The sequence below is a fragment of the Hyla sarda genome, chromosome 10 (genome assembly GCF_029499605.1).
Source record: "Hyla sarda isolate aHylSar1 chromosome 10, aHylSar1.hap1, whole genome shotgun sequence".
Classification (NCBI taxonomy): Eukaryota; Metazoa; Chordata; class Amphibia; order Anura; family Hylidae; genus Hyla; species Hyla sarda.
The window spans coordinates 125370647-125659004 of record NC_079198.1 but is presented as its reverse complement, the minus strand read 5'-3'; the positions used below and the strand labels follow the sequence as shown (position 1 = coordinate 125659004).

At 44.7% G+C, this 288358-nt stretch overlaps 3 protein-coding genes across 9 annotated transcripts in view; 1 reads left to right on the top strand and 2 right to left on the bottom strand.

The window, feature by feature from the left end:
* ROBO3 (roundabout guidance receptor 3) overlaps positions 1 to 124290 on the top strand; it is a 371292-nt gene extending 247002 nt beyond the window's left edge. For 3 of the 4 annotated variants that reach the window (XM_056544121.1, XM_056544123.1, XM_056544124.1), the window contains exons 2-28: positions 8249 to 8575; positions 60214 to 60371; positions 60649 to 60769; positions 61226 to 61364; positions 64413 to 64540; positions 71686 to 71810; positions 77747 to 77918; positions 84029 to 84234; positions 95697 to 95778; positions 96633 to 96801; positions 99274 to 99440; positions 99562 to 99683; positions 100794 to 101010; positions 102087 to 102211; positions 103947 to 104118; positions 104199 to 104387; positions 104654 to 104677; positions 104766 to 104808; positions 105392 to 105540; positions 105921 to 106250; positions 108322 to 108460; positions 110225 to 110449; positions 110595 to 110755; positions 112375 to 112482; positions 115720 to 115893; positions 118306 to 118457; positions 123531 to 124290. In XM_056544121.1, the coding sequence (XP_056400096.1) occupies positions 8249 to 8575; positions 60214 to 60371; positions 60649 to 60769; positions 61226 to 61364; positions 64413 to 64540; positions 71686 to 71810; positions 77747 to 77918; positions 84029 to 84234; positions 95697 to 95778; positions 96633 to 96801; positions 99274 to 99440; positions 99562 to 99683; positions 100794 to 101010; positions 102087 to 102211; positions 103947 to 104118; positions 104199 to 104387; positions 104654 to 104677; positions 104766 to 104808; positions 105392 to 105540; positions 105921 to 106250; positions 108322 to 108460; positions 110225 to 110449; positions 110595 to 110755; positions 112375 to 112482; positions 115720 to 115893; positions 118306 to 118457; positions 123531 to 123542 (4136 nt within the window). In that variant the 3' untranslated portion in view covers positions 123543 to 124290. The remainder of the gene's footprint in view (positions 1 to 8248; positions 8576 to 60213; positions 60372 to 60648; positions 60770 to 61225; positions 61365 to 64412; positions 64541 to 71685; positions 71811 to 77746; positions 77919 to 84028; positions 84235 to 95696; positions 95779 to 96632; positions 96802 to 99273; positions 99441 to 99561; positions 99684 to 100793; positions 101011 to 102086; positions 102212 to 103946; positions 104119 to 104198; positions 104388 to 104653; positions 104678 to 104765; positions 104809 to 105391; positions 105541 to 105920; positions 106251 to 108321; positions 108461 to 110224; positions 110450 to 110594; positions 110756 to 112374; positions 112483 to 115719; positions 115894 to 118305; positions 118458 to 123530) is intronic. The other variant, XM_056544122.1, reaches the window with a different exon arrangement.
* A 27492-nt stretch (positions 124291 to 151782) lies between these two features.
* ROBO4 (roundabout guidance receptor 4) lies at positions 151783 to 253189 on the bottom strand. Of its 3 annotated transcripts, none has more exons than XM_056544127.1 (20): positions 242363 to 242497; positions 234655 to 234957; positions 224786 to 224943; positions 224549 to 224669; positions 215172 to 215310; positions 214951 to 215078; positions 209921 to 210024; positions 209556 to 209781; positions 205227 to 205348; positions 198999 to 199170; positions 198700 to 198882; positions 195514 to 195556; positions 188597 to 188736; positions 186341 to 186676; positions 183578 to 183679; positions 176858 to 177017; positions 174006 to 174203; positions 166542 to 166951; positions 154980 to 155173; positions 151783 to 152468 (listed from the first exon to the last, which is right to left on the bottom strand). In XM_056544127.1, exons 1-20 carry the CDS (start codon positions 242433 to 242435, stop codon positions 152451 to 152453), a joined length of 3330 nt encoding a protein of 1109 aa, XP_056400102.1. In that variant the 5' UTR covers positions 242436 to 242497; the 3' UTR covers positions 151783 to 152450. The 3 variants fall into 3 exon arrangements, with proteins under 3 accessions (XP_056400102.1, XP_056400100.1, XP_056400101.1); XM_056544125.1 differs by lacking the exon at positions 242363 to 242497 and adding an exon at positions 252703 to 253189 and having other exon boundaries at positions 151784 to 152468; XM_056544126.1 differs by lacking the exon at positions 242363 to 242497 and adding an exon at positions 252703 to 253189 and having other exon boundaries at positions 151785 to 152468; positions 176858 to 177014.
* A 27600-nt stretch (positions 253190 to 280789) lies between these two features.
* Positions 280790 to 288358, bottom strand: part of HEPACAM (hepatic and glial cell adhesion molecule) — a 44180-nt gene continuing 36611 nt past the window's right edge. For both annotated transcript variants that reach the window (XM_056544183.1, XM_056544184.1), the window contains exons 5-7: positions 287802 to 287875; positions 286150 to 286217; positions 280790 to 281412 (exon numbers count right to left, since the gene is read on the bottom strand). In XM_056544183.1, the coding sequence (XP_056400158.1) occupies positions 281143 to 281412; positions 286150 to 286217; positions 287802 to 287875 (412 nt within the window). In that variant the 3' untranslated portion in view covers positions 280790 to 281142. The remainder of the gene's footprint in view (positions 281413 to 286149; positions 286218 to 287801; positions 287876 to 288358) is intronic.

Sequence of the window (288358 nt, the reverse complement as noted above, 5' to 3'; positions counted from 1 at the left end):
CCTCCAGCTGTTGCAAAACTACAACTCTCAGCATGCTCGGGCAGTATGTATTCTGACCAAAGGCAACGCTCTTTAAGCCCGTACCAGGCTAATGCTTAGATACATGGCTCAGCACAGTGTATCCCAACCAGGATACCTCCAGCTGTTGCAGAACTACAATTCCCAGCATGCCTGGACAGTATTTTTTCTGACCAAAGGCATCGTGCTTTAAGCCTGTACTTGGCTTACAAATACTCAGGTATGGGCTTTAAACGCGTTGCCTTTGGTCTGTATCTAGTGTCAATGCTTAGTTCAGTGTTTTCCAACCAGTGTGCCTCCAGCTGTTGCAAAACTACAACTCCCAGCATGCTCGGGCAGTATTTGTTCTGACCAAAGGCAATGTGCTTCAAGCCAAAGCCTATCAAAGACCCAGGTATGGGCTTGCAACTCCTTGCCTTTGGACTGTATCTAGTGCTGATGCTTGGATACATAGCTCAGCACAGTGTTTCCCAACCAGGGTACCTCGAGCTGTTGCATAACTACAACTCCCAGCATGCCTGGACAGCCGAAGGCTGTCCAGGCATGCTGGAAGTTGTAGTTTTGCAACAGCTGGAGGCACCCTGCTTGGGAAAAACTGTCTCAGCAGGTGGTAGGCTTAGATACACCATTACATTCATGGCCCTGGATTGCTCACTGAGGAGGTGGACGCCATGCTGCCCCTAGTGCAGATGTTGGTGTGGACGCCTCAGGTTGTGTCTGAGGTAAATCCATCATGTTAATGTGACTTGGTGTCCGACTAATGAGGAGAGAAGGGTCATGTTCTGGGGCTCGTTCCATATGCCCTGCAGCCGCTATTCACCGATGACTGAGCTGCCTCCTGTCTTCATGGCCGCCTGACTGTGACCCCAGGTGCTGGGCCCTGCAGGACTGTCATGGCTGCAGACGGGGGCCTGACTTATGGCGGCAATGTACCCCAACCTGTGGCTCCCAGCATTCCCTGAAAGCCTATGGCAGCGGAGAACCACAGGTTGGGGAATAGAATGCATCAGTGGGATCCACCAAGGAATGTCAGGGCATGATGGGAGTTGTAGTCCTGCAGAGGCCCGAGAAGCATAGATTGGGGATGACTGTTCTGTGGGGTAACAAAGTGGTTCAGCATAGCAGAATAAGACTATTAGGCTGCATTCACACCATGTTTTTTGCAGTACAGTTCCCGTATCAGGTTTTTGACGAAAAACTAATTCCTCAAACTAAATCTGTATCAAAACGTGTGTGCAAATTTTAACCCATATATAGTTAAAAACCGTATACGATTTAAAAAATGATGTCCGGTTGCATCCGTTTTTTAAGAAAAAAAAGTATACGTTTTTAACTTTTCCTTCCATTATGAATAAAGTTTCACTTGTTTGATTGAAATTCCAAGAAAAAAAAACATGCAAAGTCAAAAACCGTATGGTGAAAACCGGATGGAACTGTACACACATACAGTTCTGTACGGTTCCCATTGACCACGTTTTTTGCAATACAGTTCCCGTATCAGGTTTTTGATGAAAAACTGATTCTTCAAAACTGGACTAAACTGTATCAAAACGTGTGTACAAATTTTAACCTGTATACAGTTAAAAAACGTATACGATTTAAAAAATTATGTCTGGTTGCATCTGTTTTTTAAGAAAAAAAAATGCATATGTTTTTAACTTTTCACTCCATTATGAATAAAGTTTCACTTGTTAAAATTGAAATTCCAAGAAAAAAAACCTGCAAAGTCAAAAACTGTATGGTAAAAACCGTATGGAACCGTACGCACATACAGTTCTGTACGGTTCCCATTGACTCCAATGTTAAAAAAAAAAAAAAAAAAACCGTATACGGTTAATACAGCTTTTCACCCGGACCAAAAACGTGGTAGACTACAGTTTTGGGTACGGGAAAAAAACTGACAAAACCGTACAGGATGCAAAACTGACACAACTTGATGCATCTTTTGGCATAAGGTTTTCAATGGAGAGCCAATGCATACGGTTTTCAATACGGTTCCATACGGTTTTCACATAGAAAACGTATACGGGAACTGTACTGCAAAAACGTGGTGTGAATGCACCCTTAGGCTAGGTTCAGACTGCGGAATCTCCGGGCAGAAAATTTCCGCCCGGAGATTCGGAGTGCGGCCAGCGCCGACTGAATTAGGACTAGGACCACGCGGACACTGCAGTCTCCAATAGACTGCAATGTTTTCCGCATGTATTTCTGCCTGAAGAATGAGCAACGCCATTCCTTCAGGCGGAAATTTTCAAGCTGAATTTTCCGTTCAAAAATTCCGCCTCACAAATTCCGAATTGTGAATTTGTGAACGGAAAACCCATTCACTACACTAAACATTTTAGTAAGCGGAATTTCAGGCGGAAATTCCGTAGTGTGAACCTAGCCTTCAGACTACGGAATCTCCGGGCAGAAAATTTCCGCCCGGAGATTCAGAGTTCCGCCTGCGCCGACTGAATTAGTCGACGCTAGGACCGCGCGGACACTGCAGTCTCCTATAGACTGCTATGTGTTCCGCTAGGATTTCCGCCTGAAGAAAGAGCAACCCCTTTCTTCAGGCGGAAATTTTCTAGCGGATTTTTCATCCGGATTTTCCGCTTCACAAATTCCGAAGTGTGAATTTGTGAACGGAAAACCATTCACTACACTATGCATTATAGTAAGCGGAATTTATGCCGGAAATTTCAAAGCTAAAATTCCGGCGGAAATTCTGTAGTCTGAACCTGGCCTTACTCTCACGTACTATGACTACTACTCTCATTATCTCACTGGGCCATGTACAGTGCAATCCTCTGTACTAACCTAAATCTTGGCCTAATAAAAAATGTTTCAAAAATAGAATATGATCAAATCATACTTAATTCTCTCGTAATGAAAAGTTTATAATTAACTTCCTTATCTTCAAGATCTCTGCTTGCTGTCATTGACTGAAACCCTTGTTGTTCACATCCAGATCTTAAGTTAGTGATACCTATTCAGTGGCCTGCAACACCCACTATGCCAGTGTTCCCCAAACAGTGTGTCTCCAGCTGATGCAAAACTACAACTCCCAGCATGCCCGGACAGCCTTTGGCTGTCCGGGCATGCTGGGAGTTGTAGTTTTGCAACAGCTGGAGGCACCCTGGTTGGAAAGCACTGCCCAGGCCAAATAAACCACATGTGAAGGAAGTGTATTGATTTGTATTTGGCTGTCCGGGCATGCTGGGAGTTGTTGTTTTGCAACAGCTGGGGGCACCCTGGTTGGGAAACGCTGCACTATGTACTGACAGCCTGTCTAGGTCATGATGGGAGTTGTAGTTTTGCAACAGATTTGGAAGCAGTGGTCAGATGTGCCTAATGTTGTCTGGGCATGATGGGAGTTGTAGTGACAGGGCATGATGGGAGTTGTAGTGACAGCCGGGAGACCCGTAGGTTGGGGAACACGGTCTTGGGTTCTGACGTAATTTTGCAACAGCTGGAGGCACCCTGGTTGGAAAGCACTGCCCAGGCCAAATAAACCACATGTGAAGGAAGTGTATTGATTTGTATTTGGCTGTCCGGGCATGCTGGGAGTTGTTGTTTTGCAACAGCTGGGGGCACCCTGGTTGGGAAACGCTGCACTATGTACTGACAGCCTGTCTAGGTCATGATGGGAGTTGTAGTTTTGCAACAGATTTGGAAGCAGTGGTCAGATGTGCCTAATCTTGTCTGGGCATGATGGGAGTTGTAGTGACAGGGCATGATGGGAGTTGTAGTGACAGCCGGGAGACACGTAGGTTGGGGAACACGGTCTTGGGTTCTGACGTAATTTTTTCTCACAGCTGAGAATTTGTTACAATGGTTTCCAGTCTGGTCAATCCTCTAAATCTCTCTAAAGTCCTTGTGATGGTTTGTTACAATGTGTCAGCCTGGATTTCAGGATTGCATGGAAAGAGAGGGGGAGATTTATCATAACCTGTCCAGAGAAAAAGTTGCTGGGTTGCCCATAGCAACCAATCAGATCGCTGCTTTCATTTTGCAGGGGCCTTGTTAAAAATGAAAGAAGCGATCTGATTGGTTGCTATGGGCAACTCAGCCACTTTTCCTCTGGACGGGTTTTGATAAATCTCCCCCAGAATTTTTATTGTTGCAACTTTTTGGACTTTTTTGGACCTAGGCTGACACAGATGTATCACATGTATGTTCTGTATAGCTTTTGGTATTCGTTAAAAAAAAAGTTTTCTATGTTTTATTTGTGTTTTTAAAAAGCTGCCACTAGGTGTCTCCCTACTTGTCCAGAGCACATTGTCCCCCCATGTATTGCACAGACTTTGGACTCCTGCTGTCCTGGCAGAAGTCCAAAAGCAGGAAATGCTGAGGGTGTGTGTGTGTGTGTGTGTGCAGCCTTATCCAATCATAGCTCATCTCACACTGAACTGCTCTGGGCTGTGTGTAGCAGAGTGAGGGAGGAAGTTCTCCCCTGTATGGCTTCAGATGATGTCACGCCTGCTGGGGAACGCCCCTTCCCAGTCTGTGAATCTGACTGAGACTGAGCGGAAAATACAGAGCAATATCAAGGTAGAAAACTAAAAAATAATAGAAAAAAAGGCCGGGGGTGGTTTATCATGATGGGGGCAGTGAACTGGGAGGATTATAAAATGTAACAAGATCGTGACAGGTGCTCTTTAAGTGATAAGGTTTCCTTCACTGACAGCAAGCAGAGGTATTCCACAATGATGAGTGCGGCAGACGTGTGATTCTCCCTCATCGTCGCACCCAGTCTCTGTAGATTTTCATTAGAACTAGAGATGAGCGAACTTACAGTAAATTCAATTCATTACGAACTTCTCGGCTCGGCAGTTGATGCCTTTTCCTGCGTAAATTAGTTCAGCCTTCAGGTGCTCCGGTGGGCTGGAAAAGGTGGATACAGTCCTAGGAAAGAGTCTCCTAGGACTGTATCCACCTTTTCCAGCCCACCGGAGCACCTGAAAGCTGAACTAATTTATGCAGGAAAAGTCATCAACTGCCGAGCCGAGAAGTTCGTGACGAATCGAATTTACTGTAAGTTCGCTCATCTCTAATTAGAACCTTTCTTGAAGTCGCCTCTTATTTTGGAGAACTCGTAAACTCAACATTTTGGAGATGATCTGGCATATGGCGGATCTGTACGCAGCGGGCTTGCTGTTACAGTGTGCACGTCTAAAGATAAGAGCGGATCTGCCTCCCAGCGCATTCTGTTCCTTATGCCATTTGTAGCCGGGACTGATGGGAATAATCCGCCGCCTTCCGTATGGAGTTTATTTTATTACGTTTCATTAGAGGCCGCATCAAAGATTCGCTGAAAGGGTTAAGAAAAAAGCTCAAGTTTGAGGACTCTTTAAATACTCTGCGCTGCTGCAGTCACGTGCGCCCTCGTCCCCGCACATTAGTGCATTATGGGCTGCGGGACATTGTAGATGCTACAATAAATGTGTGGGGTAAGCTTAGATACCCAGGATCTAACAGAACGTTTCATGGAAGCTTAGATACATGGATACATGGTACAACAGATTATATACACCATCTCAGCAGACAGTATCACCCATGATAGATTTAGATACAGCAGATTATCAGGCATCATCGCACATGATAGGATTTTATTCATTGTATCAAACATGATAGGCTTAGATACAGTAGCTCCGCAGGTCACAGGTGATGCGATTAGATGCCTCCGCTTAGCAGGCAGTATCCACATGATAGGATTATGTGCACCTTTTCCGAAGACAGTATCGCACATAATAAGCTTAGATACACCATTTAGCAGATGTATCACATGTGCTATGATTAGATACAGCAGTCCAGCTGACAGTATTACACATCATAGGATTATGTACACCACCTCAGCAGACAGTATCACACATTATATGTTTAGATACACCATTTAGCAGACAGTATCACACATTATATGCTTAGATACACCATTTAGCAGACAGTATCACACATTATATGCTTAGATACACCATTTAGCAGACAGTATCACACATGCTATGATTAGATACAGCAGTTCAGCTGACAATATTACACATAATGTGGGAGATTTATCAAAACCTGTCCAGGGGGAAAGTTGCCCATAGCAACCAATCAGATCGCTTCTTTCATTTTGCAGAGGCCTTGTTAAAAATGAAAAAAGAAATCTGATTGGTTGCTATAGGCAACTCAGCAACTTTCCCCTGGACAGGTTTTGATAAATCTTCCACAATAAGCTTAGATACGTGACTTAACAGATGATATCACACTTGCTGTGATTAGATACAGCAGTTCAACTGACAGTATTACACATCATAGGACTATTTATGCCGACAGTATTGCTAATATGCTTAGATACACAACTTAGCAGACAGTATCCCACATGGCAGAAAGGAATGGTGGTCCAGCTCCCGCACCTGGCAGTTAAAATTTACTTTTAATAGGTCCTTAAAACATGGTACAAATAACAAAAACAACGGGTGCATAAAAACACACACGTCGACGCGTTTCGGGCTAGAGGTCAGCCCTTAGTCATGACGATAATACAGAGGACAGTGCTCACTTATATACACTAAGTGTAAGTGTGAATTATAACCAGACCAGCGTATCCGAGCCAGGTAAAGTACGGGGTGGATGTTGGTTTGCGCAGCAGAACATAGCAACTCCGGATCATCCATAGGCGCAGTGAATATACAGCGTTCAATAGCAGCCAGAGTATTCAGCCATATGAGCGGGCAGGCCTTTGTTAAAGGGGTACTCCGGTGGAAAACTTTTTTTTTTTTTTAAATCAACTGGTATCAGAAAGTTAAACAGATTTGTAAATTACTTCTATAAAAAAATCTTAATCCTTCCAGTACTTATTAGCTGCTAAATACTACAGAGGAAATTCTTTTCTTTTTGGTACACAGAGCTCTCTGCTGACATCACGAGCACAGTCCTCTCTGCTGACATCTCTGTCCATTTTAGGAACTGCCCAGAGCAGCATATGTTTGCTATGGGGATTTTCTCCTACTTTGGACAGTTCTTAAAATGGACAGAGATGTCAGCAGAGAGCACTGTGCTCGTGATGTCAGCAGAGAGCTCTGTGTTCCAAAAAGAAAATAATTTCCTCTGTAGTATTCAGCAGCTGATAAGTACTGGAAGGATTAAGATTTTTTAATATAAGTCATTTACCAATCTGTTTAACTTTCTGGCACCAGTTGAATAAAAATAAAAAATAAAAAAAATTTCCAATACCCCCATAAAACATGAAATGGATGTCGGCCCGCACGTCAACATGCAGGGGTACCGGACCGGCTGTGAACGCATCATGTGATCACTAATCAGTGTCAACACATGTTACTATGATTAGATACAGCAGTTCAGCTGACAGTATTACACATAATAAGCTTAGATACGTGACTTAACAGGCGATATCACACTTACTGTGATTAGATACAGCAGTTCAGCTGACAGTATTACACATCATAGGACTATATATGCCATCTCAGCAGACAGTATCGCTCATAATATGCTTAGATACACGACTTAGGCAGTATCACTGATTCTTTGATTAGATACAGCAGTTCAGCTGACAGCATCACACATCATCGGATTATATACATCATCTCAGCAGACAGTATCACACATAGAAAGCTTAGATATTCACGATTAGGCAGACGGTATCAAACATCCTAAAATAAGATACAGCAGTTCAGCTGACAGTATTACACGTCATAGGATTATAATATACACCACTCCAGCAGACAGTATCACACATAATATGCTTAGATGCATATGGGTATCACACATATTAGGATTAGATTCGGCGTCTCATTAGAAAGTATGACACATGAAAGGACTAGGTATAGTAGCTCAGCAAATAGTATCCACATAATCACACACGATAGGATTAGATACACAGCTTTGCAGACAGTATCACACATAGGATTAGATACGCTGTTCGATGTCAGAAATAATTTAGTTTACAAAAAGAGTAGTAGATGCCTGGAACAATCTTTCGGCAGATGTGGTTGGTAATTCTGGGATGAACATATATCTATGCTACAATATAGTGTTTTCCAGTCATGGTGCCCCCAGCTGTTGCAAAACTACAACTCCACGCATGCCCGGACAGCCTTTGGCTGTCCGGGCATGCGTGGAGTTGTAGTTTTGCAACAGCTGGAGTCCCCCTGGTTGGCAAACACTGCTACAATAGATGACATTAGGACAGAGTAGCTGTATGATGTAACGTTATTGACAGTATTGATTACTTTTCCCGTTCCAGGATCCCGGCCTCGCCTGGAGGATTTCCCCCCGAGGATAGTGGAGCACCCATCGGATCACATTGTATCGAAAGGTGAACCTGCAACGCTGAACTGCAAGGCGGAGGGTCGCCCCACGCCCATTATCGAGTGGTACAAAGATGGCGAGCGGGTGGAGACGGACAAGGATGATCCTCGCTCCCACCGCATGCTGCTGCCCAGCGGGTCTCTCTTTTTCCTTCGCATTGTACATGGACGGCGGAGTAAACCCGATGAAGGGATTTATATCTGTGTGGCCCGGAACTACCTGGGGGAATCGGTCAGCCGGAACGCGTCTCTGGAAGTGGCAAGTAAGTGAGATATTGTAGAGGCTGTAAACCAGTGTTTCCCAACCAGCGAGCCTCCAGCTGTTGCATAACTACAACTCCCGCCATGCTGGGAGTTGTAGTTTTGCAACAGCTGGGGGCACACTGGTTGGGAAACACCATTAATAGATAGCCTGGAATTGTGTATTTATTGATATATACCGCCATAATAGGTGATATACCACTATACTAAATTATATTGTATATTGCTATTTTAGATGTGCAATGTCAGAGCGGTCGATGTGGACCGTTAGTGGGGAATATATACAGTACTAGATGGGCAGGGTCACAAGGGGCGCATCCGCAGTGTATTTCACGTTGCGGATGCGCCGGCGGCAGTCAGAGAGGGACTACAGGATTAGCTCCCAGCTGCGGCCAGGTAGCTCTGTGTGTCCGCTCCCACTTTAGAAATCCGCCGATGCGAGCGGACACACAGAGCTACCCGGGAGCCCGCTCTGCAGTTTTTCTGTAGCTGCCATTGGCACATCTGCATCGTGAAATGCGCTGCGGATGCACCACGTGTGACCCTGCCCTATAAGGGTAAATTTACATTGCAGATTTGTTATGTGGATTTGCGCAGGTTAAATCTGCAATGGGATACAGTACAGAACATAACGGATTAGCAGGTTAGTGCGGGTGATACTGACGACGATTTCCCTTTTCGGGTAGGTCACACCTAGCACATGCGCAACGGGTTTCATAATAGAAAATCTGCACCAGATTCGTACAATTCGGTTGCCGATTTGTTTCCCTGAAGAACTTCTTAATTTCTACACAGCAGTTCCATCCCATGTACAACTGGTTTACATGAAGAAAAAAATTTTATTAGAGAAGTAGTGCAGTGAAAGATAACTTATCCCCTATCCAAAGGATAAGGGATACGTTATAGATTGCTGCGACCCCCCCGCGATCTCCTGAATGGGGCCACGGCAGTCAGCTGAAAGGGGGCGTGCCAACCCCGGTGTGAGGTGAAAAATTCAAACCCGTGAAAAAATCGGACCGCCCCTTTCCGAAGTTTGCCGAAGCTACAGCGGGGAGGAGCCGACGGCAGAACGGGGAGGAGCGAGGGCAGAGCGGGGAGGAGCGAGGGCAGAGCGGGGAGGAGCCAGGGCAGAGCGGGGAGGAGCGAGGGCAGAGTGGGGAGGAGCGAGGGCAGAGTGGGGAGGAGCGAGGGCAGAGTGGGGAGGAGCGAGGGCAGAGTGGGGAGGAGCGAGGGCAGAGTGGGGAGGAGCGAGGGCAGAGTGGGGAGGAGCGAGGGCAGAGTGGGGAGGAGCGAGGGCAGAGTGGGGAGGAGCGAGGGCAGAGTGGGGAGGAGCGAGGGCAGAGTGGGGAGGAGCGAGGGCAGAGTGGGGAGGAGCGAGGGCAGAGCGGGGAGGAGCGAGGGCAGAGCGGGGAGGAGTGAGGGCAGAGTGGGGAGGAGCGAGGGCAGAGCGGGGAGGAGTGAGGGCAGAGCGGGGAGGAGTGAGGGCAGAGACATGGGTTTGATTATTTCACCGGCACGCCGACCCCGACACCCCCTGCATGTATCCCATAGGTGGGATATCTTATTCTTTGGATGGGGGATAAGTTATCTTTCACTGCACTACTTGAACTGGAATGCTCCTGCAAAATTGCGTGCGCAGTGTTTTTTTTTTTTTATTGTGTTGATTATCATCAAATTTTGTACTATTTTTATGTTGTCTGCGCTGGCTTGGATGCACTGGATGGTACTCTGAATTTATCACTTGCACCTAAATTATTTTTGTACAGATTTTGGCACAAATGTATTCCAGTGAAGAGCTGGCTTAGGAAGGAGTGAGCATTTCCCTTTTATTTATTTATTTATTTATTTATGCACTATCCATGCGGCTTCCTGTCATTTGCGCAAATTTATGAAGTGACTTGCGCTAAGCGTATAAATTTTGTGCAGCAACTGGGACAACCGCCCTCTTGTTCTTGATAAGTTACCTTACCACCCCTACACCCCCTTAGTGTGAACATAGCCTCAGGGTAACTCATGATGCGGCAGATTTCTCATTGTGGACTTAAGATTTGCATTGAAGATTTTAAAGGCGAACATCCTCTGAGAATAACGCTACGGAAATCGCCGCGCCGCAGATATGATGTGTGCAAACCCGACTTTGAACTGATGGCAAAGAAGGGACCTTTAATGGGGTACTCCGGAGATGGCATAGTTAGGCTGCATTCACACCACGTTTTTGCAATACAGTTCCCGTATCAGGTTTTTGATGGAAAAACGGATTGCTCAAAACCGGACTAAACTGTATCAAAACGTGTGTACAAATTTTTAACTTTTATATGGTTAAAAAACGTATATGGTTTGAAGAATGATGTCCGGTTGCATACATTTTTTAAGAAAAAAACATATACGTTTTTAACTTTTCACTCCATTATGAATAAAGTTTCTCTAGTTTGATTGAAATTCTAAGAAAAAAAACAGTGGAAAGTAAAAAATCGTATAGTGAAAACCGGATGGAACGTACGCACATATTGTTCTGTACGGTTCTGTACGTATATGGTTTAATACGGTTTTTCACCTGGACCAAAAACCATGGTAGGTTACGGTTTTGGGTACGGGGAAAAAAACGGGAAAAGCCATACAAGACACAAAACGAATGCAACCAGAAGCATCATTTGGCATACGGTTTTCAATGGAGAGTCAACGCATACGGTTTTCAATACGGTTCCGTATGGTTTTCACATTGAAAACTTAGGCTGGGTTCCCATTACGTTTTCCCCCATACGGGAGCACATGCGGCAGGGGGAAGCTAAAACCTTGCGCTCCTGTATGCCTTTCTATGCGCTCCCGTATGTAATTCATTTCAATGAGCCGACCGCAGTAAAACGTTCGGTCCGGTCGGCTCATTTTTCCCCCGTATGCGCTTTTTCCCTGCACCTAAAACCGTGGTCGACCACGGTTTTAGGTCCGGTTGTAAAAGCGCATATGGGGCAAAAATGAACCGACCGGACCGAACGTTTTACTGCGGTCGGCTCATTGAAATGAATTACATACGGGAGCACATAGAAAGGCATACGGGAGCGCAAGGTTTTAGCTTCCCCCTGCCGCATGCGCTCCCGTATGGGGGAAAACGTAATGGGAACCCAGCCTTATTCGGGAACTGTGTTGCAAAAAACGTGGTGTGAATGCAGCCTTATACAGATTTGTAAATTACTTCTATATAAAAATCATAATCCTTCCAGTACTTTTCAGCTGCTGTATGCTCCAGAGGAAGTTGTGTAGTTCTTTCCAGTCTGACTGCTGTTCTCTCTGCTGCCACCTCTGTCTATGTCAATAACTACATGAGAGGTTTGCTATGGAGATTTGCTCCTGCTCTGGACAGTTCCTGACATGGACAGAGGTGTCAGCAGAGAGCACTGTGGTCAGACTGGAAAGAACTTTTGGGCACCAGTAGATGTGAAATTTTTTTTTGCCTCCGGAGTACCCTTTTAAGAGGAGTGTAGTCTCGTGTTTGGCTGTGATTTGCAGTTCGGTACTCTTTTAAGATAGATGAGCTTGCGCCTATCGATGAGACCAGGACGAGCCAATCCGTATCTATGTGTAATGTCATCAGCCATTGTGGTAAGAAGAGGCTGATGTCGCTTTATTGATCGCTTTGCGGCGGCGGCGTCCGGCTGACGGCTCGGGCATGATGAGTTACTGAGCCTTTCCATTCTCTCCCCGAAGTTTATCAGTGAAAGCTCTGGAGATCTGCTCCGCGCTTCTTCTCTCCCCCTGAGGACCTCATTTATATCGGCTGAGCTCTCCGGGGTTAAATGAGAAATTTTATATCACATAAATCAGCTCCGGACCGAAACGTCTGAAATCGCCGCAAGACTGGTAAATGTTTATAGATGGAGAAGGAAGGAAGCTGCGCCGCGGGAGGAACCGCCACCGACTGCTGATCTAGGATTAGTGACATTTGTAGGTCGCGGGGAGAGAGGAGGGAAAATTGGATTCGGTCGCCATTAAAATACGGAGAGATGGCGAGAGGCGCATATTAGAGATGAGGAAAATAGCCCATAGAGCAGTGTTTCCCAACCTGTGTGTCTCCAGCTGTTGCAAAACTACAACTCCCAGCGTGCCCGGACAGCCGTTGGCTGTCCGGGCATACTGGGAGTTGTAGTTTTGCAAGCTAGTTAGGAAACACTGCCATGTAGAATGGAGCCTGCAGTCCTATTAACATAATACAACACCATTTTTTTGCAGTCAAGATGGCGGCTTGCTGCGCCAGGCCCTGGCATTCGCTCAGCGTTAATGACCTGTTTCCTTAGAGTTTCCTGTCAAGTTTTATCTGGCTGAAGATCTTGTCCCCCCTCCCTCCCCCCCTCCAGCACTGCAGTCCATCAGCTGCACAGAGGTCAGAGGTCGCCGCCGTCTCTGTGGGTCGTCTCCTGGAAGCGTCTGACCTTTTTCCCCCCGAATGCGTGACGCTACCAATTGGATTTTTATTGTCAATGAAAACCATCTCCAGGATTATTCCTGCAGCTCAGGCGATTCTAAAGGGTTACAGACATCACCGGTGACGCAGTGTGCTGGATATAGAAAGATGGGGGTCAGCCGCCTATACCGCGGGCAAGGGGGGGGGGGGGGTATAGGGATACTAGGTACCAACACTTTTCCAGGCTATATGCCTTCTTGTCACGGTTACCATAACCTTGTGGATGACTGTTGGGTTCTCTAGTGCAAACGACACTATACTGCGCTTGCCTTGCACCTCCATACATGCGCCCGACTGATCCTCACCCCAAGAAAGATCGAGACCCCGGGCACAACTTGATATCAGAGTATAGAACAGTGTATATACATCTAGTACGAAACCATGTGGCGGCAGCTGTTGATATATCTAAATGTGGGTCAGGAGCCCCATTAGAGATGAGGACTGGTATGGGTGATAAATTCTACAAATGGCACCGCTATGTCGATGACAGCTTCATAATGGTAACATGTGTGATAATCCAGTTATAAGAGTTGATATTTAGACGTCGTCTATATAGCGCCACCATATTTCAAGACATTGGATGGACGGGTCTCTGCATCTTTACTATACAGTGTTCCTAATAATCTCACCCGGGTCTACTTTTGTACCATGCTGGATTATTGGCGGTTTAGTGTTAGCTATAAACTTGTAATAGATGTTAAACTATTTTTGGAGAACAGGAAGAAAGAGTTCCAGCTGGATGAGAACATGAAGAAAGAGTTCCAGCTGGTTAAGTCCCATAAAACGTAGTCTTTTAGTACGACATAAAAATATTTACACAGTATCCACATTGCTGGGGGCCACATAGGATCTGATGGGTTTCGGTCACATGGACCTTAGTCATAGATTTGATCTATGACTAAGGTCCATGTGACAAAAAATGTGTAAAATCCTATGTGACCCCAATCTATGTGGGTACTGTTTAAATATATTTTTATGTCGCACTAAAGGACTACATTTTATGGGACTTAGCCATCTGGAACTCTTTCTTCATGTTCTCTGTGGTTGTGGTACCCTGCTCCAGGACACCTGTGCTGGATTCTGTTCCTGCATGAGGGTGACAGCTGATTTGCATGTACCTGCCTGCATTTGGTTTTGTGCTTTTGGGTATATGTTTATTGCGTAATGTGTATGCTGCTCTCTACTGTGTCCTGAAAACAGTGTAGAGATGGAGGTCGGTGTGTCACATATAGACGAATGAGACCGGGGGGAGGGGAATCGTCTCTGTACACACGTAGCATAGCAACAGTGTATTATCTTTTGTGTTACATAGGACTGCCGGTGACATCTACTACATCATCTGTACTCAGAGAGTTATCATAGTGTGTTATCTATCGGTTACATAGGACTGCAGGAAACATCTAATGCATTATCTGCATTCAGAGAGTTATCTTTGTGTTATCTATGGCTTACATAGGACTGCAGGTTACATCTACTACATTATCTGTTCTCTGAGAGTTATCATAGTGTGTTATCTATCGGTTACATAGGACTGCAGGAAACATCTAATACATTATCTGCATTCAGAGAGTTATCTTTGTGTTATCTATGGCTTACATAGGACTGCAGGTTACATCTACTACATTATCTGTTCTCAATTATCAGGCCAATAACCAGTTCAGCTCTGCTACATCTGTACGTATTCCTTTATTTCTGAGGACCCTTAGTTCTGACGCTCGCTGTGGTTGAGGGCGGTGATGACGGTTGCTGAGCCTGGCGATGATTTACTTCCCGCTCGGCATTTACGGGCTGCGTTAAAACCGTCCATTCTGTACTTAATTGTGTTTACCGATGGTCTTCGCGCTCCATCGAGTCGTCGCTGTGCGTAGAGAACCATTGCTGTCCCAGCGCTTGACTCAGCACATTCCGCCCGTAATGACCCTCGGTACTAACCCATATACATAGTCGTATATATCGACAGCGACAAATGTGCGGCCAACATAAAGACGCCATTAATGCTGTTTAACTGGGGGGGACAGACACACAGACAATCTGCCCCTGATGCTCTTATTGAATTATATAAAACGTGTCTGTGCACAGTTCCGTTTTATCGCTGGGATCAGCGATACGTGAATGCAGGGCGACAATTTTGACAATTTTGTTTACTGTTTATGCTTAGCAATGCTTTAAGGCTAGCGGCTGAATGTGGAAAATCCTTTTGGGAACATTTTAACAGAAAAAAAAAGATCACTTCCCATTATTTGCTCCCATGGAGGCAGCCATTTTGTTTTTAGTTGCTCTAATTCAGTGATCTCCAAACTGTGGCTCTCCAGATGTTGTCAAAACTACAACTCCCAGCATGCCTGGACAGACAGCGGCTCTCCAGGCATGCTGGGAGTTATAGTTTTGACAACATCAGGTGGGCCGCAGTTTGGACACCACAGCTCTAATTCAACCAGCGCTACCATGGCAACATGACTTCATAGCATCCATGTTTCCTGTCACTAGGCCCATCCCAGGTGATATATTGCTCACTTGTTTACATGGAGGCGGCCATTTTGTTTTTAGTTGCTCTTAATCAGTACTTTCCAACCTGTGGCCCTCTATATGTTCTCAAAACTACAACTCCCAGCACGGCTGGACAGTGAGATATTGTTCACCTGTTTACATGGGGGCGGCTATTTTGCTGCTAATAATCTCCATTCCTGTCAGCGTTGCCCTCCATGTTTTCTGTCACAAAACTTATACTGGAAGTTGTATCACCCTCCTATACATGCTGGGAGCGAGAGGGGCACCATTTTGTTTTCTAGACAATGGCTCCGGCCTGTTGTGTTCGAGGTCATCGCATATGATACCTCAGTGATGTCACTACTGATCCTAGTGAATGCACATAGACCTAGACTAGAGATACAACATGGCCGCCTCCCAAGAGAAAGGCACAGATACATTCGGAAGCTCTTTAGAGGGAAACCTTATATTTTCTAGTGGAGTTCAGACCCAGCCATCTTAAATTGGAATTATTCATTGATTTTCTGTCACTTTTAGTCCATTACACAGACAAGAGACATTAAAGTAATTTGGAGCAGGGGCGACGTGAACTGGGGGAGTCTTTCAGATGGAAAATAATTGGGGATTCTCCGGCGCGCATGTCAGTCGGTTGTTTTTTTTTTTTTAGTTGTTTTTTTTTTTAGATTTTTTTTCCAGACATATCCTGAGGACATAATGACCATACAGCACACACACATATATATATATATATATATATATATATATATTTTTATTTTTTTATTTTTTTTTATTTTGGAAGAGGGGGTACCAGATTTGTCGCCACAGATACAGAATGAAAGTCACATATTCCCCCCCAAGACGCGGACATCTTAATGAAGATTCATGGGGTCCTGAGACGGTTCTTGGAGCTACTAATAAAGCGTTCTCCTTAACCGTATCATTAGGGGTGGGGGGAGTTGTCGTACGGTAGGACCACCCAGTGTTAAAGTGCTCTCCTCTCAGCACGGAGAAATGTCACACGAATTTTAAATGAACTCTCGCTCCTCGCAAATGTCTTTCTTTCTTAATCACTAATGTCTGTCTGATCTCACCTCCTTCCATTTTCAGATTTTTTTGAGGATTTTTTATTTTTTTTTTAAATATTTTTTAGTTTTTATCCTTTGCTTTCCCTTTGTTATGCTACATTCGGAAATATTCCCTTGCATCATTTTGCTAACATATCTTTATTTTTTATTTTTTTAAACTCTCTTTTGCAATTTTATCTATTTTATTTCATTTTTTTAAATAATTTTACTCTAGTATTGAATTCTCAGTTCATAAAGAACAACTATGGAGAACTCACTCCTCACTCTAGAGCGTGTGTTTCCCAAGCAGGGTGCCTCCAGCTGTTGCAAAATTACAATTCCCATCATGCCCGGACAGCCGAAGGCTGTCCGGGTATGCTGGAAGTTGTAGTTTTGCAACAGCTGGAGGCACCCTGCTTGGGAAACACTGCTCTGGAAGACCCAGCACATGTGTGTATTAGGTGGACTGCCCATAGATAGAACGTAAGGGTACCAAGTCCTCGTGTTCCCCCTCCACAACCATAAAAGTCCTCACAAAAAGCTCCAGGCATTTTATGGCTCTTCCTGGTTGCCTGGACTGGTGGAAAGTATGAATATGAGCTAAAAACCTTCTGCTAAGTGACAGTGACAACGCTGGATCTGTACTTGAGTGTTAGGATCAGGTATTGTCACTATATATCTTTGCCTTGCCCGGTTAGACTAGAACTATATGGCAACTTTGCCGACAACAAAATTTGCGAACCCAAAGATTTCAGTGTCACATTGTGACCTGCAAGCTTCCACAACTGGAGGTTTTGTTTAACTCCAAAACCCCACCACACCCCTTCCCATCCTAAACTCATCATTGACTTTGAAAAACTGCTCCATTCAGTCTTAAGTTGGATCATATCACTGAGGGATCAGATTACAGACGACTGTGGAGAAGAGAGGAGGGGAGAAGTAGAGAGATACAGCTGCAGAGAGACACAAATAAACTGCTGACAGCTCTCGTAAGTATTATATCTTTTCCTCCCCTAGTGTTGGACTCCTAGTGCTGGACTGGGCATACACTGCTCAGTACTGTTCTATAATCTCCTCCATTCTGTTACTGCTTCTTAGAGTTTTCTATAGAGATGTAGGGGAGCAGGATCCCTTCTTCTGTGTGTGTGTGCAATGTGTGGAAACATCATAGCAGATAGTCTATACCCACTAGCTCATGGACTACTGAGAATAGAGACTGCAGAGGTAAAAACTGGTAAAAAAAAATACCATATACATATTATATAATGCCCAAAATTGAGCTACTTCTCATATAAGCACATCACAAGTGATCTTGAAAAGTTTGTGACCATTTAGGCTTGGTCATGTCAGTTTTTGCTGTCCTATCATCCTTCTTTTTTCTTTCATACTTTTATATTTGACCGGATGAGTTTTTTGAGTCCAGTATATCTTACCACCCTTCCATTAGTGTTAGACTCATGGGCATCGACTGCTCAGTTCTGTTCTATAAAGTCCTCTATGCTGCTACTGCTTCTGAGAGTTTTCTATAGTGATAAAGGGCAGCAGGATCCCTTCACCTGTGTGTGCTGTGTATGGAGACATCAGAGCAGCTAGTCTACACCCACTAGCTCAGGGACAACTGAAAATTATGGAGGAGAAAACTGGTGAAAAATCCCAAATTCAAGTTATGTTATGCCCAGAAATGAAGCTTCTCCTCATATACGCACATCACAGCTGACCAGTTAAGCTTTGTAATGATAGTTTTTGTTGTCCTATCATCCTTCCTTTTTCTTCCATACTTTTATATTTGACTAAATCAGTTTATGCGTCCAGACAGTATAGGAGCCCACAAAGGTCCTCATAGTCTTCAACCTCACGTCATTAAATCCTTTCCCCCTGTGGGTCTTTATCCCTTGTTACTCCTAAGTTGCAGTAATAATGTATCATCGCTTCAGGTATTTTCTTTGACCCGGCAGATCACGCCACGTTCTCTGTCTCTCTCCTCCATCATATCTCTGGAGATAATTCTGAGCTTAGATTAAAGCCGGTCTAAGAGTCCCCGGTGATTTACATACAATTAATCAGCATTTCCACTCGTGGGTGAAATTGAGGCGCTATCCTTTTAAATTTGTATTCAGCCACAGAAGAGAAGCTAAGATAAATTGTCACTTTAAATTCATCGAATTGTGCAAATCGCCTTATTTTCATTTGAGAGCCATTCGCTGCCTATCGCCCCTGTTCTTAATCGGTTATAAAGTGGTGTTTATCTAGAGCGGGGATTATAATTTATAGCTATATATCTTTAATTAAATAGTTTATATCTGTGGGATCTATGAATATCACAACCTTGCTGGGTAACCGAGAAGCCTTCTGTCCAATTTTTTTTTAGCAGCTGCAGTACCCTGTTTCACCACCATTCTTAGCAGGTTATTTTTACATTAACATCAATGCAACAGCGCCCCCCATCTCTAATCCACTAATGAGGACCGAACTCCAGTTTTTGATATACAGTATGTTTATAAGCAATAGCTCCTCCGCAAACATCAGAACTTCCGTTGTAATCCACAAGAAGAGCTCTAAAACTTTCGTATATGTGGTAATATGTGCAGAGTATCCCTTTAACATGGCCCATTGCAATGCTGTGACTGTATCGCAGCTTTGTAGATGTGTTTCTATTGTGGTTTTCATCGCTCCGCGGGTTTACGCTACGCCGCATTCACTTCATGCTGCTGGAAGTTCTTTCTGTAATTACAACACGCGGCACGGCGGCTGCAGATTATATACATACAAAGCCCTGGGTGGGGGACGTAGCTTTAAAACGCCTTTGGCAGATCTAATTGTGGCTCTTTATGCTGGGCCATGAAGTATGGGCGGCGATATATCAACATTATTGTAGGTATTTATAGCCTAGAACATGATGAATGGCGCTTGTGTACACTCTCCTGTATATGTCAGCAGCAGCCTCCAGCTGCACCATATTGTGCGGCCCCACAGCTACTATCACAGTCCTTATACTAGAACCATCACTGCCTAAAAATGTCAGGGTTATGCCTTCTGTTTATCTTAGAACAGTGTTTCCCGACCAGTGGTGCAAAACTACAACTCCCAGCATGCCCGGACTGCCGAAGACCAGAGTATGAGATTGTCCAGAGTAAGAAAAAAAGGTTATTTTTCCTTCCAAAATAGCGCCACCCCTGTCTACAGTTAGTATGTGTTATTGCAGCTCAGCTACATTGATTTGAGTGGAGCTGAGCTGTAATACCAGACACAACCCATGGCACTGCTTTTAGAGGGATCCATGTTTCTCTTGCACTGGACGACCCCACATAAGAGGGCGTCTCTGCTTTTGATATCTTCAGGTCACTTCTTGATTTTAGAGGAGATGTTCTTTAATATAATATAACCTGAAGGCATTTCCTTGTCCTTATGTGTCCCGTCCCCGTACAATGGCGTCCACAGTAAGAGGTTTGTGCGCACATTTTGCCCGTTGTCTTTCCGGTCGTCATGAGTTTCTCATCAGCCCTAAAGTCATTAATGTGAACTGAATTAACTTGTGGTTTCTCAATGAAAGGTCTATGGCCGTGTGATATAAAAGCACATTATTATAATCCGGGTCGATGACTGGGATTAAAGGTAAAGTCACAGGACAGTGACGCGTGTGTGAATCAGCGCTTATCACATTAACGTTCCTCTGTCTTTGAAGTGGTTCCCACATAGTCCACCCCTCTTAGGTTCACTACACAACCCTCTCAGCACTACTTCACCAGTCCTTGTCTTCAGTGAGTGATGACGCTGCTCTTTGATGGGATTTTAGGTTTACTTCATCCAAATAAAGTCACTGGTATTATGTACTCTGGTATTAACTGTGTACCCCAATGTCCCGGAGGACACACATGCTTAGTCACTCTGACCTCCACCCACAGAGCTGAGAGCTGGAGGACACACATGTTTAGTCACTCTCACCTAGTGAGTAGAGTTCTGGAGGACACACATGCTCAGTCACTCTCTCACCTAGTGAGTAGATTTCTGGAGGGCACACATGCTCAGTTTCTCTTGCTTCCCCCTACTAAGCTGATTACTGAGGACACATATGCTCAGTCACTCCCCTACTGAGTAGAGTTCTGGAGGACACACATGCTCAGTCACTCCCCTACTGAGTAGAGTTCTGGAGGACACACATGCTCAGTCACTCCCCTACTGAGTAGAGTTCTGGAGGACACACATGCTCAGTCACTCCCCTACTGAGTAGAGTTCTGGAGGACACACATGCTCAGTCACTCCCCTACTGAGTAGAGTTCTGGAGGACACACATGCTCAGTCACTCTTCCTATCCACCTACTGAATAGAGTTCTAAAGGACACATGCTCAGTCACTGTTCCCATCCACCTACTTAGCTGTGAATTGAAGGACACGTGCTCAGTCACTCTCTCACTTAATTAGTAGATTTCTGGAGGACACACATGCTCAGTCACTCTCCCTTCCACCTATTTAGTATATTGTTGGAGGACACACATGCTCAGTCACTTCCCCATAGCCAGATCTTGGCATGGTGGTCCTCCATTGACTACAGAGCAGCCAATAAATAAAGTTTTCTGCTTGTTATGGAAGGAGCCTCTGCATAACATAGCAGTATAGCTGAAGTACCTCTTTTACAGGGAAGGTAAGAAGAAACTGTACAGTCAGCTGCCAGAAGAGGGAGGAGGCTGATTTTGTCCATTACAGCATCAGAAATAATGAAAAGACCCTTTTTATGCAACAAACACTGCAAATACTGTAAAACCACTAATAACAGCATTTCAGGAATAAAAATGGAATACAAATGATTCAAGGGATGAGCTTTATATCTCGCGTTTCTGATGTATTTTATGCCGGTTTTACCTTCTTTTTTCCTTAAAAAAAAAAAAAAAAAAAAAAAATCCTATGTAAACTTCCCCTTTAGCCAAATAAACTGCGGTTATTGTTGTCAGTTCTGAGCTATTCCCCAAGGAAATCACATCCCAGCAATGGAGTCAATTCATCGCTACTGCTGCGCCTGACACGTCCATTTTGGAGAAGTCACTTTTTATCATAGTCATTTAGCTGAGATCACAGACTTCCCTCCCTGTAATATTGGGGTCTCACACTTGTCAGGACCCCTCTTCTTCAGTGATATTTATGGTCTTTAGACCATCATCTTTGAGGGATTTTTTCTTCTCCATTGTTTGGCGCACACTTCCCTTAATTCACTTTCAGGAAGCATATGTATAACAATGTATATAGAGGAGGGCGGCATCACTTCCTACTGAGCACAACATGTATACTGTCCCCGACTTGGTCCGAGGAAATAACTAAGGACTCTTTAAAGGGCTACTCCACTAGAATTATTTTTTTTTAAATCAACTGGTGCCAGAAAGTTAAACAGATTTGTAAATTACTTCTATTAAAAAATCTTAACCCTTCCAGTATTTATCAGCTGCTGTATGCGCCACAGGAAGTTCTTTTCTTTGTGAATTTCCTTTCTGTCTGACCACAGTGCTCTCTGCTGACACCTCTGTCCATTTCAGGAATTGTCCAGAGCAGGAGAGGTTTGCTATGGGGGATTTGCTCCTACTCTCGACAGTTCCTGACATGGACAGAGGTGTCAGTAGAGAACACTGTGGTCAGACTGAAAGGAAATTCAAAAAGAAAAGAACTTCCTGTGGATCATACAGCAGCTGATAAGTACTCTTTAAAGGGGTACTCCAGTAGAATTTTTTTTTTTTTTTTAAATCAACTGGTGCCAGAAAGTTAAACAGATTTGTAAATGACTTCTATAAAAAAAAATCTTAACCCTTCCAGTACTTATCAGCTGCTGTATGCTCCACAGGAAGTTCTTTTCTTTTTGAATTTCCTTTCTGTCTGACCACAGTGCTCTCTGCTGACACCTCTGTCCATTTCAGGAACTGTCCAGAGCAGGAGAGGTTTGCTATGGGGGATTTTCTCCTACTCTGGACAGTTCCGGACACGGACAGAGGTGTCAGCAGAGAGCTCTGTGGTCAGACAGAGAGCAAATTCAAAAAGAAAAGAACTTCCTGTGGATCATACAGCAGCCGATAAGTACTGGAAGGATTGAGATTTTTTAATAGAAGTCATTTACAAATCTGTTTGACTTTCTGGCACCAGTTGATTAAAAAAATTAAAAAATAAAATAAAATGTTTTCCACCGGAGTACCCCTTTATGATACAAATCAGAAAGACATCCAATACATTGTAATGAATTAAAACTCAAATCTGATACATCATTGTGGATAGAGATTAACATCTGATACATTGTAAGGTAGGGATTCCCAACAGGGTGCCTCCAGCTGTTGCAAAACTACAACTCCCAGCATGCCCGGACAGCCAACGGCTGTCCGGGCATGCTGGGAGTTGTAGTTTTGAAACAGCTGGAGGCACCCTGTTGGGAAACACTGTTGTAATTATTTTTCTGTCATATAGGATACAGACTCAAACAGGGAAACCTTACTACAAACACACCCGTCACAGTGGACGCTGAATCATTCTCTGATTTATGGACTTAATTCGCTGCTTTTATTTACTGTAAATGTAACTGTTTGTAACAAGAAGAGATTCATTTCCTTTCCCTGTAAATATTAGTTAAGCGCAGATGCGTCCTGCATACACACACGCAGGTCTCTGCCACCTTCTGCCACTTTAAGAGCCTCACTTGCAATCTGATTGAATTCGATTGTACAGACACCTGAAGATGAAGCAACAATGGCGCTCTTGTCCTCATAACGTCATAGGCCGACCTCATATCTCGTCCTCAGACCCTCCCATTCCATCCTCTTATCCTGTCCCCTGCACTTACTATTATGTTTAAAAGTCCCGGGCAATCTCTTCAGCCAGAGAGTTACATGACTGGGAGATGTACCTTACATGGGTCTTAAGAAAAAGCAAAACACCCTCGCATAAGGGGGTTTATAAGAGATGATTTAATTTTTCGTTGACATAAGTAACATGTGACCAGATTTCATTAAAATATCTTCAGCCATTTGGAAACTATGCTTGAACAAACACACACACGCATACATATATATGTATACACACACACACACATTTATATGTATACCTACACATATATACATACACACACATATACACACACACACATTTATATGTATACCTACACATATATATACATACACACACATATACACACACACACACGTATACATACACACATATATACATACACACACACACACATATACATATACTCATACATACACACATATATACATATACACACATGTATACATACACACATATATATACATACACAGACATGTATACACATATATATATACATATACACACATATATACATATACACATACATACACACATATACATCCATCATACATAAACACATATATACATACCTACACACATATATACATACACACATATAGATATATATATAGATATATAGATATATATACACACATATATACATGCGCACACACATGTATACATACACACATGTATACATACACACATATAGATATATATATATATATATATATACACATACACACACATGTATACATACACACATATATACACATACATATATACATATACACATACATACACATATATACACACATATATACATGGGCAAACACATGTATACACACACACATATATACATACACACATATATATAAATACATACACACATCTATACATACATACACATATATACACACATATACATGCGCACACACATGTATACATACACACATATATACATACTCACACATATATACATACCTACACACATATATACATACACGCAAATATATACTTGAGTTTGATCATTTGTTGTTGATATTTTTGTGTGACATTGTTACAATCTCCAGCTCTGTTTTTTTGCATTGTCTCCTCTGATTGACTGATGTTATACAGGACCCGTCCATGTCACCAATGACTGATGGCATTATTCGTAGTCACAGCGGTGCGGCCCTCATGCCCAGTGTTTATGCTGTGAAGGGGATGGGGGGGGGGGGGGGGGATGGTCACTTTAAGACTAAACTTGTTGTTAACAGGTGGTGAAAGGAAGTTGCTCTCCGTCTCCATCTGTGGCCTTTGTCCTGTCAGACCCCAATGTACCAGAAACCAATAACAGCCCTTGTCCCGGGGTCCCTGGAGAGTAATGGACGTGTCACATAATAATAACCGTCCTGACTGTGTAACAGCCCTGGGTCTGTGCGAGAAGCGGAACGTTTTATAATATGATGAGTGACCTGGCTGCCATCCTTCATATTACAGTACACGCCAATGGCGGACGGAGCAGATACGATTGCAGCTATTAACCATATCCTCTATGATGGTCTGCGTCTATGATCTGAATCTGCACAGAAGTCATGTATTCAATTAACTCTCCTGCGGTCCAGAATGGCGAATCTGCCGATCACATCGGGTGCCCGCCCAGCAGAATATAAAGTAACACGGATAAATGTGAAATTCTCCATAAATTGCGCATCGCGGACCAGTCATGTTTTCTTGTTACTTTAGTTTCCTGTTATGTCCGCCCTTCCCATCCCTGTAACCTGACTTCATCCTGGGTGTCAGTAATGTGTAGATCCGGTTCGTAAAATTAGTGTAAGTCATCCGTCTCTGGTTCCAGCGCCAGGGGCCGTTCCCGATCAGACATTGAGCTGAAAACATTATACGGGGCTGTGAGATTTATGGGTGGTTTGTAGGGACAAGTAAAGCCGCCCCTGGGGTGACACATTGGGTGATCGCACCATACCTGGCTGTTAGAGGTCTGAGGGGCGCCTGCTTGGAGGATATTGGGTTGCGTCCCATTGTAGCTTTACTGGATCAGACAAGATAATCCTGACCGTAAAACCTGAGATCTGCTGAAGTTATACAGGTGGAGGGAGAGAAGGTGCGATGAGGTGGCCATTCATACAAATGTGTCTATGGCATATATAGAGGTGGCTGTAGTCTATATAGAGAGGTCTGTAGTCTATATAGAGAGGTCTGTAGTCTATATAGAGGTCAATACCATGTATACAGAGGTGGTTGTAGTCTATATAGAGGAGGATGCCACTTGTACAGAGGTGGCTGTAGTATGTTTATAGATTCTGCTGCCATTTGTAGAAAGCTGCCTGTAGTCTATATAGAGTTTGCTGCCACTTATATAGAGGCGGCTGTGGCACTTACAGAGATGGCTGGGGTCTATATAGAGGGGGCTACCACTTATATTCTATATAGAAGTGGCTGAAGTCTATATAGAGCTGTCTGTAGCCTATATAGAGGTGGCTGCTATTTGTACAGAGGTGGCTGTAGTCTATATAGAGGTGACTGTAGTCTATATAGAGGTGGCTGCTATTTGTACAGAGGTGGCTGTAGTCTATATAGAGGTGACTGTAGTCTATATAGAGGTGGCTGTAGTGTATATAGTGGTGGCTGTAGTCTATATAGAGGTGGCTGTAGTATATATAGTGGTGGCTGTAGTCTATATAGAGGTGGCTGTAATCTATATAGAGGTGGCTGTAGTCTATATAGTGGTGGCTGTAGTCTATATAGTGGTGGCTGTAGTCTATATAGAGATGGCTGTAGTCTATATAGAGGCGGCTGTAGTCTATATAGTGGTGACTGTAGTCTATATAGTGGTGGCTGTAGTCTATACAGAGGTGGCTGTAGTCTATACAGAGGTGGCTGTAGTCTATATAGAGGCGGCTGTAGTCTATATAGAGGTGGTTGTAGTCTATATAGTGGTGGTTGTAGTCTATATAGTGGTGGTTGTAGTCTATATAGAGATGGCTGTAGTCTATATAGAGGCGGCTGTAGTCTATATAGTGGTGGCTGTAGTCTATATAGAGGTGGCTGTAGTCTATATAGAGATGGCTGTAGTCTATATAGAGGTGGCTGTAGTCTATATAGAGGTGGCTGTAGTCTATATAGAGGCGGCTGTAGTCTATATAGAGGTGGCTGTAGTCTATATAGAGGTGGCTGTAGTCTATATAGTGATGGCTGTAGTCTATATAGAGGCGGCTGTAGTCTATATAGTGGTGACTGTAGTCTATATAGAGGTGGCTGTAGTCTATATAGAGGTGGCTGTAGTCTATATAGAGGTGGCTGTAGTCTATATAGAGATGGCTGTAGTCTATATAGAGGTGACTGTAGTCTATATAGAGGTGGTTGTAGTCTATATAGAGGTGGCTGTAGTCTATATAGAGATGGCTGTAGTCTATATAGAGGTGACTGTAGTCTATATAGAGGTGACTGTAGTCTATATAGAGGTGGCTGTAGTCTATATAGAGGTGGCTGTAGTCTATATAGTGGTGGCTGTAGTCTATATAGAGGTGGCTGTAGTCTATATAGTGGTGGTTGTAGTCTATATAGAGGTGGCTGTAGTCTATATAGTGGTGGCTGTAGTCTATATAGAGGTGGCTGTAGTCTATATAGTGGTGACTGTAGTCTATATAGAGGTGGCTGTGGTCTATATAGAGGTGGCTGTAGTCTATATAGAGGTGGCTGTAGTCTATATAGAGGCGGCTGTAGTCTATATAGAGGTGGCTGTAGTCTATATAGAGGTGGCTGTAGTCTATATAGAGGTGGCTGTAGTCTATATAGAGGTGACTGTAGTCTATATAGAGGTGGCTGTAGTCTATATAGTGGTGGCTGTAGTCTATATAGAGATGGCTGTAGTCTATATAGAGGCAGCTGTAGTCTATATAGAGGCGGCTGTAGTCTATATAGAGGTGGCTGTAGTCTATATAGAGGTGGCTGTAGTCTATATTGAGGTGACTGTAGTCTATATAGTGGTGACTGTAGTCTATATAGAGGTGACTGTAGTCTATATAGAGGTGGCTGTAGTCTATATAGAGGTGACTGTAGTCTATATAGAGGCGGCTGTAGTCTATATAGAGGTGGCTGTAGTCTATATAGAGGTGGCTGTAGTCTATATAGAGGTGGCTGTAGTCTATATAGAGGTGACTGTAGTCTATATTGAGGTGACTGTAGTCTATATAGTGGTGGCTGTAGTCTATATAGAGATGGCTGTAGTCTATATAGAGGCGGCTGTAGTCTATATAGAGGTGGCTGTAGTCTATATAGAGGTGGCTGTAGTCTATATAGAGGTGACTGTAGTCTATATAGAGGTGGCTGTAGTCTATATAGTGGTGACTGTAGTCTATATAGAGGTGACTGTAGTCTATATAGAGGTGACTGTAGTCTATATAGAGGTGACTGTAGTCTATATTGAGGTGACTGTAGTCTATATAGAGGTGACTGTAGTCTATATAGAGGTGGCCGTAGTCTATATAGTGGTGGCTGTAGACTATATTACCGAAAAATCTGCTGGTCATACATTGGAATTTCCATGTATCAGGAATGGAATAAAGGAATGTTCTGCGCAGTTCTTCCATGGAATAAAGGAATGTTCTGCGCAGTTCTGGGTCACCACCCTCCCCGTTGTAGGGGATCTGGAAGCTTCAGATATTAGGAGATTACAGACTTTTGGCTGGAGGATGGTGTTTGCTCTCCATATTCTCAGCCTGATACATTTCCATCTCGTGTTTCTCCTCCGGAGCCAATTTTTACTTTTCCTTGCCAGCCACACGTGTCACCCAGCAGGCCGTGCCAGTACTGTGCCAAAATGTCTGCTGCCGTTACTGAAGGAACCTCCCAAGTTGGGAAAAAATCAAGGATCTGGAGATCGGAACTTTCCAAGATAAACTGGCTTTGATGCCGATTGTCAGCGCTACCGAGACCTAACAAGCTTGCAAAACTACAAAACTACAAATCCCAGCATGCCTGGACAGCCAACGGCTGTCCAGGCATGCTGGGACTTGTAGTTTTGCAACATCTGGAGGTTTACAGTTTGGAGACCACTGACCTAGTGAAACCTACACCATCATGTTGGGAGTTGTAGTAGTGGAGGTTGACAATATGGAGGACAATATGGAGGGAGATGTAGTTTTGCAACATCTGGAAGTTAACAATTTGTAGACCACGAGCCTACCAAAACCAATGCAATCATGCTGAGAGTTGTAGTTCTGTAGGTCCGCAGTTTGGAAACTACCAACCTAGCGAAACCTATGCCATCATGCTTGTAGTTGTAGTTTTGCAACCTCTGGAGGTCCACAGTTTGGAGACCACTAGTCTAGCGAAAACATATTCCATCATGCTGGGTGTTGTAGTTCTGCAACCTCTGGAGTTCCACAGTTTGGAGACCACCGACCTAGCGAAACCTATGCCGTTATGTTGGGAGTTGTAGTTTTGCAACCTCTGGAGATTCACAGTTTGGAGACCACCGACCTAGCAAAACTTATGCCATCATGCTGGGAATTGTAGTTATGCTACTTCTGGAGGTCCACAGTTTGGAGACCACCGACCTAGCGAGACCTGTGTTGTCATGCTGGGGATTGTAGTTTTGCAACATCTGGAGGTCCACAGTTTGGAGACCACCTTCATAGAAGGGTTGTCTAGATTCATCATTTTCAAAATCTCCGCTTGCCGCCTGATAACCCATCTTGTCTATAAGAAAGCATCAGGACTTTGTATTCTATAAAGGAAGAGCTCCGCTCCAGGTTCGGGCTGAGTCCCCTGGGTTCTCCCTTATCTCCTCACTTTGCTTCAGCTGGAAAAGGAAGAAGGTTTATTCCATTTTTTTCAAGTCGCCGATATCATCTGCTGAATGTATTTACCAGGCAAAGTGGATTGTAATTGGAAACTGAACAAACAGGCGGCGTGGTCCAGGCTGGCAGCAGCTGAATACACCGGGCGCCCTGCTGCTCCGAGCCCTGATCGCACGCTGCCCTGAATACATTATACGGAAGGATGAAGAACACAGTCCAGGATACAGGCAAGCAATGCTCTCCAAGCTACGGCTCTCCAGCTGTTGCAAAACTACAATGCCCATCATGCCCTGACAGCTGACATCTGCCTGGGCATGCTGGGAGTTGTACACTGCTCAAAAAATAAAGGGAACACTAAGATAACAGATCCTAGATCTGAATGAATGACCTAATCGTATGAAATACTTTACATAGTTGAATGCGCTGACAACAAAATCACACAAAAATTATCAATGGAAATCAAATGTATGAACCCATGGAGGTCTGGATATGGAGTCACACTCAACATCACAGTGGAAAACCCCACTACAGGCTGATCCAACTTTATGTAATGTCCTTAAAACAAGTCCCAATGAGGCTCAGTAGTGTGTGTGGCCTCCACGTGCCCGTATGACCTCCCTACAATGCCTGGGCATGCTCCTGATGAGGTGGGGGATGGTCTCCTGAGGGATGTCCTCCCAGACCTGGACTAAAGCATCCGCCAACTCCTGGACAGTCTGTGGTGGATGGAGCGAGACATGATGTCCCAGATTCAGGTCTGGGGAACGGGCGGCCAGTCCATAGCATCAATGCCTTCATCTTGTAGGAACTGCTGACACACTCCAGCCACATGAGGTCTAGAATTGTCTTGTATTAGGAGGAACCCAGGGCCAACCGCACCAGCATATGGTCTCACAAGGGGGCTGAGGATCTCATCTCGGCACCTAATGCCAGTCAGGCTACCTCTGGCAAGCACATGAAGGGCTGTGCGGCCCCCCACCCCAAAGAAATGCCACCCCACACCAATATTGACCCACCGCCAAACCGGTCATGCTGGAGGATGTTGCAGGCAGCATAACGTTCTCCACAGCGTCTTCAGACTCTGTCTGTCACGTCTGTCACATGTGCTCAGTGTGAACCTGCTTTCCTCTGTGAAGAGCACAGGATGCAAGTGGCGAATTTGCCAATCTTGGTGTTCTCTGGCAAATGCCAAATGTCCTGCACGGTGTTGGGCTGTAAGCACAACCCCCACCTGTGGATGTCGGGGCCTCATACCACCCTCATGGAGTCTGTTTCTGACAATTTTAGTGGACACATGCACATTTGTGGCCTGCTGGAGGTCATTTTGCAAAGCTCTAGCAGTGCTCCTTCTTTCACAAAGGCGGAGATAGCGGTCCTGCTGCTGGGTTGTTGCCCTCCTATGGCCTCCTCCACGTATGGCCTCCTCCACGTAGAAGTGTCATTGACTTGGAGTTACATTGTGTTGTTTAAGTGTTCCCTTTATTTTTTGGGGCAGTGTAGTTTGCAACACCTGAAGAGCCACAGGTTGGGGGACACTACCATAACCCATAGATTTAAAGAAACTGGAAGCTGATTACTGGGATTTATCCCCTTCCCCTCCATTAGGAGCTTTTCTTATTAATAGATGAAGGTAATCCTCTTATCTTCAGGGTTTCACCTCCTCGGTTATTGAGCCGCGTGCAGATTACAAGTCATCCAGTAATGGGATTAAGATTTTACAGCCAAGATGTTAAACAATTAGGAGTTCAGAGGGCGAGAGATGGAGATGGGGCGTCCACTGATCTGTACCCGCTTCGCCCTGAGAGGGACATAGTCATTATTCTGTCCTCCAAATGCCATTATCCTGTACCCCAAGTTCTATCATCCTGTACCCCAAGTGTTATCATCCTGTACCCAAGTGTTATTATCCTGTACCCCAAGTGTTATTATCCTGTACCCCAAGTGTTATTATCCTGTACCCCAAGTGCTATCATCCTGTACCCCAAGTGTTATCATCCTGTACCCCAAGTGTCATTATCCTGTACCCCAAGTGTTATCATCCTGTACCCCAAGTGCTATCATCCTGTACCCCAAGTGTTATCATCCTGTACCCCAAGTGCTATCATCCTGTACCCCAAGTGTTATTACCCTGTACCCCAAGTGTCATTATCCTGTACCCCAAGTGCTATCATCCTGTACCCCAAGTGCTATCATCCTGTACCCCAAGTGCTATCATCCTGTACCCCAAGTGTTATTACCCTGTACCCCAAGTGTCATTATCCTGTACCCCAAGTGTTATCATCCTGTACCCCAAGTACTATCATCCTGTACCCCAAGTGTTATCATCCTGTACCCCAAGTGTCATTATCCTGTACCCCAAGTGTTATCCTGTACCCCAAGTGCTATCATCCTGTACCCCAAGTGTTATCATCCTGTACCCCAAGTGCTATCATCCTGTACCCCAAGTACTATCATCCTGTACCCCAAGTGTCATTATCCTGTACCCCAAGTGTTATCCTGTACCCCAAGTGCTATCATCCTGTACCCCAAGTGTTATCATCCTGTACCCCAAGTGTCATTATCCTGTACGCCAAGTGTCATTATCCTGTACCCCAAGTGTCGTTATTCTGTACCCCAAGTGTCATCATCCTGTACCCCAAGTGTCATTATCCTGTACCCCAAGTGTTATCATCCCGTACCCCAAGTGTCATTATCCTGTACCCCAAGTGTTATCATCCTGTACCCCAAGTGTCATTATCCTGTACCCCAAGTGTCATTATCCTGTACCCCGTGTCATTATCCTGTACCCCTAGTGTTATCATCCTGTACCCCAAGTGTTATTATCCTGTACCCCAAGTGTCATTATCCTGTTCCCCAAGTGTCATCATCCTGTACCCCAAGTGTCATCATCCTGTACCCCAAGTGTTATCATCCTGTACCCTAAGTGTCATTATCCTGTACCCCAAGTGTCATCATCCTGTACCCCAAGTGTTATCATCCTGTACCCCAAGTGTCATTATCCTGTACCCCAAGTGTTATCATCCTGTACCCCAAATGTCAGTGTGTCATTGTCACATTCTATATATATATAGTTATATGTTTGTTCTTGTAGATCTTTATACCTGGTGAATCCATTTGATGTATCTGACTTGCGCCCTCATCTGATTCTTCCCTTTGTAATTGACTTTTACCAGTAAGTTGTTGTGATCGGTGTTATTCTGCAGCCATTGTCACCTTTGTTCCTTCTTTGTTGTCTCTGTAATTGAATCCCCCACATCCTGGCGCTTTCCGTGACCCCAAGGTGGAGCGCAGATTGTGAAAATGTCGCTATATACAAAGGTGCCACACGATCCACAGTCTGATAAGAATTATACTTTGTATCCCCCCCATAAATGATATATTTAGATATATTTGGTTTTTTTATGGATTTTTTTGTGACGTCATCCTATTCAGTATCGTGAAGTGTCGGGGCCCAAGCCTTCCACCGCTAGTACAGTCCCCTGTGATGGTCAGACCCCCTCCAGCCCGGTACTGGAGATGAGACCCCTGTTCAGCGTTCCCCGGGGCCCCGCTCTGCACCCCCTCCCCTCTTTTGATCTGGAGAGGTATTGTTTTCAAAAGAAACCACAGGCAGACAATGGCGCTGTGACATGAATAGGAAGGAGCAGATGAAGTCAGGTCCACACGTGCCTGGGGTCCTCTCCTCCGCAGGAGGAATCCCTCTGATCTGAGACCCCCTCACTGTTTATTTAGGATGACATTCACACAGTTCATCAATGTATAATGGATTTTCATAGCGGTGAATGATGCAGGTGCTTCTCCCGGAGGGGACGTGGCTGCAGATTAATACTTCGCCTCCCAGAATATGGATTATTCCTCGCTGCCTCAGTAACATTAGATCTGGAATGGGAGTCTTTGATGTTCGACCCCTGCTCATCCTGAGCTCCCTGCTTCATGAATCTAATAGCAGTAGAAAATGGAAGCCTGGGAGAATGCTGTAGTGAAGTGGTCACCAAACTGTGCACCTCCAGCTGTTGCAAAACTACAACTCCCAGCATGCCCGGACAGCCAACGGCTGTCCGGGCATGCTGGGAGTTGTAGTTTTGCAACAGCTGGAGGCACCCATGGCTGTCCAAGCATACTGGAAGTTGTAGTTTTACAAAAGCTGAAGGTCCGCAGTTTGGAGACCGCTGCTATACTGTATTACAGAGCGTTGTTCTGCACCATTTAGGGTCTGTGGAAAGCTGGATGATATCCATAGCAGGAATCTAAATCAACGATTTGAAACAAAAAAAAATTTTCTCTCCGGTTACAGGCCTCAGTCCTGGCTCCTATCTAAGACCAGAAAATCGACATGATCAGGCTCATTGTCCTGGTATTTCATGAGGGCAAGGTCCTGATAAATAACAGGATATGGACCCCAGGAGTCAAGAACAAGATGGCGGCTAATGTCGTAAGAGAATGCATGGAGGGGTGTATCCAGATGTGGGCGCCATAGCACATCACTATGCTGTGTCATAGCCCAATACCCGTACTGCCCAGGGCAAGCCCTTGAATAATTATATATAGACAGAGTGACCCCCCCTTATTAGATCCCACTGCTCTTTCACAATCGGGTTTCCCTGTATGGACATAAGAAGCGTTACTCCAGCATAAAATCCAGTGATTGGTTCAGTATAAATCCACGTAAAATGGGAAAATCCAGTAATCGGGCCAATTTGGGGCAAGGTCTGGTCATCGGGGTTAGACTAGGATCTCACTGCCTTTTTTGGGTTTTTCTATGTAATAGTGTGGAGAGTATACGGACTAGGGTGTGAAACATCCAGTAAAAGGGGATTGTGTGGATGGGAACAACTCGAAAAGTGGTCACAGGAGGATGTCTGGATTGAGTCTGATAAACAGGTGGTGCACAGTCCTAAAACTGCAGCTGAATAGAATGCTGGTGGACGACTGAGGTGTCCAAACCCACAACTCACCGCTTTGCATCATAGATAGACTAAAACAGCAGACAACCATCCCCAGCGCCATTGTGTATAAGGGGAGAGTCCGGGGGGGGGGGGGGGGGGGGGGGTGTAAAGTTTGAAAATAGTATCACTGAGTAGTGGAGAAACATGACCTGGTCAGATGGATCCAGATCTCTATAGAGAAACATGGCCTGGTCAGATGGATCCAGATCTCTGTGGAGAAACATGACCTGGTCAGATGGATCCAGATCTCTGTGGAGAAACATGACCTGGTCAGATGGATCCAGATCTCTGTGGAGAAACGGAGAAACATGTCCTGGTCAGATGGATCCAGATCTGTGTGAAGAAACATGGCCTGGTCAGATGGATCCAGATCTGTGTGAAGAAACATGGCCTGGTCAGATGGATCCAGATCTCTATAGAGAAACATGGCCTGGTCAGATGGATCCAGATCTCTATGGAGAAACATGGCCTGGTCAGATGGATCCAGATTTCTGTGGAGAAACATGACCTGGTCAGATGGATCCAGATCTCTATAGAGAAACATAGCCTGGTCAGATGGATCCAGATCTCTGTGGAGAAACATGGCCTGGTCAGATGGATCCAGATCTCTATAGAGAAACATGGCCTGGTCAGATGGATCCAGATCTCTGTGGAGAAACATGGCCTGGTCAGATGGATCCAGATCTCTGTGGAGAAACATGGCCTGGTCAGATGGATCCAGATCTCTATAGAGAAACATGGCCTGGTCAGATGGATCCAGATCTCTGTGGAGAAACATGGCCTGGTCAGATGGATCCAGATCTCTGTGGAGAAACATGGCCTGGTCAGTGGGATCCAGATCTCTGTGGAGAAACATGACCTGGTCAGATGGATCCAGATCTCTGTGGAGAAACATGACCTGGTCAGATGGATCCAGATCTCTGTGGAGAAACATGGCCTGGTCAGATGGGTCCAGATCTCTGTAGAGAAACATGGCCTGGTCAGATGGGTCCAGATCTCTGTGAAGAAACATGACCTGGTCAGATGGATCCAGATCTCTGTGGAGAAACATGGCCTGGTCAGATGGATCCAGATCTCTGTAGAGAAACATGACCTGGTCAGATGGATCCAGATCTCTGTAGAGAAACATGACCTGGTCAGATGGATCCAGATCTCTGTGGAGAAACATGACCTGGTCAGATGGATCCAGATCTCTGTGGAGAAACATGGCCTGGTCAGATGGGTCCAGATCTGTGTGGAGAAATATGGCCTGGTCAGATGGATCCAGATCTGTGTGAAGAAACATGGCCTGGTCAGATGGATCCAGATCTCTGTAGGAAACATGACTTAATCAGATAGATCCAGATTTGTGTAGAGTAACATGATTTGATCAGATGGGTCCAGATCCCTGTGGAGAAACATGGCCTGGTGAGATGGGTCTAGATCTCTGTGGCACCATGCTGATTGGGGGGTTTATCATTTGGCACAAGCATGAATCGCTGAGTACTTCCTCTTACATGTGGACAGTTTAGGCTCTTGGAGGACAAGTAACAACATGGAAAATGATGTCTTGGCACATCTGGGGTCCTTTGTCACCTGTGACTGTACATTTGGACAGTAGGGCTTATAGAAGCCTTGTGGCAACTAATTCCATCCCTTAATGGCAGCTGTTTTCCCCTATGGCAGAAGGAGCCTGTCAGCAGGACAATGCACCATACACAAGGGTCGTATAATCATGGATTGGCCCCCCGGAACATGACAGCGGGTTTTCCTTGCTTCCTCTGCCTTCACAGTCCCCAGATCTTATTTCCTATAAAAATCTCTGGATGAGGTAGAACCTTCACCTAATGTGCAAAAAGAACTGCAAGTAGATATTCTGTCAGTATTGGCCAATACTCCTGTCATCTATGGCACAACAAATTGCTGGGTATCTGAAGACCACAAGAAGATCAACTAGATGGGATAAAGGGAACATTCAGTGTATGTGTGTATTTATAATGTACAACAGGGTTTCCCAGCCAGTGTGCCGCCAGCTGTGGTAAAACTACAACTCCCAGCATGCCCGGACAGCCTTTGGCTGTCCGGGCATGCTGGGAGTCGTAGTTTTGCCACAGCTGGAGGCACAATGGTTGGGAAACACTGATATAAGCAATGGTGCTTAGAGTAATTCCCTAATATTCATCTTCTAATTTAGGCTTCCTGACCACCTCCAGTGTACATGTGGCCACTGGAGGTGGTCATTAAGCCAAAAAGGCTTTAATAGGAGTTGTAGTTTTGCCACAGCTGGACGCACACTGGCTGGGGAACACTGATGTACAAACACTGCTTGCTGGGATGAGCCATGATGGAATCCTCTGCTTCTCCTGCCTTCATTGACTCTTGCACAGCACATTTCTCATAAGAGACAGGAGCTGCTGTGTCCCCCGGGGGCCCCGGAATCCATCTGTTACCTGAGCTTTAATGAAGGTTTTTCCCTTAGAACAATGTCATATATTGATCTGGATGTTATATCTAAACATCCTTCTCCTCCTGCAGTCACAGTGATATGAGAAGCTTCAGCTCGGCCTACAGAAAACCTCTAATAATCTGGGATCACCAGGACTTGTGAGGTGCTGGATTATCGTTACTTGTGGACAATTGGAAGCACTTGGCCCCCGCCTCTGCCTTGGGGATCCAAAACAGGAGATGTTGTTTTGTTAGAGGCCACATTTAATTGGATTTCCTGACCTTTTGGTTCCGGGTTAAAAGGATTTTTCAGTATATAATATTCTTTATGTGTCAACCTATTCTATGGCCACGATAAAGCCCACACAAGTAAATCTGACAATACATAAACAATCTTTTCCTGCCCACAAATAAATCTACATTGTTCCCATTAGGATATTCTAGATCATGGGAGACCCAACGCAATCATGGGCGATGGGGCAGGTGTCATTGGCCAGCATTGTGATGGAGGCAGATGTAGTTTGTGCGTTCTCGGGAATGGTGCTGTGTTTAACAGGTGAAGCGGCGTGTGTGCTGGTGGAGGAGACCTTGGTGTAGCTGCAGAGTTTTTTTTTTGTGCTGGTGGATGAGACCTTGGTGCAGGGTTATTCATGTGCTAGTGGAGGAGTCCTCAGAGCAGGTGCAGAGCTATTCATATACTGGTGGAGGAGACCTTGGTTTAGGCAGAGAGTTATTTATATACTGGTGGAGGAGACCCCGGTGTAGCTGTAGGGTTATATACTGGTGGAGGAGACCCCGGTGTAGCTGTAGGGTTATTCATATACTGGTGGAGGAGACCCTGGTGTAGCTGTAGGGTTATTATACACTGGTGGAGGAGACCCCGGTGTAGCTGTAGGGTTATTATATACTGGTGGAGGAGACCCCGGTGTAGCTGTAGGGTTATCATATACTGGTGGAGGAGACCCCGGTGTAGCTGCAGGGTTATCATATACTGGTGGAGACCCCGGTGTAGTTGCAGGGTTATCATATACTGGTGGAGGAGACCTCGGTGTAGCTGTAGGGTTATTATACACTGGTGGAGGAGACCCCGGTGTAGCTGTAGGGTTATCATATACTGGTGGAGGAGACCCCGGTGTAGCTGTAGGGTTATTATATACTGGTGGAGGAGACCCCGGTGTAGCTGCAGGGTTATCATATACTGGTGGAGGAGACCCCGGTGTAACTGCAGGGTTATCATATACTGGTGGAGGAGACCCCGGTGTAGCTGTAGGGTTATCATATACTGGTGGAGGAGACCTCGGTGTAGCTGTAGGGTTATTATACACTGGTGGAGGAGACCCCGGTGTAGCTGTAGGGTTATTATACACTGGTGGAGGAGACCCCGGTGTAGCTGCAGGGTTATCATATACTGATGGAGGAGACCCCGGTGTAGCTGCAGGGTTATCATATACTGATGGAGGAGACCTCGGTGTAGCTGCAGGGTTATCATATACTGGTGGAGGAGACCCCGGTGTAGCTGTAGGGTTATCATATACTGGTGGAGGAGACCCCGGGTTAGCTGCAGGGTTATCATATACTGGTGGAGGAGACCTCGGTGTAGCTGCAGTGTTATCATATACTGGTGGAGGAGACCCCGGTGTAGCTGCAGGGTTATCATATACTGGTGGAGGAGACCCCGGTGTAGCTGTAGGGTTATCATATACTGGTGGAGGAGACCTCGGTGTAGCTGTAGGGTTATTATACACTGGTGGAGGAGACCCCGGTGTAGCTGTAGGGTTATCATATACTGGTGGAGGAGACCTCGGTGTAGCTGCAGGGTTATCATATACTGGTGGAGGAGACCTCGGTGTAGCTGTAGGGTTATCATATACTGGTGGAGGAGACCTCGGTGTAGCTGTAGGGTTATCATATACTGGTGGTGGAGACCCCGGTGTAGCTGTAGGGTTATCATATACTGGTGGAGACCCCGGTGTAGCTGTAGGGTTATCATATACTGGTGGAGGAGACCTCGGTGTAGCTGTAGGGTTATCATATACTGGTGGAGGAGACCCCGGTGTAGCTGTAGGGTTATCATATACTGGTGGAGGAGACCCCGGTGTAGCTGTAGGGTTATCATATACTGGTGGAGACCCCGGTGTAGCTGTAGGGTTATCATATACTGGTGGAGGAGACCCCGGTGTAGCTGTAGGGTTATTATACACTGGTGGAGGAGACCCCGGTGTAGCTGTAGGGTTATCATATACTGGTGGAGACCCCGGTGGAGCTGTAGGGTTATCATATACTGGTGGAGGAGACCCCGGTGTAGCTGTAGGGTTATCATATACTGGTGGAGGAGACCTCGGTGTAGCTGTAGGGTTATTATATACTGGAGGAGGAGACCTCGGTGTAGCTGCAGGGTTATCATATACTGGTGGAGGAGACCCCGGTGTAGCTGTAGGGTTATCATATACTGGTGGAGGAGACCCGGTGTAGCTGTAGGGTTATCATATACTGGTGGAGGAGACCCCGGTGTAGCTGCAGGGTTATCATATACTGGTGGAGGAGACCCCAGTGTAGCTGTAGGGTTATCATATACTGGTGGAGGAGACCTCGGTGTAGCTGTAGGGTTATTATACACTGGTGGAGGAGACCCCGGTGTAGCTGTAGGGTTATCATATACTGGTGGAGGACACCCCGGTGTAGCTGTAGGGTTATCATATACTGGTGGAGGAGACCTCGGTGTAGCTGTAGGGTTATCATATACTGGTGGAGGAGACCCCGGTGTAGCTGTAGGGTTATCATATACTGGTGGAGGAGACCTCGGTGTAGCTGTAGGGTTATTATACACTGGTGGAGGAGACCCCGGTGTAGCTGTAGGGTTATCATATACTGGTGGAGGACACCCCGGTGTAGCTGTAGGGTTATCATATACTGGTGGAGGAGACCTCGGTGTAGCTGTAGGGTTATCATATACTGGTGGAGGAGACCCCGGTGTAGCTGTAGGGTTATCATATACTGGTGGAGACCCCGGTGTAGTTGCAGGGTTATCATATACTGGTGGAGGAGACCCCGGTGTAGCTGCAGGGTTATCATATACTGGTGGAGGAGACCCCGGTGTAGCTGCAGGGTTATCATATACTGGTGGAGGAGACCCCGGTGTAGCTGCAGAGTTATCATATACTGGTGGAGGAGACCTCGGTGTAGCTGCAGGGTTATCATATACTGGTGGAGGAGACCCTGGTGTAGCTGTAGGGTTATTATACACTGGTGGAGGAGACCCCGGTGTAGCTGTAGGGTTATTATATACTGGTGGAGGAGACCCCGGTGTAGCTGCAGGGTTATCATATACTGGTGGAGGAGACCCCGGTGTAGCTGCAGGGTTATCATATACTGGTGGAGGAGACCCCGGTGTAGCTGCAGGGTTATCATATACTGGTGGAGACCCCGGTGTAGCTGTAGGGTTATCATATACTGGTGGAGGAGACCCCGGTGTAGCTGCAGGGTTATCATATACTGGTGGAGGAGACCCCGGTGTAGCTGCAGAGTTATCATATACTGGTGGAGGAGACCCCGGTGTAGCTGTAGGGTTATCATATACTGGTGGAGGAGACCCCGGTGTAGCTGCAGGGTTATCATATACTGGTGGAGGAGACCCCGGTGTAGCTGCAGAGTTATCATATACTGGTGGAGGAGACCCCGGTGTAGCTGTAAGGTTATCATATACTGGTGGAGGAGACCCCGGTGTAGCTGCAGAGTTATCATATACTGGTGGAGGAGACCCCGGTGTAGCTGTAAGGTTATCATATACTGGTGGAGGAGACCACGGTGTAGCTGCAGGGTTATCATATACTGGTGGAGGAGACCCCGGTGTAGCTGCAGGGTTATCATATACTGGTGGAGGAGACCCCGGTGTAGCTGTAGGGTTATCATATACTGGTGGAGGAGACACCGGTGTAGCTGCAGGGTTATCATATACTGGTGGAGGAGACCCCGGTGTAGCTGTAGGGTTATCATATACTGGTGGAGGAGACCCCGGTGTAGCTGTAGGGTTATCATATACTGGTGGAGGAGACCCCGGTGTAGCTGTAGGGTTATCATATACTGGTGGAGGAGACCCCGGTGTAGCTGCAGGGTTATCATATACTGGTGGAGGAGACCCCGGTGTAGCTGTAGGGTTATCATATACTGGTGGAGGAGACCTCGGTGTAGCTGTAGGGTTATTATACACTGGTGGAGGAGACCCCGGTGTAGCTGTAGGGTTATCATATACTGGTGGAGGACACCCCGGTGTAGCTGTAGGGTTATCATATACTGGTGGAGGAGACCCCGGTGTAGCTGTAGGGTTATCATATACTGGTGGAGGAGACCCCGGTGTAGCTGCAGGGTTATCATATACTGGTGGAGGAGACCCCGGTGTAGCTGTAGGGTTATCATATACTGGTGGAGGAGACCTCGGTGTAGCTGTAGGGTTATCATATACTGGTGGAGGAGACCCCGGTGTAGCTGTAGGGTTATCATATACTGGTGGAGGAGACCTCGGTGTAGCTGTAGGGTTATTATACACTGGTGGAGGAGACCCCGGTGTAGCTGTAGGGTTATCATATACTGGTGGAGGACACCCCGGTGTAGCTGTAGGGTTATCATATACTGGTGGAGGAGACCCCGGTGTAGCTGTAGGGTTATCATATACTGGTGGAGGAGACCCCGGTGTAGCTGTAGGGTTATCATATACTGGTGGAGGAGACCTCGGTGTAGCTGTAGGGTTATCATATACTGGTGGAGGAGACCCCGGTGTAGCTGTAGGGTTATCATATACTGGTGGAGGAGACCCCGGTGTAGCTGCAGGGTTATCATATACTGGTGGAGGAGACCTCGGTGTAGCTGCAGGGTTATCATATACTGGTGGAGGAGACCCCGGTGTAGCTGTAGGGTTATCATATACTGGTGGAGGAGACCCCGGTGTAGCTGTAGGGTTATCATATACTGGTGGAGGAGACCCCGGTGTAGCTGTAGGGTTATCATATACTGGTGGAGGAGACCTCGGTGTAGCTGTAGGGTTATCATATACTGGTGGAGGAGACCCCGGTGTAGCTGTAGGGTTATCATATACTGGTGGAGACCCCGGTGTAGTTGCAGGGTTATCATATACTGGTGGAGGAGACCCCGGTGTAGCTGCAGGGTTATCATATACTGGTGGAGGAGACCTCGGTGTAGCTGCAGGGTTATCATATACTGGTGGAGGAGACCCCGGTGTAGCTGTAGGGTTATCATATACTGGTGGAGGAGACCCCGGTGTAGCTGCAGGGTTATCATATACTGGTGGAGGAGACCTCGGTGTAGCTGCAGGGTTATCATATACTGGTGGAGGAGACCCCGGTGTAGCTGCAGGGTTATCATATACTGGTGGAGGAGACCTCGGTGTAGCTGCAGGGTTATCATATACTGGTGGAGGAGACCTCGGTGTAGCTGCAGGGTTATCATATACTGGTGGAGGAGACCTCGGTGTAGCTGCAGGGTTATCATATACTGGTGGAGGAGACCCCGGTGTAGCTGCAGGGTTATCATATACTGGTGGAGGAGACCTCGGTGTAGCTGCAGGGTTATCATATACTGGTGGAGGAGACCCCGGTGTAGCTGCAGGGTTATCATATACTGGTGGAGGAGACCTCGGTGTAGCTGCAGGGTTATCATATACTGGTGGAGGAGACCCCGGTGTAGCTGTAGGGTTATCATATACTGGTGGAGGACACCCCGGTGTAGCTGTAGGGTTATCATATACTGGTGGAGGAGACCCCGGTGTAGCTGTAGGGTTATCATATACTGGTGGAGGAGACCCCGGTGTAGCTGCAGGGTTATTCATGCGTTGCTGCCCTTGTTATGTATAAGCTCGGGACGCGGTGGCCTCTTGTATTGATTATTCTTGTCTTGTTGTCTGGGGTGAAATGTCAGCGTTATAATAAGCAGCCATGACTCCAGGCACCTCACAGCGGAGCCCAATAAATATTGGATTATCATGCAGGATTTATTAGCTGATATTATAGTTATATGTATACCACATGTAGTCTTGTTACTCCTCCTGTCATTGGTGGTCTTCAAGATGTGAGACTACAACGCCCAGCATGTGCAGGTCAGGGTTATCTCACAACAGCTACAGATAGATGGTCGCAGTCATCACGTGTGACTGCACAGACCCTTCTCTTTGTATATTGAGTTGCCCGTCTTGGGCCAATTACATGATCTGCCCTGGATCACCACACAACAGCGCCCTCCTGAGGAGTTATTACTATGAAAAAAACACAGGAAAAATAATGCAACAATCTACCAGACATTGGGGGAGATTTATCAAAACCCGTCCAGTGGAAAAGTTGCTGAGTTGCCCATAGCAACCAATCAGATCGCTTCTTTCATTTTTAGCAAGGCCTCTGCAAAATGAAAGCAGCAATCTGATTGGTTGCTATGGGCAACTTAGCAACTTTTCCTCTGGACAGGTTTTGATAAATCTCCCCCATTGTCTTTTGCGCCTATTGACTTTCTTGCTAAACAGAGAAAGAAAATCCCTAGTAAGAACTTGAGGTCCCTTACACAAGGACAGCATTTATTTCAGTGTTATCTGTTTCTGGGAAAGCTGGGTGACTATCAGTGTAGCTTTTCTAGTGTTCTGAACGACCCATCTGCTTTGCTGTGTATTAATACAACCTTCCTGTCACTACATAACTAGTTAGCATCTAGCTCAGCGTGTCCCAACCAGGGTGCCCACAGAGCTTGCAAAACTACAACTCCCAGCATGCCCGGACAGCCGAAGGCTGTCCGGGCATGCTGGGAGTTGTAGTTTTGCAACACCGGGAGGCACCCTGATTGGGAAACACTGATCTAGCCTGTAGGAAAGTTGGGGGATATATGGAGAGTGCTGGGGGGCTGTCAGTCGAGCTTTAGAATGGTACAGTCATGGCCTTAAATGTTGGCGCCCCTGAAATTTTTCAAGAAAATGAAGTATTTCTCACAGAAAAGGATTGCAGTAACACATGTTTTGCTATACACATGTTTGTTCCCTATGTGTGTATTGGGACTAAACCAAAAAAGGGAGGTAAAAAAGCAAATTGGACATAATGTCACCAAACTCCAAAAATGGTCTGGACAAAATTATTGCCACCCTTTCAATATTGTGGAAAAATAAGATTGTTTCAAGCATGTGATGCTCCTTTTTACTCACCTGGGGAAAGTAACAGGTGTGGGCAATATAAAAATCCCACCTGAAAGCAGATAAAAAGGAGAGAAGTTCACTTAGTCTTTGCATTGTGTGTCTGTGTGTGCCACACTAAGCATGGACAACAGAAAGAGGAGAAGAGAACTGTCTGAGGACCTGAGAACCAAAATTGTGGAAAAATATCAACAATCCCAAGGTTACAAGTCCATCTCCAGAGATCTAGATTTGCCTTTGTCCACAGTGCGCAACATTATCAAGAAGTTTGCCACCCATGGCACTGAGAATAAAGAATGGATTATAGTGGCTTAGTATGGATTCCATCTGATCTGTCAGTGTTATTCGTGATGCAGATGTGAACAGGTCCTTACACACACAGGTCAGAGGTGGAAGCTGACACGTATGTTCACACCGTACTATGTGCAGCCGCCACGTTCCCAGGGTCTAATGAAATCCTCAGTACGCCCGACCTGATACCCGCACAGAGGTCAAGTCATCTTCCAGAAATTCAATTACGGGGAAGGAAGATCGGCTGGCGCTGACATGCTGACACAAGACGCTTCTCATCCTTTCTGAGGTGACGCCCCAGGCTCCGATTTATCCTCTGCAGGAATCCACAGCGGACCCCCGGTGTACTCTCCCTGCACCAGGATACCCACACCCTTCATTTCCAGCAGAGCCGTCATATCTGAATTATAACCGGAACGGAAATCTGTGAGTCGTCCTGTATGTTACAGGGAAAGCTGGGTGACTATTAGTGGCTACTTAACATATCCGGCTGTGGTTGTCACTAGGGCTGGGCGGTATAACCAAATATGTGTATTACGGTATTTTTGTAACTCATGGCTGTTCCACGGTATATAACAGTATTCCCCCCCCCCCCCCCCAAAAAAAAAAAAAAATTTTATTATTAGCGCTGCGCTGTCCCCATCGGGGTACTACTCACGTCACCCTCAAGCGCTGCCTTCCTCATCCTCCTGTTTGTTGCGGCCGCCGGCGCTGACACTCTATACTGTACGCTGTATCCTTATACCTGCAAAAGGTAAACAAAAATAAACTTTAACGCATGTTCCTACGTCGGCCTCACGCTCTTCCAGGGGATGTGAACGTCAGACAGCCGTCAGCCTATCACCGGCCACAGAGATGTTCCGCCTCGGCCGGTCATAGGCTGAGCGCACTGTCATGTAAGAAGCCGGCTTCTTACATGACAGTGCGCTCAACCTGTCACCGGCCGAGGCGGAACATCTCTGCGGCCGGTGATAGGCTGACGGCTGTCAGACGTTCCACTCCCTAGAAAGCTTGACCGGACCGACGGAGAAGGTGAGTTAAAGGACATCTATAGTGCAAAATAACTTATAAGTTATAGATCGCGGGGGGTCCGAGCGCTGGGGCCCCCCGCGATCTTCGGTACGGGGCCGCGGCAATATACAGGAAAGGGGGGCGTTCCATCCCCGCATGACGCGGCGGCCGACACGCCCTCTCCATGAATCCCATAGAAATACATCGAGGGGAAGTGTCTGCCACGGCTTTCTCCTGGGGACGAAACTTCACTTCCGGCAGACTGCCGCGACCCCTTACAGGAGATCCCGGGGGCCCCAGCGCTCGGACCCCCTGCGATCTATAACTTATCCCCTATCCTTTGGATAGGGGATAAGTTATTTTGCGCCGGAGTACTCCTTTAAAGTTTATTTTTGTTTACCTTTTGCAGCCCGGGCATAGGGATACAGCTATAGAGTGTCAGCACCGGCAGCCGCAACAACCAGGAGGACGAGGAGGGCAGTGCTTGAGGGTGACGTGTGATTAGTTCCTCGATGGGGACAGCGCAGCGCTGGGCTGATAATTAATTAGGGGGGGCAGAACAGCGCTCGCGGGTCACATATGATTAGTTCCCCGATGTGGGGACTGCGCACCGCTGGGCTGATAATTCATTTCCGAGGGGGAGGGGCCAAACCTGTATTGCGGTATGGGAAAAATTAATATCGTGCAGCACAAAAATTTCGGTATTCGGTATGAACTGGTATACCGCCCAGCCCTAGATGTCACCCAACTTTCCTAGACTGCAAAGCTGGGAAAAGTATGGAAAAGCTGGGTAATTAATATTATCTGCTTTATGCGTCCTGTAGAGTTGTCACACAGCTTTCCCAAACTTCAACCTGTTCCACAATAATATGGCTACTGATTGCTTATTAAAGTCTGGGAAAGTTGGGTGACTATTAATGTCTGCTGTACGTATCCTGCAGAGGTTGCCACCCAGCTTTCCCAGACTTCTAACTGTTCCACAGTGATACATCTACTTATGCATATGGTAGTCTGGGAAAGCTGGGTGACCAGGGGTCAAGTCCTGGGAAAAAAGTGTGGGAACTCACCCAAGATTTCCACTCAAGGGCTGGTCCTGCTAATAGGAATGGTGTTCCTGCTGTCGAAAAAAGTGCAGGAACTCAGTTCCCACGCGTTCCTGCAGGACTTGAGCCCTGTGGGTGACTATTAAAGTCTTCAGTATATATGCTGCAGGGATTGTCACCCAGCTTTCCCAGACTCTAATAAGCTATAAGGCAGTGCCTCAAAGCAGAATTTTGTCAGGGGTATGAGAAAGTGAACACCCCTGTATGGAAACTGCAATATATATTAATGTATATTGTATCACATATGGCGGTGTTTCCCAACCAGGGTGCCTCCAGCTGTTGCAAAACTACAACTCCCAGCATGCCAAGACAGTATTACACTTTAGCACCCTCCAACCTGTGATCTCACAACTACGTTCAGACTTCCTCTAGTGCAGTGGTCTCCAACCTGCGGACCTCCAGATGTTGCAAAACTACAACTCCCAGCATGCCCGGACAGCCAACGGCTGTCCGGGCATGCTGGGAGTTGTAGTTTTGCAACATCTGGAAGTCCACAGGTTGAAGACCACTGCTCTACTGGCATGTTGGGGGTGGTATGTCTACTGTAGCGGCAGGGTCGAAGGTTATGCAGCACTGCTGTATGCATCACACACCATCGAGGCCAGTACTATCACATGTGATGCTTTATTTTTTATTTCATTTTTTGTTTATTTATTTTACTACAAGAGGGTCTGTAGCAATAACGGAGACGGGAGAGAGAAAAAAAAAGAATCAGACAGGAGCCAAATGGTTTATGAGGGCTGCTGCTTGTTGCCGTGGTTACAGCGCTGATACTTTGTAATGTGAGGTCGATTTCAGAACATTCCTTCTCAGCCAGAACCATCAGACGATACAACGTGTGACGCATGCGCTTACGGGACAGAAAGGCAATCACTGTTTTGGGAACCTATAATTTATTTTATTTATTTAATTGGTATTTATAGGTAAATTTACTGAAATATTTTACATAAAAGCTCAAAACTCAGAGGTTCATGTTTCCCTTCATGTCCGCTATGTTGGGCTCAGAGGATGGGGCCTATTTTAAAGGGGTGCCAGAAAGTTAAACAGATTTGTAAATTACTTGTATTTAAAAAATCTTAATCCTTCCAGTACTTATCAGCTGCTGTATGCTCCAGAGGAGGTTGTGTAGTTCTTTTCTGTCTGACCACAGTGCTCTCTGCTGACACCTCTGTCCATGTCAGGAACCTTGCAGAGTAGGAGCAAATCCCCATAACAAACCTTTCCTGCTCTGGACAGTTCCTGACATGGACAGAGGTGGCAGCAGAGAGCACTGTGGTCAGACAGAAAAAAAACGACATAACTGTATATACAGCAGCTGATAAGTACTGGTAGGATTAAGATTTTTTAATAGAAGTAATTTACAAATCTGTTTAACTTTCTGGCACCAGGAAAAATGTTTTCCACCTGAATACCACTGGATCAGCTCATTGTTGGTGTCACTGTCCACAGCTGGAGCAGCTCATTGTTCCTCAGCCCAGTTGGTGTCATGGCGGCCGCACTGTCCACAGCTGGAGCAGCTCATTGTTCCTCAGCCCAGTTGGTGTCTTGGCGGCCGCACTGTCCACAGCTGGAGCAGCTTATTGTTCCTTGGCCCAGTTAGTGTCATGGTGGTGACACTGTCCACTGCTGGAGCAGCTCATTGTTCCTCAGCCCAGTTGGCTTCATGGCGGCCGCACTGTCCACAGCTGGAGCAGCTCATTGTTCCTCAGCCCAGTTGGTGTCATGGCGGTGGCACTGTCCACAGCTGGAGCAGCTCATTGTTCCTCAGCCCAGTTGGTGTCATGGTGGTGGCACTGTCCATAGCTGGAGCAGCTCATTGTTCCTCAGCCCAGTTGGTGTCATGGCGGCCGCACTGTCCACAGCTGAAGCAGCTCATTGTTCCTCAGCCCAGTTGGTATCATGGTGGTGGCACTGTCCACAGCTGGAGCAGCTCATTATTCCTCAGCCCATTTGGTGTCTTGGCGGCCGCACTGTCCACAGCTGGAGCAGCTCATTGTTCCTCAGCCCAGTTGGTGTCATGGCGGCCGCACTGTCCACAGCTGGAGCAGCTCATTGTTCCTCAGCCCAGTTGGTGTCATGGCGGCCGCACTGTCCACAGCTGGAGCAGCTCATTGTTCCTCAGCCCAGCTGGTGTCATGGTGGTGGCACTGTCCACAGCTGGAGCAGCTCATTGTTCCTCAGCCCAGTTGGTGTCATGGTGGCCGCACTGTCCACAGCTGGAGCAGCTCATTGTTCCTCAGCCCAGTTGGCTTCATGGCGGCCGCACTGTCCACAGCTGGAGCAGCTCATTGTTCCTCAGCCCAGTTGGTGTCATGGCGGCCGCACTGTCCACAGCTGGAGCAGCTCATTGTTCCTCAGCCCAGTCCGTGTCATGGTGGTGGCACTGTCCATAGCTGGAGCAGCTCATTGTTCCTCAGCCCAGTTGGTGTCATGGCGGCCGCACTGTCCACAGCTGAAGCAGCTCATTGTTCCTCAGCCCAGTTGGTGTCATGGCGGCCGCACTGTCCACACCTGGAGCAGCTCATTGTTCCTCAGCCCAGTTGGTGTCATGGTGGCCGCACTGTCCACAGCTGGAGCAGCTCATTGTTCCTCAGCCCAGTTGGTGTCATGGCGGCCGCACTGTCCACAGCTGGAGCAGCTCATGGTTCCTCAGCCCAGTTGGTGTCATGGCGGCCGCACTGTCCACAGCTGGAGCAGCTCATTGTTCCTCAGCCCAGTTGGTGTCATGGCGGCCGCACTGTCCACAGCTGAAGCAGCTCATTGTTCCTCAGCCCAGTTGGCTTCATGGTGGCCGCACTGTCCACAGCTGGAGCAGCTCATGGTTCCTCAGCGCAGTTGGTGTCATGGTGGCCGCACTGTCCACAGCTGGAGCAGCTCATTGTTCCTCAGCCCAGCTGGTGTCATGGCGGCCGCACTGTCCACACCTGGAGCAGCTCATTGTTCCTCAGCCCAGTTGGTGTCATGGTGGCCGCACTGTCCACAGCTGGAGCAGCTCATTGTTCCTCAGCCCAGTTGGTGTCATGGCGGCCGCACTGTCCACAGCTGGAGCAGCTCATTGTTCCTCAGCCCAGTTGGTGTCATGGCGGCCGCACTGTCCACAGCTGGAGCAGCTCATTGTTCCTCAGCCCAGTCCGTGTCATGGTGGTGGCACTGTCCATAGCTGGAGCAGCTCATTGTTCCTCAGCCCAGTTGGTGTCATGGCGGCCGCACTGTCCACACCTGGAGCAGCTCATTGTTCCTCAGCCCAGTTGGTGTCATGGTGGCCGCACTGTCCACAGCTGGAGCAGCTCATTGTTCCTCAGCCCAGTTGGTGTCATGGCGGCCGCACTGTCCACAGCTGGAGCAGCTCATGGTTCCTCAGCCCAGTTGGTGTCATGGCGGCCGCACTGTCCACAGCTGGAGCAGCTCATTGTTCCTCAGCCCAGTTGGTGTCATGGCGGCCGCACTGTCCACAGCTGAAGCAGCTCATTGTTCCTCAGCCCAGTTGGCTTCATGGTGGCCGCACTGTCCACAGCTGGAGCAGCTCATGGTTCCTCAGCGCAGTTGGTGTCATGGCGGCCGCACTGTCCACAGCTGGAGCAGCTCATTGTTCCTCAGCCCAGTTGGTGTCATGGCGGCCGCACTGTCCACACCTGGAGCAGCTCATTTTTCCTCAGCCCAGTTGGTGTCTTGGTGGCCGCACTGTCCACAGCTGGAGCAGCTCATTGTTCCTCAGCCCAGTTGGTGTCTTGGTGGCCGCACTGTCCACAGCTGGAGCAGCTCATGGTTCCTCAGCCCAGTTGGTGTCATGGCGGCCGCACTGTCCACAGCTGGAGCAGCTCATTGTTCCTCAGCCCAGTTGGCTTCATGGTGGCCGCACTGTCCACAGCTGGAGCAGCTCATGGTTCCTCAGCGCAGTTGGTGTCATGGCGGCCGCACTGTCCACAGCTGGAGCAGCTTATTGTTCCTCAGCCCAGTTGGTGTCATGGCGGCCGCACTGTCCACAGCTGGAGCAGCTCATGGATCCTCAGCCCAGTTGGTGTCATGGCGGCCGCACTGTCCACAGCTGGAGCAGCTCATTGTTCCTCATCTCAGTTGGTGTCATGGCGGCCGCACTGTCCACAGCTGGAGCAGCTCATTGTTCCTCATCTCAGTTGGTGTCATGGCGGCCGCACTGTCCACAGCTGGAGCAGCTCATTGTTCCTCAGCCCAGTTGGTGTCATGGCGGCCGCACTGTCCACAGCTGGAGCAGCTCATTGTTCCTCAGCCCAGTTGGTGTCATGGCGGCCGCACTGTCCACAGCTGGAGCAGCTCATGGATCCTCAGCCCAGTTGGTGTCATGGCGGCCGCACTGTCCACAGCTGGAGCAGCTCATTGTTCCTCAGCCCAGTTGGTGTCATGGCGGCCGCACTGTCCACTGCTGGAGCAGCTTATTGTTCCTCATCTCAGTTGGTGTCATGGCGGCCGCACTGTCCACAGCTGGAGCAGCTCATTGTTCCTCAGCCCAGTTGGTGTCATGGCGGCCGCACTGTCCACAGCTGGAGCAGCTCATGGATCCTCAGCCCAGTTCGTGTCATGGCGGCCGCACTGTCCACAGCTGGAGCAGCTTATTGTTCCTCAGCCCAGTTGGTGTCATGGCGGCCGTACTGTCCACAGCTGGAGCAGCTCATTGTTCCTCAGCCCAGTTGGTGTCATGGCGGCCGCACTGTCCACTGCTGGAGCAGCTCATTGTTCCTCAGCCCAGTTGGTGTCATGGCCGCCGCACTCTCTCTGTAGACTCCGGCACAGTCCTATCAATTAACCTAATTGGATTCCCCGGCGCGTCCTTCATCCGGATTCCCAGCCCTTAATACGCAGAATTAAACTCATGTTTCTCTGTCACGCCGATGAAATTTCACGTGCTCTGAAATTTGCCGGGAAGACGACAATCTTATTAATCACTTTTCCGAGGTCTTGCTCTTTGACAGCGCGGCTTCTGCTGCCGGAGTAAGTGTCATTTGTTTTAATGAACAATTATATCGCAGGCGCCAAGCCGTATCTGCCGTGTGGCGACAGCGCCAAAGGAAAGAAATTCAATTTATTATTACAAGGCCAGGGCCCGCTGTTATCTGAGCTTCCCAACCTGTGCCTCCAGCTGTTGCAGAACTACAACTCTCAGCATGCCCTGACAGCCGAAGGCTGTCAGGGCATGCTGAGAGTTGTAGTTCTGCAACAGCGGGAGTGCCTGTGCCCTGCTGAGTGTTGTAGTTCTGCACTGCACTTTTTGGAAGATAAAGAGGGGCACCAGCTGGAAAACATCTTCTCCGGGGTTCAGGACCAAGGACAATCTCTTATAGTAGAGACTTCCAATGGGCCTAAAATATGGCCCTCAATTCTGTTAATGTGTCAGAGTTTGTTGGAAAGCTGGGTGATAACTTACACGACAGCTCCAGGGCCTGGATAGCCAACCTGTTTTAGAGGAAAAGCTGGGTTCTCTAGCACCTTTAAGGGCATGGTGGATGTTGTAGTTCTGCAGGTTGTAGTGCCTTCTGAATGACAGATCTGTATCAGTATCTGGAAAAGCTGGGTGACAACTATTATTACAGTTCATATAGGGCTTAGGGCCTGAATGGCGACCTGTCATTTTATGGGGGTCTGGGTAAGATGTGGGGGGGGGGGGGGGGGGGCAAGCCCAGTAAAGCCACTAAAAGTCTCTGTTAGCCATTGCATTGCTGGTGGTGGGACTATGCAACGAGTGGCGCCCCCTGTGGAACATCTGGATTACAACTATTATTACAGTTCTCATAGGGCATTGTATGGGTGTCTGGGTAAGGTGGGTGACAGGCTCGGTTAAGCCCTTATTACCAGTCTGTGTTAGCCATTGCGTTGCCGGTGGTGGGACTCAGCAACAGGTGGCGCCCCCTGTGGAACATCTGGATGACAGCTATTATTACAGTTCTCAAAGGGCTTAGGGCCTGAATGGCAACCGGTCATTGTATGGGGGTCTGGGTAAGGTGGGTGACAGGCTCGGCAAAGCCCTTATTACCAGTCTCTGTTACCCATTGACATTGCTGATGGCGAGATTCAAAAACAGGTGGCGCCCCCTGTATGTAGTTGAAGGACTGCAGAAGAGAAGTGGTCCCCTGCTGGGGGGTCCTCAGCTGTCTGGTGGGGGTCTCTGCCCCATTATCTTGGGGGTCATCCTCTTTGCAGCAGCTGACATGTAATGACAGAACCTGCTGCTCCTTTCTCCCATGGGGCCCCCTCCATGGGGGTCTGTCATCATAGGAGACCCCTCTCAGGGGTAATAAAGTTTAGTGCTTGTTAGTCCTCTCATCAGCTAAGTGATGGGGGTCATTGTCCGTCATCTGAGGCCTAGCAGACAGATGTGCGGGTGACCGCTCTAGTTCTGGCTACAGGAGGAGGCGACCCCAACGGGCAGCAGATGTCCCCACCACCGCATCGGGGCGCAGGTCAAACGCTTCTCCGAACAATGAAAATTAATGAAAATACATCTGTCGAGTGCTGGACAAAGCAAAATTGTGAGGATTTACATGGGACTGATTAGTTTGTCCAGTACTGCAGAGCCTAGGGTCAGTGTGTGATGGCGTCATGTTGACTGGGAGAACAGGATGATGACAGTCTGCTGATAATGCCATTCTGGCTGCAGGGAGAGCTGTGTGTTTCCAAGGTGCCTCCAGCTGTTGCAAAACTACAACTCCCGACATGCACAGACAACCATCGTATCTGAAATATAACGTAATAAAAATCTGTCTAAGTTGTCAGATCCTGTCATATATCCTGTCAGTGTGTTTCAGGGAAAAGCTGGGTGACTATTAGTGGCTACTTTAACATATCCAGCTGTGGTTGTCACCCAAATGTCCTAGATTGCAAAACAATCAGGAGTATGAGGAAGCTGGGTGACTAATATTGGCTGCCTTACGTATTCTGCAGGGTTGTCACCCAGCTTTCCCAGACTTCTGACCATTCCACACAAATACGTCTACTGATTGCCTATTGGAGTCTGGGAAAGCTGGGTGACTTTTAAGGTCTGCTGTATGTATTCCTCTGGGATTGCCACCCAACTTTCCTAGACTCTAATAAGCGATCAGGTGATGTATCAATGCAGAATTTTTTTGTCGGGCGTCTGGGAAAGCTTAGTGAATACCCTTGTATGGAAGCTGCAAGATGTATATAAATATGTATTGTGTCATTTCATGGCAGCGTTTCCAAACCAGGGTGCCTTGAGCTGTTACAAAACTACAACTCCCAGCATGCCCGGACAGCCGAAGGCTGTCCGGGCATGCTGGGAGTTGTAGTTTTGCAGCAGCTGGAGGCGCACTGGGTGGGAAACACTGCATTAGAGGTTTTCACTAGGGTGTAAAATAATCTCAGTACAGTCATGTGACATGGGGGGGGGGGATGTACATTAGAGCTAAATAATTAAAGTCCGTCCCCAAAAAAATTTCCACCCCTGTGATGAATAAGATTTGTCTAAATGTGTCAGCGACTAAATGAAAGTCATGAATCTTCTGTAACTGTGGAGAATCCTCAACAAACACAGGACGGGAATAAATCATATGGGTTATCAGGGGGGAGCGGCTGCCGGGTGACGGATGAGACGAGATACAGGGGGTCACAGGGGCTTAGAGACAGGGGACCCTTATAGGAGGGGGAATACACTGTCAGAGGGATTGTTAGTATGTGTCACTAGTGCTGCGCTGGTATATGGGATGGGGGGGATTCTAATAGATGGGGAAGACTACATGGGTCTATATAAGTGGGGGTGACTATGTTATATTGGGGGGCTGTGTTAGTCTGTAAGCGGGGGCACTCTAATAGATCTGGGGGGGGGCGACTGTTTTATTGGGGGGGCTGTGTTAGTCTGTGTAAGTGGTGGTACTCTGATAAATCGGGGGTGACTATGTTATATTGGGGGGCTGTGTTAGTCTGTAAGCGGGGGCACTCTAATAGATCTGGGGGGGGGGCACTGTTTTATTGGGGGGGCTGTGTTAGTCCGTGTAAGTGGGGGCACTCTAATAGATCGGGGAGGACTGTTTTATTGGGGGAGGGCTGTGTTAGCAGTGGTACTCTGATAGATGTGATGGGGACACTGTTATATTGGGGTCTTGTGTTAATCTGTGTATGCTGGGGTACTCTGATAGATGGGGGACACTGTTATATTGGGGTCCTGTGTTAATCTGTATATGCTGGGGTACTCTGATAGATGGGGGGACACTGTTATATTGGGGGTCCTGTGTTAATCTGTGTATGCTGGGGTAATCTGATAGATGGGGGGACACTGTTATATTGGGGTCTTGTGTTAATCTGTGTATGCTGGGGTACTCTGATAGATGGGAGACACTGTTATATTGGGGTCCTGTGTTAATCTGTGTATGCTGGGGTACTCTGATAGATGTGATGGGGACACTGTTATATTGGGGTCTTGTGTTAATCTGTGTATGCTGGGGTACTCTGATAGATGGGGGACACTGTTATATTGGGGTCCTGTGTTAATCTGTATATGCTGGGGTACTCTGATAGATGGGGGGACACTGTTATATTGGGGGTCCTGTGTTAATCTGTGTATGCTGGGGTAATCTGATAGATGGGGGGACACTGTTATATTGGGGTCTTGTGTTAATCTGTGTATGCTGGGGTACTCTGATAGATGGGAGACACTGTTATATTGGGGTCCTGTGTTAATCTGTGTATGCTGGGGTACTCTGATAGATGTGAGGGGGAAACTGTTATATTGGGGTCCTGTGTTAATCTGTGTATGCTGGGGTAATCTGATAGATGGGGGGACACTGTTATATTGGGGTCTTGTGTTAATCTGTGTATGCTGGGGTACTCTGATAGATGGGGGACACTGTTATATTGGGGTCCTGTGTTAATCTGTGTATGCTGGGGTACTCTGATAGATGGGGGACACTGTTATATTGGGGTCCTGTGTTAATCTGTGTATGCTGGGGTACTCTGATAGATGGGGACACTGTTATATTGGGGTCCTGTGTTAATCTGTGTATGCTGGGGTAATCTGATAGATGGGGGGACACTGTTATATTGGGGTCCTGTGTTAATCTGTGTATGCTGGGTACTCTGATAGATGGGGGACACTGTTATATTGGGGTCCTGTGTTAATCTGTGTATGCTGGGGTACTCTGATAGATGGGGGACACTGTTATATTGGGGTCCTGTGTTAATCTGTGTATGCTGGGGTAATCTGATAGATGTGATGGGGACACTGTTATATTGGGGTCTTGTGTTAATCTGTGTATGCTGGGGTACTCTGATAGATGGGGGACACTGTTATATTGGGGTCCTGTGTTAATCTGTATATGCTGGGGTACTCTGATAGATGGGGGGACACTGTTATATTGGGGGTCCTGTGTTAATCTGTGTATGCTGGGGTAATCTGATAGATGGGGGGACACTGTTATATTGGGGTCTTGTGTTAATCTGTGTATGCTGGGGTACTCTGATAGATGGGAGACACTGTTATATTGGGGTCCTGTGTTAATCTGTGTATGCTGGGGTACTCTGATAGATGTGATGGGGACACTGTTATATTGGGGTCTTGTGTTAATCTGTGTATGCTGGGGTACTCTGATAGATGGGGGACACTGTTATATTGGGGTCCTGTGTTAATCTGTATATGCTGGGGTACTCTGATAGATGGGGGGACACTGTTATATTGGGGGTCCTGTGTTAATCTGTGTATGCTGGGGTAATCTGATAGATGGGGGGACACTGTTATATTGGGGTCTTGTGTTAATCTGTGTATGCTGGGGTACTCTGATAGATGGGAGACACTGTTATATTGGGGTCCTGTGTTAATCTGTGTATGCTGGGGTACTCTGATAGATGTGAGGGGGAAACTGTTATATTGGGGTCCTGTGTTAATCTGTGTATGCTGGGGTAATCTGATAGATGGGGGGACACTGTTATATTGGGGTCTTGTGTTAATCTGTGTATGCTGGGGTACTCTGATAGATGGGGGACACTGTTATATTGGGGTCCTGTGTTAATCTGTGTATGCTGGGGTACTCTGATAGATGGGGGACACTGTTATATTGGGGTCCTGTGTTAATCTGTGTATGCTGGGGTACTCTGATAGATGGGGACACTGTTATATTGGGGTCCTGTGTTAATCTGTGTATGCTGGGGTAATCTGATAGATGGGGGGACACTGTTATATTGGGGTCCTGTGTTAATCTGTGTATGCTGGGTACTCTGATAGATGGGGGACACTGTTATATTGGGGTCCTGTGTTAATCTGTGTATGCTGGGGTACTCTGATAGATGGGGGACACTGTTATATTGGGGTCCTGTGTTAATCTGTGTATGCTGGGGTACTCTGATAGATGGGGGGACACTGTTATATTGGGGTCCTGTGTTAATCTGTGTAATCGGTGTTACTCTGATAGATGGGGGACACTGTTATATTGGGGGTCCTGTGTTAATCTGTGTATGCTGGGGTACTCTGATAGATGGGGACACTGTTATATTGGGGTCCTGTGTTAATCTGTGTATGCTGGGGTACTCTGATAGATGGGGGGACACTGTTATATTGGGGTCCTGTGTTAATCTGTGTAATCGGTGTTACTCTGATAGATGGGGGACACTGTTATATTGGGGGTCCTGTGTTAGTCTGTGTATGCTGGGGGTACTCTGATAGATGGGGGACACTGTTATATTGGGGTCCTGCGTTAATCTGTATATGCTGGGGTACTCTGATAGATGGAGGGACACTGTTATATTGGGGTCCTGTGTTAATCTGTGTATGCTGGGGTACTCTGATAGATGGGGGGACACTGTTATATTGGGGTCCTGTGTTAATCTGTGTATGCTGGGGTAATCTGATAGATGGGGGGACACTGTTATATTGGGGTCCTGTGTTAATCTGTGTATGCTGGGGTACTCTGATAGATGGGGGACACTGTTATATTGGGGGTCCTGTGTTAGTCTGTGTATGCTGGGGGTACTCTGATAGATGGGGGACACTGTTATATTGGGGTCCTGTGTTAATCTGTATATGCTGGGGTACTCTGATAGATGGGGGGACACTGTTATATTGGGGTCCTGTGTTAATCTGTGTATGCTGGGGTACTCTGATAGATGGGGGACACTGTTATATTGGGGGTCCTGTGTTAATCTGTGTATGCTGGGGTACTCTGATAGATGGGGGGACACTGTTATATTGGGGGTCCTGTGTTAATCTGTGTATGCTGGGGTACTCTGATAGATGGGGGGACACTGTTATATTGGGGGTCCTGTGTTAATCTGTGTATGCTGGGGTACTCTGATAGATGGGGGACACTGTTATATTGGGGGTCCTGTGTTAATCTGTGTATGCTGGGGTACTCTGATAGATGGGGGGACACTGTTATATTGGGGTCCTGTGTTAATCTGTGTATGCTGGGGTACTCTGATAGATGGGGGGACACTGTTATATTGGGGGTCCTGTGTTAATCTGTGTATGCTGGGGTACTCTGATAGATGAGGGGACACTGTTATATTGGGGGTCCTGTGTTAATCTGTGTATGCTGGGGTACTCTGATAGATGGGGGGACACTGTTATATTGGGGGTCCTGTGTTAATCTGTGTATGCTGGGGTACTCTGATAGATGGGGGACACTGTTATATTGGGGGTCCTGTGTTAATCTGTATATGCTGGGGTACTCTGATAGATGGGGGGACACTGTTATATTGGGGTCCTGTGTTAATCTGTATATGCTGGGGTACTCTGATAGATGGGGGGACACTGTTATATTGGGGTCCTGTGTTTATCTGTGTATGCTGGGGTACTCTGATAGATGGGGGGACACTGTTATTTTGGGGTCCTGTGTTAATCTGTGTATGCTGGGGTAATCTGATAGATGGGGGGACACTGTTATATTGGGATCCTGTGTTAATCTGTGTATGCTGGGGTACTCTGATAGATGGGGGACACTGTTATATTGGGGTCCTGTGTTAATCTGTGTATGCTGGGGTACTCTGATAGATGGGGGACACTGTTATATTGGGGGTCCTGTGTTAATCTGTGTATGCTGGGGTACTCTGATAGATGGGGGACACTGTTATATTGGGATCCTGTGTTAATCTGTGTATGCTGGGGTACTCTGATAGATGGGGGGACACTGTTATATTGGGGGTCCTGTGTTAATCTGTGTATGCTGGGGTACTCTGATAGATGGAGGGACACTGTTATATTGGGGTCCTGTGTTAATCTGTGTATGCTGGGGTACTCTGATAGATGGGGGGACACTGTTATATTGGGGTCCTGTGTTAATCTGTGTATGCTGGGGTAATCTGATAGATGGGGGGACACTGTTATATTGGGGTCCTGTGTTAATCTGTGTATGCTGGGGTACTCTGATAGATGGGGGACACTGTTATATTGGGGGTCCTGTGTTAGTCTGTGTATGCTGGGGGTACTCTGATAGATGGGGGACACTGTTATATTGGGGTCCTGTGTTAATCTGTATATGCTGGGGTACTCTGATAGATGGGGGGACACTGTTATATTGGGGTCCTGTGTTAATCTGTGTATGCTGGGGTACTCTGATAGATGGGGGACACTGTTATATTGGGGGTCCTGTGTTAATCTGTGTATGCTGGGGTACTCTGATAGATGGGGGGACACTGTTATATTGGGGGTCCTGTGTTAATCTGTGTATGCTGGGGTACTCTGATAGATGGGGGGACACTGTTATATTGGGGGTCCTGTGTTAATCTGTGTATGCTGGGGTACTCTGATAGATGGGGGACACTGTTATATTGGGGGTCCTGTGTTAATCTGTGTATGCTGGGGTACTCTGATAGATGAGGGGACACTGTTATATTGGGGGTCCTGTGTTAATCTGTGTATGCTGGGGTACTCTGATAGATGGGGGGACACTGTTATATTGGGGGTCCTGTGTTAATCTGTGTATGCTGGGGTACTCTGATAGATGGGGGACACTGTTATATTGGGGGTCCTGTGTTAATCTGTATATGCTGGGGTACTCTGATAGATGGGGGGACACTGTTATATTGGGGTCCTGTGTTAATCTGTATATGCTGGGGTACTCTGATAGATGGGGGGACACTGTTATATTGGGGTCCTGTGTTTATCTGTGTATGCTGGGGTACTCTGATAGATGGGGGGACACTGTTATATTGGGGGTCCTGTGTTAATCTGTGTATGCTGGGGTAATCTGATAGATGGGGGGACACTGTTATATTGGGATCCTGTGTTAATCTGTGTATGCTGGGGTACTCTGATAGATGGGGGACACTGTTATATTGGGGTCCTGTGTTAATCTGTGTATGCTGGGGTACTCTGATAGATGGGGGACACTGTTATATTGGGGTCCTGTGTTAATCTGTGTATGCTGGGGTACTCTGATAGATGGGGGACACTGTTATATTGGGGGTCCTGTGTTAATCTGTATATGCTGGGGTACTCTGATAGATGGGGGGACACTGTTATATTGGGGGTCCTGTGTTAATCTGTGTATGCTGGGTACTCTGATAGATGGGGGGACACTGTTATATTGGGGTCCTGTGTTAATCTGTGTATGCTGGGGTACTCTGATAGATGGGGGACACTGTTATATTGGGGGTCCTGTGTTAATCTGTGTATGCTGGGGTACTCTGATAGATGGGGGACACTGTTATATTGGGATCCTGTGTTAATCTGTGTATGCTGGGGTACTCTGATAGATGGGGGGACACTGTTATATTGGGGGTCCTGTGTTAATCTGTGTATGCTGGGGTACTCTGATAGATGGAGGGACACTGTTATATTGGGGTCCTGTGTTAATCTGTGTATGCTGGGGTACTCTGATAGATGGGGGACACTGTTATATTGGGGGTCCTGTGTTAATCTGTATATGCTGGGGTACTCTGATAGATGGGGGGACACTGTTATATTGGGGGTCCTGTGTTAATCTGTGTATGCTGGGTACTCTGATAGATGGGGGGACACTGTTATATTGGGGTCCTGTGTTAATCTGTGTATGCTGGGGTACTCTGATAGATGGGGGGACACTGTTATATTGGGGGTCCTGTGTTAATCTGTGTATGCTGGGGTACTCTGATAGATGGGGGTTGACTGTGTCTCTGTTTTGTCTTTTGCAGTTTTACGGGATGACTTTCGCCAGGCTCCCAGTGATGTGGTGGTGGCAGCAGGAGAACCAGCGGTTATGGAGTGTATCCCACCCAGAGGCCACCCCGAGCCCACTATATCCTGGAAGAAGGAGAATACCCGCATCAGTGACAAGGACGAGCGCATCACGGTGAGTGCATTCTGGGAAGATGAGATGCCCCTTCTCGCTGTAGTTTAGTAGCATGGCGATCTCAGGATCACTCCACACTGGGGGGGGGGGTGTATTTTGGGGGCTCCCTCCATGTTCTTGTCTCTTGTTTTGTGATACAGGCTCCTATGTGTCTATATCCATTGTGTGTACAACACTACAGACCATGGAGGTGCCATATACAGAAGAGATCTACACTGGTACTGTTGTTGTTTGTCGAATCTTAATACCCTTTATATCATTAATCTTTAAATTTTAGATTCGGGGAGGAAAACTGATGATTTCCAATACGAGGAAAACGGACGCGGGGATGTACGTGTGCGTAGCGACCAACATGGTGGGAGAACGAGACAGCGAGCCGGCGCAGCTGGTGGTCTTCGGTACGTTGCAATCTGCGAAATTGCAGAGCGAGAAGTGTCAGTCATTGCCAGGAAGTGATTCACTCGGGAGATAAGGCAAAACCAGAGACATTTGTTCTGTGGGAGGAGAAGAGGAGACAAATTATCCTGAGAATTAAACCACAAGAGAGAAAATCACATTCCTGACGCTTCCGATTGGGAACAGCACAGACACGTTTCCTGCAATTAACCCCCGCTGTCCCGTGTCACCCGTTCTCTGTACCGTAACACTGAGCACCCATAGATCTACTGGGTGATAGTCAGTATTGCCACCACTGAGTCACTTACAACTTTCTCAGGCTCCTGAATGGCAAATCTGTGTATCGATGCAGATTTTTTATTTTTTGGGGCAAATTTGCCGTTCAGGACTGTGAGACAGCTGGATATTGTAACTTTTTTTCTGTAATGTTTGCCTATATCTGCCTCTTTTTCTCACAGAGCGCCCCACGTTCGTGAGAAGACCCATAAACCAGGTGGTCCTTGCGGATGACGTCGTGGACTTTCAGTGTGAGGTTCAGGGAGACCCGATGCCCACCGCTCGATGGCGGAAAGAAGAAGGAGACTTACCCCGGGGGAGGTGAGTATATCAGATTTTATTGCGATTCTTTATTCACTACTATTGATTGGGAATTGTTCTCTATAATGCATTAAAGGGGAACTCCGGTACCTAAAAACTTATCCCCCTATCAACAGGATAGGGGATAAGTGTCTGATCGCGGGGGGGGGTCAAACGAAAAAGTGGCAACAGTGGATAGGGAAAAGGGTCTGATCGTGGGTCCACGAGAAGAAGTGGCTGACACGCCCCTCCATGTATCTCTATGGGAGAGGCGGGGATACAGCGCTCGTGTATCTCCAGCTCTCCCATAGAGATACATGGAGAGGCATGTTGGCCATTGATTTATGCGTTGTCTGATTGCTCCGTGCATGAGGATTACCGGGGTGCCGGGCAGGAGATCGTGGGGGTTCTGACTGCTGGGCACAGTGGATAGGGAAAAGAGTCTGATTGCGGGGGTCCACACGAAGAAGTGGCTGACACGCCCCTCCATGTATCTTTATGGGAGAGGCGGGGATACAGCGCTCGTGTATCTCCAGCTCTCCCATAGAGATAAATGGAGGGGCATGTTGGCCACTGCTTTGTATGTTGTCTGATTTCTCCATGCATGAGGATTACCGGGGTTCCGGGCAGGAGATCGTGGGGGTTCTGACTGCTGGGAACAGTGGATAGGGAAAAGGGTCTGATCGCGGGTCCACGCGGAGAAGTGGCTGACACGCCCCTCCATGTATCTCTATGGCAGAGGCGGGGATACTGTGCTCGTGTATCTCCAGCTCTCCCATAGAGATACATGGAGAGGCATGTTGGCCACTGATTTGTGCATTGTTTGATTGCTCTGTGCATGAGGATTACCGGGGTGCTGGGCAGGAGATTGCGTGGGGTCCGACTGCTAGGCACTGTGGATAGGGGATAAGTTCTTAGGTACCAGAATTCCCCTTTAAAATCAGATCTCCGCTCCTGCAGACCCAACTATATAAGCAAACATGCAGTGTAAAGCATAGGGCACTGTTTCCCAAACCGTATGTCTCGCAGCTGTTGCAAAACTACAACTCCCAGCATACCCGGACAGCCAAAGGCTGTCCGGGTATGCTGGGAGTTGTAGTTTTGCAGCAGCTGGAGACACCCTGTTTGGAAAACACTGGCATAGGGGAAGGACCGCAGTAGGTGGAATAAAATAACTGCTGAGGCAGAAAGTGTGTTATAAACTATAATAATGTAATAACAATACCGCAGCCTCTAATAGACAGATCAGAGCGGTATGAAGGGTTTGTGCATACGGCTTATGTATACCAGCGAAAAAATATGTGGCAGTAATTGCAATGGTAGACGGTAATTTCCTCTACATTTTTGCACGCTTTTGACCGCGTTTTCAATACGGATAATCTATCCGAGGAACATGCGCGGAATGAGTGACGTCACTTATGGTGAAACAAAAATGGTAGCAACGGGATGAGCATTGCCCTGGTATTCTGTGTAAGCACCACCTAAGGGTATGTTCACACATCACTCCAAAATCTGATGTGTATTCTCAAGACAGAAATCCGGCACTTTCCATGCACGGTTTCACTCCCTGCGTGCATGGATGTGAACGGTATAGATACGGTTCCTTTTGCACCACATTTTGCCCCTTGCTGCACTGCAAAAGCAAAATGGCACCAAAATGCCACACGGGAATTTTGCCTTGTGATACAGTTTGTCATCAGATTTGTCATCAAATTTGAAGCCGGAAAATCCATGGTAGATCCAACATGTGTGACCAGGGCTTAAAGGGGTTATCCAGGAATAGGAAAACAGAGCTAATTTCTTTCAAAAACAGCTCCATGTCTGTTCCCAGGTTGTGTGCAGTATTACAACTTGGCTTCATTCACTTCAATGGGACTGAGCTGCAAAACCACACACAACCTGGAGACAGAAGGGAGCGTTTTTTTGTGTGTTTTTTAAAAGAAATTAGCTCTGTTTTAAAGGGTCACTCCAGTGATGCAAGTCCACATGCTCTCTATGTGGAAACTCTCAGCTCATTTTGGGTGGTGGGGTTGCCAGGGCAACTGTACAATGCCCGCCAAGTTCTGTGCATGAGCCTTATTCTAATTAATAGGACTTGTGCACGGAACTCGCCGGCCGTCGTGTGGCAACCGACCGAACAGCATGAGCTGCGTCTTTCTACGCCGGACTGTGGAGAGTACATGGGGCAGTGTCAATGGAGTGACCCTTTAAAGGGGTACTCCGGTGGAAAACTTTATTTTTTTTAAATCAACTTGTGCCAGAAAGTTAAACAGATTTGTAAATTACTTCTATTAAAAAATCTTAATCCTCCCAGTACTTATTAGCTGCTGAATACTACAGAGGAAATTATTTTCTTTTTGGAACACAGTGCTCTCTGCTGACATCATGACCACAGTGCTCTCTGCTGACATTTCTGTCCATTTTAGGAACTATCCAGAGCAGCATATGTTTGCTATGGAGATTTTCTCCTATTCTGGACAGTTCCCAAAATGGACAGAGATGTCAGCAGAGAGCACTGTGGTCATGATGTCAGCAGAGAGCTCTATATTCAAAAAGAAAATAATTTCCTCTCTAGTAAACAGCAGCTGATAAGTACTGGAAGGATTAAGATTTTTTAATAGAAGTAATTTACAAATCTGTTTCTGGCACCAGTTGATTAAAAAAAAAAAAAAAAATAAAGTTTTCCTCCGGAGTACCCCTTTAAGCCCTGTTCACACATGTTATATCAAACATGGTTTTCAGGAAACTTCCGCTTTAGAGGTAGATAGCAGCCGATAATGATGACAGATCGGAGGTGGGAACAGATACTGCGGTCACAGCCAGACGTCAATTCCTTTCTGAATAAAAATTTTGGGGGAGATTTAGGAAAAGTTGCTGAGTTGCCCATAGCAACCAATCAGATCGCTTCTTTCAATTTTGAAAAGGCCTCATAAAAATGAAAGCAGCGATCTGATTGGTTGCTATGGGCAACTGGGCAACTTTTCCTCTGGACAGGTTTTGATAAATCTCCCCCATGGTAACAGAAATGGTAACGGTACTGTGTTTTCCGTTCCATCCGTGTGATTGCAGGTACGAGATCCGCAGTGACAACACCCTGCGCATCTCCCGGGTGACGGCAGAGGATGAAGGGACGTACACCTGTATTACGGAGAACAGCGTCGGCAAATCCGAAGCCTCCGGCTCGCTCGGCGTCCACGGTAAGAGCTCTGCTTCTAAATCATCGGACCCCTCATAATCACACATAACATAACGCCATACATGTCACATGACAGATTAACCCCCAACACACCGATCTGTGTCAGGGACTCCATAGTGTGTAGCTGTATGTTCGGATTTGGTGTTGCTGTGTACTCATCTCGTGCTTTCTTTTATTTCATGTGTGTTCACATTGCTCCAGTCGGCCCATTCTGTAAGTATCCATTTCATCTCATGTCATGCATGATGGGGGGGCGGAGGTATGGCGGTCACTTTATTTTTTGTATGTACTTGACATGTTGTAATTCATTTGGAGACAATGTAGGCGGAGGTCTGTGTCTATTTTTATGTTAGGCCATATGTAGATTTGATGGAACTACAACTATCAGCATACCCTGAGTGATGCAATCTGTCCAGCTGTTGTAGTACTACAACTATCAGCATAACCTGAGTGACGCAATCTGTCCAGCTGTTGTAGTACTACAACTATCAGCATACCCTGAGTGCCGCAATCTGTCCAGCTGTTGTAGTACTACAACTATCAGCATAACCTGAGTGCCACAATCTGTCCAGCTGTCGTAGTACTACAACTATCAGCATACCCTGAGTGCTGCAATCTGTCCAGCTGTTGTAGTACTACAACTATCAGCATACCCTGAGTGCTGCAATCTGTCCAGCTGTTGTAGTACTACAACTATCAGCATAACCTGAGTGCCACAATCTGTCCAGCTGTCGTAGTACTACAACTATCAGCATACTCTGAGTGACGCAATCTGTCCAGTTGTTGTAGTACTACAACTATCAGCATAACCTGAGTGCCGCAATCTGTCCAGCTGTTGTAGTACTACAACTATCAGCATAACCTGAGTGGTGCAATCTGTCCAGCTGTTGTAGTACTACAACTATCAGCATACTCTGAGTGCCGCAATCTGTCCAGCTGTTGTAGTACTACAACTATCAGCATACTCTGAGTGACGCAATCTGTCCAGTTGTTGTAGTACTACAACTATCAGCATAACCTGAGTGGTGCAATCTGTCCAGCTGTTGTAGTACTACAACTATCAGCATAACCTGAGTGCCGCAGTCTGTCCAGCTGTTGTAGTACTACAACTATCAGCATACCCTGAGTGCAGTAATCTGTCCAGCTGTTGTAGTACTACAACTATCAGCATAACCAGAGTGCAGTAATCTGTCCAGCTGTTGTAGTACTACAACTATCAGCATACCCTGAGTGCCGCAATCTGTCCAGCTGTTGCAAAGCATTCAGACCCCTTTTATGCTCTGACAGCTTCTGGCTGCCACAGGTTGGGAAACACTGCCCTAGCCTGTCATAGGGCATGCTGGGAGTTGTAGTTTGGCAGCAGCTGGAGAGAAGCAGATTGGGCAAGGGTGTCCAACCAGGGTGCCTCCAGCTGTTGCAAAACTACAACACCCAGCATGCCTGGACAGCCGTTGGCTGTCTGGGCATGCTGGGAGTTGTAGTTTTGCAACAGCTGGAGGCACTCTGGTTTTGAAACACCACTGTATATTGAGAGTTTATGGAACTTAAAAGGGGTATCCAGGAAAATATACTTTTTTTCAATATATCAACTGGCTCCAGTACCCCTTTAAGCCCTGTTCACACATGTTATATCAGCATAACCTGAGTGACGCAATCTGTCCAGCTGTTGTAGTACTACAACTATCAGCATACCCTGAGTGCCGCAATCTGTCCAGCTGTTGTAGTACTACAACTATCAGCATAACCTGAGTGCCACAATCTGTCCAGCTGTTGTAGTACTACAACTATCAGCATAACCAGAGTGCCACAATCTGTCCAGCTGTTGTAGTACTACAACTATCAGCATACCCTGAGTGCTGCAATCTGTCCAGCTGTTGTAGTACTACAACTATCAACATACCCTGAGTGCTGCAATCTGTCCAGCTGTTGTAGTACTACAACTATCAGCATAACCTGAGTGCCACAATCTGTCCAGCTGTCGTAGTACTACAACTATCAGCATACTCTGAGTGCCGCAATCTGTCCAGCTGTTGTAGTACTACAACTATCAGCATACTCTGAGTGACGCAATCTGTCCAGTTGTTGTAGTACTACAACTATCAGCATAACCTGAGTGCCGCAATCTGTCCAGCTGTTGTAGTACTACAACTATCAGCATAACCTGAGTGGTGCAATCTGTCCAGCTGTTGTAGTACTACAACTATCAGCATACTCTGAGTGCTGCAATCTGTCCAGCTGTTGTAGTACTACAACTATCAGCATACCCTGAGTGCAGTAATCTGTCCAGCTGTTGTAGTACTACAACTATCAGCATAACCAGAGTGCAGTAATCTGTCCAGCTGTTGTAGTACTACAACTATCAGCATACCCTGAGTGCCGCAATCTGTCCAGCTGTTGCAAAGCATTCAGACCCCTTTTATGCTCTGACAGCTTCTGGCTGCCACAGGTTGGGAAACACTGCCCTAGCCTGTCATAGGGCATGCTGGGAGTTGTAGTTTGGCAGCAGCTGGAGAGAAGCAGATTGGGCAAGGGTGTCCAACCAGGGTGCCTCCAGCTGTTGCAAAACTACAACACCCAGCATGCCTGGACAGCCGTTGGCTGTCTGGGCATGCTGGGAGTTGTAGTTTTGCAACAGCTGGAGGCACTCTGGTTTTGAAACACCACTGTATATTGAGAGTTTATGGAACTTAAAAGGGGTATCCAGGAAAAAAAACTTTTTTTCAATATATCAACTGGCTCCAGAAAGTTAAACAGATTTGTAAATTACTTCTATTAAAAAATCTTAAACCTTTCAGTACTTATGAGCTGCTGAAGTTGAGTTGTTCTTTTCTTTCTAAGTGCTCTCTGATGACACCTGTCTCGGGAACTGTCCGGATTAGAAGCAGATCACCATAGCAAACCTCTTCTACTCTGTGCAGTTCCCGTGACAAGCAGAGATGTCAGCAGAGAGCACTGTTGCCAGACAGAAATAACAACTCAACTTCAGCAGCTGATAATTATTGGAAGGATTAAGATTTTTTAATAGAAGTAATTTACAAATCTGTTTAAATTTGTAGTGCCAGATGAGATATATATATATATATATATATATATAAGTTTTTTCCTGGAATACCCCTTTAAGGGACAAGTATCATGTAAAAAAAATGTACCCCCTATCCGAAGGATAGGGGGTAAGTTCTAGATCTTGGGGGGGTCCCCCAAGATCCCCCGCGATCTCCTGTTTAGAGCCCCGGCTCTCCTATACAGCAGCGCGTCACGACCCTCGCCCGAAGTAGGGGCCGCCATGCCCCCTCCATATAGTTCTATGGGGAGCCGTTTGGAAATCTTCGTCTGTCCCTTAGAACTATATAGAGGGGGCGTGGCGGCCCCCGCTTTGGGCGGAGGTCTTAACGCGCCGCTGTATAGGAGAGCCGGGGACTCTAAACAGGAGATCACGGGGAGACCCAGGGCTTGGACCCCTTCGGATAGGGGATAAGTTTTTTTTACATGATACTTGTCCTTTAAAAGCTGTATGCAGTAAGCTCTTGGCCTCCCTCTAGTGGTGGCTGCAGGAAGCCTAAACTGTACAAATTAGTTTTAGGGCATGCTGGGAGTTGTAGTTTTGCAACAGCTGGAGGGACACTGGTTAGGAAACACTAGGAAATACATTAATGTATATATAACAATGCACAGAGCAGAACTATAAGGATTAAAAGTAGAAAATTTAGTTTTTTCCGGAAGGTGATCAAATCCCGACAGCTCATAATCTAACCCCTGATCAGCCTCAGCACCCAGAGATGAGCGTTCGCCCCGGATACAATGTTATTTATGATCTGTGTCTCCTATTCAGTCCTTTGAAGTCAATGTTTGTCAGAATTTGGGTTTCCTCTAAGGTTTAACCCCCGCCCCCGTACATTCCACGGCCCAGAGAATTGATGATAATGGTTCCCCATCCGCCCGGTCGTCTGCACCGCGCCCCACCTGACTGATAAAAACATACGAGTACTTTAGTGCAATGAATATATAAGAGACTGCATCACCTATATAGACCTTCAGGGAGCGCATCACTAGGCGCTTTACGCTCCATCTCCACGTATACTGATCTAGGGACGAGGCAATGCCTTCCCAGGATTATTCACTATGATATCTCTCGGCTGCAACTTGTATTTATAGACGGGCAGAATATGAATTATTAACATCCGGCCATATAGTCATTTCCATAAACGATACCCCATCCCCCCCACCCCCCTACTCCTGCACAAGAGCAATTGGCCGTAAAATATCCGATACTGTATTCGGTGTTGGGTTTCTGGGGATGAACATCACTTGTCAGGACGGGTTCACATCACCCGCCACCATCATCACGTCGGCTCCTACATATGATCAATACCGCGCCGATCAATTCTCCTGTTCATTAGAGAGAGATCAGCAGCGTGACCGAGGGGCGGCTGAGAGCTGTATACAGGGGTCTCCAGGGACAAACTGCTTCCCGTCCAGTGTATCTAATCATATCATGTGTGATACTGTGCTGCTGAGCCAGTGTATTAGTATCACACAAAGTGCCTAATTATGCTAGTGATACTGAGCCTTGGTACGTAATACTAGTATGTGATACTGAGCCTTGGTACATAATACTAGTATGTGATACTGAGGCTTGGTACGTAATACTAGTATGTGATACTGAGCCTTGGTACGTAATACTAGTATGTGATACTGAGCCTTGGTACGTAATACTAGTATGTGATACTGAGCCTTGGTACGTAATACTAGTATGTGATACTGAGCCTTGGTACATAATACTAGTATGCGATACTGAGCCTTGGTACGTAATACTAGTATGTGATACTGAGCCTTGGTACGTAATACTAGTATGTGATACTGAGCCTTGGTACATAATACTAGTATGTGATACTGAGCCTCTGTACGTAATACTAGTATGTGATACTGAGCTTTGGTACGTAATACTAGTATGTGATACTGAGCCTCTGTACGTAATACTAGTATGTGATACTGAGCCTTGGTACGTAATACTAGTATGTGATACTGAGCCTTGGTACATAATACTAGTATGTGATACTGAGCCTCTGTACGTAATACTAGTATGTGATACTGAGCTTTGGTACGTAATACTAGTATGTGATACTGAGCCTTGGTACGTAATACTAGTATGTGATACTGAGCCTTGGTACGTAATACTAGTATGTGATACTGAGCCTCTGTACGTAATACTAGTATGTGATACTGAGCCTTGGTACGTAATACTAGTATGTGATACTGAGCCTTGGTACGTAATACTAGTATGTGATACTGAGCCTTGGTACGTAATACTAGTATGTGATACTGAGCCTTGGTACGTAATACTAGTATGTGATACTGAGGCTTGGTACGTAATACTAGTATGTGATACTGAGGCTTGGTACGTAATACTAGTATATGATACTGAGGCTTGGTACGTAATACTAGTATGTGATACTGAGCCTCTGTACGTAATACTAGTATGTGATACTGAGCCTCTGTACGTAATACTAGTATGTGATACTGAGGCTTGGTACGTAATACTAGTATGTGATACTGAGCCTTGGTACGTAATACTAGTATGTGATACTGAAGCTTGGTACGTAATACTAGTATGTGATACTGAGGCTTGGTACGTAATACTAGTATGTGATACTGAGGCTTGGTACGTAATACTAGTATGTGATACTGAGGCTTGGTACGTAATACTAGTATGTGATACTGTCTGTAATAATACAATTGTGTGAGAAACTGTCTGCTGGGCTGCTGTATCTAAGTGTACCATGGATGATACTGTCTGCTGGGCTGTTGTATCTAAGCGTACCATGTATGATACTGTCTGCTGGGCTGTTGTATCTAAGTGTACCATGGATGATACTGTCTGCTGGGCTGTTGTATCTAAGCGTACCATGTATGATACTGTCTGCTGGGCTGTTGTATCTAAGTGTACCATGTATGATACTGTCTGCTGGGCTGTTGTATCTAAGCTTACCATGTATGATACGGTCTGCTGGGCTGATGTATCTAAGCTTACCATGTATGATACTTTCTGCTGGGCTGATGTATCTAAGCGTACCATGTATGATACTGTCTGCTGGACTGTTGTATCTAAGCGTACCATGTATGATACTGTCTGCTGGGCTGTTGTATCTAAGCGTACCATGTATGATACTGTCTGCTGGGCTGTTGTATCTAAGCGTACCATGTATGATACTGTCTGCTGGGCTGTTGTATCTAAGCGTACCATGTATGATACTGTCTTCTGGGCTGTTGTATCTAAGCGTACCATGTATGATACTGTCTGCTGAATTGTTGTATCTAAGCGTACCATGTATGATACTGTCTGCTGGGCTCTTGTATCTAAGCATACCATGTATGATACTGTCTGCTGGACTATTGTATCTAAGCGTACCATGTATGATACTGTCTGCTGGGCTGTTGTATCTAAGCGTACCATGTATGATACTGTCTTCTGGGCTGTTGTATCTAAGCATACCATGTATGATACTGTCTGCTGGACTATTGTATCTAAGCGTACCATGTATGATACTGTCTGCTGGACTATTGTATCTAAGCGTACCATGTATGATACTGTCTGCTGGGCTGTTGTATCTAAGCGTACCATGTATGATACTGTCTGCTGGGCTGTTGTATCTAAGCTTACCATGTATGATACTGTCTGCTGGGCTTCTGTACCTTAGCCTGTCATGCCTGATATTGTCTGCCAAGTCAGTATATCTAATCCTATAGTGTATGATACTGGCTGCTGTATCTAAGCCTGTTATGTGTGATAATGCCTGCTTAGTACCTTTAACCTGTCATGTGTGATATTGTCTGCCAAGTCAGTGTATCTAATCCTATCATATGCGATACTGTCTGCTGGATTACTATTTCTAAGCCTATCATGTGTGACAATGTCTGCTTTGCTGTGTATCTAAGCCTATCATGTGTGATAATGTCTGCTTTGCTGTGTATCTAAGCCTGTCGTAGGTAATACCGACTGCTGCGCTTCCGTATCTAATCCTGTCCTGTGTGATACTGTCCACTGTGCTCATATATCTAATCCTATCCTGTGTGATGCAGTCTGCTGAGCCTGTGTATCTAAGCCTCTCAGACGATACCACGTTTCTACTTCCATCTTTTTCCTTCCAGTTCCTCCCCAGCTGGTGACCCGACCGCGAGATCAGATCGTAGTCCAGGGGCGCACGGTGACCTTTCAGTGCGAGACCAAAGGGAACCCCCCGCCCGCTGTGTTTTGGCAGAAAGAGGGCAGCCAGGTAAGTGCAGACGTCGTCAAGTTATATCAGCGTTTTCCAAACAGAGTGCCTCCAGCTGTTGCAAAACTACAACTCCCAGCATGCCCGGACAGCCAACGGCTGTCCGGGCATGCTGGGAGTTGTAGTTTTGCAACAGCTGGAGGCACTCTGTTTGAATAACACTGGTTTGTATCATAGTCAGACGTGTCCTAAATGAACCGTCTGCTTCAGCCTCTAGATGATTGACATGTTATTGGTAGAACTGATATGACTGGTTACAATGTTGCTGATCATTGACATGTGTGACACTGGATATACAATAGCGCGGACCGCACAGACCCCCAGTTGTTCCGGGCAGAGATCAGTCAACAGCAGCCGCGGCGTGCTTCGGGGCTGTCATCAGCTCGATGTCAGGAGTCAGGACACGGTCACGCTCAGTTATCGCAATTTTCTACAGCAGTTTCGATACATCTAATGTTTTGTTTTTTTTTATGGGGCATCATAATTTTTTATTTTTTCTGAAGAAAAAAAAAAAAAAGATAACATTTAAAGGGATTGTCCAGTATAGAGTTAAAGGGGTACTCCGGTGAAAAACTTTTTTTTTTTTTTTAAATCAACTGGTGCCAGAAAGTTAAACAGATTTGTAAATTACTTCTATTAAAAAATCTTAATCCTTCCTGTACTTATTAGCTGCTGAATACTACAGCGGAAATTCTTTTCTTTTTGAAACACAGAGCTCTCTGCTGACATCATGAGCACAGTGCTCTCTGCTGACATCTCTGTCCATTTTAGGAACTGTCCAGAGTAAAAGGAAATCCCCATAGCAAACATATGCTGCTCTGGACAGTTCCTAAAATGGACAGAGATGTCAGCAGAGAGCACTGTGCTCATGTCAGCAGAGAGCTCTGTGTTTCAAAAAGAAAAGAATTTCCTCTGTAGTATTCAGCAGCTAATAAGTGCAGGAAGGATTAAGATTTTTTAATAGAAGTAATTTACAAATCTGTTTAACTTTCTGGCAACAGTTGATTTAAAACAAAAAAAAAAGGTTTTCACCGGAGTACCCCTTTAATAAAGAGCATCTTCTTCTCTCTGGAGGACCAATCCAATCCTGTAGGTCAGTGGTCTCCAAACTGTGCACCACTAGATGTTGCTAAACTACAACTCCCAGCATGCCCGGACAGCCATTGGCTGTCCGGGCATGCTGGGAGTTGTAGTTTTGCACCATCTGGAGGTGCACAGTTCGCTGTATTACATCAACAATCCATTGATATGAAGAGAAACAGTGTAATACTGAGTTTCTCCTCTGGGGGCGCTGCAGGAAAATTATAAACTCTATACTGTACTAGATTTCCTGCACGCTGGGGATCCCTATAGGAAAAAAATGTTTAGTTTCACAGGACCCTTTTAACAAGTATGGATTGCCCAAAGCGGAAAACCCTTTATTTAACGGTAATAATGTCGTAATAAAATATAATATTTTTTTACTGCCATTCTGGGGACTGATTTTGACGTTGCAGACCATATGACGCACGGTGTAGTTAGTTTCGCTTTCATTTTCTCACTGTTAACATTCTTAGGACCCGTTCACACTGAGAATTTCCGTCCGGACAAATTCTCAGGGCACCCGGCGTTAGGACCCCGCGTGTGAACGGGCCCTTAGAGTTGTAGTGTTTCAACAGCTAGAGAGTCACAGGTCCTGGGAATAGTATGCTCCGGTGGGATGCACCATGCTGGGAGTTGTAGTTTTGCCACCACTGGTTGCGGAAAACTGCTGTAGAATGTATATTTGATGACAAAGAGGCTGTGGGTGCATGCTGGGAGTTGTAGTTTTGCCACCACTGGTTGCGGAAAACTGCTATAGAATGTATGTTTGATGACAAAGAGGCTGTGGGTGCATGCTGGGAGTTGTAGTTTTGCCACCACTGGTTGCTGTAAAACTGCTGTAGAATGTATATTTGATGACAAAGAGGCTGTGGGTGCATGCTGGGAGTTGTAGTTTTGCCACCACTGGTTGCGGAAAACTGCTATAGAATGTATATTTGATGACAAAGAGGCTGTAGGTGCATGCTGGGAGTTGTAGTTTTGCCACCACTGGTTGCGGAAAACTGCTGTAGAATGTATATTTGATGACAAAGAGGCTGTGGGTGCATGCTGGGAGTTGTAGTTTTGCCACCACTGGTTGCGGAAAACTGCTATAGAATGTATGTTTGATGACAAAGAGGCTGTGGGTGCATGCTGGGAGTTGTAGTTTTGCCACCACTGGTTGCTGTAAAACTGCTGTAGAATGTATATTTGATGACAAAGAGGCTGTGGGTGCATGCTGGGAGTTGTAGTTTTGCCACCACTGGTTGCGGAAAACTGCTATAGAATGTATATTTGATGACAAAGAGGCTGTAGGTGCATGCTGGGAGTTGTAGTTTTGCCACCACTGGTTGCGGAAAACTGCTATAGAATGTATGTTTGATGACAAAGAGGCTGTAGGTGCATGCTGGGAGTTGTAGTTTTGCCACCGCTGTTTGCAGAAAACTGCAATTGAATGTATGTTTGATGAAAAAGAGGCTGTGGGTGCATGCTGGGAGTTGTAGTTTTGCCACCACTGGTTGCTGTAAAACTGCTGTAGAATGTATATTTGATGACAGAGGCTGTCGGTGCATGCTGGGAGTTGTAGTTTTGCCACCGCTGGTTGCAGAAAACTGCTATAGAATGTATATTTGTTGACAAAGAGGCTGTGGGTGCATGCTGGGAGTTGTAGTTTTGCAACCGCTGTGGAGATTTTGGCCCCACGCACAATATTGTCTCTTCCATATACCCAGGGGCTCTTAGATGAACCCCCCCCCTTCCTCTGCGGTGACACAGGAGAAGTTTGGATTTCGGTTAGGTCAGAGATTAACCACCCAAGAAGTGACCGTATAGAAGTGTTTACACAGAAGATGTGACCCGCGGGAGGGCTTCACCCAGGCAGAGGTCACCGGGGCCCCGTTTACTGTCTACAGACACTTTAACCATAGAGATAACATTGATGTGGACACAGGACACAGATTAGCAGCTTCCCAAAAATTCTCCAAATTTTTCAAAAACTAGGGGGCATTTTTCGGGAGGGAGAAATTTCGAACTTTTAATGAAAGGTGGATTTCGCAGGTACCAGATTATCAAATATTGTGGATTATTAAGAAAGGTAATACAGCAGTGGTCTCCAAACCTTGGCCCTCTAGATGGTGTAAAACTACAACTCCCAGCATGCCCAGGAAAGCCGCAGGAGGAACTTGGTATAGCACAGTGTCTATTCATATCAATGGATTGTTGATGTGGTACATAATGTGGCTGTCCACATGTTGCAAAACTACAACTCCCAGCATGCCCGGACAGCCAAAGGCTGTCCGGGCATGCTGGGAGTTGTAGTTTTGCAACAGCTGGAGGTCCACAGTTTGGAGGACAATAGCCTAGAAAGTATCACCATTGTCTTACGGAGACACTTGACTGATGTTTCCCAAATTCCCATCCCCTGAAGTTTCCCATTAGTGGGCCCATTACTAGAACAAATAAACAGGAGGAGAGGCTCGTAAACTGGGGGGGGGGGGGTTCCTGGGGGTCCGCCCGCTGTGGAATGCGTAATTTTATGGCGAGATCCCTTTTAGGTAAACAGCCAGGATGAGACAAACTGTTAAGTAAACGCAGCATTGTATATCCAGGAGTGGAGGACGACCATGGCTGGCGTCGCCCATCTGCTTGGTGAGCGCCGTCTACCGTGGGGTGCAGCCTCGGCCATCTGATTTACTGCGCAAAAGTCATTGACTCAGTCTCCGGAAAGGCTGGGTGACGACCAACATGGCTGCCGCTACAACACCCACATGAGCTGATATACTGTATATCCAGCTTTCCCAGAGTCCTGATAGACAGCTGTGAAATCCTCACCAGATTGTTTTTGTAGTTTTCATTTTTTTTGTAGTTATTGATAAAAACATTTTATGTATTTTTGTCTTTCTTTTTTTCTTTTAGTAATAACGACTCAAATAAAAACTGCTACGTAGAACCACGGCCAAAATCTAATGTGTAATGCAATTATTATAGCAATTACCGAATTCGCGAAGCGGCGAGATTATAACTCACTGAACGTCACCGAATTATTAATAGGAGACAATGGGAGCAATTTATCAAGGATGGTGTTGGGGAAGATCTTTTCTACACCCTTAGGGGGAGATTTATCAAAACCTGTCCGGAGGAAAAGTTGCCCAGTTGCCCAAAGCAACCAATCAGATCGCTTCTTTCATTTTTAACAAGGCCTCTGAAAAATGAAAGCAGCGATCTGATTGGTTGCTATGGGCAACTGGGCAACTTTCCCTCTGGAGAGGTTTTGATAATTCTCCCCCTTAATGTGTGGTGGGGATGGTGTATGTGCGTCACATTTTTTAATTGGCGCAAGATCCTAATTTTTTTTTTTATTACACTTTAGGACACCATTTTGTATGTTTCTTCCCCTCCAACTTTTTATCCCATTTCGCCAAAGTATGTGCCTTTTTTTTTTCGTTTTTGTTTTTACAAAAGCCAGTTTTGCGAACCAGGTCTGGGCTGATTTAGATCTGTGACAAATTGTGCGACCAAGTCGCACATGATAAATTGGCGACCGCTGCAAAAAAGACTATGGGGGAGATTCATCAAAACCCGTCCAGAGGAAAAGTTGCTGAGTTGCCCATAGCAACCAATCAGATCGCTTCTTTCATCTTTCACAGGCCTTTTCGAAAATGAAAGAAGCGATCTGATTGGTTGCTATGGGCAACTCAGCAACTTTTCCTCTGGACGGGTTTTGATGAATCCCCCCCATAGTCTTTTTTGCAGCGGTCGCCAATTTATCATGCGCGACTTGGTCGCACAATTTGTCACAGATCTACATCAGCCCAGACCTGGCTCGCAAAACTGGCTTTTGTAAAAAAAAAAAAAAGTCGCACACTTTGGCGAAATGGGATAAAAAGTTGCAGAGGAGGAACCATACAAAGTGGTGTCCTAAAGTGTAATAAAAAAAAAATTGGGATCTTGCGCCATGTTTATCACATGCCGTGTGACCAATTAATAAATGTGACGCACGTACACATCACCACCACACACATTAAGGGGGAGAATTATCAAAACCTGTCCAGAGGGAAAGTTGCCCATAGCAACCAATCAGATTGCTTCTATCATTTTCCAGAGGCCTTGTTAAAAATGAAAGAAGCGATCTGATTGGTTGCTATAGGCAACTCAGCAATTTTTCCTCTGGACAGATTTTGATAAATCTCCCCCTATATACCCAGACTATGGAAGAGCTACACAAGAAAATAGAAAATACAGCTAAAGCAAAAGTCGCAATGAAAAGTCTCTAAACAGCAACTGCGACAAAATCTTAAAACCAATGATAAATTCCCCCTCACACCCCCAATGAGCAAGAAATTTAATGTGTTCTCTGAATTGTCTCCAGGGCAGGAAAATGGGAATAATTTGGGGAGGTTAATCAAAAGCTGTGTAGAGGGAGAGTGGTGCAGTTGCCCATAGCAACCAATCAGATCGCTCCTTTCATTTTTCAGAGGCCTTTTAAGAAAATGAAAGTAGTTAGCTGATTGGTTGCTATGGGCAACTGCACCACTGCTGCTCTATGTGAGCAAACAGTTCCTATAACCTGCCATCCATTAGTCTAGAAAGGTTCATAAAAATATCCAGAATCTGTCAGAAATACAGAGGGATAGTCAGCGACCGCGTGCCCGGCCAGCTGTGGTGTTATGAGCCCCAGGAGGGGGAGAAACACACAAACTGCGGACGAAGTTGTGATAAATAATTCACGGGTCATTATAAAGCTCTTACACATCCATTACTCAGGGCTGATGTAGCAGAGTCGGCTGTGTGGCTCACACTTCTCTGTCATACGTGTACACCCCGTATACATGGAGGATCACATTGTATAGAACGGTTTTCTTCTCCTTCTCTTCCAGATCCTGCTCTTCCCCAGTCAACCCCCCCAGACCGTCGGGCGCTTCTCTGTGTCTCCCAGCGGAGAACTGACCATAATCGACGTCCAGATCGGAGACTCCGGGTACTACATGTGTCAGGCCATCAGCGTGGCTGGAAGCATCTTGGCCAAGGCTCTCCTGGAAGTCGAAGACGGTAAGATACGCGATGGCTAAGATGTGACGTGTGTTATCGATGGATGTCTCTGGAGTATTGTGCCCTGTGGGATGTATAAGTAATATAGGCAGGCATCACTAGTGTTACATTTAGTTATGTCACCTCCTCTTGGTCAGGTTCTCCTGCAGTGATCTCAAAGTTCTGCCGGTTCTGTAAGTGGGCATTCACGCCACAGTTTGTGCATACGGTTTAGGAGTATTAGAACCGTATAAAACCATATATATCCATGGTTTACTCGTCCGGAAAAAACCTTATTAGGGCAGGGCGGTATACTGGTTCATACCAAATACCGAAATTTTTGTCCTGCGCGATATGAATTTTCCCCATACCGCAATACCGGTTTGGCCCCTCCCCCTCGGAAATTAATGAATTATCAGCCCAGCGCTACGCTGTCCCCATATCGGGGGACTAATCATATGTGACCCGCGAGCGCTGTTCTGCTTCCCCCCCCCCCCCCCAAAATTAATCATCAGCCCAGTGCTGCGCTGTCCCCATCGGGGTAAATACTCACATATCACCCGCAAGCGCTGCCCTCCTCGTCCTCCTGTTTGTTGCAGGCCGCTGGCGCTGACACTCCATACTGTATACTGTATGCCTATGCCCGGGCTATAAAGGGTAAACAAAATAAACTTTAACTCACCTTCCCCGTCGGTCCAGACCGGCTTCCTAGGGAATGGAACGTCGGACAGCCGTCAGCCTATCACCAGCCTCAGCGATGTTCCGCCTCGGCCGGTGATAGGTTGAGCGCACTGTCATGTAAGAAGCCGGCTTCTTACATGACAGTGGGCTCAGCCTATCACCGGCCGAGGCGGAACATCGCTGCAACCGGTGATAGGCTGACAGCTGTCTGACGTTCACATCCCCAGGAAGAGTGTGATGCCGACGTAGGAACATGCGTTAAAGTTTATTTATGTTTACCTTTTGCAGCCCGGGCATAGGGATACAGTATACAGTATAGAGTGTCAGCGCCGGCGGCTGCAACAAACTTATTTATTTTTTATCTATTTTTAATATATCAACTGGCTCCAGAAAGTTAAACAGATTTGTAAATTACTTCTAATAAAAAATCTTAATCCTTCCAATAATTATCAGCTGAAGTTGAGTTGTTCTTTTCTGTCTGACAACAGTGCTCTCTGCTGACATCTCTGTCTCGGGAACTGCACAGAGTAGAAGAGGTTTGCTATGGGGATTTGCTTCTACTCTGGACAGTTCCTGAGACACGTGTCATCAGAGAGCACTTAGACAGAAAAGTACAACTCAACTTCAGTAGCTTATAAGTACTGAAAGGATTAAGATTTTTTAATAGAAGTAATTTACAAATCTGTTTAACTTTCTGGAGCCAGTTGATTATATATATATATATAAAAGTTTTTTCCCTGATAACCCCTTTAATTAGAAAACCATATAGAATCTGATTTGTCACCTTGTCATCATTAAGAAACTGTACTAAAAAAAAGTAAATTCTGCTCGGCACAGTTGCAGTTTGGTGCGTTTTTTGGGCGGAAAAAACAAGGTCCTATCACGGTATTGTCTACTGTTTCAAAACCGTACATGCAACATGAATGTTTTTATTTTTAATACAATCAATGGAGAAGCTTATAAAACCGTGTGTGTATACAGTCTCAGCTCATACGGTTTTGTATTCCCAAACCATATGCACGCTACCACACCCGCACTGAACCATACTTTTTTACCGTGTATGGAAATACGGTTCTATACGGTTTTGTAGTATAAAACCATATATGGTCGCCGTATACATAAATTCACCCCTAACTCTGTACAGCTACTCCAAAAATGCAGTTGTGGCTTTAGTGACTTGTTTTTGACTTGAACTTGAAGTAGTACAGAAGTTCGCGGGTCGAAAGAACAATGGTTGGGGTTACCATGGCAACCTTACATTAGCACGCACGTATCGTCCCCCAGACATATGTATGACAACCCACGGAACCTGCTAAAAATATATCATCAAAATCTACACCAGAAGGTTGACAGAACGTGAAAGAAAGTTCCTTGTCTTCACAGCCGACGCGTTTCACAGTCACCACCCTGCATCCTGTACTCCAGTGTTTCCCAACCAGTGCGCCTCCAGCTGTTGCAAAACTACAGCTCCCAGCAACTACAACGCAATCATATGAAACAAGCGTTTATAATCCGATCACACTGTTGCGCTCACTCCTGTAACAGTGTCAGGCCATGATTAAGGGTCATACCAACCCGAAACCCGTTGGAGTGATCATCCTGTATGTTACTTGCAGGATTAAATAAAGTGTTCCTGTTTAATGCACTGTGTTAGAGGGTGACCACTTACGTGAAACCAGTGTGCCTCCAGCAGTTGCAAAACTACAACTCCCAGCAACTACAACGCAATCATATGAAACAAGCGTTTATAATCCGATTACACTGTTGCGCTCACTCCTGTAACAGTGTCAGGCCATGATTAAGGGTCATACCAACCCGAAACCCGTTGGAGTGATCATCCTGTATGTTACTTGCAGGATTAAAGAAAGTGTTCCTGTTTAATGCACTGTGTTAGAGGGTGACCACTTACGTGAAACCAGTGTGCCTCCAGCAGTTGCAAAACTACAACTCCCAGCAACTACAACGCAATCATATGAAACAAGCGTTTATAATCCGATCACACTGTTGCGCTCACTCCTGTAACAGTGTCAGGCCATGATTAAGGGTCATACCAACCCGAAACCCGTTGGAGTGATCATCCTGTATGTTACTTGCAGGATTAAATAAAGTGTTCCTGTTTAATGCACTGTGTTAGAGGGTGACCACTTACGTGAAACCAGTGTGCCTCCAGCAGTTGCAAAACTACAACTCCCAGCAACTACAACGCAATCATATGAAACAAGCGTTTATAATCCGATTACACTGTTGCGCTCACTCCTGTAACAGTGTCAGGCCATGATTAAGGGTCATACCAACCCGAAACCCGTTGGAGTGATCATCCTGTATGTTACTTGCAGGATTAAAGAAAGTGTTCCTGTTTAATGCACTGTGAAACCAGTGTGCCTCCAGCAGTTGCAAAACTACAACTCCCAGCATGCCCGGACAGCCAACAGCTGTCCGGGCATGCTGAGAGTTGTAGTTTTGCAACTGCTGGAGGTGCACTGGTTGGGAAAAACTTCTATACTCGCTCTGTGGATCGATTTTTTTCCCGCTTTTGTCAGACAATCGCAGCGATCATCTATTTAAGGACCTGTTAGATCAGAGCTGCGGTAATGTAACAGATACGAACACGTAGCTTCCGGCCACCTCCAGATCGAATACCCATCTATGCGGCCGTGTAGACGTCATTTATAAAGTGCGTCCTCCTGAACGTCTCCCTCTTTCGTGTCAGCGCAGCAGATTTGCGTCCTCCCCAGGTCGTGTCCTCCCAATAAGACTATAATCGTCTAGTATCTGTATACAGCTCCGAGCCATGGGCAGTCAGGTATATTGATCCGGAGCTGCGCTGGTGCCGGGCAGGATGTATTACCGTAAGAAGCGTGATGGGAACAAAGTAATTGTAACTGCGAGACAGGAACGACGACTGAATGTCCAGGACTGGCGGCCACAGACAACAGGTCATTTACTCGCCATTAAAGAAGCACTCCGGGGTTTTTATTTTATTTTGTCCATATCATGCACATTCACTAGTCCTACAGTGCCATTTGCATTATTCCTGCTGCTATTGCACTTCCCCTCCAGCTCTATCTATATACAGCTACTGCCATCTCTATGGGATCAGGATAGATAGTAATTAAACACCTCAACTCCAGGTTTATCTGTATACTGCTGCTATCTCTATGGGATCAGGATATATATATAGTAATTATACACGTCCCCTCTCCAGCTCTGTCTGTATACTGCTACTGCCATCACTATGGGTTCAGGATATATAGTAGTTATACATCTCCCCCCAGGTCTATCTGTATACTGCTGCTATCTCTATGGGATCAGGATATATAGTAGTTATACACGTCCCCTCTCCAGCTCTATCTGTATACTGCTGCTATCTCTATGGGTTCAGGATATATAGTAGTTATACACTGTCCCTCTCCAGCTCTATCTGTATACTGCTGCTGCTTTCACTATGGATTCAGAATGTATATTAGTTATACATCTACCCTCTCCAGCTCTATCTGTATACTGTTACTGCTTTCTCTATGGGATAAGGATATATATAGTACTTATACACGTCCCCTCTCCAGCTCTATCTGTATACTGCTGCTATCTCTATGGGTTCAGAATATATAGTAGTTATACACTGTCCTTCTCCAGCTCTATCTGTATACTGCTGCTATCTCTATGGGATCAGGATATATAGTAGTTGTATACCTCCCCTCTCCAGCTCTATCTGTTTACTGCTGCTGCTATCTCTATGGAATCAGGATATATAGTAGTTGTACACCTCCCCTTCAGCTCAATCTGTATACTACTGCTGCTATCTCTATGGGTTCAGGATATATAGTAGTTACATACCTCCCCTCCAGCTCTATCTGTATACTGCTGCTGCTATCTCTATGGGTTCAGAATATATAGTAGTTATACACTGTCCCTCTCCAGCTCTATCTGTATACTGCTGCTGCTTTCACTATGGGTTCAGGATATATATTAGTTATACATCTACCCTCTCCAGCTCTGTCTGTATACTGCTGCTATCTCTATGGGATCAGGATATATAGTAGTTATACACCTCCCCTCTCCAGCTCTATCTGTATACTGCTGCTGCTATCTCTGCATCCTGGTGCTTCTTTGAAGCACATGATGGGAAATGTGACTTATCAGACCAGGCCAACTTCTTCCAATGCTCCAAGTCTCTACTGATACTCATTCCCAATAAGAAGAGAAAGCTGATCTGTACCACATCCAAGGGCAGCTCCAGTGATGTCGTATTGATACATGATGTGTACGGTACACGCTGTATACATGTATATACATATTCATAGAACCCCCTCCAGCTGTTTATAGTGCGCATGCTTCTGCGGTTTCCATTGCGGCTTCAGAAGTCTCAGAACATCATTAATTACTTATGGCCCGGGGAAGACGATTTCATTAGGTGGCGGAGGCTGATGGATGCGTCCCCTCCCCCGGCTGTGGATCGGGGCGGCTTCACGGACAGTTTGTTAAACCAACACCATTACCGGAGAATCGTGGGGACGTCGCCTGCAGATTAATCATTGATGGCGACCCCTCGGCCGTCTGTGTCTGTTATTTAGTTCAGTGAATGATGTTCATTTAGTCTGGATATTAGTCGAGGGGTTAATTGATCTCGTTTTGTGTACACAGCTTTTCTGTTTTCCTATAAACCCAGACTTCCTCACACTTCTCTTCTCCTGTATTTAGGCGTAAGCAGCATTTTTCCCTAAAGTGGAAAACATTCTCAATAGTCCTTCCGTCATTCTCTTAGAAAGCTGGGTAATAGCGGTGTCCGCCATTACCGATTTGGACTAGTCACCCAGCTTTCCTTGAGACTAAAACAGCCAAATGAGAACTAAAAACAGATCAATGCAAACTTCAATGCAGATTTGAGTTTAAGTGTTTTGGGAAAGCTGGGTGATAGCTAATATGACCAGCATTACAGATAACACAGGGCTTCTCACACAGCATTCCTAGACCCCAGAACAGCATCTTTTTTGTATGGGAGTTGGGGTTAGATCAATGTATAAATAAGGCAAATTGCATTCAAGGCTCTTGGGAAAGCTGAATGTCATCTACTGTATGTTCTTCATTTCAGACAAAGCTGGGTGGCTTTGCCACGGATATAAGATCTAATTATGTATCAATATAAAAACAGTGAATATATCAGTCTATATAAGGGAATTACAGGGTTGGGAAAGCTGGGTGACAGCTAGTATCAAGGCATTGTAGCCTTTTCAGGGCTTGCCACTCGGCTTTTCTAGAGTCGTAAAATAAAATCTTTGCCTGGCTAGGCAGCAGTAATAGAGCAGAGAATATGTCAATGTAAGCCTATATAATTAGGCCTTTCAGGGTGTGGAAAAGCTGGGTGACAGCCCAAAAAAAAATACTTTATTCTACAGATATTTGAAACAAACATTTCCCTTCTTTAAATAGTGAAATACTTTATTTTTTTTCAGCCACATCAGATCGGGTTCCCCCAATAATCCGACGAGGACCCTCCAACCAGACCCTAGCGGTGGACTCCATTCTCCAGATGCAGTGTCATGTGACCGGGAACCCCTTGCCCAGCACCCACTGGCTGAAGGACGGACAGAGACTTGGGGGGAGTGACCCCCGCATCAGCGTACTGGACAACGGGACGTTACAGATCACCCACCTGCAGGTCAGTTTTATATGTTTCTGGACGGTGTAGAGCAGTATTCTCAAAACTACAACTCCCAGCATTCCCTGACAGCCAAAAGAAGAGCTGTAGTTTTGCAACAGTTAAAGAGCCACAGGTTTGGGAAACATAAATGCAGAGTTTCCCAACCAGTGTGCCTCCAGCAGTTGCAAAACTACAACTCCCAGCATGCCCGGACAGCCAACGGCTGTCCGGGCATGCTGGGAGTTGTTGTTTTGCAACTGCTGGAGGCACACTGGTTTCACGTAAATAGTCTCCCTCCAACACAGTGCATTAAACAGGAACACTTTAATTAATCCTGCAAGTAACATACAGGGTAATAACTCCCGACAGGTTTCGGGTTGGTATGACCCTTCATCATGTCCTGCACACTCGTTGGGAAACATTATCTGAAAATGATGATCTGAATTATATGGCGTCTGACACTGTTCCAGGAGTGAGCGCAACCGTGTAATCGGATTATAAACCCTTGTTTCTTATCATTTCATGATTATTAGTGGGAACATTCAGCCCTTTGTTTTTATAGCAATGATATGTAAGATAAGGAGATGAGGCGCCGCTGATTATCAGTCGCCGTTTACATAAGCCACAATAATTGATAAGTGTGAAACGTTGTGGGGTTCTCTGTTTCCCCAAAGCCAGAAGCTACCCCTATGAACCAGATTCTTGATCTGATGTGGAAGACATAAGCTGGATTCTGATTGGCTTATATTCACATCAGCTACAGATTTTACTGTAACAGCCTTTGGCTGTCCGGGCATGCTGGGAGTTGTAGTTGTGCAACAGCTGGAGATACGCTGCCTGGGAAACACTGCGTTACAGTGTATCAGAGCTCATGTGTTCATTACAGATCTGACAGGACTTCTCACTCAGCTTTCCCAGAGGCCAGAACAGCAAATTTGCCCTGTTATGATCAGTATGGGAGCTGGAGGACAGATCAATGTATAAATAAGCAGATTTGCCTTAAGGGTCTTGGAAAAGCTGGATGTCATCTATGTCCTCCATTACAGATATGATAGGACTTCCCACTCAGCTTTCCCAGAGCCTAGTAAATTCGAACTGTTATGTTCAGTATGGGAGCTAGGGATAGATCAAAGTATAAATAAGCAGATTTGTATTCACGGGTCTTGGGAAAGCTGAGTGTCATCTATGTCCTCTATTACAGATCTCACAAGACTTCTACTCAGCTTTCCTAGAGCCCAGAACATTAAATGTGCCTAGTTATGTAGCAGTGTAGAAGCAGAGGATATGCCAATGTATAACCAGGCTTTACAGGGTTAGTAAAGTTGGGTGAGTGCTGAAATAGAATCTTTGCAGCAATAATGGAGCAGAGGATACAGTATGCCTGTGTATAATTATACAAGTAGGCCTTTCGGGGTCTGGGAAAGCTGGGTGACAAGTTGAAAATTCACTGACATTCTGTAGATGCAGGACTTGTTACAGCAGTATTTCCTAGCCAGCGTGCCTCCAGCTGTTGCAAAACTACAACTCCCAGCATGCCCAGACAGCCGTTGACTGCAACAGCTGGGGGCACGCTGGCTAGGAAACATTGTGTTACAGTGTATCAGAGCTTTCTCTTGTTAAACTGTGATAAAACAGGCCTTTCAGGGTCTGGGAAAGCTGGATGACAAGTTGAAAATTCAGACATACTGTAGGTGTGGGACTCGTAACAGCAGTGTTTCCTAAACCAGCGTGCCTCCAGCTGTTGCAAAACTACAACTCCCAGCATGCCCGGACAGCCGTTGGCTGTCCGGGCATGCTTGGAGTTGTAGTTTTGCAACAGCTGGAGGCACACTGGCTAGAAAGCACTGCGTTACAGTGTATCAGAGCTTTCTCTTGTTAGGCTGTGGTAAAACAGAATAAAAACACAAAGGACAGTAAAAAGTTTCAGACTTTTGGGATTATTTCTGTGATAACAAAGCTAAATAGCCAGAAGGAGAAGAGGAAGCAAAGAGCTGGAGGTGAAGTGTGAGGGGCGCATGTGAGTAGTGGAGGAATGTGGGCTCCCGCCATTGTAATGATGGGGCGGGGGGCGCTGCCGGCTGTCAGCCTCTGAACTCTGATTGCCCCGGCACCTCGGGTGCAGTAGACACGGTGCATACATTTTTAATACAAGGCTTGCAAATGATTTTCCTGTAGCTGAGTCTGATCTGATGAGAACGCCTTTAATATTTCACAAGAAGCGAAGACGAGGGCGACTGCCGGGGGTGAGACGCCAAGAAAAGGAAGATGAATGCTAAAACGGGAAACATTCTGTACCGGATTTATCATGTATTGTAACCGCCTGTGTATCTGCTCATTTATATACAAGATCTCATATCCATCCATCCATCTATCTCATATCTATCTATCTATCTCATATCTATCTATCTCATATCTATCTATCTATCTCATATCTATCTATCTCATATCTATCTATCTCATATCTATCTATCTCATATCTATCTATATATCTATCTATCTCATATCTATCTATCTCATATCTATCTCATATCTATCTATCTCATATCCATCTATCTATCTATCTATCTATCTCATATCCATCTATCTATCTATCTATCTCATATCCATCTATCTATCTCATATCTATCTATCTCATATCTATCTATCTCATATCTATCTATCTCATATCTATCTATCTCATATCTATCTCATATCCATCTATCTATCTATCTCATATCCATCTATCTATCTATCTATCTCATATCCATCTATCTATCTATCTCATATCTATCTATCTCATATCCATCTATCTATCTATCTCTCTCATATCCATCTATCTCATATCTATCTATCTATCTCATATCTATCTATCTCATATCTATCTATCTATCTCATATCTATCTATCTCATATCTATCTATCTCATATCTATCTATATATCTATCTATCTCATATCTATCTATCTCATATCTATCTCATATCTATCTATCTCATATCCATCTATCTATCTATCTCATATCCATCTATCTATCTATCTATCTATCTATCTCATATCCATCTATCTATCTATCTATCTCATATCCATCTATCTATCTCATATCTATCTATCTCATATCTATCTATCTCATATCTATCTATCTCATATCTATCTATCTATCTCATATCTATCTATCTCATATCTATCTCATATCCATCTATCTATCTATCTCATATCCATCTATCTATCTATCTATCTCATATCCATCTATCTATCTATCTCATATCTATCTATCTCATATCCATCTATCTATCTATCTCTCTCATATCCATCTATCTCATATCTATCTATCTCATATCTATCTATCTCATATCTATCTATCTCATATCCATCTATCTCATATCTATCCATATATCTCATATCTATCTCATATCCATCTATCTATCTATCAACTTATGTATCTACAATCTATCTGTCCTGTATCTTTTATCTATTCACTTATTTACCTCCTATCTATCTCATATCTATCTATCTCATATCTATCTATCTATCTATCTATCTCATATCTATCTATCTCATATCTATCTATCTCATATCTATCTCATATCTATCTCATATCTATCTATCTCATATCTATCTATCTCATATCTATCTCATATCTATCTCATATCTATCTATCTCATATCTATCTATCTCATATCTATCTATCTCATATCTATCTCTCTCATATCTATCTATCTCATATCTATCTCTCTCTCTCTCATATCTATCTATCTCATATCTATCTATCTATCTCATATCTATCTATCTATCTATCTCTCTATCCTATCTATCTATCTCATATCTATCTATCTCATATCTATCTATCTCTCTCATATCTATCTCATATCTATCTATCTCATATCTATCTATCTCATATCTACCTATCTCATATCTATCTATCTATCTCATATCTATCTATCTATCTATATCATATCTATCTATCTCATATCTATCTATCTATCTCATATCTATCTATCTATCTCATATCTATCTATCTCATATCTATCTATCTATCTCATATCTATCTATCTATCTATATCATATCTATCTATCTCATATCTGTCTCTTTTCTCTCTCTATCTCCTGTCTCTTCTCTCTCTCTCTCTCTCTCTCTCTCTCTCTCTCTCTCTCTCTCTATCTCCTATCTGCCTCTTTTCTCTCTCTCTATCTCCTGTCTGTCTCTTTTCTCTCTCTATCTCCTATCTGTCTCTTTTCTCTCTATCTCCTGTCTCTTTTCTCTCTCTCTATCTCCTATCTGTCTCTTTTCTCTCTATCTCCTATCTGTCTCTTTTCTCTCTCTATCTCCTATCAGTCTCTTTTCTCTCTATCTCTTATTTGTCTCTTTTCTCTCTATCTCCTGTCTGTCTCTTTTCTCTCTCTATCTCCTATCTGTCTCTTTTCTCTCTCTATCTCCTATCTGTCTCTTTTCTCTCTCTATCTCCCGTCTGTCTCTTTTCTCTCTCTATCTCCTATCTGTCTCTTTTCTCTCTATCTCCTGTCTCTTTTCTCTCTCTATCTCCTATCTGTCTCTTTTCTCTCTCTATCTCCTATCTGTCTATTTTCTCTCTCTCTATCTCCTATCTGTCTCTTTTCTCTCTCTATCTCCTGTCTCTTTTCTCTCTCTATCTCCTATCTGTCTCTTTTCTCTCTCTCTCTCTCTCCTATCTGTCTCTTTTCTCTCTCTATCTCCCGTCTGTCTCTTTTCTCTCTCTATCTCCTATCTGTCTCTTTTCTCTCTATCTCCTGTCTCTTTTCTCTCTCTATCTCCTATCTGTCTCTTTTCTCTCTCTATCTCCTATCTGTCTCTTTTCTCTCTCTATCTCCTATCTGTCTCTTTTCTCTCTCTATCTCCCGTCTGTCTCTTTTCTCTCTCTATCTCCTATCTGTCTCTTTTCTCTCTCTATCTCCTATCTGTCTCTTTTCTCTCTCTATCTCCTATCTGTCTCTTTTCTCTCTCTATCTCCTATCTGTCTCTTTTCTCTCTCTATCTCCTGTCTCTTTTCTCTCTCTATCTCCTATCTGTCTCTTTTCTCTCTCTCTCTCTCCTATCTGTCTCTTTTCTCTCTCTCTCTCCTATCTGTCTCTTTTCTCTCACTATCTCCTATCTCTCTCTCTCTCCTATCTCTCTCTCTCTCTCCTATCTGTCTCTCTCTCCTATCTGTCTCTTTTCTCTCTCTCTCTCTCTCTCCTATCTGTCTCTTTTCTCTCTCTCTCTCCTATCTGTCTCTTTTCTCTCTCTCTCTCCTATCTCTCTCTCTCTCCTGTCTGTCTCTCTCTCTCTCCTATCTGTCTCTCTCTCCTATCTGTCTCTTTTCTCTCTCTCTCTCTCTCTCCTATCTGTCTCTTTTCTCTCTCTCTCTCCTATCTGTCTCTTTTCTCTCTCTCTCTCTCCTATCTGTCTCTTTTCTCTCTCTCTCTCCTATCTGTCTCTTTTCTCTCTCTATCTCCTATCTGTCTCTTTTCTCTCTCTATCTCCTATCTGTCTCTTTTCTCTCTCTCTCCTGTCTGTCTCTTTTCTCTCTCTCTCTCTCTCTCTCTCTCTCTCCTATCTGTCTCTCTCTCTCCTATCTCTCTCTTTTCTCTCTCTCTCTCCTGTCTGTCTCTCTCTCTCTCCTATCTGTCTCTTTTCTCTCTCTCTCTCTCTCTCTATCTCCTATCTGTCTCTCTATCTCCTATCTGTCTCTCTCTCTCTCTCCTATCTGTCTCTCTCTCTCTCTCTCTCTCTCTCTCTCCTATCTGTCTCTCTCTCTCTCTCCTATCTGTCTCTTTTCTCTCTCCATCTCCTATCTGTCTCTCTCTCTCTCTCTCCTATCTGTCTCTCTCTCTCCTATCTGTCTCTTTTCTCTCTCTCCTGTCTCTCTCTCTCTCTCCTATCTGTCTGTCTCTCTCTCTCTCTCTCTCCTATCTGTCTCTCTCTACCTCCTATCTCTCTCTCTCCTATCTGTCTCTTTTCTCTCTCTCTCTCTCTCTCTCTCTCTCTCTCTCCTATCTGTCTCTCTCTCTCCTATCTGTCTCTCTCTCTCCTATCTGTCTCTCTCTCTCTCCTATCTGTCTCTCTCTCTCTCTCTCTCTCCTATCTGTCTCTCTCTCTCCTATCTGTCTCTTTTCTCTCTCTCCTGTCTGTCTCTCTCTCTCTCTCTCTCTCTCTCTCTCTCTCTCCTATCTGTCTCTCTCTCTCCTATCTGTCTCTTTTCTCTATCTCCTGTCTGTCTCTCTCTCTCTCTCTCTCTCTATCTCCTATCTGTCTCTCTCTCTCTCCTGTCTGTCTCTCTCTCTCTCCTATCTGTCTCTCTCTCTCTCCTATCTGTCTCTTTTCTCTCTCCATCTCCTATCTGTCTCTCTCTCCTATCTGTCTCTCTCTCTCTCTCCTATCTGTCTCTCTCTCTCTCTCTCTCCTATCTCTCTCTCTCTCTCTCTCTCTCCTATCTGTCTCTTTTCTGTCTCTCTCTCCTATCTGTCTCTCTCTCTCTCTCTCCTATCTGTCTCTCTCTCTCTCTCCTATCTGTCTCTCTCTCTCTCTCTCTCTCTCTCTCTCTCTCTCCTATCTGTCTCTCTCTCTATCTCCTATCTGTCTCTCTCTCCATCTCCTATCTGTCTCTCTCTCTCCTGTCTGTCTCTCTCTCTCCTATCTCTCTCTCTCTCTCTCTCTCCTATCTGTCTCTCTCTCTCTCTCTCTCCTATCTGTCTCTCTCTCTATCTCCTATCTGTCTCTCTATCTCCTATCTGTCTCTCTCTCCATCTCCTATCTGTCTCTCTCTCTCTCTCTCTCTCTCTCTCTCTCTCTCTCTCTCCTATCTGTCTCTCTCTCTCCTATCTGTCTCTCTCTCTCTCTCTCTCTCCTATCTGTCTCTCTCTCTCCTATCTGTCTCTCTCTCTCTCTCCTATCTCTCTCTCTCTCTCCTATCTGTCTCTCTCTCTCCTATCTGTCTCTCTCTCTCTCCTATCTCTCTCTCTCTCTCTCCTATCTGTCTCTCTCTCTCTCTCTCCTATCTCTCTCTCTCCTATCTGTCTCTCTCTCTCCTATCTGTCTCTCTCTCTCTCCTATCTCTCTCTCTCTCTCTCCTATCTGTCTCTCTCTCTCTCTCTCTCTCTCCTATCTGTCTCTCTCTCCTATCTGTCTCTCTCTCTCTCTCTCCTATCTGTCTCTCTCTCCTATCTGTCTCTCTCTCTCTCTCTCCTATCTCTCTCTCTCCTATCTGTCTCTCTCTCTCCTATCTGTCTCTCTCTCTCTCCTATCTCTCTCTCTCTCTCTCCTATCTGTCTCTCTCTCTCTCTCTCTCTCTCCTATCTGTCTCTCTCTCCTATCTGTCTCTCTCTCTCTCTCTCTCTCTCCTATCTGTCTCTCTCTCCTATCTGTCTCTCTCGGTGTTTAGTAAATATGTCAGCCCTTTCCCCCCTTTTCCGTGTGTGAACTTCCTCCGAGCTCCATCTTCCTCAGATCTCCCAATCTTGCACCGACCTCGACGACCCGGGATGACAAACCTCCTGTCATGTACCTGACGTGTTTGATGTTTGTTCAAATATCCAGCGGCTTTTTGTTCTGCCGGCGCTCGGGCCCTTTTATGTGGGGGCAGGGGGGGGGGGGGGATTGTTTGTTTTTCCCAGCGGTGTGTGGGACAGGTATGTGCACCTGACCGCCATCACACAGGTGCAGCCTCCCGTAAGTATCCCAGGCCTCACCCCATAGATCTCCACCATGGGCCGATATAGGAAATACTGCTGTAACGAGTCCCGCACCTACAGAATGTCAGTGAATTTTCAACTTGTCACCCAGCTTTCTCAGACCCTGAAAGGCCTACTTGTATAATTATACACAGGCATACTTGGAGTTGTAGTCTTTCAACAGCTGGAGGCACGCTGGCTAGAAAATACTGCTGTAACGAGTCCCGCACCTACAGAATGTCAGTGAATTTTCAACTTGTCACCCAGCTTTCTCAGACCCTGAAAGGCCTACTTGTATTATTATACACAGGCATACTAGAAGTTGTAGTTTTTGCAACAGCTGAAGGCACGCTGGCTAGGAAATACTGCTGTAACGAGTCCCGCACCTACAGAATGTCAGTGAATTTTCATCTTGTCACCCAGCTTTCTCAGACCCTGAAAGGCCTACTTGTATTATTATATACAGGCATACTGGGAGTTGTAGTTTTGCAACAGCTGGAGGCACGCTGGCTAGGAAATACTACTGTAACGAGTCCCGCACCTACAGAATGTCAGTGAATTTTCAACTTTTCACCCAGCTTTCTCAGACCCTGAAAGGCCTACTTGTATAATTATACACAGGCATACTGGGAGTTGTAGTTTTGCAACAGCTGGAGGCACGCTGGCTAGGAAATACTACTGTAACGAGTCCCGCACCTACAGAATGTCAGTGAATTTTCAACTTGTCACCCAGCTTTCTCAGACCCTGAAAGGCCTACTTGTATAATTATACACAGGCATACTGGGAGTTGTAGTTTTGCAACAGCTGGAGGCACGCTGGCTAGGAAATACTACTGTAACGAGTCCCGCACCTACAGAATGTCAGTGAATTTTCAACTTGTCACCCAGCTTTCTCAGACCCTGAAAGGCCTACTTGTATAATTATACACAGGCATACTGGGAGTTGTAGTTTTGCGCAGCTGGTTGGGAAGCACTGACCAAGAGAGATTATTTCCACTACAGGAAGATTATAAACTACAAAACAATCCAAACATTGAATTGCGAATCAGTTCAGTGGATTTCAATATTGTAAAATCTTCTTATAATTATCTCGTGTCTTTTACTTTGATTTAAATGTTTTTTTTTTTTTTTAATTATCATTATTGTTGTTGTTGTTTTTATTTATTTATTTGTTTGTTTAATTAATAATTTTTGTTATAAAGCACATTTGTGTATTTTATAGGTTAACATTCGGAATAGAAAAGTTTCCCAATCAGAATTTGTTAGTAAATAAATAAAAAAATATAAAACAGGTAAACTTTCCAGTGTGAACTTTGCCTTTTCCTTGCCCCGACCGGGAATTCCTCTGTGTTTTCTATAGCGGCGAGTGCCGCTCGGTCGGCGCCTGGAACGTTTCATCATCCCGCGCACCGTGACAGGAGTGAGTACGCGCTGCGGCGGGGAATGGGACAGGAAATCATCAGCTGTAAATATAGAATCCACCTGCCGCTGTGCGGGGACGGCAACTCTCCGGGGACGCCACATCAAACGGGATAAAAACCGCAGCTGGAACCTCCCAGGGGCCTTAATCTCATCACCTGCTGATCCTCTCACCACAAACCACACATAACTCAATTTTTTTTAATTATTTTTTATTTATTATTTTTATTATACTTTTTTTTTTTTTTTTTTATAGTTTGTCCAAAATAAAGAGAAAAATGTTTTCCAGTATAGCGCAGCAGCCAAAACCTGCGTGACCGAAAAAAAAGCAAGTAATGGTCCTAAGACCGGCGCAGTACGGGGAGGATGCTACGTGAGTCATAGTTTAGGTCGCTTGCTCCACGGCTTCATGCTGCAGGGTAAAATGGAGGTTACTCATGAATAACTTACAGAACAATGGCGTGCGCGCTAAATATTTGCTTAAAAATTGATGGCACGGATTCAGCGGGGAGTGAAATCCTCAACGTTATTTTTGTTCCTGCGTCGTGTTAGAGTCAGTAGGTTAATGCAACTCCCGTGTCCCCGGCGCGGTTAATAGCATCGGATCGGATAGGCTGCAGCTCTCAGCCTGGAATAACATAAAATGAGACTTGTCATGTGGATTCGGGGCTGCTATGAGTTAATGGTCCCGCAGGAAGACTGGTTCTTCAGGCCTACAATGAATCATGGGTAGAGGAGAAGGAGTCTTAGCTTAGATACCACAGTAGGGTATGCAGAGACAGTGGCCCTGATCTACTAAGAGTGTTGTGTAGGCTTCTTTGTGGGGTTTAATTCCCTACAATTTATTTTTTAATGGTATTTACTAAGGTTTCCCTACATTTTTCACTTTTCCCTACACTTTGCTTTTTTTTTTTTTTTTACACATGCTCTGATCTGTCGGGTTTTCCTCGGCTCAAATCCACCACATTTTCTGTGGAAACCTTAGTAAATAGGTTCCTGAAAATAGAAAAAAAAAAAGACTGACGGGGGCTCCTTGTGCGTTACCACTACAAAGGGATGGCAGTGTTAAAGGGGTACTACCGTGCTGACAACTTATCCAATATCTAAAGGATAGGGGATAAGTTGCCTGATCGCGCAGGGTCCCGCCGCTGGGGACCCCCGTGATCTCGCACGCATCACCCCGCTCTCATCAGGCCCCGGAGCGAACATCGTTCCGGGTCTGATGACTGCCGATCACGGGGCCGGAGTATTGTGACGTCATGGCTCCACCCCCATGTGACGTCACGATCACCGGCCCAGTCATCAGACCCGGAGCGGATGTTCGCTCAGGGGCCTGATGAGAGCGGGGTGCTGCGTGCGAGATCGCGGGGGTCCCCAGCGGCGGGACCTCGTGTGATTAGGCAACTTATCCCCTATCCTTTAGATAGGGGATAATTTGTCAGCACGGTAGTACCCCTTTAACACGGTAACTGTGAGAGGGCAGCACTTGCCCCTAAGTAATGGCCGCTCACCTTGAGCGAATGGATTATACCCATATAACCCACACCGTGGAAGGGGGTGGCTCCCCCAAAACGCGTTATCCCTGTATTTTATTGTTTTCTTTATGATTAAATAAACCACTCCAGTGTTTTCACAAATACTTCTGGTCTGGCATCCACGTTTTTTTGGAACTAGCAGCGCCATCGCAAGGGTCAAGTTTTCTCCTTCTCCGTAGTAAATAGTTAGTTTTTTTGTGAATATGTCGGGAACACGCCCCTTTTCTAAGGCTACTCACCCTTTTCCCGATGACCCTTTTTCAGGTTTTCTCAGTAAAATGGAGAGTTAGTGGGGTTTCTCAAAATCCAGGCGCAAATTCTAGCTTAGACAGAATTTCTGGCGCACAACCCAACAAAACATGTCGAGTTTGCAATAGTAAATGAGGGCCATTGTGGCTGTAGATACACATAATTAAATATATATATATATATATATATATATATATATATATATATATAGTGTATGACTAAGGCCAGCACCTGGCCGAAACGCGTCACTTCCGACCTGTTACCTGTTGCTTCTGGCGTGATGTAAAATAAAGCTATACTGATTTGATCTGCACCTGAGCTGGAGTTCTTTCCATATATATATATATATATATATATATATGTGACAACCTGATCCAAAAATGGCGTGACTTGGGCCCCAATGTGAATAGGACTTAGCAGATTCTTATAGGGACATGTGGGGGGAGGTATTGGATTTTACCCTTTTTGAAAACACAGGTAAAGCAACAAGTGACGTCACCACAAGAAGCATTTCATTTGTTTTGGTCACCGCTGGTCTTTATCTTATAGACAGGAATAAATACAACGATAATGGAATCTTGGGCCCATACTTATTCGTGTCTTTATGTTCCATTCTAGGTGACGGATTCTGGTGCTTACGTCTGTGTCGCCACAAGTTCCACTGGAGAAACAACATGGAGTGGATACGTGGAGGTGCAAGGTAATGATTATAGTACCGGGAGGGTGGGGGGATCCCAAATTTACAGGATTCTGCCTGAAGTCACCAGCAACAAACCCAATGTTACTACTCCTTCCTAGAGATACTAAGTGAAGCATCGAGTTCATGCTTCTGGGCTATGAGTAGTCAGTTTTGGTTAGTGCTCCTTGCGAAGTATTTTACTGTTACTTAATAATTGTAATAATAATAATATTATTATTATTAGGTTATACAAAAATATTATTATTATTTATATAATGCTATTATTATTATTATTATTATGTTATTTAAAAATAGTATTATTATTTATATAATACTATTATTATTATTATGTTATACAAAAATATTATTATGATTTATATAATACTATTATTATTACTATTATATATTATTATTAGTATTATTATTATGTTATACAAAATTATTTATATAATACTATTATTATTATAATTATTATGTTATACAAGAATATTATTATGATTTATATAATACTAATATTATAATTATTATTATGTTATACAAAAATATTATTATGATTTATATACTATTATTATTATTATGTTATACAAAAATATTATGATTTATATAATAATACTAATATTTATTATTAGTATTATTATTATGTTATACAAAAATATTATTATTATTATAATGATATATTGACAACAGATTCCATGGCACTTTTTTGGGGAGAAATAAAGACAAGTATCAGACATAATGATACACACAAAATAAATAAACAAGAGAAGTGAAGTTCCCTGGGGAGGTTACAATAAGGAGAGTGAACCAGTCACCAGCTATTCTCTGCTATTTGTATTCTTTTACTAATAAACCAACTTTTATTTTGTCTTTTTAAGAAAAAGGATCCCTGGTACATGTGCAGCTGGCAGAGCCGAGTCTGGTGCCAGGACCCCCCTCCAAACCTCTGGTCACCGACGTCACCAAAAATAGTGTAACTCTAACGTGGCAGCCACATCCCCAATCTGGAAACACACAGGTGTCATCCTACATCATTGAGGCCTTCAGGTAAAACCACAAGAATATTATTATTGGGCTGAATTCACACTGACGAATCTCTAGCAAGAGAAATTAACAGCAATGGGACTCTGCTGCACCGGAATTTCCGAGCGGACTTTTAGAGCAGAATTTCTCTTGGAAAGCAAATCTGTAAATAGAAATCTGAGAATTTTCAATTGAAAGTTGGTTTTAGTGTTATCCAAACAGTACGTCTCCAGCTGTTGCAAAACTACAACTCCCAGCATGCCCGGACAGCCGAAGGCGGTCTGGGCATGCTGGGAGTTGCAGTTTTGCAACAGCTGGAGATGCACTGTTTGGATAACTCTAAAACCAACCTTCGGCTGTCCAGGCATGCTGGGAGTTGTAGTTTTGCAACAGCTGGAGACACCCTGTTTGGAAAAACACTGGTGTTAGGTAATGGCAGGCATACAGGAGCGGATACAGAGGCTTCAGATGGCTCTTGCAATATGTATCCCTGGGGCTTTGCACAACTTGAAGCCATCAGCTCCACAATGGCTGTAGGGCCACAGGCTGGATCCCAATGCATTAGAGGAATGTGCATCAAAAATGACCAATGAAAACTTTCCCAGGCGTTGTTAAATTACCATAAATACTATAGCGGGCAGCAGAAGTTGCTTCCAATATGGCCGCCAACTTAAGCTAAGGCTTAGCAGTCCTGGGCCCGAGTGCATAATCTGTTCAAGGGTCCCCAAATATCAAGCATCATATAAAGTACTGACCCCCTCATCCTCCAGGGACCATTCCCTGTATACAGCTGTAAGCATGTATACCTCCAGAGAAGGACTGGTGTCAGCACTGTATCCGATTGTGTCGAAGCTATTGGAAATTTTTTCTAAATATTTTTTGTTTTTCTTCTATTTCCACACTGGGAGTTTATGCCTATGTTACGGTCGCCATGTCAGCTCAATAAAACATGATCCTCATTTCAGGGACCGCACATGTCCTGCCCGGGTTTTGGGTCAGTGGTTCTGCAAATATTTTCCTAGGAAGCAATAAGTGGGCGCCGCATCCAGGGTGCTGAGCGTCTGACAACATGGGCTTTATTCTTCCCCGAGATTTATGGAGAATGCAGGTGGAGAACAGTTTAGTCAGCAATAAAAAATATTCAGCAAACTGAGAGCAAGTGAAATGCTGCCGTAAATCAGGAGGGTGGTCTGCAGCGTGGAGAAATAGAGGGCGAATGTGTAGAATTCTCTGCAATGCCGCGTCCCCCTCCACACAGCATGGACTGGGGAAAGTAGGAACCTCACTAATGTCCTGTCATAAATCACACAATGCTGCACAATTTCCTGTGGCCCTCAATGGTGATTTAGAATCCCATGTCTTGTGATCTGCTGCTGCCTATTAAATATGGATGTTTTACATGACTTATATTACTTTCCTATAATAATTAATCCTGAATTTACTCCTACCGTCTCATTGATATGCTTGGTGTTGCATTGTAAAGCCTATTTACAAGAATATTAGTACTATAATACTGCCCCCTATGTACAGGAATATAACTACTATAATACTGCTCCTATATACAAGAATATAACTACTATAATACTGCTCCTATATACAAGAATATAACTACTATAATACTGCTCCTTTATACAAGAATATAACTACTATAATACTGCTCCTATATACAGGAATATAACTACTATAATACTGCTCCTATATACAAGAATATAACTACTATAATACTGCCCCCTATATACAAGAATATAACTACTATAATACTGCTCCTATATACAAGAATATAACTACTATAATACTGCTCCTATATACAAGAATATAACGGCTATAATACTGCTCCTATATACAAGAATATAACTACTATAATACTGTCTCCTATATACAAGAATATAACTACTATAATACTGCTCCTATATACAAGAATATAACTACTATAATACTGTCTCCTATATACAAGAATATAACTACTATAATACTGCTCCTATATACAAGAATATAACTACTATAATACTGCTCCTATATACAAGAATATAACTACTATAATACTGCTCCTATATACAAGAATATAACTACTATAATACTGCTCCTATATACAAGAATATAACTACTATAATACTGCTCCTATATACAAGAATATAACTACTATAATACTGCTCCTATATACAAGAATATAACTACTATAATACTGCTCCTATATACAAGAATATAACTACTATAATACTGCTCCTATATACAAGAATATAATTACTATAATACTGCTCCTATATACAAGAATATATCTACTATAATACTGCTCCTATATACAAGAATATAACTACTATAATACTGCTCTTATATATAAGAATATAACTACCCCCCCCCCCCATATAGACAGGGTATATAACCACTATATTATTGCCCCTAGTATAAGCCGTTACATTACGGTAAATACAGTCATGGCTGATAAGAGCTTTGTCCACTCTCATGTAATGATATTTAATCCCTTTCCCTCCAATGCAGCCAGTCGGCGGGCAGTACCTGGCAGACGGTCGCAGATAACGTGAAGATGGAGAAACACACAGTTATTGGCCTGAACCCAAACACCATTTATCTCTTCATCATCCGCGCCATGAACTCGTACGGCCTCAGCGATCCCAGCCCAATATCGGAGCCTGTACGCACCCAAGGTAAGTCAGGTGACCGGGGATTACGTCCAGGCATTCTTTCTGCGTTCTTCTTCTTCATTCTTTCTTCTTATACTGTTTTTTTTTTTTTTTTTTTTTGTAAAAATATTTTTGTGTTTTGTAGATGTGAGTCCCACGCGTCAAGGAGTCGACCATCGTCAGGTACAACGTGAACTCGGGGAGGTTGTGGTTCAACTCCAGAAGCCAATAATTCTCACCTCCTCCACGGTTCAGGTCACATGGACGGTAAGTCTTACACCTTTTCCCCTGCATCATGGACTATCTGATAGGTTCTTGGTCAGTGTTTCCCAACCAGGGTGCCTCCAGCTGTTGCAAAACTACAACTTCCAGTATGCCCGGACAGCCTTTGGCTGTCCGGGCATACTGGAAGTTGTAGTTTTGCAACAGCTGTAGGTTCCCTGCTTAGTGATATCCCTCTGTTTCTGTGGCCTAACTATGCACATGGTCATGGTCAGTCACATAACACAACCTTAAAGGGGAACTCCGGTGGAAAACTTTTTTTTTTTTTTTTTAAATGAACTGATGCCAGAAAGGTAAACAGATTTGTAAATTACTTCTATTAAAAAAATCTTTACCCTTCCAGTACTTTTTAGCAGCTGTATACTACAGAGGAAATTCTTTTCTTTTTTAATTTCTTTTTTGTATTGTCCACAGTGCTCTCTGCTGACACCACTGTCCAGAGCAGCATAGGTTTGTTATGGGGATTTTCTCCTGCTCTGGACAGTTCCTGACATGGAAAGAGGTGTCAGCAGAGAGCACTGTGGACAAGACAAAAAATAAGTTCAAAAATAAAAGAATTTCCTCTTTAGCATACAGCTGCTAAAAAGTACTGGAATGCTAAAGATTTTTTTTTTAATAGAAGTAATTTACAAATCTGTTTAACTTTCTAGCACCAGTTGATTTAAAAAAAAATTATAATTTTATTCCACCGAAGTACCCCTTTAAGGCCTCTCACATTGTCACTGACAACAAAAAATGGCCATGATTCCTTACATTCCTCCAAAATAACCCATTATTTGCCCCTAATGTGGCATTTTAATAAGACGCTGTAAATCAATAGCTTCTCCTGACAGGTGGTGGAGGCCACAATTACTTCTTATCGCCTCTGACAACCATAGGCGTTTCATAGAAAGATGCTTTGTGATGGCAGCAGAGGAATATAATATAGTGGCAATTATGTAATGTTTGCTATTTGAGATCCATATATTTTGACTTAAATGTAAAAACATTTCGTTAACTATCATGGCGTCCAATGGTAAATAATCCCTGGTGATACATTGACTGCGTGTATGTATATGTACGGAAAGAAAATACCACCAATTTCACCACTCACAGGTCGACCGCCAAGCTCAGTTCATCCAGGGCTACAGAGTCATGTATCGGCCCAAATCCAGCATCTGGGTGGTTCAAGACGTGAAGTCGCCGACGGAGCGCACCGCCATCCTAGTGGACTTGAAGAGAGGAACAGAATATGAAATTAAAATCCGACCATATTTCGATGAGTTCCAAGGCATGGACAGCGACATCTTGCTGGTGCGCACCCCTGAGGAAGGTGAGAGTTGGAGACAAAACACGTCAGAGGCAGTAACTTGAGGAATGGGGAGGTCTTAGTGTCGCCATCTCTAGAGACACAGGAAGTTCGAGTGCTTAGTAAAGGGGAGGGGAAAGCCTGTGCTGTGCTTAGTAATGAAGAGGGGGAGCCCCAGAACTGTGCCGAATAACAAGTTGGGGGAAAACTGTGCTTAGTAACAGGGTTTCGCTGGCACTGAGCTTAGTAGCAGGGAATTCAGTGCTGTGATTAGTAATGGGGTAGCCCTGGCACTGTGATAAGCAATGGAGATAGGGAGCTCTGAACCTTAGCTGAGTAATAAGGAGGGGGAGACCCTGAGCTGAGTTTAGTAACGGGGAGCCTTGGCCTTGGGCATAGTAATGGGGTGGCCCTGGCATAGAACTTATCATTAGAGGGCCTCAGCTCTGTGCTTAGTAATGGGGAAGTCCTAGCGCTGTGCATAGTACTCGGGCAGAATCGGCATTGTACTTAGTAACAGGAGTGCCCCAGTGCTGTGGTTAGTAACGGGGATGGGATGTACCGCAGCCGGAGGAGACCATGATCCTGCGCACAGTTTTACTTGTAGGAGACATTATGCAAACCTCAGGAGTGTGCAGACACAACACGGCACTGCTGCACACGCATGTGACTACCTCCAGTCCCCACAATGTCTTACGTCATGTTCTTATCGAGTGAGCTGCCCCTTTAGGAATGTGTCGACCTAAAAGCTAAAATATGTAACTTGTCACCGCTTAGCCAAAACAGCATTGGCGCGGAGGAGAACAAAATGCTGCATAACTGCTAACATTACCTCATACACTGTGCGAGGCCCTGACACTAAGGAATCTAGAGATCTCTAAATAATAAAGGCAGACGGCGTAAGCGACACTTGTGGGTGGAAAGACGAAAATATGAGATAAAATGCCGTGAAGGGGGGGGGGAGTGCTTCTGGAGTGGAGAGAAACATCAGAAAACTGGATGATAGAAAAGAATAGAAAGTAATAACACTATAATAGGTGATGTATCATTTGGTCTGAGCTTCATTCTATTAAACTTCCTATTATTTCTGTCATTTGTAGTCCCCAGCGCACCACCGCAATCTGTCGCCGTAGTGACGGTCGGAACCAGTAACAGCACGAATATCAGTATTACATGGGAACCTCCCCCTGTGGAGCACCAGCACGGCATTATCCAGGATTACAGGGTAGGTGTACGGTTTGGTCATTTTCGAAGTCTTTTATATATCTAAACTACTTTCACACTGAATGGATATGCTTTGGATGTACGTGTTTAAAATCCACAGCGCATTTCACTTCTATTGTTGTTCACACACTGCAGGATCTGCAGGATCTGGGCACTGTCAGATCTAAAAACTTTTTATATGTTGTTACTAATGAAAATTAAAGACCTTTTGTAATATGGTTATTTATTTTTTATTTTTTTATATTTAATAAAGAAAACGGCCCCTCAAAATCCCACCACTAGGGGTCCCCATACATACTGGGACACTAGTCAGTCCTGCAGCAGCATCAGGCCTGTCCATGAGTCATGGACAAAGCTGCATGAGCACAAGGAGGGAAACACCCTCTCCCACCACAAACCAATCACCTCCCACCACCACAAGGAGGGACATGCCTCCTCCCACCACAAACCAATCACCTCCCACCACCACAAGGAGGGACACTCCTTCCACCACACACCAATCACCTCTCACCACCACAAGGAGGGACATGCCTCCTTCAGCCACACACCAATCACCTCCCACCACCACAAGGAAGGACACGCCTCCTTCCACCACACACCAATCACCTCTCACCACCACAAGGAGGGACATGCCTCCTTCAACCACACACCAATCACCTCCCACCACCACAAGGAAGGACACGCCTCCTTCAACCACACACCAATCACCTCCCACCACCACAAGGAGGGACACGCCTTCTTCCACCACACACCAATCACCTCCCACCACCACCACAAGGAGGGAAATGCCCCCTCCCACTACACACCAATCACCTCCCACCATCACAGGGAGGGACACGCCTCCTTCCACCACACACCAATCACCTCCCACCAACACAAGGAAGGACACGCCTCCTCCCACTACACACCAATCACCTTTCACCACAAGGAGGGACACGTCTCCTTCCCCTGAGAGGATTTCTAACACTTTGAGCTAATGAAAAGAGGGATTATCATTATAAATATATAGAGAGGCATAACAATTAGATGTACATGGTCAGGATTAGGTACTTAGTAACAGATTCATTTTTTTTTTTTTTGTGCGATTTGACAGGTACGCTTTAACACGTCATTATGTCAATATATGTACTTACACACCTACGGGATCTGGTACAGATTTGATGTTGTGTTCAATTATTTAGTTAACATTGAAATATGCAACAGATCCTGTACTTGTGAACTGACCCTTAGGGTAGGGTGACCCACCTCCCTGCTGTTGCCAAGCAGCAGCGATGTCTGAGTACACTGCAAACGCGCGCGGCAACTCACAGGCCCCTGTGTGGCTGCTCGGGGCAGAGGATTGCTGGGCAGGGGGGTGGCAACAGCTGGAGGCACACTATGGGTCGGGTCATCGGCAGATCCGCAACATAAAATATGCTGCAGATCCATTACGTGTGACCCTACGCTTACTGCGCATTTCCGCTACTTGCTTCAATGGGGGAAAAATAGTCTGCAAATAATCCTCAAGGGTTTGACTCCACATCAGTATCTGCAATTGCGGATTTTTAAATAAATTCTTTTATATATATTTTATTGTTTTTTTTATCTACACCCCTATGTGTATGTAATTAGAATTGAAGGTAATAAGAGATCTCCCCGTCAGGCCTGATTCCCTGCTTAGTTTTCCCTGCTGATTCTATGGGGGCCCCTTCCACACACACCAAGGTTCTTACATTTTTCCTTCTACTTGTCCACAGATCTGGTGTTTAGGAAATGAGTCTCGCTACCATATCAACAAAACTGTGGACGGCACTCAGCACAGCACAGTCATACGGGGCCTGGTACCTGGGATTCTTTACCGCGTTGAAATTGCCGCTGCCACCAGCGCTGGTTTTGGAGTTAAGAGCCAGCCAATCACCATCCAGATCAGTAAGTATTCCATTTGTGTGCTGTTAAATTCCCACCCTTTGGTGGCCGTACCAGTCATACCCCCTTTTTTCCCACCCCAGAACCATCTTCAGATCACGTCTCTATGAACAATGGCGATAGCGTCAGCCTGACAGAACAGATCACAGACGTCGTGAAGCAGCCGGCGTTCATCGCAGGCATTGGTGGGGCATGCTGGGTAATCTTGATGTGCTTCAGCGTCTGGATATACTGTCGCAGGAAGAAGAGGAAGGAGCTGAGTCATTATACGGGTGAGTGTGTACCCCCATGTGGGCTCAGTTGTAGACCATACATCCTCTATATTAGTGGTCTCAAAGTGTGGCCCTCCAGATGCTGCAAAACTTCAACTCCCAGCATGCTCGGACAGCCAACGGCTGTCCGGGCATGCTGTGAGTTGACGTTTTGCAACATCTGGAGGACCACACTTTGAGACCACTGCTCTACATGTTGTCTGAACGTGACCCATACAGTTACAGCTCTGGAGAAAACTAACATTCTCTATGTCTTCATTCCGCAGCCTCCTTCGCCTACACCCCAGCAGGTAACCAATCGCTTTCACTCCATCATCATCCTGTTATGTGCAGATATTATCCGGCTTCATGTTAATAATATGTTGTTTTGTTTTTCAGTATCTTTTCCTCACACTGAAGGCTCCAGTCATATAACAGCCAGGTGAGACTATGAACAGATTGGCGCAGATTTACTAAAGGGTTTTCACCAAGAATATTTTTTATTTTTGCCCATCTCTTATAAGATACATTTATTAGATGTGTTAGACACACTTTGCGGCTCACTTTATAAGACTATCTTGGATTAAATTGCATCCAAAATTATAGCCTTAGCCAATCATAGCTGATTTCACACTGAACTGCTCTGGGCTGTGTGTAGCAGAGTGAGGGAGGAAGTTCTCCCCTGTATGGCTTCAGATGATGTCACGCCTGCTGGGGAACGCCCCTTCCCAGTCTGTGAATCTGAGCAGAAAATACAGAGCAATATCAAGGTAGAAAACTGAAAAAAAATAATAGAAATGAAGGCAGGGGTTGGTTTATCTTGATGGGGGCAGTGATCTGTGATTATTATAAATTTTAATAAGATCATGACCATCTCATTCTCCTTCCCCCTTTCTTTTCTAAAAGCATATGTTTAAAAAATGTATACATTTATCTCCTTTGTGCTTTGTCTGGCTTGGTTCTTTAAGATAGGCATGATGTGAGATCCCATTGCAGTTTCCTTCATATGTGTCTGTTATTCTCAGGCCTGGAATGTTGGCAACAAGTGCATCCAACTACCCCTGGCTGGCAGATTCCTGGCCTGCAACTAACCTCCTAAGAAATGGGAAGCCTAAAGAAGCTGCGGTGAACTGCTGCCCTGGAAATCACAACCCTGCAGAGAGATACTACAATGGTAAGTTACAGACCCCATTGCGGTACCTACAAAATAGATTCGGGCGAAAACATTACAAGTACATTGTGGTCTGTCAGCTCAATGATCATGAAGACTATCCGCAGTCTATGCCCTCAGTGACCAAACATATTGCAGCTGACTGTATTCAGCTGTCTGGGCGCTTTTGCAGAATTAAACACTAAATTAAATATCATAATTATGTATTTCGGGCAATAAACATACGGTATTAATTTCCCACTAATCGTTCTCTATTATCACATGCAGAGCAAATCTCATTTCCACTCGGTTGGTGTTTTATATTAACTAGGAAAACAATTTGCACAATAACAGCAGATTAGGTAGAAGAAATGTCCTGGAATTATTTAATCTCTCTTTTGTAGATGCTGGGATCTCTAATTACATTGCACAGACTGAGAAATTTGGGACTGGTGTCTCGGATGGACCGATCTACAGCACCATTGACCCCACTAGTGAGGATATGAGGACATTTAATGGAATATACTCTCAGCACACTACTCCATATGCCACCACACCTGTTGTGCCCTATGGGGGTCAGAACCTTCACTCTCCTGAATCAGAGGACAATGCCTGGAACGTTCAAGCCGGGACGTCTGGGATCTTGTATGCACAGCCTGATCGAAGCAAGTCAGAAAATGGTACTTATATACAGAATGACATGTACAAAGGGGATAGAAAAGAAAATAACAGCTGTAAGCATATTTCTTAATCAAAAATGGTTGTTACACCCAAGCTAATATGGTTATAATACTGCTCCTATGTACAAGAATATAACTACTATAATACTGCTCCTACGTACAAGATTATAACTACTATAATACTGCCTCCTATATACAAGAATATAACTACTATAATACTGCTCCTATATACAAGAATATAACTACTATAATACTGCCTCCTATATACAAGAATATAACTACTATAATACTGCTCCTATGTACAAGAATATAACTACTATAATGCTGCTCCTATATACAAGAATATAACTACTATAATACTGCTCCTATATACAAAAATATAACTACTATAATTCAGTCCATTATGTACAAGAATATAACTACTATAATACTGCTTCTATTTACAAGAATATAACTATAATACTGCTCATATGTACAAGGATATAACTACTATAATACTGCTCCTAAATGCAAGAATATAACAACGATAATACTGCCCCTTATGTACAAGAATAAAACTACTATAATACTATCCTCTATGTACAAGAATATAACTACTATAATACTGCTACTATGTACAAGAATATAACTACTATAATACTGCCCCTATATACAAGAATATAACTACTATAATGCTGCTCCTATATACAAGAATATAACTACTATAATACTGCTCCTATATACAAGAATATAACTACTATAATACTGCCCCTATATATAAGAATATAACTACTATAATACTGCCTCCTATATACAAGAATATAACTACTATAATACTGCCTCTTATATACAAGAATATAACTACTATAATACTGCCTCTATATACAAGAATACAACTACTATAATACTGCTCCTATATACAAGAATACAACTACTATAATACTGCTTCTATGTACAAGAATATAACTACTATAATACTGCTCCTATATACAAGAATATAACTACTATAATACTGCTCCTATATACAAGAATATAACTACTATAATACTGCTCCTATATACAAGAATATAACTACTATAATACTGCCTCCTATACACAAGAATATAACTACTATAATACTGCCTCCTATATACAAGAATATAACTACTATAATACTGCTCCTATATACAAGAATATAACTACTATAATACTGCTCCTATATACAAGAATATAACTACTATAATACTGCTCCTATATACAAGAATATAACTACTATAATACTGCTCCTATATACAAGAATATAACTATTATAATACTGTCCTTATGTACAAGAATATAACTACTATAATACTGCCCCTGTATACAAGAATATAACTACTATAATACTGCTCCTATATACAAGAATATAACTATTATAATACTGCCCCCTTTATACAAGAATATAACTACTATAATACTGCCTCCTATATACAAGAATATAACTACTATAATACTGCTCCTATATACAAGAATATAACTACTATAATACTGCTCCTATATACAAGAATATAACTACTATAATACTGCTCCTATATACAAGAATATAACTACTATAATACTGCTCCTATATACAAGAATATAACTACTATAATACTGCTCCTATATACAAGAATATAACTACTATAATACTGCTCCTATATACAAGAATATAACTACTATAATACTGCTCCTATATACAAGAATATAACTACTATAATACTTCTCCTATATACAAGAATATAACTACTATAATACTGCTCCTATATACAAGAATATAACTACTATAATACTGCTCCTATATACAAGAATATAACTACTATAATACTGCTCCTATATACAAGAATATAACTATTATAATACTGTCCCTATATACAAGAATATAACTATTATAATACTGTCTCCTATATACAAGAATATAATTACTATAATACTGCTCCTATATACAAGAATATAACTATTATAATACTGCTCCTATATACAAGAATATAACTACTATAATACTGCTCCTATATACAAGAATATAACTATTATAATACTGTCCCTATGTACAAGAATATAATTACTAGGTTTTATCACTACATGGAATAGGGGCAGAATTCTGGTCGATGGCTGAATCTTCCGCCTGGTAAATTTCATTGTTCTGTTGCAGTCAATAAAGCTGGTAAGCCGAAATCAATGGGGAAACCAGTGAAGACGCCGTCTCTGAATTGGACAGAAGTGCTGCCGCCTCCACCGCCAGCCACCGAGCTGAACCACTTCCAGGATGAAGACTCAGACGTGGAAATGAAGTGAGTTTTTCCTCCAGACGGGAGCCTCTTCCAGCCCGGGTGTCTGTTCAGGCTGCAGCGAGCCAGCACATTTCCTGGCGAGCGATCGTGTTTGTTTATAATTGCGCTAATGTAAGACGCTCTTGTTTGTAAACCGTGGGCCTGAGAGGCCGACTCATTGTAATAGACACAATAATAAAGCCGGATTCTCCTGTGGGGGCCGGCGCGGCTCCATCTGCGGCATTCACGGTTGTCACTCAGATCACGTCCGACAAAGAGCGAGAGCAAATTAATTTATTGTTCCGGGAATAGTTTCGCTTAATAAACTGTAAATAATAATTGTGTAAAATGGGAGATTATGGGTTTGTGACACAGTATTTAATTTGATATATTACGTGCGTCTACTGATATGTGTATACTAGAAGGCGGCGGGGGGGGGGAATATGGTGGAATATAGGCCCTGTGTATAACACAAAGAGTAAATATAGAAGAAGACGACGGGCAACAAGACCCCATATTCCACCTAAGGCCGCATTCACATCTTGTTTTTGCAATACGGTTCCTGTATCCGGTTTCAGTGAAAAAAACGTATGGAACCGTATTGCAAACCGTATGTATAGACATTTCATAGGTAGCATCCGGTTGTGTACATTTTGCATCATTTACGGTTTTATCCGTTTTTTTTTCCCGTCTCCAAAACCGTAGTCTACTACAGTTTTATGTCCGGGTGAAAAACCGGATACCAACCGTATACGTTTTTTTTTAAAAAAATTTTTAAATGGTGGTCTATGGGTCTACTGTTCCATCCGGTTTGCGCAATACGGTTTTGCAGTTTGCACATGCGCAGTGCACGCCGAAAGTTCTTCCCACAAATAGAACAAGAAGAACTTTATTTAATTAAGGACAAACATAAAACCGTATCCGTTTTTTTTTCTTTTCTTCAAAAAACATATTAAACCGTATGCAACCGGACATCCGTTTTCAAACCGTATAAGGTTTAAAACAATAGAGAGGTCTACACGGTTGTATACTGTTCGGTCCGGTTTCGAGACATAGGTTTTCTTTTACAAAAAACCTGATACGGGAACCGTATTGCAAAAACGAGATGTGAATGCAGCCTAAGACTGAGTTATATATTTTTATTGAAATAACAATTTAAAAATATTTAGTATATTTTAGTACAGTGGCCTCAAACTATGGCCCTCCAGCTGTTTACAAAACTTCAACTCCCAGCATGCCCGGATAGCTGTTGGCTGTCCAGGCATGCTGGGAGTTGAAGTTTTGCAACAGCTGGAGGGCCACAGTTTGTGACCACTGTTTTAGTGTTATGCACAATTCCAGCCTCAAATTTAAAGGGGTATTCCAGGAAAAAACTTTTTTTTTATATCAACTGGCTACAGAAAGTTAAACAAATTTGCAAATTACTTCTATTAAAAAATCTTGATCCTTTCAATAATTATCAGCTGCTGAAGTTGAGTTGTTGTTTTCTGTCTGGCAACAGTGCTCGCTGCTGACACCTCTGCTTGTCTCGGGAACTGCGCAACTGAGTAGAAGAGGTTTGTTATGGGGATTTGCTTCTAAAATGGGCAGTTCCCGAGACACGTGTCATCAGAGAGCACTTAGACAGAAAAGAACAACTCAATTTCAGCAGCTCATAAGTACTGAAAGGATTAAGATTTTTTAATAGAAGTAATTTACAAATCTGTTTAACTTTCTGGAGCCAGTTGATATATATATATAAAAAAAGTTTTTTCCTGGATAACCCCTTTAAATATTTTTCCACAGTTCGGAGACCGAAGAATGGTGTCCACCGCTACCAGAAAGGACGTATTTAATGGAGAATATTCCAGAAGATTGTCCTCCCCCGCCCCCTCGTGGAGAAGCGTCCTCTCCAGCACAGTCTTACGGTCAGCAGTCCACGGCTACTCTAACCCCATCTCCCCGAGACGAGCTCCATGAGGTGGAGGAGATCCCAAGGCTACAACAGATTGACATCCCCCCCCATCCCAGGTGAGATTCTTCTCCACCCATATGGGGCCCCCATGTACTCAGTCGCCTGTTTGGGGTTATGGGGTCTTCTGCCCTACACAGGCCAGGGAGTAAAGAATATAAGTATCTGGATATTTTAATGTTATATCTATATATTCATATGTAGGCGGACGCCGGCTGGATCTGTACCAATGCATAGAGCGCCCAGTCCTCCACTGACACAATCTAACCCCAGCCTTTATACAGAGGGTGGGGAGACGCCACGGCACGGGCACCGACGGAACCTCAGCCAGAACCCCACAGAGAATTTCAACTACCCCAACGCAGGTCAGTACAGACAGAATTCAACTATGATACTGCCTCCTATTGACAAAAATGCATTATAAAAACTATAATAATACTGCCCTTCATGTACAAGAATATAAATATTATATTGCCCCCTAATTACAGTAATATAACTACTATAATACTGCTCCTATATACAAGAATATAACTACTATAATACTGCTCCTATATACAAGAATACAACTACTATAATACTGCCTCCTATATACAAGAATATAACTACTATAATACTGCTCCTATATATAAGAATATAACTACTATAATACTGCTCCTATATACAAGAATATAACTACTATAATACTGCTCCTATATACAAGAATATAACTGCTATAATACTGCCTCCTATATACAAGAATATATCTACTATAATACTACTCCTATATACAAGAATGTTACTACTATAATACTGCTCCTATATACAAGAATATAACTACTATAATACTGCTCCTATATACAAGAATATAACTACTATAATACTGTTCCTATGTACAAGAATATAACTACTATAATACTGCTCCTATATACAAGAATATAACTACTATAATACTGCTCCTATATACAAGAATATAACTACTATAATACTGCTCCTATATACAAGAATATAACTACTATAATACTGCTCCTATATACAAGAATATAACTACTATAATACTGCTCCTATATACAAGAATATAACTACTATAATACTGCTCCTATATACAAGAATATAACTACTATAATACTGCTCCTATATACAAGAATATGATTACTATAATACTGCTCCTATATACAAGAATATAACTACTATAATACTGCTCCTATATACAAGAATATAATTACTATAATACTGCTCCTATATACAAGAATATAACTACTATAATACTGGTCCTATATACAAGAATATAACTACTATAATACTGCCCCTATATACTAGAATATAACTACTATAACACTGCCTCCTATATACAAGAATATAACTACTATAATACTGCTCCTATATACAAGAATATAACTACTATAATAATGTCTCCTATATACAAGAATATAACTGCTATAATACTGCTCCTATATACAAGAATATAACTACTATAATAATGTCTCCTATATACAAGAATATAACTGCTATAATACTGCTCCTATATACAGGAATATAACTACTATAATACTGTCTCCTATATACAAGAATATAACTGCTATAATACTGCTCCTATATACAGGAATATAACTACTATAATACTGCCTCCTATGTACAAGAATATAACTACTATAATACTGCTCCTATGTACAAGAATATACCTACTATAATACTGCCTCCTATATACAAGAATATACCTACTATAATACTGCTCCTATAAACAAGAATATAACTACTATAATACTGCTCCTATATATACAAGAATATAACTACTATAATACTGCCTCCTATATACAAGAATATAACTACTATAATACTGCTCCTATATACAAGAATATAACTACTATAATACTGCCTCCTATATACAAGAATATAACTACTATAATACTGCTCCTATATACAAGAATATAACTACTATAATACTGCCTCCTATGTACAAGAATATATATTATTATTATAAATTGTATTCTTCTGTGTGATCTCTCAGGAAAAGCACAGCCCCTCTCAGGAGATATCAGTACGCCCCCTGGACAGAAATCAAAAGGCAAAAAGAAATCTAAGTCCGCTCACTATCGTCGGGAGGCCAAGCAGGGGGGTGAGTTTTATTGTCTGGTGTTTTTAAGAAAAAAATGAATGATGTATTATGATTGTTATGTATTATATCCATCCATTAACTAATATTCGGACCTTGCACGTAAACCTGAGAGTAACAGCCGGGGTGAAGCGTGCGCGGTTTATTACCCGCCATGTCGTGGCTGTAGTATGGACATTACTATACGTGACCTGTGGTTATATCTGGTGTATTCTCTCCGGACAATAGGTGAAATGTCTCCTCTGAAATCTCAAATGCATCAGGGTCTCCTGGGGAGACAAATAATGGGAATCCCTGAAATCCTATCTGTCCTGTGATATCTTACAGTCCTCAGCCGACAATTCCCACATGATGGATTAGGTTTCGGCTGGGACCAGTCATTGCCTTCAATTGAGAATTTGGGGAATTCGACAGCGAAAGATTACAGGTGTTTTCTTACCAAGTACTGGGAGCAATTGAGTCATAGGGGGAGATTTATCAAAACCTGTGCAGAGGAAGAGCGGTGCAGTTGTCCATAGCAACCAATCAGATCGCTTCTTTCATTTTTCACAGGTCTCTTTAAAAGTGAAAGCAGCGATCTGATGCTACTGCCCCACTCTGCCTCTGCACAGGTTCTGATAAATCTCCCCCATAGAGAGGACTGTCTGTGCTCTACAATTACTGTGAAACTGGCAATATGGAGCAAAAGTGGAAAGGATACGGAACATTGCCTTATTCAAGGGTCGCGGTTTTTCTTTTAAGTTCTATGTAAGTCTAAGGGACTTTCGGTACATCTCCTGATCACGTTACTCTTGAGCTGTAGGCAGCAGGTGCAGAGAATAGTTAGTGCGGGGGACGGGATAGGAGGACGGGATATGAGGATGGGATGTGAGGTTGAGATAGGAGAACAAGATATGAGGTCAGGATAGGAGGACGAGAGAAAGAGAACGAGATATGAGGTTGGGATAGGAGGACAAAATAGGAGAACGAGATATGAGGTCGAGATAGGAGGACGACATATGAGAACGAAATATGAGGTCGAGGATAGGAGGACCAGATAAGAAAACGAGATATGAGGTCGGGATAGGAGGACCAGATAAGAGAATGAGATATGAGGTTGGGATAGGAGGACAAAATAGGAGAACGAGATATGAGGTCGAGATAGGAGGACGACATATGAGAACGAAATATGAGGTCGGGGATAGGAGGACCAGATAAGAAAACGAGATATGAGGTCGGGATAGGAGGACCAGATAGGAGAACGAGATATGAGGTTGGCATAGGAGAACGAGATATGAGGTTGGGATAGAGGGATGAGATATGAGGTCGGGATAGGGGGACGAGATATGAGGTCGGGATAGGGGACGAGATATGAGGCCGGAATAGGAGGACGAGATAGGAGAACGAGATATGAGGTCGGGATAGGAGGACAAGATAGTAGTTATATTGAGCTGTAGGCAGCAGGTGCAGAGAATAATTTGTGCGGGGGACGGGATATGAGTTTGAGATGCTCTGAGGCAGTGTATGAGGATGGGATAGGAGGATGGGATGTGAGGTTGTGAATGTAGGACGAGCTATGAGGTCGGGATAGGAGGACGAGCTATGAGGCCGGGATAGGAGGACGAGCTATGAGGCCAGGATAGGAGGACAAGATGTGAGATCAGGATAGGAGGACGAGATAGGAGAATGAGATATGAGGTCGGGATAGGAGAACGAGATATGAGGACAGGATAGGAGGATGAGATAGGAGAACGAGATATGAGGTCGGGATAGGAGGACGAGATAGGAGAACAATATATGAGGTCAGGATAGGGGGACGAGATAGGAGAACGAGATATGAGGTCAGGATAGGAGGACGACATAGGAGACTGAGATGAGGTCGGGATAGGAGGACGAGATATGAGGTCGGGGATAGGGGGACAAGATATGAGGTCGGGATAGGAGGACGACATAGGAGAATGAGATATGAGGTTGGGATAGGAGAACGAGATAGTAGTTACATTGAGCTGTAGGCAGCAGGTGCAGAGAATAGTTAGTGCGGGGGACGGGATATGAGGTCGGGATAGGAGGACGGGATATGAGGTCGGGATAGGAGGACGGGATATGCGGTCGGGATGCTCCGAGGCGGTGTATGAGGATGGGATAGGAGGAGGGAATATGAGGATGAGATGTGAGGTTGAGATAGGAGGACGAGATATGAGGCCTGAAACAGAGGACAGAATATGAGCCAAGATATGGGGTCTGGATATGAAGACGAGAGAGTCATTGTCCCTTATTTACTAAGAGTGTTGTGTAAGTTTCTTTGTGGTTTTAATTCCCTACAATTTATTCTCCTCGGTATTTACTGAGGTTTCCCTACATTTTCCACTTTTCCCTACACTTTGCTTTTTTTTACACCTGCTCTGATCTGTCGGGTTTTCCTCAGCTCAAATCCACCACATTTTTTATACGTTGGGTTTTTGTGAAAATGTCGGGAACACGCCCCTTTGAGACCACGCCCCCTTTTCACGGCGTCCACGCCCCTTTTTCGGGTTTTCTTAGCAAAATGGTGAGTTAGTCAGGTTTTTTTCAATTCTGGCGCAAATTCTGGTGCAAAATTTGGCGCAGACAGAATTTCTGGCGCACAACCCTACAAAACATGTCGGGTTTACAATAGTACATGTAAATAGTAAATGAGGGCCTTTGTTGCTTTTTCCTTCTCACAAAGTTTAGGTAAGAAGACCGGGTACTGTAGTCTTACTCAGGTGTGTCATTTCTATCTAATACTTCTCACAGCTGGGAGTTTGTTGCATTGGTTTCCGGTGAAATAAACAGAATGTACTCTAGACTGATACATTTCTCCTGCCTTGATACATTGTAACAAATGATCAGGACAGAAGAGAGATTTGCCCTGCCGCTGTGTTTGGTGCTATCTACAGTAAATGATTCACAACCAGTGTGCCTCCAGCTGTTGCAAAACAGCCTTTGGCTGTCCGGGCATACTGGGAGTTGTAGTTTTGCAACAGCTGGAGGCACCCTGGTTGGGAAATACTGTTCTAAGTAAATGGTTTTTGAGGCAGTGTGCAGACGAAAAGTCTACAGGTCCCATTCACTATGCTAATACCGAGACACGTTCCGAATTTTCCAAACTAATTCACACAATTTGGTGCGGAATAAAACAAGTGTCACCTTTTCTGGCCGCGCAGTTCGCTGATTGTTTAGATTTGTATATAAAATAATTTCTTTGTGGTATAGATTTCTTTTTATTTCCCCTCCTCCCAGATCTCCCACCACCACCTGAGCCCCCTCCGGCTGATGAAGAGCCGGGGTCCCCCCGCATGGAGTACTGCGGCTCATCACTGGAGAGAGAAGGCACCAACACCTCTTCTGTAGAGGGAAGATCCGCGGCCGTACACCAGCGGGGGGGCACGACGCACCCTCTCCACCAGAGAGAAGGTAAGGGGGTTATATTTTATACTACAACTCCATGTAGCCTGTATATAACCTCTCTCTACTACAAAGGTATGGCCTCACACTGCAGATTTACTGCATCCTTGACAAAAATCTGCCATGTGTGAATGGACCCTAAGACCCCGCGGCGGCCCTCTTTGTTTAGTAAGGTTGGGAGGCGGAGCCAGCGCACTGACGTGCAGGCCTGCATCCATACCGTACTGCATACGTAGTGCTGCCACCAGGTTGTCCTGTGACTGTAGGTTGGTAGACTGTGTGTCTGCTCATAAGGAAATATAAGGCACATGTCGCTCTGTGCAGCGGATTTTGTGAAATAGCTGCATATACGCTATGTGTGACTCTACCCTAAATTTTAATAGAGATAATGTGGAGAATGTCCGGGAATCATGGGGAGGAGGACATAACTAGGGAGACTGGTTATTTAGCAAAATATATGGCCACCACTACATGTTCCACCCAGCTTTTCTCAACCAGTGTGCCTAAAGCGGTTGAAAACTACAACTCCCAGCATGCCCGGACAGCCTTTGGCTGTCCGGGCATGCTGGGAGTTGTAGTTTTCAACCGCTTTAGGCACACTGGTTCCATCTTAGACAGTGCAGTAAGACAGGAACACTTTATTTTGTATACGGGACAATAACTCCCGAAGGGTTTCAGGGTCGGTAGGACCCTTAATCATGGCATGCACATCTTAAAATGATCTAAATTCTATTGCAAAAGGTTGTCTGGGCATGCTGGGAGTTGTAGTTTTGCGACTCCCGACAGGTTTTGGGTCGGTAGGATGCTTAATCATGGAATGCACATCTTAAAATGGTCTAAATCATATTGCAAAAAAAAATAAAATAGAATAGCAGGGAATGTCCTGTCTTGTGTGACAATACATCCCTTTCTTTTATATTGCTTCATACATAGATGAGGCAGTCAGGATTGGGGGAAAGCTGGGTGATAGCACCTGCAGCCTGTATCGCCACACATCGAGACAGGGCAACCTAGAACCGTTCCTCAGAGAAATTGGTTGCAAAAGGACAACTCCCATCATAAGTTCTTATAAGGTAGTGTTCTACAACCTGTGGCTCTCCAGCTGTTGCAAGACTACAACCCTCTTCGTGCCCTGACAGATTTAGGCGACATAATAAAACTTTAAAGACCACTCAAGAAAAGGGCCCGCTGCGATCTGAAACTTATCCCCTATCTTTAGGATAGGGGATAAGTTTTTCAATACTGGAGTGCTCCTTTAAGAGCTACAGGTTGGGGGACACTGGCTTATGATACAATATCTGAGACCTCTTGATACTCTGTGTATGGTATGTACTTTCCTAAGGACATGTATTGGTCACTGTAAGGGTAAGTTCAAACCAGTGTTGTGCTCTGTCCAGAGTCTGATAAAATCCGGGACTTTCCTGCGATACAACAAACACCTGATGGAAACCCGTCGGACTCCATTCAATGGCGGTGTCCGCTGTGCTCCGACCTGTTCAGGCTCCGTTCGGTACAAACCCTGAAGGAGTCGTAGCACAAAGCTGATGGGAACCTAGCTTAAATGGGCACTGTCATGAAATAAAAAAAATTGGTATGTTGTAGTACTTAAGTACTGCAACATATCTCTAATATACTTTAATAAAAAAAAAGTGATTTTAAAACAGTTTAAAATCACTTTTAAATTTGGCCACTAGGGGTCGCCCTCCTAGTGGCTGAATGCATTCGGCAGTGACGTCATTAGTGAATTTTGACTCATTGAAGCCTGGCAATGAGTCGGAATTCACTCACTGCGGTGCTCGCTCCTGCCTGTCAATCAAACAGGTGGGAGCGAGCGCTGAGAACAGAAGAAGCGCGCATTGGCTCCCCTGCTCCCTGGCCTTGCACGCCGGCCCCGCCTCCCGGCATCCCGTCGCTGCTGTCCTGCCCGTCGCTGCACTGTCCTGGTATGTCTTGGGGGTGGGGATGTTCGGGTAGCGGGGTTCAGGGGAGGGGTAGCGACGTTCAGGTTGCGCCACGGCCATGTATTGTTTTTAACACAGGGTGCCTCCAGTTTTTCCCCACTACAACTCCCAGCATGCCCTGACAGCCAATAGATGTCAGGGCAAGCTGGGAGTTTTAGTGGTGAAACAGCTGGAGGCACCCTGTGTAGATGAACTAAGGGCGGAAGTCCCCCCCAGCAGGCATCAGTGACGAGGTGCCTGCTGGGGAAGTGAGCACGCTACCAGGCAGACAAAACTGCATTTTTTATATAGTAAAAAAATTAGGCAGGGAGGAGGTTAGGGATAGATGGGAAATAGGCAGGGGCAGAGAGGGAAAAAAAAGGGATGGGGGGAGCTACCCTTTAAGAGGGGATCTGGACATACAAGTCATGGACGTTGTTGTGTTTTGTGTACTCATCCTCCATCTCTCCTTTCATTGTAGATGAAGAAATCATTCCATACAGTAAACCCAACTTCCTGTCCAGGAGTCAGATGTCCAGTAATTGTTCCACATCAGGAAGCAGCTCGTCCCGGGGGTCCGCAGGCTCCAGGAGTCATCCATCCGGAAGAGGCAAAACAGGGGACCGAAAAGAGGTAAGATATAAGACTGGGGTGTGGGCACTGTACCCCAAAAGGGTCTGCTGGTAACACACAAACTAAAGGATACTTAACATTTCTACATCCTTGCAATGTTAGACGTTGTGGTCAGTGGCGGCCCGGGTGCTGAGACCCCCAACAATCACTAAAACAAAAGGGCAGCTGAGCGCCTCTGTTTTTGCTCAGTTCACCCTGTAGAGCAGTGTTCAGATTCATAGATATACAAAGTCTGAGACTATCGCATTTCCAAGAAGAGCCAAGCATAAAATTAGGGGCACAGGGCTCAGCTGGGTGGTTCTGTACTTTTGTTTTAGTGATCGGTGGGGGTCTCTATACCCCCACCAAGCAAAGCTCCTAAGATGTCTTAAATAGGCACTGTGTCACTTGAACAAACTTTGCATAGATCAATACTAAAAGCGAATATAAGAAACTCAATATATAATATATCCCATTAGACAAAAAGAAAGAAAAAAAAGCTTCTTTGTCCTGTCGTCGAGCTTCTTCCCTCTCCCTCTCCCCCCTTCATATCAGATAGGGGTAGGCATAATGCTATCCTTCATATAAGATAGAGATAGGTATAAGGCTATCCTTCATATAAGATAGGGGTAGGTATAATGCTATCCTTCATATAAGATAGGGATAGGCATAAGGCTATCCTTCATATAAGATAGGGATAGGTATAAGGCTATCCTTCATATAAGATAGGGATAGGCATAAGGCTATCCTTCATATAAGACAGGGATAGGTATAAGGTTATCCTTCATATAAGATAGGGGTAGGTATAAGGCTATCCTTCATATAAGATAGGGATAGGTATAAGGCTATCCTTCATATAAGATAGGGATAGGCATAAGGCTATCCTTCATATAAGACAGGGATAGGTATAAGGTTATCCTTCATATAAGATAGGGGTAGGTATAAGGCTATCCTTCATATAAGATAGGGATAGGCATAATGCTATCCTTCATATAAGATAGGGGTAGGTATAAGGCTATCCTTCATATAAGATAGGGATAGGCATAAGGCTATCCTTCATATGAGATAGGGATAGGCATATGGCTATCCTTCATATAAGATAGGGGTAGGTATAAGGCTATCCTTCATATAAGATAGGGATAGGCATAAGGCTATCCTTCATATAAGATAGGGATAGGCATATGGCTATCCTTCATATAAGATAGGGATAGGCATATGGCTATCCTTCATATAAGATAGGGGTAGGTATAAGGCTATCCTTCATATAAGATAGGGGTAGGCATAAGGCTATCCTTCATATAAGATAGGGATAGGCATATGGCTATCCTTCATATAAGATAGGGATAGGCATAAGGCTATCCTTCATATAAGATAGGGATAGGCATAAGGCTATTCTTCATATAAGATAGAGATAGGTATAAGGCTATCCTTCATATAAGATAGGGATAGGTATAAGGCTAACTTCATATAAGATAGGGATAGGCATAAGGCTATTCTTCATATAAGATAGGGATAGGTATAAGGCTATCCTTCATATAAGATAGGGCCCGGGACTATTCATAGTATTCAGATTATTGAGCAGACTAGATGGGCCAAATGGTTCTTATCTGCTGACACATTCTATGTTTCTATACTATATTCAAATTATATAATGGCCATAAATATTACAAATACTTAAAGGGGTACTCCGGGGGAAAACTTTTATTTTTTTAAATCAACTGGTGCCAGAAAGTTGAACAGATTTGTAAATCACTTCTATTAAAAAATCTTAAACCTTTCAGTACTACACAGGAAATTATTTTCTTTTTGGAACACAGAGCTCTCTGATGACATAACAAGCACAGTGCTCTCTGATGATACCTCTGTCCATTTTAAGAACTGTCCAGAGTAGAAGAAAATCCCCATAACAAACAAATGCTGCTCTGGACAGTTCCTAAAATGGACAGAGATGTCAGCAGAGAGCACTGTGCTCGTGATGTCAGCAGAGAGCTCTGTGTTCCAAAAAGAAAATAATTTCCTGTGTAGTATTCAGCAGCTAATAAGTACTGAAAGGTTTAAGATTTTTTAATAGAAGTAATTTACAAATCTGTTTAACTTTCTGGCACCAGTTGATTTAAAAAAAAAAAAAACGTTTTTCACCGGAGTACCCCTTTAACACATTGATACACAAGTTCAGGGGTGATCTGTGATGATGATGGGTTTCCACCTCTTCCTGGATATCAAGTCTTTTTCACAGCCGTCCGGACTCCAGTCTAAGGTTTCAAAGATACAGGATGGATATTTTTTGTCTTTATTGTTGCCTATGGGACCTGATGAGTAATAGCGGCTGTTACCCGCCCCCATAGAAACAAAGCCGTGAAGGGTTTCAGCAGCTGAAGCTCCTAACACAAAGCCCCCCCCCCCCCCCCCCCCCCCCCCCCCCCACCCCCCCCCCCCCCCCCGATGACGGATCTCATGGACCCATTGTGCCACTTTTCAGCACAAGAACATTAATAAATTTAATAGAGGCAAATGTCAAGAACGTCCGGGAATCATGGGGATGAGGACATAACTAGGGAGACTGGTTATTTAGCAACAAATATAGCCACCACTACATGGTCACCCAGCTTTTCCCAACCAGTGTGACTCCAGCTGTTGCAAAACTACAACACCAAGCATGCCCGGACAGCCAACGGGCATGCTGGGAGTTGTAGTTTTCAACCGCTTTAGGCACACTTGTTCCATCCTAGACAGTTCAGTAAAACAGGAACACTTTATTTTGTATACGGGACAAAAACTCCCCTCGGTTTCGGGTCTGTAGGACCCTTAATCATGGCATGCACATCTTAAAATTATCTAAATAATATTGCAAAAGGCTGTCTGGGCATGCTGGGAGTTGTAGTTTTTCAACTCCCGACGGGTTTTGGGTTGGTAGGATCCTTAATCATGTAATGCACATTTTAAAATTATCTAATTCATATTGCAAAAAAAAATATAAAAAATTCTGCAGGGAATGCCCTGTCTCGTTGTGTGGCAATACACCCCTTTCTTTTATATTGCTTCATACATAGAAGATGAGGCAGACAGGATTGTGGGAAAGCTGGGTGATAGCACCTGCAGCCTGTATTGCTCATAGTTCAAAAGTGATGAAATATATCAGTTCAAGAAATTTTTCTGGTAACTTAATACGACACATTGTTGGGAATATTTTCGACCTAGGTGACATTAAAACGTGAGCCTTTCTCCCGTCCGCCGGAGGTTGGGCTGTCACAGGGCAGCACATCTGGTTACGTGCTCCCCGCCCCAGGTCTTTGCACCTCTTCCCTGCACAGGTGACTCCCCGCAGAGCCGTAAATGCCTCCACATCTACAATAAAACCTCAACCTAAAAAAAAGGACTTCAAAAAGATCCCGAGAGGCAAAAGCCTGGAGCAGAAACCCGATCACACGAGACAAGTGAAAGCCGAGAGCCCCGCTGGTTCCCAGGGGAAATATCTGCTCTTTTTTCTCGGTGCACCTTTTCTGTAGGTGACAGGAGACGTGATGTATTTATTATCGGCCTCTTCATGTCAGGTTACTGACAGCTTCCTTTAAAGAGGGCAAAAATCTCTCATCCTGGGGAATTTCTCCCATAAGAATCGGTGCATTATGAGGACTGTGCCGGAGATGTGATGGAGCGGATACAGGGAGGAACCAGTAAGACCAGAAAGGGGCGAAGATTAGATGAATGCAAGAAATTCACTGCAGACTATATAGTCAGATGGAGATGATCTATTGCTCCCTGTTATCAGCCGCTAACTACAGTATTACGTATAGGACTATAGCAACAACCTTTTTTTTTTTTTTTTTTTTACATTACTTATCCTGTACTGATCCTGAGTTATATCCTGTATTATACTCCAGAGCTGTACTCACTATTCTGCTGGTGAGGTCACTGTGTACATACATTACATTACTTATCCTGTACTGATCCTGAGTTATATCCTGTATTATACCCCAGAGCTGTACTCACTATTCTGCTGGTGAGGTCACTGTGTACATACATTACATTACTTATCCTGTACTGATCCGGAGTTATATCCTGTATTATACTCCAGAGCTGTACTCACTATTCTGCTGGTGAGGTCACTGTGTACATACATTACATTACTTATCCTGTACTGATCCTGAGTTATATCCTGTATTATACCCCAGAGCTGTACTCACTATTCTGCTGGTGAGGTCACTGTGTACATACATTACATTACTTATCCTGTACTAATCCTGAGTTATATCCTGTATTATACTCCAGAGCTGTACTCACTATTCTGCTGGTGAGGTCACTGTGTACATACATTACATTACTTATCCTGTACTGATCCTGAGTTATATCCTGTATTATACCCCAGAGCTGTACTCACTATTCTGCTGGTGAGGTCACTGTCTATATACATTACATTACTTATCCTGTACTGATCCTGAGTTATATCCTGTATTATACTCCAGATCTGTACTCACTATTCTGCTGGTGAGGTAACTGTGTACATACATTACATTACTTATCCTGTACTGATCCTGAGTTATATCCTGTATTATACCCCAGAGCTGTACTCACTATTCTGCTGGTGAGGTCACTGTCTATATACATTACATTACTTATCCTGTACTGATCCGGAGTTATATCCTGTATTATACTCCAGAGCTGTACTCACTATTCTGCTGGCCTCCTTATACAGTAAGACTCTGGGCAGAACTGATATAATATAATATTGCACTTTAATAGTTTATCAGTCTTGCCCATTGTGTTCCTTTCTCTCTAATTTTTATGGGAGCTCAGCTATTTGTTGCAGCTTTGGATGTGACTGGAGCAGTGTTTCTCAACCAGAGGGTGCTTCCAGCTGTGGAAAAACTACAACTCCCAGCATGCCCGGACAGCCTTTGGCTGTCCAGGCATGCTGGGAGTTGTAGTTTTGCAACAGCTGGAGACACCCTGATTGGAAAATACTGGGCCGGAGTATATAACATAATCAGTACAATTAGAGTGAAGGAAAAGCTCGGTATAGAATTGTGTAATAGTTTCTTTATCAACATTGGAGTATCCGGAATTAACGTGTCAATTTTTTTCCGTTCCCCCCAGGACAAGAGATGAGAAGACCGCGGTCGCTGAACTTACTTTCCTGCCACGACGTTGTACACAGAGACCTTTCGTCAAAAGACACTTTAAAACTTTTCCAGTATTTTCCATTCATGGCTTATTTATGACTTTTTTCAGACTTTTTTTTTTTTTTCGTATTTTTCTTGTAAATAAATTGCGCCCATTTTCCCGGGAATCCTGAGCTTTTTCCGGAATATGGAAAAATGACGTTACTATATTTATAAAAGTTACAAAAAAGCAAGTTGTACATATAAAAACAAAAAAACAAAAAAAAAAATGTTGCTGTTTTTGAATGTGCCAAGTTTTTCTAGCCAGTACGATGTTTGCACTCGCGTGTACAGAACGACAGGACTGACAAAAAATGTACAAAAAAAAAAAAAGCACAAGGCTTGTTGCATGCGGCCCCGGCGGAGAAGACTTGTGAGCTGGTGGAGACCGAGGATTGTGGCGCCAGCCGGCAACGAAGGGGATGGAGCCTGAGGAATGGCGCCGCAGTGGCGCAAATTTAACTGAGAACTTTAAAAATGACCAAGGGGCCTCGAGCCTTAAATACGTCCACGTTATGAAAGCAGCTAATGGCGATCAGGCAGAACCTGCGGAGGTGGAACAGAAGCCGTCACTGTGACCGACAACTTCTTTGGTCTATTACGAGCGGCGCTATCCAGGCAGCGTCACGTGACTGCACTTGTAATAGGCCCAAAATTAAATTTTGTATGCTACAAATAAAGATTTTTGCTAAACATTCTAACACATTTCTGCTGGACTGAATCCGACCGCCGACGAAGTCTTCACATGTTAGGAAACTTGGTGGACATTCCGCACATTTGCCTGATCCGCGCTAGGACCGCTCAGAAATGCGCCGACAATGCATTTCCTTGTGGAGTCCGCAGAAAGAATAGACATGTCTATTCTTTCTGTGGACAGCGGGATTGGAATTTCCGCGGCAGAAACATCTGATGCGGAAATCTTGGCGAACATTGCAGCAATGAGACTCTACTGCAGCGCAATTTCTGTGCCAACATCCAGCAGAAATTCTGCTTTGTGAACCTGGCATACCAGAGAACGCATATCGGTAACGCACCCATCAGCACTTCATATATTGTATTCCCTTTGCTTATCTATAGGATCTTTGTAAATGTTCACCAACCTATTTACTGTTTTACACTATATATATTTTTGGGGGGAGTGAGGAGAGGAGGAGGAAGGGGATGTGGCGGCAGCTTGTCATTAAAGGGGTTATGCAGCGAATGGAATTTTTAAATTTTTTTTAAAAACCTCAGATCAGCATAGGACATTAAAGGGGTATTCCGCTGCTCAGAGTTTAGAACAAACTGTTCCGAAAGCTGGAGCCGGCGCCAGGAGCTTGTGACGTCATAGCCCCGCCCCCCCTTAATGCAAGTCTATGGGAGGGGGCGTGACGACTGTCACGCCCCCTCCCATAGACTTGCATTGAGGGGGTGGGGTGTGACATCATGAGGGGGCGGGGCTATGACGTCACAAGCTCCCGGCTCCTGCGTTCGAAACAGTTTGTTCCAAATGCTGAGCAGCGGAGTACCCCTTTAACCTTGCTTCTGTTATTCTATTGTGCCCTTTTTATCTCCTGTACATGGCTGTGATGTGCCTTTCTGCCCTCATACTTGTTCCCTTCCCTGCAGGCTGTCGTTAAACTACAGGTCCCAGGATTCTTTGCTGCTGCTCTGCACTCACTTGCTCCTATGAAATAAGAAGAGAGAAAGAAAGAGAGAACAAGACAGAAAGAAAAAGAGAGAGAGAAAGTGCATAAGTATATAGGGTGAGATTTACCAGATGTAGTGTAGAGGAAGAGTGGTGCAGTTGTTTGCTATCTATGGGTATGTTCACACTTGGATTTAGGATTTCCACAGCAGCAACATCTGCTGCAGAAATTCCGCTGTTCACAGTGCAGCAGAATCCCATTAAAATCAATAGGACTGCAGAGGAATGTCCATGCGGAAATTATCTGCAGAATTCTGCTCAGACATTCTGCCGTGTAAACATATCCTAAGGCTGTGTTCACATGGTGGATTGTCCACACAGAAAATATCCATGCGCACATTCCACAGACAGCGGCGCACCATCAGAACATGTCGGCGCTAGGACCTCGCGGAAATGTGCTGTATCATAGATGGCGATGCATTTCCGTGCGGAGCCGTAGACAAAATAGACATGTCTATTCTTTCTGCGGACACTGGAAATAGAATTTCTGTGCCAGATGTTTCCAAGTGCGGAAATTCTGCTGTGTGCACAGTGCAGCATAATCCCATTGAAATCAATGCATCGCCCTTCATCAGCCACAGAGCGATCCTCACTCCATGCAGCGGAGAAGTGGGGGTTGTGCAGGAGAGATCGCGGGGGTCCCCAGCAGCGGGATAGAGGATAAGATGTCTAGGGGCGGAGTACTGCTTTAAGGAGGTCACAGGTGAGGAACCACAGGTGGCAGTATTGACGGTGTCACATTTGCTAGTGGAGACCACAAGGTTAAGTATTAGAGGAGATCCCAGTTACTATGGAGGGGTTCATGGTTACTGGGGGAAACCACAGGGGGCAGTATTGGAGGAGTCATAGTTACTAATGGAGTACAGTGGTCCCTCAAGTTACAATATTAATTGGTTCCAGGACGACCATTGTATGTTGAGACCAGAACTCTATGGAAACCTGGGAATTGGTTCTAAAGGCACCAAAATGTAATCCAAAAATAGGAAAAAGTGAGGATTAAAGAAAAATAAGTAGATAACTAATATAGATAAAGCAAATCCTTACATATAAAAGTAAGAAAGATCTGCTGGAAGCTGTAAATCACTGTCTATGTCAGTGTTTCCCATCAGGGAGCCTCCAGCTGTTGCAAAACTACAACTGCCAGCATGCCCGGACAGCCTTCGGCTGTCCGAGCATGCTGGCAGTTGTAGTTTTGCAACAGCTGGGGGCACCTTGCTTGGGAAACACTGGTCTATGTAGAGGACAGGAGCTTCTTCGGGGGCCTGTACAGTACACGCAATGTCCTAAAAAAGTCACATGGAGCCGCCCTCACCTGGTGTCCAGAGGAGCAGGTAACCCTGGTACAGGTAAAGAGTACAGAACATGTAATACCTCCCTGTACTGTAGGGGGCGCTATCAGACACCAGTCAGTGCATGAACTTCAGTAATACAGGTAAAGAGTACAGAACATGTAATACCTCCCTGTACTGTAGGGGGCTCTACCAGACACCAGTCAGTGCATGAACTTCAGTAATACAGGTAAAGAGTACAGAACATGTAATACCTCTCTGTACTGTAGGGGGCGCTACCAGACACCAGTCAGTGCATGCACTTCAGTAATACAGGTGTTTTACCAATGAATGCCCATTTTGATTGGTCAATTCTTCCAGTGATTGACAGGTTTCACAGATCTGGACTGTCTGTACATTGTATGTTGAGTCTGGTTTCAACTTACAATGGTCCAGAAAAGACCATTGTATGTTGCAACTATTGTATGTTGAGGCCATTGTAAGTTGAGGGATCACTGTACTACAGGGGGCAGTATTGGAGGAGTCATAGTTACTATTGGAGTACCACAGGGGGCAGTATTGGGATGGTCACAGTTGCTAGTGAGGTATTACAGAAGGCAACATTGGGCCCTCTTCTTTTTAATGTTTATTAAAGACCGTATGGAGGCTGCGGTTATGTTCACACGGTATAAAATAGAAGCAGAAAAATACAAGTGCATTTCAAGAAAGAAACACGTCTGTAATACCTGTGTTTTTAACCTCTTAAGGACCAAGGACATATGAGTACGTCCTTGGTCCTGCTCCCGTGATATAACGCGGGGTCCCACGGTGACCCCGCATCATATCACGGCGGGCCCGACATCATAGTGAAGCCGGGACCCGCCGCTAATAGCGCGCGGCACTGATCGCGGTGCCATGCGCTATTAACCCTTTAGCCGCGCGCTCAAAGCTGAGCCACGTGGCTAAAAGTGAAAGTAAAAAGTGCCGGTTAGCGCAGGGAGCTGTTCGTGATCGCCGCGGTATAATCGCGGCATCCCGAACAGCTGTACTACAGGGGGAGGTCTCTTACCTTCCTTCTTGCAGACCGATCGTCGAATGAATGCTTCAAGCCTGAGATCCAGGCTTGAGCAATCAATCGCCGAAAACCCTGATCAATGCATTCCTATGGAGATGCATTGAACAGTGTTAAAGATCAGTAAATGCAATGTTATAGCCCCTATGGGGACTATAATATTGCAAAAGAAAAGTGTAAAAAAAAATCATTAACCCTTTGAATTATCCCTTCCCCTAATAAAAGTTTGAATCACCCGGCATTTCCAATAATAAAAAAAAAAAAAGTGTAAATAAAAACAAAAATAAATATATGTGGTATCACCGCGTGCGGAAATGTCCGAATTAAAAAAATATACTGCTAATTAAACCGCACGGTCAATGGCGTACGCGCAAACAAATTCCAAAGTCCAAAATAGCGTATTTTTGGTCACTTTTTATATCATGAAAAGATGAATAAAAAGAGATCAAAAAGTCAGATCAATGCAACCGATCAATGGTACCGACGAAAACTTCAGATCACGGCGCAAAAAATGAACCCTCACAGCGCCCTGAACACGGAAAAATAAAATAAAGTTATAGGGGTAAGAAGATGACAATTTTAAACGTATAAATTTTCCTGCATGTAGTTATGATTTTTTTCTGAAGTACGACAAAATCAAACCTATATAAGTAGGGAATCATTTTAACCGTATGGACCTAGAGAATAAAGAAAAGGTGTCATTTTTTTACCGAAAAATGTACTGCGTAGAAACTGAAACCCCCAAAAGTTACAAAATGGCAGTATTTTTTCAATTTGAATTCGGGTAGAAAAACAGACATGGTCGCACATCTACAATCTTGTATAATGATCTGATTGCTTCTCAGCATAATATCAAAAACTAACAGGTTGTTAGTATACATTTTTGATCAAAAAGTACAAGCCCACTCGCCACGTCAAGGCCACCTATTCAGAGTGGGTCCCTAACGTCCCTAGCATAAAATGGCGCAGCACTGGGCGGCGACCACCACCGCTGCGACACCAATGCCCACGGGGGGGGGAACGACCCACTGGCAGAGCAGCCCCAATGCCTCTCAAACCAGTCTATGGGCCGCACCCGCCCGCAGACACAGCGCCACGGCAGCAGCGGACGCCGCACAGCACCACACCAGTGTGAACAAGGTGTAATGGCCCACTTACCCTGCTCTCCCAGTCAGACTGGGAGGCAGCTAGGAAAGAAATGGCCCTTGTGTAGCTAACTACTACTTATATAGGGTTGGGCTGAGGGGGTGGGGAAGAGTGCAGACAACATGTTCAAACAAAAAAAAAGGAGGGGATAGAAAACACAATGTGAATTCAGGTAGAAGACAGGCATGGTGCACATCTACAATCTAGTATAATGATAATGATCTGATTGTATAATGATCTGATTGCTTCTGATTGCTTCACTCCTAGCAGCCTCCCAGTCTGACTGGGAGAGTATGGTAAGTGAGCCATTACACCTTGTTCACACTGGTGTGGTGCTGTGCGGTGTCCGTTGCTGCCGTGGCGCCGTGTCTCCGGGCGGGTGCGGCCCATAGACTGGTTTGAGTGGCATTGGGGCCGCTCTGCCAGTGGGTCGTTCCCCCCGTGGGCACTGGTGTTGCGGCGGTGGTGGTCGCCGCCCGGTGCTGCGCCATTTTATGCTAGGGACGTTAGGGACCCACTCTGGATAGGTGGCCTTGACGTGGCGAGTGGGCTTGTACATTTTGATCAAAAATGTATACTAACAACCTGTTAGTTTTTGATATTGTGCTGAGAAGCAATCAGATCATTATACAAGATTGTAGATGTGCGCTATGTCTGTATTCTACTCTAATTCATTTTTTCAATTTTGTCGCACAATTATTTTTTTTCCCGTTTTGCTGTAGATTTTTGGGTAAAATGACTGATATCATTACAAAGTAGAATTGGTGGCGCAAAAAATACACCATAATACAGATTTTTAGGTGCAAAATTTTAAGAGTTATGATTTTTTAAATGTAAGGAGGAAAAAACGAAAGAACAAAAACCAAAAAACGCCCGGTCCTTAAGGGGTTAACACAAATTTTAAAGGTGTTTTTTTTTTTTTTGCTTGTGTTTTTGGAAGCTCAGTGTTCTTTATTATAATATATATATATATATATATATATATATATATATATACACAGACTAATACCATAGGCACAATACACATAAAACAAATGACATAAAACCTGTGAATTGTGCGGCATTTTGTCAACAAATGCGATGTAATTCAGCTGGAAATGCGCTAAACATAGAAAATAGGTGAAGTGTAATACAGTGGTCCCTCAACATATGATATTAATTGGTTCCAGGAGAACCATCATATGTTGAAACCATCATATGTCGAGTACATATGTCTATGTAAAAATGGTAATTGGTTCTGGGGCCTCGGAACCATTGTATGTTGAATACATATCTCTATGGGAAACTGCTAATTGGTTCTGGGATGACCATTGTATGTGGAGTGTATGGGGAGTGTTTAACAAACCAGGGTGCCTCCAGCTGTTGCACAACTACAACTCCCAGCATGCATGTACAGCCATTGACTGTCTGGGCATGCTGGGAGTTATAGTTTTGCAACAGCAGGAGGCACACTGATAGGGAAACATTGATGTATGGGGTGTATAGTGTGTATATGTGTTGTATGTGATGTGTGACATCGCATACAGTACTGTACAGTTCTTTAAATACCTTCAGGGGGGGACAGAATGTCCTCCATTACCATCCTGCCGACTACAGCTCTATAGGAAAGGAAGGGGAGGGCAACCAGCAGCTCATTGGCTATGGCTGCACTGGGGGGCGGGGCTTACACGGAGCTCACAGTGGAAGCCTGCGTGAGTTAGCAGGACAGCAGGTGAGTAACAGGAGGCAGAACGGGGCACACGGGGCACATTAAACAACTGTCTCTCAGTTGGTGAAGTTGTCAGCGCTGTCAGATAGCTGATTGTATGATGGCCCCGACACACAGCAGCATCATATGTCGAGGCTGCCTTCAACATACGATGGGCTCTGAGAGGCCATCATATGTTGAAATGATCATATGTCGGGGCCATCATAAGTCGGGGGGGTCACTGTACAAGTGATTTATGTTTCAACACCCAAATACACATAGACTTATAGATGACACTGACCTATGTAATGTAAGAGGATAATATCACAGACAGGGGGGCCTGGGGGAGCTGAAGGGCGGAGGAGGAGGATTAATATAAGGTTATTAGTGGACAGTAAACTAAACTCTAGTGACCAGCGCCAGGCGGCTGCTGCCAAGAATAATGAAATTATGGGATGCATCAAAAGAGGCTTAAAGGAATACTCCAGTGGAAAAAAAAATTTTTATTAACTGGTGCCAGAAAGTTCAACAGATTTGTAAATAACTTCTATTAAAAATCTTAATCCTTCCAGTACTTATTAGCTGCTGTATACTACAGAGAAAATTATTTTCTTTTTGGATTTCTTTTCTGTCTGTCCACAGTGCTCTCTGCTGACATCTCTGTCCATGTCAGGAGCTGTCCAGAGCAGAAGAAAATCCTCATAGCAAACCTCTCCTGCTCTGGACAGTTCCTGACACAGACAGAGGTGTCAGCTGAGAGCACTGTGGTCAGACAGAAAGGAAATCCAAAAAGAAAAGAATTTCCTCTGTAGTATTCAGCAGCTAATAAGTACTGGAAGGATTAAGATTTTTCAATAGAAGGGGAGGTGTGACCCATAGACTGGTTTGAGTGGCATTGGGGCCGCTCTGCCGGTGGGTCGTTTCCCCCCCTTGGGCACTGGTGTCGCGGTGGTGGTGGTCGCCGCCCGGTGCTGCGCCATTTTATGCTAGGGACGTTAGGGACCCACTCTGAATAGGTGGCCTTGACGTGGCGAGTGGGCTTGTACTTTTTGATCAAAATGTATATTAACAACCTGTTAGTTTTTGATATTGTGCTGAGAAGCAATCAGAAGCAATTAGATCATTATACAAGATTGTAGATGTGCGACCATGTCTGTTTTCTACCCGAATTCACACTGTAATTTACAAATCTGTTTAACTTTCTGGCACCAGTTGATTTAAAAATAATAATAATAATAATGTTTTCCACCGAAGTACACCTCATAATGAGACCAGCTACCTCCATATTGGTGTTTCCCAACCAGGGTGCCTCTAGCTGGTGCGAAACTACAACTCCCAGCATGCCCGGACAGCCAATGGCAGCAAAATGAGGTTTCGCCTAGGGTGGCAAAAATCAGCCCTGCATTTACAGTAAATGATCATCAAAACTAATGCAAGTAATGTGGTAGATAAGACCTGCAGTCCTATGTAACATCACAGATAACACACAGTGATACCTCTCTGAGTACAGATAATGTAGTAGATGTGACCTGCAGTCCTATGTAACACCACAGATAACACAGTGATAACTCTCTGAGTACAGCTAATGTAGTGGATGTGACCTGCAGTCCTATGTAACACCACAGATAACACAGTGATAACTCTCTGAGTACAGATAATGTAGTAGATGTGACCTGCAGTCCTATGTAACACCACAGATAACACAGTGATACCTCACTGAGTACAGCTAATGTAGTGGATGTGACCTGCAGTCCTATGTAACACCACAGATAACACAGTGATAACTCTCTGAGTACAGATAATGTATAGATGTCACCTGCAGTCCTATGTAACATCACAGATAACACACAGTGATACCTCTCTGAGTACAGATAATGTAATGGATGTGACCTGCAGTCCTATGTAACACCACAGATAACACACAGTGATACCTCTCTGAGTACAGATAATGTATAGATGTGACCTGCAGTCCTATGTAACACCACAGATAACACAGTGATACCTCACTGAGTACAGCTAATGTAGTGGATGTGACCTGCAGTCCTATGTAACACCACAGATAACACAGTGATAACTCTCTGAGTACAGATAATGTATAGATGTCACCTGCAGTCCTATGTAACATCACAGATAACACACAGTGATACCTCTCTGAGTACAGATAATGTAATGGATGTGACCTGCAGTCCTATGTAACATCATAGATAACATAGTGATACCTCACTGAGTACAGCTAATGTAGTGGATGTGACCTGCAGTCCTATGTAACATCACAGATAACACACAGTGATAACTCTCTGAGTACAGATAATGTAGTAGATATGACCTGCAGTCCTATGTAACATCACAGATAACACAGTGATACCTCACTGAGTACAGATAATGTATAGATGTCACCTGCAGTCCTATGTAACATCACAGATAACACACAGTGATACCTCTCTGAGTACAGATAATGTAATGGATGTGACCTGCAGTCCTATGTAACATCATAGATAACATAGTGATACCTCACTGAGTACAGCTAATGTAGTGGATGTGACCTGCAGTCCTATGTAACATCACAGATAACACACAGTGATAACTCTCTGAGTACAGATAATGTAGTAGATATGACCTGCAGTCCTATGTAACATCACAGATAACACAGTGATACCTCACTGAGTACAGCTAATGTAGTGGATGTGACCTGCAGTCCTATGTAACACCACAGATAACACAGTGATAACTCTCTGAGTACAGATAATGTATAGATGTCACCTGCAGTCCTATGTAACATCACAGATAACACACAGTGATACCTCTCTGAGTACAGATAATGTAATGGATGTGACCTGCAGTCCTATGTAACATCATAGATAACATAGTGATACCTCACTGAGTACAGCTAATGTAGTGGATGTGACCTGCAGTCCTATGTAACATCACAGATAACACACAGTGATAACTCTCTGAGTACAGATAATGTAGTAGATATGACCTGCAGTCCTATGTAACATCACAGATAACACAGTGATACCTCACTGAGTACAGCTAATGTAGTGGATGTGACCTGCAGTCCTATGTAACACCACAGATAACACAGTGATATCTCTCTGAGTACAGATAATGTATAGATGTCACCTGCAGTCCTATGTAACATCACAGATAACACACAGTGATACCTCTCTGAGTACAGATAATGTAATGGATGTGACCTGCAGTCCTATGTAACACCACAGATAACACACAGTGATACCTCTCTGAGTACAGATAATGTAGTAGATGTGACCTGCAGTCCTATGTAACACCACAGATAACACAGTGATAACTCTCTGAGTACAGATAATGTATAGATGTGACCTGCAGTCCTATGTAACACCACAGATAACACAGTGATAACTCTCTGAGTACAGATAATGTATAGATGTGACCTGCAGTCCTATGTAACACCACAGATAACACAGTGATAACTCTCTGAGTACAGATAATGTATAGATGTGACCTGCAGTCCTATGTAACACCACAGATAACACAGTGATAACTCTCTGAGTACAGATAATGTATAGATGTGACCTGCAGTCCTATGTAACACCACAGATAAAACCATGAATAATGTCACACGTGCGCACTTTCAAAGTCAGGAAAACAATTTGTCTCCTATATACAATGAGTAGTGATGACACATTATATTAACAACATCTCAGTGCTGGAGTTTAGTTTTTTTTGGCGCTTTTTTTGGCGCTTCCTGACACTCGTTCCTGTGAAGAACATTATAGTCGTTGCCTCTCCCAATCCTGAACTGGCTGATAACAGGGAGCAATAGATTGTATCCAGCTTTTCTAGTCATTGGGGGAAATTTATCAAAACCCATCCAGAGGAAATGTTGCTGAGTTGCCCATAGCAACCAATCAGATCACTGCTTTCATTTTTCAGAGGCCTTTTCAAAAGTGAAAGCAGCGATCTGATTGGTTGCTATGGGCAACTGGGCAACTTTTCCTCTGGACGGGTCTTGATACATCTCCCCCATTGGCTCTCAGCAGCCTGCGATGGCTGATAACAGGGAGCAATAGCCTGTATTGTACATTATTAATTATCTTGCATGGTGCGGATCGCTGTTTCATCGGTTGCGGTTTTAGAGGGGGGGAATGTGGTAACACCAGCATCAGCCGCACCGCCAGCCCCCCGTACTTCACCACAAAGACATGACGGGAATGTGGGGACCCCCAGGAGCAGGAGCATCTAGGGTTGCCACCCTGCCGGTATTTTCATCTACATTCCGGGCTGTGCCGGTAAATTTGGATGAAAAATACCGGCCATGCAATGGCCGGTATTTTTTATTCACTGACGGGGGCGGACGGAGCAGCATCCCCAGAACAGCACTGCTTTCATGACCGGCCGTACAATGCCCAGGTCTGACACCACCAGCCTGTGACAGGGAGAGCTCCGTGCGATGACAGGAAGAGATTGTACAGTGCTGGGGAGGGGGCGTGACCTCCTGTCTCCTCTCTCCCCTCCCCCTCCCCCGCCTTCTCTCTGCCCCGTGCAGTCTTACAACCCTCCATAGGCAGAGCAGGGAGGGGAGAAGAGGAGAGGCCATGTATCCTGTCTCCATCTGCTGCACAGGGCGGGTGAGTGTCTGTGTATATATATATGTGTGTGTGTGTGTGTGTGTATATAAATGTGTCTGTGTGTATATATGTGTCTGTGTGTACTGTGTATATATGTGTCTGTGTGTATATATGTGTCTGTGTTTATATGTGTCTGTATATATGTGTCTGTGTCTGTGTCTCTATGTGTCTGTGTATATATGTGTGTGTGTGTGTGTGTGTGTGTGTGTGTGTAGGGGGGGTAAACTGCCTAATCTGGGGGACAACTATGCTGCCTAATATGGGGGACAACTATGCTGCCTACTCTGGGGGACAACTATGTTGCCTAATCTGGGGGACAACTATGCTGCCTGATCTGGGGGACAACTATGCTCCTAATCTGGGGGACAACTATGCTCCTAATCTGGGGGACAACTATGCTGCCTAATCTGGGGGACAACTATGCTGCCTAATCTGGGGGACAACTATGCTGCCTAATCTGGGGGACAACTATGCTGCCTAATCTGGGGGACAACTATGCTGCCTAATCTGGGGGACAACTATGCTGCCTAATCTGGGGGACAACTATGCTGCCTAATCTGGGGGACAACTATGCTGCCTAATCTGGGGGGCAACTATGCTGCCTAATCTGGGGGACAACTGGGGTACAACTATGCTCCTAATCTGGGGGACAACTGGGGTACAACTATGCTCCTAATCTGGGGGACAACTGGGGTACAACTATGCTCCTAATCTGGGGGACAACTGGGGTACAACTATGCTCCTAATCTGGGGGACAACTGGGGTACAACTATGCTCCTAATCTGGGGGACAACTGGGGTACAACTATGCTCCTAATCTGGGGGACAACTGGGGGACAACTATGCTCCTAATCTGGGGGACAACTATGCTCCTAATCTGGGGGACAACTATGCTGCCTAATCTGGGGGACAACTATGCTGCCTGATCTGAGGGACAACTATGCTGCCTGATCTGGGGGACAACTACCCGGCCCTCCACGATATTTTTAGTTTCTCATGTGGCCCCATGGGATAAATAATTGCCCCCCCCATTCCTCCTCCACCCCGGACATTCCTTAACCTGGAGCCGCCCGGGGAAAGGAGAAAGTGAAGACAAGAGACTGGTGAGACCTCTCTGCAAAATTGTGTATTTAATGCAGTGTTTCCCAACCAGGGTGCCTCCAGCTGTTGCAAAACTATTACTCCCAGCATGCCCAGACAGCCTTTGGCTGTCCGGGCATGCTGGGAGTTGTAGTTTTGCAATAGCTGGAGGCACACTGGTTGGGAAACACTGATTTAATGTGTGAAACTATCTGCTGCGCTCTGTATCTAATCCTGTCATGTGCGATACTGTCTGCTGAGCCTGTGTATCTAATCCTGTCATGTGTGATACTGTGAGCTGAGCCTGTATATCCAAATCTGTCATGTGGGATACTATCTGCTGAGCCTGTGTATCTAAATCTGTCATGTGTGATACTGTCTGCTGAGCCTGTGTATCTAAATCTGTCATGTGTGATACTGTCTGCTGAGCCTGTGTATCTAATCCTGTCATGTGGGATACTGTCTGCTGAGCCTGTGCATCTAAATCTGTCATGTGTGATACTGTCTGCTGAGCCTGTGTATCTAATCCTGTTATGTGTGATACTGTCTGCTGAGCCTGTATATCTAATCCTGTCATGTGTGATACTGTCTGCTGAGCCTGTGTATCTAATCCTGTTATGTGTGATACTGTCTGCTGAGCCTGTGCATCTAAATCTGTCATGTGTGATACTGTCTGATTAGCCTGTTTATCTGACGTTGCGCAGGGGGACGTCACTCGTCATCAGAGAGAGCCAGCATTGCTGTCGCGCACCACCACTACCGCCGCCGCTGGCATAAATAGGGTTTTGGTAGGTATTCTCTAAATGTTAATTTTTTTGTGCGATATAGGAAAACTCCCCCCGCATATATATTGTATCCCTCCAATCCCCTATGCCATTTTTAAACCCCCCTCCCATCCCCCATGCCATTTCTTAAACCCCTGATCCCTCAGCCCCTGTGCAATCTGGCCCCTCCCCTTTTGTAGCTCCACCCCCACATAGCCACACCCATGACCGGTATTTTTCTGAGGGAAAGGTGGCAACCCTAGGAGCATCAGCGGAGCTCACAGATCCATCCAGTGATGTCATATACAGGAACAGAGACACCAAATACCAGATACAGCAGAGTCTCCATACTGGGCTTTATTTGCTGTTGCAAAACTACAACTCCCATCATGCCCTGACAGCCTTCGGCTGTCAGGGCATGATGAGAGTTGTAGTTTTGCAACAGCTGGATATTCACGTGTTTGGGCTGAATTAGTAGCTGTTCACATCATGATTTTGCTATCAATCAAGTGTAAATGTATCTCCCAGACCCCTCCCTACCGAGATCTGTATACTGCTGCTATCTCTATGGGATCAGGATATACAGTAGTTATACACCTCCTCTCCCAGCTCTATCTGTACACTGCTCTATCTATATACTGCTGCTGCTATCTCTATGGGATCAGGATATCTAAAATACCATGACATGCCACTTAAAGGGGTACTCCACTGGAAAACATTTTTTTTTTATCAACTGATGCCAAAAAGTTAAGCAGATTTGTAATTTACTTCTATAAAAAAAAATCTTAATCCTTCCAGTACTTATCAGCTGCTGTTATGATCCACAGGAAGTTATTTTCTTTTTCAATTTACTTTCTGCCTGACCACAGTGCTCTCTGCTGACACCTCTGTCCATTTTAGGAACTGTCCAGAGTAGGAGCAAATCCCCATAGAAAACCTCTCCGGCTCTGGACAGTTCCTAAAATGGACAGAGGTGTCAGCAGAGAGCACTGTGGTCAGACAGAAAAGAAATTAAAAAAGAAAAGAACTTCCTGTGGATCATAACAGCAGCTGATAAGTACTGGAAGGATTAAGCTTTTTTTTTTTTATAGAATTGATTTACAAATCTGTTCTTTCTGGCACCAGAAACAAAATGTTTTCCAGTGGAGTACCCCTTTAAAGGGGTATTCCGTCCCTAGACATCTTACCCCCTATCCAAAGGATAGGGGACAAGATGTCTGATGGTGGGGTTCCGCGGTTGGGACCCCCGCGATCTCTGTGCAGGACCAAGGGGTGCGGCAGGGTTTTGACATCACAGCCACGCCCCTTGGGATGTCACACCACGCCCCCTCAATGAAAGTCTATGGGAGGGGGCATGGCAGCCTCCTGTAGACTTGCAATGAGGGGGTGTGGAGTGACGTCATGAGGGCCGTGGCCGTGACATCACGACCCCCACCACTCGCTAACAAAATGTTCCGAACGCTGGAGCAGCGGAGTACCTCTTTAAAGGGGTTTTCCAGAAAAAAGCTAATTTCTTTTACAAACAGCACCACCCCTGTCCTCAGGTTGTGTGTGGTATTACAACTTGGCTCCATTTATTTCAATGGAACTGAGCTGCAATACCACACACAACCTGAGGACTGGTGTGGCGCTGTTTTTAATTTTATATTATATTTTTATGAAATCAGCTCTGCCTTTCTAATCCTGGATACCCCTTTAATCTGAGGAGTCACAGAGACGTCTTAGATATCCGGATAACGAAGTAAAGTTTCCGGGCAGAGGATTCCTGCGAGATGTGGAAACACTTAAGCGAAGAGCGGATGAGGCGTCCATGCTTCATCTCCTGTAACATGTGACCTTTTCAGTGCGTCCAAGCAGAATAACCCCCATCCTCCGTGAAGCGGCCAATAACACGGCTCCAGCTGAGCGGTGGGAGTAGTTAATGGGCGAGACGGGCGAGAGACGTGACCTCTACCCCTATGATCGCCGACCGTACATACAGCGGGGAATCCGATACTCCCAGACCAGCAGGAACTACGTACAAACCGGCGAACGCATAAAAGTCCAGGCGCCAGCGCCAAGAGGGTGTTAAAACGTTTCCTGGGATTATTCTTAGGCGATGGATAAAGCGGAGCCGATCAAGGAGAAAAAATGCAGAGATATAAAAAATAAAATAAATAATTAAGTAAACGCAGCCAGACCGGAAAAAGGGCGATTATTTCCATTTTGGAAAATAGCACTTACTGTACAACAGTGTTTCCCAACCAGGGTGCCTCCAGCTGTTGCACTACTTCCTGTTCAGGGTGTGGTTGTGTGATCGTCAGCTCCAGGAGAACCAGAGAGCAGCAGGATTTTCACCAGCCCTCCCCCCCCAGGTTTGTGGCAGCCTTCGGGGAAGGGCTTCCCTGCATGAACCCCAACGTCCCCACCTCCCGTTACAGGCCGCAGGGAGGTGGAGATGACATTGCAACGGCCAACTCCCAAGATGGGGTACGGAGATCCTCCAGGATCCGCAGAAATGCAGAACCAACTCCACCGTCCATATGTGGAAGCCGCAAGGCTGCAAGGAAGGCTACAAGCAAGGCTGCAGGTAAAGGCCTGCATGAAGGTGAGGAGTTGAGGAGAAACATGGGGAGGCAAGGTACCTCTGAACCCCAGCAATGGGGGGTATTGGGTCCCAGGGAGTCTTTGGACACTTTTGGGTCCCGACTCCAAGCAAAAAGAGTATGAGCGTCTTGGCAAAATGCTTCGTGGGCTAAGAGAGGACTTAAAATTTGCCCGTTACCAGGCTGATTACACCTCGAAAAATCTAAGGCCAGTGTATTCGGCTAAAGTGCGCACCCTGAAAAAAGAGGTTGAGGAGGTAGAAAGGGTGAGGATGGAGATCATGGAAGGGGCTGGTATCTTCAGAGAAAAACTCTGCAATGAAAGTCGGTTCAGAGGCCAGCAGAACCCAGAAAGAGAGGAGGAGGTCAGTCACAGCGAAAGCAGTGCAGAGGAGGACGGTGTGGAGGTGGATGGTGGAGGAGAAAGAGAGAACAGTGCTGAGGAGGACAGTGTGGAGGAAGATGGTGGTGGAGAAAGAGAGGACAGTGCTGAGGAAGGTGCTAAAGAGAAGCAAGATGGTGGTGCAGAGGAGAGTGAAATGGAGGAGGACACAACCCAGAGTTCATACATAAATCCTGATCAGGTAGCCCTGCCTGTAACGTCAGATGACAGCAGTGACAACAGCGGCAGCAGCAATGGGTTAATTGGTGGTGGATTGCTGAAGGCGATTGTGCTCCAAGAGTCACCTACCCATTTTGAGAACTTCTCATTTGGAAATGACTTGGGCCCAGATACTGAGGTGAAGGGCAAGAGGAAGAGGAGAAATAAAAGGAAAAAAGGAGAGGTCACCAGACTTGTTTATTCTTCTCTCCAGCAGTCTGGGCCATCTGAAAAGGTGGTTCAGGCTGGTGGGCCCCCCAGTCTGCCCGACCCCGCTTTTGCTGTAAAGCGGGGCCAGCATGGGGAGTACATGGTGGATAAGGTTTCTAAGATGGCTGCAGACGCCAAGGAGCCCGCCTGTCCTGCCAGTAGGGAAGGGCAGGACAGGCTTAAGGTGGGCGACTCCGATGCTGCAGGACCACCCCAGGTGGGCAGGGGGCGTGTCCTAGTGCCGGGGCTTGGTGATGTTGCTGTCTGCTCGGGGGCGGTCCCCCGAGCGATCTGGGCGTAGCAGGGCACTCCTCTGTGAGGAGGAGGGGGGGGGGGAGTGTCCATGCGTCTGGATTGGTAGAAAAGCCCGGGCGGTCGGGTGAGGTGGCTCCTGAAGGTTGCACTGACGCTGTGGGGAATCCCTGCACGTCGGCTGCTGTAGGAGGGGTGGGGGTGCGTCCGGAGGGACAGCTCCCACCCAGTGTGAAGCAGTTCTCACTGGGAACATCATCGGCGTTTAAGGAAGTGACATCACTGGAACTGGAAGTAACATCGCCAGAACCGAAAAAGCGGTCATCGGGGGCGGGACCAGCAGCACAAACCCCCGTGGCATACGCAAATAACCCGGCCAGCTCAGGAAAGTTTAGCCAGGATAATAGTGTGAAAGGGAAGAGTGCAAAAGAGAGTGAAAATTTTGGTGATGGTATGTTGCATGAAAATGTTAGCAGTGTGCAAGAGTGGGGCATTAGAGGAGTACAAGAGAGGGGTGCTAGCGGTGTGCAAGAGAGGGGTGCTAGCGGTGTGCAAGAGGGGTGCTAGCGGTGTGCAAGAGAGGGGTGCTAGCGGTGTGCAAGAGAAGAGTGCTGGAGGCGGGCAAAGGGATGTCACTGGATCAGTAAAGAGTACTGAGGAAGTAGGGGCTGGTTCGACTGCCCCAGTGGTGACTGCTAGAAGCTATGCCAGCGTTGCTGCCGGGGAATCAAGAGGGTCCCCGTCTCCATCTGGTTCTGGGGGTCACTTGCAGCGGCGCCTCCTGGAGGCTCTGCGTAAGGGTGATAGGTCAATTGAGGTAGAGGGGAGGGGTTCGGTTGACCTATCTTTTTGGATAGAGAGGCATGGTCTGGGTGCCTTCCGAGAACAGAATGGGGAGGTGATGTGGTCCCTCCCGACACCCGGGCAGGATAGTAACCATAGGAATGTGGCTCGTCTGATTTGGAGGGGTAAAGATGCGTGCCCGCCCCGGGCAAGGGTGGTTGAGCTCCTCCTTCAGATGGAGTTCAGGGCGAGTGACATCTTTGCCCTGATTCACCCCTATGGTTCGACATCAGCTTTGTTCGGCCAGAAGGTCTTGAACTTTTCTGGTCGAATAACGAGATGGTGAAGAACGAGCCCGGCTGGTGGGATTTCGCTGTAAAAGCGATATCCCGGCAGAACCAAACCAAGAGAGTGACCGTTTTGACCCGTAACGAGTCGCTCTCTTGCTACGACATCATGACCTGGCTGGGTCGTTATGGGGATGTGACGGACATGCCCAAGAAAAATCTTGATGAGCACGGGATCTGGTCTGGGGCCTGGAAGTTTTCCGTCAAACTTAGGCATTCAGGGAGCACAGTTGCCCACATCCCATCGCAGCCTTCCTCGGACGTGACAGTATCCAAATCTTCTACCAGGGGCAGCCTAAAGTCTGCCATAGGTGTGGTAGTCCTACCCATTTTAGCGCAGCCTGCACTGTGCAGGTTTGCGCTTTGTGTGGTGGGGCTGGTCATTTGGCTGCATCCTGTGGGCAGATCCGGTGTCATCTGTGTGGTGTCCTAGGACACCCTTTCAGCCGTTGCCCCAGCGCCTTTTCCCGTTTGGTGGCCGCTCCAGCTGGGGAGAGCTTTAGGGTTGCCCCGGCTGGGGAGGGTACGGGCATGGGTGAAGGAGCAACAGGGTTAATGAAGAGCAAGAAGGGGCCTGCCAAACTAAGGCGAGAGGAAAACCGCAGAAGGAGCAGGGAGCTGGAGAGTTCTCAGGTGGCGGGGGTAGCTCCTGGCCCTGCTCCTGTCACTAGCCCAGATGTTGCTGAGACCCTGGGGGATGATGTGTTGGATGAGGAGATTAGGAGGATTCGCGAAGAGGAAGGCAAAGAGGCTGATCTTTCTGATTCCTCCCACTATGAAAGTGTGGATGAGGAGGGGAGGGAAAGGCCGAAAAAAGACAAGGGCAAATGAGTTGTAAAGGGGAAGTCTCAGTCCTCTATTTCAGGTGCTAAAGGCCAGGTCCTAAAAGGAAGCTTACCTGCCCCCCTTCTGATTGACCTATCGAACAGGTACCTTGTCCTTGATACCATCTCCTCCCCCTCATTGGAGGGGGTGGCGAGGATGGGGTGCCTGAGGGATTGGAGCCTCCGGGGGGAACTGGGTCCTGTCCTGTTGAGGCATCTTCCTCGGAGGGCAGGGCTAACTCAGGGCCAGATGGAGATGGGAGCCAGATGAGATCAAAAAAGAGATCTAAAGAAAGTAAGAATGCTCCTTCTTCAGGGGATGAGGCGGTGAAGAAGAAGGGCAAAAATAAAGGTGAGGCCGTCTAACTCAATGACCCATGATGGCGGCACTCACCCCATTGACGCTGGCATCTATTAATTGTGCCAGTATTAAGTCTGATACGGCTAGATTCGCAGCCTTTGATTTTCTCGGCCGTGTTGAAGCCGATATTTTGTATCTGCAGGAGACCAGGTTGTCAGATTTTGCCTCTCTGGTGAAAGCCAGGAGAGAGTGGAGACGTGGTCCCTCCCACTGGTCTCTTGCGGCTGAGCCGTATAGTGGGGTGGCGGTCCTTTTTACCGCTCCTGTTGAATGCAGACGGGTTATCGAGTTGGAAATGGGGAGGTGCCTGATCTTAGATGTCTTCATGAAGGGACAAGAGCTCCGGCTCATTAACATCTACGCCCCACAAACTAAGTGGGGCCGCAAAGATCTCTTTATGAGGATTAAGCCCTTTCTTTTTACAAGCCGACAGGTGATCTTTGGAGGGGACTTCAATAATGTCACGAGGTCCCGAGATAGGAGAGGTTCCAATGGTCCGCTGGCTTACGATAGCGTGGCCCTCAATAATATAGTTAGGGAAGCTCGCCTAGAGGATGCCCACATCCGGAGCCCCTCAGGCCACGCGGGTTTCACCTATCATCGAGGTAGCTGCAGGTCTAGGATAGACAGGTTTTATTTAAAGGAGGAAGCCGTCTCTTCCGCAGTGTCCGTGATTGAGGTGGAGTTCTCCGATCACTGTATGATTTTGTTTTCCCTGAATGTTTCAGAGACCCCCCGGATGGGTAAAGGTTATTGGAAGCTGAATTCATCCCTCCTGGAGGAAGCGGAGATAAGACAGTCCTATTCGGATGTTTTCAGTTAAAACTTAATTAAGGAAAGCTATATTTATGTTTTGTTGGTAATTAATGTGTGTGTGTATGTGTGTTTGGAAGGATAATAGGTAAGAATTAGTAGTATCAGGCATTATTTGTTAGTTGAGTTAAGCTGGGCTGGTCGGTTAGGTAGGTCCTTTTATTCTGTAACAAAGAGTTTATATTTGTTACTTTTTCATTGCTTATGTTTCAGCTGATTAAGCATTGTATTTGTGTTTTGTAAAAGTTTTATATTTTTCTAATAAAGAGTTCCAGCTGTTGCAAAACTACAACACCCAGCATGCCCGGACAGCCTTCGGCTGTCCTGGCATGCTGGGTGTTGTAGTTTTGCAACAGCTGGAGGCACACTGGTTGGGATGCACATACTATACGTAGACAGCGCTAAACACAGCGGCAGCGCAAATCTCCTGATAGTCTGTTACAATGTATCAAGGCAGGCGAAATGTTTGGAGAGGACATACTGTTTACTTCACAGAGGAGTTTGTACTCTGGAAACTACTGTAACAAACCCCCAGCTGTGAGAAGGCTTAGGTCTATACGAGAATTAATATCGTACACTGTCTTGTGATATATTGTAGTATCGTATACTGTCCTGTAAGATCATATTGTAGTATCGTATACTGTCCTGTGATATTATATTGTAGTATCGTATACTGTCTTGTGATATATTGTAGTATCGTATACTGTCCTGTGAGATCATATCGTAGTATCGTATACTGTCCTGTGATATCATATTATAGTATCGTATACTGTCCTGTGAGATCATATTGTAGTATCGTATACTGTCCTGTGAGATCATATTGTAGTATCGTATACTGTCCTGTGATATCATATTGTAGTATCGTATACTGTCCTGTGATATATTGTAGTATCATATACTGTCCTGTGATATATTGTAGTATCATATACTGTCCTGTGATATATTGTAGTATCGTATACTGTCCTGTGATATATTGTAGTATCGTATACTGTCCTGTGATATATTGTAGTATCGTATACTGTCCTGTGATATCATATCGTAGTATCGTATACTGTCCTGTGATATCATATTGTAGTATCGTATACTGTCCTGTGATATCATATTGTAGTATCGTATACTGTCCTGTGATATCATATTGTAGTATCATATACTGTCCTGTGATATCATATTGTAGTATCATATACTGTCCTGTGATATCATATTGTAGTATCGTATACTGTCCTGTGATATCATATTGTAGTATCGTATACTGTCCTGTGATATATTGTAGTATCGTATACTGTCCTGTGATATCATATTGTAGTATCGTATACTGTCCTGTGATATCATATTGTAGTATCGTATACTGTCCTGTGAGATCATATTGTAGTATCGTATACTGTCCTGTGATATCATATTGTAGTATCGTATACTGTCCTGTGATATATTGTAGTATTGTATACTGTCCTGTGATATATTGTAGTATCGTATACTGTCCTGTGATATATTGTAGTATCGTATACTGTCCTGTGATATATTGTAGTATCGTATACTGTCCTGTGATATCATATTGTAGTATCGTATACTGTCCTGTGATATTATATTGTAGTATCGTATACTGTCTTGTGATATATTGTAGTATCGTATACTGTCCTGTGATATCATATCGTAGTATCGTATACTGTCCTGTGATATCATATCGTAGTATCGTATACTGTCCTGTGATATCATATCGTAGTATCGTATACTGTCCTGTGATATATTGTAGTATCGTATACTGTCCTGTGATATATTGTAGTATCGTATACTGTCCTGTGATATCATATCGTAGTATTGTATACTGTCCTGTGATATATCGTAGTATCGTATACTGTCCTGTGATATATTGTAGTATCGTATACTGTCCTGTGATATCATATTGTAGTATCGTATATTGTCCTGTGATATTATATTGTAGTATCGTATATTGTCCTGTGATATCATATTGTAGTATCATATACTGTCCTGTGATATCATATCGTAGTATCGTATACTGTCCTGTGATATCATATCGTAGTATTGTATACTGTCCTGTGATATATTGTAGTATCGTATACTGTCCTGTGATATCATATTGTAGTATCGTATACTGTCCTGTGATATTATATTGTAGTATCGTATACTGTCCTGTGATATCATATCGTAGTATCGTATACTGTCCTGTGATATCATATTGTAGTATCGTATACTGTCCTGTGATATTATATTGTAGTATCGTATACTGTCCTGTGATATCATGTTGTAGTATCATATACTGTCCTGTGATATTATATTGTAGTATCGTATACTGTCCTGTGATATCATATTGTAGTATCGTATACTGTCCTGTGATATCATATTGTAGTATCGTATACTGTCCTGTGATATCATATCGTAGTATCGTATACTGTCCTGTGATATATTGTAGTATCGTATACTGTCCTGTGATATCATATTGTAGTATCGTATACTGTCCTGTGATATCATATTGTAGTATCGTATACTGTCCTGTGATATCATATTGTAGTATCGTATACTGTCCTGTGATATATTGTAGTATCGTATACTGTCCTGTGATATTATATTGTAGTATCGTATACTGTCCTGTGATATTATATTGTAGTATCGTATACTGTCCTGTGATATATTGTAGTATCGTATACTGTCCTGTGATATATTGTAGTATCGTATACTGTCCTGTGATATTATATTGTAGTATCGTATACTGTCCTGTGATATCATATTGTAGTATCGTATACTGTCCTGTGATATTGTATATAATTTAGTAACATTTTATACATTCTGGTGACATCACTCCTCCTCCTGTTATACTGTATACTCTTCTCCTCTTTTCCCGTATCCTGCCGTATCCTCCTCCTCCACGACTTGCTCTTTATTCTTCGCACTCACTTTGCGCCCTCTCCGCCGCCGTTGCTGTTTTCCTCACACGTCTCCGCTGATCGCAGGAATTTACTGATGAACTTTCTCCTCCAAGGTCAACAATGAATTTATTTCACGAAAATTACCAATTAAGCGGCAAGAGGGACGGTGCCCGCGGCTCACATGTAAATACGGCGCCATTCTAATTCAATGATGCTGCGACCTTCCCCTCCGTCCTTGTGTAATGATCGGTAATCACTGACATGAGGCATCATCGCTGCCAACACCACTCAATACCCGCTGTTGTCCTGGAGGTGCCCGGGGGCGTCAGTGTCTGCATGGCAGCGACTACTATTTCTAATTACAGAGGCGGCAAGTGTGCCAGGATCAGCAGTGCCAGGATCAGCAGTGCCAGGATCAGCACCATCAATACTAGAACCATCAATCCCAGGATTCTCAATGGAAGACCAGGGGTGACAGACACCTCATGGGGCCTTTGGACAATAGAAGATCATGGGACCCCCTTGTGCCCACCCTTCATAGACGCCCCGCCACATACAACCTAATTCTCCTCCCGTACAGTTGGGGGCGATAGTACTGAGGTTGTGTTAGTCACACTCCGGTCACTCTTAGGCAGCCTGTACATACCAAGATCTCACAGTGACAGGAATGTAGTGAAGCCTCCACGATACTATCGGGATAGAATCATTGATCAGTAATTGACGGCAAGGAGGGAGCTGCACTGCTGGCGCTGCCTGCCTCACTGATGTACACTTATGGGGGAGGTGGAGTCAGTGCAGCCAGGTGTCAGGCACTAGAGACCCAGGCTTCTTGTAGTGCCCGAAACTTGGCTGCACTGACTCCTCCAGTAAATGTAGGCAGCACAGCAGTGAGTACAGGCTGTAAGTGTAGGCAGCACAGCAGGGAGTACAGGCTGTAAGTGTAGGCAGCACAGCAGGGAGTACAGGCTATAAGTGTAGGCAGCACAGCAGTGAGTACAGGCTGTAAGTGTAGGCAGCACAGCAGAGAGTACAGGCTGTAAGTGTAGGCAGCACAGCAGGGAGTACAGGCTGTAAATGTAGGCAGCACAGCAGTGAGTACAGGCTGTAAGTGTAGGCAGCACAGCAGGGAGTACAGGCTGTAAGTGTAGGCAGCACAGCAGTGAGTACAGGCTGTAAGTGTAGGTAGCAAAGCAGAGAGTACAGGCAGTAAGTGTAGGCAGCACAGCAGTGAGTACAGGCTGTAAGTGTAGGCAGCACAGCAGTGAGTACAGGCTGTAAGTGTAGGCAGCACAGCAGGGAGTACAGGCTGTAAGTGTAGGCAGCACAGCAGGGAGTACAGGCTGTAAGTGTAGGCAGCACAGCAGTGAGTACAGGCTGTAAGTGTAGGCAGCACAGCAGTGAGTATAGGCTGTAAGTGTAGGCAGCACAGCAGTGAGTACAGGCTGTAAGTGTAGGCTGCACAGCAGGGAGTATAGGCTGTAAGTGTAGGCAGCACAGCAGTGAGTACAGGCTGTAAGTGTAGGCTGCACAGCAGGGAGTACAGGCTGTAAGTGTAGGCAGCACAGCAGTGAGTACAGGCTATAAATGTAGGTAGCAAAGCAGGGAATACAGGCTGTAAGTGTAGGCAGCACAGCAGTGAGTACAGGCTGTAAGTGTAGGCTGCACAGCAGGGAGTACATGCTGTAAGTGTAGGTAGCAAAGCAGTGAGTACAGGCTGTAAGTGTAGGCAGCACAGCAGTGAGTACAGGCTGTAAGTGTAGGCTGCACAGCAGTGAGTACAGGCTGTAAGTGTAGGCTGCACAGCAGTGAGTACAGGCTGTAAGTGTAGGCTGCACAGCAGTGAGTACAGGCTGTAAGTGTAGGCAGCACAGCAGTGAGTACAGGCTGTAAGTGTAGGCAGCACAGCAGTGAGTACAGGCTGTAAGTGTAGGCAGCACAGCAGTGAGTACAGGCTGTAAGTGTAGGTAGCAAAGCAGAGAGTACAGGCAGTAAGTGTAGGCAGCACAGCAGTGAGTACAGGCTGTAAGTGTAGGCAGCACAGCAGTGAGTACAGGCTGTAAGTGTAGGCAGCACAGCAGTGAGTACAGGCTGTAAGTGTAGGCAGCACAGCAGTGAGTACAGGCTGTAAGTGTAGGCAGCACAGCAGTGAGTACAGGCTGTAAGTGTAGGCAGCACAGCAGTGAGTACAGGCTGTAAGTGTAGGCAGCACAGCAGTGAGTACAGGCTGTAAGTGTAGGCAGCACAGCAGTGAGTACAGGCTGTAAGTGTACATCGGTGCAGTACCCCTGTACAGTACAGTACGACTTACACTTATAGCCTGTAAGTTACAGAGCAGTGAATTGTGAGATGGCACACTCCAGCAGGAGGCACCTGGGGCAGATAAAGATATTTTAAAAAAATTCAAAACTCCTGAGATCTGTAGGAATCAGAAAGGTTTCCCAGTATCGCCCCCTGCTGGGTGGCATAGAAGAGACGCCATGAAAAGTGGGGGAGGGATCATTTTTAAGCCTAAAAGAATGAGGGGACAATGCTGCACACTCTGATGGCGTGACATGCGGGATCGCCATTCAGTACAATCACTGTGAATAAGACAAGAGGTCACATGACCAGCGGATACGGAGACGTACAAATATAACTTTATCAAAAATACAGAAAGAGTGTAAACAAAATCCCTACTACAAAAAAAAAAATCTGCTATCATCTACCCTCTATACCAGTGTTTCCCAACCAGCGTGCCTCCAGCTGTTGCAAAACTACAACTCCCAGCATGCCCGGACAGCCAACGGCTGTCCGGGCATGCTGGGAGTTGTAGTTTTGCAACAGTTGGAGGAGCGTTGGTTGGGAAACATTGCCCTATACAGCTGGGGGGGGCAGGGGAAGGATGCCAGACTACAACCCCCAGCATGAATGGACTGTCAGGACATGCTGGGGTTTGTAGTCCGTTCACAGGTTACAGATCACATTGGTTTCACAATAAAATTAAAAAAAATGAAAATGAAATTTTAGTAGAAATCTGTCCAGAGACCCAGGAGTTGCGCTCTGCAACTCGCAGTTGTCAGACACAATCTGTTATCCTGACCTCTATGACCTTCAGCTGTCAGGGCATGCTGGGAGTTGCAGTTTCACAACAGCTGGAGGAGCGGCAGATGACTACAGACCTATTTATAATCCGCACTATTCCTATATTAGTACATTTAAAGGGACGCTCCAGTCTGATGCACGGAAAGCTGCAACATGTAGAACTTTCTAATAGACTCTGCATTTATATATATATATAAAATGTTCAAGATCTCTGCTTCCTGTCAGCGAATGGAAACAATTAGAAGCCAAAACCACGCAGAGACCTGATGCTATATTTCTCACAGCTCAGGGTTCCGGACAATGACATCCGGTCTGGACAATGTTCTCGGAGCTAAAGACAACAGCAGCACTGATCTCTCTTCTTTGCTGATCATTTGTTACAATGTATCAGGCTGTTTGATTCGAAGAGAATTGTCGTAAATGTATCCTGGACAAACTCTAAGGCTCAGTTCACACTACGGAATTTCGTATGTTTTGAAATTCCGGTGCGGCAGAGTCCCTTTTCTGTCAATGGGATTCCGCAGTGCAGTGCACATGACGGAATTTCCTCCGCGGCTAAATTTTGTGTTATTTAAAGGGATACTCCGGTGGAATTTTTTTTTTTTAATCAACTGGTGCCAGAAAGTTATATAGATTTGTAAATTACTTCTATTAAGAAATCTTAATCCTTCCAGTACTTATCAGCTGCTGTATGTTGCAGAGGAAGTTGTGTAGTTCTTTCCAGTCTAAGCACAGTGCTCTCTGCTGACACCTCTGTCCGTGTCAGGAACTGTCCAGAGCAGGAGAGGATTGATATGGGGATTTGCTTCTACTTTGGACAGTTCCTGACACAGACAGAGGTGTCAGCAGAGAGCACTGTGGTCAGACTGGAAAGAACTACACAACTTCCTCTAGAGCATACAGCAGCTGATAAGTACTGGAAGGAGTAAGATTTTTTAATAGAAGTAATTTACAAATCTGTTTAACTTTCTGGCACCAGTTGATATGAAAAAAAAAAAAAAATTGTTTCCCACCAGAGTACCCCTTTAAGATTGATCATTCAGTGGAATTTGCACTGAATACATACTACGTCTATGGGGACGGCAATGTCTGTGTGGTCCTAGCACTGACTGATTCAGTCCGCACTGGCTCACCACAGATCCCCGGATGTTACATCCTGTGCACAGAATTCCCCCTTCCCCATAGACGTCAATGTGTTTCCAAGCAAATTATGCCAAAAGAATGAACATTTGGAGTCCGGAATTCGAATTTCTGCGGCGGAATTTTCTGCCGCGGAAATTCTGCAACAGAATCCCGCTGAAAACGATTTAGGAATTTCCAAGTGATATTTCGGAGTGTGAATGTAGCCCAAGCTGTCCAGCCTCTGTCTGTTCCCATTCTCTGAGAGCAAGCAGATTAAATGAGGTTATGCAGGATTAGAAAAACAGAGCTTAATTATTCCAAAAACAGCGCCACCCCCTGTCCTCAGGTTGTGTGCAGTATTGCAGCTTAGTCCCATCGAAGTGAAGGGAGCTTAGTTGTAATACCGTATACACCCTGAGAACAGGGGTGGCGCTGTTTTTGGAAGAAATCTGCTCTAGTTTTCTTTTCCCAGTTAACCTGTCAAGCTTTTTTTAAGGTAAGAAAGTGACTCTTAAAGGGGTATTCCAGGGAAAAAAAAATGTATATATCAACTGGCTCCAGAAAGTTAAACAGATTTGTAAATTACTTCTATTAAAAAATCTTAATCCTTTCAGTACTTATGAGCTTCTGAAGTTAAGGTTGTTCTTTTCTGTCTAAGTGCTCTCTGATGACACCTGTCTCGGGAACCGCCCAGTTTAGAAGCAAATCCCCATAGCAAACCTCTTCTATACTGCGCGGTTCCCAAGACACGTGTCATCAGAGTACAAATAGACAGAAAAGAACAACCTTAACTTCAGAAGCTCATAAGTACTGAAAGGATTAAGATTTTTTAAGTTAAGGTTGTTCTTTTCTGTCTAAGTGTACTCTGATGACACGTGTCTCGGGAACCGCCCAGTTTAGAAGAGGTTTGCTATGGGGATTTGCTTCTAAACTGGGCGGTTTCCGAGACAGGTGTCATCAGAGAGCACTGAGACAGAAAAGAACAACCTTAACTTCAGAAGCTCATAAGTACTGAAAGGATTAAGATTTTTTTAATAGAACTAATTTACAAATCTGTTTAACTTTCTGGAGCCAGTTGATATATAAAAAACAGTTTTTTCCTGGAATACCCCTTTAACCGGAGCAAACAAATGTCTCGCATTGCGTACGCTTTTCTCACCATCCGATAATCCGATCCGGTCCTAAAGATGCCGGACTGAAGAAATTTCAGGAACGGATTGTGACTCCCCCCCCCCCTTACATAGCACAATTGGGGAGATTTATCAAAACCTGTACAGAGGAAAAGTTGACCAGTATCCCATAGCAACCAATCAGATCACTACTTTCATTTTTAAAAAGGCCTCTGTGAAAATGAAAGCAGTGATCTGATTGGTTGCTATGGGCAACTCAGCAACTTTTCCTTTGCACAGGTTTTGATAGATCTCCCCCAATATGTATTTCTATATATATGCCAAGTCCTGTATATGGCCGCCCGTATGAAGATGTCTGTCGGCTGCTATAGGGTTAAAAAGTCAAAAAGGAAGGGAATGGTCATTAGGGGTGTGAATATTTTTGCGCATGGTGATCGCTCTGTGTACGGTTTTCTGCACGCAGGTTGTGGGGTCTCCTGTGAAGCCTTCACCGCTGGAAGGGGGGGGTTAGACCCCTCGGTTGTCGTAGCGAGCTGATTGGCCGAGGAGTGACGTTACTTGTACGGTTCAACCTGAAACACATTGTTACGAAACAGTCAATATCACCACGTGAAAAGCGCCACATTTGCCGCCATATTAAGCAATAAAACACCTGGCAGGAGACGCAAACTGTAAAAATAGATATTGCAAAACTACAACTCCCAGCATGCCCGGACAGCCGTTGGCTGTCCGGGCATGCTGGGAGTTGTAGTTTTGCAAAATCAAGTGTCACTAACTCCTTGTTATATTTTCATAGAATTCTAAAGAAGGTTTGTCCGACATTGTGACCCCTGTACGTGTGCCCAGGAGACCCCGGAGGAGGCGTAAAGTGCTGCGTATTGATTCTGTGCTCGCCGCGGACGCAGCGGCGAGGTCCGATTATTGCAGGTTCCCCGGAGTCCGGGTGTTGTGTGATGTGTAGATGGCGGCCGGGGAGATGATTCTGCACCACAGGGTCAGATGTGGGCGCCGTGATGGAAATGGGATTTGGCAGGAGAGGAATTATCAACCAATCAGATTGCATCGTCATATTCCAAATGGTCTTGGAAATGGGAAGATGATTTAGTTTTCCAAATGTTTGATACTTCTCCCCCAATATGATTTATAGAAGGTACAGGCGAAACATTCATCACAGCTGCTTTATTTATATAGGCCTATACTAGAGATGAGTGAACTTACAGTAAATTTGATTCGTCACGAACTTCTCGGTTCGGCAGTTGATGACTTATCCTGCGTAAATTAGTTCAGCTTTCCGGTGCTCCGGGGGGCTGGAAAAGGTGGATACAGTCCTAGAAGACTCTTTCCTAGGAATGTATCCACCTTTTCCAGCCCCCCGGAGCACCTGAAGGCTGAACTAATTTACGCAGGATAAGTCATCAACTGCCGAGCCGAGAAGTTCATGACGAATCGAATTTACTGTAAGTTCGCTCATCTCTACCCTATACCTCAGGTTACTGCACCCACATAGCTCCAGACCACTGCACCCTCCATATCTACACCCCCGACCACTGCACCCTCCATATCTACACCCCCGACCACTGCACCCTCCATATCTACACCCCCGACCACTGCACCCTCCATATCAACACCCCCGACCACTGCACCCTCCATATCTACACCCCCGACCACTGCACCCTCCATATCTACAACCCCGACCACTGCACCCTCCATATCTACACCCCCGACCACTGCACCCTCCATATCTACACCCCCAACCACTGCACCCCCTATATCTACACCCCCAACCACTGCACCCCCTATATCTACACCCCCGACCACTGCACCCCCTATATCTACACCCCCGACCACTGCACCCCCTATATCTACACCCCCGACCACTGCACCCTCCATATCTACACCCCCGACCACTGCACCCTCCATATCTACACCCCCGACCACTGCACCCCCTATATCTACACCCCCGACCACTGCACCCTCCATATCTACACCCCCGATTACTGCACCCTCCATATCTACAACCCCGACCACTGCACCTTCCATATCTACACCCCCGACCACTGCACCCTCCATATCTACACCCCCGACCACTGCACCCTCCAAATCTACACCCCCTGATCACTGCACCCTCCATATCTACACCCCCGACCACTGCACCTACTATAAATACCCCCTAGACCACTGCACCATCCATAGTTACATCCCAGACCACTGCCCCATCCATAGCTACATCCTGGACCACTGCACCCTTCACAGCTACCAGATCAGATCACCCCTATAGCTACAGCTCAAACTACTGAATTCTCCATAGATACATCCAAGACCACTGCACCCCCTATAGAGACATCCCAGACCACAGCACCCCCTATAGATACATCCCGACCACTGCACCCCCTATAGATACATCCCCGACCCCTGCACCCCCTATAGATACATCCCCGACCACTGCACCCCCTATAGATACATCCCAGACCACTGCACCCCCCTATAGATACATCCCAGACCACTGCACCCCCCTATAGATACATCCCAGACCCCTGCACCCCCTATAGATACATCCCAGACCACTGCACCCCCTATAGATACATCCCAGACCACTGCACCCCCTATAGATACATCCCAGACCACTGCACCCCCTATAGATACATCCCAGACCACTGCACCCCCTATAGATACATCCCCGGCCACTGCACCCTCCATATCTACACCCCCGACCACTGCACCCTCCATATCTACACCCCCGACCACTGCACCTACTATAAATACCCCCTAGACCACTGCACCATCCATAGATACATCCTAGACCACTGTACCCCCTATAGATACATCCCCGACCACTGCACCCCCTATAGATACATCCTAGACCACTGCACCCCCTATAGATACATCCTAGACCACTGCACCCCCTATAGATACATCCTAGACCACTGCAAGCCCTATAGATACATCCTAGACCACTGCACCCCCAATAGATACATCCTAGACCACTGCACCCCCTATAGATACATCCTAGACCCCTGCACCCTTTATAGCTACACCCCCTACATTACATTTTTCTTACTCCCAAATAATAAACACATCCTCACCTTACTGAACGGATACTGCGGTTTTGTTTGGCTTCTGTGCCGATATTTCGCCTCCAGTTCGTCCATCCAGTCAATGTTCCAGTCGAGAACCGGCAGTGGGCTCACTTTGGGTTTTCTACTGTTCAGGTCGGCATCCTGCCCCTGGTTCTGCACAGCCAGTAATCCATCCAGAGGGGACGCGGACGGCGAAAAGTCTATACAGAAACAAATGACAAATAGAGTCAACGTCACACAGTACACAACCTTCATCATACCACTACGATCCTCTGCCAGGGAAGAGATTGGCACAGAGCCAAACGCCATTATCCTGGTTACCATTTGCCTACAGAGGAAGGGGTCATTCTTAGTACCCTGAAACGCGTCTAGGCTTATATACAAATCTGAACTGAGCGATACAATATAGCACTGCCGATTTTACCACAGCCGACATACAAAAAGAGAAGGAGGCCGCCCACGGCACCTGTTTTTCCAAATCAGCTGTCCTCCTTACCGGGTATACTTCCAGTTTGTCCGCTCTCACCACGAGTATCCTGCTACAAGATCTGCAGCGAGGGTCCGACACGCCAACAAGGGCATATTGCCAGTATGGACCCCACACAGAGGAGTCTCATGCCAGAGCTCCGCAGGTTCATGAGGCTCTCCATATATAACAACCGCCAGTGACCTCACAGCAACCGCAGGATCTGCTAACACTGGCCCGTCGCAGTACGGGTCCAGCGGCTCTGGATACTGTGAGAAAATCATTCATTCCTACAAAGACTATTGGCAGCATGTTTTAAAGGGGTACTCCGGTGAAAACCTTTTTTCTTTTAAATCAACTGGTGCCAGAAAGTTAAACAGATCTGTAAATGACTTCTATTAAAAAATCTTAATCCTTCCTGTACTTATTAGCTGCTGAATACTACAGAGGAAATTATTTTCTATTTGGAATTCTCTCTGATGACATCACGAACACAGTGCTCTTTGCTGACGTCATTATAACAATAATAATAAAAACTCTTTATTTATTGTTGTCCTTAGTGGGATTTGAACCCAAGTCCTCAGCACTGCAAGGCAGCAGTGCTAACCACTGAGCCACCATGCTGCCCTTAGCATACATCTGCTATGCACGGTTGCTAAAATGGACAGAGATGTCAGTAGAGAGCACTGTGCTCGTGATGCCATCAGTGTTCCAAAAAGAAATGAATTTCCTCTGTAGCATTCAGCAGCTAATAAGTACTGGAAGGATTACGATTTTTTAATAGAAGTAATTTTCAAATATGTTTAACTTTCTGGCACCAGTTGATTTAAAAGAAAAAAGGTTTTCACCGGAGTACCCCTTTAACCTCCGCAGAGACTTAAAAACATATAACATCAAATTGCCGGCTTATCAGTTTCCTCCGGACTATCGGCTTTTTGCACCAAACAGAATTGCAGACTTTTATACTATCGGCAGCACTACACCTATTATCTTATATTACGGTATATTTTTTTGCCATTAGGGCCCAATGGCATAAGAATTGTAATTTAAATTATTAGCTCTAATGATATGTTATAATTCATGCTCATTTTAGGTAACTTTTGATTTTAATTTTAATGAATATTCCATATTTTTTCACACGAACTGTTTCTACTCCTTTTTCATTGTGTGCCTAGTATGGCAGTGTCCTTGAGGTGCGGTTAACTTGTACATTTTCGATCGGTGGGGATCGATTTTTTTAACCGCATCAAGCCTCGGAGACTTGGTTGTGAGCCGCACACATTTTTCTTCTTTCCAGATTTGTAAATTACTTCTATTAAAAAAAAAATCTTAATCCTTCCAATAATTATCAGCTGCTGAAGTTGAGTTGTTCTTTTCTGTCTGGCAACAGTGCTCTCTGCTGACATCTCTGCTTGTCTCGGGAACTGCACAGAGTAGAAGAGGTTTGCTATGGGGATTTGCTTCTACTCTGGACAGTTCCCGAGACACGTGTCATCAGAGAGCACTTAGACAGATAAGAGCAACTCAACTTCAGCAGCTCATAAGTACTGAAAGGATTAAGATTTTTTAATTGAATTAATTTACAAATCTGTTTAACTTTCTGGAGCCAGTTGATGGATATATATATATATATATATATATATATATATATATATATATATATATAAATTAATTTCCTGGGTAACCCCTTTAATATCTATTGCAGTGTTTTCCGAACAGCATGTCTCCAGCTGTTGCAAAACTACAACTCCCAGCATGCCCGGACAGCCAAAGGCTGTCCGGGCATACTGGGAATTGTAGTTTTGCAACAGCTGGAGGCACACCGTTTGGAAAACACTAATCTATCGTGTCGGCACCTTTCATTACATTGTACTTTCCATACTGAACTATCTTGTTGCTATGAGTGCTCTCACTTCGATTTGCCGCTTGCGGCTCGGATCTAATCTTCCCCGACCTTGGCCGTCATTGAATCGCACTTCGCTTTTGTGCGGCGTGACAGACAGATGTTCCAGAAAAGCCGCTTAAAATAATCAGATTTTATCTGATAATTCAGGATTTTGCCTAGAACATAAGTAAGTTGTTTGTTTAAAAAAAAAAAAAATGTCAAATTGACCCTACAGCTGCCAGGAGACATCTGTAAATCCAAATGACCAACCGGAGTATAAAAGGATTTGTCCCAGGTAATACGGGGTTACTGTGCAGCAGATTGTCCGCTCTGCCCTACTAAGCCTGTGTATAACTGTAATCAGGCCAGGAGTCGGCAGCTGTCTGAGCATGCTGAGAGTTGTAGTTATGGAATAGTTTACAGGGTGGGAGCAACCTACAAAAATAGTTAATTTAATCAAAATAAATGTATTTATACCTATCCCTATCTTATATGAAGGATAGCCTTATGCTTATCCCTATCTTATATGAAGGATAGCCTTATGCCTATCACTATCTTATATGAAGGATAGCCTTATACCTATCACTATCTTATATGAAGGATAGCCTTATGCTTATCTCTATCTTATATGAAGGATAGCCTTATACCTATCCCTGTCTTATATGAAGGATAGCCTTATGCCTATCCCTATCTTATATGAAGGATAGCCTTATACCTATCACTATCTTATATGAAGGATAGCCTTATACCTATCCCTGTCTTATATGATAGATAGCCTTATACCTATCTCTATCTTATATGAAGGATAGCCTTATGCCTATCCCTATCTTATATGAAGGATAGCCTTATACCTATCTCTATCTTATATGAAGTATAGCCTTATACCTATCCCTATCTTATATGAATGATATCCTTATACCTATCTCTATCTTATATGAAGGATAGCATTATACCTATCTCTATCTTATATGAAGGATAGCCTTATACTTATCCCTATCTTATATGAAGGATATCCTTATACCTATCCCTATCTTATATGAATGATAGCTTTATACCTACCCCTATCTTATATGAAGGATAGCCTTATGCTTATCCCTATCTTATATGAAGGATAGCCTTATACCTATCACTATCTTATATGAAGAATAGCCTTATAATTATCCCTATCTTATATGAATGATAGCCTTATATCTATCCCTATCTTATATGAAGGATAGCCTTATACCTATCATTATCTTATATGAATGATAGCCTTATACCTATCCCTATCTTATATGAAGGATAGCCTTATGCCTATCCCTATCTTATATGAAGGATAGCCTTATACCTATCCCTATCTTATATGAAGGATAGCCTTATACCTATCACTATCTTATATGAATGATAGCCTTATACCTATCCCTATCTTATTTGAAGGATAGCCTTATACCTATCACTATCTTATATGAAGGATAGCCTTATATCTATCCCTATCTTATATGAAGGATAGCCTGATGCCTATCACTATGTTATATGAAGGATAGCCTTATGCCTATCTCTATCTTATATGAAGGATAGCCTTAAGCCTATCCCTATCTGATATGAAGGATCGCCTTATACCTATCCCTATCTTATATGAAGGATAGCTTTATACCTATCACTATCTTATATGAAGGATAGCCTTATACTTATCCCTATCTTATATGAATGATAGCCTTATATCTATCCCTATCTTATATGAAGGATAGCCTTATACCTATCTCTGTCTTATATGAATGATAGCCTTATACCTATCCCTATCTTATATGAATGATATCCTTATACCTATCCCTATCTTATATGAAGGATAGCCTTATACCTATCTCTATCTTATATAAAGGATAGCCTTATGCCTATCCCTATCTTATATGAAGGATAGCCTTATGCCTATCTCTATCTTATATGAAGGATAGCCTTATACCTATCCCTATCTTATATGAAGGATAACCTTATGCCTATCTCTATCTTATATGAAGGATAGCCTTATACCTATCCCTATCTTATATGAAGGATCGCCTTATACCTATCCCTATCTGATATGAAGGATCGCCTTATACCTATCCCTATCTTATATGAAGGATAGCCTTATACCTATCTCTATCTTATATGAAGGATAGCCTTATGCCTATCTCTATCTTATATGAAGGATAGCCTTATACCTATCCCTATCTTATATGAAGGATAACCTTATGCCTATCTCTATCTTATATGAAGGATAGCCTTATACCTATCCCTATCTTATATGAAGGATAGCCTTATACCTATCCCTATCTGATATGAAGGATCGCCTTATACCTATCCCTATCTTATATGAAGGATAGCCTTATACCTATCTCTATCTTATATGAAGGATAACCTTATGCCTATCTCTATCTTATATGAAGGATAGCCTTATATCTATCCCTATCTTATATGAAGGATAGCCTTATACCTATCATTATCTTATATGAATGATAGCCTTATACCTATCCCTATCTTATATGAAGGATAGCCTTATACCTATCTCTATCTTATATAAAGGATAGCCTTATGCCTATCCCTATCTTATATGAAGGATAGCCTTATACCTATCCCTATCTTATATGAAGGATAGCCTTATACCTATCACTATCTTATATGAATGATAGCCTTATACCTATCCCTATCTTATTTGAAGGATAGCCTTATACCTATCACTATCTTATATGAAGGATAGCCTTATATCTATCCCTATCTTATATGAAGGATAGCCTGATGCCTATCACTATGTTATATGAAGGATAGCCTTATGCCTATCTCTATCTTATATGAAGGATAGCCTTAAGCCTATCCCTATCTGATATGAAGGATCGCCTTATACCTATCCCTATCTTATATGAAGGATAGCTTTATACCTATCACTATCTTATATGAAGGATAGCCTTATACTTATCCCTATCTTATATGAATGATAGCCTTATATCTATCCCTATCTTATATGAAGGATAGCCTTATACCTATCTCTATCTTATATGAATGATAGCCTTATACCTATCCCTATCTTATATGAATGATATCCTTATACCTATCCCTATCTTATATGAAGGATAGCCTTATACCTATCTCTATCTTATATAAAGGATAGCCTTATGCCTATCCCTATCTTATATGAAGGATAGCCTTATACCTATCCCTATCTTATATGAAGGATAGCCTTATACCTATCCCTATCTGATATGAAGGATAGCCTTATACCTATCTCTATCTTATATGAAGGATAGCCTTATGCCTATCTCTATCTTATATGAAGGATAGCCTTATACCTATCCCTATCTTATATGAAGGATAACCTTATGCCTATCTCTATCTTATATGAAGGATAGCCTTATACCTATCCCTATCTTATATGAAGGATAGCCTTATACCTATCCCTATCTGATATGAAGGATCGCCTTATACCTATCCCTATCTTATATGAAGGATAGCCTTATACCTATCTCTATCTTATATGAAGGATAGCCTTATGCCTATCTCTATCTTATATGAAGGATAGCCTTATACCTATCCCTATCTTATACGAAGGATAACCTTATGCCTATCTCTATCTTATATGAAGGATAGCCTTATACCTATCCCTATCTTATATGAAGGATAGCCTTATACCTATCCCTATCTTATATGAAGTATAGCCTTATACCTATCTCTATCTTATATGAAGGATAGCCTTATACCTATCTCTATCTTATATGAAGGTTAGCCTTATACCTATCCCTATCTTATATGAAGTATAGCCTTATACCTATCTCTATCTTATATGAAGGATAGCCTTATACCTATCTCTATCTTATATGAAGGATAGCCTTATGCTTATCCCATGCATGCTTAAACTCCTTCACTGTATTGGCAGCGACCACTTCTGCAGGAAGGCTATTCCATGCATCCACTACTCTCTTAGTAAAGTAATACTTCCTGATATTACTGAAGAAACCTTTCCCCTCTAATATAAAACTATGTCCTCTATATAACAATGTATCCTCTATATAACCCTATGTCCTCTTGTAAATACTTCTGAAATGCTGATGATGACTTATGTTTTTTCCAAGTTTTGCTATTTAACAATTAGGGTGTAAGAGCTAAAACTGGAAAGTACTTAGAAACCACAACCTCAACACAACAACCAGATCGAGTGTTTTCAAGCTTAATATTTAATTTTTTGATCAATTAACAAAATGCAAAGTGAAGGAACAGAAGAGGAATGTAAATCAAATGGAAATTTGGTGTGAACGTCTTTTGTCTTCAAAACTGCTTCAGTTCTTCCAGGTAATTAAACACAATTTTGGGAGAACCTTGACAGGGAAATTGTTCTGAACATCTTAAAGAACCAACCACAGATCTTATGTAGCTGAACACTTGATAAAGCCCTTTTGTATCTGCCTAGACAGCCTCCATAAGGTTGGATGAGGCCCCGGTGGAGGCCGTACCATCACTTCCTGGACTCCTCCTTCTTCTTTACACTGAAGATGGGTCCCAATGACATTGGCCGTATGTTTGGGGGTCATCGTCCTGCTCCAGAATAAATACAATCTCCGCCATGTTTTACAGTTGCCTGCAGACACCCATTGTACCGCTCTTTAGTCTACGAACAAACTGCCCTCTATTACAGCCAAGTATTTTACGTTTTGTGTCATCAGCCCAGGAACCTGCTGCCATTTTTTTTGCTCCCCCGCTCCTATGGTTTTTTGTATAGTTGAGTCACTTCGCCTTGTTTCCACATTGAAGTTTTGACTTTTTGAACGCAATTCTTCCATGAAGAACACTTCTGGTCTCTGCCAGGTCTGAGTTGATTGCACTGCTGGATATCATTCAGTTTCAAAGTGACGTAAGCATGGCGTCTTTATCTGCTGCACGTATCCTCGGCCGACCACTGCATCTATGGTTGAAACCCCAGTCTGCTTTAAAATCTTTGCCAGGGAGACAACGTGCTGTTGCAGTATAACTACTTTGTGTTTTATTTTTGTGCTTAGTCTTGCCATGGTACATGACCTGTGACATGACACTGTCTTCCAAAACCTTACCTTTGGAGCAGAGTTTGGCTGTTCCTCGCCCAATTTTAAGCCTCTTACACAGCTGTTTCTGTTTCAGTTAATTACTGTATTTCAACTTACATATGAAAGTGATCATCATTATCACCTATTTGGTATAACTGGTTAATCAGAAACCTTACTATAATCCGACAATACCCCTGATGTTGTGCACATTATACCTAGAAAAACTGATGACATTTTGAAAGCAAAAGGCGGTTACGTCAAATGTTGATTTAGATTTCACTTTGCATTTTGTTAATTGATAAAAAATAAACTATTAATTCTTCTATTTTTTTCAAAGCATTCTTACTTTGTAGCATTTTTTTCAACACCAGCCTTTTTGCACAGACCCGTATGTGACATTCAGAATCTGTAGAAAGTTAGGTGACAACATACTGAAGAATTGTAATGGCCTCTCTAGGGATTTGTGTAGATAGAGATATATATATATATATATATATATATATATATATATATATATATATATATATAAAGCTAAACGGGGTGAGTATTTACCTCAGGGCGACGCCACTACTCCTGGTGTAACGGCGCTTCAGAAGGCCATTAAGCACTCTCAGGCCTCTTACCCCAGCCAAGCCAGATCAGCCTGCTCTGTACTGACGAGTGGCAAAAACCACGAAACAGCTGTCTGCAGATGGGTAGAAACTTCCCTTTTGGGGAGTAGTCTGGCTTGGCATAAATCCCGATCAGCTTTTTATATTCCTTAACAGAAGCTAAGGTGATACCAGGGAACAATACCTGAAAAGGTGATGTAATGAGCTGCTTTGCATATTCATATATATATATATATATATATATATATATATATATATATATAGGGAACCCATGTTTGTGCTGTCTTTGGTCATATTGTTCTAGCATGTGGCTACATTGTCTGTTGGCATAAGGCTCAACAATTGTCGCCCGCTCATAGTCCATATTCTCAGCTCTGCCTGATGCTGCAGCCACAAATAATAATGATATTTAGAAAATACTGTGAGGCAAAGGATGAACGTGATGGTGTAAATACTCCGTATGGGAACAGATGGCAGGAAGATCCCACTCCATGACCTTATTTAACCCCATCATGGAGAGACGTGTCTGGAATGGGCTCAGCTCCTGGGTGTTCATCCATCTTCAGCCTAAAGACCGTGCACAGAAAAGCACCAAACCCCCCCCCCCCAATTCCGAAGAAGTTTTATGGAATAAATGTATAGTTTTCCTCCACATATTATGGAGTCATTAAATCGCAACATTTATCTGATGAACAAACAAACATATAAATTGGTGACTGGTTATGATCAGTGGGGAGGGGGTCCGGGACCCTCTCACTAGTCAGGTGGTAGAAACCTCTGAGCTGTCAATTATCAGCTGCTACATTGTACACAGGACGGTCGCTATAGAAACAGGTATCTAAGAATCACTAACAGGAGCAATTTGTCAGTAATGTAACAAAACAATCGGATGACAATAGGAAATTAATAAAAAGATAATGTTGGGTACATGCATTATCCATTGCCGCATGTCATCCACTCTCCTCATTCCCCAGTATGGCTCCTTGTCTCCTCAGTCCCCAACATCCATTCTGGCTGTGACCACTCCCCCCTCCTTAACATCCCTGGCTCCGGGACTCACGGGGACGCACCCGCACGCGTGTCCCGGGCGTCACTATGGGAAACGCTCCGGCCGTGCTGTCTGGCAGTGAGCGCACCCCTTCTGTTTGTCTTGATGGCTCTGGGACTTGCTCTGTGGGGCGCCCCCGCATGCGAGCCGGGCATCTCCTCACCTTCCTCCATCCCCGGACTCTCTTCTGTTCTGCTTTGCCGGCGTGCACATCCTCTTTCCTTAGGGCGTGAGCATGCCGGCGTTGCTAGATTTAAAAGGCCAGTACGTTCTTAATTGGCTCCCTGCTGGGCGGACCCTATATTAGTCCAGTCCCTCCCTATTATGGTGCCGGATCTTCATGTCTTGAGCCTTAGAGAAAGTGTTACCTTTGTGTGTGCCATATAGTGTTCCTGACCTTTTGCTTGTGACCTGATCTTGCTCCTTTGCCACCTGCCTCCTGACCTTTTGCCTGTGACCTGACTTCGCTACTTTGCTGCCTGCCTCCTGACCCGTGCTTCGTCTGACTTTGCCTTCATCTGTGCCAAGCTTCATATGGGCAACCTGTGTGGACAGACCGTGCCAAGGGTAGTGACCTGGGTGCCACCTGCAGCAGCAAGTCCATCCCGCTCTGGTGAAACCTTAGACCTTAGACTCCGCTCCCTACGGTTCAGTCATAGTTCACACAGGACAGCAGATCTACTACTACTCAGCTGTTACGGTAAGATCTTTACACTCAGCATGGCTCCCCCTCTCATCAGTCCCCAGTATGGCTCTCCCTCTCCTCAGTCCCCAGTATGACTCTCCCTCTCCTCAGTCCCCAGTATAGCTCTCCCTCTCCTCAGTCCCCAGTATGACACTCCCTCTCCTCAGTCCCCAGTATGGCTCTCCCTCTCCTCAGTCCCCAGTATGGCTCTCCCTCTCCTCAGTCCCCAGTATGGCTCTCCCTCTCCTCAGTCCCCAGTATGGTTCTCCCTCTCCTCAGTCCCCAGTATGGCTCTCCCTCTCCTCAGTCCCCAGTATGGCTCTCCCTCTCCTCAGTCCCCAGTATGGCTCTCCCTCTCCTCAGTCCCCAGTATGGCTCTCCCTCTCCTCAGTCCCCAGTATGGCTCTCCCTCTCCCCAGGCCCCAGTATGGCTCTCCCTCTCCTCAGTCCCCAGTATGGCTCTCCCTCTCTTCAGGCCCCAGTATGGCTCTCCCTCTCCTCAGTCCCCAGTGTGGCTCTCCCTCTGCTCAGGCCCCAGTATGGCTCTGCCTCTCCTCAGGCCCCAGTATGGCTCTCCCTCTCCTCAGTCCCCAGTATGACACTCCCTCTCCTCAGTCCGCAGTGTGGCTCTCCCTCTCCTCAGTCCCCAGTATGGCTCTCCCTCTCCTCACTCCCCAGTATGGCTCTCCCTCTCCTCAGGCCCCAGTATGGCTCTCCCTCTCCTCAGTCCGCAGTGTGGCTCTCCCTCTCCTCAGTCCCCAGTATGGCTCTCCCTCTCCTCAGTCCCCAGTATGGCTCTCCCTCTCCTCAGTCCCCAGTATGGCTCTCCCTCTCCTCAGTCCCCAGTATGGCTCTCCCTCTCCTCAGTCCCCAGTATGGCTCTCCCTCTCCTCAGTCCCCAGTATGGCTCTCCCTCTCCTCAGGCCCCAGTATGGCTCTCCCTCTCCTCAGTCCCCAGTATGGCTCTCCCTCTCCTCAGGCCTCAGTATGGCTCTCCCCCTCCTCAGTCCCCAGTATGGCTCTCCCTCTCCTCAGGCCTCAGTATGGCTCTCCCTCTCCTCAGGCCCCAGTATGGCTCTCCCCCTCCTCAGTCCCCAGTATGGCTCTCCCTCTCCTCAGGCCTCAGTATGGCTCTCCCTCTCCTCAGGCCCCAGTATGGCTCTCCCCCTCCTCAGTCCCCAGTATGGCTCTCCCTCTCCTCAGGCCTCAGTATGGCTCTCCCTCTCCTCAGGCCCCAGTATGGCTCTCCCCCTCCTCAGTCCCCAGTATGGCTCTCCCCCTCCTCAGTCCCCAGTATGGCTCTCCCTCTCCTCAGGCCCCAGTATGGCTCTCCCTCTCCTCAGGCCCCAGTATGGCTCTCCTCTCCTCAGGCCCCAGTATGGCTTTCCCTCTCTTCAGCTTGGGTTTATGGAATCCTTCAGTACTATATTAGAGAATAACATGTTTAATGTCAGAATTATCTCTCTTCATGATCTGGGGCGATCCAATAACTAAGCATGACAGCTGCAGGGAAATCAATATCCCCTTCACTGCCCAGGAAATGTAACTAACAGAATACAATCAATTTAAAGGGGAGCCCTATGGTGAAAAATGTTAAAAGTTTTTTTAGACTTCTTGCTGAGAGTACAAGAGTGCAATATGATTTATTCCACACATTGATCCTATGATATATGTTAATATGGCTAGAAGACAGACATTAAGTGTTGTTATGGGGACATAGCATACAGCTTCTGCCACAATTCTTGTCTGCATTGACGCTGTTGTGTCACATGGGATTGCCTCCTATAGACGTGTAGGTTCCACTGAAATCTAACTTGGTGCAAAAAGCAGTAAAACTTTGATAACTCACCGGCGGAGATCCGGTCCGCTCCCATGGATTCCGACTGGGTTATTCCAAGGCAAAAGCTGTCCACTGCCACAGCCAGGGCTTTGGCAAAGCTGGCGTCCATAAGGAAGGAACCATCTGAAGAGCTGACCATGCTGCACCGGGCACTGGTATAGTTATCCTCAGATACGGACCCCCAACCGTTGACTAGGGACCCCGCCATAGAGCTCTCGTATTCACTGATGCTGGAGGTAGGTGTCTCACAGTACTTTCTATAGGACTTTAAGGAGCTGAGTTCACCAAGGTCCAGGTCGTCTTCATCTTCATCTGGTGCGTCCCCTTCTGCCAGCTCTGACGGGCTGCAGATATAGCCGTATGTGTTGGATGAAGCGGGGAATGGCCGCGGGAGGGTGGAGTCGCTCTCAGAGGGATGTCTATGGGTTGCAAAAATACCACACAAAATGTTATATTATAGTAATATGTAACAGTAAATCTGAAGCAAGTCTGTGCAGCATTGGCAGACAGTCACTTGTATGGCAGATAAGACTTCTTGTCATTACTTCTGTAAGGAGGCAACACAAATGGAGTCCAGCCAATCTCAGCTTCAAGGACAGGACCTGAAGCTTCAGAATACACCCTTCATTCACTGGACTCTTGCAGCTTTCATATCACATCTCTCCTTCCTAAGATATAATAGTGTTCCCCAACCAATGGCTCTCCTAGGCCTTCAGCTGTCAGGGCATGATGGGAGTAATTGTTTTGCAATAGCTGGAGAGCGACAGGTTGGGGAACACTGATTAACAATATATACACAGCTTATTTCTACAGGGGGCGCTGTGTGTCACATAGTGAACATGTATTCCTGTGACACTCACCAGTTCACTATAGGGACCTTGGTGGCACAGGAAAGGTTAATCTGCAACATTGACGCGAGCATGACGAATCTATGCGATAAAACTGTCCGCACTCTCGGGCATAAATCAATATCTCTCCATCTGATTAATCTTTTCCCTCCTTCACAGATAGACAGATATACGCGGCATTGACAGGACATCTGATAATTCCCAAACGTGATCAGAAAAACGATTCCATTAACTCTTTGCCCAATGACATGGCTCGGCAGTAAACCTGGAGAAGTACACAGCAATGTGGTCTGCGGTGAGGCAGTGATAAGTGTGTTGACAGACCCTCAGGATTTACAGCTATGACTACTACTATTCATTACTCTGTGAAGTCTTCGCTGTATTCTTCTATTCAGGAAACAGAAAGCTCTGGATGAACAGTGCTATTAATGCCATAGTGCAAACTGCAGCCCTCAAGATGTTGCAATACTACAGCTCTTAGCATTTCATCCTCATGATGCCAAAGAAAGACCTGTCAGACTACTTATTTTTCTCCTTAAAACGCTACTCTACCCCTAGACATCTTATCCCCTATCCAAAGGAGGTTGCAGGGGTCCCACCGCCGGGAATCTCTGTGCTGCACCCGGCGTTCATTTAGGGCATCAGGTTCAGCGCCGGAGGCCTGTGACGTCACGGCCACGCCCCGCTTGTGATGTCACGGCCACGCCCCCTTGATGTAAGTCTATGGGAGGGGGCGTAACGGCCATCACGTCCCCCCTCCCATAGACTTGCATTGAGGGGGCATGGCCATGACGTCATGAGCGGGGCGACGCTGTGACATCACGAGCCTCTGCTCCGCGTCGCCAGTCATCCGAAAGGGAGCGAAGTTAGCACCATGAACTGGATGTCCGGGGTGACGGGACCTCTGCGATCAAACATCTTATCCCCTATCCTTTGCTAGAGGCGGAGTACCCCTTTAATCTTGACTGACGATTTGCCTGGGGGAGTCATTTTGGAAGTTGTTCATCCTGATCAGACAGTCTTCATGCCCGATGTAAGTTCTCACATAGGTTGGGAGATCGATGGGGGCGTAATTGGGCGACGTCCTCCCTAGATGTGGCAAAGGCCTTCGATTCCATCGATTGGCCTTTCCTGCTGGAGGATTTAGTTTGTTTTGGGTTTGGCCCTTCCTTTAGGAAATGAATATCTATTTTGTATCGCTCTCCACTTGTTCGCTTGTATGTAAATTGGATCCTCTCTCCCTATATTTTGCTAGCTAAGGGACCACAGCAGGCTGCCCTTTCTCTTCCCTTTTATTTGCATTAGCCATTGAGCCCTTGGCTCTGAGTCTCCGTCAGCACTCTCAGTATGGGGGTATGGGGAATGGTGACACGGAAGACAGGGTAGGCATGTAAACCAATGACACTTCCTTGGCTATTTTTATTATTGACTATTTTGGGCATTTTTCCGGTCTACGTATTAACTGGGGAAGTTTGTGTTTATGCCCTTTATATTGGATACATGGGGAACAGACGTTAGTGTTAGTGAAAAAGTTTATTTGTATTGATTTTAAATCTAAATATCGTATAAATGCTCTCCTCCTTCTCTCTTATGTGAAGGATAAATGAAAGTCTGGGAGCCTTTGCCTTTGGCAGTGCCCAGGCGCATCAACCTGGTTAAGATGGTGACTCTACCATAGTTCTGCCTATGTTGAGGAGCACACCTTTCAGCCTCTGCCAATGTCCTTATTTAACCAATTATATGCCTTACTTCCCGCTTTTGTATGGGTCAATATTTGGTCTAAACTCAAACTAGCCACTTTACAGAGGCCGAGGTTGCAGGGTGGTACGGCTCTTCACGATTTTTCCTCTTTTATATTGTGGGGCAGCTTTGTTATTTTGCAGTTTGGACACAGACTGATATACCTCTTAATCGTAAACAGCATCTGGCATATAATCTGATTCTCCGGTAGTTGTGCCCGGTATTGGAGGGTATTACAATAGCAACAGGAATCTCGGCACTCACAATTTTCTTGAATCATTCCTTAGTGTTTTATGTACACATCACCTCTACGACACAAGAGACACAATGGATTCAAGAAAATCGGTGATCAGGAACCTAAGAATCTATCAATACTGTGTAATCAGGAATTTATGAACATAAGGAGATCTGGAACCTACGAATCTATCAGTACAATGTGTATAGGAATCTGTCAATATTGGGTGATCAGGAACATATTAATCTATCAATACAGGATAATCAAGAACCTACAAATCCATAACTCTACGATGATCAGAAACATACAAATCCATCAATACAGGGTGATCTGGAACTTACAGATTTATCAATATACAGTGATCAGAAACCTACCAATCAATAAATAAATACAGGATGATTAAGGGTGATCAGTAAAGTACAAATTTATCAATATGGGGTGATCAGGAACCTATCAATCTAGGAAAACATGGTGACCAGGGATCTAATAATCTATCAATACAGTGTAATCAAGAATCTATCAATATAGGGTGATCAGGAACCAAGAAATCTATCAATACAGAGTGATCAGGAATCTATAAAAATTGGGTAATCAGGAATCTATAAATCTATCAATACAGGGTGACCAAGAACCTAAAAATCTATCAATGCAGGATGATCAGGAACCTAAAAATCAATCAATACAGGATGATCAGAAACCTACAAGTTCATCAATACAGGATGATCAGGAACTTATGAATCTATTAGTACACAGTTATCAGAAACCCACAAATCCACCAATCCATGGTGAACAGCAACCTATGAATCTATTAATATACGGTCATCAGAAACCTATGAAACAATATAAATATCAATGCAGGATGACTGAAACCTATGAATCTATTCAACACAAGGTGATTAGAACCTATAAATCTATCAATTAAGGGTGATCAGGAATTACATCTAGCAAAACCTGGTGAACAAGAACCTAAGAATCTATCAATACCCAGTGTGATCAGCAATCTATCAATATAAGGTGATCTGGAACCAATGAATCTATCAGTACAGGATGATTGGAACCTATAAATCTATCAATAAAGGGTGATCAGGTACCTACAAATGTATCAATATGGAGTGATCATGAGCCTACCAATATAGGAAAACATGGTGAACAGGGTCCTAAGTATCAATTAATACAGTGCGATCAGGAATCTATCAATATATCAGGAAATCTATCAATTCAAAATGATCAGAAACCTACAAATCCAGCGACACAGGGTGATCGGGAATTTAGGAATTTTATGAATATATGGTCATCAGAAACCTACAAGTCTGTCAATAATTTTTGGTGTTGCTATAATATGTCATTTCCGTTATGTGTAATCAGCTGTTGAGAAAAGGCTCAGGTGAGTCGCAACGCGTGCAGTAACGCCAAGCTGAAAGATGAATAAAATAGTGTTAGAGCTATTTACCGTGTGCCGGGACCTTCTTCATATACCAAGTCTATCAATACAGGATGATTAAAACCTATGAATATAGGATGATCAGGAACCTAAAAACCCATCAATACAGGATGATCAGAAACCTACAAATCCATCCATACAGAGTGAACAGGAACTTATGAATGTTTTATAATGAGAAACTACAATCTGAGCCCTATGAATCTATCAATAGTGGGTGATCAGAAATATATCAATATTGGGTGATCAGGAACCTATAAATCTATCAATTCAGGATGACTGGAATCTATGAATCTATACATTAAGGGTGACCTACAAATGTATCAATATGGAGTGATCAGGAACCTACCAATCTAAGAAAACATGGGGATCAGGAACCTAAAAATCTTTTAATACAGACTGATCAGGAATCTATCAATATAAGGTGATCAGAAACCTATGAATTTATCAATACAGTGATCAGGAATCTATCAATAGAAGGTGATCAGAAACCTATGAATCTATCAATACAGTGATCAGGAATCTATCAATATAAGGTGAACAGAAACCTATGAATCTATCAATACAGTGATCAGGAATCTATCAATAGAAGGTGAACAGAAACCTATGAATCTATCAATACAGTGATCAGGAATCTATCAATAGAAGGTGATCAGAAACCTATGAATCTATCAATATAGGGTGATCAGGAATCTATTCAATATTTGGTGATCAGAAATTACAAATCCATCAATATAGGGTGATCAGCAACTTACAAATTTATCAATATACATTGATCAAAAACCTACAAATCTATCAATACAGAATATTTGGAACTTAATAATCTTATCCTATGAATTAATGGTGATCAGGTACCAAAAAATGTATCAATATGGGATGAGCAGGAACCTACCAACCAAAAAAAAACAAAACATGGTGATCAGGAACCTAAGAATCTATCAATATAAGTTGATCAGGAATCGATCAATATTAAGTAATCAGGAACATATGAATCTATCAATACAGGGTGATCAAGAATCTATCAATATTAGGTGATAAGGAACTATCAATACAGGATGACTGGAATCTATGAATCTATACATTAAGGGTGACCAAGGAACCTACAAAGGTATCAATATGGAGTGATCAGGAACCTACCTATCTAAGAAAACACGGGGATCGGGAACCTAAAAATCTTTTAATACAGGCAGATCAGGAATCTATCAATATTGGTGATCAGAAACCCACAAATTCATCAATATAGGGTGATCAGGAACTTACAAATTTATCAATATACATTGAACAAAAACCTACAAATCTATCAATACAGAATATTTGGAACCTATAAATCTATCCTATGAATTAATGGTGATCAGGTACCGACTAATTTATCAATATGGGGTAATCTGGAACCTTCCAATCTAAAAAAAAACAAACATGGTGATCAGGAACCTAAGAATCTATCAATAAAGAGTGATTAGGAACATATGAATCTATTAATACAGGGTGATCAGGAATCTATCAATAAAGAGTGATCTGGAACTTATGAGTCTATCAATACCGGGTGATCAGGAACATGTGAATATATTAAAGGGGTATTCCAGGAAAAAACTTTTTTTTTATATATCAACTGGCTCCAGAAACTTAAACAGATTTGTAAATTACTTCTATAAAAAAAATCTTAATCCTTTCAGTACTTATGAGCTGCTGAAGTTGAGTTGTTCTTTTCTGTCTAAGTGCTCTCTGATGACACCTGTCTCGGGAACTGTCCAGAGTAGAAGCAAATCCCCATAGCAAACCTCTTCTACTCTGTGCAGTTCCTGAGACAGACAGAGATGTCAGCAAAGAGCACTGTTGCCAGACAGAAAAGAACAACTCAACTTCAGCAGCTGATAATTATTGGAAGGATTAAGACTTTTTAATAGAAGTCATTTACAAATCTGTTTAACTTTCTGGAGCCAGTTTATATTAAAAAAAAGGGGTACTCCGGTGAAAAACTTATATATATATATATTTTTTTTAAATCAACTGGTGCCAGAAAGTTAAACAGATTTGTAAATTACTTCTATTAAAAAATCTTAATCCTTCCTGTACTTATTAGCTGCTGAATACTACAGCGGAAATTATTTTCTCTTTGAAACACAGATCTCTCTGCTGACATCACGAGCACAGTGCTCTCTGCCGACATCATGACCACAGTGCTCTCTGCTGACATCTCTGTCCATTTTAGGAACTGTCCAGAACAGCATATGTTTGCTATGGGGGTTTCCTTTTATCCTGGACAGTTCCTAAAAATGGACAGAGATGTCAGCAGAGAGCACTGTGCTCATGATGTCAGCAGAGAGCTCTGTGTTTCAAACGGAAAAGAATTTCCACTGTAGTATTCAGCAGCTAATAAGTACAGGAAGGATTAAGATTTTTTTAATAGAAGTAATTTACAAATCTGTTTAACTTTCTGGAGCCAGTTTATATATATATATATATATATATATATATATATATATATATATATATATTTTTTTTTTTTTTTTTTTAAGTTTTTTCCTGGATTAACCCTTTAATACAGGGTGATCAGGAACCTAATAGTATCAGGGACTTCAAAGAGAAGGAAGCATATTACTATAGGGGATCCCAGGCGCTGTAGTGTGAACAGCAGATAGCAGACAGGACTCTGGGAATACGGCAGCGTTCACAGGCCGATTGCATAAACTGATGGATTACGCTACAACTTGGCAGACGATGCCGGGATGAGCCGTTCCACATTGTGCCCAGTCTGCAATACAGGAATCGTTCTGCGATCAATACATTTCCAGTAAATTCTGCAGCGAGACATTAGTTCAGTCATTGATTGACTATAGAAAAAAAAATCACCCAAAGCGAAAGACGGGCGGAAAAGTGCCGAGCCAGCGCAGCCATTACTAATTGCGAGGAGTAATCATTGCGGCGATGAGCCACGAGGCCTCAGCTATAATGTGTGGCGTGATATATTAACTCTTGGCACCGCAGGGAAGATATTTCTCCTGCTGTAAGTTATGAGCCTCATTTTATGGCGGTGCAAAGTATAGCCACCTTTCTAGGGCCTTGATCTCCAACCTGCGGCCCTCTGTCGGCTGCAAAACTACAACTCCCAGCATGCCCCGACAGCCTTCGGCTGTCGGGGCATGCTGGGAGTTGTAGTTTTGCAACAACTGTAGATAGAGGTCACATGACCATTAAAAATGTGCTCAGCTCACCTGGTGCGATCTTCTTGTTCATTAAACTCCAGGTAATGGGCCACATCATCTGGAGTGAGCACGGTGTCATCGTGGACGGACAGCGAGACCGATGACGTGTGTCTGAAGAGCAAAGAGTCCGGCGGAGACTTCTTTTTACTGAACTGGCATGGTTTGGGACCACTGTCCGATTGTACCTCTGCTGCCATTTTAGAGATCCTACAAGGACAACACAATATTAGGCAAGTTGGACAATTTGAGTGTTATCCTTTAGACATGTACTCACTATTCTGCTGGTGAGGTCACTGTGTACATACATTACATTACTTATCCTGTACTGATCCTGAGTTATATCCTGTATTATACTCCAGAGCTGTACTCACTATTCTGCTGGTGAGGTCACTGTGTACATACATTACATTACTTATCCTGTACTGATCCTGAGTTATATCCTGTATTATACTCCAGAGCTGTACTCACTATTCTGCTGGTGAGGTCACTGTGTACATACATTACATTACTTATCCTGTACTGATCCTGAGTTATATTTTGTATTATACTCCAGAGCTGTACTCACTATTCTGCTGGTGGGGTCACTGTGTACATACATTACATTACTTATCCTGTACTGATCCTGAGTTATATCCTTTATTATACTCCAGAGCTGTACTCACTATTCTGCTGGTGAGGTCACTGTGTACATACATTACATTACTTATCCTGTACTGATCCTGAGTTATATCCTGTATTATACTCCAGAGCTGTACTCACTATTCTGCTGGTGAGGTCACTGTGTACATACCTTACATTACTTATCCTGTACTGATCCTGAGTTATATCCTGTATTATACTCCAGAGCTGTACTCACTATTCTGCTGGTGAGGTCACTGTGTACATACATTACATTACTTATCCTGTACTGATCCTGAGTTTTATCCTGTATTATACTCCAGAGCTGTACTCACTATTCTACTGGTGAGGTCACTGTGTATATACATTACATTACTTCTCCTGTACTGATCCTGAGTTATATCCTGTATTATACTCCAGAGCTGTACTCACTATTCTGCTGGTGAGGTCACTGTGTACATAAATTACATTACTTATCCTGTACTGATCCTGAGTTATATCCTGTATTATACCCCAGAACTGTACTCACTATTCTGCTGGTGAGGTCACTGTGTACATACATTACATTACTTATCCTGTACTGATCCTGAGTTATATCCTGCATTATTCTCCAGAGCTGCACTCACTATTCTGCTGGTGGGGTCACTGTGTACATACATTACATTACTTATCCTGTACTGATCCTGAGTTATATCCTGTATTATACTCCAGAGCTGTACTCACTGTTCTGCTGGTGAGGTCACTGTGTACATAAATTACATTACTTATCCTGTACTGATCCTGAGTTATATCCTGTATTATACCCCAGAACTGTACTCACTATTCTGCTGGTGAGATCACTGTGTACATACATTACTTATCCTGTACTGATCCTGAGTTATATCCTGTATTATACTCCAGAGCTGTACTCACTATTCTACTCGTGAGGTCACTGTGTACATACATTACATTACTTATTCTGTACTGATCCTGAGTTATATCCTGTATTATACCCCAGAACTGTACTCACTATTCTGCTGGTGAGGTCACTGTGTACATACATTACATTACTTATCCTGTACTGATCCTGAGTTATATCCTGTATCATACTCCAGAGCTGTACTCACTATTCTGCTGGTGAGGTCACTGTGTACATACATTACATTACTTATTCTGTACTGATCCTGAGTTATATCCTGTATTATACTCCAGAGCTGTACTCACTATTCTGCTCGTGAGGTCACTGTGTACATACATTACTTATTCTGTACTGATCCTGAGTTATATCCTGTATTATACCCCAGAACTGTACTCACTATTCTGTCTCCTGTCACAGCTGAATGTTTGTAGCAATTATATCAAATGCAGAGAATCCTTAGAAAGAGATGCCAACCTAGATATATATGAGATAGATAGATATGAGATAGATAGATAGATAGATAGATAGATATGAGATAGATAGATAGATAGGATAGATAGATATGAGATAGATAGATAGATAGATAGATAGATAGGATAGATAGATATGAGATAGATAGATATGAGATAGATAGATAGATAGATAGATAGATGAAATAAGACCACAAAGCCCTTAGTCAGCCAACTCCATATATCCACTTAAGATTTTTCCACATAGAATTGAATGATAAGATGACCAGGTGCTGCCCCCTGGTGTCTGACCTGTTGTGCCCTATATCTAGGCTCATTGGGGAAGATTTATTTGAAGAGTACCTGATGCATTGATGCTTTCTTTACAGATGACTATTGTGTAGCACTTTTACAAAATTACATTTATTTTATATTTGGCGCTTATATGCCTGAACGAGGCGCCGTTCTCCCCACAGTATATAACTAAGAAATATGAGATGAAGCTTCCTGCTCCGTCTCCACAGCTCCCGTCTCCAGTGTCAGACCCAGTGTAATGTTATTCTACGGCGCTGGAGACGGGCACTAAGGAGACGGAGCAGGAAGCTTCATTGCATAGATATATACGGGAGCGAGAACGGCGCCCGCTCAGAAATTCAGGCGCCAAGTTTAAAATGAAAGTCACAGTGCGATTTTTCATAAAACTAAACACGTTATTGGAGGAAGGATACTTGTGCAGAGGAACAGTAATGCAGTTACCCATAACAATCAGGACTTTTCAAAAATAAAAGAAGCAATCTGATTGGTTGCTATGGGCAACTGGTTAACTTTTCCTCTACAAAATCATCTATGATGATTCCCCCTGATGTCTACAGGGTCTCCAGGTCTCCATAGCTTACGGTTTGTCCTGTCGGCCTCTGTTCAGGTCTTCTTCGGGTGGAGGCGCCGGGGGTGGGGGCAGGGCGCTGCTGTACGGCAGGAGGTCCATCACTTTCAGGGATGTGGTGTAGTGGAGGATTTTAGGATTGCTGAACGTCTTCATCACTTTTGTATATTCTGCTGAGGAGGGAAATTCACTAAAATTTTATTCAGTTCAGGGTCATTGCTGAGTAGTGTTGCTTGCAAATATTCGCAATTCAAATTTTATTCACGAATATCGCATATTGGCGAATTCACGAATATTGCGAATATAGCACTATATATTCATAATTACAAATATTTGTATTTTTTTCGCATATGCGAAAATATATGTGCATATTCGCGAATATTGAGTCCTCCCTTATTTAATGGTATAGGGAACTGTGACTGGTGCATTAACTATGTGATTGTTTGCCCATTGAAACCAATAAGCCCATTGTGGTCTATGGGGATCTCACGGCATGTAAAACAGTAAGATAAGCAGGACTGTCTCAGCAGCACGGGGTTCGAGTCCTGGGGTGGGACAGAGTTTTACAGTGTTGTGGTTTAACTTTACTTTCCTGGAAAAGCTGCTGCATTGCCCATAGCAACCAGATTGTTTCCTCCATTTTTCAGAGGCCTTTTCAAAAATGAAGGAAGCGATCTGATTGGTTGCTATGGGACAACTGCACAACTCTTCCTCTACACTGGTTTTGATTAATCTCCCCCCATAGCGGGAGATTTATCAAAACCTGTCCAGAGGAAAAGTTTCTGAGTTGGCCATAGCAACCAATCAGATCGCCTACTTCATTTTGCAGAGGCTTTGTGAAAAATGAAAGAAGCGATCTGATTGGTTGCTATGGGCAACTTTTCCAGGAAAGTAAAGTTAAACCACAACACTGTAAAAAACTCTGTTCCACCCTGTGGTGGTCTCCCATCCACTCTCCTGCCAAGAAAGTCCTGCTTAGCTTACTGTTTTACATGCCATGAGATCCCCATAGACCACAATGGGCCTATTGATTTCAATTGGCAAAACATCACCGAGTCAATGCACTAGTCACAGTTCCCAATACCATTAAAGAAGGGAGGGCTCAATATTTGCGAATATGCGGAAAACCAGTGTAGAGGAAGTTGTGCAGTTACCCATAGCAACCAATCAGATTGCTTACTTCATTTTTGAAAAGGCTTCTAAAAATGAAAGAAGCGATCTGATTGGTTGCTATGGGCAACTCAAACTTTTCCTCTGGACAGGTTTTGATAAATCTCCCTCTATGGGGAGATTAATCAAAACCAGTGTAGAGGAAGAGTTGTGCAGTTGTCCATAGCAACCAATCAGATCGCTTCTTTTATTTTGCAGAGGCCTTGTGAAAAATGAAATAAGCAATCTGGTTGGTTGCTATGGGCAACTCAGCAGCGTTTCCTGGAAAGTTAAACCACAACACTGTAAAACTCTGTCTCACCCCGGGCCTCAAGCCTGTGGTGGTCTCCCATCCACTGTGCTGCCAAGACAGTCCTGCTTATCTTACTGTTTTACATGCCATGAGATCCCCATAGACCACAATGGGCCTATTGGTTTCAATGGGCAAAAAATCACAAAGTCAATGCACTAGTCAAAGTTCCCTATACCATTATAGAAGGGAGGGCTCAATATTCGCAAATATGCGAATATATTTTCGCATATGTGAAAAAAACTAATATGCAAATTTATGACGAATATTCGTCCATATATTCGCGAAATATCGCGAATTCGAATATGGCCTATGCCGCTCATCACTATTGCTGAGTATACATATTACAGGACAGGACAAAGCACAGATACAGATCTCTCTATATATATCTCCTGTACTGCTGGGGGTCCATACATCTCTCTGTATATATCCCCTGTACTGCTGGGGGTCCGTACATCTCTCTGTATATATCTCCTGTACTGCTGGGGGTCCGTACATCTCTCTGTATATATCTCCTGTACTGCTGGGGTCCATATATCTCTCTGTATATATCTCCTGTACTGCTCGGGTCCATACATCTCTCTGTATATATCTCCTGTACTGCTGGGGTCCGTACATCTCTCTGTATATATCCCCTGTACTGCTGGGGGTCCGTACATCTCTGTATATATCCCCTGTACTGCTAGGGTCCATACATCTCTCTGTATATATCCCCTGTACTGCTGGGGTCCATACATCTCTCTGTATATATCCCCTGTACTGCTGGGGTCCGTACATCTCTCTGTATATATCCCCTGTACTGCTGGGGTCCGTACATCTCTCTGTATATATCTCCTGTACTAGTGGGGTCCGTACATCTCTCTGTATATATCTCCTGTACTGCTGGGGGTCCGTACATCTCTCTGTATATATCCCCTGTACTGCTGGGGGTCCATACATCTCTCTGTATATATCCCCTGTACTGCTGGGGGTCCATACATCTCTCTATATATATCTCCTGTACTGCTGGGGGTCCATACATCTCTCTGTATATATCCGCTGTACTGCTGGGGGTCCATACATCTCTCTGTATATATCCCCTGTACTGCTGGGGGTCCATACATCTCTCTGTATATATCCCCTGTACTGCTGGGGGTCCATACATCTCTCTGTATATATCTCCTGTACTGCTGGGGTCCGTACATCTCTCTGTATATATCCCCTGTACTGCTGGGGGTCCGTACATCTCTCTGTATATATCTCCTGTACTGCTGGGGTCCATACATCTCTCTATATATATCTCCTGTACTGCTGGGGTCCATACATCTCTCTATATATATCTCCTGTACTGCTGGGGTCCATACATCTCTCTGTATATATCCCCTGTACTGCTGGGGTCCGTACATCTCTCTGTATATATCCCCTGTACTGCTGGGGTCCATACATCTCTCTGTATATATCCCCTGTACTGCTGCGGTCCATACATCTCTCTATATATATCTCCTGTACTGCTGGGGTCCGTACATCTCTCTGTATATATCTCCTGTACTGCTGGGGTCCGTACATCTCTCTGTATATATCCCCTGTACTGCTGGGGGTCCGTACATCTCTCTGTATATATCCCCTGTACTGCTGGGGTCCATACATCTCTGTATATATCCCCTGTACTGCTGGGGTCCATACATCTCTCTGTATATATCCCCTGTACTGCTGGGGTCCGATACATCTCTCTGTATATATCCCCTGTACTGCTGGGGGTCCGTACATCTCTCTGTATATATCCCCTGTACTGCTGGGGTCCATACATCTCTGTATATATCCCCTGTACTGCTGGGGTCCATACATCTCTCTGTATATATCCCCTGTACTGCTGGGGTCCGATACATCTCTCTGTATATATCCCCTGTACTGCTGGGGGTCCGTACATCTCTCTGTATATATCCCCTGTACTGCTGGGGGTCCATACATCTCTCTGTATATATCCCCTGTACTGCTGGGGGTCCGTACATCTCTCTGTATATATCCCCTGTACTGCTGGGGGTCCGTACATCTCTCTGTATATATCCCCTGTACTGCTGGGGTCCGTACATCTCTCTGCGTGATGTCCCAGTATGGGATATTCATCTACAATCCTATCAGCTTGAGTCCCTGCACGTCCCCAGGGCTCACCTGCATTGAACCCCTATAATCTGTATAGTTGTATATTATGTGTAAAGGACCTTTGAGATGGTCACATGGTTATTAATCACATGATAATGGTTGCCACATGTTAAAGTCACATGTTTTTTTACCCAGAGAGCACCATGTGACCAGATGACCCGCAGCTAGCCTATAGGCTCCTTTCTCAGCCCTCCTTTATAAGAGGGGGAGGAGCTACAATCATTCTTCTTTCTGCTGAGGTCAAGTCCAGTCCAGGCATCAACATCTGGAGGCCTCAAGCCTAACCTACAGCCACATGCCAGCAAATCAAGTCTGGAGGGGCAAGCTGTGCATAACTAGCTTGCCCCCTGACTGGTGAGCAGTTAAGGGGTTAAGAAATATACAGGCAAGGTTTTTTAGCCCCCTCCCCCGCCTGTAAAAACTTGTTGGTAACTACAGTGGTATGTCCCATGGGTGGGGGGGAAGGAGTGCACCAATCAGGGGTTTAATAGTTTCCCGGGCTTTCAGGGGCCCTCCCCTGGGTATTTATAGCTGTGGTGCCTCCCTTCCCCCCTCAATCTGCCCAGGACCCGGAGTTTTGCCCTCCCTCCCTCCCTTTTTTGTATCTCTGTTTATTGTAAGTCACAGCTTGGCGGTAAGAAGACGGTGAAAGCGGGGTCAACCCGGGGTAGACCTCCACACAGGACGGTGTGGCAGCACCTCTCGGGTTGGTAAGAAGCCAATCGGTGTCTTTGTTACAGTTAAATTGTTATTTATATAAGTAATTTTATAAATAAAGCTGTGGCCGATCCCCACCCATAAAAAAGTAGAATTGTTGTTGTGTCAGTTATTATTTAATTATTTATTGTAGTAAGGGGGAGGGGTAGTTATAGCCTGCTAGGAGCTAATTGGGTCTCAACAGTCATCTCTGTCTGCTGTCACTATCTTCAGTCCAGTCAAGTCATTATAGTCAGTGTGGCTGTCCTAAAGTCACTGCAAGTCCCAGCAAGCTGTGAGGTCCCGTGTTACTGGTCACCTCTCTGGGATCTTGGCCTAGCTGTAAAGACTGTACCATCTGTCCTCAGTAAAGCTACCGTTAACCCTGACCTGGCCTTGGACTCCTATTTGCCCTGCCTGACTAGGACTAGCTATCGTTCGGGTGGTTCTCGGTAAAACCACGCCCTGGCATCACAAACATTTAGGGGTTAATACCATCTGGCCCTGGGCTACAACATCTGCCCCATACACCTCACATCGCACCCATGTGGCACACACCACAAAACTTTGGCGTCAAGAACAGGATACGGGTGTGTGTCTTAGTCATAAAGCCACAAGTCCTGCCTCCTAGTCTGAGTCTGAATTGTGTCCAGGAGCAATTGCATGCTGATGCGAAAAAGTTTGCACCAGAAAACTGTACGGGACTTTGTCATTGTAATGTGCTTCTACCGTGGCGCTGATAAAGTAGGGAGGGAAAACTGTGCTGTTTATCGTGGAAAAGTCTGTAAAAGTTAAACTGACAATGTGCAAAATCAGAACTGAAGCCATGCTATGTGCCAAAATGTCCGTCATTGTACCTGAAAGGGTTAACCAGTTGGTCGAGAAGTGCGCAAAAGGGTCCTGCCAAAGCCAGCATCCCGCCCCTGGGTGTAGAAGTCAAGTCGCTGTTCCCAGTCCGAGCTGGAACTTGAAAGGTCTGCCCCTTGTTGCCAGGGGGGGGGGGGGGGGGGGCAGAGGAAGAGGATGCACCGCTGAGTCACTTCCGGTCCCAGACCAGTATAAGAAGCAACGCGGGGCCTGACCTCTTCATTTCAACAGAAGTACTGGCTGAGAGCAAGAAGATGGCGGAGGTGCAGCTATCCACATGTGCGAAGAGTCCCAAGATGGAACTGGAAGGCTGACAGATTGCCGCAGCCACGGCACAAGTGTTCCAGGAGTTAGTGGATCCCCTGCACAAGCTCTCCATCGGGGCCGAAGGCATCCACCTGAAAGTGTCGTTGACAGAAGACGATGGAGATAGGGCCGCAACTCCGGCAGAAGATACACCGAGGTCGTCACGAGAGCCTTCGCCGGTGAGGCTGTCACCTCATCACCGGACCTGGGGATCCTGGGCGGAGAGCGACACAGAGGAGTCAGAAGTGAGTACCCTGGCCAAGGCTGCGTTCTCTACCCCTCCATCTACCCCCAGTCCAGAGCCAGGGCCCCAGGTCCAACAGCCCCCAGGGAGGGAGCATCTTCTTCCCCTGCCAGGGAAGTCCCCCAGTCCGAAAGGGCCAAAAGAGAAGCTGAGGTTGCCGCTATGATGGAGGAACTGAGGATTCAGCGAATGGAGAGATATGGGCTGAAGCGGATGCCGTTCAAGGTGCAACAAGAGCAGCAGCAAGATACTAAAAAGTTGGAGGCTCTGTACATCAGAAAGTTAGAGCACCCCCAGGAGGGTGAGCCACTCCTGGAGCGCCGTTGTGCAACAGTAGTCAAGTTTGACAAAGTGAGGGGGTTTGGCACCCTTATGGACTGTCACCACAGGGGCATCCTCCTAGTGAACAGGAGAGCAGTACAAAGGGACTGTCTTCCCCACCTATGCATTCTCTTAAGAGCGGGGAGATTGTAGAGTATACACCTATACAAAGCCTGCCAGGGGAATGGGCAGCAGCTATCACCAGGCCTAAGATGTCTCAGGGTCAGTGTCCAGCACATCTGGAGGCCTTCAGTCTAAATGTCAGTAAGTCAAGTCATCTCTGTCTGCTGTCACTATCTTCATTCAAGTCAAGTCTATTATAGTCAGCGTGGCTGTGCTAAAGTCTGTCAAGTCACTGCAAGTCCCAGCAAGCTGCGAGGTCCCCTGTGTTACTGGTCACCTCTCTGGGATCCTGACCTAGCTGTAAAGACTGTTACCATCTGTCTACCTCAGTAAAGCTACCGTTAACCCTGACCTGGCCATGGACTCTTATTTGCCCTGCCTAACTAGGACTAGCGGTACCACCGTTCGGGTGGATATCAGGAAAACCACGCCCTGGCGTCACAAACATTTAGGGGTTAATACCATCTGCCCCTGGGCTACACCATCTGCCCCATACACCTCACGTCGCACCCCCGTGGCTCACCACATCTGTATCTCCTCTATCTGTGTATCAGTGACATTTCTTGAGGAGTTCTCACCTTTCCCTGCTGGGTTTCCCTCTAAGCTCTTCACACTGGGAACGCTCCCACTGTCTGTCTGGAGATAAGGAGAGAGAGGAGCGCTATTCACATGATGCAGCTCTGCAGGGGAAAGAGAATACACCACGTCATTATCTCAAAAAAGGAAGAACATTGTGGATGTGAAAAAACCTGGAAGATGACAGTGCCCATACTTTCCCTCTCTACAGTATAGCACAGTGCCTGCACCTTCCCTCTCTACAGTATAGCACAGTGCCCACACCTTTCCTCTCTATAGTGTAGCACAGTGCCCGCGCCTTCCCTCTCTACAGTATAGCACAGTGCCCACACCTTCTCTCTCTACAGTATAGCACAGTGCCCACACCTTTCCTCTCTATAGTGTAGCACAGTGCCCGCGCCTTCCCTCTCTACAGTATAGCACAGTGCCCACACCTTCCCTCTCTACAGTATGGCACAGTGCCCACACCTTTCCTCTCTACAGTATAGCACAGTGCCCACACCTTTCCTCTCTATAGTGTAGAACAGTGCCCACGCCTTCCCTCTCTACAGTATAGCACAGTGCCCACACCTTCCCTCTCTACAGTATGGCACAGTGCCCACACCTTTCCTCTCTACAGTATGGTACAGTGCCCACACCTTTCCTCTCTACAGTATAGCACAGTGCCCACACCTTTCCTCTCTACAGTATAGCACAGTGCCCACACCTTTCCTCTCTATAGTGTAGAACAGTGCCCGCGCCTTCCCTCTCTACAGTATAGCACAGTGCCCACACCTTCTTTCTCTACAATGTAGCACAGTGCCCGCACCTTCCCTCTCTATAGTGTAACAGGATACGGGAAGAAAAACGAAGACCCTTTGTGTCATCGCTGCTCGGATGGTCAGAGGTCAATGAAGATGCCAAATGTATGATCCAACGATATTTTATTGAGACACATACATATGGGGGTGATACAAGGACAAGACGCATTTCGGGAGTGAGCCCTCCCTTTCTCAATTGTGGACGTATGCAGACTCTGATTGGTCGCCTGTTACACTCAGTATTCAGCGCGAATGACAAACCACGGAAAACTCATCCAAGCCTCACTTTCAACATTAGCTAGCCCTAGCCTCGGTTTGAGACTGTGGCCACTTTTATCAAAAAGTAACCTCAGTTTGCATTACATGTAGTATATGTTCCCTCCATCAAAATACATTAAGAATGAAACTACTCAGTTTTAATATGAATTTATTATCTCAAGACAACATAATTATTTTATGCTTCTGTTTATTTTTCTGTGTAAGCCAGGAAAATATCACCTTGTAATGTTGCGTTGCTGCATGACCCTTGACCTATGCTAATTTTCTTTGGCGCCATTTTCTAAATGTATATATCCACTTCCCTGCCGTTGGTAAAGTAGACTGCATACGTCCACAATTGAGAAAGGGAGGGCTCACTCCCGAAACGTGTCTTGTCCTTGTATCACCCCCATATGTATGTGTCTCAATAAAATATCGTTGGATCATACATTTGGCATCTTCATTGACCTCTGACCATCCGAGCAGCGCTGACACAAAGGGTCTTCATTTTTCTTCCCGTATCCTGCTCTCTATAGTGTAGCACAGTGCCCGCGCCTTCCCTCTCTACAGTATAGCACAGTGCCTACACCTTCTCTCTCTACAGTATAGCACAGTGCCCACACCTTTCCTCTCTATAGTGTAGCACAGTGCCCACACCTTCCCTCTCTACAGTATTGCACAGTGCCCGCACCTTCCCTCTCTACAGTATAGTACAGTGCCCACACCTTTCCTCTCTATAGTGTAGCACAGTGCCCGCGCCTTCCCTCTCTACATTATAGCACAGTGCCCACACTTTCCCTCTCTACAGTATAGCACAGTGCCCACACCTTTCCTCTCTATAGTGTAGCACAGTGCCCGCGCCTTCCCTCTCTACAGTATAGCACAGTGCCCACGCCTTCCCTCTCTACAGTATAGCACAGTGCCCGCACCTTCTTTCTCTACAGTGTAGCACAGTGCCCGCACTTTTCCTCTCTACAGTAAAGCACAGTGCCCTCACCTTTCCTCTCTATAGTAAAGCACAGTGCCCGAACCTTTCCTCTCTACAGTAAAGCACAGTGCCCGAACCTTTTCTTTCTACAGTGTAGCATAGTGCCAGCTCCTTTCCCCTCTACAGTGTCTCCAACTTCCATGTTATAAGTGCTACTATATATATATATATATATATATATATATATATATACAGCAACAGAATACAGCAGAACACTGCTAGCACAAAGATATAAATGAAACATGAGTATATAGATAAAACATGAGTATATAGATAGAACATGAAAAGCTATACAGCTGTAATGCAATGAATGAAGATATGAAACTATGAAAATATGAGGTACTTAGCTTGCAAATTTGGCGCCAAATAGCGCGAACCTGCAAGCCAGGTTTTTACAATAGTTTGGATCAATAGTGCTGGCCAATTTATCCTTTGGTTATATATATATATATATATATATATATATATATATATATATATATATATAAAGAATAAGACAGCAACGGGGATAGACCTCTGTGCATGTGGTTGCCCAGGCTGCCAGCCCAGGATTACAGTACAGCAAGTCCAAAAATCACCGCACCAGTCAGGTCTTGGATCGTGAAAAAAGCTGGAATTCTCTAGAATTTGGGAATAAAGAATTCAAGCTTTTTTCACGATCCAAGACCTGACTGATGCGGTGATTTTTTGGAACTTGCTATATATATATACAAATTTACCTCTTTTGAGATTGTGGCTCCAGGGCTCCTTTAGGGCCACATTTGGTGGTACAGGGACCACAGGTTTTCCAGGTATCTTGTTTCTTGCAGCCCCATGAGTGAGGTTGTTCGCACTGCCATGACAGTGCAGAAACAGGCTGTGATCGTACAGTCCTAGCGGTATCCCAGACTTAGAACTAATTCCCATCCCGGGGGGCCTGACTGGTGATGAACTCTGGAATGTTGTCAAGTCCTTTCCTGGGGGATCCACATAGAGTGCTCCATACATACTGCTGTCCGGGACCAAGGGGATGATCTGACTGCGGCTGCCCTCACTCTTACGCTCAAAGGAGATGTCTGCAGGAAAAGGAAAGTGTCAGCGTGTCATTATCCTGTACCCCAAGTGTCATTATCCTGTACCCCAAGTGTCATTATCCTGTACCCCAAGTGTCATTATCCTGTACCCCAAGTGTTATTATCCTGTACCCCAAGTGTCATTTTCCTGTACCCCAAGTGTCATTATCCTGTACCCCAAGTGTCATTATCCTGTACCCCAAGTGTTATTATCCTGTACCCCAAGTGTCCTTATCCAGTACCCCAAGTGTCATTATCCTGTACCCCAAGTGTCATTATCCTGTACCCCAAGTGACATTATCCAGTACCCCAAGTGTCATTATCCTGTACCCCAAGTGTCATTATCCTGTACCCCAAGTGTCATTATCCTGTACCCCAAGTGTCATTATCCAGTACCCCAAGTGTCATTATCCTGTACCCCAAGTGTCATTATCCAGTACCCCAAGTGTCATTATCCAGTACCCCAAGTGTCATTATCCTGTACCCCAAGTGTCATTATCCTGTACCCCAAGTGTTATTATCCTGTACCCCAAGTGTTATTATCCTGTACCCCAAGTGTCATTATTCTGTACCCCAAGTGTCATTATCCTGTACCCCAAGTGTTATCATCCTGTACCCCAAGTGTCATTATCCTCTACCCCAAGTGTCATTATCCTCTACCCCAAGTGTCATTATTCTGTACCTCAAGTGTCATTATCCTGTACCCCAAGTGTTATCATCCTGTACCCCAAGTGTTATTATCCTCTACCCCAAGTGTCATTATTCTGTACCTCAAGTGTCATTATCCTGTACCCCAAGTGTTATTATCCTGTACCCCAAGTGTTATCCTGTACCCCAAGTGTCATTATCCTGTACCCCAAGTGTCATTATCCTGTACCCCAAGTGTTATTATCCTGTACCCCAAGTGTTATTATCCTGTACCCCAAGTGTTATCATCCTGTACCCCAAGTGTTATTATTCTGTACCCCAAGTGTCATTATCCTGTCCCCCAAGTGTCAGCGTGTCATAATCCTGTACCCCAAGTGTAAGTGTGTCATTATCATGTACCCCAGTAGAGATGAGCGAACTTACAGTAAATTCGATTCGTCACGAACTTCTCGGCTCGGCAGTTGATGACTTTTCCTGCATAAATTAGTTCAGCCTTCAGGTGCTCCGGTGGGCTGGAAAAGGTGGATACAGTCCTAGGAGACTCTTTCCTAGGAATGTATCCACCTTTTCCAGCCCACCAAAGCACCTGAAGGCTGAACTAAATTACACAGGAAAAGTCATCAACTGCCGAGCCGAGAAGTTTGTGACGAATCGAATTTACTGTAAGTTCGCTCATCTCTACACCCCAGGTTTTAGTCTATACTGTATTTAATACAGTTTACCAAGCTTAATAATTAATCCATATCACATGATTAGCCCCCTAAATCAATAATTTCATTTTACATGCGTTGCCCCCCCTAGTGGTAGCATCTAACTACTGCAGCATTAGCTTATGCAGCTAATTTCGGGACAATGTAAAATATTTCATTACTAAGCAGCGGATTCAGTGTGGGTTAGAATGCCCCATTATTACCAGCCTGACATTCATACAACATCATCGGACAGCACGCGCCCATCAGGATTAGTCATTCACATCCTGAGTGGAATTTAAAGCACAAAATTATCGTCTTCAATTTTTTGGAATAAATCCAAAGAGTCATCTGGAGGGAACAAGGAAAAAAACTGCACAACTCAATAAAAGCTTCTGCAGTGTCGGCACTAACAATTCCCCGAGACACGGAGGACATCACTCACATGGGTGACAAGCAGTATGGCCTCCAGTACAGCCCCCTACTCACCCAGCTATTCCAAAAGCCTGAAAGTCAAAAACCCCTAGTACTGCTACCCCCTTTATACTAGATCCCATCATAGTGGGGGTTACTGGTAAATACATACTGGACTTATGGAAGTCAGCCGTGTCCTTGTTCTCCATCCACAGGAGCTGGCTATTCATGCTGGTCGTGCTGCTGTAGTTTCTGGAACAAGAAGCGGATTTCCAGGTGTTTGAGAGCCATGGGGAATCACTTGTGTCCATCCTGTAGAAAAAAAGCTGGATCAAAATCTGGGGTACCCCAAAACTTTCCACCCCCATATAATATGTGATATTGTGGTGTCCCAGCACCAAAGGCTGTCCTGTGGGCTGCGGATCTCCTCGGGTATGCCTGCTGCTCCTGTGTTGGGCCAATGGTTATGCACTTTATTATATTTGCGGTATTCACTGTATTATTGTATAGTACATGCACTGTACCTTTAAGAAGGAGATGCAGAGTGACCAGGTGACCCCTGCTGCCCAATGGGAACCCCCAAATATAGTGTAGGTGGGGGAGAGTTTCCCCAGTTGCTGTCTGGATTAGATCCAGTCTAGTTCAGTCAGAACTAAGCTCCTGAGTAGAGATGAGCGAACTTCCAGCAATTTGATTCGTCACGAACTTCTCGGCTCAGCGTTTGATGACTTATCCTGCATAAATTAGTTCAGCTTTCAGGGGCTCCGGTGGCTAGAAAAGGTGGATACAGTCCTAGGAGAGAGTCTCCAGCCACCGGAGCACCTGAAAGCTGTACTAATTTATGCAGGCTAAAGTCAGCAACTGCCGAGCCGAGAAGTTCGTGACGAATCGAATTACTGGAAGTTCGCTCATCTCTACTCCTGAGCAGAGCTCCATGTGATCTGCAGTGTGAGAAAAGAGTTGTAAGTGTGAGGGATCCAGAGGGAATCCTAAAGAAAATATCTTCTTGAGTCCGCCCCGCCATTCTGCAAGTGTTCCCCCATACAGGGGGTGGGTGAGTCAAGCCCTGGCGGTGATAGTAATTGGCCCTTGGCAGAACCCTAGTCAGCATGGGAAATATCTTAAAATCTCAAGTCTAAATCATTCAAGAGGGTCAAAAGCACCATAAGTCCCAGCAAGGCCACAGGGCTCCCAATGGTTACACCGCATCCCTTCTACTCTGCTCCATACTGTGAATGTTGTACCATCCACACCTGCCTCAGCAAAACTATAAAGAGATGGAAGAGCGATCCATAGCGTAAAACCGCCAATGTGTAATTCAATGGTGAATTTAGGAACCCTAACCAAAGGCGGTTGTGTGAGCTCACACCCAACAATGGTCAGTGAGTATATGACCCGGTCTGCAGCCGCCCCAATCATACGAGCAATACCAGGTGAGGACTTCCAAGGAGCAGTGGGTTTCAGCGGCGCTGACCAGGGATGGACACGTCAGGTGAGTAGAAAGGGTTTATTTAGAACAATGCAACGCGTTTCACCGCGCTTGCACGGTTTCATCAGGCATCCATTGCCTGATGAATCCGCGCAAGCGCGGTGAAACGCGTTGCATTGTTTTAAATAAACCCATTGTACTCACCTGACGTGTCCATCCCTGGTCAGCGCCGCTGAAACCCACTGCTCCTTAGAAGTCCTCACCTGGTATACCTCAGTAAAAGACAGTTATCCGTAACCTGGCGACGGTGTGTTTATTGCCCGTGCCTGGCCCAGGAGAAGCTGTCTCCAGTCCACCTGAGACTGTGTATAGGCTAACGGTGCTCTGGCGTCACAAATTGACAAGTATATTGTGTCACCACAATATTCTGAGCAACAAAAAAAAAATACAAAAACTCTACCCGCATCTCCTGCTTGTTCAGTGTCTGCAAAAGAGCTAGCTCTGGTGATTTACATTCTGGGAAGTGTCATCATTACAGCAGGTACTGTATAGTCATCTGCAATAAACAAGCTCAGCTGGTCTGTTTTTGGGGTGTCTGTCTACAAGACAGGATCTTTTCCTATTGAAAAATAGAAGAATATGGAGTGCACCTCTGGAGTATCTCGTTCTGGCCAATAAAGGGTGCATCTTTCTGTCCCTGTGTTGTGTACTGCAGGTAGTGTTTTGAGTGTTCTCTGAGCTTGGAGGGAAAATCATCTGTTTCCCGGGCCATGCTCTCGTCTCCACAGGGGAAGGGTGTGTATTCGGGTATGAGCAGGGCTGGTGCAAGGATTTTTGCCACCTTAGGCAAAAGCCCTTTACTCAGCCCATTGGCCCACCCTTTAACAAGCCCCACCTTACTACTGGAATGACACTCATAGGGTTGCCACCTGGCCGGTATTTTCGCCACCCTGTCAGTATTTTTATGTAAAAAATACCAGCTATACAATGGCCGGTATCTATCCAACTATCCTCTAACTCCCGGAATGTTGCACTAATATCAGTGTTTCCCAACCAGAGTGCCTCCAGCTGTTGCAAAACTACAACTCCCAGCATGCCCGGACAGCCAACGGCTGTCCGGGCATGCTGGGAGTTGTAGTTTTGCAACAGCTGTAGGCACCCTGGTTAGGAAACACTGACCTATACTATATACTACTATATAGTCCAACATGCTGGGAGTTGTAGTTTTCATTTGGAACAGTTGCTGAGCCACAGGCTGTATCAGGGCATGCTGGGATTTGTAGTCAGCAACTAACTGCAACTCCAGAATTTAATAAAAAAATAAATTAAATAAAAAAGCAACTAAAAAGTCACATCACAACAGAAATGGTACTGTTAAAAACTACAGATTGGGGCGCAAAAAATGAACCCTCATACAGGCCCCGTATAAGGAGAAATAAAAAAAAGTTATAGGGGTCAGAATAGGACAAAATTATCCCCCAATATGTGTATCCTGTAATGTTACACATATATAATTAATTATGCCAATTAGCATGGCCGGTATTTTTTTTTACAAGAAAGGTGGCAACCCTAGCGACACACTGTAACAAGCCCCCTCCTCATGTAATTAGCTTACTACTGGGGTGACACTGTAACAAACCTCCTCCTCATGCTGCTGGCTGAGCGAGAGGTTCGGATGCTGGTTGTATAACTTTCTTGTGGCAGGAAGAGCAGCGCCCCCCATGAAGAGAAGCTTTAGGCGGCTGCCTATTTTGCCTATAGGCAGAGCCGGCCCTGGGTATGAGCGACGAGAAGAGCCCCCCCTCAATTCCTGCTTCTGAACTAGGTCCGCAGAGGGCAGGGGAAGCCAGACACCAGCTGCAGAAGGACTGCCATCAGCAGGCACATCGGAAGTCTCGCGGTTAAGGCGTTTTAATAGGAGTAGCAGTGCTGCAGCTCCAGTCTTTCCTGAACCTGTGATGACAAAGAGTAGCCGCAATGCTGCTCATGCAAATTTTGGAACTACAAGTGCAACAAGTTCTAGAAGTTTTACAGGTACTGTAAAAAAGCCAGGAAAAGGTGGGCTGTGATGTTCCTCCTGAAGCAAGGCTGAATGCCCGCAGAGGTGTGGAGTAGGATTAGGAAATGTAGAAGGCCTGGAAGGCTGTGGCCACCTATGGTTTCAGGGTTGCTGAGTGCTTCTATGGATATGAGGAAGCCAGGGACAACCTTTATAGGTTTCAGGAGAAGTTATGTGAAGTAAGAACCTTGGTGGACACTACATCCAAGAACGGTTGAGCTCTCAGCTAATATTAGACAGCTTAACCCCTTAAGGACACAGTGTTTTTCCACTTTTGCTTCTTCCTCCTTACCTTTTAAAAATCATAACCCTTTCAATTTTGCACCTAAAATTCTATATGATGGCTTATTTTTTGCGCCACCAATTCTACTTTGTAATGACATCAGTCATTTTACCCAAAAATCTACGGCGAAACAAAAAACTATTTTTGTCAATTTGGGGGCTTTCGTTTCTACACAGTACATTTTGTGGTAAAAATGACACCTTCTCTTTATTCTGTAGGTCCATACGATTAAAATGATCCCCTACTTATATAGGTTTGATTTTGTCTTACTTCTGCATGCACGAAAATTAATAAGTTTAAAATTGTCATATTCTGACCCCTATAACTTTTTTATTTTTTCGCATTACTGGGCAGTTTTTTTTTTAAATGGGAAAAAGGGGGTGATTCAGACTTTGTATTAGGGAAGGGGTTAAATCATCTTTATTAACTTTTTTTTGCAATTGTGGTGCCCAGTACGGGAGATGTTGCCCCGTACCATTGCTGTCCTGTCAGGCAGCTTCCTTCAGTGTCCCCTTGCACCTGTTTCCCCCTGTACATATGTTCTGCAGTGTATTGTATTATAAAATGTGTTGTACCTTTAAGAGTTATACCATGTGATGTCATGTGATTGTTACCCAGGAGGTACCAGTGACCAGGTGATCCCAGGAGTGACCTATGAGCTCCTTGCTAGTCTCCCCCATATAAGCCCTGGGTGGAGCTTCTCTCTCTTGGCTCTTCGCTCTTCTGCTGAGGTCCAGTGCAGTTGCCTAGTGTGTGTGTCCAGAGAGTTGGAGACCTCAAAGCCCAGTCCTGCAGCCGCCATCAAGTCAAGTAAGATAAAGTCACAGCTTTATGAGTCAAGTCAGTCCCTGTCATCTGTCAAGTAAGCGTGGTCTGCATTCAATTGTCCAGTCCTACTACAAGTCCCAACAAGCCCTTAAGGTCTCTGTGTCACTGGTCACCTCCTTGGGCCCTGGATGAACTGTATAGACTTTACCATCTGTCTACCCTCAGTAAAGCTACAGTTATCCGTAACTTGGCGTCGGAGTCTTTATTTCCCCCGTGCCTAGCCCAGGATCCAGCGGTATACCTTCGGGTGGATATAGGCTAAACCATGCCCTAGCGTCACGAATACAAGGGGTTAGTGCCATCTGCCCCTAGGGTAACAACATCTGCCCTCATCACACCCTGCCACCACACAATGTTATAGCCCCCATAGGGGACTATAACATGCAGTACATTGATTCAATACACTGATCAATGCCATTGCATTGCTAAATCCACCCGGAGGTCTGCAACAACAACAACACATACAGTGGGCTCCCTGCAGGGCAAACAGTGTTGTCATATAACCCTGGTTCTGGCAGTTAGGGAGATAAAAGGAACACCAGTCACCAGGGAGGGGCGCTGATGGCCCAGATCCAGCTCCTGGACTCATCAGGTCACCTCCAGGACTTTACATTTGGAGATGAGCTACCAGAGGAGGCACCTGTCAGAGAAAAAAGGCTGGAAAAAAAAGCTCGAGGAGAAAGTGCAGTTTGTATATACCCCTCTCCTGAGCCCCTCGGACTGACCACAGGGTCAGCTCACTATGTGAACCCCATTAAGCCATCCGGCCTTAGTTTTGCTGTGGACTCCGTGCAAAAGAATGGGGAGAGTATGACGTCTAGTATAACGGTGAGCTCCGTCGCTCTTTGCAGAAACAGTAGTGAAGCAGGTGAGATATCAATAGTAAATTCGCACAGTGATATTGGCCCAGCGAAGGGCAGTAAGATAAAAGGCTCTGGTTCATTATCTTGCTCCCGGATGGAGGTGGCAGCTCGGAGTCAGCTGCAGGAGCTCAGGTGGCTCTGAATGCTGGCACTGCTCTTCCTTTGGAGCAAGACTATGATGTTGTTGCCTTCCAGAAAAAGACTGGACTTCAGCCTTTGTTTTGCATTGGTGGCGCTTGTAGAGAACCTCTGTTACCCACATTATCTGCAACCGCCCTCAGATGGGATCATATACAGATTTTCTACCAGGGTCAGCCAAAGCTCCATCACAGATGTGCCAGTTTAGTGCCAGTCGTACTATGTAAATGTGTGCACAGTGTGGGGAAATAGGCCATTTTGCTGCATTTAGTTGTCAACTATATTGTTACAGTCAACTTAGGTCACCCATTGGACATCCACCAGGCTCGCCCACCAGCAGAATAGTGAGTACAGCTCTGGAGTATAATACAGGATATAACTCAGGATCAGTACAGGATAAGTAATGTAATGTATGTACACAGTGACCTCACCAGCAGAATAGTGAGTACAGCTCTGGAGTATCACACAGTTTGTATGGCAGCTCAGCAGGTGCTAGTCTGTGAGATGTAATACCTATATAAGGGCCAAGAGGTCCCTTTAAGTATAATCAATGGTGAATAATAAAGCAGTAGAGCAGGAGGGGCACCTTCTCTCTCAGGTGGGGGCTTATATTTCAGTGCAGATGAGACGTGAGATGTCTCTGCAGGAGATGTGTCACACAAAGTGTATATTGCACTATATCTCCCAGGAGTGCGATTTACAGCCGTCTGTGAAGGACAAACGCAAATGAGTCTTATTGAGCTGAGGAATCGCTGAAACAGAGTGATATTTTATAGCCAGTAAATGGCGCTGCCACAAACTCATTTCTTAACTGATTCTTCATGTTAAGTTATGGCCTGTCAGGTGCTCGGAGAGCCGAGGATGGCGGTGTGGTACACTCCAGCTGAGGAGCCTCCATGATCCCATTATGAGGTCTATAAGTAGAGGGACATTACACAGCACCGCTGCCTTATCACTACAGACCCAGTGTGTCTCATACCAATGCTCTCACAGATGAAGGATTGCTACAATTGTATCTAATTTAGAAAATCCTAGAACAATTAAACAACTTGGGCTACAGACTGATACACTGTAACAAACTATCAGATGTCCAAGTGCTGTACTCGGGTGTCTTTGGACATCTGCACCATGCGTTCTCAGACGGGGTCCTGTTCTGGAGATCATGGTGGTCCCAGTGTTCGGACCCCCCCCGTGATCAGAGACTTTTCTCTTATCCTGTGGATACGGGATGCATTGTGTTTCCCCGGTTAACACCTTTAAAGGGGTACTCCACTGGCCAGCGTTCAGAACATTTAGTTCCGAACGCTGTGTGCACGCGCAGGTCGGCCACACCCCTCGTGACGTCATGCCCCCTCAATGCAAGTCTATGGGAGGGGGCATGATGGCCGCCGAACGGTGGCCAATGGAGTACCCCTTTAAATAAACAGCCATTGTTTTATGTGGCCACTAGATGGCGTTCAATTACACCTGCAAATTAAATGGCTCCTACCTGTGTTTAATGATGGTGTCCTCACTTGCAAAACGGTAAAGACCTAGAAAAAAAAAGTGTGAGTAACTTTACCAGTAAAGAATACATCCCACACTGCTGACAACCAGCCTGTATATCATGTTTGAGAGGTTGTCACAGCCCCACCCCCTGTATGACATCACTAGAAATAGTAATATAATGGTATTGTAATCACAGCCCCACCCACTGTATGACATCACTAGTAATATAATGACATTGTAATCACAGCCCGGCCTCCTGTATGACATCACTAATATAATAGTAATATCACTGTTATGACAGCCCCGCCTCCTGTATGACATCACTAGTAATAGTAATATAATGACACTGTTATCACAAGTGTCTGCTATTGAGAGATGTCCCCTATTGGGAAAAAAGGCTCAAGAATCTTTTTAAATGACGGAATACTGTACTGTACTCACTCCAGAGCGTAATTACCTATAAAACACAATTACATTAGAAACTCCCTATACCGTAATAATAACCCCTTATCACCCTCCCTGTACCATTTCATCCCCCCACCCATGACATTTTATTCCCCTCTTGAACCCTTCAATGCTACTTCATTCCTCTCCCTTTGAACCCCCTTTGCCAAATCATTCGCCCCCCTCTCTGATCCCCCCATGCCACTTAATTCCCGCTGTGCCAAATCATCTCCCCCTTTATTACCCCCTGTGCCACATTACTTTCCCCTTCCCTCCTCCCTCTGACTCCCTGTTGTTCTTCTTACCTGGCCAGCAGGCTCAGGTGTCTCAGCGGCCTTGAAGTCCTCTGCGCTGTACTAATAAGTGACGTCAGGGGCGTCACTAGTCAGTGCCGGCAGCCGTAGCTTCTCACTGATTTAAAGGGGTACTATGGTGGAAAACATTTTTTTTAATCAACTGGTGCCAGAAAGACAGATTTGTAAATTACTTCTATTAAAAAAAATCTTAATCCTTCTACTACTTATTAGCTGCTGAATACTACAGAGGAATTTTTTTTTTTTTGGAACACAGAGCTCTCTGCTGACATCTCTGGCCATTTTAAGTAGGAGAAAATCCCCATAGCAACATATGCTGCTCTGGTCAATTTCTAAAATGGACAGAGATGTCAGCAGAGAGCACTGTGTTCCAAAACGAAAATAATTTCCTCTGTAGTATTCAGCAGCTAATAAGTACTGGAAGGATTAAGATTTTTTAATAGAAGTAATTTACAAATCTGTTTAACTTTCTGGTTCCAGTTTATTTAAAATAAATAAATAAAAGTTTTCCACTGGAGTACCCCTTTAAAGATTACCTGTCACCAAACTACACTTTAAATATATTGTTCCTTCCGTAATAATAAGACACTTTGCTATTTACTTGCTGTTAAAATTCTCAACCTTTATATGTTTTTAATGTGGTTGAAAAAACGGCCACTAGGTTGTTCTGTTCTGTTCCCTGCCGCATGTCAAACAGTTAGTTTGGTCTCCTTCCAACCTGGCAGGAGACCAAACTCAGGAAGTGCGTGCATGGAGAGGCAAAGCTCTTGCAGGCTTCAGTGACGTTGCGCCTGCTGGGGAATGCCTGCCGGGAGCTCACACAATGTGACAAGGGACAATGTATGATACACAGCTTTTTAAAGCTCGGAAAAAAAATTTAAGAGCAGAAGGGGTGTTAGGAGTAGTTAGGGAATATGATCTGAGTTAGTTTAGAAAATATGGTTTGATGACAGATACCCTTTGAAGCGAGCAGCGGCGGCTTCCCACACTGATGAGTCAGCGCAACATAGGACGACTTCAAGAGGATGTCAAGCCCCATGAGACACCAAGCCCCTGCACCTGAGCCTGCTGGCCAGGTAAGAACAAAAGGGGGTCAGAGGGAAGGGGAAAATGATGTGGCATATTGTGTAATAAGGGGGGGGGGGGGTTGGCACAGGGGGAATAAAGTGGCATGGGGGGGATCAGAGGAAGGGGATGGGCTGTTTAAACAGAGGACTTCTGCTGCTGTGCTGGGGTTGCTGCAGGGTGGGCGCCCTCATGATAGCCCTGTGTACACGTTAGGGCTGGCACATAAGCCTTGGTTGTCCACTACTGGGAGTGTGTTGCTCAACAAGTTGGTGTCCATGTTTGCTTTTGGGAGTGTCCGATATTGGAAGAGTGCAAAGGCATTAAGTCTTAGGGATTATGCTGGGGAAAAAAAAAACTGTCCGCTATTGGGAGGTGTCTGCTAAGAGAGATTTTACTGTAGTATAATGACATGTGATCATAGGCCTGCCCCCTGTATAACATCACTGATATAGACTAATAGTAATATAATGACATGTGATCACAGCCCCGCCCCCTGTATAACATCACTGATATAGACTAATAGTAATATAATGACATGTGATCACAGCCCCGCCCCCTGTATAACATCACTGAAATAGACTAATAGTAATATAATGACATGTGATCACAGCCCTGCCCCCTGTATGACATCACTGAAATAATATAATAGTAATATAATGACATGTAATCACAGCCCAGCCCCCTGTATGACATCACTGATATAATATAATAGTAATATAATGACATGTGATCACAGCCCCGCCCCCTGTATGACATCACTCATATAATAGTGATATAATGATATGTGATCACAGCCCCACCCCCTGTATAACATCACTGATATAATATAATAGTAATATAATGACATGTGATCACAGCCCTGACCCCTGTATGACATCACTGATATAGAATAATAGTAATATAATGACATGTGATCACAGCCCCGCCCCCTGTATAACATCACTGATATAGAGTAATAGTAATATAATGACATGTGATCACAGCCGCGCCCCCTGTATAACATCACTGAAATAATATAATAGTAATATAATGACATGTGATCACAGCCCCGCCCCCTGTATGACATCACTGATATAATATAATAGTAATATAATGACATTTGATCACAGCCCCTCCCCCTGTATAACATCAGTTGTATGATCATATTTAAGTTACTCTACATGGTATACTCTACAGCAGTGCTTCCCAACTAGGGTGCCTCCAGCTGTTGCAAAACAACAACTCTCCACATGCCTGAACAGCCAAAGACTGCCCGGGCATGCTGGGAGTTGTAGTTTTTCAACAGCTGGAGGTACCCTGGTTAGGAAACACTGTAGAATGTAATACAGGTACTATCAGAACGTGATCACATGACCGCTCACCACTGTGTTTCTTTTTTCTGTAACGTTTCGAGCTCCTCTGACACAGGTAGATGACGGTCACCATTAGCATAAGCCAGATGGCTCCCCCAACGGTGGCGATGAAGGCTGGGTGCTTCACCACTTGGAGGAGGAGATCCAAAGGAATTGTGCTATCTGGCGCATCTTCTTTCATCATCAGAGTTTCTGCACATAAAAATGTAAAAGCAATGAGGAGAAAATATGAAGCGGGACTCTACATGAAGGTATCAAACAATAAGAAAGGGGGGCCCCATAGACTCCCACAGTAACCATTATCTTACCAATGAAGATGTACTTGGGGTTACTCAGGTTGCCCATGTCACTGTCATACATGGCTGACACCTGAATCCGATATCTGATACCCGCCGGTAAGGGGGGGATCTCAAGGCTGTGGGTCCCGCTGCCCACTGTCCAGTTGCTGTAAGGAAGGGTCTCATTTGCAAAGCACCAGATCTACAAAACCACAAAAAAAAAAAGTTTACAATGAAGAAAATCTAGGAGAGTGTTTCCCAACCGGGGAAGACTCCAGCTGTTGTAAAACTACAATTCCCAGCATTCCCAGACAGCCTTTGGCTGGAGGTTGAGAAACACTGGTGCATTGGCTTAATAGCACACACTAAGGTATAATGAGATTGTAAGGGTTAAATTCTTGCATATGCCTTGTAAAGATGAGCAGTGCCTTGGTCACATGATACATTTCCCCAGCTAAGCTTTCTATGCAGAACTTTCCAGAAGAGCTGTGAGTCCCTAGTCCAACAGCTGGAGGTGAATAACCTGACAGAACCGCCTGGGGATATACCTGGGAATGATGCACTTCCTCTTTAAGGGCAATAATGAGTTACACAGTTGCCACCTTAGTATTATGACATCACTCCTCCAGATCATGTCACTCTACATATGACAACATAGGTGTCCTTGTGATATCATAGTGGTGAATAAGCTTCATAGGGCCAGTAAATCCATTATCAATGCACTTTCCCTTTAGTCTGTTATTATTTTCCTTATAACCCATACATCAGCTTGCTATTTGCTCGTAACTAAGACCTTGGGATGACGCCAGAAGGACCAAGATGAGACATCAGAAGATAAAATATTTGAAGAAGATATAGACTGTATAGAAGGACAGAGAAATCGGGAATTTTCCAGTATGAGTGTGAGAGAGCCGCATAAGTGAACTTTGGCCAAGAAAGAAATGGATGCTTAAATATGTTAATATACACAGACACAAAACTCAAATCAAAATATAACATGATGATTTTGACGTGATAACTAACCTCCCCTTTTTGTCAAATGTAAAAACCAATATACTTCTGTGTAATAAATAGAACTCTCTCTGGGAACTCTCTGAGAACACTTGGGAACAGTTCCTGCTGAGAAAGAGTTTTATACCAACTTTTTGTCTGTTGTATATTTTTTGTGTTGACACAGCAGTATACAGCAGCAGTCATGCACATTTTAAGGCCTCACCAGCAGCCATCCTTGACAGGAGATTCACATCACCAACTGCGCATGCGCGGGGGCCGTGTGTCACTCACCCAGGAGATGTCATGACCCAAAAGAGAGAGGCATAGTAGACTTAGGGCATAGCGAACCTGACAGTTCATGACTGCCTAAAAAAAAAGTTTATTTAGGAAAAAATCCCATGAAAAAGTTAGATAGGTATGACTACAATATACCTGTATCCTGCTTGTACTGTTAGCACAATTTCAATTGAAACTTTAAAGGGGTATTCCGGCCGTAAACTCTGCCAAAATTAACCGTCCATTGAATTACATGGGATTCCACTGTCCCATTGTGGTGACTCAGTGCAGGAGTTGCACCCCTGTACCCTAGGTGCCCTGTCAGGCAGACTCCATTCCCTGACCCCTGGGACCCCCTGTACTTATACTCCGTGTTTAGTATTAAACACCCATATTCTCTAATGTAATGTCCATAATTGTTCTATGCCTTTAAGTATTATTGTCATGTGATTGTAACCAGGGAAGGTACCAGCGACCATATGACCTAAAGGGTGACCTATGGGACCCCTCCAGAGTCTCCCCCATATAAGCCCTTGGTGGAGCTTCCTCTTTCTCTTTGCTGAGGTACAATGAGGTCAAGTCTGGAGAGGGTGTCTGGTGTCCTAAAGAGGCCTAACGTCTACCACGTAGCCACGGATTCCACAAGTCCACTACCCCCCAGGTCCAAGTCAAAACCTGGTAAGTTACAAATGGGGTGAAATCTCTCATAGTCAGTCTCAGTCAAGTCAGTCAAAGTCAATCTGTCTCAAGTCAGCATGGCCCTGCATCAAATTGTCCAAGTCCACCATAAGTCCAAGCAAGCCCTGTGGTCTCTGAAGTCACTGGTCACCTCCTTGGGCCTAGCCAAGCTGTATAGACTGTTACACCTGTCTGACTCAGTAAAGCTGCCGTTGTTCTGTAGCTTGGTGTCGGAGTCATTATTTGCCCCCATGCCTAGCCCAGGATCCAGCGGTATACCTTCGTGTGGTGTAGAGGATAATGCCATCTGCTCCTAGGGTAATTCCATCTGCCCTCATCATACCCTCACCACACTTGTACTTAGTGTACAGAGCCCTGCTTGTCCTCAGTGTACAGAGCCCTGCTTGTCCTCAGTGTACAGAGCCCCGCTTGTCCTCAGTGTACAGAGCCCCACTTGTCCTCAGTGTACAGAGCCCCACTTATCCTCAGTGTACAGAGCCCCGCTTGTCCTCAGTGTACAGAGCCCCGCTTGTCCTCAGTGTACAGAGCCCTGCTTGTCCTCAGTGTACAGAGCCCTGCTTGTCCTCAGTGTACAGAGCCCTGCTTATCCTCAGCGTACAGAGCCCTGCTTGTCCTCAGCGTACAGAGCCCTGCTTGTCCTCAGTGTACAGAGCCCTGCTTATCCTCAGCGTACAGAGCCCTGCTTGTCCTCAGCGTACAGAGCCCTGCTTGTCCTCAGCGTACAGAGCCCCGCTTGTCCTCAGCGTACAGAGCCCCGCTTGTCCTCAGCGTACAGAGCCCCGCTTGTCCTCAGCGTACAGAGCCCCGCTTGTCCTCAGCGTACAGAGCCCTGCTTGTCCTCATAGTACAGAGCCCTGCTTGTCCTTAGCGTACAGAGCCCGGCTTGTCCTCAGTGTACAGAGCCCTGCTTGTCCTCAGTGTACAGAGCCCCGCTTGTCCTCAGTGTACAGAGCCCTGCTTGTCCTCAGTATACAGAGCCCTGCTTGTCCTCAGTATACAGAGCCCTGCTTGTCCTCAATATACAGAGCCCTGCTTGTCCTCAGTATACAGAGCCCCGCTTGTCCTCAGTGTACAGAGCCCCGCTTGTCCTCAGTGTACAGAGCCCTGCTTGTCCTCAGTGTACAGAGCCCTGCTTGTCCTCAATATACAGAGCCCTGCTTGTCCTCAGTGTACAGAGCCCTGCTTGTCCTCAGTCTACAGAGCCCTGCTTGTCCCCAGCGTACAGAGCCCTGCTTGTCCTCGGCGTACAGAGCCCTGCTTGTCCTTGGTGTACAGAGCCCTGCTTTTCCTCTGTGTACAGAGCCCTGCTTGTCCTCAGCGTACAGAGCCCCGCTTATCTACCCTCACTTCCTGTATTTGGTCTCCACACACAGACAATAGCTGCCGGGACAAAAATATACACTTTTTTTAACCAATGTATATTACAAATATACATAAAATGCTATTTTCTCCATTATATAAAATGTTTTTGCTAATGACAGGTACACTTTAAGGTCAAGACAGGTTTTTATTTCCAGTCTCCGTATGTAAACAATAAATGTTCCTGAAGCGAAGCCCGAGAGAGCAGAAATCGCGATCCGTCTATAACAAAGTTTGCGCCAATTCAGGTGGCTGACAGCCGCGCACGTGGCATGATAAAGTGGACGTGTGATTTACTGTGTAGACATCTGAGACGCCGCACTCCACGCCGGCGATGTTAGCCCGCAGTGAAACTAATCTCTCCCCGCTGAGAGCCATTCCCGGCTCCATCATCTCCTCCTGCTCCCAGATAAGTGTATGCTAATGTGAAGCCGAAATGACAATGTAATTAATAAAGATTCACCTGTCACCTGTGATTGACGCCGTCGCCGCCGCCGCCTGCCCAGGATACAGCGAGATGTGTAATTGTAATAAATTAGAACATAAATCATAGAAATCCTGCAGGAGCAGCCATCAGGTGCGGAGGGCCACGTTTTCAGGGCCCATTTGCTGTATGCGCCAGGAAATCTCTCAGCGTATACAATGGTTTTGCCAACCAGGGTGCCTCCAGCTGTTGCAAAACTACAACTCCCAGCATGCCCGGACAGCCAACGGCTGTCCGGGCATGCTGGGAGTTGTAGTTTTGCATCAGCTGCAGGCACACTAATTGGGAAGCACTGGCCTATATACGGTAAACATATCTATAGACGGGGTAGTTGTAGTTTTGCCACAGCTGCAGGCACCCTGGTTGGGAAGCACTGGCATTTATAGGGTGCGTTCACACGGAGTAAATGAAGAGTAATTCACGCTGAAAAATTTTCGCCCGGAAAAAATAATTTTATTTTTGCGTGAAATTCTTGGGAAATTTGCACGCGGAATTGCGCGCAGACATGGGGGAGAAAGAAGTGAAGGGTTTTTCAGCCATTTCCGCGCAAATTGCGCGTGAACTCCACGCAAATTGCCCGCGAATTCTGCGCAAAAACGATGTCGTGCAGAATTTTTCTTTACCATTGACTTCAATTGATTTCTGCTAGCGGATTCCGCTTGAAGAATGAACATGTTCTTTCTTGAAGCGGAACGGAATTCAGCGACGGAATTCCGCTAGCAGAATTTCCGATGTGTGAACAGGACAGCGGAAATAACATTAAAGTCAATGGGCAGAGGAGATGTGCAGTAAACTCCTCTTGAATTACTCCGTGTGAACGCTCCCATACGGGAAATTATATCTATAGACGGGGAGAATTATCAAAACCTGTACAGAGGGAAACATTGGCCAGTTGCCCATAGCAACCAATCAGATTGCTTCTTTCATTTTTGGAGGCTTTTTTTTTTTATTTTTCAATGAAAGCAGCAATCTGATTGGTTGCTATTGGCAACTGGTCGACTGGCATGCTGGGAGTTGTAGTTTTTCCACAGCTGCAGGCACACTAATTGGGAAGCACTGACATATATACGGTAAACATATCTACAGACGGGGTAGTAGTAGTTTTGCAACAGCTGCAGGCACCCTGGTTGGGAAACACTGGCTTATATATGGTAAACATATCTATAGACGGGGAGATTTAATAAAACCTGTACAGAGGGAAACCTTGGCCAGTTGCCCATAGCAACCAATCAGATCGTTTCTTTCACTTTTAGAGCCTTTTTTTTCAAAAATGAAAGCAGCAATCTGATTGGTTGCTATGGGCAACTGGTCGACTGGCATGCTGGGAGTTGTAGTTTTTCAACAGCTGCAGGCACACTAATTGGGAAGCACTGACATATATACGGTAAACATATCTACAGACGGGGTAGTAGTAGTTTTGCAACAGCTGCAGGCACCCTGGTTGGGAAACACTGGCTTATATATGGTAAACATATCTATAGACGGGGAGATTTAATAAAACCTGTACAGAGGGAAACATTGGCCAGTTGCCCATAGCAACCAATCAGATCGCTTCTTTCACTTTTAGAGCCTTTTTTTTCCAAAAATGAAAGCAGCAATCTGATTGGTTGCTATGGGCAACTGGTCGACTGGCATGCTGGGAGTTGTAGTTTTTCAACAGCTGCAGGCACACTAATTGGGAAGCACTGACATATATACGGTAAACATATCTAGTCAAGGGGTAGTAGTAGTTTTGCAACAGCTGCAGGCACCCTGGTTGGGAAACACTGGCATATATATGGTAAACATATCTATAGATGGGGAGATTTATTAAAACCTGTATAGAGGGAATCCTTGGCCAGTTGCCCATAGCAACCAATCAGATGGCTTCTTTCACTTTTAGAGGCTTTTTTTCAAAAATGAAAGCAGTAATCTGATTGGTTGCTATGGGCAACCTTTCCCTTTGCACATGTTTTGATAAATATCCCTTTAGTATCTTTATATTCTATGTTATCAATAAAAAAAAATCTCCAGCAATTCACTGCTTTGCTTCCAGGAAAGCTGGGTGACAACCAACATGACTGCCTATCACTTCTCCCAACAAGGTTGTCATCCTGTCTTCCTTCTGTACTGTGACTTAGCTAGAAGATTTACTTTTCGGGAGCCCAGAAAAGCTGGGTTTACACCTTTTTGGGAGCTAGAAGAGTTATTGCTATTACCCAGCTTTCCCAGGAACAGAAAGGAATTTGTTACAACATGACCCATGGGAACATGTGGCAAGTCAGCCAGTTTTCCCAGATTAGACCAAGATTTCTCAACCAGTGTGCCTCCAGCTGTTGCAAAACTCCTACTCCCAGCATGCCCGGACAGCTGTTCGCTGTCCGGGCATGCTGGGAGATGTAGTTTGCAACAGCTGGAGGCACACTGGAAAGTGCTAATTTTGTGCCCCCTGTACCCTGGGGATTTACCTTGTATTTCTTAATGTTACCACCGTGCCCGTTCTGCGGAGGGGGCGCCCAGCTCACAATGACCGACCCGTTGCCACCGACGACCAATGTGACATTGATGTCCTGTGGGGCAGGACCAGGAACTGCAGAAAAAGAGACAATACCAGGGGTCATGTATTTCTCACATCTGAGAGTTTGTTACAGTTGCAGCTACTCTATGAGAAAGTAAACAGAAGTTTAGAAATGTTTGCAAATTTATTAAAAAGAAAAAAGTAAAATTTCACTTTGGCATAAGTATTCAGACCCTTTGTTATGACACTTGAAATTTAGCTCTGGCCCCCCCCATTTCCCGCGATCATCTCTGATGCTATGTTCACACGGGGGGGGAAATTTGGAACAGAATTCCACATGAATATTCCGCTTGGAAATTCTGCTGCAGCGGAGTCCCATGGATTTCAATGGGATTCTGCTGCACTGTGCACACGGCGGAATTTCCCTGGCAGATGTTTCTGTGGCGGAAAACCCAATTCTGGTGCCCGCAGAAAGAATAATAATGTCTATTCTTTCTGCGGATTCCGCTGGGAAATGCATTGGCGTCTGTGAGCATTTCCAAACGGTCCTATCACCTACTGGAACATTCAAATGTGCGGGATGTCCGGCTGTTCCGCACATTTTCAGCCATGTTAACATAGCAGAGCAAAAACCAATTCAGGAGAAGGAAAGAACAGCCTGTAAAGCTCAGAAAGAAATTAGCAAAAAAAAAATCATTATATAAAAACAACAAAAACAACAATAATAATATTTAAAGCTTTTTGTCCTACATTACATATCAGGTATTTACTGGATATACAAAAGCCTTAAATATTATATATTTCTGCAGATTCTTCTAATTATTGTACCCTTTACACTGTATCATTAGTATGGGAGTGCTCCTTTAAGGGAACTCTTGAAGGGGGGGGGGGGGGGGGGGGGGGTCACATGTTCAGGGTATTCCAGGTGACTATAATATCCTTATCCTCTGTCTCTCGGTCTCATGGCTTCTAATTAATTTTCTGCTGAATTAATCTTCACCGTGTAATCGGAGAATGTCAGTCAGTGCGTCCGGGGCTGAGAGTGACGTATGTTTCCTGGGGCCACCAGAGAAGCCATGAAACGTCCTTCCCCACAGAATGTCACTGCGGGAAAGACTACTCTAGAGGCCCCCAACATTGGTAGAGATTACCGAGACAATTATATTATTATACATATACTGAACGTACAGTGAGGAAATCATAAGGTTATATAGGAAGCCCACAGATATACACTTGGGAAAAGGGGCAAAGACAAAATGACACTTCAGGTACAGCACCATGACACTTGGGGTAGAGGATAATGACACTAGGAGTACAGGATAATGACACTAGGGGTACAGGATAATGACACTAGGGGTACAGGATAATGACACTAGGGGTACAGGATAATGACACTAGGGGTACAGGATAACACGGGGTACAGGATAATAACACTTGGGGTACAGGATAATAACACTTGGGGTACATGATAATGACACTTGGGGTACAGGATAATGACACTTGGGGTACAGGATAATAACACTTGGGGTACAGGATAATGACACTAGGGGTACAGGATAATAACACTTGGGGTACAGGATAACGACACTTGGGGTACAGGATAATGACACTTGGGGTACAGGATAATGACACTAGGGGTACAGGATAATGACACTAGGGGTAAAGGATAATGACACTAGGGGTACAGGATAATGACACTAGGGGTACAGGATAATGGCACTAGGGGTACAGGATAATGGCACTTGGGGTACAGGATGATGACACTTGGGGTACAGGATGATAACACTAGGGGTACAGGATAATGACACTTGGGGTACAGGATAATGACACTTGGGGTACAGGATAATAACACTAGGGGTACAGGATAATGACACTTGGGGTACAGGATAATGACACTTGGGGTACAGGATAATAACACTAGGGGTACAGGATAATAACACTAGGGGTACAGGATAATGACACTTGGGGTACAGGATAATAACACTAGGGGTACAGGATAATGACACTTGGGGTACAGGATAATAACACTTGGGGTACAGGATAATGACACTTGGGGTACAGGATAATGGCACTTGGGGTACAGGATAATGACACTTGGGGTACAGGATAATGACACTTGGGGTACAGGATAATGACACTTGGGGTACAGGATAATAACACTTGGGGTACAGGATGATAACACTTGGGGTACAGGATGATAACACTTGGGGTACAGGATAATGACACTTGGGGTACAGGATAATGACACTGTCACTTGGGTACAGGAGAAAATTTTGAAGGGAGAATAATTTGTGCATGAACCGTTTTTTGTCCCTTCAAAATTACGGACGTCATTTATTACGGTAAACAACGGATGCTCAAAAATTCCTATTTATATGATTGGGATTCTTTGACGACCATTTTCAGGATTTACAGGGTGACAATGGTAGTGTGAAAGGGGTCCAAGTAAGGGCTGGTTCAAGTTTTCTGCAATACGGGAGCGCATACGGCAGGGGAGAGCTAAAAACTAGCGCTCCCGTATTGAGCTGTATGCGGTCCCGTATGTAATTCATTTCAATGAGCCGGCCGGAGTGAAACGTTCGGTCCGGTCGGCTCATTTTTCCCACCGTAGGCACTTTTACAACCGAACCTAAAACTGTGGTCAACCACGGTTTTAGGTCCGGTTGTAAAAGCGCATACGGGGGGAAAATGAGCCGACCGGACCGAACGTTTCACTCCGGCCGGCTCATTGAAATGAATTACATACGGGACCGCAGACAGCTCAATACGGGAGCGCTAGTTTTTAGCTCTCCCCTGCCGTATGCGCTCCCGTATTGCGGAAAACACGATGTGAACCAGCCCTTACTTGTTTAGGAATCAAATGTTTTTTTGCTATTTATCAGTAGTGATGATCAGGTATTTGTCGCCATCTAGAGGAGCATATGTCTATGTGCAGCTTAGCTCATAGACATAACCATCATGTTGATTTGACAAACCAGGACTACATTTATAAATGAAGCCTCCCCAACAGCATGGAGTACTCCAGTGAAAAAAACATTTTTTTTTAAACCTACTGGTGCCAGAATGTTAAACATATTTGTAAATTTCTTCTATTTAAAAATCTTAATCCTTCCAGTACTTATCAGCTGCTGTATACTACAGAGGAAGTTCTTTTCTTTTTAAATGTATTTTCTGTCTAACCACAGTGCACTCTGCTGAGGAACTGTCCAGAGCAGGAGAGGTTTGCTATGGGGATTTGCTCCTGCTCTGGGCAGTTCCTGACATGGACAGAGGTGTCAGCAGAGAGCACTGTGGTCAGACAGAAAATAAATTCAAAAAGAAAAGAACTTCCTCTGGATCATACAGCAGCTGATAAGTACTGGAAGGATTAAGATTTTTAAATAGAAGTAATTTACAAATCTGTTTAACTTTCTGACACCAGTTGATTTAAAAAAAAAATGTGTTTTTGATCGGAGTACCCCTTTAAAGGGGTACTCCGCCCCTAGACATCTTATCCCCTATCCAAAGGACAGGGGATAAGATGTCAGATCGCCGCGGTCCCGCAGCTGGGGACGCCGGGATCCCCGCCGCGGCTCTGCGCTATCATTACAGCACAGAGCGAGTTCGCTCTGTGTGTAATGACGGGCGATACAGGGGGCGGAGCAGGGTGACAGCATGGCTCCGCCCCTCGTGACATCACGGCCCGTCCCCTTAATGCAAGTCTATGGCAGGGGGCGTGACGACCGCCGCGCCCCCTCCCATAGACTTGTATTGACGGGCGCGGGCCGTGACGTCACGAGGGGCGGAGCCATGACGTAACGATGCTCCGTCCCCTGTATTGCCCGTCATTACGTGCAGAGCGATCTCGCTCTGTGCTGTAATGATAGCGCAGTGCCACAGCGGGGATCCCGGGGCTCCCCAGCAGCGGCACCGTGGCGATCTGACATCTTATCCCCTATCCTTTGGATAGGGGATAAGATGTCTAGGGGCGGAGTACCCCTTTAAGGAGATTAGAGATCTTGTAGAGAGAATATGAGCACCATGAGACAACATGAATGGATAATCATGAATGTTTTTGGTCATTTGTTACAGGTCAGGATATAGAATATCTGCAGGAAGGACATGAAGGATCTGCACATATCACAGTGGTCTCAAACTGTGGCCCTCCAGATGTTGCAAAACTTCAACTCCCAGCATGCCCGGACAGCCGTTGGCTGTCCGGGCATGCTGGGAGCTGAAGTTTTGCAACATCTGGAGGGCCACAGTTTGAGACCACTGAGTCATATCACAACAATCTCACCTTCCTCTGGGATAAGGACGCGTCTGACGTTACTATCCGCTCCTTGCACCGTCCATCCGTATGGTCGGACTTTAAACTCGTACCTCTGCCCCCTGCGCAGTCCTGGAATCACCACCATGTTTTCAGTAACAGGGGCGTCACCCCACTTCTCCCAGTCAGAACCCGATGGGGTGTGAGGGCGATAGAAGATGGAGTAGCCTTGTGTATGCCGGGACAATGAAGACGCCTGAAATGCAGAACGAGACGTCCACAATACTGCAACATACATGGAAAAACTACCGCAATGTATCTGCCGTCACCTACAACCGAGAGATAAGACCCTCCCCTAACAATGAACGGTCATCAAAGACCTTTCCAGTACTCACCATCCACTGCAGGCGGACCGACGACAAATTCTGTAACGTCACCGTGTCCAGGTGTAAAATGACGCTGGACAATTCTTGTTTGATCTGACCGGTGTCCAAAGGATCTAAAATGCACAAAAGAGAATCTTTATTAATTCCCAGTTATATATCAGACAGGAGGCTCATATCTTATGCATTAATCTTTCTTTATTAATGCCCATAGCAGAAAATGCACTATTTAATGTAAAGAAAAATGAACAGAAACTTGAACTACAACTCCCAGCAGTCCTAGGGCCACAGTGGCCACTCCCAACCCTGTAGGCCCTATATAAGGACTGCCTCATAACAGATCTTCCTCTTTCTTTCTGCTCATAGCAGATTTCAGATAAGTGATTCCATTTCTATATATATATTTTCAGTTATATCTGGCGTTTTTATAGCCTGAGGGAGCTACCTTTCCTTCTCCCTCACTATATAGTGCTCTTCTTTATTCATATTTGTATATATTTATTTATAGTTAATTATTTATAATTAATTAATTATTTTATTTACTTCCATTATTTTCTCATTGTTATTGTACAATATATCGCTGCCTGTAGCGGCATTTCGCGGCTTTTTCCTTCTATTACTTTCTCCCCGTTCTCTCTGTCCCTTTTCCGCCATTTTACCTTGCGCTTTTTTCCCGTCCTCCTTCTCCTTCGCTTTTTCGCGCGCGCGGGCGGGGGGCGGGTCCTCTCGTCAGGCCGCGTCGTTCGGCGCGGCCCTTGCTGGTTCTATGGGCGGTTCCCCACTGACGTTTTAGTGGGCGGTCCCGGACAGAGCCAATAGTGATTCCAGGACACGTAGTCTCGCGAGACTTCGTCCCTGGTGTTTTTCTATACCTTCGGCTCTCCTCCCACCGTAGCGCCAGTGCAGTGCTAACGGTGTGGAGGTCGGAGCCTGGACTTGTTTTTCTTCCCCAGTAAGCCATTGCCCTATATTTATAAGTCTATCAATTACTTATTGAACTGTTCAGGATACTTGTTAGTCTGTCAGTTCTCTTATCCTAGCAGATACTTACAAATACTTACCATGTCTGATGCTTCCACATCTGCTCCCACTGGGGGGGATGACTTAACTCTAGATACAGCACAGTTCATGAGTGCAGCCCAAATACAGGAACTCATAAATAGGTCCGTTCAAGCAGCCCTGGCCTCAGCTATTGCTCCAACAGGCCCACATCAGGTGCTGTCTTTGACCCCTATTCCGCTATCTCACAGCGATGAGCCGCCTTCAAAGAAAGGTAAAGCCTCTCAGAAAAGGAAGCATACAGTTGCGGCTTCTGACTCCCCGGCAGGGGAAGTAAATAATATGCCACAGGCAGCTCCCCCCACGATCTGCCGACCCATGCATCCTACAGACTCTAAACGACCCCTGGGCCTCAGGGAGTTACCAAAGAGGCAGAGGTCCGCCAGGCGGGCCAAGCCCGATTCATATGTAGAACCCTCGGACGAGGGTTCCCCAAAGTTCTCCTACATCTAACGAACCAGAAGGCGAACATTGTGTTGATCACCCCCTGGTGGCCGACACAGCCCTGGTTTCCCCTCCTTCTGGGGATGACCTTGGATTATCCCAGGTTACTGCTGAGTTTCCCGCAAATTCTCTCCAACCCAACCAGGTGTATCCACCCTCTAGTAGCGGAGGGCAACCTGACTCTCCTAGCGTGGTTGGTTTCAGGGTGCCGGACACAGACGGCGACCTTTCTCAATCAGCTAGGGACCTACTCGCCCTGGCCTGGGCCCCCGGGACTCGATCGGCATATCGATCAGCCTGGAGACTTTGGGTGCGTTGGTGTGATCAACGACAGGTTGATCCCATACAAGCGCCTATATCCATAATAGTAAATTACCTGGCGGATTCTTTTGAATCCGGTAAATCATTCAGCTCCATCAACGTGTACCGGTCGGCAATTTCCGCTTATCACTACCCGGTGGACTCGTTGCCGGTCGGCAAACACCCATTGGTGTGTAGGTTGTTGCGCGGCATCAAATTTAAGCGTCCTCCACGTCCTAAATATCAATCCACTTGGGATGTTTCCCGATTGCTGGACATGTTCTCCGGATGGGAGGACAATGAGGCGCTTTCTTTGCGCCTGTTGTCCTACAAACTTACGGTCCTATTATGCCTGGTCTCCATCAAGAGAGTCTCGGATGTTAAAGCCCTGGACATCTCTAGGCGTCAATTCTCGCCTCAAGGTGTAAACTTCTCGGTGGTACCCAGGACCAAAACGAGTTTACATTCAGTTTTCTACCCTTATTTTCCAGCACATCCTCGCCTCTGCGTTGTTCGTTGCCTTCAAACTTACGAGTCGCTCACTGCTGAGCTACGTTCTCCTGACTTTTCTCAACTCCTTGTCTCTTATGTCAAGCCTCATCATCCGGTCACCTCCGCAACCCTGGCCCGGTGGGTCCGATCCGCCATGGAGATGGCGGGCATAGACGTGTCCCTTTTTGGGGCACACTCATCCAGGGGCGCTATGGCCACTAAAGTGGTCACGACGGGTGGTTCCCTTGCTGATCTTTTAATGGCGGCTGATTGGTCTTCTGAATCTACCTTTCGTCATTTCTACTTCAGACCGGAGGAACATGTCTCCATGTCGGTTTTGTGATATTTTGCTTATGTTCGTATGTATTTTATCTGGTTGCTAGCTTTGAACCTGCATAAGATATGAGCCTCCTGTCTGATATATAAATCGAGATTTTCCTAGCTTGTGACGGAAAATATTAGTTATATGAAGACAGGAGGCGAGTATCTTCCCTCCCTACCCAACCCTATTACGTTTCTACATTCTCTTTTCAGGGTACTGATCACGGCAGCTGGTTCCTGTGCATGGATAACCTGTTGGTCGAATGCGTTGGGTTTATCTAAGGTCCCCGTTGGGACGAAGTTGAAGCTCCCCAGTTTGCCTCCGGAAGCTGAGATGTCGGGCCGGTTGGTCGACAAGTCTGGAGGAGGATGGTGGCGTCCGCTTGGAGTTCATGGTTCCGGTGCAGTGGCTATTCGCATACAGAAAGAGGAAGATCTGTTATGAGGCAGTCCTTATATAGGGCCTACAGGGTTGGGAGTGGCCACTGTGGCCCTAGGACTGCTGGGAGTTGTAGTTCAAGTTTCTGTTCATTTTTCTTTACATTAAATAGTGCATTTTCTGCTATGGGCATTAATAAAGAAAGATTAATGCATAAGATACTCGCCTCCTGTCTTCATATAACTAATATTTTCCGTCACAAGCTAGGAAAATCTCGATTTCTTTGGTATCTCATGCAAATAGTCAGCAAGATTATAATAAAAAAAATACTTCCTAATAGCTTATCTGTGACCCCACCAGCAGAATAGTGAGTACAGCTCTGGAGTATAATACTGGATATAACTCAGGATCAGTACAGGATAAGTAATGTAATGTATGTACACAGTGACCTCACCAGCAGAATAGTGAGTACAGCTCTGGAGTATAATACAGGATATAACTCAGGATCAGTACAAGATAAGTAATGAAATGTATGTACACAGTGACCTCACCAGCAGAATAGTGAGTACAGCTCTGGAGTATAATACAGGATATAACTCAGGATCAGTACAGGATAAGTAATGTAATGTATGTACACAGTGACCTCACCAGCAGAATAGTGAGTACAGCTCTGGAGTGTAATACAGGATATAACTCAGGATCAGTACAGGATAAGTAATGTAATGTATGTACACAGGGACCTCACCAGCAGAATAGTGAGTACAAATCTGGAGTATGATACAGGATATAACTCAGGATCAGTACAGGATAAGTAATATAATGTATGTACACAGTGATCTCACCAGCAGAATAGTGAGTACAGCTCTGGAGTATAATACAGGATATAACTCAGGATCAGTACAGGATAAGTAATGTAATGTATGTACACAGTGACCTCACCAGCAGAATAGTGAGTACAGCTCTGGAGTATAATACAGGATATAACTCAGGATCAGTACAGGATAAGTAATGTAATGTATGTACACAGTGACCTCACCAGCAGAATAGTGAGTACAGCTCTGGAGTATAATACAGGATATAACTCAGGATCAGTACAGGATAAGTAATGTAATGTATGTACACAGTGACCTCACCAGCAGAATAGTGAGTACAGCTCTGGAGTATAATACAGGATATAACTCAGGATCAGTACAGGATAAGTAATGTAACGTATGTAAACAGTGACCTCACCAACAGAATAGTGAGTACAGCTCTGGAGTATAATACAGGATACAACTCAGGATCAGTACAGGATAAGTAATGTAACGTATGTACACAGTGACCTCACCAGCAGAATAGTGAGTACAGTTCTGGAGTATAATACTGGATATAACTCAGGATCAGAACAGGATACGTAATGTATGTACACAGTGATCCCACCAGCAGAATAGTGAGTACAGCTCTGGAGTATAATACAGGATATAACTCAGGATCAGTACAGGATAAGTAATGTAATGTATGTACACAGTGACCTCACCAGCAGAATAGTGAGTACAGCTCTGGAGTATAATACTGGATATAACTCAGGATCAGTACAGGATACGTAATGTATGTACACAGTGATCCCACCAGCAGAATAGTGAGTACAGCTCTGGAGTATAATACAGGATATAACTCAGGATCAGTACAGGATAAGTAATGTAATGTATGTACACAGTGACCTCACCAGCAGAATAGTGAGTACAGCTCTGGAGTATAATACTGGATATAACTCAGGATCAGTACAGGATACGTAATGTATGTACACAGTGATCCCACCAGCAGAATAGTAAGTACAGCTCTGGAGTATAATACAGGATATAACTCAGGATCAGTACAGGATAAGTAATGTAATGTATGTACACAGTGACCTCACCAGCAGAATAGTGAGTACAGCTCTGGAGTATAATACAGGATATAACTCAGGATCAGTACAGGATAAGTAATGTAATGTATGTACACAGTGAAAGCCTTATATGTGTTAGATACAGCACTTTGTATAGGATGTATGGAGAGATGGGGTATGTACCTTGTACCACAAGTTGCGCAGACGCAGACACAGCACCATTTTTGTTTCTGGCCGTGCAGACATATGTCCCTGAATCTTGCACAGTCACTCGCTGGAGACACAACGTGTTCTCATTGGTAATTGCATATCTGTCAAAAGATAAAATGAGAACCATTATATAACAATCACCGCGTCTGATTGATATACCCAGCACCAATATACTACATCGTAATGACACATACCTGCCTATGGGGAGCGCTCCCTGCACTTTACTCCATTGCACAATAGGTTTAGGATTGCCCTGAACTACACAGGTTAACTGGACTGTGCTTCCTGGTTCTTCAACCTTATCAACAGGTTTATTTGTAAAATACGGCAGGTCTGTAATTGGAAAGAATGTGCGTCACCGAATCACCGGATCAGAATCTGACAGATCAGGAAATCACACAACATAAAGGAGTGAACACCGAGCGGTCTAATATTAAAGCCACCTACATTACAATACTCAGTTATATATTATAGGTAGCGACTCTACAAGCAAAACAGTGAGTGAAACTTCGGAGAATGTTACAGGATGTTGTTATTGTTGTTATTATTATTGTTATTTTTATGATTGTTGTTATTAGGGTTATTATTTTATTATGATAAAGTAGTGTTTAGTTTACAAACATTTGTGGGTTGTTATCATGGTGGTGTGTTTGGTGAGAGTGAGACTGGACCAGAAAATACTTTGATGGACATTTATGGACTCATTTTTGTATATATTATACAGGTGCATGTTGTTTGTATTATTGTTATGTTTTTGTTTATTACTATTGTAATATTTTATATTTTTAAATAAAAGATATACAGGATATAACTCAGGGTCAGTACAGGATAAGTAATGTAATGTATGTACACAGTGACCTCACCAGCAGAATAGTGAGTACAACTCTGGAGTATAATACAGGATATAACTCGGGATCAGTACAGGGTAAGTAATGTATGTAAACAGTGACCTCACCAGCAGAATAGTGAGTACAGTTCTGGAGTATAATACAGGATATAACTCAGGATCAGTACAGGATAAGTAATGTAATGTATGTACACAGTGACCTTACCAGCAGAATAGTGAGTACAGTTCTGGAGTATAATACAGGATATAACTCAGGAACAGTACAGGATAAGTAATGTAATGTATGTACACAGTGACCCCACCAGCAGAATAGTGAGTACAGTTCTGGAGTATAATACAGGATATAACTCAGGAACAGTACAGGATAAGTAATGTAATGTATGTACACAGTGACCTCACCAGCAGAATAGTGAGTACAGCTCTGGAGTATAATACAGGATATAACTCAGGATCAGTACAGGATAAGTAATGTAATGTATGTACACAGTGACCTCACCAGCAGAATAGTGAGTACAGTTCTGGAGTATAATACAGGATATAACTCAGGATCAGTACAGGATAAGTGATGTAATGTATGTACACAGTGACCTCACCAGCAGAATAGTGAGTGCAGCTCTGGAGTATAATACAGGATATAACTCAGGAACAGTACAGGATAAGTAATGTAATGTATGTACACAGTGACCTCACCAGCAGAATAGTGAGTACAGCTCTGGAGTATAATACAGGATATAACTCAGGATCAGTACAGGATAAGTAATGTAATGTATGTACACAGTGACCTCACCAGCAGAATAGTGAGTACAGTTCTGGAGTATAATACAGGATATAACTCAGGATCAGTACAGGATAAGTGATGTAATGTATGTACACAGTGACCTCACCAGCAGAGTAGTGAGTACAGCTCTGGAGTGCTGACCAATTAGTTGCGGGTGTGGTCGTGCTTCAGCTGTGCTGTGTGTGTCTGCTGTGTCTCCTGAGCTCCAGGGATTTCCACCTGTTCCACCTGGGGCCTGCTTCCTCCTCCCCAGGGAGGGAGTGGGTTTCCAGGCATGAGTGAGGGAGGCGAGGCCCAGGCTTCTGCTCCTCGGAATAGGCCGCAGGGGAGCAGTAGAAGCCAGCAAGCGGCCGGAACATCGGAGGATTTGGGGGTGAGGCGTTCCACCAGGAGTCGCAGCAATGCTGCTCCAACTCCCCCCACAGAGGCGAAAAACTCCAAGGTGGGATCCTCCTTGGGAAAGCTGGGTGCTGCCAGTGGAAAGCTGAGTTCGTCCGGAAGAAGGCAGAGTGCTCACGGAGGTGAAGCCAACCTCAGTGAGGAAGGCTGGGGAGTGCTGAGGACCCGGGAGTCTATTTCCACCTATACCTCCCGGGTAAAAAGTCACCTCCGTGAGTATGAAGACGCCTGTAAGGCCATCAGGAGGCTCCGAGAGGAACTGCGCTGTGCCCGTGCCAGAGCCAAGGTTAGTCCTAAACGGAAAAAAACTGAGATCCAGTCAGAGATAAAAAGACTTATGGCTGACATGCAAGTTTTGGAGGAGAGGAGAGCAGCATTACTGGAGAAGAGTGGGCCATTTAAAGAAAAATTGGAAAATGAGGAGCGCTTCAGGGTGACAGAAGAAGAAAAAAATAAAAGGTTGATGGGGCTGCAACCTGAGAGCCAGGTGGATGATGTGGAGGAGATGGAGGAAGAACAACAGCCAGATCCACCTGGTGGCCTGCGGCAACAGCAGCAGGCCCCGTACAGTGGGCCCCCTGCACAGCAACCAGCAGTATCACCTGCCGACTCAGGGGAGGACAGTGACAGCAGCTACCAGGGAGGGGCGCTAATGGCCCAGATTCGTATGCTGGAATCCCCAGTGTGTCCTCAGAACCTGGTGTTTGGAGATGAGCTCCCAAATGAGGCACCTGGGGGTAAGAAGAAAAAGAAGACCAAGCCAAAGCAGCAAGAAGTGGTGAGTTACATCTACACCCCCCTCCCTGTAAACCCTGAGTCGGCCGCAGGGTCAGCTCATTGTGCAAGCCCCGTTACCCAGCCCAGCCCGTGTTCTGTGGTGGACTCGGTGCAAAGGTGCGGGGAGAGTACAGATACTAAAAGGGCGCAGAGCTCCATGCCTGTTTGCAGTAGCAGGGATGGAGCAGAGAAGGCATCGGCCGCAAGGCCGTACAGTGAGGGCGGCCCAGCGGTGGGCATAGAGGCAGACTCCAGTGCTGTAGTTCGCTCCCCTGTGGGAGAGGGGGGTGACTCAGTGCCGGAGGTAGTCGTGGTGGCTAAGGGAAAAATAGATTCTCCCAAAAGTAGAAAAAAACTTTTGTTTTGCATGGGTGCCGCTGATCCAGATCAGCGGCGCCCAGGAGCTGGACATTCTAGTACGGATGAGGCGGAGGGTACCGATAAAAACAGGGCTGGGGCCGCTAATAAACAGGCTAGGCAGGCTTCCCGGTCCTTGTATAAGGGACCGGTGACCTGTCCTGTGGTGATGGCTCCAGCCCTGGTACCCAGTGATGCTGACAGTACAAAATCTGCGCCAGAACGCACCGGTCCAGCCAGTATGAATGTGGAGGTTAATGTTGGAGTGACTGAGGGTGTGAATGAGGGGAATAATTCATCTGTTACTAAAAATCTGTCTGGGGCTTTGAATAGTGGTTTGGGCTGTAGCACGGGTGGAGGTATGGGGGGCACATCAGCTAAAATAGGGGTCAATGGTTTGGGTATGGATTATGTGGAGGAGGGTGGTGAAGGGGCACAGATTAGTGGTGGGAATGTAGGGCCTGGTCCAGTTGCACCCCCAGCGGTGGCAGCACCCATCCGCAGCTACGCGAATGTCACCGCTGGGGGAAGGGGGGCAGCTTCCTCGTCCTCTGGCTCTGGGGAGAACAGTTTGCAGCAGCGTCTCCTGGGGGCCTTAAGGAGAGGGGAGAGATCGATCAATGTAGAGGGTAGGGAGGTTGATCTATCCTTCTGGATAGAGAGACATGGTCTTTCAGCCTTCCGAGAGGAAAGAGGGGGGGATAATGTGTGGTCCCTCCCTACAGCCGGGCCAGGTGGTCTCCGTAGGAATGTGGTCCGGCTGAGGTGGAGAGGCAGTGATACATGTCCTCCAAGATCTAAAGTTGTTGAGCTTCTGCTGAAGTTGGGCTTTAAGGCAGCTGACATCTATGCCTTGATACATCCTTATGGTACCCCTGAGTTCGATATCAGCTTTGTTCGGCCGGAGGGGCTTGAGCTCTTCTGGTCGAATTATGAGTTGGTAAAGAATGAGCCCGGCTGGCGAGACTTTGCCATTCAGGCAGTGTCTCACCAAAATAATGTCAAGAAGGTGACCGTTTTAACCCGTAATGAATCGCTTTCTTGTATTGACATCATGACGTGGCTAGGTCGGTATGGTGAGGTGGTGGAGGTCCCAAAAAAGAACAGGGATGAATATGGCATCTGGTCAGGGGCCTGGACGTTTATGGTCAAGCTTAGGCGTTCAGGAAACACCGTTACCCATATACCATCTGCGACCTTCCTCGGAAGGGATCGTATCCAGATCTTCTACCAGGGTCAGCCGAAGCTCTGTCACAGATGTGGTGACCCCACACATTTTAGTGCCAATTGCACTGTGCAGAAGTGCACTCTGTGTGGGGAAATAGGCCATCTCGCTACATCTTGTGCAGAGATTAGGTGTCACCTGTGTGGTGACTTAGGTCACCCATTCAGTCGCTGCCCTCGTTCCTTTGTCAACGCGGTTGTTGCCCCGGTGGGAGTAAGCCGTGAGGTGGATTCTGCTGGGGGGATGGCTGTCGGGGATGAAGGGGTGCAGGGGCCAGGGAAGAAAAGTAAGCAGAAGACGCCTGCCCAACTGAGGCGTCTCGAGAAGCGTCAAAGGGACAGGGAGATTCAGGACTCACAGGAGCATCAACCAACTGGGGTGACTCCTGATCCTGTCCCTGCGGCCAGTCTTACTGCTGAGGCCCTGGGGGATAGTGAACTGGATGAGGAGACTGGAAGGATCCACAAAGAGGGGGATGCCGTCTCCTCACTGTCCTCCCATGGTGGGAGCGCGGATGAGGACAGTGGGGGATGGGCAGAAACAAAGCGGGGTACTCGGAAGAATAAGAAAAGGAGAGATGTAAGATCTTCTCCCACCTGCCAGATGCCAAAGGAAGGTACAACTGATCTCCCTCTGATTGGTCTCTCCAACCGGTTCCGAGCCCTCCGCGACATTTCCTCTTCGGAGGAGGGGGTGGCTGGGGGTGAGGTTCCGGATGTTGCGGTGGGGCTCACAGGAGACGCTGAGTCCTCTCTCCCTGGGGAATCTATGTCTTCAGGGAGGGAGACAGGCCCAGAGTCAGGGGACGAGGAAAATGTATATAAAGGGAAAATGGACACATCTATTTCACTTAAAAGGGGTAAACCATCATCTGATGAGGAGGGTGGTGGGGTGGATGGGAAGGATGGTGGGAAAAAGAAAGCTGTCTAACTCAATCACCCTCGATGGCGGCACCCTCTCCGTTGACTCTGGCATCCATTAATGTTGCCAGCATAAAGTCAGATACGGCTCGATTTGCGGCCTATGATTTTTTTGCCCATATTAATGCTGATATTTTATTTTTGCAGGAGACCAGGCTAACAGATATGTCATCTATCTACAAGGCTAAAAGAGAGTGGAGGAATGGGCCCTCCTACTGGTCTCTTGGGGCCGAGCCGTATAGCGGAGTGGCGGTCCTTTTTACCGCAGCGGTAGAATGCCGACGGGTTATCGAGTTAGAAATGGGAAGGTGCCTGATCTTAGATGTCCTCATGAAGGGACAAGAACTTCGCCTTATTAACATCTACGGCCCACAGTCTAAGTGGGACCGGAAGTGTCTCTTTATGAGGATCAAGCCCTATCTCTTTACAAGTCGGCAGGTGGTCTTTGGAGGGGACTTTAATGCTGTCACGAGGCCCCAAGACAGGGGAGGTGCCAGAGACAAGCTGACTTATGATAGCGCCGCCCTTAATAGCATAGCGAGTGAGGCTCGCCTGGTGGATGTCCACATCCGGCACACCCCAGGCCACGTGGGATTCACCTATCATAGGGGTAGTTGTAGGTCTAGGATAGACAGGTTTTATTTAAAGGAGGAGGCCGTCTCTTCAGCAGTATCTGTTGTTGAGGTGGAGTTTTCCGATCACTGTTTAATTTTGTTTTCTCTGAATGTCGCAGAGACCCCCCGGATGGGCAGAGGCTATTGGAAGCTGAATTCGTCTCTCTTGGAAGAAGCGGAGATAAGACAGTCCTTTGAGGATTTTCTTCAGAGCCAGGTACCATTGCTGGGCCTTTGTAGCAGTAAGTCAGAGTGGTGGGAGATCTTCAAGGAAAGGGTTGCGAGATTCTTCCGCCAGCTCTCGGGCCTCAGAAGCCTAAACAGGTACCGTTTGTACCAGGGCCTGAGGAAGAAACTTGAGCACCTTGTCTCGACTGGAGGTAGTCGTGACGATATCTCCAGAGTGAAGTCCTTGTTGATGAAGTGCCAGTACGACAGACACGCATCTTTGGTTTTTGAGAGGGATTACGGGAAGTACCGCTCGCCTGACCCTTACAGAAACTGCAAGATGTCAGTGAATAGTAAAATAGTCTCAGGACTGATTGATAGTACGGGATCCTTGAAAAGGTCCAGATCAGGGATCTTGGAGGTCGTCAGATCCTTCTACTCGCACCTCTTGGGAAGGAAGGATCTAGATCGAGATAAGGTATCAGCTTTCTTGGCTGAAACCGTCCCTGAACCAGGAGTAGACCCCTCTCTTGACGTTTTGACAGAGATGATCCGGGAAGAGGAAGTCAGGATGGCTATTGATGGGCTTGCCCTCAAGAAGTCACCCGGTCCAGATGGCTTAACATCTGAGTTCTATAAGACCTTTAAGGACACTTTGGTTCCCCTCTTGACTGCGGTTTTTAATGAGTGTCTATCCTCGGGCACTCTGCCAAAGTCAATGAGGAGGTCAGCGCTGATCATCCTGTCAAAGGGTAAAGACCCGTTCCACATTGAGAATTGGCGTCCCATAGCGCTTCTCAATGTGGACCGAAAGATTCTGGCAAAAGTGCTGTTTAACCGGCTGGTGGAGTTTGCACCCCGGCTCCTTTCGGGGGCTCAGAATTGCTCTGTTCCGGGCCGCAGTACATTTAGTGCTGTGCTCAGTGTCCGAGAGGCTGTGGAGCAGGGTAGGGCTGGCCACTGGAAGGGGTACTTGCTGTCCTTGGATCAGGCAAAAGCGTTTGATCGGGTTAACCATGAGTACCTCTGGTCTGTTCTTCTGAGATATGGCCTTCCGGGGGGGTTTGTTGATTGGCTTAAGATCTTGTACGCAGGGGCAGAGAGTTTCCCGCTTGTGAATGGTTGGATTGGCCGCTCTTTTGAGGTTGGGTCTGGCGTCCGTCAGGGTTGTCCTTTGAGCCCGTTGCTGTACGTGTTTGCAATTGATCCTTTCCTTAGGAGGATTGATTGTGGACCGTTGGCGGGGGTGAGAATGGACCTGGCGGTGCCGGATTTGGCTCTGAGGGCGGTAGCGTATGCTGATGATGTCACCGTGTTTGTCTCCTCACAAGAGGAAGGCCAATGGGTGATGTCAGAGGTGGACCGCTACTCGGAGGCATCCGGGTCCAAGATCAACCGGGATAAGTGCGAGAGTCTCTGGCTGGGAGGGGGAGATCCTAGTTTTGATCTCCCGGACGCCCTTCCAGGGCCCCAGGAATCTGCAAAAGTTCTCGGCATCGAATTTGGCCAAGGGGATTACCCCAAACAAAACTGGGACAGCAGGCTTAAGATCGCCGCTCAGAAGGTGGATCAGTGGAAGGGTTGGTCTTTGACCCTCCGGGAAAGGGTTAACCTGATCAAAACATTCCTGCTCCCTTTACTGATATACCTGGGCAGTGTATGCATGTTGCCAGAACCTCTTTGGACCCGAGTCTACAGTGTGTTCTTCCAGATGTTATGGGGGAACAGACTGAACCTAGTGAAGAGGGAGGTTACTTACCGTACAAGGAGACTAGGGGGGTTGTGTATGGTCAACCCCGTGGTATTCCTAGTGAATACCTTTCTTAAGACCAATATAGCAAACCTCATGTCAGAGAGGGCTTCTCCGTGGGTATCCTCCTGTAGGGGATGGTTTCAGCCTTTCTTCCAGGAATGGGAGACAGGAGGGCAAGTGAAGGATCTTCGCACACCACACGGGCATCTCCCGGCTTATGCTACCCCGGTTCTGAAGATTATTCGTCGGTGGGGTCTGGGGATGTGGGAGATTAGGACTCTGTCGAGGAAATTCCTTGACAAGAGGGTCCTGTCTTCTCATTTCGAGAGGTCATTGGCGCTCAAGGACTGCCCAAGTCGGGATCTGGAGGTGGGTTTAGAGCTTTTGAATTCTATCAGGATCCCCTTGAAGTTTTGGGACTTGACTTGGCGCTGCTTCCATGGGAAACTGTGTGTGAGGGACAATCTGAAGTGCAGGAGCTCTGATGACCGGGGATGTCCTCGCGAAGAGTGTGGAGGCATGCTGGAAAGCATGGAGCATTTTCTGCTTCATTGTCCCTTTAACACAGAGGTTTACAACAGGGTGGGCGCTTCCATTGGTTGGCCTCGGCTGGCCAGTCTCTCCTATGCGGAATGGGCCTATGGGGCATTCAGAAACCTTGGAGGCTGGGACCGGTGCACTTTATTCCTAGTCAGCTCAGTGGTTAGGTACTACACGTGGAACGCACGGTGTTTAGTGTCGACGCAGCGTAAAATCCTCCCTGTGGATGTGGTGGTTAGGAACATTCTCGGTGACCTGGTGAAGGTGCGTTCTCTGGAGTACGAGAGGCTGGGTGCTGGCAGGGCCTCTCGTCTATGGAGGGGCTCTGCCTTTAAAGTGCCTTAGCCTGTTGTCTCCCCCTGGTGGTGGGCTGATGCTGGCACATTAGTCTTTTTGTTTTGAGCAGTTGGTTTATGGTAATATAGGGCTTGCAGGCACTGAACTTGAGCTTTAGGGGTTTGTTGTTTGGCTTATAGTGTTATATGTATTTGTTATTGTATTTATTGTTGTAGTCTATTTGTATACTTATGTATTGTATATATTGTTAGTCTGTGTATATTTTATGTAATGTATATATTGTATATATTGTGTGATGCCACCTGGGGTTTGGGTTTAGTTTAGGTTGGGTGGTGGGTTAAAAAGGGGGGAGGGGGTTTGTATGGGACTTTTATATATACAGAAAATCCTGGACTGGTTCATGGACGTCTGGTAACATGTACTGGGGGCATGGGATGCGGGACCAGCTCAGGGCCAAAAAAAAAAAAAAAAAAAAGTGGTGTTATTTTGTTTGTGTTGGTTTTTATTATTTTGTATATATTATTATTGTTGTTGTTGTTATTCTTTTTGGTATATTACTGGTATTGGGTTTTTGGTATTGCAACTGGGCCAGGAAATTCACATTTAGTATTAGTGTATATAGTTTATTAGTATGGTATGGGTATTAAGGGTATTATAGGAATCTGTCTTTTGTAAATATTGTATATATTTGTTTGTGTGCAGGAATGAGTGTGGGGTGGACCGGTGTTGTATTTTATGCTATTGTGTTGGTTTTATGATCATTATATTGATATGTTCTGTCGGATATGATATGTTTATGTTTTGTAATTTTTTTTTTATTGTTATGTTTGAAATTTTAATAAAAGATCTACAGGATATAACTCAGGATCACTTACAAGTTACAATTGATCACTCACCCAGAATGGAGATAACAGCGCCACGACTTTTCCTCTCCCCGGCTTGATTTGAGGCCACGCACATATATACTCCTGCATCTGAGCTCAGTGTACGGGCGATTGAGAGTCTACCGCCAGCAAACTAGGGGTTAACAAAAGTGGAAATAAGCATTTAACAACCAGAAGTAATGTAGTGGGAAATCTTCCGATTATTTTCTAAGTATCCATTCACATTGCAGCATATTCCTTGGACTGTACCATGTAGCGGCTGTTGTTTCTGTCCAGTGGTACTCCATCTTTCTGCCACGTCACCACTGGCTCCGGGTGCCCTTTGGGTGGGGAACAGTCAATCACCAGCGGCATCCCTGCGGTCACCCTCTTATCCCCGGGCTCCTGGCGAAATTCATCCTTCAGGACTGAAAGAAACAAGAAGTCACTACACACAAGGGGGAGGGGATCTGGTCACAACTGTGTTTGATCTCCATGGAGTCCATTCATCTATAATGGAGTCCATGGAAAAATATGGCTGCATGAAGAGCGTTATCCCCACCACCAATAATGGTGATGGTATTAGTGACACAGCTACTTGTGAACATACTTCAGACAGGGGTGGACTGACTGGCCAGTCTATTCGGACGTTGTTCGGAGGCCCGGCCGGGAATGGAGACCACAATCCGCTGCCTGTCATATAAAATCTATAAAATAGCCTGGCCCGGAGCTGTTACTGTAATTCCGCTCCCAGACAGCCATTCTAGTGGCGACCCTTTAAGAGAACCGTAGTGGCAGCCTGGGAGAGGCGCTTAGGTCACGTGAACCTCACGTCTAAGCGCGGCAGGGACGGAGTTCACTGCAGCCGAAGGCCAGTGCCCCCGCCCTGCTTGTCCTCAGTGTACAGAGCCCTGCTTGTCCTCAGTGTACAGAGCCCTGCTTGTCCTCAGCGTACAGAGCCCCGCTTGTCCTCAGTGTACAGAGCCCTGCTTGTCCTCAGTGTACAGAGCCCTGCTTGTCCTCAGTGTACAGAGCCCTGCTTGTCCTCAGTGTACAGAGCCCTGCTTGTCTTCAGTGTACAGAACCCTGTTTGTCTTCAGTGTACAGAGCCCTGCTTGTCCTCAGTGTACAGAGCCCTGCTTGTCCTCAGTGTACAGAGCCTTGCTTGTCCTCAGTGTACAGAGCCCTGCTTGTCCTCAGTGTACAGGGCCCTGCTTGTCTTCAGTGTACAGAGCCCTGCTTGTCCTCAGTGTACAGATCCCTGCTTGTCTTCAGTGTACAGAGCCCTGCTTGTCCTCAGTGTACAGAGCCCTGCTTGTCCTCAGTGTACAGAGCCCTGCTTGTCTTCAGTGTATTTTTAATAGAAGTAATTTACAAATCTGTTTAACTTTCTGGCACCAGTTGATAAAAAAATTCCGCCGGAGTACCCCTTTAATAACAGACGTTATTTTGTGACAGGAGAAAGTGCATTCACTATTTCTTCCGTTCTTTCTACCATCACAAAATAACGTCCGTTAGTAATAACGGGGTATGACGGGTTAAAACGGATAATGTAAAAATCCCGTAGACTATAATGGGATTTTTTAACGGTCATATGGGATTTTGTAATGGCCGTTTAACGGCCAATTTTAAGGGTTTTCATAAAGGAACATTAAACTGATCTTTAAAACGATTACATTTTATAGTGTAAAAGGAACCTAAGCATGGAATGAGAAATATAAAGGAAGGACTTTAAAGGGGTACTCCAGTGGAAAACATTTTTTTTTTCAAACCAACTGGTGCCAGAAAGTTATACAGATTTGTAAATTACTTCTATTAAAAAATCTTAATCCTTCCAGTATTTATCCGCTGCTGTATGCTTCAGAGCAGCGGTCTCAAACTGGTGGCCCTCCTGATGTTGCAAAACTTCAACTCCCAGAATACCTGGACATGCCCAGACAGCCATTTGCTGCAGCTAACGGCTTTCGGGAATGCTGGGAGTTGAAGTTTTGCAACATCTGGAGGGCAATCAGTTTGAGACCCCTGCTCCAGAGAAAGTTATTTTCTTTTTGAATTTCTTTTTTGTCTGACCACAGTGCTCTCTGCTGACACCTCTGTCCATGTCAGGAACTGTCCAGAGTAGGAGAAAATCCTCATAGCAAACCGATTCTGCTCTGGACAGTTCCTGATATGGACTGCAGACTTCGCCTAAGGAATGAACATGTTTGTTCTTTCGGCAGAATCTGTTCTGCAATGCATTGCCGTCTATTGAATGCATTGCTATCTGTTTCCAAATGTTTCCAGCTTGTTTTGCCGGCGCCCACTCCAGACAGAATCTTTGCCCGGAACATAATATGTTAATTCTTTCTGTCAAATACGCTCGGAAAAACATTGCCATCTATAAAGATGTTGCATGTCCCAGCAGTCCTAGTATAGACTGCCAGGAACGGGATGTCCGGCCAGACATTTTCTGTCCAGACTTTCCACAAAAAATTACGCTGTGGACAGTGATGGCGGACCCTTTTCAGCCCGAGTGCCCAAACCGTAATGCACGCCAACTTTTTTTTCCCTCAAAGTGCCAGCACATCAATTAAATCAAAATACTGAGGTTTAGAAAAAAAACAACTCATACAGTTGTCATAACTAATTAACATATTTTGTTTTAAAAGAAGAATACAGAGTTCAATGATCCAAACTTGTTTTTCTTAAATTGATAGTTTATAGTTCCCCACATTAGGTGCAGTATAGTTCCCCCACATTAGGTGAAGTACAGTTCCCCACATTAGGTGCAGTATAGTTCCCCACATTAGGTGCAGTATAGTTCCCCCACATTAGGTGCAGTATAGTTCCCCACATTAGGTGCAGTATAGTTCCCCCATATTAGGTGAAGTACAGTTCCCCACATTAGGTGCAGCATAGTTCCCCACATTAGATGCAGTATAGTTCCCCCACATTAGGTGCAGTATAGTTCCCCAGATTAGGTGCAGTATAGTTCCCCACATTAGGTGCAGTATAGTTCCCCACATTAGGTGCAGTATAGTTCCCCACATTAGGTGCAGTATAGTCCCCCACATTAGGTGCAGTATAGTTCCCCACATTAGGTGCAGTATAGTTCCCCACATTAGGTGCAGTATAGTTCCCCCACATTAGGTGTGCAGTACAGTTCTCCACATTAGGTGCAGTATAGTTCTCCACATTAGGTGCAGTATAGCTCTCCTACATTATGCAATATAGTTCTCCCCACATTAGGTGCAGTATAATTCCCCACATTAGGTGCAGTATAGTTCCCCATATTAGGTGCAGTATAGCTCCCTAACATAATGCAGTATAGCTCCCCCACATTATGCAGTATAGTTCCCTGCACATTAGGTGCAGTATAGTTATCTACATTAGGTGCAGTATAATTCCCCACATTAGGTGCAGTATAGTTCCCCACATTAGGTGCAGTATAGTTCCCCACATTAGGTGCAGTATAGCTCCCTAACATTATGCAGTATAGCTCCCCCACATTATGCAGTATAGTTCCCTCCACATTAGGTGCAGTATAGTTATCTACATTAGGTGCAGTATAATTCCCCACATTAGGTGCAGTATAGTTCCCCACATTAGGTGCAGTATAGTTCCCCACATTAGGTGCAGTATAGCTCCCCCACATTATGCAGTATAGTCCCTCCCACACACATTAGGTGCAGTATAGTTCTCCACATTAGGTGCAGTATAGCTCCCCCACATTATGCAGTATAGTTCCCTCCACATTAGGTGCAGTATAATTCCCCACATTAGGTGCAGTATAATTCCCCACATTAGGTGCAGTATAGTTATCTACATTAGGTGCAGTATAATTCCCCACATTAGGTGCAGTATAGTTCCCCACATTAGGTGCAGTATAGTTCCCCACATTAGGTGCAGTATAGCTCCCTAACATTATGCAGTATAGCTCCCCCACATTATGCAGTATAGTTCCCTCCACATTAGGTGCAGTATAGTTCCCCCACATTAGGTGCAGTATAGCTCCCCCACATTAGGTGCAGTATAGTTCCCACATTAGGTGCAGTATAGTTCCCAACATTAGGTGCAGTACAGTTCCCCCACATTAGGTGCAGTATAGTTCCCCAACATTAGGTGCAGTATAGTTCCCCAACATTAGGTGCAGTATGGTTCCCCCACATTAGGTGCAGTATAGTTCCCCACATTAGGTGCAGTATAGTTCCCCACATTAGGTGCAGTACAGTTTCCCCACATTAGGTGCAGTATAGTTCCCCCACATTAGGTGCAATATAGTTCCCCCACATTAGTTTGGCAGTATAGTTCCCTCACATTAGGTGCAGTATAGTTCCCCCACATTAGGTTGGCAGTATAGTTCCCCCACATTAGGTTGGCAGTATAGTTCCCCCACATTAGGTTGGCAGTATAGTTCCCCCACATTAGGTTGGCAGTATAGTTCCCCCACATTAGGTTGGCAGTATAGTTCCCCCACATTAGGTTGGCAGTATAGTTCCCCCACATTAGGTGCAGTATAGTTCCCCCACATTAGGTTGGCAGTATAGTTCCCCCACATTAGGTGCAGTACAGTTCCCCCATATTAGGTGCAGTACAGTTTCCCCACAGACATATAGCCTTCAGCCATATACAGTGTATGGCTGGAGGCTATATGCCTGTGTACTGCCCCACTTCAGTGTTCCAACCACCGATCCGCCAGTCAAGGGTCACAATCTACTGCTATGGCCTACAGGCCATAGCAGTAGGTCCCGTGACCGGAGGAGTGGTGGTCGGAACACTGAAGATGACGCGCGGGTAACTTACCATGCCTGCGCTTCTTCCTCCTCCTCACTGCTCTACTCGGCTCTGCCCGGCTGTTGCTATGGGCGCAAGCACGGGACGTCAGTGACGTCCCTGCGTGCGCTACCTCCCGGCAGCCCCTGTGTTTTTAAAGGTAACACGGGGCTGCAGAAAGGTAACAGGGACATCCTTGTGTCCCGAAAAGATTTTTCGGGACACAGCGATGTCCCGAATAGGCTTATGGCGAACCTGGGCCTCGGTGTGCTACCTGTGGCACGCGTGCCATAGGTTCTCCATCACTGCCTTAGGATGACTTGAAAAGTGAGTTTTAGTCTAAGCAGTTTTCTGATTTGGCGTTTTTTTCCCCTGCATAGTTCACACCTCGGAATTTTCGTGCAGAATTTCGCTTAACCCCTTAAGGACCAAGCCCATTTTGACCTTAAGGACCAGGCCAATTTTATTCTTGTGTTTTCATTTTTTCCTCGTCGCCTTCTAAAATCCATAATTCTTTTATATTTTCATCTACAGACCCATATAAGAGCTTGTATTTTGCGTGAACAATTGTACTTTGTAAAGAAACCTCTCATATTACCAAAAAATGTACAGCAAACCCAGGAAGAAGCCTTAAGCGAAACGTCGGGTGGTGGGAGTATATTGCCTGTACCCGGTCCACTAGGTAATTACTGTCACTAATCAGTGTATCATTTATATACTTTTTGCCTTTCATTTTCTGTGAAGCACTTATTGCACATTTCTGCCTTTACATTGGCATTTTTTTGCCTTTACATTTTTTGTAGCCTACAGAGTGTGTCTGGGGTACCTGGACTTTTTCTATTGCATTATATGTAACATTGTGGTCACATTTTTTATATATGCTCTTTGTTCGGTTTCCCATCATTTTTCTTCTCTCCCCCATGTTTGTATTTTATGTATTTTAATTGTATGTCTATTTTTCCTATTATGACACATTAATAAAGTATTGGATTATTGATTCATAAAACGCCTTTTTTTTTTCTTTGTTGCTTTTGAGTTTGGCGTGGATCACTCACGCTTGGGGACTCTCTATGTGTATATTGGATACAACTGCAAACCCACACCTGTGAGATGTATTTGTCTCAACAGGTTTCCAGATTTTAACATGTAAACAAGAGTGTTCTTATTCATTACCAGCAAGCAGAGATCTTGAAAATGGTGAGAAAATGAAAAACAAATAATAAGAAAATGAAGATTTGATTATGCAAAACTAGAAAACCCCCTTTCCCGTAATCTGTGCTCTATATAAGTAGCGGCATCCGGCTTGCACCGTTCTGTTCCGTCGCCAAGTTACGTGTAATAATGAATATTTATAAACGATGACCCTGGGGTGGGCTGGATCTATAGAAATCCTATGGGAGCTAATAAGAAAGCACAAAAAACGTGACAGCAAAGTGAGTGTTAAAGAAAGATGCTAATGACAGGAAGTAACGATAACGCTAATTAATCGTCTCATTGTTCCTGAGTTACAAAAGGAACGCCGGGAAAATGATCGAAACATTGTAGCTGCGTCACATGACCACGCTGGCAGTTGGGGTGGTCGGGCTCAGTGCTGAAAGGGTTACAGGGAAAAAAATATTTTCGAATCAACTGGTGCCAGAAAGTTATACAGATTTGTTAATTACTTCTATATAAAAATCTTAATCCTTCCAGTACTTATCCGCTGCTGAATGCTCCAGTGGAAGTTGTGTAGTTCTTTCCAGTCTGACCAGAGTGCTCTCTGCTGCCACATCTGTCCTTGTCAGGAACTGTCCAGAACATGACCAAATCCCATAGCTATAACTACCCCTCCCCCTTATTACAATAATTAATTAAATAATAACTGACACAACAACAATTTAACTTTTCCGTGGGTGGGAATCGGCCACAGCTTTATTTATAAAATTACTTATATAAATAACAATTTAACTGTAACAAAGACACCGATTGGCTTCTTACCAACCCGAGAGGTGCTGCCACACTGTCCTGTGTGGAGGTCTACCCCGGGTTGACCCCGCTTTCACCGTCTTCTTACCGCCAAGCTGTGACTTACAATAAACAGAGATACAAAAAAGGGAGGGAGGGAGGGCAAAACTCCGGGTCCTGGGCAGATTGAGGGGGGAAGGGAGGCACCACAGCTATAAATACCCAGGGGAGGGCCCCTGAAAGCCAGGGAAACTATTACACCCCTGATTGGTGCACTCCTTCCCCCCCTCCATGGGACATACCGCTATAGTTACCGACAAGTCTTACAGGCGGGGGAGGGGGCTAAAAACCTTGCCTGTATATTTCTTAACCTCTTACTGCTCACCAGTCAGGGGCAAAGCTAGTTATGCACAGCTTGCCCCTCCATTCTGGAGAACAGAACGGGGCCTCGAATGCTGGAGTACCACTTTAAAGGGGTATTCTGGTGAAAACATTTTTTGTTATATCAACTGGCTCCAGAAAGTTAAACAGATTTGTAAATTACTTCTATAAAAAAAAAAATCTTAATCCTTCCAGTACTGATCAGCTGCTGAAGTTGAGTTGTTCTTTTCTGTCTGACAACAGTGCTCTCAGCTGACACCTCTGTCTGTCTCAGGAACTGCCCAGAGTAGGAGCAAATGCCCTTAGCAAACCTCTCCTGCTCTGGACAGTTCCTGAGACAGACAGGTGTCAGCAGAGAACACTGTTGTCAGACAGAAAAGAACAACTCAACTTCAGCAGCTGATAAGTACCGGAAGGATTAAGATTTTTTTTTTAACAGAAGTAATTTACAAATCTGTTTATTTTTCTGGAGCCAGTTGAAATTAATTATTTTTCACCGGAATACCCCTAACTACGACATACCCGAATCATGGCCATTCAATTCAGTGAACCAAACATAGTTTACTAGTGACTACCTTCGGCCCATTTCCTAGCACATACTATTATTTTGCCGGTTTTCAAAAGTGTGACCGCCTCTTTGTTGCAGTAACTAAAAAATGCCAATGACTGGTAAGTGGACCGAGTGTAGTCACTATTAGGCAGTGTTCACACCATATAAAATATATATATATATATATATCCAAGAAGAAGCTGCAGCACTCAAAGTTATGAGTGTAGAAAAGGTGTTTATTCCATATCAATACAAAAAGCGCAACGTTTCTGCTGCCAGTGCAGCCTTTTTCAAGCAACAAACAGTGATCACATGGGTGCTATATATATGCAAATACACAAACAAATCAATAAAGTAACCAATCAAAAAATTAAGAGGTATATACCATGTAAAGTGCTATAAGATATAGGGTATAAATTGCCACTATAATGATAAAGTGCATGGTGAACAGTGTATGTTAAAAACACAACAAACTTTTCAAAGGCTACGTTTTACAGCCGAAAATATCAAAATACAGTAATTACATCATTAAGTTCAAACATGTGTTGCATAATTAATGACAATACGGGAGGCGGGATGGTTCAGTTGCACTCACCCTATATGTTATATTCAAATCATACGTACAGTGTAACCAGCGATGCAGCATGGGCGTCCGCGCGCGCGGCCACGTGACACGCCAAGTCACATGATCCTCCTCCATCGCGTCACGTGTCCGCGCGCACTTCCGGCCATGCGCACCGACACGTAAACAATGAACAGCCCTATTGGAACAAATGCGCATGTGCGCATGTCCAACGATGTGACTCTAGATGCGGTTCGCAAAGGCCGCAAAAGAGGTCAGAATAGAGTCTGAGAAATAGCAAGTATAAGAGAAAAATATAAATAAAGTGAAATAAGATAAATTAAACAGAGAAAGATGTGTAGAGTAATAGGACGAAAAATTAGAATATAAGTGGAATAAAAGAAAAGAAAAGAAAATAAAAAGAAAAGAAAAGAATAAAGAAAAAGAAAAAAAAATAATTTATTTTCTTTTCTTTTCTTTATTTTATTCCACTTATATTCTCATTTTTCGTCCTATTACTCTACACATCTTTCTCTGTTTAATTTATCTTATTTCACTTTATTCATATTTTTCTCTTATACTTGCTATTTCTCAGACTCTATTCTGACCTCTTTTGCGGCTGTTGCGAACCGCATCTAGAGTCACATCGTTGGACATGCGCACATGCGCATTTGTTCCAATAGGGCTGTTCATTGTTTACGTGTCGGTGCGCATGGCCGGAAGTGCGCGCGGACACGTGACGCGATGGAGGAGGATCATGTGACTTGGCGTGTCACGTGGCCGCGCGCGCGGACGCCCATGCTGCATCGCTGGTTACACTGTACGTATGATTTGAATATAACATATAGGGTGAGTGCAACTGAACCATCCCGCCTCCCGTATTGTCATTAATTATGCAACACATGTTTGAACTTAATGATGTAATTACTGTATTTTGATATTTTCGGCTGTAAAACGTAGCCTTTGTAAAGTTTTATTGTGTTTTTAACATACACTGTTCACCATGCACTTTATCATTATAGTGGCAATTTATACCCTATATCTTATAGCACTTTACATGGTATATACCTCTTAATTTTTTGATTGGTTACTTTATTGATTTGTTTGTGTATTTGCATATATATAGCACCCATGTGATCACTGTTTGTTGCTTGAAAAAGGCTGCACTGGCAGCAGAAACGTTGCGCTTTTTGTATTGATATGGAATAAACACCTTTTCTACACTCATAACTTTGAGTGCTGCAGCTTCTTCTTGGATGTGTTACCTGCCCTGACCTAGGATCTTTCATCGCTGCTTGCATCATCTACTATCTACTTGGGCGCTGCTCTACATTCTGTTTGCTATATATATATATATATATTTTTTTTTTTTTTACAAAAATACGGATGTAAAACTGAGTTAAATTCATGAAAATATTTCTGTAAGTAATGTGTTGTGTCAAAGTTTATGGAAAAGTGTCCATCGGCAAAAGGCGAAAAAAAACAAAAAACGCTGTGACCAGATGTTAGCTGGCAATCAGTAAGGACATATGAAACCACTTGGCTTTTTGTCCATTTTAGAAACTGTCCAGAGCAGCATATGTTTTCTATGGGGATTTTCTCCTACTCTGGACAGTTCTTAAAATGGACAGAGATGTCAGCAGAGAGCTCTGTGTTCCAAAAAGAAAATAATTTCCTCTGTAGTATTCAGCAGCTAATAAGTACTGGAAGGATTTATATTTTTTTTAATAGAAGTAATTTACAAATCTGTTTAACTTTCTGGCACCATTTGATTAAAAAAAAAAAGTTTTCCCCCGGAATACCCCTTTAACCTAGCCTTATAAATAGAAGGTAGGGGGGCCTGCTACATATTTTGCATTGGAGTCCCGGGGCTACAAGTTACCCCTCAGGGTGAAGATTAACATTGCTGTGGGATTATTATTATTATATTATTATTGTGTGAGTTCTTACCGGCAATGGTGAGCGATGCGTTTCTGCTGACCGCCGTCCCCAGGTGGTTTCTGGCCGCACAGGTGTAAATCCCTTCATCCGATTTTCCTTTGATATGTAAGAAAAACAGGGACCCCTCTAGGATCAGGGAGTTGTGGCCCTTAGAAAAGTTTACGAGTTCGCCATTGCGGTACCATTCTATGGTGGGCTCCGGAGTCCCCTCAGCACGGCAGTTCATGGTGCCAGGCTGGTCTCGCCGTACAACCAGGTCGGAGGGATGCTCAATGATACGGGGAGCGGAGTCATCTGTGCGGGATTTGGAGCCTAAACAAAATAAATAATACAAGTATTATAACTCTATTACGATCAGTCATTAGAGGTGTTATTATTGATTCACCTCCTGCTAGAGTTACCACCTTTTTTGCAACAAAAAAAATAAATACCGGCCATGCTAATTTGCATAATTAATTATATATGCGTGACATCACAGGATACACATATACATGGGAAATTTTGTCCTATTCTGACCCCTATAACTTTTTTATTTCTCCTTATACGGGGCCTGTATAAGGGCTCATTTTTTGCGCCCCGGACTGTAGTTTTAAACAGTACCATTTTGGTTTTAATGTGACTTTTTTGATTGCTTTTTTTTCATTTAAATTCAGGATTTGCAGTTAGTTACTAACTACAACTCCCAGCATGCCCTGATACAGCCTGTGGCTCAGCAGCTGCCCCCAAACGAAAACTACAACTCTTAACATGTTGGACTATATAGTAGTATATAGTACAGGTGAGTGTTTCCCAGTCAGGGGTGCCTCCAGCTGTTGCAAAACTACAACTCCCAGCATGTTGGACTATATAGTAGCATACAGTATAGGTTAGTGTTTCCCAATCAGGGGTGCCTCCAGCTGTTGCAAAACTAAAACTCCCAGCATGTTGGACTATATAATATTATAGTATAGTATAGCATGCTGGGAGTTGTAGTTTTGCAACAGCTGGAGGCACTCTGGTTGGGAAACACTGGTATAGCATAGGGTGCAACATTCCGGGAGTTGGAGGATTGGTTGGATAAATAATGGCCATTGAAATGACGGTATTTTTAATATTAAAATACCGTCAGGGTGACCAAAATACCGGCTGTGCCGGTAAAATACTGACCTTAACCACCTACTCCATGGTTATAACTGTATCTGGGAACACTGGGTGACAACCAATATAATCCCCTCACCGCTTCCGCATGGGCTGTAACACAGATACATCGCCAGCCCCCAAGGATATGGAACCCCCAGTGAGAGCTGTTATGGTGGCCATATTAGGTACCACCAAACTTTTCCCAAAAACAGTTATAACAGAAAAATGACTGTACAAGGTGAGCACATGCTTACATACAGAAGTAGGTCTAAGCAAGCTAAGCTGCAGCGTAAAACATGGGGGAGAGACTTTTTTGAAGTCTAAGATAGCCTGATATCCACCTCCTTCTAAATCTTTTGTTAAAATTCTTAGTTAGGCATGCCCCCTCCCATAGACATGAATGGAAGGGCGGTTGGACCCCTGCAATCAGACATCTTATCCCCTATCCCCGTTAAGGCCATGCATATACAGTAGAATTTTTCAGTGGAATCCCACAGAAAAATTCTGCTCAGGAATTTCATTATGCTACAGCAGAGTCCCATTGTGTTTAGATGATTCTAATGCACCGTGCACACATCGCGAAAATTCCAATTCCGGCCTCTGCCTCCAGGCATTAAAGGGGTACTCCGGTGGAAAACAAAAGTTAATCAGAAAGTTAATCAGATTTGTAAATTACTTCTATTAAAAAATCTTTATCCTTCCAGTACTTTTTAGCAGCTGTATGCTACAGAGGAAATTCTTTTCTTTTTAAATTTCTTTTTTGTCTTGTGCATAGTGCTCTCTGCTGACACCTGATGCCCGTATCAGGAACTGTCCAGAGCAGGAGAAAATCCCCATAGCAAATGTGGTGACCCACGGTGTATGGTGGGACCACGGGTGTAGCAGTGTAGGTGGTGGGATCAGATGGTATTAACCCCTGGGGTAAGGTGCTGTTAACCCCTAGTGTTCGAGATGCCAGAGTGGTTTTTGGGTACCGGAACAACACGAACGGTATCCCCGCTATTCAAATGGCTAGTTAGTGAAAGGAGAGTCCACAACCAGTTATGGTTTAACAGAGGCTTTACTGAGTTTAGATAGATGCTATTGCGGTGTCCCGGCACAGGAGCTTGCCCTTTCCCCTCCTTAAGTCCCATCAGGAAGAGTCCCATGAATCCATAGGGCTCCCCCCTTGTTGCCCCATATAAATGTAATGTATTTGCATTGTGTACATATTGTCTGTATGTATAAAGTTGTATAGTTTGTATACCATGTATAGGACGTTCCTTGGTCATGTGACCTCCTGTCATGTGATATACCCAGAGTTCCATGGGCACAGGAACCCCAGGCATTAGCAACCAATGGGCTTTAGTCCAGCCCCCTAGTATATAAGGGGCTGTAGTCTCTCAGTTAGGGCTCTTGAGACCTGAACCTAAAAGAAAGCATAAACTCCTGTATACTGCAAATTCATCTCATCTGGGCCAAAGCCTAAAGATCAGCAGCCACTTCTAAACGTGAGTTACAATTCCCTCTACAAATCCAGTGACTACTACTCAGTTAAGGAATATATTAGTAGCACAGTGGCCTGCCTAAATATCTCAATAACTACAAGTCCAAGCAAGCCTGCGAGGGATCCTGTGTCCCGGTTGCCTCTAAAGGAACTGAATGATTGTAAAGATTGTTCCCTAAGCATCTCAAGTAAAAGTTCCAGTTTATTCAGAATCCCTGCTGTGGACATTCCTTTATTACAAACCATTTTGGGTTGGTTGACAGCGGTTACCATACTGGAATAACCACATCCTGGCGCCATGAACACTAAGGGGTTAACAACATCTTGCCTCCAGGGTTAATACCACCAGACCCTGCTACATACTGCAACACCCCAGTCATCACAGTATTATCTTCACAGCTAGGCCAGATTCCCAGAGAGGTGGCCAGGAACCCAGAAGGATCTCGCAGCTTGCTGGGACCAATTAGAATTGCAATAGACTTTAGAGATTTGACTTCAGGCTTGACTATATGCAGGACTTGACTATTCGTAGTGACAGCAGACATAGACTTTTGACTTACTGGAATGACTGTAGCTTTGTGGCCTTCCAGATGCTGGTCGCTAGCACTGAGACATCTGTACTGGCTGGTTCTCAGTAAAGGAAGAGAGTGAATTGTAATGGCCGCCCCCTTTATATAGTGGGGGGCTGGACTAAGGCCCATTGGTCAAGCTGCGGGTCATAGGTTAAACTGGTGCTCTCTGGGTAACATCATGTGACAACATAACATAACATGTGACATGTGACATTCCACAGGTCCTTCAGACATCTCACAGCATCTCACAGGTCCTTTAGACTAGCTATACATTAGGACACTGACTAGAATCCCATTATAATAAATGTGAACAAGACAAAAAGAAAAAAGACCGAAAACGGCGCCTTGCTTATTACCCTTGGTAATCTGAGAAATAAGGCTAAGGTGGAAAGTCCACCTCTCTTATGGATGGATGCTCACCAGAGAGAAATAAATTAAGCGCATATCACCCCATACGGGGTACTCACTGATGTCCAGATGACTGCTATGCCGGAGGTCGCAGGAAGCAAGACGGCACTTGTCATGAAGGAGACGTATTAGAAAGAAGCAAAAAGACCTATGGATTCCAGGCGCTGTCAACTTGGTTCTCAGTGAAAAAAAAGGCCAATATACTACAGGTTTTAATAAACACAGTAGTTTTATTGATATAAACATAAAAAACAGTGATGACGCGTTTCGAGGGGAGACCCCTCTTCCTCAGATCGGGTGTACAGACACAATAACCAGTGTGTGTTTTATATGCACGAAACAATAGAAAAGGGGGCGTGGCCTAATTGTGGGCCGTCAGAGGTATAAAAGTAAACACAACAGTACAAGGTAAATAGAATAGTACTTGCATTAAACTTAAACAAAAGAATAGAAGAATTATTTTGTTTAAGTTTAATGCAAGTACTATTCTATTTACCTTGTACTGTTGTGTTTACTTTTATACCTCTGACGGCCCACAATAAGGCCACGCCCCCTTTTCTATTGTTTGGTGCCATTTGGTGCATATAAAACACACACTGGTTATTGTGTCTCTACACCCGATCTGAGGAAGAGGGGTCTCCCCTCGAAACGCGTCATCACTGTTTTTTATGTTTATATCAATAAAACTACTGTGTTTATTAAAACCTGTAGTATATTGGCCTTTATTTTCACTGAGAACCAAGTTGACAGCGCCTGGAATCCATAGGTCTTTTTGCTTCTTTCTAAGACATTATAATAAATGACATTACAGGAATAGCAGGGGAAACAATGTCCTGTACTGGACATTACATAAACCTATGCTGCTCTGGACAGTTCCTGACATGGACAGAGGTGTCAGCAGAGAGCACTGTGGACAAGACAGAAAAGAAATCAAAAAAGAAAATAATTTCCTCTGTAACATACAGCTGCTAAAAAGTGCTGGAAGGGTAAAGATTTTTTAATAGAAGTAATTTACAAATCTGTTTAACTTTCTGGCATCCGTTCATTTAAAAAAAGAATAAAAAGTTTTCCACCAGAGTACCCCTTTAAGAGTCATGGGCCCCATAAAACCACTACATCCATGATAACAATCTTTGGCCGACTCGCCCCACCTCTCCTACCCTCTGCATCTGCATCTTGCAGGACTTTCATGGTGTCCTAGTGCCTCCAGCTGTTGCAAACTACAACTCCCAACATGCCCGGACAGCCCAAAGCTGCAAGAAGCTGCAGGCTCCATGGGTCTAGTGGAGAGTTTGCCCCAGTATACACATATATGACAGAACTGCACTTGCCTAATATCACGTATGAAAATATCAATGACAAATTAGCAAAAAATGCCAGGAAAGCCGGACAGGAAGAACTGTCAGAGAGCGAAGGGACACAAAGGGACAGTGATTGCAGGCGGCAGCGGTGAACATTTCCTTTATTTTTAGGCCCCGGCAGCTGCCGTGTTTACTGGATAAGAACAATGGCAGGAAACAAACATTGTGATGATGTCATATTGTCCAAGGTCTTGATCCCTGTGGCCCTCTAGCTTTTGGGAAAACTACAAACCCCAGCATGCCCTGAATGCCGAAATCTAGGGGGCCTCTACACGGAAAAGCCCTCTATCAATGGGTCTTTTAAATTTCGGCGCTCATTTTTTTTCGGCACTGCAAATTCAGCACAAAATAACCACCGATTCTGGGTGGCGCAGATCCCCTAAATAAATTAAACCAAGTTCATCTTTGTGGAATTTCCTCAGTGTGAACATATCCAAAAGGCCCATTTTCACTACATATTTTCTGAACGGAACTCTGCTCCGGAGCACGGCTGAGAAAAATACAGTGCAGCAGCCCCCAAGTGTTTTCAGTGGCATTCTGCTGCACAATTCGCACTATGGAATTTCCACGGCGGACATTCCACCACAGAAATTCCGGACTCCCAGACCCCACCAAAACATGGACATGTTAATTCTTTTGGCGGCGGCGCATTTTCTTTGGAGACGGCGCATTTTCGAGTGGTCCTAGCGCCGACGGAGATTCCGTAGAGTGAATGAGCCCTAAGGGTCTATTCGCACGGCAGAATTTCCACTTGCGGAATTCCGTCTCAAATTAAAGCCCATAAAAGTCTATTGGGGGAGATTTATCAAAACCCTGTCCAGAGGAAAAGTTGCTGAGTTGCCCATAGCAACCAATCAGATCGCTGCTTTCATTTTTTAAAAAGTCTGTGAAAAATGAAAGAAGTGTTCTGGTTGCTATGGGCAACTCTGCATCTGCATTTTTTTGCTGAGTTGCCCATAGCAACCAATCAGATAGCTTCTTTCATTTTTGAAAAGGCCTGTGTAAAAATGAAAGAAGCGATCTGATTGGTTGCTATGGGCAACTCAGCAACTTTTCCTCTGGACGGGTTTTGATAAATCTCCCCCTATGGGCTTTAATTTGAGGCGGAATTACGTAAGCGGAAATTCGTCCACGTGAGTAGACCCTAAGGCTATGTTCACACGGTAGAATTTCCAGTCAGAATTCCACTGGAAAATTCCGCTCAGAAATTCCGTGAAATTTACTTTACATTGGCCCCAAGAGTGGAATAGTGGAGTTTACTTTGTGGGTTTTGATTCCCGAAAGGTATATTTTTCCACGGTATTTACTACGGTTTCCCTACATTTTGCACTTTTTTTTTTTTTTGGAGCTCAAATCAACCAGATTTTCTGTGGAAACAGTAAATATGTAGGGATTTTAAAATAATTTTTTTTTTTTTTAAATGTCGGGGACTCGCCTTCAGCAGCCACGTCCCTTTTTCGAATTTTCTAAGAAAAATGGAGAGTTGGTTGGGTTTTTTGAATTTTTTGGTGAAAATTCTGACGCAGTTTTGGCGCAAACCCAACAATTCTGGCACAAACTCGATAAAACAGGTCAGGTTTACAATAGTTTATACTCTAAACTGCCAGCAGTAATACCATAACTATGCCAAGAAGAGTGTTAATGAAACAGTGTGCCTCCAGCTGTTGCAAAACTACAACCCCCAGCATGCCCGGACAGCCTTCGGCTGTCCGGGCATGTTGGGAGTTGTAGTTTTGTAACAGCAAGAGGCACACTTTTTGGAAAACTCTGGCCTACAATCTCTATGATTAAGGGGAATATCAAGGAGTGATTCCTGGACTGGCAGTATTCTAATATAACACAAAGTGGGATTCTCTACACTCCAAGCAGTATAATATAATATAATATAATATACCTATAATCTCTATCAGGAAGGGGTAATTATAAGATTAATCTCTGGACCTGCAACATGTATAGTATAACACAGAGTAAGATTCTCTACATACTTAGCAGTATGGTAAAACATATGGCAGGATTCTTTACACTACTAGCATTATGTTACAATAACTGTATCTATTATTTCTAAGAGGAATTCAGAAAATGATCCCTGGACTTGCAGCATTCTAGTATAACACAGAGTGAGATTCTTTACTCTTCCTGAAGTATGGTATAACATAGGGCAGGATTCTTTACACTACTAACAGGTTACAATAACTGTATCTAGGATTCTTTACACTACCAGCAGATTACAATAACTGTATCTAGGTTACTTTAACTGTAATCTCTGCAGTCTCTATGATTTTTGAGAAGTGATCCCTGGACTTGCAGAATTCTAATATAACACAGAGCGAGATTCTCTACACTCCAAGCAGTAATGTAAAACAGGGCAGAATTCCCGACACTCCCAGCAGAATGTTAGAATAACTGTCTCTAGAATCTATATCAAGGGAAATTTAGAAAAGGATACCTGGACTAGCGGCATTCTAGTATAACGCAGAGTAAGATTCTCTACACATTCAGCAGTATGGTATCACATAGGGCAGGATTCCTTACATTACCAGCACTATGTTACAATAACTGTATTTAGAATCTGTATCATTAAGGGGAATTTAGAAAAGTGATCCCTGGACTTAGAATTCTAACATAACACAGAGTGAAATGCTCTACACTCTCAGTAGTATGGTAAAACATAGGGTGAGATTCTTTTCACTCTATGCAGTATGTTACAATAAGTATATATAGTCAGGCAGGGCAAAGAGTGATCCATGGATTCCCAGCCTCAGGGTACTCACCTTGCGGCAGCTCATTTTGTGCACTACACACCATTATAATCATGAATAATCCATAGGTCAGAGAAGTCTCCATCCTGGGGGCTCCCCCCGAATGCCCTCAGAAAACTTTCCTGGGCTCCTGAACGTCCGCTTTGCCTTCCAACCTAGTCACATCCCTGGGCTCAGCTTATGATAAGGACCCTCCTCTACTTCCAATCTGGGACTTCTGTTTCCTATTTCCTCACAGGACTCAGGTCCCTCCCTTCACAGAGAAGAGGACAATGCAAAGTTACTGGTTAACTGCATTCTGAGGGTCCCCATTGTCCACAGAAATATATACGGTAAAAAACCTCTCAATACAGTGGTCATTGTCTTGCTCTCCTAAATACAATGCATAGGAAGAATAATGTAATTGTAAATAATCCAAGAAGTCAGGGTGCAGCTATAGAGAAGTGTTTCCCAACCATGCTGGGAGTTGTATTTTTGCAACAGCTGGAGGAACCCTGGATGGGAAACACTGCTGTAAAGAGTGCAGATTTAGCACTGAGAGTATAGCCTATCCATTCACTAGAGATCAGCGGTGACATCACTGAGAATACAGCCTATCCATTCACTAGAGATCAGCGGTGACATCACTGAGAATACAGCCTATCCATCACTAGAGATCAGCGGTGACATCACTGAGAATACAGCCTATCCATTCACTAGAGATCAGCGGTGACATCACTGAGAATACAGCCTATCCATTCACTAGAGATCAGCGGTGACATCACTGAGAATACAACCTATCCATTCACTAGAGATCAGCGGTGACATCACTGAGAATACAGCCTATCTATCACTAGAGATCAGCGGTGACATCACTGAGAATACAGCCTATCCATTCACTAGAGATCAGCGGTGACATCACTGAGAATACAGCCTATCCATCACTAGAGATCAGCGGTGACATCACTGAGAATACAGCCTATCCATTCACTAGAGATCAGCGGTGACATCACTGAGAATTCAACCTATCCATTCACTAGAGATCAGCGCAGGGCTGTGGAGTCGGAGTCAGACGAAATTTTGGGTTCCTACTAAATTTAGATTGGAATAAAAAATAAAAAAAGCAAGTTTAAATGTCCCAATTCACAAAAAGTTATAATTAATGACTTCTCTACTTTAAGAATAAAGACCAATGCATGCAGTGCCTCACGTAGCTGCAAAACGACACGTTAAGTGAATGTGAAGAAGCTTTTCATGTGCTTCACTATATGGCACGCAACGCACAATTAGGAGCGGTAATACTTATACTTTCCATAGTGTTGTGTTCTGCTGTTACAGGGAACCCATGGGTAACCTAGCCTGTCACTGATAAGGGATTAAGTAAATATGTTTTTTGCAGGACTAGAGACACTTGCATAAGTGAAGGGAATGGAGGGTCAAAAGTTCAAGACTGAAGCTGTAAACCATTGGAAAAACTGCTGCCATTCAGCTAAGGCTATAAAAACTTGTAAACTCTGATTGTTAGCTTAAAGGGGTACTTCGCCCCTAGACATCTTAACCCCTATCCAAAGGATAGGGGTTAAGATATCAGATCACCAGGGTCCTGCTGCTGGGGACCCCCGGGATTGCCACTGCGGCACCGCGCTATCATTACTGCACAGAGCGAGTTCGCTCTGCGCGTAATGACGGGCAATACAGGGGCCGGAGCAGCGTGACATCATGGCTCCGCTGTGACGACCGCCACTCCCCCTGCCATAGACTTGCATTAAGGGGGCGGGCCGTGATGTCTTGAGGGGTGGAGCCATGATGTCACGCTGCTCCGTCCCCTGTATCGCCCGTCATTACGTACAGAGCGAACTCACTTTGTGCAGTAATGATAGCGCGGTGCCGCAGCGGCGATCCCGGGGGTCCCCAGCAGCGGGACCCCGGCGATCTGACATCTTATCCCCTATCCTTTGAATAGGGGATAAGATGTCTAGGGGAGGAGTACCCCTTTAAACTTTAAACATGACTATGGGATTCTACTACGTAAATAATGTTTTATAATAAATGCCCCTTCCTGGATCCTCCCACTGCCCTATCTTCAGCAGCAGATCAGCACACAAACTGTTCAATACAGTAGACTGTTGGCTTCCCAGCCAGTAGTCCTGTGGTAATGACATGTAGGTTGCCTTTCTTTCCTTCAAAGAATGTATGAAATACATTCACATATTAATACAGAGGAGTCGGGGAGTCGGAATTACAAAAAACTGCGGAGTCAGAACATTTATCTACCGATACCACAGCCCTGGATCAGCGGTGACATCACTGAGAATACAGCCTATACATTCACTAGAGATAAGCGATGACATCACTGAGAATACAGCCTATACATTCACTAGAGATCAGCGATGACATCACTGAGAATACAGCCTATCCATCACTAGAGATCAGCGGTGACATCATTGAGAATACAGCCTATCCATTCACTAGAGATCAGCGGTAACATCACAGAAAATACAGCCTATCCATTCACTAGAGATCAGCAGTAACATCACTGAGAATACAGCCTATCCATTCACTAGAGATCAGCAGTGACATCACTGAGAATACAGCCTATCCATTCACTAGAGATCAGCGGTGACATCACTGAGAATACAGCCTATTCAATCACTAGAGATCAGCAGTGACATCACTGAGAATACAGCCTATCCATGACTAGAGATCAGCAGTGACATCACTGAGAATACAGCCTATCCATGACTAGAGATCAGCAGTGACATCTCTGGGAATACAGCCTATCCATTCACTAGAGATCAGCGGTGACATCACTGAGAATACAGCCTATCCATTCACTAGAGATCAGTGGTGACATCACTGAGAATACAGCCTATGCATTCACTAGAGATCAGCGATGACATCACTGGGAATACAGCCTATTCATTCAATAGAGATCAGTGGTGACATCACTGACAATACAGCCTATCTATTCACTAGAGATCAGCGGTGACATCACTGAGAATACAGCCTATCCATTCATAGAGATCAGCGGTGACATCACTGAGAATACAGCTTATCCATCACTAGAGATCAGCGGTGACATCCCTGAGAATACAGCCTATTCATTCACTAGAGATCATCACTAGAGATCAGCAGTGACATCACTGAGAATACAGCCTATCCATCACTAGAGATCAGCGGGGACATCACTGAGAATACAGCCTATCCATTCACTAGAGATCAGCGGTGACATCACTGAGAATACAGCCTATCCATTCACTAGAGATCAGCGGTGACATCACTGAGAATACAGCCTATCCATTCACTAGAGATCAGCGGTGACATCACTGAGAATACAGCCTATCCATTCACTAGAGATCAGCGGGGACATCACTGAGAATACAGCCTATCCATTCACTAGAGATCAGCAGTGACATCACTGAGAATACAGCCTATCCATCACTAGAGATCAGCGGTGACATCACTGAGAATACAGCCTATCCATTCACTAGAGATCAGCTGTGACATCACTGAGAATACAGCCTATCCATCACTAGAGATCAGCCGTGACATCACTGAGAATACAGCCTATCCATCACTAGAGATCAGCGGTGACATCACTGAGAATACAGCCTATCCATCACTAGAGATCAGCGGTGACATCACTGAAAATACATCCTATCCATTCACTAGAGATCAGCGGTGACATCACTAAGAATACAGCCTATCCATTCACTAGAGATCAGCGGTGACATCACTGAGGATACAGCCTATCTATCACTAGAGATCAGCGGTGACATCACTGAGAGTACAGCCTATCCATCACTAGAGATCAGCGGTGATATCACTGAGAGTATAGCCTATCCATTCACTAGAGATCAGCGGTGATATCACTGAGAATACAGCCTATCCATCACAAGAGATCAGCGGTGACATCACTGAGGATACAGCCTATCCATCACTAGAGATCAGCGGTGACATCACTGAGAGTATAGCCTATCCATTCACTAGAGATCATCGGTGACATCACTGAGAATACAGCCTATCCATCACTAGAGATCAGCGGTGACATCACTGAGAATACAGCCTATCCATCACTAGAGATCAGCGGTGACATCACTGAGAGTACAGCCTATCCATCACTAGAGATCAGCGGTGACATCACTGAGAGTATAGCCTATCCATTCACTAGAGATCAGCGGTGATATCACTGAGAATACAGCCTATTCGTTCACTAGAGATCAGCGGTGACATCACTGAGAATACAGCCTATCCATTCACTAGAGATCAGCGGTGACATCACTGAGAATACAGCCTATCCATTCACTAGAGATCAGCGGTGACATAACTGGGAATACAGCCTATCCATTCACTAGAGATCAGCGGTGACATCACTGAGAATACAGCCTATACAACCAATGGAGATCAGCGGTGACATCACTGAGAACACAGCCTATCCATCACTAGAGATCAGCAGTGACATCACTGAGAATACAGCCTATCCATCACTAGAGATCAGCGGTGACATCACTGAGAATACAGCCTATCCATTCACTAGAGATCAGCGGTGACATCACTGAGAATACAGCCTATCCATCACTAGAGATCAGCAGTGACATCACTGAGAATACAGCCTATCCATCACTAGAGATCAGCGGTGACATCACTGAGAATACAGCCTATCCATTCACTAGAGATCAGCAGTGACATCACTGAGAATACAGCCTATCCATCACTAGAGATCAGCGGTGACATCCCTGAGAATACAGCCTATCCATCACTAGAGATCAGCAGTGACATCACTGAGAATACAGCCTATCCATCACTAGAGATCAGCGGTGACATCCCTGAGAATACAGCCTATCCATCACTAGAGATCAGCGGTGACATCCCTGAGAATACAGCCTATCCATCACTAGAGATCAGCGGTGACATCCCTGAGAATACAGCCTATCCATTCACTAGAGATCAGCCTATGACCTATGAATAGTGACCTACGATAACTGACCTATGATAAGTTACCGATGAATAGTGACCCAAGAATAGTGACCATGAATAGTGACCATGAATAGTGACCATGAATAGTGACCAATAATTAGTGACCTATGAATAGTGACCGATGAATAGTGACCTATTATTAGTGACCGATGAATAGTGACCGATGAATAGTGACCTATTATTAGTGACCGATGAATAGTGACCTATGAATAGTGACCGATGAATAGTGACCGATGAATAGTGACCGATGAATAGTGACCGATAAATAGTGACCTATTATAAGTGACCGATGAATAGTGACCTATGAATAGTGACCGATGAATAGTGACCGATGAATAGTGACCTATTATAAGTGACCGATGAATAGTGACCTATGAACAGTGACTTATGAATAGTGACCGATGAATAGTGACCTATTATAAGTGACCGATGAATAGTGACTTATGAATAGTGACTTATGAACAGTGACTTATGAATAGTGACCGATGAATAGTGACCTATGATTAGTGACCTATGAATAGTGACCTATGATTAGTGACCTATGAATAGTGACCTATTATTAGTGACCGATGAATAGTGACCGATGAATAGTGACCGATGAATAGTGACCTATGAATAGTGACCTATTATAAGTGACCGATGAATAGTGACTTATGAATAGTGACTTATGAATAGTGACTTATGAATAGTGACCAATGAATAGTGACCTATTATTAGTGACCTATGATTAGTGACCTATGATTAGTGACCTATGAATAGTGACCTATTATTAGTGACCTATGAATAGTGACCTATGATTAGTGACCTATTATTAGTGACCGATGAATAGTGACTTATGAATAGTGACCTATTATTAGTGACCAATGAATAGTGACTTATGAATAGTGACCTATGAATAGTGACCTATGAATAGTGACCTATGATTAGTGACCGATGAATAGTGACTTATGAATAGTGACCTATGAATAGTGACCTATGAATAGTGACCTATGATTAGTGACCGATGAATAGTGACTTATGAATAGTGACCTATTATTTCTCGCTTTAGTGGTCACAACCTTTTTGCGGTGATTTCATATGGGAATCTCATTTTCACTTTTTCATTGTAAGTTTGGGGCCTGGACGTTCCCTAATCCCAGGACGGATGGAAAATCCATATAAATAGAGGCCAAGAAACAACTCTCCTCAACCAGGACAATTGGAGAAAGGATCCATATCCAAATCCATATCCTTGAAAACAGGACGTGGACGTCACCACCGGACGAGGCCATGAGCACAATGTCTTCTAATATAAGAGACAGGAAATACAGGACAGATTTAGACAAAGGTGAAATCTACAGAGAACCCCCAGCATTCTATAGGGGAGAATCCTGGAGCGGTGTTAATGGGGTACAGCACACCTGACTCGTTATTCAGAAAGAGGTCATTCAACAGGGAGGGGGAGGCTAAGCACTGAGCTTTAGCTATTGTGAAGATCTTGTCTAATCTATATACTGGTATCACCTATTACTGTAATGCTGTACAGATCACTGTCCATAACCCTCCTCCTTATCATCACAGACAGAACAGGAAGTCTTAGCTTCATTTTAGCCCTAGTGGCCAGAGTAAGAACTGCAACATTTCAGGATTATTTAAAAATATATATTCAGAATTTTACAACCTTCAGCTGTCCGGGCATTCTGGGAGTTGTAGCTTTGCAACAGCTGGAGACACACTGATTGGTAAACCCTGATATGGATAGTAAAATGGAAATAAAAAAAAATAAAAAAATAACCCCAAATTCTTAATAAATATGTTTCACATAACAAAAAAAAAAAAAAAAAACTTCAAATCAAATAATGGAAAATTCCTAAACTTTCCAATAAACGTAATATAATATAATTTGCGCTTGCAGTTCAGGACAGGGAACACTGTGTACATTCAGGTCCTGACTTAAGTCATGTAGCTGAAGGTTTGATATAATGGGGGGAATTTATTATTCCCTGCACCAGTGAAGAATGTCAAAATTGCGCCAATTGTTTGCAAAAGCCCAGTTTTTGGCTCAAAATATGTTATGTTAACTCCCACTTTGCTCAAAAAACTTTGCATAAAAAACTGAGCATGCGCAAAAGTTCTGCGCAAATTCCGTGCAGAGAATAATAAATTCCCCCCATATGTATCTATGCAGTTATTAGATCTCGTTTTGGTGTTAGTAAATGTTACCTGTTTATATTGAACTGGTAGAAGCGCGCCGACCTAATACTTCTCGCAGCTGATAGTTTGTTACAGTTGCATCTAGAGCTAAAGGCATCAGAAACACAAATCTCTCTCTAGTTCTGATCATTTGTTACAAAGTATCAGCGCAGGTAAAATGTATCAAAGAGATGGATACAGATACAATTGATTGAAATTAGTGGGTTTTAGTTTTGGCCTTTGTTTTCTTTGGCACTTTTTCCCCTGTGTTTTTATCACGACAAGTCATGTGATTCTTTCATCATGTGACTTAAGGATTTCTACTGAAGAATTAAGGGAAAAAAACGTTAATGCTAAACCTACATGGGGTTTTTTTTATAGCGTCTTTTTTGGCTTCTAGGGGAGGAAAGCATTAAGAGATTCGTCCAAAAAAAATATTAAAAAAACACCATAGGCACAAGATTCTGCATTTTGGAAAACTGCCCCAGAGCCCAAAACTGCAGAAAAACGCCAAAGATGAGTTAATAGACACTAAAAGGAAAAACTCCAAGTGGGTTTGGCATTTCATAAATCTTTTCATTGCGACTTCAAAGCTTTTTTTTTTATTATTGTGTCGCTGTGCCATAGTTTGGGTAGCTTTTTGCAGTGGTCATGAATTGATCATTTGTCGCACGATTTGTCAAAAATTGACACCATCCCAAACCTGGCTTATGAAACTGGCTGTGGACAGGTTTTGTGAAATGTCACACATTTTGGCGCAACGGATTAAAAAGTTGCAGAGGAGGAACCATACGAAGTGGCGTACTGAAGTGTAATGAAAAAGAAATGTGTCATAGTTCCGTATTTATCAAATGATGTGAGATAATTTAATACATTTTGCACACGTACACATTACCACAAGAGCAAACCATAGCAGTGCCAGGCCTGATTTGTTATAGGGACAGTACCGTGCCTAATTTTATATAGGTACAGTACCAGGCCTGATTTGTTATAGGTACAGTACCAGGCCTGATTTGTTATAGGTACAGTACCAGGCCTGATTTGTTATAGGTACAGTACCAGGCCTGATTTTATATAGGTACAGTACCAGGCCTGATTTGTTATAGGTACAGTACCAGGCCTGATTTTATATAGGTACAGTACCAGGCCTGATTTTATATAGTTACAGTACCAGGCCTGATTTTATATAGTTACAGTACCAGGCCTGATTTGTTATAGGTACAGTACCAGGCCTGATTTGTTATAGGTACAGTACCAGGCCTGATTTGTTATAGGTACAGTACCAGGCCTGATTTGTTATAGGTACAGTACCAGGCCTGATTTGTTATAGGGACAGTACCGTGCCTGATTTGTTATAGGTACAGTACCAGGCCTGATTTGTTATAGGGACAGTACCGTGCCTGATTTTATATAGTTACAGTACCACGCCTGATTATTTATAGGTATAATACCATGCCTGATTTTATATAGTTGCAGTGCCAGGCCTGATTTATAGGGACAGTACCATGCTTGATTTTTTATACGGACAGTACCATGCCTGATTTTTTATATGGACAGTACCGTGCCTAATTTTTTATATGGACAGTACCTTGCCTGATTTTTTTATAGGGACAGTACCATGCCTGATTTTTTATAGGGACAGTACCATGCCTGATTTTTTATAGGGACAGTACCATGCCTGATTTTTTTTATAGGGACAGTACCATGCCTGATTTTTTTTATAGGGACAGTACCAGGCCTGATTTTTTATAGGGACAGTACCATGCCTGATTTTTTATAGATACAGTACCAGGCCTGATTTTTTATAGGTATAGTACCGTGCTTGATTATTTATAGGGACAGTACCGTGCCTGATTTTTTATAGGGACAGTACCAGGTCTGATTTTTTATAGGGACAGTACCATGCCTGATTTTTTATAGGGACAGTACCATGCCTGCTTTTTTATAGGGACAGTACCATGCCTAATTTTTTATAGGGACAGTACCAGGTCTTATTTTTTATAGGTACAGTACCAGGCCTAATTTTTTATAGGGACAGTACCAGGCCTGATTTTTTATAGGGACAGTACCAGGTCTTATTTTTTATAGGTACAGTACCAGGCCTAATTTTTTAGAGGTACAGTACCATGCCTGATTTTTTATAGGGACAGTACCATGCCTAATTTTTTATAGGGACAGTACCAGGTCTTATTTTTTATAGGTACAGTACCAGGCCTAATTTTTTATAGGGACAGTACCAGGCCTGATTTTTTATAGGGACAGTACCAGGCCTGATTTTTTATAGGGACAGTACCAGGCCTGATTTTTTATAGGGACAGTACCAGGCCTGATTTTTTATAGGGACAGTACCAGGTCTTATTTTTTATAGGTACAGTACCAGGCCTAATTTTTTATAGGTACAGTACCATGCCTGATTTTTTTATAGGGACAGTACCATGCCTAATTTTTTATAGGGACAGTACCAGGTCTTATTTTTTATAGGTACAGTACCAGGCCTAATTTTTTATAGGGACAGTACCAGGCCTGATTTTTTATAGGGACAGTACCAGGCCTGATTTTTTATAGGGACAGTACCAGGCCTGATTTTTTATAGGGACAGTACCAGGCCTGATTTTTTATAGGGACAGTACCATGCCTGATGCCGCCTATGTAGCACCAGATGAGATGCTGGGTGCTAGGTATACAGCTTGTTGCTAGGTATCCAGCTGGGTTTCTCCAGATCTCTGTATGGATGTTACCAGCCTATGATATATGTGTCATCTGGGTGTTAATAGGGATGTTAATATTTACTGGAAGCAAGCAGAGATCTTGAAAATGGTGCCAAGCTGAAACAATGTAAATTTTAAGCTTGCAGAATTTTTACTATGCAACAACAACATTTTCTTTACCTAAAATCAGAACCTTCCATAGTAGTTCAGTTTACAAAGGATCAGGCTGCTGTTGTAATGACATCCTTCTCGTAGGGCATGTTTTAGGAGTGAGACAATTTGAGAGGAACAGGAAATAATCTACAGAGAGGGAGCGCTCATACTCATTGTGGGGAAGATAAGCTTGCACTCTTACTCATATCGGGGAACTCTGCCCAAAAATGAGTAAGCTTCATTTTTCTGTATAGACTCCAGATCTTTATCATTGGTGCCCAAAAAAAGTTCAATACAAATGAGATCCATCAACTTCCTTAAACAAGGCTGAAGGTGACTAATCCCTCCAGGGTGGGATCTTACCTCTCAGCCGGTGCCTCCTGCCGGGTCGGTGGTGGTGAAGATGTCTTGGCTGCCGGTGGGAAGCCACCAAGTAATGTCCCTTGTACTCAGCTGCCTGGTTGCATTGACAGTAGTTCACCTGTAGACTCCATCTCAGTGGCAAAAAATCAAAAATCAGGACAAAAAAGATCAAAAACATTTTCAAAAAGTCTCCACATTAAGGTCAACATGGAACTTGGGTCCAGGTAACACGTGATGCCCACACCCTTCCGTAAAGTGGCGAAACGAAGAGTGACTGCGGGTAAACCTGCGGCTTGTGCATCCTACCCCCGTGTGTCCAGCCCGGGGCTAAATTATTTAGAATTTGTTATGAAGGATGTTTTTTTAAGAGCTTTTCTGCTTTTTTTCCTCTCCTTTTACTCTCTCATTCCTCCTCCTTTATGAAGTTGCGGAACAATGGAATAGAAAAGCATGCAAGACCCCATGCTGAGAGAAGGGCTGAGAAGTTTAGACAGGGGCTCCACTTTCCCCAGCATCTGTGTCATGGGGAAGAGAAGCCCAGGGGGTGGGGGCTGATGGGACCGAAATTTGCACCATTAAGTAAATAGAGTAAGTAATTTGTGTTCTTATTTTCTCATGAATTCCGGCCAGTACTCGTCATATTGTTGGATATTTTTTTTTTGCAATGTTTTTGTTTTCTTTTTGAAAACATTTTTTTGAAAGAAAAAAAAAAGTTGTGTGACAATTCGATTTTAAACATTCCTCCCAAAGATTGACTGCATCAATGAATAGCGGAGCTTTGGCTGACGACCGTTTCCAAACTGAATTGATGGTCCTTTGATAGTGTTTAAAGCATCGACGGAGTCTTTGTCAGAGTTGGAGAATTTCGAAGGGAGCTTAAGACATTTCCATTTGTCAAGACTGGATAATGGCCCCTTAAATGCTCCCAATCGCGTTTACCTCCATAGGTTACAATTACGTGGAGGGGGTCAGCCATGTTGGGAAACATTCGTCGATGGTGGTAGGTCTTGGTATCATCACCTCTTGTTTCCATGTTGCATGGGACGATTCATTCTCTCCCGGTGAGGGACAAACATAATTAGCCCCAGGAAATTTGTACCTCTTGAAAGTTTGGTGTAAGAGCCATTTATCATCCCTATTGAGAAGCTGACAAGACGGTGGAAAGTGATGAAGGAACCATTTAGGATGCAAGACTATGGGCTGTATGGTCCTGAATGATGTTTTTGTAAGTCAGGTCACCATTGTTGTACCGCTACATAATTGGAGAAATGTCGATGATTTTCTCAATTAAAATGGTCGGACTCTTCTGGAATAAGAATGAAGAAGCTTCCCCTGCATACAATTTCAATTAGGAAGGCAAATATGTGACATAAATATTGATCCGTGGAGCAGAGAGTACTCAAAAATACTCCATCAGTGTCTGGAGGGCTGTCAGAGAAGCTGAGGGACAACTTGTAAAAAGACCCAAGAGAGATTTCACTAGAAACCTGTTACAACAGACGTAAAACTGGCAAATAAGGAAGATATCCAAAACTAGGGATCCAGCTTCACTGGTGCAGTTTAAAAGCAGATCACTTTATTCAAACATCCAATGAATACAAGAAGGGACAAAACAACAAAGCCAATGCATTTCGGGTCAGTAAGATCCTTAGTCAAGGCATAGAATGTGGTGGTACACCGCTGCGTCCCACTGTGACACATCGACCTCCAGCACCGGGCAGAGGATTGATCTTAAATAAAACGACCACCCCATGACATATAACTTACTAAGGCTGGTGTACGGGCGGGACATGATGTGGGTGTACAGGCCGTACGGACGATGATGCAACTATCGGACAAGTCATCAGAGTTTGTGGAATTTATTTGCAATGCCCTCCAGTTCATACTCACAATTAACACTTTCTGTTACGAATCTGAGTGATATAGCCAACTAACCAGGACTGCCATGGGCAGTGCCACTTCTTGTTCATACGCCAATCTGTTCTTGGCAGCATTTGAGTCAGAGTATGTATACAGTGTCGTCAACCCCTACGTGAAATATATCAAGGTATATGTGAGATATGTCGATGATATCCTGATAGTATGGGAAGGGGAAGAGAGCAAATTCAAGGAGTTTGTGAATTGCCTCAATAGTACCAATCAAATGAATATGACGTTCACTAGTCAATTTGGAGGCGAATGTCTTGAATCCTTAGACCTTATGCTATACATCAAAGAAAGGACTCTATGCACCAAGGGGCAAAGGAAGAAAGTAGCTAAGAATTCAATCCTACAGTATGGAAGTTCTCATCCAGTTCAAGTTAAAAACGGAATCCCATTTAGTCAGTTCCTCAGATTGAAGAGAAAAAAACAGCGACGAAGCAACCTTTCACACACAAGCAAATTAGATGGCCTTAAAGGGGTACTCCGCTGTTCAGCGTTTGGAACAAACTGTTCTGAACGCTGGAGCCGGTGCCAGGAGCTCGTGACGTCATAGCCCCACCCCCTCATTATGTCACACCCCGCCCCCTCAATGCAAGTCTATGGGAGGGGGCGTGACGTGCCACAAGTGTTGCGTGCCCGTGATGTCACGAGACTCCTCCCCGCATTGCCAGTCATCCGGCGCCGGGACCCCCGCGATCAGGAGTACCCATTTAACTTATGGTGGAAGGTGGAAGAAATCCCATGGATTTCATGTACCAATGATTTTACAGTTGCACAAAGGCAATGAAGCTATTTGTGATAGATCAATAGAGCCACCACATGAAAGCCATAGAGATCACCAACCTAATTATTAGGCCCCATCTCAACTTCACCACCCAAGACTGTGAGCCAGTACTGAAAATCATCCAAACTGTTAAAGACCAAAGGACCCTTCAGTGACCATGGACGTTTAGTGGTGCCCTTCTCAGTTTTCGTCCTTTGGTCACGTTCCCACCATGGAGAAGATGTTTGAGGTTGATAAAGAATTTCCTCCAGCCAAGAATGTGTCACATCACGAAACAACTCGAATGTTTGCAGGACACTTCTCCAGTCTCCGGGCGGCGAATCCCACTTTCTCCATCATTCCCCTTGAAATTCTGGTCACACGTGCAAGACAAGAAAGACCCCTCCATTTCATGTGCCACCAACAATGGTCTCATTCATGGAAGGGCTTTCAAGCTGCAGTGTTTGCAAACATGAAACTGGATATAAGACTGAAGATGTCTTTGTAGCTCTTCAGCCCCAGAGCAAATAGATTGTCGTCCCTTTGGCCATTATTCAGGGACTTGTTGTTTAGGGACTGGTAACATAGGACTGTAACAATGTAAACACTCCAACATGTCTCTATAAATAACTTCATCCTATCCTTATCAGACGTTGGGACCTTCTTCTGTGATTCACCTCCATGTATTCAGCGTTGACCAGTATATAACTACTATAATACTGCCCCTATATACAAGAATATAACTACTATAATACTGCCCCTATATACAAGAATATAACTACTATAATACTGCCCCTATATACAAGAATATAACTACTATAATACTGCCCCTATATACAAGAATATAACTACTATAATACTGCCCCTATATACAAGAATATAACTACTATAATACTGCTCCTATATACAAGAATATAACTACTATAATACTGCTCCTATATGCAAGAATATAACTACTATAATACTGCTCCCTATATACAAGAATATAACTACTATAATACTGCTCCTATATACAAGAATTTAACTACTATAATACTGCTCCTATGTACAAGAATATAACTACTATAATACTGCTCCTATATACAAGAATATAACTACTATAATACTGCTCCTATATACAAGAATATAACTACTATAATACTGCTCCTATATACAAGAATATAACTACTATAATACTGCTCCTATGTACAGGAACATAACTACTATAATACTGCTCCTATATACAAGAATATAACTACTATAGTACTGCTCCTATATACAAGAATATAACTACTATAATACTGCCTCCTATATACAGGAACATAACTGCTATAATACTGCTCCTATATACAAGAATATAACTACTATAATACTGCATATATTGCACATTTGTAGGGTAGTAGTATATAGAATGTAGTATTTGGCAGTGTTACAGAGCGCCCCCCTCTTCGCGCCCTGCCATCCATTAATCAATCACCTGTGAATTGCTGCTCCCACTGGCCCAGGACACACTCCAGCCCTGCAGGCAGGTAGTCCCATCATAGACCAGAGCAGCATGAGCCTTTTCCACAGAGCTTAACCCTTAAATTGGACCCTAATCATCCCCACAGGGACCCTCCTCGGCTCTGTAATCCCCCCTGAGGAGAGGCCATTTCTCTTCACCCTCGGCCTATTGTTGCCCTGCGTTGCCATTTGACAGCTTCCAAAGGCAGCAAAGTGTGGAAGCGAAGCCTGCGCAAGACATTGCTAAATTCTCCCTCTCTGCAGGTGAACCATTTGGAGGGGCTTTTTATAAAAAAAAACATTTTTTTGCATTTGGCACAGGCCACATAAAAATCCCATAGCAACCCCAGTGACTGCAGCGGCCAACGCCTTTTATCTTCCCCCTCCTCTCCAAAGCCAAACCTGCTGATCATGAAAGGGAATATGAAGTGTCAGCGAGCCTTTCAGAGTCCCTTATAATGGACAGTACATGTCTCTGAATGGAGGGGACGTGGCCCCCGACATGCTAAAAGGTGCTAAAAGTGGAATTTGGTTAAATGCAGACAAAAAGGGGAAGAGGGATTTGAAAGGGCCGAGTCTGAGGTCTCCTTCTGCTTGACTGATACTGAATGCCGGGTCCTCGGCCTGCGAGGAAGGGGATTTCTTTGTGGCTTATTCCCAGCTGAATCCTGACAAAGGCCGCCATACACAATCTCCAGTGACAGAGCGCTTCACAGCAGTATTGTTCCTGGCTTTTTCCCACTCTGAGAAGGACGTTGGGGGGGTGGGGCGCAGGAGGGTGGGTGACATAGTACGCAGATCAAGGTGCTGCTGGTGGGCCGTCCAAGGTTCAGTATATATTCCCTCAAGTTACAATATTAATCGGTTCCAGGACGACCATTGTATGTTGGGACAATACCTAAACAGGATACTCCGGCACTCACCGCTAGGATTGCAGCAACCGGCTCCTAAATGGAACAACCAGCGGACGGGACGTACAGCATCAGCGTTGGTGTGTTGATCCAAGGCGACTGCCAGCGGTTTCACACTGTGAATACTGTCAGCGGTTTCGCGCTGTGAATAGCGCTTCTTCCGGCCTCTAAAGAGGCCGGAAGAAGCGCTTTTCACAGCACAAAACAGCAGGCAGTCACCTCGGAGCGCCACACCAATGCTGATGCTGTGCGTCCCATCCGCTGGTTGTTCCCTTTAGGAGCCGGTTGCTACAATCCTAGCGGTGAGTGCAGGAGCATCCTGTTTCAGTATTATCCCAACATACAATGGTCGTCTGGGAACCGATTAATATTTTAACTTGAGGGAATATATACTGAACCCTGGATGGCCCACCGGCTAAAGAGCCTGGAAGAATCGCTATTCATAGCACGAAACAGCAGGCAGTCGCCTCGGAGCGCCACACCAACGCCGATGCTGTGCATCCCCTCCGCTGTTTGTTCCATTTAGGAGCCGGTTGCTGCAATCCTAGCGGTGAGTGCAGGAGAATCCTGTTTTGGTATTGTCCCAACAAACAATGGTCGTCCAGGAGCCAATTTATATTGTAACTTGAGGGAATATACTGTATACTGAACCCTCGATGGCCCACTGGCTAAAGGGCCCGGAAGAATCGCTATTCATAACACGAAACAGCAGGCAGTCGCCTAGATGCTCCACACCAACGCTGATGCTGTGCGTCCTGTCTGCTGGTTGTTCCAATTAGAAGCCGGTTGCTGCAATCCTAGCAGTGAGTGCAGGAGTATCCTGTTTTGGTGTTGTCCCAATATACAATGGTCGACGGGAACCGACTAATATTTTAACTTGAGGGAATATATACTGAACCCTGGATGGCCCTCCGGCTAAAGAGGCCGGGAGAAGCGCTATTCACAGCGCGAAACCGCAGGCAGTTGCCTAGGCGCACTACATCAACGCTGATGCTGTGCGTCCCGTCCGCTGGTTCTTCCATTTAGGAGCTGGTTGCTGCAATCCTAGTGCTGAGTGCAGGAGAATCCTGTTTTGGTATTGTGCACACATTCTTACAGCTATTATCTTATTCCTAGCACCACAGAGGATCCTATAGTTTACATGGGAACCTGAGCCGACCTGCACTACTTACCCATATGAGAGTGAAGGGGAATTAGCGGTGCTGCCTGTATTCTCTTGGATCCAGTATTGTATGTTGAATCTTTTGTATGTTGAGACCATAACTCAATGGAAACCTGGCAATTGGTTCTGAAGCCCCAAAATGCCATCCAAAAATAGTGAGGATAAAAGAAAAATAAGTAGAAAACTAATAGAGATAAAGCAAGTCCTTACATATAAAAGTAGGAAAGATCTGCTGGGAGCTGTAAATTAGAGCCCTGCATTGGGAGTGGGACCCCGCGGGATCCAATAATAAACTTGAAGGTGCGGGCGGTAATAAGGTTGTTGCAGACAGGACTGGGCAGTCACAGAACATACAGCGGGTCCTGCAAAAACCTGCATAGTCCCGCAAACCTCTGAAATGCCACAGGGGGCTGATAAATTGGCACATGGGAGTGATGAAAGGGGTTAATGAAATGGCACGGGGTCCTATTTCTAAAAGTCCTGACAAGATGTTTGCGGGAGCAGCTGGTAATAAAAATCCAGTGGGAGTGGGATTAAAGACAGTCCCGTGCAGGACTTTACTGTAAATCACTGTCTATGTAGAGGACAGGAGCTTCTTCAGGGTCCTGTACAGAACACAGTGTCCTAAAAAAGTCATGGAGCCGCCCTCACCTGGTGTCCAAAGGAGCAGGTAACCCTGGTACAGGTAAAGAATACAAAACATGTAATACCTCCCTGTACTGACGGGGGCGCTACCAGACACCAGTCAGTGCATGCGCTTCAGTAATACAGGTAAAGAGTACAGAACATATAATACCTCCCTGTACTGTAGGGGCGCTACCAGACACCAGTCAGTGCATACACTTCAGTAATACAGTTAAAGAGTACAGAACATGTAATACCTCCCTGTACTGTAAGGGGCGCTACCAGACACCAGTCAGTGCATGCACTTCAGTAATACAGGTAAAGAGTAGTACAGAACATGTAATACCTCCCTGTACTGTAGGGGGTGCTACCAGACACCAGTCAGTGCATGCACTTCAGTAATACAGGTTAAGAGTAGTACAGAACATGTAATACCTCCCTGTACTGTAGGGGGTGCTACCAGACACCAGTCAGTGCATGCACTTCAGTAATGCAGGTAAAGAGTACAGAACATTTAATACCTCCCTATACTGTAGGGGGCACTACCAGACACCAGTCAGTGCATGCACTTCATTAATACAGGTAAAGAGTAGTACAGAACATTTAATACCTCCCTATACTGTAGGGGGCACTACCAGACACCAGTCAGTGCATGCACTTCAGTAATACAGGTAAAGAGTAGTACAGAACATGTAATACCTTCCTGTACTGTAGGGGGCGCTACCAGACACCAGTCAGTGCATGAACTTCAGTTATACAGGGGTTTTACCAGTGAATGCCCATTCTGATTGGTCAGATCTTTCAGCCATTGACACATTTCAAGTTACAATGGTCCAGAAAAGACAAAATAGCCGGAGGCCATTGTAAGCTGAGGAAACACTGTATTACAGGAGCCAATTATCCAAATGAAGAGAAATGTATGTAAAAGCCATGATACAAACATATCCACGTTTCCATCCTTAGTTCTATAGTGAATATTTTCTGTTTAAATGTTGAAATAAATCAGACTCTAAAATGCGTCAGTATTATGGCCATGTTAAAGCGGACCTGACCTGATACAGAATACAGAACTATTACATCCGGTGACTACAGGGGGCGTCTTATAGCTGTTCTCTTCTCCACCTGGCACAGACTAATATGACAGACGTCTCCTGATGACTATAAGACATCTGTGGTCCCTCCTTTCTACCCGTCCTTTACACTGCCATCCTGCTGATATCGCCAAGACTGTGTCTGCTGCTGCCCTAGGTGCTACTGTATATACTGATCCCTATGGCACTCCCTATATAAACTACTCCCCCCTTTATATACTACTACCTGTGGCCCCCCTATACAACTCCCAAGCGCCCCCAAAAGATATTGCTGCCAATGGTAACCCCTCAAATATACAGCTCCCCCCAAATATACTGCTCCCTATAGCGCCCCCAAAATATACTGCTCCCTATAGCGCCCCCAAAATATACTGCTCCCATTGGCACCTCACCAAAAAACACTGCTCTTATGGAACAACACAAATATACTGGTCCCTATGGCACCCCTATATATATATATATATATATATATATATATACACTACTCCCTATGGCACCCCTATATATACTACTTCCTATGGCACCCCTATATATACTACTCCCTATAGCACCCCTATATATACTACTCCCTATGGCACCCATATATATTACTTCCTATGGCACCCCTATATATACTACTCCCTATGGCACCCCTATATATACACACTACTCCCTATGGCACCCCTATATATACTTCTCCCTATGGCACCCCTATATATACTACTCCCTATGGCACCCCTATATATACTACTCCCTATGGCACGCCTTTATATACTACTCCCTATGGCGCCCCTATATATACTACTCCCTATGGCACCCCTGTATATACTACTCCCTATGGCACCCCCATATATACTGCTTCCAATGGCACCCCCCAGATATACTGCTTCCTATGCCTTCCCCTCCCTTCCCACATATACAGCTCCCTATACCCCCCCCCACATACTGCTCAATATGGCACCCCCACATATACTGCTCCCTATGGCACTCCTATATATACTACTCTCTATGCCACCCCTATATATACTACTGCCTATGGCACCCCTATATATACTACTCCCTATGGCACCCCTATATATACTACTCCCTATGGCACCCCTATATATACTACTCTCTATGGCACCCCCATATATACTGCTTCCAATGGCACCCCCCACATATACTGCTCCCTATGGCACCCCTATATATACTACTCCCTATGGCACCCCTATATATACTACTCCCCATGGCACCCCCACATATACTGCATCCAATGACACCCCTACATATACAGCTCCCTTCCCCCACATACTGCTCAATATGGCACCACCCACATATACCGCTCCCCATGGCACCCATATATATATACTACTCCCTATGGAACCCCCCACATATAGTGCTCCCTATGGCACCCCCATATATACTTCTTCCAATGGCACCCCCACATATACTGCTTCCTATGGCACCCCTATATATACTACTCCCTATGGCCTGCTCTCTCATATATACTTCTCCCTATCCCCCCCCCCCCTTCTCCTCCTCTTCCCTGCAGCTGCAAGGACCTGCGATGACATCATCAGAAAGGTAACCAATCACCTTCCAGCTTTCATTACAAAGAAAGGATGTTGAGAAATGAAAGAAAGCATCTGATTGGTTGCTAGTGGCACATGTTTTACCTCCCCATAGCAAACCTCTCCTGCTCTGGACAGTTCCTGACACAGACAGAGTGGTTCTGTCTCCCAAGCGCTACTGTTATATAGAGTCGAGATGCCAATGGGTACACAGGATACTTTTATTTTAACGTAGAACGGTACAACTGGACAACGCGTTTCGGTGTGCTCTCACGCCTTCCTCAGGTCCACAATAAATATTTTGTGGCATCCTGTGTATGGATTCCTGTGTGTTTCCTCACCAACGTGCCTCCAGCTGTTGCAAAACTACAACTCCCAGCTTGCGCGGACAGCCGAAGGCTGTCCGCGCATGCTGGGAGTTGTAGTTTTGCAACAGCTGGAGGCACACTGGTTGGGAAACACTGTCGCAATGGGACATTAGTCAATTTTATTGTGATGTCAGGTGGGTCATGTCAGTGCTCCTTATGCCAGGCAGCTCCAGCAGATTGTCAGCTCTTCTGCCAGGACGTGATAGAGAATACACAGTACGGGGTTCCGCTTCTCTGCTGTTAACACCCCGGTGCGTCCATTGAACGGCCCCGTCTCCTTGCAGATTCCTTGATCTCCAGCCTATTCTTGTAGGAGACCCGCAGGAATAGATTAAGGAGATATATCCTGTTCCTGCTCCATTCATCGCACTTACAAATCCGCTGTACAAGGAGATTGGAGGTTTATAAGGCGTCGCGCACAGGACCCACGCTGAGCTATAGAAGGCGCAGATGATTATGTGACCACCGGGCCCTGACATTTATGACGTCCTGTCAGCGGTAGAGGATCCCCGCAGAGGATTATGCCACGCACAATGTATGAAAATGAGAGCCTGACATGCCTGTCACTCCTTATCTCCAGCGCTATTCACAATTCAACCTCTCAAAATTCATCTGCATCATCCCCGGGACCACCCGGCCCGACCCTCCCAAACCCCCCACCTTCTACCTATGTATACAAATGACCCAGATATATCGCCTCAGGGGAGAAGGGGTTAAAGGGGTACTCCAGTGTAAAACTTTTTTTTTTTATCAACTGGTGCCAGAAAGTTAAACAGATTTGTAAATTACTTCTAATAAAAAATCTTAATCCTTCCAGTACTTATTAGCTGCTGAATACTGCAGAGGAAATTCTTTTCTTTTTGGAACACAGAGCTCTCTGCTGACATCACGAGCACAGTCCTCTCTGCTGACATCTCTTTCCATTTTAGGAACTGTCCAGAGCAGCATATGTTTGCTATGGGGATTTTCTCCTACTCTGGACAGTTCTCAAAACGGACAGAGATGTCAGCAGAGAGCACTGTGCTCGTGATGTCAGCAGAGAGCTCTGTGTTCCAAAAAGAAAATCATTTCCTCTGTAGTATTCAGCAGCTAATTAAGTACTGGAAGGATTAAGATTTTTAAATAGAAGTAATTTACAAATTACTTCTATTTAACAATCTTAATCCTTCCAGTACTCATCAGATGCTGTATGCTCCCACAGGAAGTTTTTTTTTCTTTTTGAATTTCCTTTCTGTCTGACCACAGTGCTCTCTGCTGACACCTCTGTCCATGTCAGGAACTGTCCAGAGCAGGAGTAAATGGCCATAGCAAACCTCTCCTGCTCTGAACAGTTCCTGACATGGACAGAGGTGTCAGCAGAGAGCACTGTGGTCAGACAGAAAGGAAATTCAAAAAGAAAAGAACTTCCCTTGGAGCATACAGCAGCTGATAATTACTGGAAGGATTAAGATTTTTATATAGAAATAATTTACAAATCTGTAGAACTTTCTGGCACCAGTTGATTAAAAAAAAAAAATGTTTTCCAGAGGAGGACCCCTTTAATTGTTGTATAATGAACATTTGTAGAGATATCTGCTTGGATACAATTGTAACTAGAGATGAGCGAACTTACAGTAAATTCGATTCGTCACAAACTTCTCGGCTCGGCGGTTGCTGACTTTTCCTGCATAAATTAGTTCAGCTTTCCGGTGCTCCGGTGGGCTGGAAAAGGTGGATACAGTCCTAGGAAAGAGTCTCCTATGACTGTATCCACCTTTTCCAGCCCACCGGAGCACCTGAAAGCTGAACTAATTTATACAGGAAAAGACATCAACTGCCGAGCCGAGAAGTTCGTGATGAATCGAATTTACTGTAAGTTCGCTCATCTCTAATTGTAACAAACCCTCAGCCGTGAGAAAGTCAGGACGGGGGTTTTAGTCTTTGACCATGTTCACACGGCAGAATATCCGCAATCCCACACAAACTGCGCCAGAATTGCAGCAGAATTCTATGTGCTAACACAGAAAGCTGCTTTCAATGAGATTTAGCTGCAGAATTATGCATAATGTGAATGTGGAATTTCTGGGGCGGAATTCAATTCTATGGGCAGTAAAGTTTGGCAGAATTTCGGACGGAATTCTTCTTCAGAATTCTGCACGTAAATTCCGCCATGTAAACATGGCCTTTGGATGTAAAGCAAGAATGTTTGTCAGAATCAGGCAAAATATTAGATAGAAAAGTGCTAGAAATATATCAGCTGTGCAGGCGAATACGAGCTATTGTTCCCTGTTATCAGCCATGGCAGGATGTGCAGAGACTGAATGTAGGAGAGGTCATTACAGGCTATTGCTCTCTGATAGCAGCCATTCCAGGCTGGAGAGAAACCAATTGTAAGAGAATGCAGTCGGTGACTTGCAGAGCTGGGTCCTGAGTTTGTATGTTCTTCCTGTGTTTTCTACCACACTCCAAAAAAACATACTGATAGGTAAATTTAGATTGTGAGCCTCAATGGGAACAGTGTACAGAGCTGTGGAATCTGTGTGCGCTACATAAAAATAAAGAGTTATTATTATAAGGCTAGGGCTGCGTTTCCCAACTAGGGCGCCTCCAGATGCTGCTAAACCACAACTCCCAGCATGTCAGGAACTGTCCAGAGCAGGATAGATTTACTATGGGGATTTGCTCCTACTCTGGACAGTTCCTAAAATGGGCAGAGATGTCAGCAGAGAGCACTGTGATCAGACAAAAGGAAATCCAAAAAGAAAAGAACTTCCTGTGGAGCATACAGCAGCTAATAAGTTCTGGAAGGATTAGGATTTTTTAATAGAAGTAATTCACAAATCTGGTTAACTTTCTGGCACCAGTTGCTTTTATAAAAAAATATGTTTTCCAACGGAGTACCCCTTTAAAGGCATACTCAACCCCTAGACATGTTATCCCCTATCCAAAGGACATGTATGAACGCGGGGGTCCAGCTACTGGGGAACCCCGTGATCTGTGCCACAGTTCCCCAGTCATCTGTTGCACGGAGCCGGGGGGGAACAGGGCAATTGTGTTCCCCTCCCAAGACTAGACTCTGGATCCTCCCCTGGCTCTGTGCTAGATGACTGGCGACTACATCCACCACGCCTCCTCCATTTATGTCTATGGAAGGAGGCGTGAGGGCTGTGTACTTACCATCACACCCCCTCCCATAGACATGAATGGAGGGAGCATGGCGTCACGAACACGGAAGCTCCAAGCTTCCGTGTTCATGAACTGCACAGCGCCGGCCCGATCCTTTGGATAGGGGATAAAATGTCTAGGGGCAGAGTTACCCTTTAAACTTTCAATCACATTGCTGGTACTGTAAGTGGATTTTCAAGTGGAAAGGCCTCCTCACCGGGCCTCATCTGTACTATTATTAGCATCCATCAAAACCGCGATTCTGTGTTTACTAATGGCGATGTGGTAAGCTTGTGGGGGTGTAGGGTATATGGCGTGTAGCTGTGCAGTAACTAAAGGGTGCTGGTTTACCCCTTAACTGTCGTGACGCCAGGGTGTGGGCTCCTCTGTATATGCTTGTCCTATCGCCACCCATCCCGAGAGCGATAGGGGGGAATAATAAATGATTGTCCACAACCGGAGGTTTCAGAAAACTGTCGGAACTTTTACTGCAGGTTTTATGCAGAATTAAACAGGAACAGTCTTTGTACAAGAAGAGTCTATTAGGATCCTGACAGTTGGTTGGGACCTTGTGAGTTTTAAGCTCAGGAGATTTATATGCGCTGTTCCGCTGGATTTAGGGGATTGAGTTTAGGTCCAGCAGTCACGCAGACTTTAGCGGGGAGTTGTATTATAACTCACCATTTGGTAAGTTGCGGTATTATCAGGCTTCGGCCTGGTCTTGTCTTTGTAAGTTGCGCCGATCTCTCCTCTCTGTTAGTCCGGAACCCAAGAGAGCGAGGATTGGCTGGCAGCTCCCTTATATGGGCAGGGGCTGGCCCTGAGCTCATTGGTCCATACCATATGTCAATCACTTTACACAAGAGATTATGGTCTAACCATGTGACCACACACGTGACCTAGGAAGGTCCTTTAACATAGCCTAAGAGAATTAACATTAGTCACATGACTTAAGGTCCTGCGACACTATATACACAATTAAATATACAATCAAATATACATACAAACATCACAAAATTAAAGAAGGAAAAGGTGACTGGGGGCTATCCCACCAGGAGGACCCTACTGGAACGAAGTAACTCTAACTTTGGGGACCACCATACAAGTAAGGTTGCCACCTTTCTTGTAAAAAAAAATACCGGCCATGCTAATTTGCATAATTAATTATAGATGCGTAACATCACAGGATACACATATGCGGGGGATAATTTTGTCCTATTCTGACCCCCTATAACTTTTTTTAATTTCCCCTTATACGGGGCCTCTATGAGGGCTCATTTTTTGCACCCCAATCTGTGGCTTTTAACAGTACCATTTTTGTTTTGCTTTTTTTTATTTCATTAAATTCTGGAGTTGTTAATTACAAATCCCAGCATGCCCTGATACAGCCTGTGGCTCAGCAGCTGTTCCAAAGGAAAACTACAACTCCCAGCATGTTGGACTATATAGTAGTATATAGTATAGGTCAGTGTTTCCTAACCAGGGTGCCTCCAGCTGTTGCAAAACTACAACTCCCTGCATGCCTGGACAGCCATTGTCTGTCCTGGCATGCTTTGAGTTGTAGTTTTGCAACAGCTGGAGGCGCTCTGGTTGGGAAACGCTGATATAGGTGCAACATTCCGGGAGTTAGAGGATAAGTTGGATAAATACCGGCCATTGTATAGCCGGTATATTTTATATAAAAATACTGACAGGGTGGCGAAAATACCGGCCAGGTGGCAACCCTACATACAAGGTACGGTATACTATACGGTACCGGGACACCGCAGCGACGTGCGCTCATTATGACCCAGCGGGATTTCCCGTCACGCACCCAATAGAGTCTTCGTCGCTTCTCTCATACAAAGAGCCACTTCTGCAAAGTAATAAATAAACGTAAATCAGTGGTCTCAAACTGTGTCCCTCCAGATGTTGCAAAACTTCAACTCCCAGCATGCCCGGACAGCCGTTGGCTGTCCGGGCATGCTGGGAGTTGAAGTTTTGCAACATCTGGAGGGACACAGTTTGAGACTAGAGATGAGCGAACTTACAGTAAATTCGATTCGTCACGAACTTCCCGGCTCGGCAGTTGATGGCTTTTCCTGCATAAATTATTTCAGCTTTCCGGTGCTCCCGTGGGCTGGAAAAGTTGGATACAGTCCTAGGAGACTCTTTCCTAGGACTGTATCCACCTTTTCCAGCCCACCGGAACACCTGAAGGCTGAACTAATTTACGCAGGAAAAGTCATCAACTGCCGAGCCGAGAAGTTCGTGACGAATCGAATTTACTGTAAATTCGCTAATCTCTATTTGAGACCACTGACGTAGATGGTGAACGCCCCAGACACCCCCATAACTTGAGCAATTCCCTCCACAGGCCGCTTGCCTCCAGCGTGCACCGCGTTCATCCGCCATCCTCATCCTCAGCTTCCAAGATACACAACCGGAACTAATAGGATTGACTCTGTTTCATTAAATCCTCTTTATTCGGCCGGGATTGGCTTCCATCACACGTAGCGAAACCTTTCCCAACATCTATCTTGCTCTCTGGAATGCGGTGAGCTAATAGGACGGCTATACATCTCGCGGGCCGCTCTGAAGGGGATTAAAGGCGCTGTTCCTTTAATACGTTTTCACGCTCATGGGCGTTTGGGTTGGTGCATTTAATGTGCTGCTCGGAGCTGGGGGCGTAGAACATGTTTTATACATGCCATGCTTTACAATGAGCTCCGCAGACGCCTTTATCAGCTCGGGCCCCTTTTTATGCGGAGGATTTTCTCAGATCATTGAAAGGTTCTTCATTTTCTGCCTCGAGACGGTTCGGAGTGTATAAATATAAATTCACGCCAGCCCGACAAAAGACCAAAATGTTAGAAGAAGTTAGAAGAGAAAAAAAAGGGGGGGGGGGGGGGGGAGGGGGTTGTTTTTTTTTTTTTGTTTGTTTTCATCCAAGCCGGACCTTTAAATCTCAAAGGGCATCTAAAGGGATCTCTTAAAGGAATTCTCTAGCTAAATTTTAATTTCACAAACATAGGGTTAATGTGACCGTAAGAGACAGAGAAGGTTGTGGTCCGAGTCCTTCCTTTGCCTCTGACCTTAGTTTAATGGAAAATCGACCTTAAGCTCCAGTTGCTGACCGGTTGCTATGGACATGCTGCCTGACAACAGTACAGAAGATTGTGGCAATGTATCCCTAGCAACACCACATGACTAGGCCACTAATAAAACAGAGGAAAGGCAGCGCAGCAGCTGTCACACAACTGGAGGTAGGTGAAACCATCTACAGTACTCACCATAACAGTGACTGCCTCACTGCTGTCCATAAGTGATAGCCACAGAACCAACATAACAGTGACAGCCCCAGTGCTGCCCATAACAGTGACAGCCCCAGTGCTGCCCATAACAGTGATAGCCCCAGAACCAACATAACAGTGACAGCCCCAGTGCTCCCCATAACAGTGATAGCCACAGAACCAACATAACAGTGACAGCCCCAGTGCTCCCCATAACAGTGATAGCCACAGAACCAACATAACAGTGACAGCCCCAGTGCTCCCCATAACAGTGATAGCCACAGTGCCAACATAACAGTGATAGCCCCAGTGCTGCCCATAACAGTGATAGCCACAGTGCCAACATAACAGTGATAGCCCCAGTGCTGCCCATAACAGTGATAGCCCCAGTGCTGCCCATAACAGTGATAGCCCCAGTGCTGCCCATAACAGTGATAGCCACAGAACCAACATAACAGTGATAACCCCAGTACTGCCCATAACAGTGATAGCCACAGAGCCAACATAACAGTGATAACCCCAGTGCTCCCCATAACAGTGACAGCCACACTGCTCCCCATAACAGTGATGGCCCCAGTGACAACATAACAGTGATAGCCACAGAGCCAACATAACAGTGACAGCCCCAGTGCTCCCCATAACAGTGATAGCCACAGAACCAACATAACAGCGATAGCCACAGTGCCAACATAACAGTGATAGCCCCAGTGCTGCCCATAACAGTGATAGCCCCAGTGCTGCCCATAACAGTGATAACCCCAGTGCTGCCCATAACAGTGATAGCCACAGAACCAACATAACAGTGATAACCCCAGTGCTGCCCATAACAGTGATAGCCACAGAACCAACATAACAGTGATAACCCCAGTGCTGCCCATAACAGTGATAGCCACAGAGCCAACATAACAGTGATAACCCCAGTGCTCCCCATAACAGTGACAGCCACACTGCTCCCCATAACAGTGATGGCCCCAGTGACAACATAACAGTGATAGCCACACTGCTCCCCATAACAGTGATAGCCACAGAGCCAACATAACAGTGACAGCCCCAGTGCTCCCCATAACAGTGATAGCCACAGAACCAACATAACAGCGATAGCCACAGTGCCAACATAACAGTGATAGCCCCAGTGCTGCCCATAACAGTGATAGCCACAGAACCAACATAACAGTGATAACCCCAGTGCTGCCCATAACAGTGACAGCCCCAGTGCTGCCCATAAGTGATAGCCACAGAACCAACATAACAGTGATAGCCCCAGTGCTCCCCATAACAGTGACTGCCGCACTGCTGCCCATAAGTGATAGCCACAGAGCCAACATAACAGTGACAGCCCCAGTGCTCCCCATAACAGTGATAGCCACAGAATCAACATAACAGTGATAGCCCCAGTGCTGCCCATAACAGTGACAGCCGCAGAGCCAACATAACAGTGATAGCCCCAGTGCTCCCCATAACAGTGACAGCCACACTGCTCCCCATAACAGTGATGGCCCCAGTGACAACATAACAGTGATAGCCACACTGCTCCCCATAACAGTGATAGCCACAGAGCCAACATAACAGTGACAGCCCCAGTGCTCCCCATAACAGTGATAGCCACAGAACCAACATAACAGCGATAGCCACAGTGCCAACATAACAGTGATAGCCCCAGTGCTGCCCATAACAGTGATAGCCACAGAACCAACATAACAGTGATAACCCCAGTGCTGCCCATAACAGTGACAGCCCCAGTGCTGCCCATAAGTGATAGCCACAGAACCAACATAACAGTGATAGCCCCAGTGCTCCCCATAACAGTGACTGCCGCACTGCTGCCCATAAGTGATAGCCACAGAGCCAACATAACAGTGACAGCCCCAGTGCTCCCCATAACAGTGATAGCCACAGAATCAACATAACAGTGATAGCTCCAGTGCTGCCCATAACAGTGACAGCCGCAGAGCCAACATAACAGTGATAGCCCCAGTGCTGCCCATAACAGTGACAGCCACACTGCTCCCCATAACAGTGATAGCCACAGAGCCAACATAACAGTGATAGCCCCAGTGCTCCCCATAACAGTGATAGCCACAGAGCCAACATAACATTGATAACCCCAGTGCTCCCCATAACAGTGATAGCCACAGAGCCAACATAACAGTGATAGCCAAAGTGCTCCCCATAACAGTGATAGCCACAGAGCCAACATAACAGTGATAGCCACACTGCTCCCCATAACAGTGATGGCCCCGGTGCCACCATAACAGTGATAGTCACAGTGCCACCATAACAGTGATAGCCACAGTGCCCCCATAACAGTGATAGCCACAGTGCTTCCATAACAGTGACAGCCACACTGCTCCCCATAACAGTGACAGCCACAGTGCTCCCCATAACAGTGATAGCCACAGTGCTTCCATAACAGTGATAGTCACAGTGCCACCATAACAGTGACAGCCACAGTGCTCTCCATAACAGTGATAGCCACACTGCTCCCCATAACAGTGATAGCCACAGTGCTTCCATAACAGTGACAGCCACACTGCTCCCCATAACAGTGATAGCCACAGTGCTTCCATAACAGTGACAGCCACACTGCCCCCCATAACAGTGACAGCCACACTGCTCCCCATAACAGTGACAGCCACACTGCTCCTCATAACAGTGATGGCCCCAGTGCCACCATAACAGTGATAGCCACAGTGCTTCCATAACAGTGACAGCCACACTGCTCCCCATAACAGTGATGGCCCCAGTGCCCCCATAACAGTGATAGCCACAGTGCTTCCCATAACAGCAACAGCTACAGTGCCCCAATAACAACAACAGCCACAGTGCCCCAATAACAACAACAGCCACAGTGCCCTAATAACAATAACAGGCACTGTGCTACGCAATAACAATAACAATAACAACATAACAGTGATAGCCCCAGTGCTGCCCATAACAGTGACAGCCGCAGAGCCAACATAACAGTGATAGCCCCAGTGCTGCCCATAACAGTGACAGCCACACTGCTCCCCATAACAGTGATAGCCACAGAGCCAACATAACAGTGATAGCCCCAGTGCTCCCCATAACAGTGATAGCCACAGAGCCAACATAACAGTGATAGCCACACTGCTCCCCATAACAGTGATGGCCCCGGTGCCACCATAACAGTGATAGTCACAGTGCCACCATAACAGTGATAGCCACAGTGCCCCCATAACAGTGATAGCCACAGTGCTTCCATAACAGTGACAGCCACACTGCTCCCCATAACAGTGACAGCCACAGTGCTCCCCATAACAGTGATAGCCACAGTGCTTCCATAACAATGATAGCCACAGTGCTTCCATAACAGTGACAGCCACACTGCTCTCTATAACAGTGATAGCCACACTGCTCCCCATAACAGTGATAGCCACAGTGCTACCCATAACAGTGACAGCCACACTGCTCCCCATAACAGTGATAGCCACAGTGCTTCCATAACAGTGACAGCCACACTGCTCCCCATAACAGTGACAGCCACACTGCTCCCCATAACAGTGACAGCCACACTGCTCCCCATAACAGTGACAGCCACACTGCTCCCCATAACAGTGATGGCCCCAGTGCCACCATAACAGTGATAGCCACAGTGCTTCCATAACAGTGACAGCCACACTGCTTCCCATAACAGTGATGGCCCCAGTGCCCCCATAACAGTGATAGCCACAGTGCTTCCATAACAGTGACAGCCACACTGCTCCCCATAACAGTGATGGCCCCAGTGCCCCCATAACAGTGATGGCCCCAGTGCCCCCATAACAGTGATAGCCACAGTGCTTCCCATAACAGCAACAGCTACAGCGCCCCAATAACAACAACAGCCACAGTGCCCCAATAACAACAACAGCCACAGTGCCCTAATAACAATAACAGGCACTGTGCTACGCAATAACAACAACAGCCACAGTGCTTCCCATAACAGTGACATCCACAGTCTCTATTTTAGGTACAGCTATATTACCCCATAAAAACAAAAGAGAAAGTTTTCACATTACAGCCACAATACCTCCATACCAGTGACAGCCACAGTGCCCCATAACAGTAACAACCACAGTGTCTTTACTACAGTTACAGACACAATACCTCTATAACAGTCTCAATACCCCAAGACTGTAACTGTTATGAAGCCTCCATAACAGCCAAAATCCACGAAAACAATTATAGCCACAGTGTGTCCAATACAGTTACAGCCATGGTGACGCCATAAGAACCACACTACTCCCGTAATAAGGAGTGATAGCTGGAGTGCCCCCATTACAGTATAGCCACATTGAACCCTTAAAGGGGTACTCTGGTGGAATTATTATTATTATTATTTTTTTAAATCAACTGGTGCCAGAAAGTTAAACAGATTTGTAAATTACTTCAAATTAAAAAATCTTAATCCTTCCAGTACTTATCAGCTGCTGTATGCTCCAGTACAAGTTCTTTTATTTTTGAATGTCTTTTCTGTCTGACCAGAGTGCTCTCTGCTGACACCTCTGTCCATGGCAGGAACTCTCCAGTGTAGGAGCAAATCCCCATAGCAAACTTATCCTGATCTGGACAGTTCCTGACATGGACAGAGGTGGCAGCAGAAAGCACTGTGGTCAGACTGGAAAGAACTACACAACTTCCTCTGGAGCATGCAGCAGCTGATAAGTAATGGAACGATTAAGATTTTTTAAATAGAATTTACAAATCTGTTTAACTTTCTGGCACCAGTTGATTTTAAAAAAAAATTTGTTTTCCACTGGAGTACCCCTTTAAAGCGAACCTGTGGCCACCCCTCCTCTGACCAAAATTAGATCATTCTCCTTTTTACAGTTTCTTGATACACCCTCCCGTTCCCGAGATTTGAGGGTTTATAGTTTGGCTGACAATTCAAGGAATCAGTCAGATGGACGGGAACTTAAAGGGATTATCCAGGAAAAAAACTTTTTTTTCTATATCAACTGGCTCCAGAAAGTTAAACAGATTTGTAAGTTACTTCTATAAAAAAATCTTAATCCTTTCAGTACTTATGAGCTGCTGAAGTTGAGTTGTTCTTTTCTGTCTAAGTGCTCTCTGATGACACGTGTCTCGGGAGCTGTCCAGAGTAGAAGCAAATTCCCATAGGAATGTACATATTTAGTAATTTAATATAATGTATGATACTTACCTTGTTTAGCGTCGCAGGACCTTCGGTCATGTGACTATGTTAATATCCTCTATGGTATGTTGGAGGACCTTTGGCGGTCCTTGGGTCACAGGTTACCCATAATCCTTTGTAATGGTGATTGACACAAGTATTGGACCAATTAGCACTAGTCCAGCCCCTGCCCATATAAGGGAGCTGTAGCCAATTATCCCTCTCTTGGGTTGCTGCTCTCGTGGATGCCGGACTAGCAGGATGGATCTGCGCGACTTGCAAAGACACGCTTGGCCTGAAAACCTACCGGCCTCAGTGGAACTAAACCGTGAGTTCTAAACTACCTCCCCGCTAAAGCTAGGGTGACTACTGGACCGCAACTAACTCCCCTAAATCCAGTGGAACAGCGCAAATTGCCCTAAAGACTCTAAATTGCTAAAGTCTCAACCTTTGTCAATCTCCAAAGAAAGCTTGCATGTATAGCAACTTTTCTGGTTATGAAGCTTGCATAAAATCTTCAGTAAAAGTTAATCCTGTTTCAGCAAACTCTCCGGTTGTGGACATTCCATTATTATCTACCTCCCTATCGTTCTTGGGAAGGGTGACGGTAGGACGAGCATTACTGAGGAGCCCTCACCCTGGCATCACGAATAGCAAGTGTTAACAAGCACCCTTTAGTCACCGCACAGCTACACTCCCCATACCCTACTCCCCCCAGGCTATCAAGAAATTTATCCCAGATGAATAGTGAATACATAACCCCCTTCTCAGTAATAAGAACCCGCTTGTACCTATCACCAGCTTTATCCCCTGACACAGGTTTTTTTTCTTTTCTGCACTTTTGTTTTTTCCTCCTTAATATCTAATAATAAAGCTTTTCATTTTCTACCTACAGACCCATATGATGGCTTGTTTTTTGTGCCACTAATTTTACTTTGTAATGACATCAATCATTTTACCACAAAATCTATGGTGAAACCAAAAAAATATATATTTGTGGGGCAAAATTGAAAAAAAACAAAAACATCATTTTGTAACTTTTGGGGGCTTCCACTTCTCCACAGTGCACTTTTCAGTAAAAATGTCACCTAATCTTTATTCCGTAGGTCCATGCGGTTACAACGATACCCAACTTATCTAGGTTTGATTTTGTTTTACTTCTTTAAAAAAAGAACTTTATTTTACAAAATTTAGTATCTAATTGTCCTTTTCTGGCCACTATAACTTTTTTTTTATTTTATCTTTTGTAAATGGGGGATGTATGAGGGTAATTTTTTCGCGATGTGGCCTGTAGTTGTTATCGGTACCATTTTTGTTTTGATGGGAATTTTTTTTAATACATTTGTTTAGGTCATACAAAGTGACAAAAAATATGCAATTCTGGATTTTGGTATTTTTTCATGTGTACGCCACTGACTGTGCGGTTTAATTAAAGGGTACCTTTCATCAAAAAAACTTTTGATATATTATAGATTAATGTATGCAGAATAACTTTCCAATAGCATGTTATTAAAAAATATGCTTCTTTCTTTTTAATTTTCCACTTGGGGGTCTCCCTACCAGTCCTTTTTTATAGATTTCAGACTCATGCAGGAGTCCTAAATGTCAGACTGCAGCTGGAACACAGACAAACTCACCTGCTCACTGCCAGGGAGCAGTGCTGAGCTTGTCTGTGTCCCGGATGCAGTCTGAGAATCTATAAAAAAGGACTGGTAGGGAGACCCCTAGTGGTCATTTTTTCAAAGTGGAAAATTAAAAAGAAAGAAGCATATTTTTTAATAACCTACTATTGGAAAGTTATTCTGCATACATTAATCTATAATATATCAAAAGTTTTTTTGATGAAAAGTACCCCTTAAAGGAGTACTCCGGCGTGCACTTTTTACATGTTATCCCGTTCGGGCTGCAAAATAAAAGAAAACACACTTTCTCTTACCTGCCAACGAGCCCCCAGATCTCCGGTACAGGTGTTCGGTCCCCGGGCTGTATTCTTCTTACTTCCTGTTAGCCCGGCACGTCACACGGAGCTTCAGCCTATCACTGGCCGAGGCGGGACATCGCTGCGGCCGGTGATAGGCTGAAGCTCCGTGTGACGTGCCGGGCTAACAGGAAGTAAGAAGAATACAGCCCGGGGACCGAACACCTGTACCGGAGTTCCGGGGGCTCGTTGGCAGGTAAGAGAAAGTGTGTTTTCTTTTATTTTGCAGCCCGGATGGGATAAAATGAAAAAAGTGCGCGCCGGAGTACTCCTTTAACTTTATATTTTTATAGTTTGAACATTTACACACGTGAAGATACTACATATGTTTGTTTGTTAACATCATTTTTTTATGGAAAGGGGGGGGTGTTATTCAAACTTTTAATAGGGAAGGGGTTAATCTCACATTTATTAACTTTTCTTTTTTATTTACATTTTACACTATACCTTAGTTTGCAGACACTGATCAATGTTATGCCATAGCATAGCATTGATCAGTGTTTTTTGGCGCATCATTGCTCCAGCCCAGAGCCTTGGAATGCCGATCAGACGGCAAGGAGGCAGGTAGGGATCTCCTGCCGTCCTCTCAGCTGATCAGTGATTTCACCACGGTGGTCCCGATCAGCTCCGCTGATTTTTATCGCAGAATCTAAAAGGCTTAAAGGGATACTCGCTGCTCAGCGCTTGAAACAAACTGTTCCGAACGCTGGAGCCGGCATCGGGAGCTCGTGACGTCATAGCCCCGCCCCTCATGGTGTCACGCCCCACCCCCTCAATGCAAGTCTATGGGAGGGGGCGTGACAGCTGTCACGCCCCCTCCCATAGACTTGCATTGAGGGGGCAGGGCGTGATGGTGGGATTGGACATAAAATGGGGAAATTTCACCATTTGTTTATGATAAAGCAATAGGATAGGGCCCGGATGGGGGGGCGGGTGCCGATACAGCACATCCCCAGGGGCGTAAGGGTCATTAACCCATCGGTTGTCACAAACCCTTGATGCGGAGTCTACTGCACTTATCTAATAGCAGCCACCACAGTGCACCGAAGAGAGAAAGCAAGATGGCGGCTACTTTTTCCATTTCCCATTTAATTTTAATTATTGTAATTTATACGGTAATATTCTGCATCTTACTATAATTCTTTATTTTTGATCCCTCACAATTTTCAAGATCTCTGGTGTCAGTGAATGGAAACATTCTTATTTACATCTAGAGGGGAAACAGACCCAATACTTCCCACAGCTGAGGGATTGTTACTGTGTATCTGGACTGGACAATCCTCAGAAGCACAAATCTCCCTGCGATAGTTTGTTACATTGTATCAGTGGAGGTAAATCGTATCAGTCTGTAGTCCAGGGTGGATTCCCACATATGATTTAACCTCTTAAACCCTAGAGGACACGCGACATACATGTACGTCACTCCAACCTGGTACTTGGCACACAGCGACGTACATGTATGTCGCGGTAGGTTTACCATCTGTGAAGCGAGTGCTGAAGCAGAGATCGCTTCATAGACTATGGCAGTGTTTTCTATCCAGGGTGCTTCCAGCTGTTGCAAAACGGCAACTCCCAGCATGCCCGGACAAAGAGTTGTAGTTTTGCAACAGCTGGAGGCACACTGGTTGAGAAACACTGGACTATGGGTACCTGAGACCTGCTGCTCATAGGGGGCATTATGCTGATGTCTGCCATTAACCCTTTAGATGCGCTGATCAATGCTAATCATGGAATCTTAAATCTTACCATCAGGTTTCAGTGGTATGGGGTGCTCACTGGACCCCCCCCCCAGCACGGTCACCGGGGTAAGATGAGTTAAAGGGTTACTCTGTCCCTAGACATCTTATCCCTTATCCAAAGAATAGGGTATAAGATGTATGATCGCGGGGTCCCTCCACTGGGGACCCCCACAATCTCCACTGCGGTACCCCAGACATCCAGTGCACGGGGCGGAGGCTCGTGACATCACAGCCACACCCGCTCGTGACATCACAGCCACGCCCCCTCAATGCAAATCTATGGGTGGGGGCATGATGTCCGAGGGGGCAGGCCATGACGTCACGAGCCTCCGGCGCTGCACCCGACACTCTAAACCAGCGGTCTTCAAACTGTGGCCCTCCAGATGTTGCAAAACTACAACTCCCAGCATGCCCGGACAGCCAACGGCTGTCCGGGCATGCTGGGAATTGTAATTTTGCAACATCTGGAGGGCCACAGTTTGAAGACCACTGCTCTAAACGAACGCAGCAAGGAGATCGCGGGTGTCCCAGGCTGCGGGACCCCCGCAATCAGACATCTTATCCCCTGTCTAGGGGCAGAGAACCCCTCTAAATAGCAGCTGGAACTCTATTACCCTTCCTCCTACCTCCGGATCATTGCTCCGGTATCAGTAACGTGCCGATCATCTTGTATAATACTATGTAGTAGTAAAGCATTGTACAGTGAATGCATATGGGGACTTAAAAAGCGTAACATGAAAAATAAAAAAAGTTTTGATTATAATATAAAAAAATCCCCACCCATAATAAAAATTTTAATTCCACCCCCCCCCCCCCCGCCTTTTTCCTATTTTACAAAAAATAAACATAACCATATTTGATATCACCACGTGCGGAATTGTGTGAACTATTAAAAAATAATGTTTATTATCCCGCGTGGTGAAAGGCGTAAATGTAAAAAAATTGCAAAAAAATTGTCTTGAATTGCAGATTTTTTGGCACTTTATAAATCAGAAAAAAAATGTATAAAAGTAATCTTAAAGTGTCATAAAAAAAAAGTGGTACCGATAAAAACCACAGATCACGGCACAAAGAATGAGCCCTCATACAGGTCTGTATAAGGAAAAATTAAAAGTGCTATAGGGGTCAGAAATGGACAATATTAAGCATAATAATTGAAGTAGTACAATAATAATAATTAAAAAAACAAATGCAAACATGGGTATCATTTTAATTCTATTGACCCACAGAATTACCGTAAAGTGCGCTGCAAAAAAGTTGAAACTTTGAAAAATTGCAAAATTGCTGATTCTTTTTCAATTCCCCCACTACTCACAAATGATAATTTTTTGGTTTTGCCATACATTTGATAATGAACGGTGTCATTACAAATTACAATTGGTCGCGCAAAACACAAGCCTTATATGGGTCTGTGGATGGGAAATAAATGGGTTATCGCTATTGAAATGAAAGGAGAATAAAACAAAAACACAAAAAGGAAAATTGGCTGCGTCCTTAAATGGGCACTGTCATTAAAACTAGTTTTTGCTATTGCATTCCTTACGGTAAGTAAAAAAAAAATCTTTCTGATGTACTTTTTAAAAAAAATTACGTTTTATTTGTGTTTAAAAAAGCTGCCACTAGGTGTCTCCCTATTTGTCCAGAGCACATTTCCCCCCATCTCTTGCACAGACTTTGGACTCCTGCTGGCCTGGCAGAAGTCCAAAATCAGGAAATGCTGAGGGAGGGTGTGTGTGTGCAGCCTTATCCAATCATAGCTCATTTCACTGAACTGCTCTGGGCTGTGTGTAGCAGAGTGGTGGAGGAAGTTCTCCCCTGTATGGCTTCAGATGATGTCACACCTGCTGGGGAACGCCCCTTCCCAGTCTGTAAATCTGATTGAGACTGAGCAGAAAACACAGAGCAATATCAAGGTAGAAAACTAAAAAATAATAAAAATAAAGGCCGGGGGTGGTTTATCATGATGGGGGCAGTGACCGGGGAGGATTATAAAATTTAACAAGATCATGACAGGTACTCTTTAAAGGGGTATTCCAGTGGAAAACTTTTTTATTTTTATTAACTGGTGCCAGAAAGTTAAATATATTTGTAAGTTGCTTCTATTAAAAAATCTTAATCCTTCCAGTACCTATTAGCTGCTGAATACTACAGAGGAAATCCTTTTCTTTTTGGAGCACAGTGCTCTCTGCTGACATCCCGAGCACAGGGCTCTCTGCTGACATCTCTGTCCATTTTAAGAACTGTCCAGAGTAGGAGAAAATCCCCATAGCAAACATATGCTGCTCTGGACAGTTCCTAAAATGGACAGAGATGTCAGCAGAGAGCACTGTGCTCGTGATGTCAGCAGAGAGCTCTGTGTTCCAAAAAGAAAAGAATTTCCGCTGTAGTATTCAGCAGCTAATACATACTGGAAGGATTACGTTTTTGTAATAGAAGTAATTTACAAATCTGTTTAACTTTCTGGCACCAGTTGATTTAAAAAAAAAAGTTTTCCACCAGAGTACCCCTTTAAAAGGTTAAAAAGGACAAAAATGGATACATTAAAAGATGCCACAAACGGCTTCTGCTGTATGCCACACAGCGGAGAACGTTTTATATATATATATATATATATATATATATATATATATATATATATATATATATTCTTTTATTTGTAAATATTATATATAACACATTACAACATATACTTTTTGCAGCTGTATACAATAGTGTAATCAACTACGCTTTTGTGTACAGCAAAATGATTATGTAATATTGAAATGAAAACGAAGCCTAGCCTTATCTATCTTACAGAGGATTCGAGAAGTACCATCTGCTTTGAGAAGTATCAGGTCTGTCGCATTTACTGACAGCAAGCAGAGATTTTGGAAATTGGGACAAGCTGAAGAGTTTCCTGACTTTTTATCTTCACCTGCGGAGGGATTTCTTGTCGTTGTTCTTCCACAGCCATTATTCCCGGCAGAGTTCAGTCCACTGACCGAAGTCACTTTATTCTATAGATCTATGGTGAAGATGCCACCTTGTTACTAGGCAGCGACATATGTTACACTACAGCAGTGTTCCCCAACTTGGGGCTCTCCAGCTGTTGCAAAACTACAACTCCCATCATGCCCTGACAGCCTTCGGCTGTCAGGGCATGATGGGAATTGTAGTTTTGCAGCAGCTGGAGAGCCACGGGTTGGAGAACATCACATTACAGGCTCCAGAGAACGGCGCTTACTACCTATTGTTCTACGTGCCGCCAGATCCTGGTGATTGTGAGACGATTACAGTCCTTGCCCCGTCCCCCTTGCCCCCCCTTAGTTCTTGCACCTCTCTCAGGTGTAACTCTGCATCGCACACTCTTCATCTTGTTCGCGGATAACCTGAACGCCAGCGGCCCGCGTCGGCCGGACGGTACTTCGGGGGCCGGTAGACTTAGGTGGAGATCCGTGCTCTCTGCTGGCAGGAGGTGACCGCACCGGGGAGTGGTGGTACCTGTGGGTAGCCGGCCTGGGGGATCTGCCGCTTGTATAACTGGGGGACCCCGATGTGTCGGATGCCGTCCTTGATTCTGTCGGCGAGTCTTCCTCTGCCTCTGTAGATTCCTGGAGAACAGAATAGAGAACGATTTGTCACACAGAACAACTATATGGGTATCTATAGGTGGCACTCAGGGGCGTAACTATAGGGGGTCGCATTGGGGGCCCTGGTGCCTAAGGGGGTCCCAAAGTACATCTGCCCCATAAGAGACCAGTATTATAATTGGCACATGGCATCGGGGCCCAGAAGCTACAAATACGCCTCTGCTGGCACTGATTGGAGTATTTATGGCTAACTTTTATGGAGGTATCCATAGTTGGCACTTAAAGGGGAACTCCAGTGGAAAACATTTTTTTTTTAAATCAACTGGTGGCAAAAAGTTATACAGATTTGTAAATTACTTCTATTAAAAAATCTTAAAGGGGTATTCCAGGAAAAAACTTTTTTATATATATCAACTGGCTCCAGAAAGTTAAACAGATTTGTAAATTACTTCTATTAAAAAATCTTAATCCTTTCAATAATTATCAGCTGCTGAAGTTGAGTTCTTGTTTTCTGTCTGGCAACAGTGCTCTCTGCTGACATCTCTGCTTGTCTCCGGAACTGCGCAGAGTAGAAAAGGTTTGCTATGGGGATTTGCTTCTAAACTGGGCGTTTCCCGAGACAGGTGTCATCAGAGAGCACTTAGACAGAAAAGAACAACTCAACTTCAGTAGCTCATAAGTACTGAAAGGATTAAGATTTTTTAATAGAAGTAATATACAAGTCTGTTTAACTTTCTGGAGCCAGTTGATATACATAAAAAAAAAAAAATTAAAAAAAAGTTTTATCCTGGATAACCCCTTTAATCCTTCCAGTACTTATCAGCTGCTGTATGCTCCACAGGAAGTTGAGTTGCTCTTTTCTGTCTGTCCACAGTGCTCTCTGCTGACACCTCTGTCCATGTCAGGAACTGTCCAGAGCAGGAGAAAATCCCCACAGAAAACCTATCCTGCTCTGGACAGTTCCTGACACAGACAGAGGTGTCAGCAGAGAGCACTGTGGTCAGACAGAAAAGATATTCAAAAAGAAAAGAACTTCCTCTGTAGTATACAGCAGCTGATAAGTACTGGAAGGATTAAGATTTTTTAATAGAAGTAATTTACAAATCTGTTAAACTTTCTGGCACCAGTTGATAAAAAAAAAAAAAAAAAATGTTTTTACCACCAGAGTACCCCTTTAAGTTGTATACAGTACATGGGCAGCACCTATATATAGCATTAGCTTGCATACTGTTATGGGAAAATCTGTATTGTTTTAGGGTCTATTTACACGTACAGTATCCTGTGCATATTTGATGCGCAGGATTTGATGCTGTAGATTTTATTCTGTAGATTTCATTGTAAACTAAATGACTGATCACAGCTTCAAATCCTGTGCATAAAATATGTGCAGGATACTGTCCGTGTGAATAGATCCTTAAAGGGGTTATCCAGGATTTTTATATATATATATATATATATATATATATATATATATATATCTCAAATGGCTCCAGAAAGTTAAACAGATTTGTAAATTACTTCTATTAAAAAATCTTAATCCTTTCAGTACTTATGAGCTTCTGAAGTTAAGGTTGTTCTTTTCTGTCTAAGTGCTCTCTGATGACACGTGTCTCGGGAACCGCCCAGTTTAGAAGCAAATCCCCATAGCAAACCTCTTCTAAACTGGGCGGTTCCCGAGACAGGTGTCATCAGAGAGCACTTAGACAGAAAAGAACAACCTTAACTCAGAAGCTCATAAGTACTGAAAGGATTAAGATTTTTTAATAGAAGTAATTTACAAATCTGTTTAACTTTCTGGAGCCAGTTGATTTATATGAAAAAAGTTTTTGCCTGGATAACCCCTTTAAACTATATAAAATTGGTTTAGCTGTAATGGCACTTCCCGCAGAATAAAGATAACATATATATGTAAATGTTATTTTTTAACACAGCGTAAATGCCGTAGGAACTTTGGGGTCACTCAAAGGAGAATTATAAATAGGTCACCAAAAGGCTATGACCTGTGGGTGCAAGGACCGATGTTGTAGGACAGTGGTCTCTACCCTATATCTTTACAGCTGTTGCAAAACTACAACTCCCAGCATGTCTGGACAGACAAAGGCAACAGCCAGAGAGACACAGGGTAGAAACCAGTATCCTAGGATGAGACTACATTTTACGCGCTAATCTTTTGAAAAAAAAAAAATCACTTCCTTCCTTCATTAAAGGGGTACTCCGGTGGAAAACTTTTTTTTTTTATTTTTTTTATGAATTGGTGCCAGAAAGTTAAACAGATTTGTAAATTACGTCTATAAAAAAAATCTTAATCCCTTTAGTACTTTTTAGCAGAGAAAATTCTTTACTTTTTTAATTTCTTTTTTGTCTTGTCCACAGTGCTCTCTGCTGACACCTCTGTCCATGTCAGGAACTGTCCAGAGCAGCATAGGTTTGCTATGGGGATTTTCTCCTGCTCTGGACAGTTCCTGATACGCACATCAGGTGTCAGCAGAGAGCACTGTGGACAAGACAAAAAAGAAATAAAAAAAATAAAGATTTTCCTCTGTAGCAAACAGCTGCTAAAAAGTACTGAAAGGATTAAGATTTTTTAATAGAAGCCATTTACAAATCTGTTTAACTTTCTGGCACCAGTTCATTTAAAAAAAAAAAAAAGTTTTCCACCGGAGTACCCCTTTAAAATCCTCCAAAAATATAAAATAAAGACAACATGCTGATAGGTTTAGATTGTGAGCCACAATGGGAACAGGGACCAATTTGAGTCAACAGCACTGCGGAATCTGTGTGCACTATATTAATAATCATATTTATTTATTATTATTATTATTATTATTTGAAGTTACAGTCCATCCTGTAGCCATGTTCAGCTATTTTACCAGCTGTTTTACAGGGGTAAAATCAGGACAACACTGACACCTAGTGGAAAATAAAAGAATTACATGACAAAAGTAACAGACTACAGTGACCCCTCGACCTACGATGGCCCCGACATACGATAATTTCAACATACGATGCTTTTTTATGTCGGGGCTAGAAATGAGCGAACTTACAGTAAATTTGATTCGTCACAAACTTCTCGGCTCGGCAGTTGATGACTTATCCTGCATAAATTAGTTCAGCTTTCAGGTGCTCCGGTGGGCTGGAAAAGGTGGATACATTCTTAGGAAAGAGTCTCCTAGGACTGTATCCACCTTTTCCAGCCCACGGGAGCACCTGAAAGCTGAACTAATTTATGCAGGATAAGTTATCAACTGCCGAGCCGAGAAGTTCGTGACGAATCAAATTTACTGTAAGATCGCTCATCTCTAGTCGGGGCCATCGCTTAAACGGCTATCCGGCAGCGCAGACTGCTACAGCTGCCGCCGGATAGCCATTTACGGTGCCCAGTGAGCTCCGGTAATGTCTCTTACCTGTCCTCGGGGCTCCGGCGCGTCCTCTTCGAGATCCCCTGCATCGTCGGCGCTCTCCATCGTCGTCATCACGTCGTCGCGCACACCGTCCCATCATCCAATAGGAGCGGCGTGCGTAACAACGTGATGGCAGCGACGGAGCGCGCGGATGCCGGGGAAGCAGAGGCCTTGCTGGAGCATCGGGGACACCCCGGGGACGTGGCGACAGCGATGGGCGGCGACATCCCGGGCAGTGGTGACGGTCCGGAGCGGCAGGGACAGGTGAGTACAACTTCCTCTAACAGTGGTCTTCAACCTGCGGACCTCCAGATGTTGCAAAACTACAACACCCAGCATGCCCGGACAGCCAACGGCTGTCCGGGCATGCTGGGTGTTGTAGTTTTGCAACATCTGGAGGTCCGCAAGTTGTAGACCACTGTCCTATACTTTACATTGCACGGATTCCTCAACATGCGATGGTTTCAACAAACGATGGTCCGCTTGGAACGGATTACCATCATATGTTGAGGGACCACTGTATTATTATTATTATTATTATTTGAAGTTACAGTCCATTCATTAATTATTATTATTATTATTATTATTATTATTTGAAGTTACAGTCCATTTATTATTATTATTATTTGAAGTTACAGTCCATTCATTATTATTATTATTATTATTTGAAGTTACAGTCTATTTATTATTATTATTATTATTATTATTATATTATTATTATTATTTGAAGTTACAGTCCATTCATTAATTATTATTATTATTATTATTTGAAGTTACAGTCCATTTATTATTATTATTATTATTATTTGAAGTTACAGTCCATTCATTAATTATTATTATTATTATTATTATTATTATTTGAAGTTACAGTCCATTTATTATTATTATTATTATTTGAAGTTACAGTCCATTCATTAATTATTATTATTATTATTATTTGAAGTTACAGTCCATTTATTATTATTATTATTTGAAGTTACAGTCCATTCATTATTATTATTATTATTTGAAGTTACAGTCCATTCATTATTATTATTATTATTTGAAGTTACAGTCCATTCATTATTATTATTTGAAGTTACAGTCCATTCATTATTATTATTTGAAGTTACAGTCTATTTATTATTATTATTATTATTATATTATTATTATTTGAAGTTACAGTCCATTTATTATTATTATTATTTGAAGTTACAGTCCATCCTGTAGCCATGTTCAGCTATTTTACCAGCTGTTTTACAGGGGTAAAATCAGGACAATACTGACACCTAGTGGAAAATAACAGAATTACATGACAAAAGTAACAGACTATTTGTACAGCTCAGAGGGACTCTACATATCTCTAATAATCTGTTACCTTATCCTTCACATACAAAGTCACAGAGTTTTTGTTATCTCGTTCCAAAGTCCGTGGAATAACCTCAACTGCAACGAGAGGAAAAACAATGAAAAATAACATCCGTGAATGTACAGGGATTTCCCCTATGCACACAGGGCTTTTCAGACTAACTCGATGGGATAACCACAAGGGTCTCTGCCTGCCCTGATATCAGGAAAATAGCCTGGGTGCAATGCAGTACTCAAAGGAAAAGCACTTACCATCAATAAGGTATCACTCCTGAGATCCAATGGGATTGTGAGTAATAGCTGGATGAAATGCACAGCAGAGCTCTGCAGGCTTTACCTCTAATTTGCACTTCTCCTAGAACTGTTGGAGCTCCATCCTCCGCCTCCATAGATTTGTAATGTTTGTCTTGCAGACACAAGACAAAGCTACAATGATTTTCAGAGAAGATTTGAGCAGTAGGATGAGATGTGCTGAGATCATGAGTAATAGCAGGGTGAAGTACACAGCAGAGTGCGCTTCGCTCCCTGGTTGTCAGCCGTTGGCTGTCCGGACATGCTGGGAGATGTATTTTTAGTTTTGCAACATCTGGAGGTTCGCAGGTTGGAGACCACTGGGATAGGGCATATGATGTATGATCGCAGGGGTCCTGCCGCTGGGACCCCCGCAATCTCGATGCAGCCCCCCGCATTCTGTACCGGGCACTACCTCCGAGATGTGATGTCACGGCCACGCTCCCTCCATTCATGTCACAGCCACACCCCCTCCATAGACATAAATGGAGGGGGCGTGTTATGATGTCACGAGGGGGCGTGGCAGTAACGTTAGGTCTCGGAGGCAGAATGCCGGGGGCTGCACCGAGATTGCGGGGGTCCCAGCAACGGGACCCCTGCGATCATACATTTCATCCCCATCCAAAGGATAGCCCTTTAAAGGGGTACTCCATCCCTAGACATCTTATCCCCTATCCAAAGCATAAGGGATAAGATGTCTAATCTCTGGGGTCCACACCTCTGGGACCCCCCTTCATCTCAGTACCCTACATTTGTTTAGAGTGGGCAGTGGGGGGTCGTGAAGTCACTGTCACGCCCCTCTTGATGTCACGCCACACCCCCTCAATGCAAGTCTATGGGAGGGGGCGTGACGACTGCCACGCCCCCTCCCATAGACTTGCATTGAGGGGGCACGACGTGATGTCGCGAGGGGCGTGGCAGTGACGTTACAACCCCCGCCGCCTGCTCCAAGCATTTGGAACAAAATGTTCCGAACGCTGGGGCCGCGGAATACCCCTTTAATCCAGTCCTAGTTTAGGCTAAAAACAAACTGTGTCATAAACTGCATGTTTGTTTTCAGCCTTATACTCATGAGAACAGCATGCAGCGCCTACATAATACCCTCATAGCATGGCAACACAACACTAATACAGTACATGTACAACAGTGCCGTAATAATACCGCACCACAGCCGTATAATGTGCATGGTGCAGACTGGGGTGACTGGGTTCACACAATGATAACGTCTATGGCAGTGGTCTCCAACCTGCGGACCTCCAGATGTTGCAAAACTACAACTCCCAGCATGCCCGGACAGCCAACGGCTGGAGGTCCGCAGGTTGGAGACCACTAGTCTATGGGATATAATCTGATTTTACATGTAGCCATTACCTTCGTGTTTTAGGGGATCCTCGGATTGTTCATCATATTCACATGATGCCTGCGCCTCCAGCTTGTGCTTCTCTCTTGAAGGAGTAATAATAGAAGTTATATTTGGTGTATTATAAGATATATATATATATATATATATATATATATACATATATATATATATATATATATATATATATATATATATATTACAAATCTCACACTCTCCTCCCCATTAGTCTTTGCCATCATAAAATATTTGATCTTTTCCATTCTTCCTATAGAATTGGTTATATAGACTCGCTGGCCACTTTATTAAGTACACCTGTTCAATTGTTTGTTAACACAAATAGCTGATCAGCCACCAATCACATGGCAGCCACTCGTTTAGGCATGTAGACGTGGTCAAGACGACTTGCTGAAGTTCAAACAGAGCATCAGAATGGGGGCAAAGAGGATATAGGTTACTGTGAATATGACACGGTTGTTGGTGCCAGATGAGCTGGTCTAAGTTACAAGTTGATTAAAATGATTCTGACTGCTGATCAATATATATTAATACTTATATATTTATATGC

Coding starts and splice junctions, on each gene's coding strand:
- ROBO4 (XM_056544125.1), bottom strand. CDS start 252,880: ATGTTTTTGATCTTTTTTGTCCTGATTTTTGATTTTTTGCCACTGAGA. Junction 209,782..209,920: donor CGGTCCGCCTGCAGTGGATG/GTGAGTACTGGA, acceptor TCTGCATTTCAG/GCGTCTTCATTGTCCCGGCA. Junction 155,174..166,541: donor AGCGGACCGGATCTCCGCCG/GTGAGTTATCAA, acceptor GTTTCTGTATAG/ACTTTTCGCCGTCCGCGTCC.